At 48.0% G+C, this 288,358-nt stretch overlaps 1 protein-coding gene and 1 long non-coding RNA gene across 2 annotated transcripts; both read left to right on the plus strand.

Moving 5' to 3' along the window:
* The first annotated feature begins 8,484 nt into the window (after positions 1-8,484).
* Positions 8,485-10,344, plus strand: LOC134949900 (jerky protein homolog). Its single transcript, XM_063938593.1, has one exon. It carries the CDS (start codon positions 8,485-8,487, stop codon positions 10,342-10,344), a length of 1,860 nt encoding a protein of 619 aa, XP_063794663.1.
* A 6,332-nt stretch (positions 10,345-16,676) lies between these two features.
* LOC134947887 (uncharacterized) lies at positions 16,677-178,951 on the plus strand. Its single transcript, XR_010182834.1, has 3 exons — positions 16,677-16,881; positions 175,168-175,266; positions 178,085-178,951. It is a non-coding gene; the product is annotated as an uncharacterized LOC134947887 (long non-coding RNA).
* Positions 178,952-288,358: the final 109,407 nt, after the last annotated feature.

The following is a 288,358-nucleotide window of genomic DNA, read 5'->3' on the forward strand; positions in this document are numbered from 1 at the left end:
GAGAGCACTACGAGTTGTGGAAGGGGAAAGAGCAGTGAGATATGGTTGGTGGGAACTGGCAAAAAGAGAGATATGAAAGGGGTAATGAGAAGGCTATGGAGGGGCAATCAGGGAGATATGGAGGCAGGTAACAGTAAGAGATATTTTTGCATTGGGGGCGGCCAATAGTGTTGTGCCCAGGGGCAGCCTAAAGGCCCCCATCCACTAGTGAGACTTGTCTGAACTAAAAATCGGATCCGATTTTCCACCGACCTTCCCGGCAGCTTCCCAGGAGTCTTGCGATTATGATTTACATCTAGTGGGTTTTTTTTGTAACATCTGATGTATCGCATCTGATTTGTTAAGCGTGAATCCATCTGATGTGATATATCTGGAAGGATATTTTTAACATACGATTTACACATCAGATTTATCTGGTGGGATGAGCTAAATAAGTATATGTAAACAGCAGCCATTTTTAACTCTGGGCACACTATACAGTACTTTGTGATTAGTGAGGCTGGTTTACACCTACCGAGCGTTCCACATTGCAACCGTGCACTGCTTTGCTTGGCTTGTCTCAACAAAGTGCTATATCCTATTCTGTGATGGATCCCTATCGCTATAAACTCCTGCTAGCCTATGGCTTTCTGAAGGGGAGACGTGCCAGGGCTCAGAAAAGGAGGAGGGTAATGTCCTGCTGGACAAAAGACTGGCTGAAGAAGAGGGACACTCTCTCTCACATGTCCCTCCTGACTGAAATTAAGGAGAACAACCCAGAGGACTATCGGAACTATTTGCGTATGGATGATAATACATTTATTGTACTGCAAAAAGTGCAGTACAAATGCCAACACGGCATGTATTTTCAGTGTAGGCAACATGGCTTAAGTAGTAACATTTTTTGCTAAAGTAGCATACAATTTTAAGGTAAAAAGTGCAGTTTTTTTTGCCAACATGGCATATATTTTCAGTGAAGCCAACATGGCTTTCAACAAGCATAAATGCACCCTTATAAACAGTATACAATACGAAAACTTTAATATTAGAGGGATTGGTTAAAAGCCAGAACCGTCTGGAGCCCCCTATGCCACACCAGACTAGTGATGAGCGGGTTCGGTTCCTCGGAATCCGAACCCGCCCGAACTTCAGGTTTTTTTACACGGGGCCGAGCGACTCGGATCTTCCCGCCTTGCTCGGTTAACCCGAGCGCGCCCGAACGTCATCATCCCGCTGTCGGATTCTCGCGAGGCTCGTATTCTATCGCGAGACTCGGATTCTATATAAGGAGCCGCGCGTCGCCGCCATTTTCACACGTGCATTGAGATTGATAGGGAGAGGACGTGGCTGGCGTCCTCTCCGTTTAGACTAGAGTACTAGAGAGAGACACAAATTTTGGGGAGCATATTATTAGGAGGAGTACTACTTGCTGCTGATAGTGTGACCAGTGACCACCAGTTTAATTAATCCGTTCTCTGCCTGAAAAAAAACGATACACAGTGTGACACAGTCACATACCATATCTGTGCTCAGCCCAGTGTGCTGCATCATATGTAATACTGTATATCATTATCTGACTGTGCTGAGTGCTCACTGCTCACACAGCTTAATTGTGGGGGAGACTGGGGAGCAGTTATAGCAGGAGTACATATTTTAAGTACAGTGCACACTTTTGCTGCCAGAGTGCCACTGCCAGTGTGACTGACCAGTGACCACTGACCACCAGTATTGTGATTGTCTGCTGACCACCAGTATATTGTGATTGTCTGCCTGAAAAAGTTAAACACTCGTCGTGTGGTGTTTTTATAAACGCATTCTGCAGACAGTGTCCAGCAGGTCCGTCATTACATAATATATACCTGTCCGGCTACAGTACTAGTGTGATATATATATATATTTTAATTTTATCTCATTATCATCCAGTCTATATTAGCAGCAGACACAGTACGGTAGTCCACGGCTGTAGCTACCTCTGTGTCGGCAGTCGCTCGTCATCCATAAGTATACTAGTATCCATCCATCTCCATTGTTTACCTGAGGTGCCTTTTAGTTGTGCCTATTAAAATATGGAGAACAAAAATGTTGAGGTTCCAAAAATAGGGAAAGATCAAGATCCACTTCCACCTCGTGCTGAAGCTGCTGCCACTAGTCATGGCCGAGACGATGAAATGCCAGCAACGTCGTCTGCCAAGGCCGATGCCCAATGTCATAGTACAGAGCATGTAAAATCCAAAACACCAAATATCAGTAAAAAAAGGACTCCAAAATCTAAAATCAAATTGTCGGAGGAGAAGCGTAAACTTGCCAATATGCCATTTACCACACGGAGTGGCAAGGAACGGCTGAGGCCCTGGCCTATGTTCATGGCTAGTGGTTCAGCTTAACATGAGGATGGAAGCACTCAGCCTCTCGCTAGAAAAATGAAAAGACTCAAGCTGGCAAAAGCACAGCAAAGAACTGTGCGTTCTTCGAAATCCCAAATCCACAAGGAGAGTCCAATTGTGTCGGTTGCGATGCCTGACCTTCCCAACACTGGACGTGAAGAGCATGCGCCTTCCACCATTTGCACGCCCCCTGCAAGTGCTGGAAGGAGCACCCGCAGTCCAGTTCCTGATAGTCAGATTGAAGATGTCAGTGTTGAAGTACACCAGGATGAGGAGGATATGGGTGTTGCTGGCGCTGGGGAGGAAATTGACAAGGAGGATTCTGATGGTGAGGTGGTTTGTTTAAGTCAGGCACCCGGGGAGACACCTGTTGTCCGTGGGAGGAATATGGCCATTGACATGCCTGGTGAAAATACAAAAAAAATCAGCTCTTCGGTGTGGAAGTATTTCAACAGAAATGCGGACAACAGGTGTCAAGCCGTGTGTTGCCTTTGTCAAGCTGTAATAAGTAGGGGTAAGGACGTTAACCACCTCGGAACATCCTCCCTTATACGTCACCTGCAGCGCATTCATAATAAGTCAATGACAAGTTCAAAAACTTTGGGCGACAGCGGAAGCAGTCCACTGACCAGTAAATCCCTTCCTCTTGTAACCAAGCTCACGCAAACCACCCCACCAACTCCCTCAGTGTCAATTTCCTCCTTCCCCAGGAATGCCAATAGTCCTGCAGGCCATGTCACTGGCAATTCTGACGAGTCCTCTCCTGCCTGGGATTCCTCCGATGCATCCTTGCGTGTAACGCCTACTGCTGCTGGCGCTGCTGTTGTTGCTGCTGGGAGTCGATGGTCATCCCAGAGGGGAAGTCGTAAGCCCACTTGTACTACTTCCAGTAAGCAATTGACTGTCCAACAGTCCTTTGCGAGGAAGATGAAATATCACAGCAGTCATCCTGTTGCAAAGCGGATAACTGAGGCCTTGACAACTATGTTGGTGTTAGACGTGCGTCCGGTATCCGCCGTTAGTTCACAGGGAACTAGACAATTTCTTGAGGTAGTGTGCCTCCGTTACCAAATACCATCTAGGTTCCACTTCTCTAGGCAGGCGATACCGAGAATGTACACGGACGTCAGAAAAAGACTCACCAGTGTCCTAAAAAATGCAGTTGTACCCAATGTCCACTTAACCACGGACATGTGGACAAGTGGAGCAGGGCAGGGTCAGGACTATATGACTGTGACAGCCCACTGGGTAGATGTATGGACTCCCGCCGCAAGAACAGCAGCGGCGGCACCAGTAGCAGCATCTCGCAAACGCCAACTCTTTCCTAGGCAGGCTATGCTTTGTATCACCGGTTTCCAGAATACGCACACAGCTGAAAACCTCTTACGGCAACTGAGGAAGATCATCGCGGAATGGCTTACCCCAATTGGACTCTCCTGTGGATTTGTGGCATCGGACAACGCCAGCAATATTGTGTGTGCATTAAATATGGGCAAATTCCAGCACGTCCCATGTTTTGCACATACCTTGAATTTGGTGGTGCAGAATTATTTAAAAAACGAAAGGGGCGTGCAAGAGATGCTGTCGGTGGCCAGAAGAATTGCGGGACACTTTCGGCGTACAGGCACCACGTACAGAAGACTGGAGCAACACCAAAAACGCCTGAACCTGCCCTGCCATCATCTGAAGCAAGAAGTGGTAACGAGGTGGAATTCAACCCTATATATGCTTCAGAGGTTGGAGGAGCAGCAAAAGGCCATTCAAGCCTATACAATTGAGCACGATATAGGAGGTGGAATGCACCTGTCTCAAGCGCAGTGGAGAATGATTTCAACGTTGTGCAAGGTTCTGCTGCCCTTTGAACTTGCCACACGTGAAGTCAGTTCAGACACTGCCAGCCTGAGTCAGGTCATTCCCCTCATCAGGCTTTTGCAGAAGAAGCTGGAGACATTGAAGGAGGAGCTAACACAGAGCGATTCCGCTAGGCATGTGGGACTTGTGGATGGAGCCCTTAATTCACTTAACAAGGATTCACGGGTGGTCAATCTGTTGAAATCAGAGCACTACATTTTGGCCACCGTGCTCGATCCTAGATTTAAAACCTACCTTGGATCTCTCTTTCCGGCACACACAAGTCTGCTGGGGTTCAAAGACCTGCTGGTGAGAAAATTGTCAAGTCAAGCGGAACGCGACCTGTCAACGTCTCCTCCTTCACATTCTCCCGCAACTGGGGGTGCGAGGAAAAGGCTCAGAATTCCGAGCCCACCCGCTGGCGGTGATGCAGGGCAGTCTGGAGCGACTGCTGATGCTGACATCTGGTCCGGACTGAAGGACCTGACAACGATTACGGAGTCGGACATGTCGTCTACTGGCACTGCATATGATTCTCTCCCCATTGAAAGAATGGTGGAGGATTATATGAGTGACCGCATCCAAGTAGGCACGTCAGACAGTCCGTACTTATACTGGCAGGAAAAAGAGGCAATTTGGAGGCCCTTGCAGAAACTGGCTTTATTCTACCTAAGTTGCCCTCCCACAAGTGTGTACTCCGAAAGAGTGTTTAGTGCCGCCGCTCACCTTGTCAGCAATCGGCGTACGAGGTTACTTCCAGAAAATGTGGAGAAGATGATGTTCATTAAAATGAATTATAATCAATTCCTCCGTGGAGACATTGACCAGCAGCAATTGCCTCCACAAAGTACACAGGGAGCTGAGATGGTGGATTCCAGTGGGGACGAATTGATAATCTGTGAGGAGGGGGATGTACACGGTGATATATCGGAGGATGATGATGAGGTGGACATCTTGCCTCTGTAGAGCCAGTTTGTGCAAGGAGAGATTAATTGCTTCTTTTTTGGTGGGGGTCCAAACCAACCCGTCATTTCAGTCACAGTCGTGTGGCAGACCCTGTCACTGAAATGATGGGTTGGTTAAAGTGTGCATGTCCTGTTTATACAACATAAGGGTGGGTGGGAGGGCCCAAGGACAATTCCATCTTGCACCTCTTTTTTCTTTCATTTTTCTTTGCGTCATGTGCTGTTTGGGGACTATTTTTTTGAAGGGCCATCCTGCGTGACACTGCAGTGCCACTCCTAGATGGGCCAGGTGTTTGTGTCGGCCACTAGGGTCGCTTAGCTTAGTCATCCAGCGACCACGGTGCAAATTTTAGGACTAAAAATAATATTGTGAGGTGTGAGGTGTTCAGAATAGACTGAAAATGAGTGGAAATTATGGTTTTTGAGGTTAATAATACTTTGGGATCAAAATGACCCCCAAATTCTATGATTTAAGCTGTTTTTTAGTGTTTTTTGAAAAAAACACCCGAATCCAAAACACACCCGAATCCGACAAAAAAAATTCGGTGAGGTTTTGCCAAAACGCGGTCGAACCCAAAACACGGCCGCGGAACCGAACCCAAAACCAAAACACAAAACCCGAAAAATTTCAAGTGCACATCTCTACACCAGACTAGATCCCTGCACCAATCCCAGCAATTTTGGAGATAGTATTGCACATCCCCATACGTCCCGGTTTGTGGGGTCTCCAGCCCAGTGGGGTGTGTATGTCAGCGGCCATTGCAGAACACTGGGAGAGAGAGATTACAGCATCTGTATGGTCTAGGTTGTTCCGGGTTTTATAAAAAACATTCCTGGATCATGCAGAACAGCTGTAATCTCTCCCACCATTCTCCCCGATGACTGCTGTCACATAAACCCCCCAGGCAGACACCCCCCAGATGGGAACCTGCAGAACTTTTTCCAAAAAGTGGCCAAGATTAGTGTGGGGGTTCAATACGGTCTGTCGTTCGGGGATCTGGCCTTGTCTGGTTTTTACCCAATCCCATTAATTCACAATAAATATGGTGCGGTATATATATTACGAGGGATATATGGTGTTTTGGCTGCAGATTTGGAGAATATACACATGCTGTAAGACAAGTGCAGAATCATGGACCTCCACCCAAGTGGGGATTCGGTCGACGGTCGGTATTCCGGCATCGGAATCCTAACAGCCGGGATCCCAACTTCCGGCAAATGAAATGCCTCCCAGCAAAAAAAAAAAAGAACAGCACTCAGCTAGAAAGCAAAAGTATTTTACTCAGTGAAAATTGCACAGTGCAAGTGCAACCTAATGTGATATAGTCATCAGGAGGGGCACCCACTGTATACTGAATGCCAAATAGTTGGCTTGCTTGATCTCAGTATGATCTCACGGATCAAATAGTAAGAAGGACCTGGAGCCCTGGGCATTCTACTAGCTTGGAAAATCCTCTGTTTTATCAGCTGCATTTATTTTAACTACAGTGCCTTGTTTTATGTATGTCCCTAATTACATACATGCTGTGCTGCAAGAACATTCTTGTTTTCCCCTGGACTGTCATGACTTACAAATCAGCAACAGTAGTAGTAATAATAATTCTAATAATAATAGTAACAAAGGGAACCAGAAAGATATACAAAGACACACAAATATTAAGCAGTACACATAGAAGAGCAGCTCCGATGCCATACAATAATGAACCGCTCCGATGCCATACAATGATGTCCTTAAATGGCCAAACTCGCACCTTCTGCTGTCGCTTGCTGTCCCCACAAGCCTGCCACAGGAAGAGAAATCTCACAGAAATAGTAAGTAGGCGTCATTTGTATTGATTCTACACGCACTGGCCTTAACTTCCCATTTAGAAGAATGGATGAAACAGATTGTTTGTAATTTAAGAGGTCATTTACAATAACAACATGGAAGTCAAGGGGTTTGAATAATTGATGCCTGAAAAAAAAAATACCAAATTGATTTTTGTTCTTTCCCCCTCCCTCTTTCACCCACCTCCTTCCTGCTTCCCTTTATTCAGTGAAACGCGTGGCATTTAGAGTATTTTCATGGCCGTCGATGAATATTGTATTCTCCTTGAACTTGTAAATATTCATTAATAGATGGCAACCATGAACGTAGATTTGTATTCTGAATATGATTCTGAGCTTCAGGAGGCATTTTCTGTCTATGAATTGTGTGCTTAATACAATTTACAACAATAGAAATGTTGCTGATTGCATTGGGTGTCATCAACAGAGAGAGTCCTTCACCCTACTACAAGCTTTAAAAATCGGAGCCTGGAACTTAAGTGATGTTAAGTGAGTTGAGTATCCTCTCAGCTCCATCGGCCACTCAGCTCCCCGCTTCTGTGCGGCCATCACCAGCTTCCAGGGGCGGATTGGGAATTTAAAGTGGCCCTGGGAAAACTTCTGAAAGGCATGGCTGAAAGCAGACATTGGTGAGGTTAGTAGACCATTATTCCTAGTAACGACAGCATCTAGTGGATGCCATAGAGTATACCTCCCAACTTATAGTAGTGGAGACTGGCACGCCCCCCCAAAAAGTCTGCATGACCTTGTGTGAAATGCCATACTAGCAAGAGACTCCCCCCATTGTCACCACACTGGCAGTCAGTACTCCCGGAGCTCCTTTGGCATGTCCCCAGTTCCTCTCTCCAGTAAACAGATGTCACATGCATGTGCATTGCATCTATTCACAGCTTGCTCTGCTAAGTAGAGCAGCGGGTGAGAGGGGGCCTCCCGCCACCCCTCTTCCCGGTGAGCCATTTGGCCAATCTGCTTCTGGTTATGTAACTGGGCAGCATCAAAATATTATTTACAGTATATATATATATATACAGGTACACCACCGATTTTCCGGCAACCGATGATCCGGAACCTCTTTTAATCCGGACAATTTTGATTTGTCCGGATTAAAGGGGGTTAGAGACATCCTTTAATCCGGAACATTTTCTGCGCATGGGCGTAACACGCAATACGCGCAAGTGTCAGTGGGTACAGCTTCCACGGACACTGCAGGTGACACAGCAAGCATCAGTGGGGCTGTTATGGCGTCCAATGTCACAGCAAGTACCGCACATGGGCGGAAGACACAGCGCACACAAGTGTCAGTGAGTACAGCTTCCACGGACACTGCAGGTGACACAGCAAGCATCAGTGGGGCTGTTATGGCGTCCAAGGTCACAGCAAGTACCGCACATGGGCGGAGCACACAGCGCGCACAAGTGTCAGTGGGTACAGCTTCCACGGACACTGCAGGTGACACAGCAAGCATCAGTGGGGCTGTTATGGCGTCCGCAGACAGTTCAAGTGACAGTAGTGCTGCTATGCCTTCCAAGAACAGTGATGGTACAGGTATAAAGCGTAAACACAAGTCTATATCGGTGCAGGCAAAAGTTGAGATATTACAAAAACTCGACCGCGGTGTTTCAGTGAAGAAGCTGTGTGATACATACGGTCTCGGTTCCTCAACAGTGTATGACATAAAAAAACACAGGGAGAAAATATTACAGTTCTTTGCAGAAAGTCAATCTAAGAAGCAAATGAGCATTAGGAAAACTATGAAATCTGGTAAAAGCACTGAGCTTGATCGAGTGTTGTTGGAATGGTTTCGACAACGTCGGAGTGATGGTGTAGACTTGTCAGGCATCATGGTACAGGAACAAGCTAAGTTGTATCATACAGCACTAAAACTTGACTATGAGTGTGATTACAGTGAAGGATGGCTGCATAGGTTTAAGACACGTCATGGAATTTCGATGCGCAAAGTGTGTGGTGAAAAACGGTCTGCAAACCATGAAGCAGCTGATGACTATGTGGATGAGTTTGCAAAGCTTGTGGCTGATGAAAACCTCACCCCCCAGCAAGTTTATAATGCCGATGAAACTGCACTGTATTGGCGATGTACCCCTAGGAAAACTTTATCAATGGAGGATGAAGAAGCCCCCACAGGGGTTAAACAATCTAAGGACAGAGTTACTGTCCTAGGTTGCTCCAATGCTGCCGGAACTCACCGATGCAAACCACTAGTGATCGGAAAAAGTAAATGCCCTAGGGCTTTTAAAGGTGTTAAAGTGTATCCTGTAATTTATCGTGCAAATAAAAATGGATGGATTACCACCGAGTTAATGCTAGAGTGGTTTGCAAAGTATTTTGTGGCAGAAGCCAGAGCACACTGCACATCTGTAGGCTTACCAGAGGACTGCAAAATCCTTCTTATTCTGGACAACTGTTCAGCTCACCCTAGAGCTGAACTGCTGCGCAAGTATAACGTGTTTACAGCATACTTACCACCAAACTGTACATCTCTTATCCAACCACAAGATCAAGGAATATTGCGCTCTATGAAGGCCAAGTATCGTACACTTTTCATGAAACGCATACTAGATGTGGTGAATTCAGGCAAGCCTATTGAGTCGTTTATCAAAGACTTTAACATGAAAGATGTACTTTGGTTTGTTGCTAGTGCCTGGGAGAATGTAAATTCGTTAACACTAAAGAATGGTTGGCATAAGTTGTGGCCTGCCATGGTGTTTGAAAATGCACCTGATGAAGATCCCAGTATTGCCTTCACAGGATTTCGTGTAGCAAATGATGATGAATGTGTTCTTGAGTTACTTGAATATGCAAAAACTTGTACTGCAACTGCTGCCAACAACCTATCAAGTAGGCTGAACGAAGAAAATCTGGCAGAGTGGATGGAGGTTGACGTTGAAACACCTGTTGTGCGTCACTGTACTGACTCTGAAATTATAGATATGGTTTTGAATCCTGCAAAAATCACTGAAAGTGACGATGGTGACAGTGAAGACGAAAATGTTATTGAAATCCCCACTGGTATTGACAAGCTGATTGAGATGACAAGTGAGCTAATCAAAGGACTAGAACAACGTAACTTTGTGACAGAACAAGAGCTAATGCATTTTCACTTGATGAAAGAAAAACTGTACAGGGAAAGGTCAAAACTTATGAAACAACCTCGCCTTGATGTCATGTTTAAGAAGCTATGCAAGAATGTGCCTAAGAGCAGTACCTGTTCTCTAGCATCTCCAATTCCTCCAAGTTCTAGATCAGGTCCCTGTTCCCCAGACATCCTAGATGCAACTGTCCCACCTGAAATACTTCTTCAAGACCAAGCTGATGATTAGGTTGTAGTGGGAGTTGGACTGTGGGAGGTTTAGAGTTGGGCTGTGGAAGTTATAGGGTAGGTTGTAATAGGAGTTGGGCTGTGGAAGATTTAGAGTTGGGCTGTGGAAGGTTTAGAGTTGGGCTGTGGAAGGTTTAGAGTTGGGCTGTGGAAGGTATAGGGTAGGTTGTTGGGCTGTGGAAGGTATAGGATAGGTTGTTGGGCTGTGGAAGTTATAGGGTAGGTTGTAATAGGAGTTGGGCTGTGGAAGGTTTAGAGTTGGGCTGTGGAAGGTTTAGAGTTGGGCTGTGGAAGGTTTAGAGTTGGGCTGTGGAAGGTATAGGGTAGGTTGTTGGGCTGTGGAAGTTATAGGGTAGGTTGTAATAGGAGTTGGGCTGTGGAAGGTTTAGAGTTGGGCTGTGGAAGGTTTAGAATTGGGCTGTGGAAGGTATAGGGTAGGTTGTTGGGCTGTGGAAGGTTTAGAGTTGGGCTGTGGAAGGTATAGGGTAGGTTGTAGTGGGAGTTGGGCTGTGGGAGGGTAAGAGTTAGTGTCATTTTGCATGAGGTTTAGTACTTTCCTTGTAGTTACTGTTTCACTTACTGTTAATGGTTGTTCAAAACGAACCTGATACCTGTTTTGCTTATAAACAGTTTTGCATACACTACTGTGTTTATTCATTCATTAATATTATACTGTAGCATATATTTGACTATTTATTGCTTTAGAAATGTTCTGAAGGTGCAAAATTAGTTTCCACCGTTAATCCGGCAAAATCGATAATCCGGCACGGCACTGGAACCGAGGATGCCGGAAAATCGGTGGTGTACCTGTATATATATATATATATATCTGCACTCTGAGAATTCCTGGTGAGTGTATGTCCTATTCCCTCAGTGCCCAGGGTGCTGGCTCCACTGCAGATGCCCCCTCTGCATTGAATTCCCAGGATACTGCCCCCAATGTAGGTACCCCAACAGTAGCCAGTGCACAGGGAGCTGGCCCCAATTTAGGTACCACACAGTGAGGAGTGTACAGGAAGCTAGTCCCAGTGTAGGTATCCCGCTAGCAGTGAGTGCCCAAGGGGGCGATCCACAATGTAGGTAGCCCCTGTCACAACTGAGGGCTGGTGTCGGCTGTGGGAAGCCTCAGTTGTAGGGGCTGAGATGTATGTGAACTTGGGTGGTGAGATAGGACTCCTAGACATACATATGGACCTGCAGCACCAAAGCCCGAAGGCGTGACCACGACAACAAAGGAAAGTTCAAAGGTTTTATTGAAACTCAGCTCACAAGCATATGTCGGCAGTTAGCAATAATAAGAACAGCGTATAAGTCACAGTTCCCAGGAGTGCATATAGGCAGTCTCTAGGTGTGGTATAATTAAACACAGTCTTGAAGGACTTGGAGATGAAATGCCCTTACCAACACGATGCACTGGGTAGCTGATGGAAAACAGAAGCTGATGACTGAACTGCCGCGTTGTGCCAGATGGGACTGGTCCAATGGTAGAGCTGAGTTGGTAGTGCAGGAATGCACTAATGTAACTTGAGTGCGAGGAATATACGGGTGATGCTTGAGAGCATATACAGGAGATGCTTAGGAGCATATACATGAGATGCTTAGGAGCATATTCAGGAGATGCTTGAGAGCGCAGATTACTGGAATATTGAGACAGGGCACCGCTGGAAGCTGGAATGCTGGAAGCCGGTGTTGTAGTAATCTGTCAGACACAGGATGCAATAATGGGTTACTGCGTAGGCAGGCTGCACCATGAGGATAGGAATTGGTGCTAGTCTCTAGTGGCGCTTGCAGACGGCGATCACCACAATCAGGAGAGACTGCTATCACTAGGATGACAATTGAAGCACTGACAACTTTCCAGCCCAGGAACAGGATATTTATACCAGCTGGGAAGCAGGGATTGGCTGACTGATTAAGCAGAGTCTAGAGTGCAGCTGCTGGATAATTAGGCAGAAACTAGAGTGCAGCAGATAGGCTGAAAAGTAACATGTGATGAAAACAAACATGGCTGCGCCCATGTTTGAACTTGGAGGGAAAGACTGTTTGTAACTTGCATGTGAGTTTTAACCATGAAGCTGCCAGAATCACAGTAAAGAGATTTGAGACAATAAGATGCAGCGTGCCGCACACAGACAGTGCAGATGGAATCCAGGCTTGGAACGCTGGGACAGTCCCAGGAGGCATTTGGAAGGTAAATACTGATAAAGAATTACCTGGATCGTGACAGCACCCCCCTCCCCCCCCCTTTTAGGAGTGGCCCCAGGACACTTCTTATAAGTTCTTTACCTGAACAAACGGAAGGATCTAGATTGAATCCTGATGAACTTGAACTGGCTGGAACCAGAGGAGACTGTACCGGACTTATGGACGAGACCAGATTGAGTTCAGACAAACTTGAACTGGCTGAGACTGGCGGAGACTTTGGACCGACGGATAGGACCGGATTAGATTCGAAGGTGCAGGAATCAGCTGGAACCGAAGGAGGCTAATCCGGACAGACAGATGGGACCGGATTGGGTCCGGAAAAGCTTGAACCGGCTGGGACCGGAGGAGTCTTCGGATTGACGGTTAAATCAGCTGGAACTGAAGGAGTCTTTGGACCTACGGATGGAACCGGATTGGGTCCAGAGATATTGGAATCGTCTGGAACCGAAGGAATCTTCAGACAGACGGATGGAACCGGATTGAGTCTGGAGACCGTTGAATCAGCTGGAACTGAAGGAGTCAGAATCCGGTTAGAACCAGAATGAGTATCCTAGTGTTCAGTTAGACCATCCTGGACCTGGTCCATGCTGGATGCCAACAGGGTGGTGCTCTCTGAAGACGGCAAACAGGAGTTCATAACTGCATCTGTAGCACAAAAATTTCCATTTTGGAACTTGGCTCTGGATACTTCCCTTGGGGCTGAAACTTTGGTGACCCCTCCTGGGGTTGACGAATCAGACACCTCTCTCAGGGTTGTTATCTCCAGCACCCCTTTTGGGGTTGACAGATCATAAACTCCTTTTTGAGAAGACTCATGTGCCCCTACTAGAACTTGAACATTGGATACCCCTCCTGGGGTTGCAGAAATGAACGCCCCTCCTTGGGCTGAGTAAAGAGCGTCATCATTCCAGGAAAGTTCGGACGCTAGGATCTGGTACTGTACCAGATATTGACCGACTGTTCATGTCCCCTGACGTAGCCGGGGGATATCAGAGGAGGCTGAGGTCACACGACCTGGTTCGTCAAAGATGCGCCTGAAGGTTGTCACGAAGTCTGCATATGAAGAGAGTAGGGCATCTGACTGCTCCCATAGAGGTGATGTCCAATCGAGGGCGGAGCCACTGAGGAGGGAGATGATGTAAGCAACCTTGGTGCGGTCAGTTGGGAAACTGCCATGCTGTAACTCGAAATGTATCTCACACTGATTTAGGAAACCCCAACAGGCTTTTGGGGAACCATCAAACTTGGCAGGTGTCGGTAAATGGAGACAAGGAGCAGAAACGGGAATGGTGGGTGGGGATACCACCAAAGATACTGCAGTCGGCACACTGGACGCCCCTGGACCACGGAGGGTTGTTTGTATCCCATCCAGCCGAGAGGAGAGGTCCTGGAGACAGCGAATCACATGGCCCTGTCTAGCCTCCTGATGTTCAAGGCGGGCTGCAAGTTCTTGCATCGGCCTGGTCGCTTGGGCCTGGTCTCCGGCCGGATCCATTAGGTCAGTACTTACTGTCACAACTGAGGGCTGGTGTTGGCTGTGGGAAGCCTCAGTTGTAGGGGCTGAGGTGTATGTGAACTTGGGTGGTGAGATAGGACTCCTAGACATACATATGGACCTGCAGCACCAAAGCCCGAAGGCGTGACCATGACAACAAAGGAAAGTTCAAAGGTTTTATCGAAACTCAGCTCACAAGCATATGTCGGCAGATAGCAATAATAAGAACAGCGTATAAGTCACAGTTCCCAGGAGTGCATATAGGCAGTCTCTAGGTGTGGTATAATTAAACACAGTCTTGAAGGACTTGGAGATGAAATGTCCTTACCAACACGATGCACTGGGTAGCTGATGGAAAACAGAAGCTGATGACTGAACTGCCGCGTTGTGCCAGATGGGACTGGTCCAATAGTAGAGCTGAGTTGGTAGTGCAGGAATGCACTAATGTAGCTTGAATGCGAGGAATATACGGGTGATGCTTGAGAGCATATACATGAGATGCTTAGGAGCATATACAGGAGATGCTTAGGAGCATATACAGGAGATGCTTAGGAGCATATATAGGAGATGCTTAGGAGCACATACAGGAGATGCTTGAGAGCGCAGATTACTGGAATATTGAGACAGGGCACCGCTGGAAGCTGGAATGCTGGAAGCCGGTGTTGTAGTAATCTGTCAGACACAGGATGCAATAATGGGATACTGCGGAGTCAGGCTGCACCATGAGGATAGGAATTGGTGCCAGGCTCTAGTGGAGCTTGCAGACGGCGATCACCACAATCAGGAGAGACTGCAATCACTAGGATGACAATTGAAGCACTGACAACTTTCCAGCCCAGGAACAGGATATTTATACCAGCTGGGAAGCAGGGATTGGCTGACTGATTAAGCAGAGTCAGGAGGCATTTGGAAGGTAAATACTGATAAAGAATTACCTGGATCGTGACAGCCCCTCAGCAGTGAGTGGCCGGGGAGACGGGGTGTGTTGTCGGGTTCAGTATGATATCCCAGCTCGCAAACCACAATACTGACATTGATTTCCCTTGCGGGCTTGCTGCACTCGCCACGTTTCTGGCATGGTGGCTAGCTTCACTCGCCATGGGTTCTATTCTCCCTCGGGTAGTGGCGCGGACCCACCACTCGAGTGGGAATAACGGGAAGCAGTTGGTATTCTGACCACCAACATTTTACTGGCTGTCGGGATTCCAGCGTCGGGATCATGAATTCCCGGGATCCAGACAGCAGGTATATTAACTACATCCCCTGTTGTCAGTGTAGGTACCACCTCAGCATTGAGTGACCAGGAAGATGCTCCCAGTGTAGGTACCCAGAAGTAGGGAGTGCACAGTGTAGGTATCCCCCTAGCAGTGAGTGCCCAGGGGGCGACCCACAGTGTAGGTACCCTTCAGCAGTGAGTGACTGAGAGACTTGTACCAGTGTATATACCCTCTCAGTAGTACTGCCTGGCATCCGGGTTTTGGGTGCAGAGGGTAATGCCAACTTTTGCTGACGTTATCCTATAAAAAGCCTATGGGCTTCCTTCCGCAACCATTCTGAGTGATCCAATCAGATCCCCAACCCCCCCCCCCCCACCCTCTTCTGTGTACCTCTGGGCGGAGGAGGCCTCTGTCTGTAGCTCCGTCCACAGGGAGGCGTTCAGCTCCGGGCACAGTTGGTGGGATGTCCTGCGCCAGCCGCTGTCCTCCTTTGGCCCCACCGGACAGCCAATCTTCATGCAGAATCAGCGTCGTGTACAGGCCACTCCTCCTCTGGCCCCAGGCTGCACTGGATGGTGGAGCCTGTGGTGAAAGCAGAGGGTGGAGCCGGCGTCTCTGTCCCTCCTTTCCCCGGAGTCACAGTGCGGGTAAGCGGCCTCCTTCCTTCAGCAGCAGCTGGCATCGCAAAGGACAGCTCTTATCGGCCTGTAGTACAATGTCATGGCAGATGTTGCAGCTCCCACAGGCAGCTAGGGGGGTATACACCCTGCAGCACCCCAGATAACAACTATGTAATTTTAAGTAACAACTGAGTTTCCCGCTCCAGTGCAGGTCGCAATGCTGGGGGTAATTCTAACCTTCTCTGCTCTAGATATACTGTATGGATAGCAATTCCTTCTCTAGGTTAGGAAGTCAGTGGTGCCGAAGGGTGGGGGACACTAAACACACTCTCTAAATAAAGAGGGTGCCCAAGGCACTCAGGGACTGATCAGAGGTGGATGCTACAGTATAATGATGTTTGCGCAATTGAGTGGTTCTTTTTGTACTGTGCATGCATCAGAGTCACTGTCAGAACTGTCCTGGTGTTACTGTTTAGTGGTAGTTTGCGTGTCTTACCTATCCGGGCGCCTGACCATGCCGCACACAAGACTGTTTTCTTGTTTGCTCATTTGATTATGTACTGTGTAATGGGCGCTGCGCAGGCTTACCTACCCTCCCGCATTCAGCGGGAGGCTCCCGATTTTTAGTTGAGCCTCCCGCTGCCCCGCATACCTTGACAGCCCTCCCGGTTTTTACAGGTCCGAGGCTGAAAATATGGACTGCGCATGCGCAAGTCCGGAGAGGTCGGGGGGCGGGGCCAGCACGGGAGACTGCCTGGCTGGCCACAGCATGGTTGTGTGTACTGTGTAGCAGAGGCACACTGCAGCAGGGCTCTGCTTCTGCTTTCCTGTGGCTGGCCCCTCCCACCACACTCGGGGCTGCAGCATGGATCAGCACAGCAGCAGCTTCCTCCTCCTGGCTCCTGCTCCTCGCCTCTCACTGGAGTGTCTGCACTAGGCTGTCTCCCCTCACTGTCCCAGGATCAGCTCCCAGCCTTTACTGGAAGGGGCAACATACCCAGGTGGGTGCTGGAGGTAACGTGGGGGAATGGAGGCTGTGTGTTATATAATGTGTGTATAATATGATGTAATCTAGTACTGAGTGCAATATGGGGGTGGGAGGGGTGTGTATAATTCAGTATAATGTGGTGCTGGGTCTATATGGGGGGGGGGGGGCTGTGTAGTGTACTGTATGCTGGGTATAATGTAATATGGGTGAGGGGATCTGTGTAATATGGGGAAGGGGGCTATGTACTGTATGCTGTGTTTACTGTAATGTGGTACTGGGTGTAATAATGGGGAGCTGTGTATAATGTAATGTGTACTGAGCAGGGTGGTTCTATAGATACGAGTGCTGCAAGTATGGCGGTATGGTGTACCGGTAAGAAATTCCTAACCGGTACACTCTGGGGCAACGTGTATCTGGCACTGCTGGGGCAACGTGTATCTGACACTGCTGGGGCAACGTGTATCTGGCACTGCTGGGGCAACGTGTATCTGACACTGCTGGGGCAACGTGTATCTGGCACTGCTGGGGCAACGTGTATCTGACACTGCTGGGGCAACGTGTATCTGACACTGCTGGGGCAACGTGTATCTGACACTGCTGGGGCAACGTGTATCTGGCACTGCTGGGGCAACGTGTATCTGACACTGCTGGGGCAACGTGTATCTGGCACTGCTGGGGCAACGTGTATCTGACACTGCTGGGGGCAACGTGTATCTGACACTGGCAACGTGTATTATCTGACACTGCTGGGGGCAACGTGTATTATCTGACACTGCTGGGGGCAACGTGTATTATCTGACACTGCTGGGGGCAACGTGTATCTGACACTGCTGGGGACAACGTGTATTATCTGACACTGCTGGGGGCAACGTGTATCTGACACTGACACTGCAGGGGCAACGTGTATCTGACACTGCTGGGGCAACGTGTATCTGACACTGCTGGGGCAACGTGTATCTGGCACTGCTGGGGGCAACGTGTATTATCTGACACTGCTGGGGGCAACGTGTATTATCTGACACTGCTGGGGGCAACGTGTATTATCTGACACTGCTGGGGGCAACGTGTATTATCTGACACTGCTGGGGGCAACGTGTATTATCTGACACTGCTGGGGGCAACGTGTATTATCTGACACTGCTGGGGGCAAGGTGTATCTGACACTGCTGGGGGCAAGGTGTATCTGACACTGCTGGGGGCAACGTGTATCTGGCACTGCTGGGGCAACGTGTATTATCTGACACTGCTGGGGGCAACGTGCATCTGGCACTGCTGGGGGCAACGTGCATCTGGCACTGCTGGGGGCAACGTGCATCTGAAACTGCTGGGGGCAACGTGCATCTGACACTGCTGGGGGCAACGTGTATCTGACACTGGCAACGTGTATTATCTGACACTGCTGGGGGCAACGTGTATTATCTGACACTGCTGGGGGCAACGTGTATTATCTGACACTGCTGGGGGCAACGTGTATCTGACACTGCTGGGGACAACGTGTATTATCTGACACTGCTGGGGGCAACGTGTATCTGACACTGACACTGCAGGGGCAACGTGTATCTGACACTGCTGGGGCAACCTGTATCTGACACTGCTGGGGCAACGTGTATCTGGCACTGCTGGGGCAACGTGTATCTGGCACTGCTGGGGGCAACGTGTATTATCTGACACTGCTGGGGGCAACGTGTATTATCTGACACTGCTGGGGGCAACGTGTATTATCTGACACTGCTGGGGGCAACGTGTATTATCTGACACTGCTGGGGGCAACGTGTATTATCTGACACTGCTGGGGGCAACGTGTATTATCTGACACTGCTGGGGGCAACGTGTATTATCTGACACTGCTGGGGGCAACGTGTATCTGACACTGCTGGGGGCAACGTGTATCTGACACTGCTGGGGGCAACGTGTATCTGGCACTGCTGGGGCAACGTGTATTATCTGACACTGCTGGGGGCAACGTGCATCTGGCACTGCTGGGGGCAACGTGCATCTGGCACTGCTGGGGGCAACGTGCATCTGAAACTGCTGGGGGCAACGTGCATCTGACACTGCTGGGGGCAACGTGCATCTGACACTGCTGGGGGCAACGTGTATCTGGCACTGCTGGGGGCAACGTGTATCTGACACTGGCAACGTGTATTATCTGACACTGCTAGGGGCAACGTGTATTATCTGACACTGCTGGGGGCAACGTGTATTATCTGACACTGCTGGGGGCAACGTGTATCTGACACTGCTGGGGACAACGTGTATTATCTGACACTGCTGGGGGCAACGTGTATCTGGCACTGCTGGGGCAACGTGTATCTGACACTGCTGGGGCAACGTGTATCTGACACTGCTGGGGCAACGTGTATCTGGCACTGCTGGGGCAACGTGTATCTGACACTGCTGGGGGCAACGTGTATCTGGCAGTGCTGGGGGCAACGTGTATTATCTGACACTGCTGGGGGCAACGTGTATTATCTGACACTGCTGGGGGCAACGTGTATTACCTGACACTGCTGGGGGCAACGTGTATTATCTGACACTGCTGGGGGCAACGTGTATTATCTGACACTGCTGGGGGCAACGTGTATCTGACACTGCTGGGGGCAACGTGTATCTGACACTGCTGGGGGCAACGTGTATCTGGCACTGCTGGGGCAACGTGTATTATCTGACACTGCTGGGGGCAACGTGTATTATCTGACACTGCTGGGGGCAACGTGCATCTGACACTGCTGGGGGCAACGTGCATCTGACACTGCTGGGGGCAACGTGCATCTGACACTGCTGGGGGCAACGTGCATCTGACACTGGCAATGTGTATTATCTGACACTGCTGGGGGCAACGTGTATTATCTGACACTGCTGGGGGCAACGTGTATTATCTGACACTGCTGGGGGCAACGTGTATTATCTGACACTGCTGGGGGCAACGTGTATCTGACACTGCTGGGGACAACGTGTATTATCTGACACTGCTGGGGGCAACGTGTATCTGACACTGACACTGCAGGGGCAACGTGTATCTGACACTGCTGGGGCAACGTGTATCTGACACTGCTGGGGCAACGTGTATCTGGCACTGCTGGGGGCAACGTGTATTATCTGACACTGCTGAGGGCAACGTGTATTATCTGACACTGCTGGGGGCAACGTGTATTATCTGACACTGCTGGGGGCAACGTGTATTATCTGACACTGCTGGGGGCAACGTGTATTATCTGACACTGCTGGGGGCAACGTGTATCTGACACTGCTGGGGGCAACGTGTATCTGACACTGCTGGGGGCAACGTGTATCTGTCACTGCTGGGGCAACGTGTATTATCTGACACTGCTGGGGGCAACGTGCATCTGGCACTGCTGGGGGCAACGTGCATCTGGCACTGCTGGGGGCAACGTGCATCTGAAACTGCTGGGGGCAACGTGCATCTGACACTGCTGGGGGCAACGTGCATCTGACACTGCTGGGGGCAACGTGTATCTGGCACTGCTGGGGGCAACGTGTATCTGACACTGGCAACGTGTATTATCTGACACTGCTAGGGGCAACGTGTATTATCTGACACTGCTGGGGGCAACGTGTATTATCTGACACTGCTGGGGGCAACGTGTATTACCTGACACTGCTGGGGGCAACGTGTATTATCTGACACTGCTGGGGGCAACGTGTATTATCTGACACTGCTGGGGGCAACGTGTATCTGACACTGCTGGGGGCAACGTGTATCTGACACTGCTGGGGGCAACGTGTATCTGGCACTGCTGGGGCAACGTGTATTATCTGACACTGCTGGGGGCAACGTGTATTATCTGACACTGCTGGGGGCAACGTGCATCTGACACTGCTGGGGGCAACGTGCATCTGTGGCAGGCCTAACAAGGATGTACTGCCTGCCGCTGTGCAGGTGTCGTCACTTCACCCACCTGTGCAACGCCGTCACGGACGATATCCAGATGCGTAGGGACTCCGCTCTCCGGACCAGGCACCAACGCGAACACCACCTCACCGCGGACGACGGGGGTCTGGAAAGAGAGGGATATGCCGGTTGAGACGTACGCCCGACCTCCGCCTAGAGTACGGGACACGTCAAGGGTAGCCGCGACCTTCACCGGCTGGGCGGAAGGTCATCACTGGCCAATAGGCCTCAGCTACCCAATTCTCACACACTCGCACTCTCGCACGTTGTGTGGTGAGAGGGGGGTCCTCGCGTCCGCGAGCAAACCCTCCCGACCGGTATACAGGGAGGGGAATGACAGACAGACAGCACAGGGTGATACTCACTTCCAACTTGCGGGTCACCTTGATTGTCGCACCTCTCCGCTCCTGTTGGGGCAAGAAGAACAGCCTCCCTACCTGCAGGCTACTCTACGGCTAACAACGATACAGCCAACTACGCCTGCCTAAACAAACTAACTTAAACAACTGGAGGCTACTGGTTCTATCCCAATCAAACAGAGACCGGACTAATTAATCACGTTCACTACCCGGCAAGTCAGTGGAACAATTTCTCGGCCCAACAGTATACCCCGATTTACCAGTCCTACCTTCCAGATGTTGGACACCGGCCGGTGCCTTTGGCTCACAATGAAGGACGGGGGTCTGAAGCAGACGGTGGCCCACTCCCGACGGCCGGGGGATGGCGACGTGTGGGACGGGAACGTTACTCCACACTTCCAATCCCCTGGGCCATACACCGCGTGGGGCCGGTCGGCTTCTAACAACAGCCACTGATCCCAGAAGAGCTGCTGCACAACCCACTTCCAGCCGGAGGGGCGCGGGCAGGAGCCTGAATGAGGGGCGCAGGCAGGAGCCTGAGTGAGGGGCGCAGGCAGGGGGCCTGAGTGAGGGGCGCAGGCAGGGGCCTGAGTGAGGGGCGCAGGCAGGGGCCTGGTGTGGACGCAGGCCGGAGGCCTGGTGTGGACGCAGGCCGGAGGCCTGGTGTGGGCGCAGGCCGGAGGCCTGGTGTGGGCGCAGGCCGGAGGCCTGGTGTGGGCACAGGGCGGAGGCCTGGTGTGGGCTCAGGCCGGAGGCCTGGTGTGGGCACAGGCCGGAGGCCTGGATTGGGCACAGGCCGGAGGCCTGGATTGGGCACAGGCCGGAGGCCTGGTGTGGGCACAGGCCGGAGGCCTGGAGTGGGCACAGGCCGGAGGCCTGGAGTGGGCACAGGCCGGGGCCTGCCTACTGGGTGCACAGGCCGACAGGGCATGACTCTCCCCGCAGGCCTAGTGCCTGTCCCTGGTGCTCTAGGGAGGGTTATAAATAAGTGGAGGTGGCCCAAGGCCGCCTACCTGTCGCGGAGGGAGAGGCTGCAGCGGGGAGCTTCGTTAGCTCTTTTGCTCTCCACACGCTGCAGCACTCTCCGCCGGACATCCGCCGCTGGTCGCCGTCTTCTGCCTTCTTGCTTGGCTCCGCCGACGTCTTCTCCCGCACTGCCGATGTCTTCTCCTGCTCCGCCGACGTCTTCTTCTGCTGCTCCGCCGACGTCTTCTCCCGCTGCTCGGCCGTCGTCTTCTTCCGCTGGAGCTCTTCTTTCGCTGCCGTCCGCCGCCCGACTGACTGCTCCCGCTCCGCAGCGCCTCTTATATGGCGCCGGGAGCGGGCGGAGCTATGACGCGGCGAGCCCCGATTGGCTCGCCGCGGCAAGCTCTGATTGGCGGCCAAGGTGCGAGCCCTGATTGGCTCGCGCTTGGCGCGCCGTTTGAAATGCGCCGCGGTGATGGGAGGGGCTTGAATCCTTTCGGATGCAAGCCCCTCCAGACTGGGACCTGCCCGCCGCGCCGCCGCCCGTCGCTCCGTTGCCCGACGCGACGTGGGGGAGAAGGGGGCACCACCCTTCTCATTTCCCCCCCCCTTTGTCCTTTGTGGTCCCCACAAAGCAAGAATCCGACCACACAAAGTTCGGATCCGCGTAGCGAGGGCCTGGGACTCCCCTATTCAAACGCAGAGAGCGTCTTGGTAGGGGGGAGGCAACTACATCGGCTGGGGGTTGAGTCTCCGATGCCCCCTCCGGCTGATTCTCCTCGACCGGCGACCACCATTCCTCGTCTGGCAGAGGGGTCGGAGCTTCCCAGGCAGGGGCCCCCACCCCGTCCTCCGCTTCAGGGGGCTCAGCCTCGCTCACCGGATCCAGGAACGGACAAGGTCGCAGCTTACTCCGATGTAACGTGCGCAGGCGTCCCGTCCCATCGGTAGACTCCACTTGATACACTGGCCCACCTGGGGCCAAGCGACGGCGAACAAGGTATGGGGTAACTTCCCACCGTTCAGACAATTTCCCCCCCGGGCGAACCTCTCGCACCAACACTCGCTGTCCCACGGCCAGCGGTCCAGGCTCGTGGGACCTCACGGGTGGATGCTGGTGGTCTGCGATCAGCCTCCCAGCCAACTCGTGTGCCGCCTTCAGCCGCAGGCGGTGGTCCTCGACCCATTCGGCAGGGGCGAGGGGCGTTCCCTCCTCAGTCCCGGACAGTTGCAAGTCGTGTGCCTCCCGTCCTGGTCGACCGAACAGCAAAAAAAAGGGGGAAAATCCCGTGGTGTGATGGACTCTGTTGTTATAAGTCCAGACCAGTTCCTGAACATGTTCGGGCCATCGCTGCTTCTCAGCTCGCTCCAACACGCGGAGCATCTGCAGCAGAGTCCGGTTAAACCTCTCGCAGGCGCCATTCCCCTGCGGGTGGTAAGGTGTTGTGCGGGACTTTTGAACGCCATAAAGCTGGCAGAGGCGTTCCATCAGCTGCCCCTGGAAACAGGCCCCTTGATCCGAATGGATCCGCTCGGGGCAACCGTACTGCCGAATGAAATGTTCGACGATCGCTCGTGTTGCTGACTCTGCAGTCTTGTTTCGGGTGGGGACCACTACCGTGAATTTAGTGAAGTGGTCAGTCATTACCAGGGCATACTGGTGTCCACTTACTGACTCCCCGATCAACACATAGTCGATCATCAGCATCTCCAGCAGCCGACTGGTCCGGATCGTCTGGATGGGCACATGCTGTTCCTGCGGCTTAACTACCGCACACCTCCTGCACTCGCGACATACCTGGTCCACGACCGCTTGCAGCCGGGGGCGAAATATTGGCGTCTCAACCAATGGTATGTTTTATAGGGTCCCAAATGGGCCCCCTGCTCGTGCGCCTCCTCCACCACTGACCGCACCCGGCCTTCTGGCACGACCACCTGCTCAACAGTACGCATTTCCTGTTCCAAGTAGCATCGTCTCCGTAGGGTACCAGCGCAGACCCGCAATTGGTCCCAACGACGCACCACCTTCCTACAGAACCCGGTCAGCCCATCCTGCTCCCGGCGAGATGGCATCTGACCCCTCTGTACCCACTGTCGAATGAGGTCCAAACCTTCGTCGGCCTGCTGTTCCTGTGCCCAGTCAGTCTCCGTGTACCTAAGTAAGGCAGCCTGGGCGTTCTGTCGACACAACTCTCCGCCCACGGGCTGCCGCACACGAGTGAGATCCGGCATTTCTTCTCCGCAGTCATCTTCTTCTCCACCAGGTTCGGGGGTTTCCACTGGAAAGCGAGACAGGGCATCCGCGTTGGTATTACTTTTCCCCGACCGATAGCGAATCTTGTAGGAGAACTTGGCCAACCTGGCCACCCACCGTTGCTCCAAGGCGCCTAACTTGGTGGTCTCCAGGTACGCCAGGGGGTTGTTGTCTGTAAAAATATCCACGTGAGCGGCGGTCAAGTACTCCGCAAATTTCTCGGTCACGGCCCACACCACCGCCAGCAATTCCAACTTGAAGGAACTGTAGTTGTCTGGGTTCCTTTCGGTCTCTCGCAGGCTACGACTGCCGTAAGCAATCACCCGCTCCTGCCCATCCTGAACCTGAGCCAAGACCGCGCCCAACCCCTGCAGACTTCCGTCCGTGTATAGAACGAAGGGCTTCTCAAAATCTGCGTACCCCAACACCGGAGCCTCCGTGAGACTTGCCTTCAGTCGGTCAAAGGCCAGGTTCTGCGCTTCTCCCCAAGTCTCCAGGGCAGCTTTCTTCGTGGTCGCAATCCCTCGAAACAAGGCATGTAGGGGTTCCGCAATCCGGGCGAAATCCTTGATGAAGCGTCGGTAGTACCCCACCAAACCCAGGAATGCCCGCAATTCCGTGACAGTGGTGGGCACCTTCCATTTCTGGACGGCCACCACCTTGCTGGGGGTTGGGTACACCCCATCGCGTGACACCACGTGCCCGAGGTACTCCAAACTGGATTTCAACAGGTGGCACTTCCGGGGCTTGAGCTTCAGGCCGTACTCCTCCAACCGTTGAAGAACCATGTCGAGTCGAGCAAAGTGTTCCTCCAAGGTCGCGGCGAACACGATGATGTCGTCCAGGTAAATCAGCAAGGCCTCAAAATTCAAGTCTCCCAAGCACCTCTCCATCATCCGCTGGAATGTGGCGGGCGCATTGTTCAACCCGAACGGCATGCGGCAAAATTCGAACAACCCCATGGGAGTAACGAATGCGGTCTTCTCCCTATCCTGGGGAGCTACCGGCACTTGCCAGTACCCACTGGCCAGGTCCAGGGTCGAAAAGAATTTAGCATTGCCCAGTGCAGCTAGGGACTCCTCAATCCTAGGGAGAGGGTAAGAGTCCCGGACGGTGCAACTATTCAACTTCCGGTAATCCACACAGAACCGGATAGTCCCGTCCTTCTTCCGGACTAGGACAATGGGTGCAGCCCATGGACTCTTGCTCTCCTGGATCACGTGGTTGTCCAGCATCTGACGCAACATGCTCTTTACTTCTTGGTACAACCGGGGCGGTATCGGCCGATACCGCTCCCGAACCGGGGGGCGTCTCCGGTACGGATCTCATGCTGTAGGTCCTCCGTATACCCGAAATCCTCTTCATGCCGGGAGAACACCTTCTGACGATTCCAGAGCATCTGGTCCAGCTTGGCTACATCCCCGGCCGCGCACTCATCTAGCGACACGTCCATCTGCGTGCGGATTATTGTACCGTTCCACTCAGGGCAGGCCCCCTCCTGCTCCTCCACTTGAACAGACAATGCCCATGCCTCGGAAGCTTCCGGCTGTAGGGAGAGTTTTCGCATACCCTGAATGCTATCCTCGTGAATCGCCACCACCTGAGCAATGACTGTCCCAGCCGGGACTCGGCAAAGCTGATCGGTGAGATTACAAAGGCGGACGGAGACCTTCCCCCCGGTCACCACCGACACGGTACGTGCCACCATCACTCCAGACCCTACCCTCAGCACATCAGTGGGCTCTATCATCACCTCCATGCCATTTAGGCTCTGATGAGTCCGTACTTCCAGAGGGATCAGGACCTCTTGGCGAGGTGGCAACTCCAGGCGCTGGTGGTGACCGACCTTCAAAAGACCCAGGTGCTCATCGATTGCCCCTAGGGCCCTGGTCCCCCGTCGCCCCACTTGTTGGAGAGCCTGCTGGACGGGGCGCCGGACTCCCAGATTCTTCCAATAGTGTGGCCCATTTTCCTGGAACAAGAGCTGGTCGAGATGTCGGAGTACATTCATCCCGAGGATCACTGGGCCATGGCTCAGCCCCGGGCTGCTGACTACCAGCAGCCCCTTCCTACCCAACTCTCGGCCACAAACCACCATTTCCATCCACACCACCCCCACCATGGGGATGGGTAGGTTATTAGCTGCCGTGAGGGTAATGAAGCTCTCTGACACCTCACTTTTGAGGTGGGCGTAGTGTTCAAGGAAACAGGCCTCGGAAATGGTGGATACTTGAGAGCCGGTATCCAACAGGCAGGACTGGTCTTTCCCACCGAGGCGGCTGACTACCACGGGACACTCTCCTACCAATTCAGCCTGTTCGTTAATGGCTGATCTCCCCTCATCGCTCTCCCCCACGGGTGGTCCCGTTACCGCGAGGGAGGTCAGTTTAACGGCGCCTCTGGGATTGCTTCGGTACAGGTCCGTGCAATATGCCCGTACCGATGGCAGCGGTAGCAACGAGGGCCTCGGCCCTCTCCCGGACGGCCGTCGGGTCCCGTGCTTCGTCCACGGGGCCGCCTGGTGTCCCGCTCACGGGACTCCGTGCCTCGCTGGTCACGCCGGTACACCTCCTCCCTCAGCTGGGAGACCTCTTCCCTCATCTCTTTGGTCACCCGGAGAAAGGCCTCTTTCAGGTCTTGCACACAGGTCTCTAATGGGTTGGTCTCCCTGCTAGCCACGGGCGCGGAGATCGGCTGCACCCACTGGGGAAAGACAGCGTGTGGCCCGTAATTGGCATTGCGGTCCCTGGCTATGGCGTCGATTTCCACCTGATGGAAGGTCAGGGTGTCATCCTGGGATATCTTATCCAGCATCACCTGCCTCAGGGGCACGTTCCTGAGTCCCATGGCGAACTGATCTCGCAATATCTGACTGGTGTTGGTGAGTGCCCCAAGCCCATCGGGGTCTTTCCGACGTACTTCTCCCATCATCTCCTGGAGGGCGTTGGCATACTGGGGAATGGACTCGTCCTCCCTCTGGAACCGGCCAAACAGACGCTGCCGGAGGGTCCCCGACGAGGAGGTGTCCCCATAGATATCCCCCAGGATACTATAGATCTCCTCCAGTTCCTCGCGTTCATCGTCGGGTCGTAAAAGAATCGTCCGACGAGCCTCGCCTTCCAGAGAATTTAGGGCGAGGGGCACCTGCAGGTCGTCGGGCACCCGATAGATGAGAAACGTCGCCTCTAGTCGGGCCCTCCAGTCCTCTAAGGTCATATTGCGACCGTCGTAACGGGGTAGGTGGGCGAGGGCTGGTCCGACGTTGAGTCGACGCGATGACCTTCGTCGCTCATCGTCCGTTCCCCTCGGTACCACATCAGTGGAGCTGGCAGTCGAGCCTCTCCGAGTGGGTAGTTTCGGCACATCTGTCCATGGCTTCTCGGCTGTGGGTAGTGACTGGTCTCCGTCCATCCTGCCGACTACGCCAAATGTGGCAGGCCTAACAAGGATGTACTGCCTGCCGCTGTGCAGGTGTCGTCACTTCACCCACCTGTGCAACGCCGTCACGGACGATATCCAGATGCGTAGGGACTCCGCTCTCCGGACCAGGCACCAACGCGAACACCACCTCACCGCGGACGACGGGGGTCTGGAAAGAGAGGGATATGCCGGTTGAGACGTACGCCCGACCTCCGCCTAGAGTACGGGACACGTCAAGGGTAGCCGCGACCTTCACCGGCTGGGCGGAAGGTCATCACTGGCCAATAGGCCTCAGCTACCCAATTCTCACACACTCGCACTCTCGCACGTTGTGTGGTGAGAGGGGGGTCCTCGCGTCCGCGAGCAAACCCTCCCGACCGGTATACAGGGAGGGGAATGACAGACAGACAGGCACAGGGTGATACTCACTTCCAACTTGCAGGTCACCTTGATTGTCGCACCTCTCCGCTCCTGTTGGGGCAAGAAGAACAGCCTCCCTACCTGCAGGCTACTCTACGGCTAACAACGATACAGCCAACTACGCCTGCCTAAACAAACTAACTTAAACAACTGGAGGCTACTGGTTCTATCCCAATCAAACAGAGACCGGACTAATTAATCACGTTCACTACCCGGCAAGTCAGTGGAACAATTTCTCGGCCCAACAGTATACCCCGATTTACCAGTCCTACCTTCCAGATGTTGGACACCGGCCGGTGCCTTTGGCTCACAATGAAGGACGGGGGTCTGAAGCAGACGGTGGCCCACTCCCGACGGCCGGGGGATGGCGACGTGTGGGACGGGAACGTTACTCCACACTTCCAATCCCCTGGGCCATACACCGCGTGGGGCCGGTCGGCTTCTAACAACAGCCACTGATCCCACAAGAGCTGCTGCACAACCCACTTCCAGCCGGAGGGGCGCGGGCAGGAGCCTGAATGAGGGGCGCAGGCAGGAGCCTGAGTGAGGGGCGCAGGCAGGGGCCTGAGTGAGGGGCGCAGGCAGGGGCCTGAGTGAGGGGCGCAGGCAGGGGCCTGGTGTGGACGCAGGCCGGAGGCCTGGTGTGGGCGCAGGCCGGAGGCCTGGTGTGGGCGCAGGCCGGAGGCCTGGTGTGGGCGCAGGCCGGAGGCCTGGTGTGGGCACAGGCCGGAGGCCTGGAGTGGGCACAGGCCGGAGGCCTGGAGTGGGCACAGGCCGGAGGCCTGGTGTGGGCACAGGCCGGAGGCCTGGTGTGGGCACAGGCCGGAGGCCTGGTGTGGGCACAGGCCGGAGGCCTGGAGTGGGCACAGGCCGGAGGCCTGGTGTGGGCACAGGCCGGAGGCCTGGAGTGGGCACAGGCCGGAGGCCTGGAGTGGGCACAGGCCGGAGGCCTGGTGTGGGCACAGGCCGGGGCCTGCCTACTGGGCGCACAGGCCGACAGGGCCTGACTCTCCCCGCAGGCCTAGTGCCTGTCCCTGGTGCTCTAGGGAGGGTTATAAATAAGTGGAGGTGGCCCAAGGCCGCCTACCTGTCGCGGAGGGAGAGGCTGCAGCGGGGAGCTTCGTTAGCTCTTTTGCTCTCCACACGCTGCAGCACTCTCCGCCGGACATCCGCCGCTGGTCGCCGTCTTCTGCCTTCTTGCTTGGCTCCGCCGACGTCTTCTCCCGCACTGCCGATGTCTTCTCCTGCTCCGCCGACGTCTTCTTCTGCTGCTCCGCCGACGTCTTCTCCCGCTGCTCGGCCGTCGTCTTCTTCCGCTGGAGCTCTTCTTTCGCTGCCGTCCGCCGCCCGACTGACTGCTCCCGCTCCGCAGCGCCTCTTATATGGCGCCGGGAGCGGGCGGAGCTATGACGCGGCGAGCCCCGATTGGCTCGCCGCGGCGAGCTCTGATTGGCGGCCAAGGCGCGAGCCCTGATTGGCTCGCGCTTGGCGCGCCGTTTGAAATGCGCCGCGGTGATTGGAGGGGCTTGAATCCTTTCGGATGCAAGCCCCTCCAGACTGGGACCTGCCCGCCGCGCCGCCGCCCGTCGCTCCGTTGCCCGACGCGACGTGGGGGAGAAGGGGGCACCACCCTTCACACATCTGACACTGCTGGGGGCAACGTGCATCTGACACTGCTGGGGGCAACGTGCATCTGACACTGCTGGGGGCAACGTGCATCTGACACTGGCAACGTGTATTATCTGACACTGCTGGGGGCAACGTGTATCTGACACTGCTGGGGGCAACGTGTATCTGGCACTGCTGGGGGCAACGTGTATCTGACACTGGCAACGTGTATTATCTGACACTGCTGGGGGCAACGTGTATTATCTGACACTGCTGGGGGCAACGTGTATTATCTGACACTGCTGGGGACAACGTGTATTATCTGACACTGCTGGGGACAACGTGTATTATCTGACACTGCTGGGGGCAACGTGTATCTGACACTGGCAACGTGTATTATCTGACACTGCTGGGGGCAACGTGTATTATCTGACACTGCTGGGGGCAACGTGTATTATCTGACACTGCTGGGGGCAACGTGTATTATCTGACACTGCTGGGGACAACGTGTATTAACTGACACTGCTGGGGACAACGTGTACTATCTGACACTGCTGGGGACAACGTGTATTATCTGACACTGCTGGGGACAACGTGTATTATCTGACACTGCTGGGTGCAACGTGTATTATCTGACACTGCTGAGGACAACGTGTATCTGGCACTGCTGGGGCAACGTGTATCTGAAACTGCTGGGGGCATATATGGCACTGCTGGGGGCATTTGTGTATCTGGCACCGTGGGGCATTTGTGTATCTGGCACCGTGGGGGCATATCAGGCACTGTAGGAGCATATGTGTATCTGGCACTATTGGGGTCATATGTGTATCTGGCCCCCCCTATATGTATATCACGCCCCCATTTTCATTGGCCACGCCCCATGTGGCATTTGGCCACACCCATTTTTTTGGGGGGCATGCACGCCTTCGGCGCACACACACAGTACCACTGACACTTTTTTCTACTTGCAGCACTGATAGCTACTCTGGGTACCCACCAGAGTAGGACACCCTGACCCGGTCCCAGTTAGCCACATGCAGAAATAAGCTCTGGTGGGGGAAGTGGCAGTCTGTGTCTCAGCTGCCTGCACTGCGCCATTGTGTTTGTGGGTGAGCCGCGGCTCCTTTGCTTAGCCGGCTGCTGTTCCACACTGGCATTGGACTGCGACAGGTGGTTTGTGAGGAGTCCCTGACCTGAGGACTCTGCTGAGCCTGCATGCATATGTTAGCAGTGGCAGCAGTGGGCAGCACCCCTCGAGTAAGCGGGCCAGGCTCCCAGTACCATCAAGTGTCCTCACTCCTAAAAGTCATGTATACTAATGTGTAAGGGGCACTATTACTGTGGGCATAATGTGTACGGAGCACTACTAATGTGGGCGTAATGTGTACAGAGCACTACTGATGTGGGCGTAATGTGTAAGGAGCACTACTGATGTGGGCGTAATGTGTATGGAGCACTACAACTGGGTTTTTTTGTGAGATCACACCCCCTTTATTTTTTCAGGCAAGCACCTTTGGCATGCACAAGAGTACTCCAGGGGTGCCAAAGTATTTATTATTGTATATGTGGGTGTAATATATATCAATCCCGCACCAGTGTATATAGATTTTCTATTTCTCCATCTCTTCTCACGAATGTACACAGTATATAGTGTACCTATATTACTCTTTTTTTTTTTTTTTTTTTGCTGCTTATAGTGCTATAGTTTTCACCTGCCATTGTAGGACACACCCCTGAGTGGCAATAACTACGCCCATAGGCAGAGCTAGACACACCCCTCAACGGCACATTCTGCTGCCACCTGGAATCTCCCTGAAACTAGTTTTCAAAAGTAGGCAAGTATGGCGCTGCGGATCCCTTGTGGCGCCATATAAATAAAGGATAATAATAATAATAATAATCGTACCCACAATGCGTATGCATGTGGCTTGGGGAAAATGTGCACGCTATACAATGTCACATCTCTGTATATTGTGGGGGCAATTAATACGTAAATCACTTCACATGTGTCCGTTAATCTCTGTTTCCTACTGACGTTGGATAATGTTATTTTCCAAGTCTAGAAAGCCAATGAATAATGGTGGTCATTCCGAGTTGTTCGCTCGCAAGCTGCTTTTAGCAGCATTGCACACGCTAAGCCGCCGCCTACTGGGACTGAATCTTAGCTTAGCAGAATTGCGAACGAAAGATTCTCAAAATTGCGACTAGAAATTTCTTTGCAGTTTCTGAGTAGCTCGAGACTTACTGTGCCACTGCGATCAGTTCAGTCAGTTTCGTTCCTGGTTTGACGTCCGATAAAGCTAATTATTTTTCATATAACACAAGCTATTTCCTATAACAGAAAAATAGGGTGCAAGGAAGATCTTAGTGCGCAGAGAGAGAGCCGCTGGATAGCACCCCTTTCCTACTAGGAAGGTTCCCAAACCCTTCAATACATGTGACAAAGAAAAAATATGAGTAAAGGGGACTTATCCTGCGCTCCACTGTCTGTTGTTGTCTCAAGAAGTTCCCAGATATGTATTGAAAATTCATATAGATGACATACGGGAAATAAGAAGAAATTTTGCATACATGGTGAAATAACGTTTGGTATTGAGGTAAAACATGAGCATTTATTTAATATAAATGATAAAAAACCATATACATTGCAATATATGGATGCAAAAGAAGATACACACTGAATGAATGGACAGTGGTGATACAATGATTAGAGCAGCAAAAATAGAGCTGGGGTGGAGAGAAATGAGGGAAATTACCAGATGTTGCGAACTGAATAAACAGTTCTGAACCAGCTTGCGGGTTATTTTGGTGCAGGGAAACCCGGGAATCCCCTGAACCTTGCCGTACTGGAACCGGTAATCTCTCTCCTGCTTTCCTCCTCAGCGTCCTATCAACACCTGACGCGTTTCTACCTCTGACTGAGGTCTTTTTCAAGGTGTAATGGTTTGGGGCTGCTAACATGCATATTTAAATTGTCCCTGGCCAATCGTACCGTAGACGCAGCAGCTGTGTCCTATACAGAGTAATTACCTAACCATGTCCCGTGATCTGCTGCTACGTCCTATGGTTTCCAGATTGACCCCTGTTGCCATGGTAATGTTTGACAGCTCCCGGTGAGCACTTCCGGAAAGTCCACTTGTCTCCATGGTAATCGATGCGTCCTTCCCGGTGTTAATTCCTTCCATTATCTTGTTGAAGTTGCTCACTTCCTTCTATCCGCTCCGGACCCGTTCCTCTCGTATGTGATCATCTGCAGTCGAGAGGACGTCCCCGTCAAGTTATCTAGTGAGGTTGTCCGTGGTCGGGTTTACGGAGTTGCGTCACGTCACTTCCTGTGACGTTCGCCTTTGCTTGTTCTCTCTTTTATAACATGTAGCGGTACCTCCCCTGGCAAACCTAAACAAAGGGGATGATCTCACATTTCTCCGTGTCCTCAGTGATCGGGGGAATTGGAGGAAAATATGCATAATTTTAGGAATATTCAAATATAGAACATATTCATTAGATAAAAATTCATATACAACTTTTAATGTGAAAGTTTTTCCATATAATAAAAGCTTGTTCCTATGTAAAGAATCTAATCATAAAAACCCTTCATTAAAACACTAAGTGTTGAATAGCCAAAAAAGGGGAAGGACGGTAGATCTAGAATTACCATATCTTTCCATAATTTAATCCCTCTTTTTGTTTAAAATGTAACACTGTATGAGCCTAAAAAGAATTTTTCTACTTTTTCATAAAAACCATTTAATCTCAAAGTCGCAATTAATGCCCCCAGGTTTTAATGTCCCTAACTGGTATATTGCCTTCATTTCTGCTCTAGCCAACTGTGTGGCGACGTCCTTGCGTCTCCAATCGCCCTTAATATGTCGTATGCCGCAAAACTGCTTAATTTCACTGCATTTGCTATGATGTACCGTACGAAAATGTTCTGATAGGGCATGGGTAGTGAGTGATTTCCTTATATTTCTCAGATGTTCTCCTATCCTTATTTTGAGTGGGCGGGAGGTCCTGCCTATGTACCATAACCCACAACTGCACTCGATGGCATAGATGACATTATTTGTATTACATGTAACAAAATCCAAGATTTTGAAATTAGTTTTATTGATAGAAACTTCTGTAATTTTGCTTCCGGACCCAGTAATCCCTCTGCAGCCTAAACAGCTTCCACAGCGAAAAAAACCTTTCGATTTTATAGTATTCATTCTCTTGATGGTAGTCTGAGCACTTTTTACCACACTGGTTCTAATGTTCGGGGCTTTTTTAAAAATGCATTTTGGCTTCGCTGGTAATAGGCTACCTATTACTGGGTCCTTACGGAGAATGCCCCAGTGTCTCTTTAACGTGTTCTCCAAAGACCTGTACTGACTGCTAAATGTAGTAATAAAAGACCAGTCATAATTCTTACTGTTTTGAATTTTTTCTTTGCTGGTTAATAGATCTTTCCTGTTTAAATCTAATGCTCCAACTCTTGAGGCACATACTTTTCCAGGATCATACCCTGATGCTAGGAATTTGTCCTGCAGTTCTTCAGCTTGTTTTTCAAAAGTTTCCGGTTTGGTACAGTTACGTCGTAAACGCCTAAACTGGCTGTCTGGAATTGAATCCAGCCAGTTAGGATGATGGCAGCTGGTGGTGCCTATATATGCTCCAGAGTCCGTGGGTTTAATGTAATTGCTGGTATTCAATCCATCTTTATCGACTGATACCGTGATGTCCAAGAAATTTGTGGTAGACTGACTGCTATCAAATGTGAATTTAATATTTTTGGCGTTCGAATTCAAATACGTGCAGAACTCTTTAAGAGATTCCTCGTCGCCTTCCCAGATAAAGAAAACGTCATCGATGTATCTCTTCCAGGTCACCAGATTCGCCCCAAAGGGGCAGTGGTTCCATATGGTGTCTTCCTCCCACTGCCCCATGAAGATGTTAGCATAACTAGGGGCGAACCTGGTGCCCATTGCGGTTCCGATCTTTTGTACATAGAACGTATTGTTAAAAGAGAAGTAATTGTTCTCTAATATAAACTTCACTCCCTCCTTTATAAATGCTTTCAAATTTGTGTCCATAGAAGTTCCATCTAAAGCTTCTCTGAGTGCAGATAGACCGTCCTCATGGTCAATGATGGTGTAAAGCGATTTTACATCAGCTGACACCATTGTAAATCCGTCTTTCCATTCCAGATCCCCTAAGACTCTTAGGAAATCGGTGGTGTCCTTCAAGTGAGATGGATACTTGCTGACCAGAGGCTGTAGATGGTAGTCTATGTATTCAGACAGATTTGATGTTATCGAGCCGATGCCTGACACAATCGGTCTTCCTGGTGGTTTAATCGGATCCTTATGTATCTTTGGTAATACATATAGTAAGGGTATCACAGGATCTTTATTGTATAGGAAATTAAATTCCTTATCAGATAGTGTCCCTTTTTCTTTATATTTGGTTAGGAGGGTGTGCAATTTATCGAGAATATTCATGGTGGGGTCTGTCCTCATTTTTCCATAAGTTAGACCGTCGTTCAGCTGATTCATCACTTCTTGATTATATTCGTCTTTGGACATAATGACCACACCTCCCCCTTTGTCGGCGGGCTTGATGACTAACTCCTCATTATCTTTTAACCTTTTGAGTGCTTGACGTTCCTTTATAGTTAAATTATGATTATGTAGTTTTGGTTCCATATCTCTTATGTCGTCCGATACTAGTTTCAAAAAGGTCTCAATGAAATTACCTCTCATATGGACCGGATTGAAAATCGATCTTGGCTTGAAGGGGGTGTTTGGGACTTCCGTGGATTCTTCTGTTGGATTGTTAATGAAAAATTTCTTGAGGCTTAGTTTTCGTATGAATTTGTTCAAATCCACAAAGGTATTGAACTTATTCAAAGGTAAAGAAGGTGCAAACTTTAGACCTTTTTCGAGGACAGAAATCTCCTCTTTTTCTAACACATGTTTGCTAAGGTTAAAGATTTTGATTTTCCCTTCTGTCAATGATTTGGGTTTTGCCCCTTTTGAATCTGTTTGTCTCTTCTTTGTTTTTTTGTTTTTACGTGGTTTTGATTTTTTATTAAGTCTACCTCCTCTGGAGCCTCGTTTTACTACTTTATATATCTTCTTCGGTGGTCCCTCTCTAAAAAAGGCGATCTAGAACGGTTGTTGTTATCCTCTCGAATATTGTATCTCTCAGTTGTGCGGTTCTTTCTATAGTCACTCTTCTCTTGAACTGGATAGGTCTCCCTCTCCCAATCTGGGCGGCGTGTCTCCCTATCCTGGTATGGATGGTAGTATGATTTTGTTCTCCATCTTGGAGACTCTGTTCTTCTCCAGTCTCGGTCAGATCTTCCGGAAAATCTTACTCTAGATTTTCCCCTCCATTTTAATGGTCTTAATTGGGGGTCCGTGTACCCCTCATCACTGTTAGATTGTGAATCTCTTCTTTGGGCGGGACATCTTAATTCCTCACTTTTGGAGGGATTCTCTCTCTCTGTGTGAACTTGATTGCTTCGTACAGGTGTCATGCATTCATAGTCACTTCCTTCATCTTCGTCTTCCTCCACGGAATCTGTGTCACTCAATTTCCTAACCTTGTCTCTGTTAAATTTCCGTACCTTCCTTTCAATGATCGCCTTTTCACTTTTTTTGAGGTTAGCCTCAATCCTTTTTTCTATCTCTTTGAATTCAGGCAGATCCTTAAAAGGGTGTATCAAGGTTTTAAAGTTGCTAATCTCTACTTCCAATTTTTCTAATTCTTGTTTCCTATTGGGGCGAATCTGGTGACCTGGAAGAGATACATCGATGACGTTTTCTTTATCTGGGAAGGCGACGAGGAATCTCTTAAAGAGTTCTGCACGTATTTGAATTCGAACGCCAAAAATATTAAATTCACATTTGATAGCAGTCAGTCTACCACAAATTTCTTGGACATCACGGTATCAGTCGATAAAGATGGATTGAATACCAGCAATTACATTAAACCCACGGACTCTGGAGCATATATAGGCACCACCAGCTGCCATCATCCTAACTGGCTGGATTCAATTCCAGACAGCCAGTTTAGGCGTTTACGACGTAACTGTACCAAACCGGAAACTTTTGAAAAACAAGCTGAAGAACTGCAGGACAAATTCCTAGCATCAGGGTATGATCCTGGAAAAGTATGTGCCTCAAGAGTTGGAGCATTAGATTTAAACAGGAAAGATCTATTAACCAGCAAAGAAAAAATTCAAAACAGTAAGAATTATGACTGGTCTTTTATTACTACATTTAGCAGTCAGTACAGGTCTTTGGAGAACACGTTAAAGAGACACTGGGGCATTCTCCGTAAGGACCCAGTAATAGGTAGCCTATTACCAGCGAAGCCAAAATGCATTTTTAAAAAAGCCCCGAACATTAGAACCAGTGTGGTAAAAAGTGCTCAGACTACCATCAAGAGAATGAATACTATAAAATCGAAAGGTTTTTTTCGCTGTGGAAGCTGTTTAGGCTGCAGAGGGATTACTGGGTCCGGAAGCAAAATTACAGAAGTTTCTATCAATAAAACTAATTTCAAAATCTTGGATTTTGTTACATGTAATACAAATAATGTCATCTATGCCATCGAGTGCAGTTGTGGGTTATGGTACATAGGCAGGACCTCCCGCCCACTCAAAATAAGGATAGGAGAACATCTGAGAAATATAAGGAAATCACTCACTACCCATGCCCTATCAGAACATTTTCGTACGGTACATCATAGCAAATGCAGTGAAATTAAGCAGTTTTGCGGCATACGACATATTAAGGGCGATTGGAGACGCAAGGACGTCGCCACACAGTTGGCTAGAGCAGAAATGAAGGCAATATACCAGTTAGGGACATTAAAACCTGGGGGCATTAATTGCGACTTTGAGATTAAATGGTTTTTATGAAAAAGTAGAAAAATTCTTTTTAGGCTCATACAGTGTTACATTTTAAACAAAAAGAGGGATTAAATTATGGAAAGATATGGTAATTCTAGATCTACCGTCCTTCCCCTTTTTTGGCTATTCAACACTTAGTGTTTTAATGAAGGGTTTTTATGATTAGATTCTTTACATAGGAACAAGCTTTTATTATATGGAAAAACTTTCACATTAAAAGTTGTATATGAATTTTTATCTAATGAATATGTTCTATATTTGAATATTCCTAAAATTATGCATATTTTCCTCCAATTCCCCCGATCACTGAGGACACGGAGAAATGTGAGATCATCCCCTTTGTTTAGGTTTGCCAGGGGAGGTACCGCTACATGTTATAAAAGAGAGAACAAGCAAAGGCGAACGTCACAGGAAGTGACGTGACGCAACTCCGTAAACCCGACCACGGACAACCTCACTAGATAACTTGACGGGGACGTCCTCTCGACTGCAGATGATCACATACGAGAGGAACGGGTCCGGAGCGGATAGAAGGAAGTGAGCAACTTCAACAAGATAATGGAAGGAATTAACACCGGGAAGGACGCATCGATTACCATGGAGACAAGTGGACTTTCCGGAAGTGCTCACCGGGAGTTGTCAAACATTACCATGGCAACAGGGGTCAATCTGGAAACCATAGGACGTAGCAGCAGATCACGGGACATGGTTAGGTAATTACTCTGTATAGGACACAGCTGCTGCGTCTACGGTACGATTGGCCAGGGACAATTTAAATATGCATGTTAGCAGCCCCAAACCATTACACCTTGAAAAAGACCTCAGTCAGAGGTAGAAACGCGTCAGGTGTTGATAGGACGCTGAGGAGGAAAGCAGGAGAGAGATTACCGGTTCCAGTACGGCAAGGTTCAGGGGATTCCCGGGTTTCCCTGCACCAAAATAACCCGCAAGCTGGTTCAGAACTGTTTATTCAGTTCGCAACATCTGGTAATTTCCCTCATTTCTCTCCACCCCAGCTCTATTTTTGCTGCTCTAATCATTGTATCACCACTGTCCATTCATTCAGTGTGTATCTTCTTTTGCATCCATATATTGCAATGTATATGGTTTTTTATCATTTATATTAAATAAATGCTCATGTTTTACCTCAATACCAAACGTTATTTCACCATGTATGCAAAATTTCTTCTTATTTCCCGTATGTCATCTATATGAATTTTCAATACATATCTGGGAACTTCTTGAGACAACAACAGACAGTGGAGCGCAGGATAAGTCCCCTTTACTCATATTTTTTCTTTGTCACAAGCTATTTCCTAACTAGAGACAACATACGCAATAGGCGCACGAGGTGCCGTAACGGTACGCACTTAGCGTAGCAGACGCTAGGCCGTGGTCGAGACGCACGAGTGGCACGTTCGCTCACGGCTTACGCTTGGTATCGAGCACGCTATAGGCGGCCGACTACCGTAATGCTACGCTACTAGCGTAGCGGACTCTGTGCCCACGAGAGGAACACGAGCGGCGCAGACGCTCACAGGATGACACACAGTAAACCTTGTATGCAACACACTGAAAGGCTAAGCTTATACTGTAAACCTTACTACTGAAATACTGTAATGATATAACGCTTCTTAACCTTGTTAATATAAAAGCTGCTTGAGCGACTGAGACGCTCAGTATACCCTTAGTAATGTAATTATAAACACATGATACCTTGTAAGGTTCCAAAACCTTTACTGACGATAATTAGAATGTAAAAAGGGGAAAAACAGTTACAGCTTATACACTACAAAACTAACATTAATACCTAAACAGAATAACTATATATAAATATACAATAGCGGCACAATCGCATACAATAACATACAAAGAGAAAGAGTAAATGGCTAACACAGGCGGAGAACAAAGATGGTCACAGAGAAACTTACACACGTGGGAATGATCGCTAGCGCAGTCCTGGAAACCAGCTCTCAGTTAGTCAATGATGAAAACCTTTGTAGAGAGAAGTGAGTGAGCTGGCCCAGGCTGGCTGCCTTATATTTACAGCCTACATTCACAATACAATGGTCCCTACAATCTCATTGTTCATTGGACACAGGAATGTCTCTTTGCACTATAACAAAAGGTCATAGGTGGGTTCGTACGGGGGGGATGTGTCTCTCTCCAACTGCTCAGGTGGGAGGCATCCTCTGGATTCCCCCTGCATGTGTAATGAACTGCAAATACAGTAAATGTCCATTAACTTCTTTTAAACATAACTATACGCAGGAGCGACTAATCTCTACCTAACCAGCACCGGATTGTTTCTAATAAAATACTCTTCAGTTAGGTACCAAACACCACTTGTTCAGCCTTTGTCAGACCCTCCATATCATGCAAAGAGGAATTCCCAAGTCCCTGAACCATTTACACTAAACATACTTACAGATATTATTAAAGGGAATATTACCTACAAAACACGCTATGTGGGTTAAATATACTATAAACGAGTCGCCCGCTACAAGCTCATAAACTCTACCGTAAATACGCATATACCGCACGTACTCGCCGGAGCGAGCGTACGCAATTTGCGGACATGTGCACATACGGCAGACTACATGCACGAGCAGCGGGCATGTGCATGGGGTTAATATATGGCAATGTGAAGCATGATATTTTCGACTTTGACAGTCCACCCTTTGGCAGTCATCAATAACTGCCACTTCCTAAACAATTCAAACAGAAAAATATATGTCATCATGTAAATACCTTTTTATGATTGGGTAAAGGGAGGAGAGGAGAAGGTGGGAAAGATATGACCTAGTGAGATAGTAAAGCATGTGTGTATGAATCCATGTCTGAGGGGTCATGTATCATCGTGCCGTACGTGTTCTAAATCAAGCTTCGAGGTATTGCAAAGTATACATTTGAATCCTTCTTATCCCGTATTAAGGGTCTGTGGATGGGCTGTCAAACTCTACCGAGCTCTTTTCGGCTTTTGGTTGCAACAAATGGGGTGCACATTAGTTGATGATACATGAAGGGGGAGAGTATGTGGATGCTAGTATGTGAATATCACCTGTCGACTATGTGGGATACTACCTGGAGGTTGTAGAGATGAAGATAAGAAACAAGCGTTATAAATGCAGTCATGTAACTATGTGAGATTTAGTGTACAGTCGCCGATTGAGGTCTTGTCTGATGTCTTGTCTGATGTACATGTTGTCTGATGTCTCGCGGTGCTATTGCTGTAAGTGGTGAACAAAAGCTTTTCCAGTGTCCATAAAATTTCAGTCTCTAAAGTATTGGGTTTCCAGTAGATAGTTAAAGTCACTAAAAGTATTGGGTGTCTGTGACACAATTCATCAATGGTCTGTATAAAAGAGGTTGTCAAATTCTTCTTCCAAGCGGATGTCTTTGTACCTTGGAGGAAAACAAAGGAGAAACGGGTGAAAGAAACGGACCGTGGAACCACATTTTCATCACAACATTGTCTCTATCGTTGGGTCATAAATCAAATTAGTTGTTGTTATTACAGTGTCCTCGCTCCTCAGACTCATCACTCTGGTACTACGTTTACACTTCGTTAAAGTCCGAACGCATCTAAATATCAGACCAACCAATATGATGACTCCCAGAATACACGAGAGAAGTTTCCCTACATCCATTATAATGCCTTGGGCCCACTCTCCTAAACCAGAGAACCAATTTCGTGGGTTCAACCATGACACCCAACCGGTCAGCTCATTTCCCACAGCAGCGAGAGTGAGATTATGCCTCCTTCGAAACTCCCACTTCAATTGCAAAATGTCATCCATCTTTTGGTCTATGACCTCGGCCGGGTCCTCAGTGCAGTTTGTAATATACGTGCAGCACTTTACACCATTTTGAGTTGCTAGGGTAACACAATACCCGCCTGTCACTGCTGTGAGGTAATTGAGAATCATCCTATTCTGAACCAGCTCTGTTTTGTAGGCTTGTAACTCTTTCCCAGTATACCTGAACGTGTCGTCATACATTTCGGTGATATTGTCTAACAAGTTTGCTAGCGCAGATATATATCTCTATAATTTATCACTCCTCAGGCGGTACGAGTGATATCTAACGCGAGTAGGAATTGAATCCCGGTGGATTCATGGATCAAATCAGAGGCCGGATGCTCTGTCCTTTCTATCAGGTGCCGTTTAACGACGTGCTCGTAGTGAGTGTGAGTATAAGGAGCTTGGGCACCGCGGTGAATGTCTTTCATTTTGATATGGGATACAGTCATTACTTCAGGCAGTACTTTTCCAATGTAACACAATCCCTCTGAGTTTGGGGCAAGCCACTTATACGCCTTCCTCCCGCATATGAAATATGCATCATCGGGGAGAACATATGGGACGGGGTATGACATTACCATGTTACAAACTTTCCATGTGAAATCTCCTAATCCTAATTCTCCCATCTGTCTAGTACACGTATCTGGTTGTACGATATGTGCACTGTATCCTGGTGATACTTCTCCAACTCGCATGGTCCTACTTCCTAGAGTATATCTATACCGGAAAAATTTTCCACTGTCGGCTATCTGGCGTATAAGCTTTGACTCTATGGGCATTCTATCGGCTCTATGTGAAAATGTCATGGTTTGATTACTCCATGACACTTCCCAATTTCCCGGCTTTCGGGGATTGGAAATGTTAAAGCATAATAAGGACCTATCCACATGATATTGGTGGAGCTTCAAGCTAGGAGGACTAGAGATATTAAACCTCTTGTCCACCGGCCTCCCACCACTTAACTCAAGTACCTCTCCTGACGTTAAAGGGAATGGTACTAGTCCTGATTTGCTATGACCTTGAGGTACTTGAGAGCATACCCAACAGTCTGTCTGGTTTAACACTTTACCCACTAAGGAGTGATAGTCACTCAATTGATGCCGGTCCATGTGGATATTAAAACTGGACTGACATTTCTTGATGCACCCATCCTCAACTATATTGTCACAATGCCTACAGATGCAGTTCTCTTCAGCTAACAATCCTTCACAATTCCTTCTATTGTCAATGCTACCAGATCGTTTTCTGATACTCGCCTTTACTCGGTGATTGTGTTGCTCTTGGAAATCTACGCCTCCATCCTGGTCATCAGAACCCATTCCAGACCCTTTCTCGACCTCCATGGTACTCTCACCGAAACAGACTGCTCTGGTCAACAACAGGGTCAACAGGAAAATCCCGATCACAGTCTCTTGGGGTAAGTCCATCTTATAGGAGGAAAAAGAGAAATTTGTAATGGGGGTACAGAAAATAATTGAGGGGAAAGAAAAATGTTACGATGTCTTCTAGTCTTGTTGTTCTTCTTGCTCTGTCGTCATCTAAAAGGTGCTGTCTCTCAGTTTTCCAAACGAACATTCCGGTGATGCATTATTCTTTCCGACTCAGCGATCTTACTGTAAGGAGCAAAAAATCTTGCATTACCATTTGTCTAACTGATGTGTAACATACCATCTGTAAAGCATGAGAACATGAGAAAAAAAAACTAAAGAGAGAGAGAACAATATATATATGTTACATAAGACACAACCCAAAAAAAAACAAAAAAAAAACATTGCCAGATCTTCCGTTCACCATCAGGCTGTCATTTCAACACGTCCATTGGTATCTTTGCACAGTCTCCCCCACCAGTATTTCCACACTCCACCCTTTTGTGCCTGGCCAGGACACAACGATGCTGGTAGGACATACTGGGGTTGGGTATATCTCTGAAAAGACCAAGTAGTCATGTGACGTTGGAGCTGTCGTGGTGAACGTCAGAGATGGGAAAAATAAACATTTACAGATAAATTACAAAGCTTACCCGGCCGTCCCTGTGTTTACAAGGAATGACCTCCCAATAACATTGACTGTAACCTCAGGCTTACTATCAAGGTTAATGACCAACTTTCCTGATCATAAATTATAGGTGTAGCTCAAAATTTTACATATGTGGTACCTGATTACAATTTCATTTTTCATGTCGTTGCCTAGGGGGTTTATATGACTTTTGTATATCTCTCAATCTACAATCTCTTGCAAAATGTCCCTTTTTGTGACAGTTATAACAAGTTAACACATTTGAATTACTCACAGGGGTTTGGGGCTTAAGCTGGTGTGGCTTCGTTGTCAGGGCTTGTCTACTGATTGTCATTTGCTTACTGCTCTGTGACTCCAGGTGTCTTTTGATGTTCCATTCATGGTCAATAGCAGACTCTCTCAAAACAGCCACCGAGATACCTCTCCAGTTAGGTAGAGAGGTTTGTACCCTTGTTCTCAACACTTCCTTTAAACCATCCATTAATACCTTAACCGCTATATCTCTATGCTGTGCATTTTTCTCAATGTCCGTGATCCCAGTGTCTCCAGCCATTACTTGCAGTGCTCGATTGAAATAATTAGAAGTACTTTCCCCTTCTCTTTGTCTTATGGAGAAGATTTTGTTCCACTCGACAACGGCTGGGAAATATACTCCTAACTGTAGGTTGATCTGCTTAATATTTTCCTGATTGTATTCCTCCGTACGAGGTACTTCTGTGTCTAATTTACAATCAGTAATAAATTTCGCAGGGTCAACACTGGAGGGCAAACATGCCCTCAGCACTGTCCGCCAACCTTTGTTGGTGGGTTCGGCGGAGTTTCCTAGTTCTTTAATAAACCTCTGACATGCGGCTAGATCTCTCCTAGGATCAGGAAATTCAGACATAATTGTCCTTAATTCTGTCCGGGACCAGGGGCAGGGCATTGCACTGTTCCTGGCGGGAATGATTCCATGAGCGTCAGTCTTCCCATTGGGGACTGTGATCACCCTGACAGGATTAAATTCAACCACATCATCTTGTGTTGGTTCTACAATATGAGGTACATTTGTTTGTGCGTGATATATAACACCGTACTTACCTGTGGACACGACCTCACCTGACCCTCCGTTAGGGGGTTTGACTACTGCCTTTACCGATTGGGTCGTGTCCACCTGTATGTCTTGTATGATGGCTGCTGGAAAAGGTGCCGACATCGTGCTGGGCTCACTTTCTTGCTTGTAATCCTGAGGGAAGTTTAACATGGAGTGCAACTTGCACGGGTTAGAATTTTTACATTTATCAGTTTTCCTTCTATCATTATTATATTTGTTACAATTATTCTTATCAGTAATAATACAGTTGCTAAGTGCACAATTATCATATACCAGTGTGTCATTCCCTGCAGCCATTTGTTCTCCTGTTGCCATAACTGTCTTACCAAAGTGAGAGTCAGCTGTGTAAGCTAATCCTCCTTGTATCTCACCTTCTCATTGCCATAACTGTAAACAATCATAATGCCTAATCCTCTGTTTTGCAGATGTTATTAGACATATCCTTTTCTTTAAATTTTGTAACACCTCAGGACTAAAACTGCCTACTCTTAGGGACTTTTCCCGGTTATGCACAGTCACTCTTTCCCATTCATTAAAAACCTCTGTGTGTGATCCATTTCGGACCTCCTGGTCTGTATCACACGTTATATACCTTGCCGACCTTATGGGCCGGTTTACTAAATCAACCTGAACCAGGGTTGATCGCCCCCTACCTGAACAACTGGCCCCCATCTTTGCAGGTGTTGCTTTCACTACCTCTGACCTTCAAATCAGGGTTTTCAGCGAACCCTTACAAAAACCAAGTTGTCCGGGGTAGGCCGACGGTGAAAGTTTACCGAGTACCTTCACACACTCGACCAATATGCCCACACGCTGCCTTAGCGCTGGCGTACTCAACCTAGGGCCCCTGCAACCTGAACCTCTATTTACTGGAACGTGTGGGTGTGATCCGCAGAGCACTTACCCTTCCCAGTAAATATCAGTTGCTGGAGAATTCCTGTGTGATCAGCAAACCTCCCTTAAAATAAAAAAAATTACACAAATCATGTTAGAATGTACAAATAGCGTTTATGACCCCACTAGCGTACGCAAATGGTACTGGGTCAAGTTACAAACTAATGCACACAATTACATGCGGTACAGTCGCACTGTGTATAAATAACTATTATTTATACGCCTTACGACCAGCGGAATCGATAATTGCGGCTGCGGATTCCTTTCAGCTTGAGCTTGATGGCCTATATGGGTATTGCACCAACCCTCCCGGAGTTGTGCCTCTTGACTCTATCTCTAGCGGACTTCCTAGTCTGCTGTACCTGGACCTCCTGGTCTGTGACCTCCTGGTCTATGTCTACAGTAGACCTCCTAATCTGCTATACTCTAATGCTCTTATTACAAGACTAACAAGGGATGCCTCCCAAGCCACCACGTGCTATCATTTGCACGGATGTACCTCTACGAGAACTCGATTTCCTAGGTTCCAACCAAAATGAGAAACTTATATATATGCACACACTCTTTCACCTCATATACTCTTTACTTTCTTTTCTGTACATGCAGTAACACAGGCTAGTCCCAGAGGAGTTGCAACTAGAGAAGGATTAAAATTTTGAACACTGAGATTAATTTGCGCTATTATCGCGTTGCCTCCGTATTGCCTACTAAAACAATACTATCGTGTGATTTGTATTAAGTGGGCGTACCCATACGCTCCGTTGCGTAATATACGCTACGTGTATCGACCTTTGCGTCGCGTACGCTTGTCCCGCCCTTTGTTAGGGACACGTGTACACAGGCCAGACACGTCCACAGTAACACAAGTAACACGTTTCTATCAATGCAAATGATATTTAACTGTAATCATTTACCGAGCACCACACAGATCTCCCTTGTATCTTAGGCAAAGCCGTGTGCGTGTTTTACAAATTACTCCCTTACGTATTAATATTACTTTTAACTACCAATAGCAACAAATCTTTCTCAGCACGTTATCAATGATAAATGGCAAACAGGAAAGTGAGATGTGAAAATACACAGATGAAAATGCAATTCTAAATTAATCTAATAACATACATTGATGTCACACACATATAATATTACATCTATGAGACCTTATTCAGTGCTTCTAATTTGCATATGAATGTGCTTTTAACTATCTGTGAAGGCGATTTCCTTCACTGCTGGGAGAAAAAAAAAACCCAGTTACACAGGTTCATTTGCATTTCAATGGCCCATCTCACAAGTAGCAGAGTTAAACAGACTCTTGAAGGGAGAAAAAAAACCAACAACTTTGTTTTATTTCTGTGTGTCGTTCTTACATCAAATATTAATTTTACTATTAACTTACATTAAACTCCATCTGAACTATTTATAATTGATTATGCATGGGTTAAATAAATGCATTGGTAACTCAAATGGTGATTTCTTTTAGACAAGGGACGGCTGATTATTCCAGAGTCAACTGAAAATCAGCCATTCAGAAAAAAAATAATTTTTTTTGACCTTCCCAAAATGGCCGCTGCTCCTCCCCCTTCCACATGCATGAGGGTTACACAAAATGGAGGAAAGACCATGCGGCTTCTATTGTCACAAAAAAAATCACCATCCAAGCCCCTGAAGTTATTTTAGGCCTGGGTTAAAAATAAACTATCAAGCTATGCAGAGCGATTAAAATACTTACAAACCTACTTAACAGAAATTAAAAACCGTTTAAAAAGACAATAGCGTAACGTTCTTACCTTCCTCGGATTCCACCAGCATCCCTACAACCCAAGAGAATCAGACGCAGACGCTCATCTGATCAGCACTACAAGATACCACTTTTCCGCCCTTTGCTGATCGATAAAGTCTGCGCGTTTCCGCCTGACTGCGGATATGAGGTGGACCGGACTTGCCCCCAATTGATAAAGCTAATTATTTTTCATATAACACAAGCTATTTCCTAACTAGAGACAACATACGCAATAGGCGCACGAGGTGCCGTAACGGTACATACTTAGCGTAGCAGACGCTAGGCCGTGGTCGAGATGCACGAGCGGCACGTTCGCTCACGGCTTACGCTTGGTATCGAGCACGCTATAGGTGGCTGACTACCGTAATGCTATGCTACTAGCGTAGCGGACTCTGTGCCCACGAGAGGAACACGAGCGGCGCAGACGCTCACAGGATGACACACAGTAAACCTTGTATGCAACACACTGAAAGGCTAAGCTTATACTGTAAACCTTACTACTGAAATACTGTAATGATATAACGCTTCTTTACCTTGTTAATATAAAAGCTGCTTGAGCGACTGAGACGCTCAGTATACCCCTAGTAATGTAATTATAAACACATGATACCTTGTAAGGTTCCAAAACCTTTACTGACGATAATTAGAATGTAAAAAGGGGAAAAACAGTTACAGCTTATACACTACAAAACTAACATTAATACCTAAACAGAATAACTATATATAAATATACAATAGCGGCACAATCGCATACAATAACATACAAAGAGAAAGAGTAAATGGCTAACACAGGCGGAGAACAAAGATGGTCACAGAGAAACTTACACACGTGGGAATGATCGCTAGCGCAGTCCTGGAAACCAGCTCTCAGTTAGTCAATGATGAAAACCTTTGTAGAGAGAAGTGAGTGAGCTGGCCCAGGCTGGCTGCCTTATATTTACAGCCTACATTCACAATACAATGGTCCCTACAATCTCATTGTTCATTGGACACAGGAATGTCTCTTTGCACTATAACAAAAGGTCATAGGTGGGTTCGTACGGGGGGGATGTGTCTCTCTCCAACTGCTCAGGTGGGAGGCATCCTCTGGATTCCCCCTGCATGTGTAATGAACTGCAAATACAGTAAATGTCCATTAACTTCTTTTAAACATAACTATACGCAGGAGCGACTAATCTCTACCTAACCAGCACCGGATTGTTTCTAATAAAATACTCTTCAGTTAGGTACCAAACACCACTTGTTCAGCCTTTGTCAGACCCTCCATATCATGCAAAGAGGAATTCCCAAGTCCCTGAACCATTTACACTAAACATACTTACAGATATTATTAAAGGGAATATTACCTACAAAACACGCTATGTGGGTTAAATATACTATAAACGAGTCGCCCGCTACAAGCTCATAAACTCTACCGTAAATACGCATATACCGCGCGTACTCGCTGGAGCGAGCGTACGCAATTTGTGGACATGTGCATGTACGGCAGACTACATGCACGAGCAGCGGGCATGTGCATGGGGTTAATATATGGCAATGTGAAGCATGATATTTTTCGACTTTGACACGTCACAAACACACCCAGTGTTCGGCCAGACACTCCTCCGTTTCTTCAGCCACTCCCGCGTTTTTCCCAGAAACGGCAGCGTTTTTTCACACACTCCCATAAAACGGCCAGTTTCCGCCCAGAAACACCCACTTCCTGTCAATCACATTACGATCACCAGAACGAAGAAAAAACCTTGTAATGCCGTGAGTAAAATACCAAACTTCTTAGCAAATTTACTTGGCGCAGTCGCAGTGCGAACATTGCGCATGCGCAATTAGCGGAAAATCGCTGCGATGCGAAGAAAATTACCGAGCGAACAACTCGGAATGACCACCAATGTGGGTCATTCCGAGTTGATCGTAGCTGTGCTATATTTAGCACAGCTTTGATCAGGCACTCAGACATGCGGGGGGACGCCCAGCACAGGGCTAGTCCGCCCCGCATGTCAGTGCCAACCCCCCCCTCCCCCAGCAGAAATGCAAAAGCTTCGCACAGCGGCGATGCTTTTGCATTTGAGGAGTAACTCCTGGCCAGCGCAGCTCCTGCGGCTGGCCTGGAGAACCTCTTCACTGCCCGGGTTGCAGCCCTTACAGAGCCAGAAGAGCGAAGAGGTCCGGAAAAATCGGCGGCAGAAGACGTTCCTGTCTTCAATAAGGTAGCGCACAGCACTGCAGCTGTGCGCCATTGCTCTCAGCACACTTCATACTCCGGTCACTGAGGGTGCAGGGCGCTGGGGGGGGCGCCCTGAGACGCAATAAAAACATGATAAAAATACCTTACATGGCAAAAAATACATCACATATAGCTCCTGGGCTATATGGATGCATTTAACCCCTGCCAGAATATACAGAAAAACGGGAGATAAGGCCGCCGAAAAGGGGAATAGCGGCTCCGCAGGAGACAGGGCACAAAAGTAAAAGCTTTAGGATCAGGTGGTGTGCACTGGCTCCTCCCCCTATGACCCTCCTCCAAGCCTCAGTTAGGATACTGTGCCCGGACGAGCGTACACAATAAGGAAGGATTTTGAATCCCGGGTAAGACTCATACCAGCCACACCAATCACACTGTACAACCTGTGATCTGAACCCAGTTATCAGCATGATAACAGCGGAGCCTCTGAAAAGATGGCTCACAACAATAATAACCCGATTTTTGTAACAATAACTATGTACAAGTATTGCAGACAATCCGCACTTGGGATGGGCGCCCAGCATCCACTACGGACTACGAGAAATAGAATTATCGGTAAGTAAATTCTTATTTTCTCTGACGTCCTAAGTGGATGCTGGGGACTCCGTCAGGACCATGGGGATTATACCAAAGCTCCCAAACGGGCGGGAGAGTGCGGATGACTCTGCAGCACCGAGTGAGAGAACTCCAGGTCCTCCTCAGCCAGAGTGTGCCCCTGACCAAGTAGCAGCTCGGCAAAGTTGTAAAGCCGAGACCCCTCGGGCAGCCGCCCAAGATGAGCCCACTTTCCTTGTGGAATGGGCATTTACATATTTTGGCTGTGGCAGGCCTGCCACAGAATGTGCAAGCTGAATTGTACTACACATCCAACTAGCAATCGTCTGCTTAGAAGCAAGAGCACCCAGTTTGTTGGGTGCATACAGGATAACAGCAAGTCAGTTTTCCTGACTCCAGCCGTCCTGGAAACCTATATTTTCAGGGCCCTGACAACATCTAGCAACTTGGAGTCCTCCAAGTCCCTAGTAGCCGCAGGTACCACAATAAGCTGGTTCAGGTGAAACGCTGACACCACCTTAGGGAGAAACTGGGGACGAGTCCGCAGCTCTGCCCTGTCCGAATGGACAATCAGATATGGGCTTTTGTGAGACAAAACCGCCAATTCTGACACTCGCCTGGCCGAGGCCAGGGCCAACATCATGGTCATCTTTCCATGTGAGATATTTCAAATCCACAGATTTGAGCGGTTTAAACCAATGTGATTTGAGGAATCCTAGAACTACGTTGAGATCCCACAGTGCCACTGGAGGCACAAAAGGGGGTTGTATATGCAGTACTCCCTTGACAAACTTCTGGACTTCAGGAACTGAAGCCAATTCTTTCTGGAAGAAAATCGACAGGGCCGAAATTTGAACCTTAATGGACCCCCAATTTGAGGCCCATAGACACTCCTGTTTACAGGAAATGCAGGAATTGACCGAGTTGAAATTTCTTCGTGGGGCCTTCCTGGCCTCACACCACGCAACATATTTTCGCCACATGTGGTGATAATGTTGTGCGGTCACCTCCTTCCTGGCTTTGACCAGGGTAGGAATGACCTCTTCCGGAATGCCTTTTTCCCTTAGGATCCGGCGTTCAACCGCCATGCCGTCAAACGCAGCCGCGGTAAGTCTTGGAACAGACATGGTACTTGCTGAAGCAAGTCCCTTCTTAGCGGCAGAGGCCATGAGTCCTCTGTGAGCATCTCTTGAAGTTCCGGGTACCAAGTCCTTCTTGGCCAATCCGGAGCCACGAGTATAGTTCTTACTCCTCTACGTCTTATAATTCTCAGTACCTTAGGTATGAGAAGCAGAGGAGGGAACACATACACCGACTGGTACACCCACGGTGTTACCAGAACGTCCACAGCTATTGCCTGAGGGTCTCTTGACCTGGCGCAATACCTGTCCAGTTTTTTTGTTCAGGCGGGACGCCATCATGTCCACCTTTGGTCTTTCCCAACGGTTCACAATCATGTGGAAGACTTCCCGATGAAGTCCCCACTCTCCCGGGTGGAGGTCGTGCTGAGGAAGTCTGCTTCCCAGTTGTCCACTCCCGGAATGAACACTGCTGACAGTGCTATCACATGATTTTCCGCCCAGCGAAGAATCCTTGCAGTTTCTGCCATTGCCCTCCTGCTTCTTGTGCCGCCCTGTCTGTTTACGTGGGCGACTGCCGTGATGTTGTCCCACTGGATCAATACCGGCTGACCTTGAAGCAGAGGTCTTGCTAAGCTTAGAGCATTGTAAATTGCTCTTAGCTCCAGTATATTTATGTGGAGAGAAGTCTCCAGACTTGATCACACTCCCTGGAAATTTTTTTTCCTTGTGTGACTGCTCCCCAGCCTTTCAGGCTGGCATCCGTGGTCACCAGGACCCAGTCCTGAATGCCGAATCTGTGGCCCTTTAGTAGATGAGCACTCTGCAGCCACCACAGAAGAGACACCCTTGTCCTTGGAGACAGGGTTATCCGCTGATGCATCTGAAGATGCGATCCGGACCATTTTTCCAGCAGATCCCACTGAAAAGTTCTTGCGTGAAATCTGCCGAATGGAATCGCTTCGTAAGAAGCCACCATTTTTCCCAGGACCCTTGTGCAATGATGCACTGACACTTTTCCTGGTTTTAGGAGGTTCCTGACTAGCTCGGATAACTCCCTGGCTTTCTCCTCCGGGAGAAACACCTTTTTCTGGACTGTGTCCAGAATCATCCCTAGGAACAGCAGACGTGTCGTCGGAGACAGCTGCGATTTTGGAATATTTAGAATCCACCCGTGCTGTCGTAGAACTACTTGAGATAGTGCTACTCCGACCTCCAACTGTTCTCTGGACCTTGCCCTTATCAGGAGATCGTCCAAGTAAGGGATAATTAAGACGCCTTTTCTTTGAAGAAGAATCCTCATTTCGGCCATTACCTTGGTAAAGACCCGGGGTGCCGTGGACAATCCAAACGGCAGCGTCTGAAACTGATAGTGACAGTTTTGTACCACGAACCTGAGGTACCCTTGGTGAGAAGGGCAAATTGGGACATGGAGGTAAGCATCCTTGATGTCCAGGGACACCATATAGTCCCCTTCTTCCTGGTTCGCTATCACTGCTCTGAGTGACTCCATCTTGATTTGAACCTTTGTATGTAAGTGTTCAAATATTTCAGATTTAGAATAGGTCTCACCGAGCCGTCTGGCTTCAGTACCACAATATAGTGTGGAATAATACCCCTTTCCTTGTTGTAGGAGGGGTACTTTGATTATCACCTGCTGGGAATACAGCTTGTGAATTGTTTCCAATACTGCCTCCCTGTCGGAGGGAGACGTTGGTAAAGCAGACTTCAGGAACCTGCGAGGGGGAGACGTCTCGAATTTCCAATCTGTACCCCTGGGATACTACTTGTAGGATCCAGGGGTCCACTTGCGAGTGAGCCCACTGCGCGCTGAAACTCTTGAGACGACCCCCCACCGCAGCTGAGTCCGCTTGTACGGCCCCAGCGTCATGCTGAGGACTTGGCAAAAGCGGTGCAGGGCTTCTGTTCCTGGGAATGGGCTGCCTGCTGCAGTCTTCTTCCCTTTCCTCTATCCCTGGGCAGATATGACTGGCCTTTTGCCTGCTTGCCCTTATGGGGACGAAAGGACTGAGGCTGAAAAGACGGTGTCTTTTTCTGCTGAGATGTGACTTGGGGTAAAAAGGTGGATTTTCCAGCTGTTGCCGTGGCCACCAGGTCCGATGGACCGACCCCAAATAACTCCTCCCCTTTATACGGCAATACTTCCATGTGCCGTTTGGAATCTGCATCACCTGACCACTGTCGTGTCCATAAACATCTTCTGGCAGATATAGACATCGCACTTACTCTTGATGCCAGAGTGCAAATATCCCTCTGTGCATCTCGCATATATAGAAATGCATCCTTTAAATGCTCTATAGTCAATAAAATACTGTCCCTGTCAAGGGTATCAATATTTTCAGTCAGGGAATCCGACCAAGCCACCCCAGCGCTGCACATCCAGGCTGAGGCGATCGCTGGTCGCAGTATAACACCAGTATGTGTGTATATACTTCTTAGGATATTTTCCAGCCTCCTATCAGCTGGCTCCTTAAGGGCGGCCGTATCTGGAGACGGTAACGCCACTTGTTTTGATAAGCGTGTGAGCGCCTTATCCACCCTAAGGGGTGTTTCCCAACGCGCCCTAACTTCTGGCGGGAAAGGGTATAACGCCAATAATTTTCTATCGGGGGAAACCCACGCATCATCACACACTTCATTTAATTTATCTGATTCAGGAAAAACTACAGGTAGTTCTTTCACACCCCACATAATACCCTCTTTTGTGGTACTTGTAGTATCAGAAATATGTAACACCTCCTTCATTGCCCTTAACATGTAACGTGTGGCCCAAATGGAAAATACGTTTGTTTCTTCACCGTCGACACTGGAGTCAGTGTCCGTGTCTGTGTCTGTGTCGACCGACTGAGGTAAATGGGCGTTTTAAAGCCCCTGACGGTGTTTGAGACGCCTGGACAGGTACTAATTGGTTTGCCGGCCGTCTCATGTCGTCAACCGACCTTGCAGCGTGTTGACATTATCACGTAATTCCCTAAATAAGCCATCCATTCCGGTGTCGACTCCCTAGAGAGTGACATCACCATTACAGGCAATTGCTCCGCCTCCTCACCAACATCGTCTTCATACATGTCGACACACACGTACCGACACACAGCACACACACAGGGAATGCTCTGATAGAGGACAGGACCCCACTAGCCCTTTGGGGAGACAGAGGGAGAGTTTGCCAGCACACACCAAAACGCTATATTATACAGGGACAACCTTATATAAGTGTTTTCCCTTATAGCATCTTAATATATAATAATATCGCCAAATAAGTGCCCCCCCTCTCTGTTTTAACCCTGTTTCTGACTTTCTGTAGTGCAGTGCAGGGGAGAGCCTGGGAGCCTTCCTAGCAGCGGAGCTGTGTAGGAAAATGGCGCTGTGTGCTGAGGAGAATAGGCCCCGCCCCCTTTTCGGCGGGCTTCTTCTCCCGTTTTCCTGACAACCTGGCAGGGGTTAAATACATCCATATAGCCCCAGGGGCTATATGTGATGTATTTTTAGCCAGCATAGGTACTTTCATTGCTGCCCAGGGCGCCCCCCCAAGCGCCCTGCACCCTCAGTGACCGTTGGTGTGAAGTGTGCTGAGAGCAATGGCGCACAGCTGCAGTGCTGTGCGCTACCTCATGAAGACTGAGAAGTCTTCAGCCGCCGATTTCTGGACCTCTTCTCTCTTCAGCATCTGCAAGGGGGTCGGCGGCGCGGCTCCGGTGACCCATCCAGGCTGTACCTGTGATCGTCCCTCTGGAGCTAGTGTCCAGTAGCCTAAGAAGCCAATCCATCCTGCACGCAGGTGAGTTCACTTCTTCTCCCCTAAGTCCCTCGTTGCAGTGAGCCTGTTGCCAGCAGGACTCACTGAAAATAAAAAACCTAACAAAACTTTTACTCTAAGCAGCTCTTTAGGAGAGCCACCTAGATTGCACCCTTCTCGGCCGGGCACAAAAACCTAACTGAGGCTTGGAGGAGGGTCATAGGGGGAGGAGCCAGTGCACACCACCTGATCCTAAAGCTTTTACTTTTGTGCCCTGTCTCCTGCGGAGCCGCTATTCCCCTCCTGCCCTGCGACCACCTCTGCCTGTCAATCAGGCAGAGGCGATCGCTACGGAACAGCGGCCTTCGCCCATCCAACATGCGCCAGCGCACTGCGGCGTCGGCGCATGCGCAGATCCGAACCGATTGCTGCGCTACGATAAACTGCAGCGAGCTATCGGGTCAGGATGACCCCTAATATCAGTAGAATATGTGGCTGACCCTTGTTACCAAGGGCATAGTTACTATAGGTGCAGAGAGTCCAGCTGCTGTGGGGCCCAGAGCTGAGAGGGGCCCGCCTTCCCTATCACAGTCACGTGATATAGATAAGCTGAAGGCTGCATAAGCCTGAGGCCATATAAGAGCCCAATTTTTTGTGATTGGTTGTTTGTGACTAAGCAGTTGCTAGGCAGATCAGTGTGTTCTTGGGTATTTTTCCTATAGGATTATAGGGCTGTCCATCAAGGGTTTAGGGGTTGGTCTTGGAATAATATATAAGCCATGGTCATGTGCCTCAGACTTCCTCTTGCCATTTTGGAATGAGTGAGTAGCAGGAATAATTTATTACTCCTCTGTACCTGCTGTTGTTGTTTTGATTTGGTTCTGTTTGTTACCTCCCTTTCCCATTGGTTTGCACCAGCGCACCTGGCTGCTGCATTTTTGTGCTTCCTTCCCCCCTTTACAGCACTCTGCGTAGGGGTCCCCCCCCCACCTCCAGCTTTCCACTTTGCTTTGCCTCCTGTCCTGCAGCTCCGAGTATGCCCCGTCCGCGTGGGTCCGCCCCTCCTCCCCGTCGCCTGGCTGCGGCCTTGCGCCCGCTCCCGGTGGCCGGGTAATGCCTGCCTCAGGTGCGGGTGGTTTCCCCCCCTTCTGCGCTGCCCGCCGGAGCACAGGTTGTGCTCTCCGCGGGCGGCCGGACCTCCCCAGCAGCAGCCGCGTCTGGCAGTCGACGCTGCGTTTAGTGCAGCGCACGCCGGGGTCTGGGCCCCGTCCTCTAGTGCTCCCTCCTCTGCTGGCCTGGTATTGAGGGACCCGGGTAGCGGGTCCGACGACGGCGTGATGGTCAGCGGGCAAAGGGGTATGTCACCAGCCATCTCCCCTGCGGGTGCCTGGCTGCTGGAGAGACATACCCGTCATTTCCACCCTCTCCAGCGTAGCGTGGGGGGACCAGGGGCCGTTTTTCCCTTTGCCAATTATGGTGAGGCCATTACCCTGCTGCCTCCTGCTGTGCCTCCTTGTGCTACGCCGCAGGCCACGAGGCAGGCATCTGTGAGTGGTGTTGACAGCCAGCCGTTTCAGCGTGCACCCGGCTCCTGCTACAGTGGTGCTGTCCGGGTGCTCCCCCATGTGGTGGGGGCTAGTTTGTTATTTATTTTAATTTTATTTATTGTTTCTGTTGGGGGGGTCCCCCACTGGGTGTGGGGTGGTCTGATGGCCGGGGCGCCCTGGGGTTTGTGGGCGGGTTTCCGCTGGTGACCGCGGGTGCGGAGGGCAGCTCCCTTTCCGGGCCCCGTCCGCTGGGCTCGTCGGGGTTTTTCACCTGCGTGTTGCCCCCCCCCCCCCCCCCCCCGTTTTTCAGGTCGGGCTGTTCTGTCCTCCGCCCTCCCCGTTTCCCTGCTTGTAGGGGCCCCCGTATGCACAGGTTTCGTACGGTGAGGGTGGTGGCGGCGCAGCTCCTACGGCGGCATCGTTCCACCTGCCTGGCCCCCTCCCACTGTGCCTCCTAGGTTTTTCCTTTTCGGGTTATTCCCCCCCCCCCCCCCATGGCTTTCGTCCTATACCATTGGGGATGCCCCGCGGGTCATGTCTGCCCTTCTGCCGCGATTTCCTCCCTGCCATGCGGGGGGCCCCGACCCGCTGTCCCGCCTCCCTCCGGTTTGCGGCGTGTGACTTGCCCCCCCCCCTCCCGCCTGTGCCTCCTGTTGCGTGGTCGAAGCGCGGGCGCTTCCTGCGCTTGTTGTCCCCTCTGTTTTGTCTGCGCAGGTGTCGACGGGTCCGTGGGTGTCAGGGTTTCGGCGCGGAGGAACCGGAGGCTGAGGAGGGACGCGGCTGCAGCGGCAACGGAAGACGCACCGCCGCGGTCGGTGGCGGTGGAGGCGGCTGATGGTGTTCCAGGTCCTTCAGACATCGGTGAGCATGCTGTTGTTTTTCCTTATGTGTTACAGTATTCCTTTTAACCTCTGTAGTGTTCCCCTGGCTCTCCTTGGCGCCAAGGGTGGGCTAGGCTCATTGCGCGGCGTGAGGCGTTAGGCGTCTCGGAATGGGACGGCGGCGATGGCTTTGGTCCCCTCCGCCCCCCCTGCGGTTCGCGGAAAAGGGCAGGCGGGGGGGGCATTGGGTTTTGCGGATAGTTGCACCGGGTAGCGACCTGCCTAACATCCTCGCATGGTGCAGTATTTGTGTTAGCGCACGCGATTTAAATCCGAGGTTTACGCTTGGGGTGATTACGACGTGAAGTCCATCGGGTTCGGGGGGTAACGTCAATTTCTTGGGGTTGTGTTTGGCGGTCGCCCGGCAGGCCGAACCGCACAGTGGGGTCACAGACCGCGGGACCCTCGCAGTTGGCGTTTCTGTTTCGCGCTCCCTGGTAGGGAGGGGGTTTCGCTTATGGCAAGGGCTAGTACACCATAGGTCCACTCCCGTGTTCGTCACTCCTGCAAATTTGCTAGGCCTGTCTCCCGTCCAGTGACGGTGCCCCAGCCGCGAGCGGTTGTTGTAAGTCCGCGCACGTTTCCCCGCATCAGGTCCGGCGGAGGGTGGTCGCCGAACCGGCTTGGGGCTCGTGTGGGCCCTATGCCGTTTTTTCCTCTCTTCCCGGCTTGTGCTTCTTCCCTGTGGGTTGGTGCCAGGGACCCCGGGCTAGTGCCGCCTTAGCCTACATTTGTCGTATCTTCAGGGTTTTTTTCTTTTCATGCTCCATTTCCGAGACCGCGCGCGGGGTGAGATTAGTCTGTTAGGGACTCTGCGTTTTGGTTCCGTGAATATGGGCCGGGTACCTCCTTTTTGGTTAACTTATACGTTGGGTCGTGTTTGCGCCGCTTCCCCTGCGTCCCTATCACCTCCAATTTTTCGGGCCCCTGAGTTTTTTCTGTCTCATGTGCCTTTTTTGAGAAATTCTGCACTTTCTTGCGTTGGCGCGTACGGTCCGGATCCGGCCCCTTCGGTGTTTCTCGCTACAGGGACTATTTTTTCTTCATGGGTCTGGGAGGCATTTTGGTTTGCAGCCATCCTTCTGTAGGTGGCCAGGTCTTTGTCAGGGTCCTGGGGGATCACGTTGCCCCGGTACGCAGCTAGGGCCCTACCGGTTGCCTGAGGTTTCAGGGGTTGGCGTTGGGCACAATTGCGGGTTGCTGTCGCCTCCCCACTGACAAGGTTCCTACACTTTTGGGGTTTTATTAACGCTGCTGGGGGTAACGCGAAGTTCGGTTTAAGCGGGTACAGTTGTTAGCTCCTCCCCTTTGGCGAGCAGGTTTATCCCCATGGGTGGCATAGTTTGCAAGAATCCTAAGGGCCCCTGCGGGGTCGACCAGGTAGCGTACCTCAGTTTCCCTTCCCGCGGGATCAGAGATGTTTGGGTGGATTTGGTCTTCATTCCTATAGGTTTTACGGGAAGGTTGTTGTGGCCTCCTCCTCCTTGTTCCCTACGGTCCCCCCAGGCTTTGCGGCTGTTGCGACATCTGCGTGGCTGCTGCGGTGCAGTTTTACCATCCCGCTCCGGAGTCGGAATGGGTTGGCGGATGCTTTGTCTTTTTGCAGTTTGATGAGTGCCGCGAGTGGGTTCCAGGGGTGGCGTCATAAGGTTTCCTCATGCCCGTCTTCTGGCGGGTGGATTGTCCAGGCGGGTTGGCTACTCGGACTGGGCATGCGTTGGCTCCTTCCTCGTTTGGGGCGTCTGCTGCGTCCTGGTGTTTTTTCAGTAGTTTGATGGTTTTCCTGTGCGAGCTTTATTTGGGAGGGAGGTCCTGGGCGGCCATGTCTCCTGCCTTTGTGGGCATTTCCTTCCGTTCTAGGCTGCGCGGGCTGGTGGACCCCGCCTGGTCTTTCGTTAGCACTTTAGGGTTGGGGATAGGCGCCCCGCGCCTGCGGATACACGTAGGCCTGCTACGTGGCAAATTTTGGCGGAGTTGCTGGGTGTGCTGCCTCCTGTCGCCGAGTTGGTGTGGGAGGTGGCCCCTGTTTAGATTAGCCTTTGCTTTGGCGTTCTTCTGGGTTTTGCGGGTAAGCGAGGGGTGGCGAGCAGCAGGCATTTCGGGATTCCGGGGCCTTTCTCTGTAACGCGGGTTGCAGGGTGGTCGGTTGCTCTGCAGGATGGTGTGATCCAAATCGGATCAAGCAGCTGGGGGTCGCTGGGTGTCCTTGGAGGCCCAGGAGGTGGTGGGTGTCTGCCCGCTGCGCCTGGCGCATGAGTATAGATGGGCCTCCGGGGGGGCGACCAGTTGATGATACGGGCGCTCGCTGGTCCTCTCACTAAGGTACAGTGTTGCTGCTGTGTTTGGGTTCGGTACCCATTCCTTGCGGAATGGGGCGGCTGACCATGCGGCAGCCACAGGGTCCGCCACGGCAGCTGTTCAGGAGCGGGCCCGTTGGCGGTATACTTCTTGGATCCTATTCCTTGCGGATGGGGGAGGCTGCCATGCGGCAGCCACAGGGGCCTCCACAGCAACTATTCAGGAGCTGGGCCGTTGGGGGTATACTTCTTAGGTCCTATTCCTTGCGGATTGGGGTGACTACCATGCGGCAGCCACAGGGTCCTCCTCAGCTGCTGTTCAGGAGCTGGCCCGTTGGCGGTATACTTCTTAGGGCCTATTCCTTGCGGATTGGGGTGGCTACCTTGCGGCAGCCACGGGGTCCTCCTCGGCAGCTGTTCAGGAGCAGGGCTGTTGGGGGTATGCTTATTATAGGTCCTATTCCTGGCGGACTGGGGCGGCTGACCATGCGGCAGCCACAGGGTCCTCCACGGCAGCGGTTCAGGGGCAGGGTCGTTGGGGGTATGCTTCTTGCAGGTCCTGTTCCTAGCGGATTGGGGAGGCTACCGTGCGGCAGCCACAGGGTCCCCATCGGCAGCTGTTCCGGTGCTGGGCCGTTGGAGGTATACTTCTTAGGTCCTGTTCCTTGCGGATTGGGGAGTCTGCCATGCGGCAGCCACAGGGTCCTCCACGGCGGCTGTTCAGGAGCTGGGGCGTTGGGGGTTTTACTCCTTATAGGTCCTATTCCTTGCGGATTGGGGTGGCTGCTGTGCGGCAGTCACAGGGTCCCCCACGGCAGCGGTCCAGGATCTGGGGCGTTGGGGGTATACTTCTTAGGTCCTATTCCTTGCGGATGGGGGTGGCTACCATGCGGCAGCCACAGGGTCCTCCGCGGCAGCTATTCAGGAGGTGGTCCGTTGGAGGTATAATTTTTAGGTCCTATTCCTTGCGGATGCGGGTGGCTGCCGTACGGCAGCCATAGGGTCCCCCTCGGCAGCTATTCAAGGGGTGGTCCGTTGGAGGTGTACTTCTTAGGTCCTATTCCATACGGATGGGGGTGGCTACCATGCGGAAGCCACAGGTTCCTCCACGGCGGCTTTTTTCTTACCTGGGGTTTTGGTCCTTTCAGTTAGCTTTCTTGTTTTCTTGGTGGTGAGTCCTGCACAATGCGGGTTATGCAGGGAGGAGGCGGGGTTTGGGTACTCCCCTCCTTGGTGGTTGGATTTCATCCAAGGGACTGGAGCTGGTGTCTGGTAGCGACTGGTCCTTTGCCATCCTCCAATATAAAATCAATTCAATTACAATTATAGTTTAAAGAACAGGTCAGCGATCAATAAATATCGTCTGACCTTTAACTACAGCTAACCGTGTCCGTGTCGTTATTTTAGTGTGTCGTTATTTTAGTGATAAGCTAGCTTAAAGAAGTGTTTATGTCAATCACAATAAAATTATGGGCGCCTTATACATTTTTCACCATTGGGTGATAGATAGGGGCCCTTACAAACTATTTCCTTGGGGCCTACAACATATCTAGTTATACCCCTAGACCGGCTCATTGTAATGTGGTATAAAATGAACATGAGGCCAATATAAATTTAAAATGTTACATAATATGAACTGGAGTACTGTACTGTAGCACAATATGAAGTGGATGCACTGCAGTGTTGCATAATATATATAGTTACATAGTTACATAGTTAGTGAGGTTGAAAAGAGGCAAAATGCCCATCGGGTTCAACCTGTATTCTGTGTTAAGCTGTGCATATTATAATGCACATGCTGAAGTAATGGTTTAGTACCAATTGACAACTATGGTTCTTACCACTCCCAGATAAATAATGTCACTATGTTAAATGCTATAACCCTGGATACTTTTTCCAGTTAGAAATTTGTCCAATTCGTTTTTACATTTATTTACAGAGTCCCTTACCGTGAAGAACCCTTTCCTACATTGTGTACGGAATTTTCTCTCCTCTAGCCTCAGCGAGTGCCCACGTGTCCTATTCAGAGTTCTGTTAATAAACAAATCCTCTGCTAACTCATTATAATGACCCTTTACATATTTGAAGATATTAATAATGTCTCCTCTTAGACGCCTCTTTTCTAGTGTATACAGATTTAACCTAGTAAGCCTTTCCTCGTACTCCAGTATCTCTAACCCTTTAATCAAGTAGTAGCTTGCCTCTGAACTCTTTCTAGTTCCCCGATATCTTTTTTATAATATTGTGCCCAAAATTTAACACAATATTCCAGGTGGGGACGCACTAAAGATTTGTACAGCGGCAGGATTACATCCTCGTCCCTTGTCTTAGTACCCCGTTTTATGCACGCAAGCACTTTACTTGTCTTCTTTGCTGCATTTTGACATTGTGCACTGTTGTTAAGCCTATTATCTATGAGCACCCCCAAATCTTTTTCCACCACAGTTACCCCTATATTTTCCCCATTAAGAGGATGCAAATGTGTTTTTTAATCCAAAATGCATAACTTTGCATTTCTCTATATTGAACTTTATTCTCCAGGTTTCAAGTTTAAATAAGTCATTTTGTAGAGAATCCACATCACTTTCTGAATTAATTACCTTACACAGTTTAGTATCATCTGCAAAGATTGACACTGTGCTTTCTAGGCCTATTCCTAGCCTAGATCATTGATAAATATATTGAACAGCAGCGGGCCAAGTACGGACGCTTGCTGTATTCCGCTGACTACTGGTGCCCAGCTAGAGAACATCCCATTGACCACTACACATTGTACTCTGTAATCCAGCCAATTACTCATCCATGTACAAATAATATATCCTAGGCAAGTTCCCTTAATTTGATGATCAGTCTCCTATGAGGTGCTGTATAGAAGGCTTTTGTAAAATCTAAATAGACTACATCCACTGCTTTTCCCAGGTCAAGCTTCTCGCTCACTTCCGCGTAGAAGCTAATTAAGTTAGTTTGACATGAACTGCCCCTTACAAACCCATGCTGTCTTTTGCTAATAATTTTAGTAGTATGCAGATAATTCTCTATGCTATCCCTCAAAATTCCTTCCAATATTTTACCCACTATGATGGTTAAACTAACTGGTCTATAGTTACCCGGATTATCTTTAGTTCCCTTTTGAAATAAGGGCACTACCTCAGCTATGTGCCAATCCTTTGGTATTATGCCTGATCTAACAGAACTAAAGAAAATCAAGTATAGAGGTTTTACTAGATGTGACCTAAGCTCCATAATAACCCTCGGATGAATGCCATCTGGGCCTGGTGATTTATTAATCTTTATTTTGCTTAGTCTCTCCAGGACTACTTCCTCACTTAAAAGAGTATCAAGCCAAGAGTCATTATCTTCACTATTGTTATGCACTACTCTCACCGTCTGATCCTCCCTGGTGAATACTGAGGGGAATAAATTGTTCAGTATTTCCGCTTTTATTTTGTCATTGTTTATCAAATGGACAGTCATAAATAATCTATGTAGATAGACTGAACTGTGGGCACTGTGTCCTAATGAGAATTGGAGGTACTGTGTTGCATAATGTGTACTGGCAGCCTTATAATGTTCATAAAATAAACTAGGGCACTATTACAGTAGGTCCCCAAACATTTTTGAATCACAGCACCCTAGAGTATCAGCATTGTTTTCACAGCACCCCTTGGCCAAATGTTTATTATTGAGAAATTAAGTAAATTGTGTTTATATGTCATCCTTATGGTGTGTACACAGTACACAGGGAGATATTTTCTTACGATTTTGACTATATAGTCAAAATCGTAAGAAAAGTTTATGTAGATGGCAAGGTGAAAGTCACCTCGCGATCCCGATTCGATGCCGATGCAAGCATAGATAGACTGTGCAGGCAAGTACATTTTGACTATCTCTATAGAAGAGATAGTCAAAATTGACACTTAGCCAAAATCGCACATAGGGGGTCATTCTGACCCGATCGCACGCTGCAGTTTTTCACAGTGTAGTGATCGGGTCAGAACTGCGCATGCGGCCGCCCGTCGTTGCGCTACGATCGCCTCTGCCTGATTGACAGGCAGAGGTGGTCGATGGGTGGGAGGGGGCGAAATGGCAGTGTTTGGCCGCCGTTTTGTGGTCGCGGTCCGGCCAACGCAGGCGTGGGCGGACCGTGCGGGGAGTGGCCCGCAGCGGCTGCGTGATGTCATACACAGAGCCACTGCGGGCCGGGCAGCGACGAGTAGCTCCCGGCCAGCACGCTAAAGCTGCGCTGGCCGGGAGCTACTCATGAAGTGCAAAGGCATCGCCGCTGTGCGATGCCTTTGCACTTCTGCGGGAAGGGGGGGAGGGCAGCACTGACATTGGGGGCGGACTAGCCCTGTGCTGGGCGTCCCCCCGCATGTCTGAGTTCATGATCATAGTTGTGCTAAATTTAGCACAGCTACGATCAACTCGGAATGACCCCCATAGTCAGTATCGCAAGCACACTCATTATGTTCTTGAGATGCCGACCGAGCCCCTTTCGCATAGTGAGAATCTCACCGTGTGTATGGGCCTTTAGGTTCATTTATGTGGCAAAGAACAGTTTTCGATTTTGTTTGTCCACATCAGAGGCGGAACTACCGGCAGTGCAGGCAGTGCACTGCACTGGGGCCCGCCTCTGTCCAGGGGCCCAAGCATGTAATGAGTCAAACTGACTCATTACATGCCGCTGTGCGCTGCGGGCAACCGCTGCCCGCAGCGCACAGCCGCCCGGCGAGGAGAGGAGAGGAGCAGCGGTACTACAGACGGGGGAAGGAGGAGGAGGGAGGCTGAGAAGGGAGCCGCAGCAGCGCTTTGTTACTGGTGGAGGCGCTGCTGCTGCTGCCCCTCTGCTTCCCTATAGGCTGTCTTCCGAGAACAGCCTATAGGGAAGCAGAGGGGCAGCAGCAGCAGCGCCTCCACCAGTAACAGCGCTGCTGCGGCTCCCTTCTCAGCCTCCCTCCTCCTCCTTCTCTCCAGCCCGGGAATCGTCTCTGACGCTGCACCGAGGAGCCTGAGCCAGCGGAGAGGGTAAGTATAATTCTTCTTTCTTTCTTTCTTTCCTTCTTTCCTTCTTTCCTTCTTTCCTTCTTTCTTGTGCCTGCCTGCCGCACTGTGTAAAAATGGGGGACTACCTGCTGCACTGTGTAAAAAGGGGGGACTACCTGCCGCAATGTGTAAAAAGGGGGGCATACCTGCCGCAATGTGTAAAAAGGGGGGACTGCCTGCAGCAATGTGTAAAAAGGAGGGACTGCCTGCAGCAATGTGTAAAAAGGGGGGATTGCCTGCCGCAATGTGTAAAAAGGGGGGACTGCCTGCCGCAATGTGTAAAAAGGGGGGACTGCCTGCCGCAATGTGTAAAAATGGGGGACTGCCTGCCGCTATGTGTAAAAAGGGGTAATCTGCCCGACGCAATGTGTAAAAAGGGGAATCTGCCTGCCGTAATGTGTAAAAAAGGGGGACTGCCTGACGCTATGTGTAAAACGGGGACTGCCTGACGCTATGTGTAAAAATGGGGAATCTGCCTGCTGCTATGTGTAAAAATGGGGAATCTGCCTGCCGTAATGTGTAAAAATGAGGACGCTGTCTGCCGTAATGTGTAACAAGGGCACGCGGTCTGCCGTAATGTGTAACAAGGGCACGCGGTCTGCCGTAATGTGTAACAAGGGCACGCTGTCTGCCGTAATGTGTAAAAAGGGCACGCTGTCTGCCGCTATGTGTAACAAGGGCACGCTGTCTGCTGTAATGTGTAAAAAGGGCACGCTGTCTACCGTAATGTGTAACAAGGGCACGCGGTCTGCCGTTATGTGTAAAAAGGGCACGCTGTCTGCTGTAATGTGTAAAAAGAGGAATCTGTTCGCTGTAAGGTGTAAAAGGGTCTCTACCTGGTGTAGTGGTGCTACTGTGCGGCGTAATTTGAATAATGGAGACTACTGTGTTGGTATTATTTTGTGGCCACACCCCTTCCCCACGAAGCCACGCCACTATGTATTTTTGCGCGCGCCTACGGCGCGCACTGCCCCTGGGGTGGACTTGGATGGGGGGGGGGGGGCCCAAAGCATTTTGTCGCACCTGGGCCCACCGCTTGCTTGTTCCGCCACTGGTCCACATATGTTATGATTGGAAGCCACCAGCAGTGGTTTTTCCTATCACTTTGACCATAAATAATTTGAATTGGTCCTGGATCACCAACCCAGGGCACCCATGCAAGTTCCATGAGGCACCCTAGGGTGCTGCACCACCCAGTGTGAGAACCCCTGAACTAGGTCACTATTATGGGGCAATAAATCAGCAACTGCTGCGGAGAGGTGTCTCTCTATAGAAACATTGGGACAGGGGCCCCTTCAAAATGTTGCTATGGGGCCCACAAAGCTCTGGCCACCCCCCTGGGGCTGACGCATACTTCAGAACCTAATAGACAAATATGATCTGTGCCACAGACATTTCTATTTACAGCCAGTGTTGGACTGGGACATGAAGGGCCAAGAGGGGAATGCAAGCACAGAGGCCCACAAAGGGGTGTGGCCAGTTACTGGAAGGGTTGTGGCCAGCCATTATAATAGCCATCATTAATACAGTATATAAATTTAAAAAATGTACCTTTCAAATAAGGTCAGTCACATTTATCATTGATTCCCATAATACTAGCAGGACATTTTTATCACAGTATCTCCATGTTGGCCCTTATAAAGAGTAGAGGGCCGCCCAGTGTGGCCCCCCAAGTGTATCAGGTTGCTATCACTGCTCTAGGGGATGGTCCTACAGTAAACCAGTCAAATACTGTGTGCTGTACTAGTGTTTTCTCCTGGCTTCAACCTGACACGTACTGTATACTACTGTTTTCTATCCATACACCTGGTGCATAAGCCGATACAGAGGCGGACACAGTTCAAGATACTGTACACCAAGCTCTGGAAACTGCGGACAAAGGGCCTAGTTCAGGCTGGATCGCAAACCGCGATCAAACCTGAATTTTTGCGTTTGTTCTGCGGACGCATGCGCAGTTCCCGTCCTACGCATGCACACGCATTTACTGCAGGTGACCCAAAGATGGCGGCGGACCTCCCGTCACCACAGCCAGTCTTCCCTACTTTCTGCGACCGCACACTAATTGCGGCGAAATTGCACTTAGTGCATGGCCGCCGGGGAGGAGGGAGGGGGGGGGGGCAGCTGTTAGCATGCGGGTTGGCTTTGCCCTGCGATGGGCGGCCCCCAGCATGCGAGACTAAGAATTGCAGAATTTGCGATCCTTACTGAATAGGGTCCACAATACACATTTTCTTCTAGAGCATTTTATGCCTGAGTATTTGGTGCAAAATGTGTCCAACATTGGCCCCTCTGTATTTCAGAGCAGCACACAATCTGCACGAAATGCAACTGCACATTTCTAAAAACTTGTATGGCACATGCGTTATACAGGGTTAATGCAGAGAGGTGCTTCTGCAATTGAGATGGACGGTATGTATCAGCCATGTTGTGGAAAAGTGAGGGTGGTCCCTGGTCGGTAATTCAAAACACGGGGGCAGATGTATTAAGCCTGGAGAAGTGATAAAGCAGTGATCAGTGCAAGGTGATAAAGCACCAGCCAATCAGCTGCAATATGTAAATTGACAGTTAAGAGCTGAGTAGCTGGCGCGTTATCACCTTGCTCTTCATAGGCAAACGCAGGGGGAGTTTCTGGTTGCCCGGAAACCCCCCTCCCTTTCGCCAGCGGATCAAATTATGAGTACAATAGCAATAGTATGTAATATGATTATTAGAGCTGCCACCACAACATGCCCAGTGGCAGCAGTTTCTTCTACCAAGTTTGCTGTGTGTCTGGCTCTAAACCATCAATCAGTGCACTGGACCAGAGAGTAGCTCCCAGCAAGTAGAGATAGGAGTATTACCATGAGGTGGAAGACTGTGTGATTAGAAAGTGCATTTCTGTCTCCTACTGGTTCTATAGTTTGTATATTTATTTATTTATTATGCTGTGTTTAATCTTTTACTGACCACTTATTGCATTTATATTAGTTAAATATGTTTAATACAGCCTAAACTATAGACCATCTATAGAGTTAAATATTAATACTGTATTCCATACAGTATTCAGAGTATAAAAGACCAATGTGTACATTATGTCTGGGTCGGAACTAGGATCTTCTACCGCTCCCCCAGACTCCCACGCTTGCTCCAATTTTCCACAGGGATTTTGTGGTTTGCATTTGGAAACCCCCCTCTGAAAATCCTGCGTTTGCCCCTGCTCTTATCACTGCTTTATCACTTCTCCAGCCTTAATACATCTGCCCCATGGTCTATTCAGTGCATGTATTATGGGACTCTTGCGGGAGTGTCAATGCAAGTGGCTGCATTCCCAGACACACAGCCACAGGCATAAGAGACCATAGTCAGATGACTGCACCTGCCATAAGGCTGGTATAAGTTTCTGTGGTTCGTCGATGGTGGGCACAGATGCTGAAAGTGGGTGTATCAATCCTGGCACATTTGGCCACACAGATGTACAGCAGGGCAGAGTAATTAGCGGCATTTGTTACTGCATGCGGTTCTGAGTCCACCTGATTCTCAAAGAGATGTCATTTTTTTTGCCCCATGGAAAGCAAATTAGAAAGTTTTGTTTACACAATCAATTTTTACAACAACCTTTTTCAATTTGCAGCACACCGAGCAAGATTTTAAATTGCCAAGCCACACCATCAGACCCCCATGGGAAAAAAACCCACACATTGGCTCCCACAGGGAAAAAAAACACACACATGCACACTGTCTCCCATGGGGAAAAATAACACATATGCATTGGTCCACATGGGAAAAACAAACACACACACACACACACACACACACACACACACACACACACACACACACACACACACACACACACACACACACACACACACACACACACACACACAGTGGTCCCCATGGGGAAAACCACACACACATTGCATACCTTCCAACCTGACCCATTCCAAGAGGGACAAAATGCTTTGTTCCTGGACTTCCCTCTTAATCTATGATTGTCATCACCTGTGCTGAAACACCTTTGCTATCAATGAACCTGGTAAAATGGGCATAATAAATTAAAAGAGAGGTCCAAGAGCAGCGCAGTTTGGCCCTCCTGGAATGGGTCATGTTGGGAGGTATGCATTGATCACCAATGGGGAAAAAAAATAAAACACACTAGCCCATGAAGGACTTACCATAATATGCAATCATCAATGCAGGAACTTGTACTAATTAAAAGCACATTGTAGCTGTGCGATAAAGAAAGAGTTACAAGATGGGGCTCTTATATAGAAGATGTGAGCTCCCAACTCCAGGTAAAATTTTGCATATTTCTGAATCCAGAAAAAAAATATTCTACCACCGTTTAATGGAATCTTCTAACTAGATGTTGCGCTTTCCATGGAGTTGTTGAATTCTGCTACAGTATGTATGTTACAGTATATGGGACATTTGTCATGTTGTTTCCCCTACAACTAGAGGACCGAATCCGCTCATCTCTACCTACAACACTTCCCCCCCCCCCCCCCCCTTATGTTGCTAGTTGTCTTTTGTCTAGGGGTCTAATTCAGACCTGATCGCTGCTGTGCGTTTTCGCATAGCAGCAGTCAGGTCTGAGTTGCGCATGCACCAGCGCCGCAGTTTTGCCGGCGGATGTCTCAGTCCTGTGATCGCCTCTGCCTGATTGACAGGCAGAGGCGGTCGCTGGGCAGGAAGGGGCGGGCCGACGGCATTTGGCCGCCGTTTTAGGGGCGCGGTCCGGGCAACGCAGGCGTACCTGGACCGTGCTGGGGGCGGGCCGCGGTGGCTTCGTGACATCACACGCAGCCGCTGCGACGCTCACAGCGACGGGTAGCTCCCTGCCAGCGCGCAGGTGCTGCGCTGGTGGGGAGCTACTCTTGAAGTACAAAAGCATAGCCGCTGTGCGATGCTTTTGTACTTGTATGACGGGGCAGGGCCTGACATGCGGGGCGGACTAGCCCTGTGCTGGGCGTCCCCCCGCGTGTCAGGGAAGCTGATCGTAGATGTGCTGGTCTGAATTAGGCCCTATGTCTTGTGTTATATCCTTTATGTTATACTATGTTTAATGTTCTCTGTTTACTGCTGGGGTGTGTGCACAGGTTGCTCCACTCACTGAAATTGAGTTCCATACACTGTATTATTATTATGAGACCTGATCTATATTTGTATCCCCTTTCTTCCTGTTATTTGTTGGTAACGTGCTGCCCTGCATTTCTGTATACTTCATGTTTTTTCTCTGCCTTCGTTGAAAATTCAATAAATACATTTCAAAACATTGTAACCTGCGGAGAATGAGTACTACTTAGTAATTTTACCTTGATACATGAATTAGTTTTTACCTTGATACATGAATGCATTTACAACTTGGGTTCACTATAATAATAACTACAATGGCTGAATCCCACCAGCAGAGGAATGCGATGCTGCTTGTAAACAACAATCACCGACCAGTGACTCCATAAACTTCACACGTCAGATGCATCCGCACGCCACTCAAGCACACTTATCCTAATAAATAAAGACACAACAACCGTAATTGGCGTGAAAGGGGTCAGCTTTTTATTTTGACTGAGAGGAAGGCCTATTAATACTAAAACTAAAAATGCAGACTTCCCTCTCTAACTAAGGTGGCGGGGAGAAGAACGGTTAAGCATGATAAACAACTTAATAAGGGTGATCCAAAATTATATGACAAAATAGAGCAATAACATGTGTGTGAGGGGGCCTTCTGCCCCAGATGTTCCGGGATCGGCCTGCTGCCTACATCCCGAGCAATAAAAACATATGTGTGAGGGGGCCTTCTGCCCCAGATGTTCCGGGATCGGCCTCCTGCCTCCATCCCAGACATTGGAATTCCAAAATCCAAGGCTAGGGGTCGACCTTCTGCCACTACCGCTGCCCACCAACAGTTGTAGGGACGGAGGTACGCTCCGCCCCTATGGGGTAAAAAATTGGGCCTCCGGCCCCGATATCCACACATGTTTATGGTCTATCATATGGGCCACCAGGTACGGTGGTGCCCATAAATTAATACTAAGACTATAATAATACCTAAAAGTTCACCCAAAGTTACTAACAATAAAGTCCTCAAGTTAAACTAAAATAACCGTTCAGAAACCGGCCAACTGCCAGGTAACCAACCTGCCACCGCCACCTGAACCGAAAAAACCCACTCACTAATCAAAGCAGAACACGAAGAAAACTAAACTCAACCCAAACTAAATAAAACAGAACACGAAGCTACGGCCGACAAGCCATATAAAGCGTGGGTCTAGCCGCCTTCCTGCAAAAGAAGGGTGTGACTGAGGGTAATAAATGAAAATGGTATAGAGAAAATAGGTAACCTAACCTAAACTCAACCCAAAGTAAATAAAACAGAACACAAAGCTACGGCCGACAAGCCATATAAAGCGTGGGTCTAGCCGCCTTCCTGCAAAAGAAGGGTGAGGGTAGTACATGAAATATGTTATGGAGAAAATGGGTAACCTAACCTGCGTCCCTAACAGAGGGGGGAAGGGGGGGGGGTCGCCCAATTTGACTTGAGGCAAAAACGCAAAACTTCGTCAGCCGACAAAAGCCGTAATTAAAACCAACGATAAAACAAAAATTCCTCAAGGCCCCCGCAATCGCAAAGTGCAACTGCGACGAGCGGCTAGTCCTCAAAGGGGCGCACTGGGAGGAAAAGGCCTGATATAGCGTCTGACTGCACCAGACCTCCACCTACCCAGTGCCCGAACGTCGACTTCGGACCAACCCGCCGCAGCGGCTGCTAACGCAGCGCCGATGCGGAAAGAGTGAGTCCCATAGTCGGCCGGAGATAGACCCAGGTATCAAAGACAACGTCCCAAAACTGACTGGAATTGATATCTGGTCAACGGGGAACCGTCACAATGGACGAGACACCCGGTGGGCGTTGGAGGCCGTACGGAACGAATAAGCAAGGGCTGCGGCGACCGGACAAAATGCCCCGCGCACGAGCCTGACCCATTCAAACCCACAGCCCCCCAGCTGGCTACGTCAGTCTTGGAGCGCTGAATCCGACACCACGAACCGTCGGGGCATGCGACGATGTGGGCCGCCAGCATGGGCGAGGCAAAAGTCCGAGAGACGGACACCAGCTCATCCATCCTGAACGCACCGTGGAAGGCCCTCGTAAAGGCCGCCACGAAGAGGCGAACCATGTATCCCCGTATGGTATCCCTGTATCCTCGTATCGTGAGCGCTGAATCTTACACCCCAAACCGTCGGGGCGTACGTCGACGACTTTTATGAACTGAAAGGAAGGTCAATTAAATCTAAACTGGGATGAAAAAAGCCCCTCTCTAACGAAGGGACGATTGACCTATTAAGCACACATAGCAGAAAGCGGAGAGCACATGAAAATAAAATATCTCAAAAGTGTAATTTAAATAATAACCTAAATGTTGGAGGGCCTTCTGCCCCCGATATTCCGGGATAGGCCTTCTGCCACCATCCCTGAGGGCCTGCTGCCCGGATGTTCAGGGATCGGCCTTCTGCCACCATCCCAGACATCCCGAATCCAATGCAACTATGGGCCATCTGCCTTGTGAGGGGTCTTACCGCTATGGCCCCTCTTGAGAAGGTAACGACTCCACCGCTCCCAAGCGGGCAGATAATCCGCGCAAGTTGCAGGAGCCAAAAACCTGTGGGCTAAATCCTCCAATCCGCACACAGAAGCAGGACAGAAGTCCCCTTGGATTAGAGCTACAGGAGCCAACTGCCTAAACCTAGTTGCTAGTTTCCGCGAGAAAGGGTATCATCAATTTCGTCGCGCTCGGCCGGGACATGCGTGGCTCGCAACGTAATGTCGTTCAACCCCGCATAGCAAGACTATCTGTGCGAAGACCCGCAGTCCGGCAAGGGTGTGGACTCCTGCCTAAGGATGGCAAAACCCACGGCCAAATTGTCGCACCAGCAGACCACCCGCTTATTATGCAGGGCATAGCGCCAGAGCTCCACTGCGCCCCATATGGGAAAAAATATCCAGCAACAGCCAGAAACGGCAGCACCAGAGGCGGACGCGAAAAGCTTCCAGGGAGGTGGTGAAACGAACTATAAATTCGTCCCAAATCGTAAATCCTTTGAGTGCTAAACCAAGAAAATGATGCGGGCGTCTAATCCCAACTGTCGCCCGTTCCAAATTCCTACCGAAAGTACTTACCCCTGGGGGTAACATTGCAAGCAAAAGGAAACAGGCCCGGGAAGTAGTGAGCCTGGTGTAGAGTAAGCTTGCCCACGGCGAGCCCATAGATGATATCATCGTGAAGACGCAGCACCTTGTCCCCAAGGAGCCTACAGAGACCTTTGACCATATCAACTGAATCCCGAGGTAAACAAGGAGGCTCAGGGGACCCTGCCAATGCCCTCTGCAGCAAGACAACGCAGCGAACAGAGCCAGGTGGGCCGAACTGCACCTTTCGAAGTATGCGCCAGAGAGAGAAAACCCCACAGGGAGGCCGCGATAAATGCAGTAGCCATTATCCAGTTGAAAAACCCCTAAATCGAAAAGCAAAAGGGGTGCAGCGGGAGGAGCGAAACGCTAACTCGATGTCCAATTCACACGTCACCGGCCCCGGACCAAACGACCGAATGGCGTCTATGGCCGAATCAAACTTTCAGATAGGTAAACGACCCTACCTGCTAATAGGGATAGCCTAATTAATCAATGATCCGAGAGGACAGGAAAGACGGGTGAGTCAAGATTCGCCCACGGATTTCCTGGGCACTATGCCTACGGGGGACAATGACCAATCTGGTAAGGGGGGGGGGGGGGGGGTTCCCGGAAAAGGCCATCATCCAACCCGACGACACTGCAGCCGCAACCTTCTGCCGGCGCACGGTCGGAAACTCCCGAGCCGAACGCAAGTTCGTACTAGCCCCGGGACCCGCCAGTCCATGCATCGGCAAGGGGAAACCAGATGCAAGACCAGAGTGTAAGAATAGGGCGTCCACCGGTCGAGGGTACCGTCGCAGCCAGGGTATGAGCGCCCGTAGTCTAATTGGGGTGGGGGCTGTGGCCAGCGCCTGGGGCCGCGGGTATGCGGCCCAGAATTACCCCCGGGCCCTGGAGTGGGGCAGTCCTTGATCCCGTGGCCTCCACCACAGCTGATGTAGGAGTGACAAAACGCTGCCGCCACCCCAAGCCGTATTGGGCAGTATTGAAAGCGAAGCATTAACTATGCCCCGCGCTCGATGGACACCCTCGAAAGCCGGCAGAACGAGGGCAGGTCGTTGAGCCCAAACGTCCCGATGTACCACAGTCCAGCGCCGGCCGAACCCTGTGGCCGCTCCGAGAACAATTCCACCGCCTTTTTACCGAAGTTATAGATCTGCCGCCCGTGCAGATTTTGCGCCGGAAGACCTCACAGTAACGTTGCCAAGCCGACCCTTCGTACTTATGGTGGAGCACGTGTATAAGGAACTTATGGCGCACAATGTTAAAGTGTTCATCCGGGCGCGTCTGTAAGTAACGCGCCGCAAAGATCAACATGTACCTAACTCAAGTCGGGTAGGAGCGCAAAGCGTCCTCACTGTCCCGGCCCTTTTGCTTAGCCGAAAGCAAGGCTATACGAGCATAGCTAGAAAGGGGGACTAGAAAGCCTGGTCACTGCTAGAAAGGGGGACAGCGCAAAGGTCGACGGAGGGTTGGGGCTGGGGTGAGTGACCGGCAGCCGGGGCCCCTGTCCGTGACCGGCAGGGTCCGAATGGCCACGGCTGGCTATAGAACTATGCGCCGCGTGAACGACCCACGGGCGGGCGTGGCGCGACCCCTGCCGACAGGCCCTGCCAGGTCCGACGGCGGCGACAGGCCATGCGCAGCAGAAGGGAGGGCGCGTCGTGCCGTCCGGGTACGGGCGGGCGCTGGCCTGCATTTGAATAATCTTTACCATCGGGGGCAGGCCTAATATGGGCCCCCCTGGTGACAAAAGGGGTGACAGCACGCGCGAGCCACACGGACCCATCGTGTCCGGCAGCCGCGCAACCCCCCGCTGGGGAGTTTTAGCATGGGCTGACTTTTTTTTTTGCTATTTCTTCTTTGTAAGGGATAAAACCCCTGTAAAATATAACAACCATGTGCCTAACCATTAGGCCCCCAAACAGCACATATATATATATATATCTGGGGGGGGGGGGTTTTCCCCCCTTGGCGTTAGGCAGCTGCTGAGCGGTAGGGCTGAGCGCTGACCCGGCCCACGTGACTCGTGCTGCCGTCAGCTACCTAAAGCGATGGGTCAGGGACGGAACGACTCCGTCCCTGGCGGGTCACCTCAGCCGTCTCCGGACCCCCAGCGCTCCGTCCCCGGCCGCAGCTAGCGGCGGGGACGGAGACGGAAAGAGAAGGTGAAAGAGCGTGCAGGGGCGGGCGGGCGGCCTATTCCGGCCGCGCACGCGCCAGGTCTCCTGAACGCGGCGCGCCCGGCCTACCCCGGCTACCTCAAGCGGTGAAGAGGATGTACGCGTGCACGGCGGGCAGGCGAGCCCGGCCGCGCACGCACTAGGGCTCCAGCACTGCAGCGCAGCAGGCCTACCCCGGCCTGACCAGGCACACGCTGGAGACCATGAAGCCGGGCGGGAGGGCTGAGCTGCGCCGGGGTTGATATGCCGACGGGCCCCCGCATAGCAAGTGCAATATGTGAATCCGCAGAAGATACAAAGCTATTACTATAAAAATTAGAAAAGGACACCAAGAGAAGAGACACAGGGGGAGATAGAAGGAAGATTAGGGACAGACAAGAGAGAAAAGAGCTAGGGAGATGATATGAGGAGGAAATGAAATAAGTAATAGGAATGAGTATACTTATCAGTCTATCAGTCTCATGGAAAAAACTGGAAGAGGCAGAATGTCCTAAGTCTGAAGACTATATGTATGCCAGACCAGCCCCTATACAGAATCCAGCCAATCACAATCCAGGCAGTTTTCCTTAAGTTCCTCCCACAAAAAACTGTAACCCCTTCCGTGCCAGCGTGTTGCATGAAGAGGCGTGCCGCAAGCCCAGACGGCGAGTTTATGCTGCTTTCGGCCACATTCATGACCTACGCAGTCTTTCTGGCAGATCTCCAACCAGCGTCTGAGTGGTGGGCTGTGCAGACGGGTGCCCCTCGGTGCTTCGCTATGGAAAATCCAGATTTTGGCTTTTAGATATAAATTGGGACACAATTACTCAAAATGATATGTTGTAATTTTTGACTGATAGCGATTAGAGTTTTGCTGCAGAAATGACCATCTCACACAGGTTTGAGTTTCCAGCAAAGCAATCTCCCTGCTTCACCGTTCCGCACTGAATATGTAAATTTACATTTCATAGAATCAATGGATCTGTAGCAATGGCAGACAATTAATTCTGTTGTGCACAAACCCCCCAAACGTCTCGATTTCATCAGCACAGTCCCAATCTGAGGGTTCTGTATCACCATCCTACAATCAGCCATTGTCGTCTCTATAATGGGGGCAATATGTGCGGTGCACATGGGTCCCTGAGTGCAGGAGTGGGGCCCACACCGCACCCATTTAAATACTTACCTTACCGGAGTCCAGCGGCGGGCGCAGCAATCAAAATCACCGCCAAAATGGCCGCTGCGCATGCGCGGTACACAAATTGGTCTCCGGATCATGGCGGGCGCCATGTTTCCGAAGACCTGCGCATGCGCAGTGGACTCCGGCACAATGCCCGAGTCTACAGCGCCGTTTAGTGGAGAGGACCCACCTGGAGGTGCACACGGGCCCCCTCCTCTGTAGAAACGCCCCTGCAATTAGCTCGTATGTCCCGATTAGCAGTGGCCTTGGGAATTATTCATCATCCGCTGCATGTAGGTGCCCAAATTGTTTGCGTCAATAAAATTCTGGTTTTCAGCTTTGGGGGGCATGGTCCCTCCTACTGGGGGGTATGACTATGCCCCGTGACGCAGCTATTGCCCCAATCCCAGATCTGCAATAGTTGGAAGGTATGTGTGGGGTGTCCTTGAGCTAGGACATGTGGAACACCGGATCTGATTCAGAAATATACGCAAATGTGATATGCCTGCTTTTGAGTCTGCACTCCCGTTACCTCCATCAATCAGTGCCTGGCAGTCAATCTCTTTGTGAACGAATCCTCACTGTGTCCGTCGTTGCAAGACCATCATGGTACATATGCAGTGCAACCTATACTCATGCTCCATGGCTAAAAATTGCTCCACTGCTTACAACATTGACATTGCATTCATGCACCCAGGAATGGCCTCTCCAGTCATACTGTTGCAAATTGGGTGCCAGGAGGAAAAAACAGAGTGGAGGGAGAGTCCTAAAGTCGTCTCTGCAGGCTGCAGGGTGCTGTTCCAGCCACATACAAGTGCCACTGGGGCAGCAACGCCTTGTGCCCTGGGTAGTGGCACTGCTCATACATGTCTAGTTACAGCCAGGGGCATATAAATAGAGATGGGGGCCTGTGTGCAGTCTCTATCTGGCCCCCCCCCCTTTCTAGCAATCAGCAAAGAAAAATCAGAGGTGCAAGATGGAATTGTCTTGGGCCCTCCCACCCATCCTTATGTTGTTTAAACAGGACATGCACAGGTTAATAAACCCATCATTTCAGAGACAGGTGGAACCCCTGAAATAAGCTCACCAAGTTCTCCGAATCATAGCCAGCTACAAACATACCACCTCCTTCTTTGATGACTTTTCACATTACGAGAAGAGGCAAGAGGAAGAGGACAGTGTCAAGAAGGTGAAATTAGAGAGGCACACACAATCAGGAACAACACACAGGCTTTCACCTCCACTCCTATATTGGTGTGGTACAGAAAGGACTACAACCAAGCAAATATATAATTATTAATTACCAAATTACTGGACAAACTGGAAAACTAGGGGCCAAAGCCTCCAAATGTGTAACCCCTTCTCCGTGTTCAGGGATTAAGATAATCTCGGATTTAATGATGGGATGCAAATAAACTGGTGTGTACCACAAGATTGGATATTTTCCCCTCCACGGAGTCTAGAGACTTTTTTTGTGAAAATCTTGTGGGTTTCTTTTTTTCTATTTTTTTTATTGCATTTTTATTTACTTATTTTATTTTTATTTTTCACAGCTCCCAATTACACGCATGTGAGCATACCTCTGTGTCCCAGTTACACGCATGTGAGCATACCTGTGTCCCAGTTACACGCATGTGAGCATACCTGTGGGTCTTGTTTATTTTATTCATATTTTATGTTTAAATAAAGCAGCCCCTTAGATGTTTTAGCAGCCCCTCCTGAGCCCCCACAGCAGCCCCGGATGGGGCAAGTTGAGTTCGGGTGGGTTTAGTGGAGCTTACCTCTCTACACTCGAAACTCATTTTATACTCTAAGTAGGACTGTGGAAGGAAGCAATACTAACCTCTGTGCCCCTACGCAGTCCTTAGGAAAAGAAGATCCCTGTACAACAAATGTGCATCTTCTAAATAAATAATACCAAAATGTGGAACATTAATAATAAATCAAAATTAAGGTTGACTAATTAGAGACATTCATTTCAGTGAGTCCCTAACATGAAATCATTGAGAAGAACTTCTCTCTAATGCTCCGGCAGAAAACATCACTTTTACCTCTCCAGCAGTTGCGCTGGATTATGATTCAAGTGTCTATTTACTAAGCCTTGGATGGAGATAAAGTTGCAGGATATAAAGTACCAGCCAATCGGCTCCTGTCATTTTTCAAACCCAGCCTATGACATGGCAGTTAGGAGACGATTGGCTGGTACTTTATCTAAATAGACCCCTCAGTCTCTTCTGAGTCACACTGACTTTGGCCACAAATGTGGTCTCTCCATCCACACCTTATTTAAAAACACTTCATCAAAATAGCAATTTCCATTTCCACCTTTGCGATAGCAAAATCTGCGACCAATTCTGAATAACCCCCTTAGTGCAGAACCAGCATGGTTTAACAATTATTTCTGTTGCAGCTTTTTTCAGTCAAAGCTTTGAGAAACAGCTGGATAGTGCATATACCCTAAAGACTCTATTATTGGAAGTTTGTAAAAGCAGGGTAGCTGACAGTGCCATAACTGGGTGTGTGTGGAGTGTGCCACCACACATAGCGCTGCAGGGTAGGGGGCGCTGTTGGCGGCACTTGTCAATTATCTGTTATATTTACTTTCACTTGCAGTTCCTGATCGCCGTTGTCTCCTACCTCCACCCGTTCCATCGCTAATACCTATACAACATTCATTAACTTAATAGCTCTTTGGGGGTCATTCCATCCTGTTCGCACGCTGACGTTTTTCGCAGCGCAGCAATCAGGTCACTATTGCGCATGCGTATGTACCGCAATGCGCATGCATGTCGTACAGGTACAAAGCGGATCGTTGTTGAGCGATGGATTTAACGAAGAATCAATTCGCACAGCCAATCGCAAGGAGATTGACAGGAAGAAGGCGTTTATGGGTGTCAACTGACCGTTTTCTGGGAGTGTTAGGGAAAATGCAGGCGTGTCCAAGCGTTTGCAGGGCGGGTGTCTGACGTCAATTCCGGGACCAGTCAGGTTGAAGTGATTGCAAGGGCTGAGTAAGTTCAGACCTACTCAGAAACTGCACAAACTGTTTTTGCAGAGCTTGGCTGCACATGCGTTCGCACACTTGCAAAGCGAAAATACACTCCCCTATAGGCGGCAACTATCTGATCGCAGTACTGCAAAAAGTAGCTAGCGAGCGATCAACTCGGAATGACCCCCCTTGTTACACAGTCACACTGTCCTTTATTACTTTTCAAGATGTTGACATACAGTACTTGGGATTCAAACCCATTGCTTGTGGCATTGCAGTCAGACAATCTATTCATTGTGCTATCTTCCCTTGCATAGAAAGGTAGAGAATTCTAAGCTAGAGAATTCTAACGATTTGAAGCTTACCTTGTACTTTGTGAAAAAATGGGTGTTTGACTGGAATGAAACAGGTTATAGGTTTGAATCCTGGGTATGGCAGTGTATTTAATAAAGTATATTGGGGGTGATTCAGACCTGATCGTAGATGTGCTAAATTTAGCACATCTACGATCAGCTTCCCTGACATGTGGGGAGACGCCCAGCACAGGGCAAGTCCGCCCCGTGTGTCAGTCCCTGCCCCGTCACACAAGTACAAAAGCATCGCACAGCGGCTTTTGACCTGATAATGTAGACACATGACATGCCCCTCAGCAGTGCCAGCTACACACAATATGCCCCCCAGTAGTGCCAGCTACACATGATAGTGTTCACTTTTTAGGACAGGGTGCTGATCACAGGGAGGGCACATTTTGAAGTTAGGAGGGCAAAATGATGTACATACTGTAATGCTTGGTGCTCACCTACCCGCATGCCAAAGCATGGACAGTGCGCGCCGAAGGCGCGCAGCAAAAATGTAGGGGCATTGCTTCGTGGGGAAGGTACGTGGCCACATAATAGTGGCAATTTGCATTACACCACACAGTAGTGCAGCTAATACACATTGCACCAGGTAGAACCTCCTACACACTTTGAGCCAGGCAGAGCACATTAGACACATTGCCTAGACAGACGCCTAGCAGGAACACTACATGATATGCTCCCCAGCCGTGCCAGCTACACATGACATGCCCCCCAGCAGTGCCAGCAACACGTGACATGCCCCTCAGCAGTGCCAGCAACACGTGACATGCCCCCCCAGCAGTTCCAGATACACATGATATGCCCCCCAGCAATGCCAGATACATAAATGCTCCCACAGTGCCAGATAAATAAATGCCCCCACAGTGCAGATATGCCCCCACAGTGCCAGATACAAAAATGCCTCCAGTGCCAGATACATAAATGCCCTCACAGTGCAGATACATAAATGCCCCCACAGTTCCAGATACATAAATGCCCCCACAGTGCAGATATGCCCCCACAGTGCCAGATACATAAATGCCCCCACAGTTCCAGATACATAAATGCCCCCACAGTGCAGATATGCCCCCACAGTGCCAGATACATAAATGCCCCCACAGTGCAGATATGCCCCCACAGTGCCAGATACATAAATGCCCCCACAGTGCCAGATATGCCCCCACAGTGCCAGATACATAAATGCCCCCAGTGCCAGATACATAAATGCCCCCACAGTGCCAGATACATAATTGCCCCCACAGTGCAGATATGCCCCCACAGTGCCAGATACATAAATGCCCCCCAGTGCCAGATATGCCCCCACAGTGCCAGATACATAAATGCCCCCACAGTGCCAGATAAAAATGTCCCCAGTGCCAGATACATAAATGCCCCCACAGTGCCAGATACATAAATGCCCCCACAGTGCAGATATGCCCCCACAGTGCCAGATACATAAATGCCCCCACAGTGCAGATGACCTGACAGTGCCAGATATGCCCCCACAGTGCAGATATGACCCCACAGTGACAGATATGCCCCCACACAGTTCCAGTGCCCCCACAGTGCCAGATATGCCCCCACAGTACAAATATGAACCCACAGTGCCAGATATGCCCCCACAGTGCCAGATACATAAATGCCCCCACAGTGCAGATATGCCCCCACAGTGCCAGATACATAAATGACCCCACAGTGCCAGATATGACCCCACATTGACAGATATGCCCCCACACAGTGCCAGTGCCCCCACAGTGCCAGATATGCCCCCACAGTGCAGATATGACCCCACAGTGACAGATATGCCCCCACACAGTTCCAGTGCCCCCACAGTGCAGATGACCCCACAGTGCCAGATATGCCCCCACAGTACAAATATGAACCCACAGTGCCAGATATGCCCCCACAGTGCCAGATACATAAATGCCCCCACAGTGCAGATATGCCCCCACAGTGCCAGATACATAAATGACCCCACAGTGCCAGATATGACCCCACATTGACAGATATGCCCCCACACAGTGCCAGTGCCCCCACAGTGCCAGATATGCCCCCACAGTGCAGATATGACCCCACAGTGACAGATATGCCCCCACACAGTGCCCGATCCATAAATGCCCCCCACAATACCTGCGGCGCTGGGAGGGGGAGTGCTGCTGTCTGAGGGCACGGGACTGGAGGACTCTTCCAAAACGGTTGAGTGCTCTATGCGCGCTGCGTGGCGCCGGCATCTGACGTCAGACGTCGGCAGCGTGTATAGCGCGCACACACAGTTTAAGGCCGGGTAGAGCTGCAGTGCACAGGGCCGGCTCCAGGAACGAATATGGCTGCGCATTACGAGTGGCGCCACGTGCGGCCACTCTAGTCGAACATGCCTGGAGCCGGTCCTGATTACACATAGCATTCATTACACATACTGTAGCATACTTACATACACATTACAGATTGCAGCTTGTCCTTTGATGAGTGCAGTTGCGGACCTCCTCCTGTTCTCCCGCTACCGGACTGCCTGATTGGTACAGATCCTCCTCCCATTCTTGCTCCCTCTCTGTGCTTTTCCTGTGCTGATTGAGCACTACCCGGCAAACGGGCAGTTCTGCAGCCAACGGTACCTTTGCTGAAAGCCGCAGTGCTGACAGCACAACAGGCAGGAAGTGTCAGGCAGCTCTGAGTGCGGGGTGCCGCGGCTGGTGCAGACGGAGACAGCATTGTCTCCGTTTTTGCACCAGCTGTGGCACCCCAGCGATCAGAGCTGCCGAACACTTCCTGCCGGATGTCTCCGTCTGCACCACCCGCAGCACTCTGCGATCAGAGCTGTCTGACACTTCCTACCAGCAGCTCTAAAAAAGTTTTGTGTTCCCTCAGGAGGGTTTCTGGGTACCCAGAAACCCCCCATGTGTGCACCACTGCTCCCTTCCCCACTGCCTAAACCTAACCCTCCCTGATTGGTGCTTAACCCTAACCTCCCCTGCTCAGTGCCTAACCCTAACCCTCCCTTCCCTGTACATAACACTAACATTCCCATTTCTGAACCCCAACCCCCCTTCTAATGGCTAAACCTACCCACCCACTGTCTCGCGCGAGTGCATACTGCTGAAAGAAAGATCGGGATTCTGGGCGTTGGTATTTAGACTCCGGGATCCCAAGTCCTGTCGGGCTTTAGAGGCAGTGTTCCTGCGGCGGATGGGATTCCGGTGTCGGTATTTCGAGCACCGGGATCCCGTCCGTTGGGAAGCTGACTGCTTCCCATTGCCATACTTGTGAGTCTAATAACTAAAAACAAAGACATATTACAACCAGGAATGCAATTCATTCCCTATGAAGCTTAGCACGATGAGTTTGAGGTGAGTGTTTTAGTACTTAGATCATACTGTATACTCAGGGCCGGTTCTTGCCCTTGTGGCGCCCCGGGCAAAAGTTAGGGGCGTGGCTTTATGTGGGGGCGTGGTCAGTCACGCCCCCATTTGTAGCGCCGCTGAAAGGAAATAAAACAAAAACAAACAAAGTATACTTACTATACCCCGCTCCTGATTCCAGACCTGCAGAGCTCCCCCCGGCGCCGCTCTTCTCCTCGGATCTATGGGAGAGACGTCAGTCATGACGTCTCCCCCATAGCACAGCATAGGCACTAGAGGTCAATTATGACCCCTAGCGTCTGTGCTACAATGCTGTGCGGTGCGCGATGACGTCATCGCGCACCGCACAGCAAAGGTCCTCTCCATGAAGGGAAACTAGACGCTTAGCGTCTGATTCCCTTCACAGTGGGGGGGACCAGCCCCACGAAGGGAAACTAGACGCGTAGCGTCTGGTTCCCTTCTCACAGCGGGGGGAGGCACAGCGCGGGGGCACTGCTGGGGGGCACTCTGCACAGTGGCGGATCTTGCCATGGTGCTGCGCCCTCCGGAAGGCGGCGCCCAGGGCAAAAGTCCTGCTTGCCCGTGGCAAGATCCGCCACTGTGTATACTGTATAAGTGAAGTGCAGAAATACAGTATATGTGTCCAATAACAATGTGAGCTTCTTTATCTTGATAAAGAAATACAAAAGGACAGTGTATGTAGGCAGGAAAGGTGGATGAGACGGAGGCCCAGATTTATCAAGCCTTCGAAAGTGATAAATTCCATGGTGATACACAAATAAAATAAAAATGTTTTAAAAAAAAAGATAAAGAAAAAATACAGATGTGACTGTGTGCTGAGATCTGGTCACTGGTGAATCGTTGGCAGCAAATAATAGTGAGCAAACGTGATCTCTCTTGGAAGGCTCTTTCTCATACATCAGCAACAGCTTCAAAATCAAGAAATGTCAGTGATATTGCTGTGCCCCGAGGATTTATACCATGGAGAATTCAAATATGGCATGTGGGCGGCAGTTGGTGATGGCAGTTGGTTATGGCCTGCTCTACAACAGCAGCATCTTCCCACGATATTACACTGTGGGCCTAGGGGGTCATTCCAAATTGATCACTCGCTAGCAGTTTTTAGCAGACGTGCAAACGCTATGCCGCCGCCCACTGGGGACTGTATTTTAGCTTAGCAGAAGTGCAAACGCCTGTGCAGCCGAGCTCTACAAAAACAGTTTGTACAGTGTCTGAGTAGCTCTGAACCTACTCAGCGCTTGCGATCACTTCAGCCTATTCATGTCCGGATTTGATGTCATACACCCGCCCAGCCACGCCTGCATTTTTTCAGACACGCCTGCATTTTTGCAAACACTCCTTGAAAACGGTCAGTTGACACCTAGAAACTAGAGATGAGCGGGTTCGGTTCCTCGGAATCCGAACCCGCCCGAACTTCAGCTTTTTTTACACGGATCCGAGCGACTCGGATCTTCCCGCCTTGCTCGGTTAACCCGAGCGCGCCCGAACGTCATCATGACGCTGTCGGATTCTCGCGAGGCTCGGATTCTATCGCGAGACTCGGATTCTAATATAAGGAGCCGCGCGTCGCCGCCATTTTACACGTGCATTGAGATTGATAGTGAGAGGACGTGGCTGGCGTCCTCTCCGTTTAGAGAAGAAATAGATAGGAGAGTGAGAGTGAGACAGTGACACTTCATTTACTGGAGCTTAGGAGGAGTACTCAGACAGAGAGTGCAGAATTTTGCTGATAGTATTAGTTAGTTATACTAGTGACAGAGTGAGACAGTGACACTTCATTTACTGGAGCTTAGGAGGAGTACTCAGACAGAGAGTGCAGAATTTTGCTGATAGTATTAGTTAGTTATACTAGTGACTGACCAGTGACCACCAGTGCAGTTTTATATTATTTAATATAATCCGTTCTCTGCCTGAAAAAACGATACACAGTGACTCAGTCACATACCATATCTGTGCTCAGCCCAGTGTGCTGCTGCATCATCTATGTATAATATCTGACTGTGCTCACACAGCTTAATTGTGGGGGAGACTGGGGAGCAGTTAGGTTATAGCAGGAGCCAGGAGTACATATTAAAATTAAACAGTGCACACTTTTTTTCTGCAGGAGTGCCACTGCCAGTGTGACTGACCAGTGACCTGACCACCAGTATATAGTATACTATATTGTATTGTGAATGTCTGCCTGTAAAAGTTAAACACACGTCGTGTGACTTGTGTGGTGTTTTTTTATTCTATAAAATAAAAAACTCATTCTGCTGACAGACAGTGTCCAGCAGGTCCGTCATTATATAATATATACCTGTCCGGCTGCAGTAGTGATATATATATATTTTTTATATCATTATTTATCATCCAGTCGCAGCAGACACAGTACGGTAGTTCACGGCTGTAGCTACCTCTGTGTCGGCACTCGGCAGTCCATCCATAATTGTATACCACCTACCCGTGGTTTTTTTTTCTTTCTTCTTTATACATACTACATCTCATTATCATCCAGTCTATATTAGCAGCAGACACAGTACAGTACGGTAGTCCACGGCTGTAGCTACCTCTGTGTCGGCACTCGGCAGTCCGTCCATAATTGTATACCACCTACCCGTGTTTTTTTTTTCTTTCATCTTTATACATACTACATCTCATTATCAACCAGTCTATATTAGCAGCAGACACAGTACGGTAGTCCACGGCTGTAGCTACCTCTGTGTCGGCACTCGGCAGTCCATCCATAATTGTATACCACCTACCCGTGGTTTTTTTTTTTTCTTCTTTATACATACTACATCTCATTATCATCCAGTCTATATTAGCAGCAGACACAGTACAGTACGGTAGTCCACGGCTGTAGCTACCTCTGTGTCGGCACTCGGCAGTCCATCCATAATTGTATACCACCTACCCGTGGTTTTTTTTTCTTTCTTCTTTATACATACATACTACATCTCTTTATCAACCAGTCTATATTAGCAGCAGACACAGTACGGTAGTCCACGGCTGTAGATACCTCTGTGTCGGCACTCGGCAGTCCATCCATAATTGTATACCACCTACCCGTGGTTTTTTTTTCTTTCTTCTTTATACATACATACTACATCTCTTTATCAACCAGTCTATATTAGCAGCAGACACAGTACGGTAGTCCACGGCTGTAGCTACCTCTGTGTCGGCACTCGGCAGTCCGTCCATAATTGTATACCACCTACCCGTGGTTTTTTTTTCTTTCTTCTTTATACATACATACTACATCTCTTTATCAACCAGTCTATATTAGCAGCAGACACAGTACGGTAGTCCACGGCTGTAGCTACCTCTGTGTCGGCACTCGGCAGTCCATCCATAATTGTATACCACCTACCCGTGGTTTTTTTTTTCTTTCTTCTTTATACATACTACATCTCATTATCATCCAGTCTATATTAGCAGCAGACACAGTACAGTACGGTAGTCCACGGCTGTAGCTACCTCTGTGTCGGCACTCGGCAGTCCATCCATAATTGTATACTAGTATCCATCCATTTCCATTGTTTACCTGAGGTGCCTTTTAGTTGTGCCTATTAAAATATGGAGAACAAAAATGTTGAGGTTCCAAAATTAGGGAAAGATCAAGATCCACTTCCACCTCGTGCTGAAGCTGCTGCCACTAGTCATGGCCGAGACGATGAAATGCCAGCAACGTCGTCTGCCAAGGCCGATGCCCAATGGCATAGTACAGAGCATGTCAAATCCAAAACACCAAATATCAGTAAAAAAAGGACTCCAAAACCTAAAATAAAATTGTCGGAGGAGAAGCGTAAACTTGCCAATATGCCATTTACCACACGGAGTGGCAAGGAACGGCTGAGGCCCTGGCCTATGTTCATGGCTAGTGGTTCAGCTTCACATGAGGATGGAGGCACTCAGCCTCTCGCTAGAAAAATGAAAAGACTCAAGCTGGCAAAAGCAGTAGCACCGCAAAGAACTGTGCGTTCTTCGAAATCCCAAATCCACAAGGAGAGTCCAATTGTGTCGGTTGCGATGCCTGACCTTCCCAACACTGGACGTGAAGAGCATGCGCCTTCCACCATTTGCACGCCCCCTGCAAGTGCTGGACGGAGCACCCGCAGTCCAGTTCCTGATAGTCAGATTGAAGATGTCAGTGTTGAAGTACACCAGGATGAGGAGGATATGGGTGTTGCTGGCGCTGGGGAGGAAATTGACCAGGAGGATTCTGATGGTGAGGTGGTTTGTTTAAGTCAGGCACCCGGGGAGACACCTGTTGTCCGTGGGAGGAATATGGCCGTTGACATGCCTGGTGAAAATACCAAAAAAATCAGCTCTTCGGTGTGGAAGTATTTCACCAGAAATGCGGACATTTGTCAAGCCGTGTGTTCCCTTTGTCAAGCTGTAATAAGTAGGGGTAAGGACGTTAACCACCTCGGAACATCCTCCCTTATACGTCACCTGCAGCGCATTCATAATAAGTCAGTGACAAGTTCAAAAACTTTGGGCGACAGCGGAAGCAGTCCACTGACCAGTAAATCCCTTCCTCTTGTAACCAAGCTCACGCAAACCACCCCACCAACTCCCTCAGTGTCAATTTCCTCCTTCCCCAGGAATGCCAATAGTCCTGCAGGCCATGTCACTGGCAATTCTGACGAGTCCTCTCCTGCCTGGGATTCCTCCGATGCATCCTTGCGTGTAACGCCTACTGCTGCTGGCGCTGCTGTTGTTGCTGCTGGGAGTCGATGGTCATCCCAGAGGGGAAGTCGTAAGCCCACTTGTACTACTTCCAGTAAGCAATTGACTGTCCAACAGTCCTTTGCGAGGAAGATGAAATATCACAGCAGTCATCCTGCTGCAAAGCGGATAACTGAGGCCTTGACAACTATGTTGGTGTTAGACGTGCGTCCGGTATCCGCCGTTAGTTCACAGGGAACTAGACAATTTATTGAGGCAGTGTGCCCCCGTTACCAAATACCATCTAGGTTCCACTTCTCTAGGCAGGCGATACCGAGAATGTACACGGACGTCAGAAAAAGACTCACCAGTGTCCTAAAAAATGCAGTTGTACCCAATGTCCACTTAACCACGGACATGTGGACAAGTGGAGCAGGGCAGGGTCAGGACTATATGACTGTGACAGCCCACTGGGTAGATGTATGGACTCCCGCCGCAAGAACAGCAGCGGCGGCACCAGTAGCAGCATCTCGCAAACGCCAACTCTTTCCTAGGCAGGCTACGCTTTGTATCACCGCTTTCCAGAATACGCACACAGCTGAAAACCTCTTACGGCAACTGAGGAAGATCATCGCAGAATGGCTTACCCCAATTGGACTCTCCTGTGGATTTGTGGCATCGGACAACGCCAGCAATATTGTGTGTGCATTAAATATGGGCAAATTCCAGCACGTCCCATGTTTTGCACATACCTTGAATTTGGTGGTGCAGAATTTTTTAAAAAACGACAGGGGCGTGCAAGAGATGCTGTCGGTGGCCAGAAGAATTGCGGGACACTTTCGGCGTACAGGCACCACGTACAGAAGACTGGAGCACCACCAAAAACTACTGAACCTGCCCTGCCATCATCTGAAGCAAGAAGTGGTAACGAGGTGGAATTCAACCCTCTATATGCTTCAGAGGTTGGAGGAGCAGCAAAAGGCCATTCAAGCCTATACAATTGAGCACGATATAGGAGGTGGAATGCACCTGTCTCAAGTGCAGTGGAGAATGATTTCAACGTTGTGCAAGGTTCTGATGCCCTTTGAACTTGCCACACGTGAAGTCAGTTCAGACACTGCCAGCCTGAGTCAGGTCATTCCCCTCATCAGGCTTTTGCAGAAGAAGCTGGAGACATTGAAGGAGGAGCTAACACAGAGCGATTCCGCTAGGCATGTGGGACTTGTGGATGGAGCCCTTAATTCGCTTAACAAGGATTCACGGGTGGTCAATCTGTTGAAATCAGAGCACTACATTTTGGCCACCGTGCTCGATCCTAGATTTAAAACCTACCTTGGATCTCTCTTTCCGGCAGACACAAGTCTGCTGGGGTTGAAAGACCTGCTGGTGAGAAAATTGTCAAGTCAAGCGGAACGCGACCTGTCAACATCTCCTCCTTCACATTCTCCCGCAACTGGGGGTGCGAGGAAAAGGCTCAGAATTCCGAGCCCACCCGCTGGCGGTGATGCAGGGCAGTCTGGAGCGACTGCTGATGCTGACATCTGGTCCGGACTGAAGGACCTGACAACGATTACGGACATGTCGTCTACTGTCACTGCATATGATTCTCTCAACATTGAAAGAATGGTGGAGGATTATATGAGTGACCGCATCCAAGTAGGCACGTCACACAGTCCGTACTTATACTGGCAGGAAAAAGAGGCAATTTGGAGGCCCTTGCACAAACTGGCTTTTTTCTACCTAAGTTGCCCTCCCACAAGTGTGTACTCCGAAAGAGTGTTTAGTGCCGCCGCTCACCTTGTCAGCAATCGGCGTACGAGGTTACATCCAGAAAATGTGGAGAAGATGATGTTCATTAAAATGAATTATAATCAATTCCTCCGCGGAGACATTGACCAGCAGCAATTGCCTCCACAAAGTACACAGGGAGCTGAGATGGTGGATTCCAGTGGGGACGAATTGATAATCTGTGAGGAGGGGGATGTACACGGTGATATATCGGAGGATGATGATGAGGTGGACATCTTGCCTCTGTAGAGCCAGTTTGTGCAAGGAGAGATTAATTGCTTCTTTTTTGGGGGGGGTCCAAACCAACCCGTCATATCAGTCACAGTCGTGTGGCAGACCCTGTCACTGAAATGATGGGTTGGTTAAAGTGTGCATGTCCTGTTTATACAACATAAGGGTGGGTGGGAGGGCCCAAGGACAATTCCATCTTGCACCTCTTTTTTCTTTTATTTTTCTTTGCGTCATGTGCTGTTTGGGGAGGGTTTTTTGGAAGGGCCATCCTGCGTGACACTGCAGTGCCACTCCTAGATGGGCCCGGTGTTTGTGTCGGCCACTAGGGTCGCTTATCTTACTCACACAGTCAGCTACCTCATTGCGCCTCTTTTTTTCTTTGCATCATGTGCTGTTTGGGAAGGGTTTTTTGGAAGGGACATCCTGCGTGACACTGCAGTGCCACTCCTAGATGGGCCCGGTGTTTGTGTCGGCCACTAGGGTCGCTTATCTTACTCACACAGTCAGCTACCTCATTGCGCCTCTTTTTTTCTTTGCGTCATGTGCTGTTTGGGGAGGGATTTTTGGAAGGGTCATCCTGCGTGACACTGCAGTGCCACTCCTAGATGGGCCCGGTGTTTGTGTCGGCCACTAGGGTCGCTTATCTTACTCACACAGTCAGCTACCTCATTGCGCCTCTTTTTTTCTTTGCGTCATGTGCTGTTTGGGGAGGGTTTTTTGGAAGGGACATCCTGCGTGACACTGCAGTGCCACTCCTAGATGGGCCCGGTGTTTGTGTCGGCCACTAGGGTCGCTTATCTTACTCACACAGTCAGCTACCTCATTGCGCCTCTTTTTTTCTTTGCGTCATGTGCTGTTTGGGGAGGGTTTTTTGGAAGGGACATCCTGCGTGACACTGCAGTGCCACTCCTAGATGGGCCCGGTGTTTGTGTCGGCCACTAGGGTCGCTTATCTTACTCACACAGTCAGCTACCTCATTGCGCCTCTTTTTTTCTTTGCGTCATGTGCTGTTTGGGGAGGGTTTTTTGGAAGGGCCATCCTGCGTGACACTGCAGTGCCACTCCTAGATGGGCCCGGTGTTTGTGTCGGCCACTAGGGTCGCTTATCTTACTCACACTGTCAGCTACCTCATTGCGCCTCTTTTTTTCTTTGCGTCATGTGCTGTTTGGGGAGGGTTTTTTGGAAGGGACATCCTGCGTGACACTGCAGTGCCACTCCTAGATGGGCCCGGTGTTTGTGTCGGCCACTAGGGTCGCTTATCTTACTCACACAGCGACCTCGGTGCAAATTTTAGGACTAAAAATAATATTGTGAGGTGTGAGGTATTCAGAATAGACTGAAAATGAGTGTAAATTATGGTTTTTGAGGTTAATAATACTTTGGGATCAAAATGACCCCCAAATTCTATGATTTAAGCTGTTTTTTAGGGTTTTTTGAAAAAAACCACGAATCCAAAACACACCCGAATCCGACAAAAAAAATTCGGTGAGGTTTTGCCAAAACGCGGTCGAACCCAAAACACGGCCGCGGAACCGAACCCGAAACTAAAACACAAAACCCGAAAAATTTCCGGCGCTCATCTCTAACGCCCCCATTCTGTCAATCTTCTTGCGGCTGACAGTGCGAAGGAAAACTTCGCTAGAACCTGTGCACACCCACAAAGAGCTTTGTACTAGAGATGTGCACTTGAAATTTTTCGGGTTTTGTGTTTTGGTTTTGGGTTCGGTTCCGCGGCCGTGTTTTGGGTTCGACCGCGTTTTGGCAAAACCTCACCGAATTTTTTTTGTTGGATTCGGGTGTGTTTTGGATTCGGGTGTTTTTTTCAAAAAACCCTAAAAAACTGCTTAAATCATAGAATTTGGGGGTCATTTTGATGGATGGTCTTCTGTTTGCCGGCGGTCGGGCTCCCGGCGCTCAGTATACCGGCGCCGGGAGCCCGACCGCCGGCATACCGACACTTATTTTCCCTCGTGGGGGTCCACGACCCCCATAGAGGGAGAATAAAATAGTGTGGCGCGCGTAGCGCGCCACCGTGCCCGTAGCGTGGCGAGCGCAGCGAGCCCGCAAGGGGCTCATTTGCGCTCGCCAAGCTGTCGGTAAGCCGGCGGTCGGGCTCCCGGCGCCGGTATGCTGGTCGCCGGGAGCCCGACCGCCGGCCAGCCGTAGTGAACCCATTTTGATCCCAAAGTATTATTAACCTCAAAAACCATAATTTCCACACATTTTCAGTCTATTCTGAACACCTCACACCTCACAATATTATTTTTAGTCCTAAAATTTGCACCGAGGTCGCTGGATGACTAAGCTAAGCGACCCTAGTGGCCGACACAAACACCTGGCCCATCTAGGAGTGGCACTGCAGTGTCACGCAGGATGGCCCTTCCAAAAAACACTCCCCAAACAGCACATGACGCAAAGAAAAAAAGAGGCGCAATGAGGTAGCTGTGTGAGTAAGCTAAGCGACCCTAGTGGCCGACACAAACACCTGGCCCATCTAGGAGTGGCACTGCAGTGTCACGCAGGATGGCCCTTCCAAAAAACACTCCCCAAACAGCACATGACGCAAAGAAAAAAAGAGGCGCAATGAGGTAGCTGTGTGAGTAAGCTAAGCGACCCTAGTGGCCGACACAAACACCTGGCCCATCTAGGAGTGGCACTGCAGTGTCACGCAGGATGGCCCTTCCAAAAAACACTCCCCAAACAGCACATGACGCAAAGAAAAAAAAGAGGCGCAATGAGGTAGCTGTGTAAGTAAGCTAAGCGACCCTAGTGGCCGACACAAACACCTGGCCCATCTAGGAGTGGCACTGCAGTGTCACGCAGGATGGCCCTTCCAAAAAACACTCCCCAAACAGCACATGACGCAAAGAAAAAAAGAGGCGCAATGAGGTAGCTGTGTGAGTAAGCTAAGCGACCCTAGTGGCCGACACAAACACCTGGCCCATCTAGGAGTGGCACTGCAGTGTCACGCAGGATGGCCCTTCCAAAAAACACTCCCCAAACAGCACATGACGCAAAGAAAAAAAGAGGCGCAATGAGGTAGCTGTGTGAGTAAGCTAAGCGACCCTAGTGGCCGACACAAACACCTGGCCCATCTAGGAGTGGCACTGCAGTGTCACGCAGGATGGCCCTTCCAAAAAACACTCCCCAAACAGCACATGACGCAAAGAAAAAAAGAGGCGCAATGAGGTAGCTGTGTGAGTAAGCTAAGCGACCCTAGTGGCCGACACAAACACCTGGCCCATCTAGGAGTGGCACTGCAGTGTCACGCAGGATGGCCCTTCCAAAAAACACTCCCCAAACAGCACATGATGCAAAGAAAAATAGAGGCGCAATGAGGTAGCTGTGTGAGTAAGCTAAGCGACCCTAGTGGCCGACACAAACACCTGGCCCATCTAGGAGTGGCACTGCAGTGTCACGCAGGATGGCCCTTCCAAAAAACACTCCCCAAACAGCACATGACGCAAAGAAAAATGAAAGAAAAAAGAGGTGCAAGATGGAATTGTCCTTGGGCCCTCCCACCCACCCTTATGTTGTATAAACAGGACATGCACACTTTAACCAACCCATCATTTCAGTGACAGGGTCTGCCACACGACTGTGACTGAAATGACGGGTTGGTTTGGACCCCCACCGAAAAAGAAGCAATTAATCTCTCCTTGCACAAACTGGCTCTACAGAGGCAAGATGTCCACCTCATCATCATCCTCCGATATATCACCGTGTACATCCCGCTCCTCACAGATTATCAATTCGTCCCCACTGGAATCCACCATCTCAGCTCCCTGTGTACTTTGTGGAGGCAATTGCTGCTGGTCAATGTCTCCACGGAGGAATTGATTATAATTCATTTTAATGAACATCATCTTCTCCACATTTTCTGGAAGTAACCTCGTACGCCGATTGCTGACAAGGTGAGCGGCGGCACTAAACACTCTTTCGGAGTACACACTTGTGGGAGGGCAACTTAGGTAGAATAAAGCCAGTTTGTGCAAGGGCCTCCAAATTGCCTCTTTTTCCTGCCAGTATAAGTACGGACTGTCTGACGTGCCTACTTGGATGCGGTCACTCATATAATCCTCCACCATTCTTTCAATGTTGAGAGAATCATATGCAGTGACAGTAGACGACATGGCCGTAATCGTTGGCAGGTCCTTCAGTCCGGACCAGATGTCAGCATCAGCAGTCGCTCCAGACTGCCCTGCATCACCGCCAGTAGGTGGGCTCGGAATTCTGAGCCTTTTCCTCGCACCCCCAGTTGCGTGAGAATGTGAAGGAGGAGATGTTGACAGGTCGCGTTCCGCTTGACTTGACAATTTTCTCACCAGCAGGTCTTTGAACCCCAGCAGACTTGTGTGTGCCGGAAAGAGAGATCCAAGGTAGGTTTTAAATCTAGGATCGAGCACGGTGGCCAAAATGTAGTGCTCTGATTTCAACAGATTGACCACCCGTGAATCCTTGTTAAGCGAATTAAGGGCTCCATCCACAAGTCCCACATGCCTAGCGGAATCGCTCTGTGTTAGCTCCTCCTTCAATGTCTCCAGCTTCTTCTGCAAAAGCCTGATGAGGGGAATGACCTGACTCAGGCTGGCAGTGTCTGAACTGACTTCACGTGTGGCAAGTTCAAAGGGCAGCAGAACCTTGCACAACGTTGAAATCATTCTCCACTGCGCTTGAGACAGGTGCATTCCACCTCCTATATCGTGCTCAATTGTATAGGCTTGAATGGCCTTTTGCTGCTCCTCCAACCTCTGAAGCATATATAGGGTTGAATTCCACCTCGTTACCACTTCTTGCTTCAGATGATGGCAGGGCAGGTTCAGGCGTTTTTGGTGGTGCTCCAGTCTTCTGTACGTGGTGCCTGTACGCCGAAAGTGTCCCGCAATTCTTCTGGCCACCGACAGCATCTCTTGCACGCCCCTCTCGTTTTTTAAATAATTCTGCACCACCAAATTCAAGGTATGTGCAAAACATGGGACGTGCTGGAATTTGCCCATATTTAATGCACACACAATATTGCTGGCGTTGTCCGATGCCACAAATCCACAGGAGAGTCCAATTGGGGTAAGCCATTCCGCGATGATCTTCCTCAGTTGCCGTAAGAGGTTTTCAGCTGTGTGCGTATTCTGGAAACCGGTGATACAAAGCGTAGCCTGCCTAGGAAAGAGTTGGCGTTTGCGAGATGCTGCTACTGGTGCCGCCGCTGCTGTTCTTGCGGCGGGAGTCCATACATCTACCCAGTGGGCTGTCACAGTCATATAATCCTGACCCTGCCCTGCTCCACTTGTCCACATGTCCGTGGTTAAGTGGACATTGGGTACAGCTGCATTTTTTAGGACACTGGTGAGTCTTTTTCTGAGGTCTGTGTACATTTTCGGTATCGCCTGCCTAGAGAAATGGAACCTAGATGGTATTTGGTACCGGGGACACAGTACCTCCAACAAGTCTCTAGTTGGCTCTGCAGTAATGATGGATACAGAAACCACGTTTATCACCACCCAGGATGCCAAGGCCTCAGTTATCCGCTTTGCAGCAGGATGACTGCTGTGATATTTCATCTTCCTCGCAAAGGACTGTTGGACAGTCAATTGCTTGGTGGAAGTAGTAAAAGTGGTCTTACGACTTCCCCTCTGGGATGACCATCGACTCCCAGCAGCAACAACAGCAGCGCCAGCAGCAGTAGGCGTTACACGCAAGGATGCATCGGATGAATCCCAGGCAGGAGAGGACTCGTCAGAATTGCCAGTGACATGGCCTGCAGGACTATTGGCATTCCTGGGGAAGGAGGAAATTGACACTGAGGGAGTTGGTGGGGTGGTTTGCGTGAGCTTGGTTACAAGAGGAAGGGATTTACTGGTCAGTGGACTGCTTCCGCTGTCGCCCAAAGTTTTTGAACTTGTCACTGACTTATTATGAATGCGCTGCAGGTGACGTATAAGGGAGGATGTTCCGAGGTGGTTAACGTCCTTACCCCTACTTATTACAGCTTGACAAAGGCAACACACGGCTTGACAAATGTTGTCCGCATTTCTGTTGAAATACTTCCACACCGAAGAGCTGATTTTTTTGGTATTTTCACCAGGCATGTCAATGGCCATATTCCTCCCACGGACAACAGGTGTCTCCCCGGGTGCCTGACTTAAACAAACCACCTCACCATCAGAATCCTCCTTGTCAATTTCCTCCCCAGCGCCAGCAACACCCATATCCTCCTCATCCTGGTGTACTTCAACACTGACATCTTCAATCTGACTATCAGGAACTGGACTGCGGGTGCTCCTTCCAGCACTTGCAGGGGGCGTGCAAATGGTGGAAGGCGCATGCTCTTCACGTCCAGTGTTGGGAAGGTCAGGCATCGCAACCGACACAATTGGACTCTCCTTGTGGATTTGGGATTTCGAAGAACGCACAGTTCTTTGCTGTGCTTTTGCCAGCTTGAGTCTTTTCATTTTTCTAGCGAGAGGCTGAGTGCTTCCATCCTCATGTGAAGCTGAACCACTAGCCATGAACATAGGCCAGGGCCTCAGCCGTTCCTTGCCACTCCGTGTGGTAAATGGCATATTGGCAAGTTTACGCTTCTCCTCCGACAATTTTATTTTAGATTTTGGAGTCCTTTTTTTACTGATATTTGGTGTTTTGGATTTTACATGCTCTGTACTATGACATTGGGCATCGGCCTTGGCAGACGACGTTGATGGCATTTCATCGTCTCGGCCATGACTAGTGGCAGCAGCTTCAGCACGAGGTGGAAGTCGATCTTGATCTTTCCCTATTTTTGGAACCTCAACATTTTTGTTCTCCATATTTTAATAGGCACAACTAAAAGGCACCTCAGGTAAACAATGGAGATGGATGGATACTAGTATACTTATGGATGACGAGCGACTGCCGACACAGAGGTAGCTACAGCCGTGGACTACCGTACTGTGTCTGCTGCTAATATAGACTGGATGATAATGAGATAAAATTAAAATATATATATATATCACACTAGTACTGCAGCCGGACAGGTATATATTATGTAATGACGGACCTGCTGGACACTGTCTGTCAGACTCAGCACTGCAGACTCCTAAAGTAAGCTACTAGTATCAAGAAGATAGAAAAGAAAAAAAAACCACGGGTAGGTGGTATACAATTATGGATGGACGAGCGACTGCCGACACAGAGGTAGCTACAGCCGTGGACTACCGTACTGTGTCTGCTGCTAATATAGACTGGATGATAATGAGATAAAATTAAAATATATATATATATATCACACTAGTACTGCAGCCGGACAGGTATATATTATGTAATGACGGACCTGCTGGACACTGTCTGCAGAATGCGTTTATAAAAACACCACACGACGAGTGTTTAACTTTTTCAGGCAGACAATCACAATATACTGGTGGTCAGCAGACAATCACAATACTGGTGGTCAGTGGTCACTGGTCAGTCACACTGGCAGTGGCACTCTGGCAGCAAAAGTGTGCACTGTACTTAAAATATGTACTCCTGCTATAACTGCTCCCCAGTCTCCCCCACAATTAAGCTGTGTGAGCAGTGAGCACTCAGCACAGTCAGATAATGATATACAGTATTACATATGATGCAGCACACTGGGCTGAGCACAGATATGATATGTGACTGTGTCACACTGTGTATCGTTTTTTTTCAGGCAGAGAACGGATTAATTAAACTGGTGGTCACTGGTCACACTATCAGCAGCAAGTAGTACTCCTCCTAATAATATGCTCCCCAAAATTAGTGTCTCTCTCTAGTTGTCACAACTGAGGGCCTGAGCTGACGGAAGGCAGCCTCAGTTGTAGGGGCTGATGTACCGGAACCTGGGAGGTTGTATCAGACCCCTGGACATGTAAGTAACATGAAGAGAAAACCGCCCGAAGGCGTGACCACGACAACTTGAGTAAAAGTCAATGATATTTATTTATGACAAACTCCATGCATCACAGTAGCAGTAAAAAGTAACATAAAAATCAGCAGAGAAATAATAATACAGTTCCTGGGTACTACAGGGTGGCAGGGGCCACAGAGCTCTGGTGGTATGAGACAGTTCTTATTATCTGCAAGTTGGAAAGTCCTTACCAGGCTCAACTGTAGCAATGAGGAAAGCCCAGGGTCGTACCAGCTGGTGTTCCAGGGAAAGCTGGACTGCTGTAGATAAAATGCTGCTGTGGGTACTGGTTAGAACCAGACAGGTGTTGGCACGGAGTGGATACTGGCTGGAACCAGTTAAATAATAAATAAAGCTTGAGAGCGATGCAATGTAGATGAAATGTAGAATTTGAGAGCGGAGAAATAATAATACCGGTGGAGAGTGGTAAACTGCAGTAAGGACACCGGCCCTTTAAGAGAAGCTGTACACTGCTGGAAGCTGAGCTGGAAGCAGGTGATGTTGTAGCTGGAAACAGGTGAGTCCAGAATGGATCGGAGAGTCAGGCTACACCGCAGATGGAATGCTGGTGCGGGTCTCTATAGCAGAAGTCTGGAGACAGGAGCTGGAACCTGGAAGACATTCACAGAAGAGAGACAAACTGGAACTAGGTTTGACAACCAAAGCACTGACGCCTTCCTTGCTCAGGCACAACCTATTTATACCTGCAGCAAGGAAGGCATTGGCTAGGCAATTATGCAAATTAATAATACTGACAACGGATTGGTAGGAATGATCAGCTGACAGAATCCAAGATGGCTGCGCCCATGCAGACACTTGGAGGGAAGTTTGGATTGTAATCCATGTGGTCTGGAAAACAGTAATGGCGGCGCCGGCCACCGGAGACGGGAGACGCCAGGCTGACAGATGCACATCCGACCGCGCGGACACAGCGGAGGCCGCGGCTGACGTAATCGCCACTCTGAATGCAGAAGCTCAGGGACGGCGGCGGAGGCCGCGGGAGACGCCATGCCAGATGTATAAGGCGTTACTGTGACTGCGTCCAGAGAGACAGGAGAGGATGCGGGAATGTGCACATCAGGATAACAGATGGGATCCGGTCCTGGAGCGCTGAGCCAGCCTTAGGAGGCATCTGATAGGTAAGAAATGGCGTCCAGATACCCGGATCGTGACAGCACCCCCCCCTTTAGGAGTGGCCCCAGGACACTTCTTTGGCTTTTGAGGAAACTTGGAATGGAATCTCCGGACCAAGGCAGGAGCATGGACATCAGAAGCATTGGTCCATGAACGTTCCTCAGGGCCATAACCCTTCCAGTCAATAAGATACTGAAGTTGACCGTAACGGTGACGTGAGTCCAGGATCTTGGCTACTTCATACTCAACGCCTCGTTGAGTTTGGACTTTCGGAGTTGGAGGAAGTGAGGAATGAAACCGATTCAAGATTAGCGGTTTCAACAGGGAAACATGGAATGTCCTGGGTATCTTTAAGAAGGGAGGCAACTGGAGTCTGTAAGCAACAGGATTGATGACTTGATCAATTTTAAAAGGACCGATGTAGCGAGGTGCAAACTTCATACTGGGAACTCTTAACCTCAAATTCTTCGTGGATAACCATACCCGATCACCCACCTTGAGAGCAGGAACTGCTCGACGCTTCTTATCCGCAAACTTCTTGTACCTGAACGATGCCTTGAGCAGAGCTGATCGTACGCTCTTCCAGATATTGGCAAACTGATGCAAGGTGATATCCACTGCGGGAACAGAAGTTGCTGGAAGCGGTTGGAACTCAGGGACTTTAGGGTGGAATCCAAAGTTGGTGAAGAATGGTGTTGAAGAAGATGAAGAATGATACTGGTTGTTATGACAGAACTCGGCCCAGGGAAGTAATTGAACCCAGTCATCTTGAGAGGAGGACACATAGATGCGGAGGAAGGACTCCAAGTCCTGATTCACCCTCTCAGTTTGACCATTGGTCTGAGGATGGTAAGCCGTGGAAAACTTTAGCTTGACTTGGAGGGCTTGACATAAACTTCGCCAGAATTTGGCTGTGAATTGAACTCCTCGATCTGAGAATTTCTTCTGGAAGACCGTGGAGTCGAAAGATCTCTTGTATGAATACTTGAGCCAACTTGGAAGCTGACGGAAGACCGGTGAGAGGAATGAAGTGTGCCATCTTGGTGAACCGGTCAACTACCACCCAGATGGTATTAAACTTGTTGCACATGGGCAAATCTGTAATAAAATCCATCGACAAATGGGTCCATGGTCGACGGGGAACAGATAGTGGAACCAGTTGCCCCGCTGGCGACTGGCGGGATACTTTATGTTGAGCACACTTTGGGCAAGATGCAATAAACTCCAAAACGTCCTTTTTCAGAGTTGGCCACCAATAGGACCTAGAGATAAACTCCAGGGTTTTTTGGATACCTGTATGTCCGGCAAAGCGGGAAGCATGGGCCCAATGCATGAGCTTCTTCCTTAGTGTCGGCCTCACAAAACTTTTCCCTGATGGGGGCGTAGAGTCCATCCCTACCTTGGAGAATGCCAACGGACTTATAATAGGATGCTTGTCTGAAGACTCTGACTCATTTTCTTGCTCCCATGAGCGGGAAAGGGCATCGGCCTTGCGATTCTGAGAGCCCGGACAGAGCTGGAGTTTAAAGTCGAACCTGGAAAAGAAAAGTGCCCATCTGGCCTGACGAGGGTTGAGACATTGTGCGCCTTTCAGATATAGAAGGTTCTTGTGGTCTGTAAGGATGGTGATTGAATGAGAAGCTCCCTCCAACAGATATCTCCACTCCTCTAGAGCGAGCTTGATGGCTAGCAACTCCTGGTCGCCAATGGCATAGTTGCGCTCCGCTGGGGAGAACTTCCGTGAGAAGAAACTGCAAGGATGTAAATGGCCATCTTTAGCCCTCTGAGATAACACCGCTCCTACTCCAACGGAGGAGGCATCCACCTCTAGGATGAAAGGAGAGTCGATGTCAGGCTGTTTCAGGACAGGCGCAGAGATGAACCTCTGTTTTAAAAGATGAAAAGCTTGCATGGCTTCTTCAGACCACTTGGACGGGTTAGCACCCTTCTTGGTGAAAGCAGTAATAGGCGCCACAATGGTGGAAAAGTCTCGTATAAACTTTCGGTAATAATTGGCGAACCCTAAGAACCTCTGGACCCCTTTGAGGGTTAAGGGTACCGGCCAATTCTGGATTGCTTGTAGTTTCTCAGGATCCATCTCTAGTCCGGAACCGGACACAATGTACCCTAGAAACGGAATGGACTTGACTTCAAAGACGCATTTCTCTAATTTGCAATAGAGATGATTGACACGGAGACGGGACAGAACCTCCTTTACCCAAAAACGATGTTCCTCTAAATTGTTGGCAAAAATGAGGATATCATCTAGATAGACCACGACATGACGGTATAGAATGTCTCTGAAGATCTCATTGACGAAATGCTGGAAGACAGCTGGAGCATTGCTCAATCCGAAGGGCATGACGAGGTACTCATAATGTCCGTCACGGGTGTTAAATGCGGTCTTCCACTCGTCACCCTCACGGATCCGGATGAGATTGTATGCACCTCTCAAGTCCAGCTTTGTAAAGATGGTAGCTCCGCTAACTCTGTCAAAGAGCTCAGTAATCAGGGGTAAAGGATAGCGGTTCTTGATGGTAATGTCGTTCAAACCTCTGTAGTCGATGCACGGCCGCAGACCACCATCTTTCTTTTTTACAAAAAAGAAGCCTGCGCCGGCTGGAGAAGAAGAAGGTCGAATGAACCCCTTTGCTAGGTTCTCTTTAATGTATTCCTCCATAGAATGCGTCTCGGGCAGAGACAACGGATAAGTTCGGCCTCGAGGTGGAACCTTCCCTGGAACGAGATCAATCGGGCAGTCCCATTCTCTATGAGGAGGAAGGATATCAGCAGAAGCTTTACTGAACACATCCGTGAAATCTTGATATGGAGGAGGTGGAACATCAGACGACCTGGGGGAGGAAGAACAGACAGGCAACACTTTAAACAAACATGTCTCAGCACAGGAGGGACCCCATGCCAGGATTTGCGTAGTCGTCCAATCAATTGTAGGATTGTGAAGACGGAGCCATGGAAGGCCCAGGACCACAGGATGTGTGGCTCTTGGAATCACTAAAAGTGAAATAAGTTCGGAATGAAGAACTCCCACTCTCAGACGAACTGGTAGAGTCCTTAGAGCAATAACTGTATAAAATTTTTTACTGCCATCCACGGCAGTTAAGGAAAAGGAGGAAGGAAGTCTCTCGGTGGGTAGGGACCACCGTTTAACATAGGCTTCGGTAATAAAGTTCCCAGCTGCTCCGGAATCCAGGAGGGCAATGACGTTCTGATAACGTTGAGCAACTTGAAGCGAGACTGGGAGATTACAATCTTGAGGAGATGGAGAGGAGGAGATCATTACTCCTAGCCGGCCCTCTCCTTGGCGAGCTAGGATTTGAAGTTTCCCGGACGTTTGGGACAGGCATGAATAGTGTGAGACGGGGCTGCACAATACAGACAGAGAGACTCAGAGAGACGTCTTCGGCGCTCAGCAGGAGTTAAACGGGAACGGCCAATTTGCATGGGTTCATCTTTAGTTGGTGACAGTTGGCGAGGAGGAGGAGCAGAAGATTTTGGAGCAGATGATCTTCCACACTCAGTTGCTCTCTCTCTGAAACGTAAGTCAACTTTTGTACAAAGTGAGATTAGCTCATCTAACTTGGAGGGTAAGTCTCTGGTAGCTAACTCATCTTTAATACGCTCGGATAAACCATGCCAGAATGCAGCATACAGGGCCTCGTCGTTCCATGCCAGTTCAGATGCCAGGATCTGGAACTGTATAAGATATTGTCCTACAGTATGTGATCCCTGGCGTAAACGGAGAATCTCAGACGAAGCTGAAGTTACCCGGCCTGGCTCGTCGAAGATGCGCCTGAATGTTGACACGAATGCAGTGTAAGAAGATAGCAGGGTGTCGGACCTCTCCCATAACGGTGATGCCCAGTCAAGGGCTGAGCCACTGAGAAGTGAGATGATGTAGGCAATTTTTGTACGGTCACTGGGAAAATTGCCAGGTTGTAGCTCAAACTGAATCTCACACTGGTTGAGAAATCCCCTGCAGAATCTTGGAGATCCGTCAAATTTTGCTGGCGTTGGAAGATGAAGACGTGGAGCAGAAACGGGTAAGGTGGGTGGGGTTATAGTTGGAGTCACTGTGGTTGACGCCCCAGATGCGCCTGATCCACGGAGAGTTGTCTGAATCCCATCCAGCCGAGTAGAGAAATCCTGGAGACAGCGGATGATGTGGCCCTGTGCAGCCTCCTGATGTTCAAGTCGGGCTGCCAGTTCTTGCATCGGCCTGGCCGCTTGATCCTGGTCACCGGCTGGATTCATTTGGTCAGTGCTTACTGTCACAACTGAGGGCCTGAGCTGACGGAAGGCAGCCTCAGTTGTAGGGGCTGAGATGTACCGGAACCTGGGAGGTTGTATCAGACCCCTGGACATGTAAGTAACATGAAGAGAAAACCGCCCGAAGGCGTGACCACGACAACTTGAGTAAAAGTCAATGATATTTATTTATGACAAACTCCATGCATCACAGTAGCAGTAAAAAGTAACATAAAAATCAGCAGAGAAATAATAATACAGTTCCTGGGTACTACAGGGTGGCAGGGGCCACAGAGCTCTGGTGGTATGAGACAGTTCTTATTATCTGCAAGTTGGAAAGTCCTTACCAGGCTCAACTGTAGCAATGAGGAAAGCCCAGGGTCGTACCAGCTGGTGTTCCAGGGAAAGCTGGACTGCTGTAGATAAAATGCTGCTGTGGGTACTGGTTAGAACCAGACAGGTGTTGGCACGGAGTGGATACTGGCTGGAACCAGTTAAATAATAAATAAAACTTGAGAGCGATGCAATGTAGATGAAATGTAGAATTTGAGAGCGGAGAAATAATAATACCGGTGGAGAGTGGTAAACTGCAGAAAGGACACCGGCCCTTTAAGAGAAGCTGTACACTGCTGGAAGCAGGTGATGTTGTAGCTGGAAACAGGTGAGTCCAGAATGGATCGGAGAGTCAGGCTACACCGCAGATGGAATGCTGGTGCGGGTCTCTATAGCAGAAGTCTGGAGACAGGAGCTGGAACCTGGATGACATTCACAGAAGAGAGACAAACTGGAACTAGGTTTGACAACCAAAGCACTGACGCCTTCCTTGCTCAGGCACAACCTATTTATACCTGCAGCAAGGAAGGCATTGGCTAGGCAATTATGCAAATTAATAATACTGACAACGGATTGGTAGGAATGATCAGCTGACAGAATCCAAGATGGCTGCGCCCATGCAGACACTTGGAGGGAAGTTTGGATTGTAATCCATGTGGTCTGGAAAACAGTAATGGCGGCGCCGGCCACCGGAGACAGGAGACGCCAGGCTGACAGATGCACATCCGACCGCGCGGACACAGCGGAGGCCGCGGCTGACGTAATCGCCACTCTGAATGCAGAAGCTCAGGGACGGCGGCGGAGGCCGCGGGAGACGCCATGCCCGATGTATAAGGCGTTACTGTGACTGCGTCCAGAGAGACAGGAGAGGATGCGGGAATGTGCACATCAGGATAACAGATGGGATCCGGTCCTGGAGCGCTGAGCCAGCCTTAGGAGGCATCTGATAGGTAAGAAATGGCGTCCAGATACCCGGATCGTGACACTAGTACTCTAGTATAAACGGAGAGGACGCCAGCCACGTCCTCTCCCTATCAATCTCAATGCACGTGTAAAAATGGCGGCGACGCGCGGCTCCTTATATAGAATCCGAGTCTCGCGATAGAATCCGAGCCTCGCGAGAATCCGACAGCGGGATGATGACGTTCGGGCGCGCTCGGGTTAACCGAGCAAGGCGGGAAGATCCGAGTCGCTCGGCCCCGTGTAAAAAAACCTGAAGTTTGGGCGGGTTCGGATTCCGAGGAACCGAACCCGCTCATCACTACTTTGTACCCGTACGTCGTGCGTGCGCATTGCGTGCCATACGCATGCGCATAAATGCAATTTTTTCACCTGATCGCTGTGCTGTGAAAATCGGCAGCGAGCGATCAACTCGGAATGACCCCCCATGTGCACTACAGGTGGGGCAGATGTAATGTGCAGAGAAAGTTAGATTTGGGTGGGGTGTGTTCAAACTGAAATCTAAATTGCAGTGTAAAAATAAAGCAGCCAGTATTTACCCTGCACAGAAACAATATAACCCACCCAAATCTAACTCTCTTTGCAAATGTTATATCTGCCACACCTGCAGTGCACATGGGGGTAATGCAGACCTGATTGCCGCTGTGCATTTTCGTACAGCGGTCGATCAGGTCTGAACTGCGCTTGCGTATGCACTGCAATGCGCAGGCGCGACTGTCCGCGGCGACGGGGAGCGCCGGTCAGCAACGGGATGGTGCGAGAAATCTGATTGCAGCGGCGAACGCAAGAAGATTGACAGGAAGAGGGCATTTGTGGGTGGCAATTGACCGTTTTTAGGAAGTATCTGGAAAAAAGCAGGAGGGACCCAGCGTTTTGTGGGAGGATTCATGATGTCAGCTCCGGCCCCGATCATCACAGCGGCTTAGTAACTCCTGGGCTGTGCAGATATTGCACAAACTGCTGTTTGTGCAGTTCTCCAGCACATGCGATCGCACACCTGTTCGCAGGACAGCAAAAATCGCTGCCCAGCGATCAGGTCTGAATTACATCCATGGTTTTGCCTATTAGCTAACAAATTTGCTGCTGCAATCAGATCTGAATTACCCCCCGTGATACATGTGGTAAATGACATGTTAGTTCTTACACCAAGAACAGGTGGGTTTGGGGCATCTACTAAAGCCATCTCAGTTCTGCTGCTGGACCCAGTGACTTCAACTGTCTTTGTTGGTGCCATCCCTACTCCACCATTGGCTGTCTCTGTGGCCTCTGCCGTGACAGCTGCCAACATTATAACCTTTACGGGATATATATGTGTGTGTGTTCCCCATATTATATATTAGCACCGAAAAGTTATATTACCATGTGCAGATTGGACACATCGTATGCATGTTAGTAGAATAAACTTTTACGCAGCATCCCTCTATAAGGTGTTTATTGATTTATTGTGATTACCTTTGCATAACCATTAAGCTAGCTTATCTTACTAAAATAAAATGACACAGACACAATAAGATGCGGACAACCACTGCGTAAATTTTAAAAGGTCATTAATGTATTTATTAAGTGGAATGACCCTTCTGGTAAGGGATGGCGAGGAAAGCGCTTGATGACCAGCTCTAGCCAATTGATGTTATATAACAATGGCGGCGACTTAAACGCCCCAACTTTTATGATATGAGGCGACTTAAACACCTCATTTGGCCAAAAGCATAACCTGTCCTGATAAGGCAAACACTACCCTTTACTATGGCATAGCGTGACCATTTCCTACAAAAATGGCCATCGTCCCCCCCCCCGTCCGGGCAGAACTCACTAGCCCTCCTTGGAAAGGGTAGTTGCCCCTCAAAGACCATTTATGCCCCATGTGGCCGCTGGTCAAAAGCGCCTTCCCGCCGAAAGCTAAATTGAATTGAAAGCCAAATAGTAGCCAAATCTAAGAGCATCAACAAAACAAAAAAGTGGAGGGTGGGCGGGATTTCCAGGTACCCAAGAGGAAGTGCCCCCTAATGTTACCTCTCCTACACACTCTGATAGGCTAATGCAGAACACAAACCAAACCCCCCAACGGGGAGGCTAATCTAACTAGCAAAGCTCTCTCATTAACCCATCACAAACCAAAGACCCCTTATATAATTTCATGCCTATGCAGCCTTCATTTACTCTTCTCCATTCCTCTATGTAACAACAGTATCTGCATAAGAATATAAAAAAAGAGGACGCACAGTAGGGACAGGATGCGGTTAAGTTACCAGCGCTCGGGATCCCGGCGGTCAGCATGACAACGCCGGGATCCCGAATGCTAAAAATGGCGGCAGTCAGAATGCACCACAGCCGGTATTATGCTGCCAGGATCCCGGTGTTGGTATGCTGACCGTTGGGATCCCGGCAGTCGGTATATCATACGCAACCCGCAGTGACATACGATTGCATTAAATTTAATGAACAACAGAAATGAACATACTTTGAATTAACAACTCACATATCATTGATTGCCTGGCCGGAGGCCTCTGCATTTTGAATACCCCACTCGCTGCTTATAAACTGTTTACACCTGGTCATCTGTCCATTAACTGTACCTTTCAAGAGTATCCGTACTCTAGGTCGACACGGTCTAGGCCGACTCACATTAGGTTGACACCTATTGGTTGACATTGAGTAGGTCAACACAGGAAATAGGTCGACCCGACTATTAGGTTGACATGAACAAGGTCGACGTGGAAAAAGGTCGACATGAGTTTTTCAAAAATGTTTATTCATTTTTTAACTTTTTCATACTTTACGATCCACGTGGACTACAATTGGGAACGGTAACCTGTGCCGAGCGCAGCGGTAGCGGAATGAGGCACCTTGCCCGAAGCATGGCGAGCGAAGCAAGCCATGCAAGGGGACATGGTGCACTAATTGGGGTTCCCCATCACTTTACAAAGAAAACGACACCAAAAAATCATAAAAAAACTCATGTCGACCTTTTTTCATGTTGACCTAATGGCCGTGTCGACCCATTTCCTGAGTTGACCTATTCACTGTTGACCAATAGGTGTCGACCTAATGTGTGTCGACCTAGACACTGTCGACCCTGAGTCCCATACCCCTTTCAAGGCAGCTTGTTCCATGCCTTCAGACCTTGTAACATCATTGTGGCGTCATTAATTGCACTTTCCTCAGGAAGTCCTAAAAGTAGATAAAGAGAAACAAATCAAACAAATGAGACAAACAACTTAGACATGATCATTTTTTTATTGAGGAAAATGATCCAATATCATATCTGTGAGTGGCAAAAGTATGTGACCCTTTGCTTTCAGTATCTGGTATGACCCCCTTGTGCAGCAATAACTGCATGTAAACGTTCCCGGTATTTTTGATTAGTCCTGAACATCGGCTTGGAGGAATTTTGCCCCATTCCTCTGTATAAAACAGCTTCAACTCTGTTATGTTGTTGGGTTTCCTCCCATGAACTGCTCAATTCAGGTCCTTCCACAACATTTCGATGAATTTATATCAGGACTTTGGGGGTCATTCCGAGTTGTTCGCTCGTTGCCGATTTTCGCAACAGAGTGATTAAGGCAAAAATACGCATGCGCATGGTACGCAGTGCGCATGCGCTAAGTATTTTAGAACAAAACTTAGTAGATTTACTCACGTCTGAACGATGAATTTTCATCGTTGAAGTGATCGGAGTGTGATTGACAGGTAGTGGGTGTTTCTGTGCGGAAACTGACTGTTTTCTGGGAGTGTGCGGAAAAACGCAGGCGTGCCAGAATAAAACGCGGGAGTGTCTGGAGAAACGGGGGAGTGGCTGGCCGAACGCTGGGCGAGCGTGTGACGTCAAACCAGGAACGAAACTGACTGAAGTGATCGCTATCTGTGAGTAGGTCTGGAGCTACTCAGAAACTGCTAAGAATTTTCTATTCGCAATTCTGCTAATCTTTCGTTCGCAATTCTGCTAAGCTAGGATACACTCCCAGAGGGCGGCGGCTTAGCGTGTGCAATGCTGCTAAAATCTGCTAGCGAGCGAACAACTTGGAATGACCCCCTTTGACTTGGCCATTCCAAAACATTGCATTTATTCCAATTTAACCATTTTTTGGTCGAATGACTTGTGTGCTTTGGGTCATTGTCTTGCTGCATGACCCACGTTCTCTTGAGATGCAGCTCAACGACAGATGTCTTGACATTTTCCTTTAGAATATTCTGGTATAATTCAGAATTCATTGTCCCATCAATGATGGCAAGTCGTCCTGGGCCAGAAGCAGAAAAACAGGCCCAAAACATAATACCAAAACCAATAATACCAAAACCACCGCGGAGTTTCACAGATGGTATTTATGATGGAATGCAGTGTTCTCCTTTCTCCAAACACCGCTGGGTAGCTGCAGCACCCGGCTACTTCTCACATGGGAGGTCATTCCAAGTTGTTCGCTCATTGCCGATTTTCTCTATATTGCGATTAGTCGCTTACTGCGCATGCGCAAGGTTCGCAGAGCGCATGCGCTTAGTTATTTTACACAAAAGTAAGGTATTTTACTCACGGAAAAACGAGGATTTTTCATCGTTCTGCTGATCGTAGTGTGATTGACAGGAAGTGGGTGTTTCTGGGCGGAAACTGGCCGTTTTCTGTGAGTGTGCGAAAAAACGCTGGCGTTTCTGGGAAAAACGCGGGAGTGTCTGCAGAAACGGGGGAGTGTCTGGGCGAACGCTGGGTGTGTTTGTGACGTCAAACCAGGAACGAAACGGGCTGAGCTGATCGCAATGGCAGAGTTAGTCTGGAGCTACTCAGAAACTGCTAAGAATTTTCTATTCGCAATTCTGCTAAGCTAAGATACACTCCCAGAGGGTGGCGGCTTAGCGTGTGCAATGCTGCTAAAAGCAGCTAGCGAGTGAACAACTCGGAATGAGGGCCATAGTGTAGGTAGCCGGGCAGCACTGCAGCTTCCCATTACGCTGTACGCTCTGCCCCTCCCGGCTTCCCCTTCTGTGTTCGCAGTATCTGAAGAGCTGCAGTGTTTTGGCAGGAGGAGGCTGGCGGAAGCCTCTACTCTGAAGAAAAGTAAGTATAACCTAGCACACACACTGATACCGTACCACCACCACCACCACCGTATTGTGTAACAGGGGCTCTGCCTGGCGTAATGTGTAAAAGGGGGCACTGTCTGATGTAATGAGTAAAAGGGGATCTGCCTGGGGTAATGTGTAACAGGGGCTCTGCCTGGAGTAATGTGTTAAAGGGGGCTTTGCCTGGCGTAATGTGTAAAAGGGGCTCTATCTAGAGTAATATGTAAAAGGGGCTCTGTCTGGCGTAATGTATATAAGGAGCTATACCTGGTATCATGTATATAAGTGGCACTACTGTGTGGCGTAATTTGAATAATGGAGACTACTGTACGGTGTAATATGAATTGGTATTATTTTGTGACCATGCCTCTTACCCATGAAGCCACGCCCCTATACTTTTGCCGCGTGTCTTTGCCACGCACTGTACCTATTTTAGTTATGGGTGGGGGCACCAATTCTCTTTCTGGCACAGGGCACCAAAATGTCTAATTATGGCTTTGATAGCTGATAATATAAAAAATGTTACCTTAAGGGGGAGCGTTTTGTAAAAGCTGCTTTGACCCTTTTGAACAAGCCTAGTTTAGCATTTATTCCTGTTGCCGTTTTAAAACTATCAAATGCGCTGTTAATTGACAGCTTTGACAAACTGCTCCTTAGTCAATCTTCACCTCAGTTCCTTCAAATTGAATCTTTGCCATTTACTTGTTGGCTCGTTCACTCACAGAACTTTTCAACCTGCACAGAGGCGACAGCTTTACCTAACATTATGTAAGGAGGGAACAATCTCATTGTACAGTACATCTCACACTCCATCACCTTGCTCCTACGCACCTCTGAACACAAATGTTTTGTGACAGCCGATGCCCGGAGCCAGAGGTCATCTGCTGTATTAGATCTTTCCTGTACATACAGTATGCAGGGCACTCAAGGCTGATTCTGGGTTGGGAGCAAAGTGGAAAAAGGTGCTACTGTTCTTTGCAAAACATGTTTCAATGCAAGGGCTGCAAATACATACATTATTATTTTCGCATGCAGGGTAAATACTGGCTGTTGCACAGAGCCCACAAATAACAGGCAGCTTTATTTTTTACACTGCAATTCATATTTCATACCTGTCAGCAGCAGTGCAGGCTGTAAATTACAGATGAGCCAGAACCTCTTCCCCATGCAGCAGCCAGTGGAACTTACCCAGCCATTCCAGTCAACCACCAGCAGCAGGCAGGCAGCCCTCCCCCCACGGCAGCCGGCAGAGCCAGTCCTGCACAGCCAGCACAACCCTCCAAACCCCTACTTTACGCATGCTGCGGGTAAATACAAAGGTTAATCCCCATCCCCCTGCTTCGCCCCCCCCCCCCCCTCATCCTTCTCCTCCAGCATTCCCATAGGCACCGCAGGGAACTGCCGCTGCCACAATCCCACCTCCCTGTTGGTATCCCCCAAGGCCTGCCAGCCACAGACAGTTCCCTGCTCCAGTAGCAAGTCCCCCGTAGCACCCTCCAGCAACCAGATTATTTCCCGGATAGCCCGGACAGGCGGCCAACCTCTCCTGCCGCCTTCTTAGCAAGGAGGAGCAAGGAAACTGTCAATTAGATTAAGGACATTGGGCTCTGGGAGGCTAGTCTCGGAACGGGTAATTTAGGGAGCTAGATTTGCCCCTCAGCGGCCATCCCCCAGCATCTTCATTCAGTACACTAAGTACTGCGACCGCCATTAGACCCCCCTTTGGTTTTGCCGCATGCAGCCAGCAGCAGGCCGCCCCCCCTTCAGAACCAACCCGTGCTTTTTCTTGCACACCAGCTACTGTTTCCCAGCCTGCATGGCCCATATTGACAGCCAAACCCATCACTCAAAAGCCCACGTCCTTTCATACCCTCTATATCTCTCTTTCCTACCCCCCTCACCTTCCTCCCCTTACTTTTATGAAGTGCAAAAATGTACTGGTCCTTAAATTCTATGGGGGAGATTCAAATGTTTGAAAAGTCAGTTGGGAGTCTGTTTCTTCCTATCTAATAGACAGGAAAAAACAGACACCCAACCGACTTTTCAAACATTTGAATCTACCCCAATGTTTCTATGTTTAATCAGTCGCTGCCCGAGAGGAGGAGGGCAGAAGATGCTGAATGCGGGATATCACACAGCCGCTGCATGGGACTCACTGCACTTCTCCTCCCCTGGCAGCAGGAAACCCTCCCTCACCAACTGCCTGAAATCTCCCAGAGGCCCCCAGAAAGGGTCATTCATTACATATGTATCCCTGGCTCCTAGTCCTAATGCCTGGTTGTGGCTGTAGCATCACATGATCTGATAACCACCATTGTCACAATAGAACAGGTGGTTGTCTTTGTGTCTCCAAAGCAGTATTCCATATATATAAAGTAGTGATGAGCGGGTTCGGTTCCTCGGAATCCGAACCCCCCGAACTTCACCCATTTTACACGGTTCCGAGGCAGACTCGGATCCTCCCGCCTTGCTCGGTTAACCCGAGCGCGCACGAAAGTCATCATCCCGCTGTCGGATTCTCGCGAGATTCGTATTCTATATAAGAAGCCGCGCGTCGCCGCCATTTTCACTCGTGCATTGGAGATGATAGGGCGAGGACGTGCAGCGTTCTCTCAGTTTCTGTGTTCAGTGTGCTGCAAATATATGTGCTCAGTGTGCTGCAAATATCTGTGCTCAGTGTGCTTGCAAATATCTGTGCTCAGTGTGCTGAAAATATCTACGTTTTCTGCCTGAAAAACGCTCCATATCTGTGCTGCACTGTAGTATATAGTAGGAGGACAGTGCAGAATTTTGCTGACCAGTGACCACCAGTATTATATAGCAGTACGGTACAGTAGTCCACTGCTCTACCTACCTCTGTGTCGTCAAGTATACTATCCATCCATACCTGTGGTGCATTTTAGTTGTGCGCAGTATATATAGTAGGAGGACAGTGCAGAATTTTGCTGACCACCAGTATATAATATATAGCAGTACAGTACAGTAGTCCACTGCTCTACCTACCTCTGTGTCGTCAAGTATACTATCCATCCATACCTGTGGTGCATTTTAGTTGTGCGCAGTATATATAGTAGGAGGACAGTGCAGAATTTTGCTGACCACCAGTATATAATATATAGCAGTACGGTACAGTAGGCCACTGCTCTACCTACCTCTGTGTCATCAAGTATACTATCCATCCATACCTGTGGTGCATTTTAGTTGTGCGCAGTATATATAGTAGGAGGACAGTGCAGAATTTTGCTGACCACCAGTATATAATATATAGCAGTACGGTACAGTAGGCCACTGCTCTACCTACCTCTGTGTCGTCAAGTATACTATCCATCCATACCTGTGGTGCATTTTAGTTGTGCGCAGTATATATAGTAGGAGGACAGTGCAGAATTTTCCTGACCACCATATATAATATATAGCCGTACGGTACAGTAGGCCACTGCTCTACCTACCTCTGTGTCATCAAGTATACTATCCATCCACACCTGTGGTGCATTTCAGTTGTGCGCAGTATATATAGTAGGAGGACAGTGCAGAATTTTGCTGAATACCAGTATATAATATATAGCAGTACGGTACAGTAGGCCACTGCTCTACCTACCTCTGTGTCGTCAAGTATACTATCCATCCATACCTGTGGTGCATTTTAGTTGTGCGCAGTATATATAGTAGGAGGACAGTGCAGAATTTTGCTGACCACCAGTATATAATATATAGCAGTACGGTACAGTAGGCCATTGCTATTGATATATTACTGGCATATAATTCCACACATTTAAAAATGGAGAACAAAAATGTGGAGGGTATAATAGGGAAAGACAGAGCCGGCCATAGGCATAGGCAAACTAGGCAATTGCCTAGGGCATTTGATATGCCCAGGGGCATCATCAGCTTCTGCTGATTAAAATGATATGCGACATGCCTATATTCTGTATGTAGCATTTCATATGCAGATACAGCCACAGTCTCACACAGTATATTGGCATGCTGCATATCAGTTTAATCAGCAGAAGCTGCTTGTGCATCCTAGTCACATAGCAATGCAAATAAGATGCATTTTCATAAAAAAGGTGCCCGACGTTAGTATCGATGCAAGATTTGTGAGGACACATCTGTATCCAAGCAGAGGCAGAGGTCACAGTGTTAGTGGAAGTGTGAGTGCTGTGTGCATGTGAGTGGGGTGGTTGTGCAGTAGCATACCTCCCAACATGACCCTCTCCAGAAGGGACAGAATGCTCTGCTCCTGGACTTCCCTCTTAATTTGTGATTGCCATCACCTGTGCTGAAACACCTTTCTGATCTATTTACCTGTTCAGCACAGCTGTTGGCAATCATAAATTAAGAGAAAAGTCCAGAAACAGAGCATTTTGTCCCTCCTGGAGAGGGTCATGTTGGGAGGTATGCAGTAGTGTTCAGAATATGTGTAAGGAGCATTATGTGTGTCATGTAAAAATGCATTAATAATGTGCAACATATGTGTAAAGGGCCACTATGTGTGTCATGTGTATAAGGGCATTAATAATGTGCGGCATATGTGTAACAGAGTACTACTGTTTGTGTGTCATTATGTGTATAGGGGCACTAATAATGGCCCTCATTCCGAGTTGATCGGTCGCAAGGCGAATTTAGCAGAGTTACACACGCTAAGCCGCCGCCTACTGGGAGTGAATCTTAGCTTCTTAAAATTGCGACCGATGTATTCGCAATATTGCGATTACTAACTACTTAGCAGTTTCAGAGTAGCTCCAGACTTACTCTGCCTGTGCGATCAGTTCAGTGCTTGTCGTTCCTGGTTGACGTCACAAACACACCCAGCGTTCGCCCAGGCACTCCCACCGTTTCCCCGGCCACTCCTGCGTTTTTTCCGGAAACGGTAGCGTTTTCAGCCACACGCCCCTGAAACGCCGTGTTTCCGCCCAGTAACACCCATTTCCTGTCAATCACATTACGATCGCCGGAGCGAAGAAAAAGCCGTGAGTAAAAATACTATCTTCATAGTAAAGTTACTTGGCGCAGTCGCAGTGCGAACATTGCGCATGCGTACTAAGCGGATTTTCACTGCGATGCGATGAAAAATACCGAGCGAACAACTCGGAATGAGGGCCAATGTGCAGCAAATGTGTAGGGGGCACTATGTGTGTCATTATGTGTATAAGGGCATTGATAATGTACGGCATATGTGTAAGGGACATTATGTGTAAAAGGGCATTAATAAAGGTTGTCATAATGTGTAAGGTGCATTATGTTTATAAGGACATTAATGTGTCTCATATGTGTAAGGGGCATTACTGTGTGGAATTGTGTATAAATGCATTACTAATGTGTGGCATTATGTGTATAAGGTGCTCTACTATGTGGCGTTGCAAATAGAAAGGGCACTACTGTGTCGTCTAATGTGAATAAAGAGCAATAAGGTGTGGTGTAATGTGAATAAGGAGCAATTCAGTGTGATGTAATGTGAATAAGGGGCTCTACTGTGAGGAGTAACGTTTATAAGGTAAAGTGATACTACTGTGGGATGTAATACGAATTATGTACACTATCGCAAGATAAAATGTGAATAAAGTTGCAGTACTGTGTGGCGTAATTGGAATTGGGGTTACTATTGTGTGGCCATATCCCCTCCCAGCAAGAAGATGCCCCTTTTTGGGCTGTGCGTCAAATGTGCTAACTGTTCCTATTTAAAATATAGGAGGTACAAGGACTATGGGTGAGGAGTGATGGTGCTGGGAAAGAGGTGCAAGGTCAGAGGCAGAACCAGCGGTGGTGCTAGGGGGCACCAGCCAAAATCTTGCCTAGGGCATCATATTGGTTAGGGCCGGCTCTGGGGAAAGATCAAGATCCACTTCCACCTCGTGCTGAAACTGCTGCCACTAGTCATGGCCGAGACGATGAAATGCCATCAACGTCGTCTGCCAAGGCCGATGACCAATGTCATAGTAGAGAGCATGTAAAATCCAAAAAACAAAAGTTCAGTAAAATGACCCAAAAATCAAAATTTAAGCATCTGATGAGAAGCGTAAACTTGCCAATATGCCATTTTCGACACGGAGTTACAAGGAACGGCTGAGGCCCTGTCCTATGTTCATGGCTAGTGGTTCAGCTTCACATGAGGATGGAAGCACTCATCCTCTCGCTAGAAAAATGAAAAGACTTAAGCTGGCAAAAGCACAGCAAAGAACTGTGCGTTCTTCTAACTCACAAATCCCCATGGAGAGTCCAATTGTGTCGGTTGCGATGCCTGACCTTCCCAACACTGGACGGGAAGAGGTGGCACCTTCCACCATTTGCACGCCCCCTGCAAGTGCTGGAAGGAGCACCCGCAGTCCAGTTCCTGATAGTCAAATTGAAGATGTCACTGTTGAAGTATGAGGATATGGGTGTTGCTAGCGCTGAGGAGGAAATTGACAAGGAGGATTCTGATGGTGAGGTGGTTTGTTTAAGTCAGGCACCCGGGGAGACACCTGTTGTCCGTGGGACGAATATGGCCATTGACATGCCTGGTCAAATTACAAAAAAAATCACCTCGTCGGTGTGGAATTATTTTAACAGAAATGCGGACAACATTTGTCAAGCCGTGTGTTGCCTATGTCAAGCTGTAATAAGTAGGGGTAAGGACGTTAACCACCTAGGGACATCCTCCCTTATACATCACCTGGAGCGCATTCATCAGAAGTCATTGACAAGTTCAAAAACTTTGGGTGACAGCGGAAGCAGTCCACTGACAACTAAATCCCTTCCTCTTGTAACCAAGCTCCTGCAAACCACACCACCAACTCCCTCAGTGTCAATTTCCTCCTTAGACAGGAAAGCCAATAGTCCTGCAGGCCATGTCACTGTCAAGTCTGAGGAGTCCTCTCCTGCCTGGGATTCCTCCGATGCATCCTTCAGTGTAACGCCTACTGCTGCTGGCGCTGCTGTTGCTGCTGGGAGTCGATAGTCATCCCAGAGGGGAAGTCAGAAGACCACTTGTACTACTTCCAGTAAGCAATTGACTGTCCAACAGTCCTTTGCGAGGAAGATGAAATATCACAGCAGTCATCCTGCTGCAAAGCGGATAACTCAGGCCTTGGCAGCCTGGGTGGTGTTAAACGTGTTTCCGTTATCCACCGTTAATTCACAGGGAACTAGAGAATTGATTGAGGTACTGTGTCCCCGATACCAAATACCATCTAGGTTCCATTTCTCTAGGCAGACGATGCCGAGAATGTACACAGACATCAGAAAAAGAGTCACCAGTGTCCTAAAAAATGCAGTTGTACCCAATGTCCACTTAACCACGGACTTGTGGACAAGTGGAGCAGGGCAGACTCAGGACTATATGACTGTGACAGCCCACTGGGTAGATGTATTGCCTCCCGCAGCAAGAACAGCAGCGGCGGCACCAGTAGCAGCATATCGCAAACGCCAACTCGTTCCTAGGCAGGCTACGCTTTGTATCACCGCTTTCCATAAGAGACACACAGCTGACAACCTCTTACGGAAACTGAGGAACATCATCGCAGAATGGCTTACCCCAATTGGACTCTCCTGGGAATTTGTGACATCGGACAACGCCACCAATATTGTGCATGCATTACATGTGGGCAAATTCCAGCACGTCCCATGTTTTGCACATACATTGAATTTGGTGGTGCAGAATTATTTAAAAAATGACAGGGGCGTGCAAGAGATGCTGTCGGTGGCCCGAAGAATTGCGGGCCACTTTCGGCATTCAGCCACCGCGTGCCGAAGACTGGAGCAGCAGCAAACACTCCTGAACCTGCCCCGCCATCATCTGAAGCAAGAGATGGTAACGAGGTGGAATTCAACCCTCTATACGCTTCAGAGGATGGAGGAGCAGCAAAAGGCCATTCAAGCCTATACAGCTACCTACGATATAGGCAAAGGAGGGGGAATGCACCTGACTCAAGTGCAGTGGAGAATGATTTCAACGTTGTGCAAGGTTCTGCAACCCTTTGAACTTGCCACACGTGAAGTCAGTTCAGACACTGCCAGCCTGAGTCAGGTCATTCCCCTCATCAGGCTTTTGCAGAAGAAGCTGGAGAGATTGAAGGAGGAGCTAAAACAGAGCAATTCCGCTAGGCATGTGGGACTTGTGGATGGAGCCCTTAATTCGCTTAACCAGGATTCACGGGTGGTCAATCTGTTGAAATCAGAGCACTACATTTTGGCCACCGTGCTCGATCCTAGGTTTAAAGCCTACGTTGTATCTCTCTTTCCAGCAGACACAAGTCTGCAGAGGTGCACAGACCGAGCTGGTGAGACACTTGTCAAGTCAAGCGGAACGTGACCCGTCAACAGCTCCTCCTTCACATTCTCCCGCAACTGGGGCTGCGAGGAAAAGGCTAAGAATTCCGAGCCCACCCGCTGGCGGTGATGCAGGGCAGTCTGGAGCGAGTGCTGACATCTGGTCCGGACTGAAGGACCTGCCAACGATTACTGACATGTTGTCTACTGTCACTGCATATGATTCTGTCACCATTGAAAGAATGGTGGAGGATTATATGAGTGACCGCATCCAAGTAGGCACGTCAGACAGTCCGTACGTATACTGGCAGGAAAAAGAGGAAATTTGGAGGCCCTTGCAAAAACTGGCTTTATTTTACCTAAGTTGCCCCCCCCCCTCCAGTGTGTACTCCAAAAGAGTGTTTAGTGCAGCCGCTCACCTTGTCAGCAATCGGCGTACGAGGTTACTTCCAGAAAATGTGGAGAAGATGATGTTCATCAAAATGAATTATAATCAATTCCTCCGTGGAGACATTCACCAGCAATTGCCTCCAGAAAGTACACAGGAACCTGAGATGGTGGATTCCAGTGGGGACGAATTCATAATCTGTAAGGAGGGGGATGTACACAGTGAAAGGGGGGAGGAATCGGAGGATGAGGAGGAGGTGGACATCTTGCCTCTGTAGAGCCAGTTTGTGCAAGGAGAGATTGATTGCTTCTTTTTTGGTGGGGGCCCAAACCAGTCATTTCAGTCACAGTCGTGTGGCAGACCCTGTCGCTTAAATGATGGGTTTGTTAAAGTGTGCATGTCCTGTTTATACAACATAAGGGTGGGTGGGAGGGCCCAAGGACAATTCCATCTTGCACCTCTTTTTTCTTTCATTTATCTTTGCATCATGTGCTGTTTGGGGACTATTTTTTGAAGTGCCATCCTGTCTGACACTGCAGTGCCACTCCTAGATGAGCCAGGTGTTTGTGTCGGCCACTTGGGTCGCTTAGCTTAGCCATCCAGCGACCTTGGTGCACCTCTTTTTTTCTTTGCATCATGTGCTGTTTGGGGAGTGTTTTTTGAAGTGTCATCCTGTCTGACACTGCAGTGCCACTCCTAGATGGGCCAGGTGTTTGTGTCGGCACTTGTGTCGCTTAGCTTAGTCACACAGCTACCTCATTGCACCTCTTTTTTTCTTTGCATCATGTGCTGTTTGGGGACTATTTTTTAAATCTGCCATCATGTCTGACACTGCAGTGCCACTCCTAGATGGGCCAGGTGTTTGTGTCGGCCACTTGGGTCGCTTAGCTTAGTCACACAGCTACCTCATTGTACCTCTTTTTTTCTTTGCATCATGTGCTGTTTGGGGACTATTTTTTAAATCTGCCATCCTGTCTGACACTGCAGTGTTACTCCTAGATGGGCCAGGTGTTTGTGTCGGCCACTTGGGTCGCTTAGCTTAGTCACACAGCTACCTCATTGCACCTCTTTTTTTCTTTGCATCATGTGCTGTTTGGGGACTATTTTTTAAATCTGCCATCATGTCTGACACTGCAGTGCCACTCCTAGATGGGCCAGGTGTTTGTGTCGGCCACTTGGGTCGCTTAGCTTAGTCACACAGCTACCTCATTGCACCTCTTTTTTTCTTTGCATCATGTGCTGTTTGGGGATCCTGTCTGACACTGCAGTGCCACTCCTAGATGGGCCAGGTGTTGTGTCAGCCACTTGGGTCGCTTAGCTTAGCCATCCAGCGACCTTGGTGCACCTCTTTTTTTCTTTGCATCATGTGCTGTTTGGGGACTATTTTTTGAAGTGCCATCCTGTCTGACACTGCAGTGCCACTCCTAGATGGGCCAGGTGTTTGTGTCGGCCACTTGGGTCGCTTAGCTTAGCCATCCAGCGACCTTGGTGCACCTCTTTTTTTCTTTGCATCATGTGCTGTTTGGGGACTATTTTTTGAAGTGTCATCCTGTCTGACACTGCAGTGCCACTCCTAGATGGGCCAGGTGTTTGTGTCGGCCACTTGGGTCGCTTAGCTTAGTCACACAGCTACCTCATTGCACCTATTTTTTTCTTTGCATCATGTGCTGTTTGGGGACTATTTTTTAAATCTGCCATCCTGTCTGACACTGCAGTGCCCTCCTAGATGGGCCAGGTGTTTGTGTCAGCCACTTGGGTCGCTTAGCTTAGTCATCCAGTGACCTCGGTGCAAATTTTAGGACTAAAAATTATATTGTGAGGTGTGAGGTGTTCAGAATAGACTGGAAATGAGTGGAAATTATGGTTATTGAGGTTAATAATACCATGGGATCAAAATGACCCCCAAAATTCTATGATTTAAGCTGTTTTTGAGGGTTTTTTGTAAAAAAAAAACACCCGAATCCAAAACACACCCGAATCCGGCAAAATATTTTCAGGGAGGTTTTGCCAAAACGCGTCAGAATCCAAAACACAGCCGCGGAACCGAATCCAAAACCAAAACACAAAACCCGAAAAATTTCCGGTGCACATCACTAATATATAGACACCCCCCGTTCCTCGCACAACACCCCAAACTAAAAAGAAATTCATCGGACACCAGCGTTCTTATCATCACTGGAAGAGAGAATAAAATGTCAAGGCAATAGAAACCAATGGCCTGATTCATAGTTGGACACAAAGCCAATGGCTTGTGTACAACTACGATGGTGGAAGACTGCACATGCATAGGATCTGTATTTTTCATATGCATAACGGGTCCTGTGGCGTGGCATGCAGTGCCCCCTAAGCTAGAGCCTGAGTGACAGCGTGCAGCAGTTTGGGAGCAGGGAGGGGCAGAATCTGGAAAGCTGTGGCACGTTTGCCCCTACTACTAGGAGTGCTGAGGCCAGTGTCTGTATCTTCCAACACAGATTTGCTGCCCCAGAAGTCTGAGCAGCCCGGCCATTACTAAGAACCTTAGGGTTACTCAAATGGCCGATGTTCATGCAAGTGATCTGATGCTACTGTACGTCTTTGGATGCAGAAGCGGATAACACAAGCATGCAGTGGGTGTCTATTTCCTCAAGACTCCTCTGCAGCATTAGCACAGGTTGTGTGCTACTACGTCCATCGCTGAACCAGGCCAAATACATTCAGAACACGTGCATGTATTTATATGCTTAACATGCTGTAATAAACTTAAGGGGGTCATTCCGAGTTGTTCGCTCGGTATTTTTTTCTCGCAACGGAGCGATTAGTCGCTAATGCGCATGCGCAATGCCCGCAGTGCGACTGCGCCAAGTAAATTTGCAATGCAGTTAGGTATTTTACTCACGGCATTACGAGGTTTTTTCTTCGTTCTGGTGATCGTAATGTGATTGACAGGAAGTGGGTGTTTCTGGGCGGAAACTGGCCGTTTTATGGGTGTGTGTGAAAAAACGCTACCGTTTCTGGGAAAAACGCGGGAGTGGCTGGAGAAACGGAGGAGTGTCTGGGCGAACGCTGGGTGTGTTTGTGACGTCAAACCAGGAACGACAAGCACTGAACTGATCGCACTGGCAGAGTAAGTCTCGAGCTACTCAGAAACTGCAATATTATTTTCTGAATCTTTCGTTCGCAATTTTACTATGCTAAGATTCACTCCCAGTAGGCGGCGGCTTAGCGTGTGCAAAGCTGCTAAAAGCAGCTTGCGAGCGAACAACTCGGAATGACCCCCAAAATCACTGCAATTCCAAAAAAGTGTATACATTAATTTGCTTCAGACATGCACTAAAGTAATAAAAAAAAACACTGTACCAATACTCTCCCATTACAATCACTGCAAACCCCCTCTGATCTTGCTGAGAAACCTGCCCAAATTAATGACCCCCACCATGATTGTTGCCAGCCTTAATCAAGCTGGCCCCTACCTGTTTTTTTTTTTAATTTTTAATTAACCCATCCTAAGTCTGCTTCGCTATAATGCCAGTAGCACTTGGGCTCATCCTGTAGACTTCTAGCGATGTGTTAGGGGTTATAGTTTAAAAAAAAAGATTCAATACACTTTATTCCTGGTGCACGTGCTCTACAGATCCCAGCATGGACCGTTGCCCAAAATGACAACCAGCGACAGGCAATATGTGGAGAACCAAAGGTGTCAGCATGCCCTGGAACCCTGGCACCTGTACTGTGCAAGAATATCACACACAATTTAATGTAAAAAAAAAAAAAAAAACTTGACTAAAGAAAAATACCCCCTTTTCACCAATTTATTACTGACATATATTTTCGGAAAGGTCCTTTTTGGACCAAAGTGGGAATCCTAGTACTTGGAAGTACTTTTGTCTTATGGAGTCCATTTAATTTGACAGGTCATGATTGGATGCTGTGATAGGAAATAACGTCAGTGTTCTAATATATCAGATCATGGGAGCTGCCATGCTCTGGCCAATCAGAGCATTCCATTAATTGCGTAGAAGATGATCCTTAGTGCTGTTGCCACTAATGCTAGGAGGGGGGCCCAATCAAGGAGCCAACCCTGGTGACAACTTGCCACATGGTCTCCCTTCTATGGTTCATGCAGCCCTTGCTTGTAAAGTCTAGTGCTGGTTAATAGCAAATCTGAGGGACCATCATAGGCTTTAAATCTTGGGTTGGTTATCGTTTTTTTGGGTTGCCCCATGCCATCATTAATGGGTATATCCAAAATCACACAGCTGCTTCATTTCTCCAGGGCAGTTCCCTTAGGAGAACATGGGAGAGGACCTCTATTTTCACTAGGTGAGCAAATAGGTGCATTTCTACAACATTAACAGTGTTGTTGCTAATTTTCATGTTTGCAAATGACCATTAATGTATTAATACTTTCTAAGTAGTCAATATTGGCAATCTTAGGCTCACCTACTGTTGTGGAACTACAAGTCAAAGTTATGTCTAACCAGCCACGGGTTCCCGCTACATCCACTATTGACTAACTCAGTCTTAACTTGGAACATTGACAGGCCCAATATTCTTACTTAATTGTGTACCAGTGGTTTAGTGGCAAGTGTATTGTGGGGTGATGGGGTTTAGAGGGAGCATGGTCTAGGTAACAGTTATATACTTTGAGTTCATTGCACTTTTACTCCCTTTTCCCATTGTGAACTGTCATTGTGTCATCAACGTCAAAACACTTATCCTTATAACCAAGATCTCAGGATCTTGCTGTTTGTCTAACGTCAGCCGTGAAAGGAACAGAGAGTTCTTGTCTCTTGGATGTTTGCACCTGGAGGAGAGAAATGACAGGTTCTCAGAAAAACACCAAAACCTGCTGGGGAGTTCTGCCTGCATACAGCCTAAGCTTTTATTAAGAGTTCGAAGGATGTTCTGAGCTAATATGCTCATTGACATTGAGTGTGTACCTTCAATTAGAGGGAACAAACTGGCTGCTCTCTTGAAGAATTAAACATGCAGCTCCAGCATTACTTATGTAATCAGGAGAATTCAATGCTACACAGGCCAAACCTCGGCCTGAAAACACAGTGAGCCAGAGCTATTGTCAGTACGGCTGCAGAGTAAGGTGTGTACATAGGCCAGCCGCCATATTTGTGCCACGTTCCCTTGAAGTGTAAACAAAACCGTTCACAGTTCATCTGTTTAACTGGTAAATATCAGTCAGGAAACATCTGATGGATTCCTGTGGGTAAAATTACATTAGATATCATTGGGAATTTATCTCTGGAAATGACAAGAACCCAGCTTGTTGCCAATTCCTGGATTTGCTTGCCAAAATACTCAGAAAATAAGATGAACGTGTCCTACAAGGTGTTCTACGAGGGTCCTAAGAAATGATACAGACACAAGCAACCTTGCACACTGCTCTGGGCCAACATGGAAGTCCTTTAGTCATACCTCCCAACTGTCCCGCTTTTCACGGGACTGTCCCGCTGTCCCTCCCGCGGACCGCAGTGTCCCACGGTGGGGGGAAGGGGGGACAGTTGGGAGGCTCCTTCACTTGCTGCTCTGTTTAGCAGAGCAGCGAGTGCTGGAGCCTCCCAATTGCTTGGCAACCGCCAACTGCTTAGCATGCGCACAGCGTCTATTCCGTGGAGACAGGAGTAGAAGGGGTATGCTAGCAGCTCACAGAGTGCTGGGCGTGCCCCCTCAATGATGAAAACAGGGGCGTGGCTCGCAATTGCGGGCCCTCCTGTGAAGCCATGCCCCCTTTCCAACAGGCCTCGCCCCCTTTTGTTCGTGCGCGCGGGTGTTCCTCCTTCCACTGAACAGAGGTTGGGAGGTATGCTTTACTAAAGAGGTAATTGGGGGAGATGTACTAAGCACTGAAAAGAGTAGAGAAGTGAGCCAGTGGAGAACCACTCAGTCAGCATTGACGTAACATTTATAATTTGCATACTATAAAATTATACAGAGCAATGCCATGAGCAATGTCTCCACTTGCTCACTTCTGCACTCTTTTCACTGCTTAATACATCTTCCCATTGGATCGTATCACATGGGCGCTTGTTAACCCTTGCAGGGCTGGATTATAAATTTGTTCATGACGACAGAAGCCCAGAACTCCCATGTGATGTAAAGCTCTCTCATCCTAGGATTAGAAACATCTGCATGCATCAATTCAGACAATTATTTTAATCTGGAAGCATCACATCTCAAAATTCTGAGGAAATAATTCTAGAATTCCATTAGACTGGGACACGCAGTGGATATCATGATATAACTTTGTACATTTTTATCTTGGCTGCTAAATTCTGCATAATGCAATGACCTGTGGCCCAATGCAAACCTATGTCCAGCCTGTGATATAAGGTCAGATGGTCGGCTGTTACCATGTCAACACTCATAATATCGGCACCGCAAGGTCCTTCTGCGCCAAGGAAGGTGTTTTACCTCACATTGCTGGTGATTTGAGTTTTAACCCTCCAAACTGGTGAATAATAATTCTGGCAGTTTAGAGGCCCAAATCACCGCCAAAAATAACCCTGAAGTGATAAATTTCCCCCTAGAGGTCTGTTTTGACAGACAGCATATTGGGGCAGATGTATTATACCTGCACGTAACATGTGGGTATAATGCTTCCTGCCTTGCCTCATTACCAAGTATGAAGCAGGAAGCGACACCGACAAACCAGGAGCGCACTTCCCCCCTGGCAATCCCCGCTTGAGCGCACAACACATCAGCTTAGTGCTAATGTGCTCTGTTTCTACACCCGGCCGGCACACTGGGCATGCTCGAGGTCTCTCTATTCTTATGAGACCTCCTGTGTAGCCCGGAGGCGGCAGCCGCCACAGCCAGTGACAGCGCTGTCCTTGCTGTGGTGAATGGGCAACAACATCTGCAGCTGTCGAAATTGATAGCTGCAGGTGTCGGAACGGTCAGTGCAACTGGCCGTTCTTACATTGCCCAGTGTATTGGTGTGCTAACTTTTAGAAAGCAGCGCCGATATAGACAGGGACATCATGCAGCACATACAGTCTATATATTTTTTTTCAGTATATATTTTATTGAAGCTTTCCACAAGATTTAAACATAGAACAGATCAAATAGAGCAGTGACTCATACAAAGATCAAACATTATACTGTTTAGAGGGCAGTAAAGTCTGGAGTATATGGAAATACTGTACCTCAAAGATTTTTTTACATAAAATTATGTAATTATATTTATAATTATCATAAGTACAAAACATGGACAATGTTCGTTACTTATACAGGTGATGTGTGAACAGATTAGACTAAGAAAATTGGTATCAAATAATCACCTGTATGCAGATATATACATCACTATCAAAAAATATTGAAAAACAAAACAGAAAAAGAAAAAGAAAGAAAGAAAGAAAGAAAGAAAGAAAGAAAGAAAGAAAGAGAAAGAAAAATAAAGAGAAAGAAAAATAAAGAGAAACAAAGAAAGAAAGAAAAAGAAAGAAAGAGAAAGAAAAAGAAAGAGAAAGGAAAAGAAAAAGAAAGAGAAAGAAAGAAAAAGAAAGAGAAAGAAAGAATAAAATAAACTCAACCATATGATAAACAATAAAGGAATAGGAGAGAAACAAATACAGAAACAACACACCGCCGCTTTATTACACAGGGGGAGGGAGGGAGCAGCATCAGTGCACATAACGTGCTTAATACATATACCCCACCTATCTTTGAGGAACTGCAACTAGCTATTGTGGACTACAAGTCCCAGCGTGCGATGGCAAGCTGCTCACTGGAAGGGTGTATTGGTATTTTGGCATTGATTTAAAACAAAATAAAAAAATTGACCCATGCAATCCAAAACCCAAGTTTGAATTTTAAATCCGAGTTCCAAACTGACAACAGACCAGAGCCAAGACTCGGTTCCACTCGGAACCCCAAACTGATTCCAAACTGAGACTCGATTCGACTCGGAACCCCTAAGTTCGGGTGTGTTCATATTTCAGGAAAACCGAACAGCACATATCTAATTTTATTAATGCAAATAAAACACATATTTTGAGCAAGAAAGGTGTTTGGGGTGGCCAAGTCACCTGGAACCTTTCGCCAAGAGGGGCTGTTTGGAGTGGCCTGAACAACATTGTATGAGGACACATCTGTACAGCGTACAGCACCTAGTCACTGCTGCTGTGAAGAGCAGCGTGTGACAGATCATACATCCCAATATTCCAAGAATCGGGAAGAAGGTACTGACAGTTGGGGTGGTGGGAAAACCCCCACAAATCAGAACTGCTGTCTTAAATTGGTGGCATGCAGTACAACATAATCTTCAGTTTTGTCTGTCAGAGAGCGGATCTATTTCTGTGTACATTGCAGCATAATGCAGTCATGTGTGTCCTGATGCCTGTGGGTGGGCTCACGGAACACCAGAGTCCAGATGGAACACAGCTGGCAGATACATCCGACTGCTCACTCACTCCGACCGATCTCTTCACTCTTTCCATGCTGGTCTATGTTCTCTGTGTGTTGGAAGAGCCTTGCTGTTGAATAATCAAGAGGATTCAGCAGAATTGGATGTACAGGTGAAACTCAGAAAATTACAATATCGTGGCTGGAGTTAGTGCATCAAGAGCCACCACACACAGACGGATCCTGGACATGGGCTTCAAATGTCGTATTCCTCTTGTCAAGCCGCTCCTGAACAACAACAATGTCAGAAGCGTCTTACCTGGGCTAAAGAAAAAAGAGAATTCATGGGGCATTGCCAAGAGAAAGATGAGAGACATGAGACCGAACAATGCAGAATAGCTGAAGTATGTAAATAATAACTAACATATTAGCAGAAATGCCTCGGGACAATTAAAAAAGCAGCTAGACGTATATCACTTTTTTTCTCAGTCCAGTCTCAAGTCTAATTCTTCAGGTAAATTCGCAAAACTCAACTGTCAACAGTTCCCCTGCAGAAACATGGGAGAAAATCCTACGCGTTTCATTGCAGGAACTGCATCAGGAATGTGGCATGCAGTACTACACCATGTTCTTGATGACTGCATAGACCTATGGTTCCCAAACTGGGTGTCGTGCAGTGGCGGTTTTCACCTATGGGCTGCAGGACCGCAGCCCCTTCAGGTATAAATCAGGCACCCAGCTCAGTGTCAGTGAAGTCAGAAGCAGTCCATGAAACTGCACTGGCTTCACTGTGACTGACAGTGACTTCCTATTGGAAGTTGTACCTGCCAGTCACACATAGTACAGGCAATCTCATTAGGAGGTGTTTCCTCCCACTGGGACTGCCAGACCGGGCTGCGATTATCAGAGAACTAGTGCCCATGCGCCAGGTCCCGGCATCTATGAACTGGATAGTACAGGTGCCGAGACCAAGGCGGCAGGAACCTGGCAATGGGAACAAGGCGGAAGCATGGCCAGTAGCAGCCCTCCTGCACTACCCAAGTAAGGAGCCACCGCTGGTGCCGTGTGGGGTGCCACGGATTGGTGGTCCAGGACCAATTCAAACTATTTATGGTCAATGTATTAGGCAAAACCAGTGCTGGTGGCTGACAATCATAAAATACTCATTATTTACTCAAATTCATTTTTTTCTGACTTTCTCAATAAGAAACTTGTGGCCTAAGGGTGCCATGAAAAATAAGTGATACTGTAATTGATAAAAGTTTGGGAACCACTGGCATAGACCAAACCTGAAAATTGGAGTTGAATTAGTTAAGAAAACCTAAAACTTAATTTTTTTTGCAGTTTATAAACCTATGTGCAAATATATGCACACACTTTTATTTTAATGTTGCTATGTGTCATTTTGGTGCAATATATTCATTAGGGTTCTGTGGCCCAGGGATATTGCGGGAAATCATACAGAAAGGTGTATTGCAAACTTTGAACTTCACTTTGTACTTTTCTATACTCCGAAATATGCCGGTCCCTAAATCCAGCCTTCTAGAACTGAATAGCAAACATTGGGTCACAGTTCAATAACAGCTTGAGAGTCACAATTAGTCTTCAGAACGCAGATTGAAATGATGACTGTCACACATTGAATTAATGTTAATTTACAACATAGAAATACTTAATATAACTCTGTGAATATCACACAATCATCATATTTGTCACTTCCACAATGAATCTTCATTTTCTTGGAGGAGATAAGGGTGGGGGGGGGGGGGGGTTTCTTACTCGTTGTCGCCTTGTCAAGATGATGACGAACAGGTGGCGATTACTTTGTCCGTCTCACTTACCTGCCGAATGCATTAATGAGAAGAAGAAGAAGAAAAATCATCGAAAAAACAAACCAGAAACTCTGAACAACAATTTCCTATCTTATGCCCACCTGGATTTATGGGGAATGAGAAAAAAGAGATAGATAAAAATAAAATAAATAAATAAGAGCTGCCATCTCGCTGACATTTAAACGATATGTCCACGCTCTGTGGTGCTATGATTGATGGCCGCATCGTATTTTATGTCAGGTTCTGCTCCCGGCTGCCAAGCAAACATTCCTTCTTTTAAGTCCCAGCTGAGCTAGTTAGTATTCACAGAGAAAAGAGCCATCCAGCCGGACGAGCCTGTGCCTCGCCAATTCCAAGCAGTGGCTTCTGCTCCGAATAGCAAATCAACTAGTACAGCTCCAAGCTCACGCTCAAGGAGGCTTCTCCAACCTGTACCATTTCCAGGAACTAAGGGGGTGACTCAGATCTGATCTCTGCTGTGCTTTTACGCACAGCGAGCGATCATGTTCTAGCTGCGCATGCGCATACACCACAATGTGCACGCGCATCGGACAACAACATCCCGGTCAGCGACAGGATGGTGCAAAAATTCCATTCGCACGGGCGTTCGCAAAGTGATTGAAAGGAAGAGGCCAATTGTGGGTGGCAACTGAGCGTTTACAGGGAGTGTCCAGAAAAATGCAGGCGTTCCTTCCTAATCGTTTTCAGGGAGGGTGTGTGACATCAGCTCCGGCCCCGATCAGCCTGATGTGATCGCACTGTAGGAGTAAGTCCTGGGCTGCGCAGAGACTGCACACAGTGGATTTTTACAGCTTGGCGTACACATGCGATCACACACTTGCACAGCAAATTTACACTCCCCCTGGGGGCGGCGACTATCTGAACGCAGGACAGCAAAGTTTGCAGCCCAGCGATCAGATCTGAATCACCGCCTAAGTGAGAAATAGTACTATATATTTATATCTCTATCTATCTATCTATCTATCTATCTATCTATCTATCTATCTATCTATCTATCTATCTATCTATCTAATTAAAAACAGTGACAAATCTATAATGGGTGCAAGGTGTGGGGTGCACATTGGTCACTGGACAGTGGTGCTGAGAGTCGGGTGGGTGGGTACTAATTACCCAGGCCCACGCGTCCCCCCTCCTTCTTACCTGTAGGCTGCAGCACTGCAGCCACTCTTCCAAGCCCAGCAACGTGCTGCAGTGTGCTGGGCTGCATAGGCAAACGCAGGGGGGGTTTCCGGTTGCCCAGAAACCCCCCTCCTCTTGGCAAGTGGCAAATTATGACAACAATACCAATGGTATATAATACAATTTGCTCTCCTTCTATTTTCTGAATTTCTAGAAAAAATAGCTCATGGAGTCTTTTCACATATAGCATTTTTTAACACACATTTTTCATTCTTTTGTGACACTTCTATACTCCTTTTAAATCAATTTTTCGCTTTTTACGTATATTTTTAAACTTGGAATATTAATAAAGGTTATAATTTAGTTATTATGTAATTTCTTGTGCACCACATTCTGGACATTTTCCTCTTTCTTTTGAATTATATGACTACAGTCTCTGTGTCCGTGGTAGCACCCCCCATTTTTTGTGATAATCTTAGAGTGAAATTAAAATCAATATTTTTCTGGGGGTTTTTGTGCTTAAACAATACGTATCTGTACTTTAGCCTGTGCGCCCTTACCTCTAGCTATATAATACAATTACTAAAGTCGCTGCCGCACCATGCCCAGTGGTAGCAGTTTTTTTCTATTAAGTTTGCTGTGTGTGTAGTTCTGAGCCCTCATTCAGTGCACTAGACCAAAGAGTAGCTACCAGTAAGAAGAGACAGGTGCCTTACCGTGAGGTGGGAGAATGTGTGTTTAGAAAGTGCAGTACTGGTTCTATAATGTTTGTGCATTTATTTATTATAGTATGTTTAACCTTTTCCTGACCACTTATTTTATTTATTTAATTGAAATATATTTGATTCAGCCTATACTCTAGATCATCTATACTGTATTCCATATTCCGCAGAGTGGGATATTTGCAGATTGTATTTGGAAACCCCCCTCTAGAAATCCTGCGTTTGCCACTGGGGCTGCGATGGGTACGGGGAGCATAAACAATACTTTTTTCAAGTTTATTTTAAAAAGGGATGTGCCTGCCCCAGTGGAGCCTACAAACTATGGAGAAGCTGTATCAAAACTTGGAGAGAGAGAAAGTGGAGAGAGATAAAGTACCAACCAATCAGCTTCAGCCATTGAACAGACTGTATTTGAAAAATGACAAGAGTTGATTGGTTGGTACTTTTTTACTAAAATAATGTGAAAAAGGGTGTTTTTTGTTTTCATACCTTTTTCATATTATTTTAGTATCACCTGAATGTATTAAAAGGCTTTTGGAGAACACTGATCCATACCCTTTAATTGCGATTTATTTTTTTAGTAACTCAGACAGGGTCGGACTGGCCCCCAGGGGAACAGGGGAAACCACCGGTAGGCTCCACTTCCTATGGGCCCTCATCCTCCTCTAGGGATCAGGTTCTAGACTCTATCCTAGTGCACCTGAATTATGCATTATACTTATGTTACATTATACTTCACAAGAATATGGTTTATTATATATTCATCAAGGGGAACAGAACATATACTCTGTAATGGTTAGCCAAACCTCTGTGGTGGCTGGCCACACCCTTAAGCATGGGCCCCAACAACAGCATCCCCCCCCCCCCCCCCCCCCCATGGACCCTTCATGCCCCAGTCAGACACTGAACTCATGTCACATTTCCCATACTTATAATGGGAAAAGCGATCTGACCAAATTTACTAAAAAAACTAATTGCCAAAAATACCACAGTGAGACGTGTGATAATTACACCATCTCCAGCTAAAATGGATAAGGGTATCAGTGACCACTGGTGTCATACCTTACTGTATATTCAAGAAAGATAAAAACATTTCTTTTACAAGATGAACATATAGAATTTATTATAACATAATGAGAATAATGGACAAAGCTAGTTTATTTAAAACACATAAAAAAGTGTATATAAAAACAGAAGTTGATACCATAAGATTAGAAAAACAAAAATTCATACATAATAAAAAAATACAAAAAGTAGGAGGTATATCTTATCTTCGTGAGGAGGTCAATTAGGGTTTAAGTTTAAACTAGCATAACAGAAAGTTAGTGATAAATGTCTCTGCAGAATAAAATCTGTAACTATATATATTGCTGGCGTTTTATTTTTCTATCAACCTTCAGCAGAGTTTATGTGTATAATTGACCTAATTTTTCTACATCTTTCCATTTACTAAAGGAAAACTATATTACAGCAACATCTATTTCCATTTACAGTCTCTAAAAATATTGGTTACAACCTAAAGGCATAAGTCACAGAGAACCTATATTTTTTGCATTCATTAACTTTAGGAATGAGGACACTTCTTAGGGCACCATAAAAATAGAAAATATCAAAGAAAAAGTCACTGGAATTTTTTCTGTTGCCTATCCCACAGCATGCCGCGGTCCGCGGTGCTTGTCAGGGGACATTAGGCCCCAGTTCCGCAGTTTCTAGGTGCTCCACCATTTAGCTTGTGCACGCAGCCTCTGCACAGGCAGGTGCTGTGATTGTAGCCCAATAGAAAGCTATTTATGCACACTGCACTCCAATTTTCCCTGCCTACAATCTGTCTCTGCACAGCCCTAGGGCAGATGGGGGGAGTCATGGACCTGAGATAAGTAGGTAGGAACAGAGGGCCTAGGGCCTAATTCAGAGTTGATCGCAGCAGCAAATTTGTTAGCAGTTGGGCAAAACCATGGGGGTCATTCCGAGTTGATGGTAGCTGTGCTAAATTTAGCACAGCTACGATCATTCACACTGACATGCGGGGGGACGCCCAGCACAAGGCTAGTCCGTCCCGCATGTCAGTGCCGGCTTCCCTGGCAGAAGTGCAAAGGCATCACACAGCGGCGATGTCTTTGCACTTCAAGAGTAGCTCCCGACCAGCGCAGTTTTAGCGTGCTGGCCGGGAGCTACTCGTCGCTCCCTGGCCCGCAGCGGCTGTGTGTTACGTCACGCAGCCGCCGCGGGCTGCCCCCCCCCAGCGGTCCAGCCACGCCTGTGTTTGCCAGACCGCGCCCCCTACACGGCGGCTTAACGCCGCCCTCCAATGCCCTCCCACCCAGCGACCGCCTCTGCCTCAGAGGCGATCGCTAGGCAACGACGAATGGCATGTGCCGGCGCACTGCGGTGCCAGCGCGTGCGCAGTTCCGACCTGATCGCTGCGCTGCGAGAAACTGCAGCGAGCGATCGGGTCAGAATGACCCCCCCATGTGCACTGCAGGTGGGGCAGATATAACATGTGCAGAGAGATTAGATTTGGGTGGGGTGTGTTCAAACTGAAATCTAAATTACAGTGTAAAGCAGCCAGTATTTACCCTGCACAGAAACAAAATAACCCACCCAAATGTAACTCTATCTGCACATGTTACATCTGCACCCCCCCATCCTGCAGTGCAACATGGTTTTGAACATTAGCTAACAAATTTGCTGCTGCGATCAGGTCTGAATTACCACCAGAAATTGTGAAGAACTGCCATGCTATGTTAGAGGAAAAGTAGCATCTGGTAGATTTTATTTATATTGTTTCACTTTTTTGCACCTACAGTACACATCTGCAAACATCCTATTGCTTACAGTACTGTATTCCGACTCTAAGGAGCACTGCCACCCAGACATATTACCACCCCGCTGCCACCCAGACATATTACCACCCAGTATCTTAGTGGACTTATATGTAATAAATCATGTTGGTTTTCAAAATACTAACTACATGTGAATTAAAGTGTCTGTGTGAGATCTCCTTTGTCTTTGTTACCTACAGTACAACATGCTAATAGTCATCATAGCAAGCTACAAGAGCAGCCTAATGCATATACACCTGGGCAGGACTAAACCCAATACTACAAACTGTATTCAACAAGTGGCCTTCAGCACCTTCCAAACAAAATGTACTTAGTTCATTTTGGCTGGAAGGTGCTGTCCTCCCAGCCCCCCCCCAAAAGAATCCTATGCAATAAAAGGCTAATGCTGCACCTCTCCTGAATGGGGAGAATGCAAGTGTTGTGCATGACTGCGGCCACTAGATGGCGCCGGACACAGCAATTGAAATGTTGCTCCAATCAGGTGCACACAGCTGACATCACTGTTATGTTGTTCTGTCATTTTGATGGCCTGGTAACTAATCTTATAATGACTAACAACATTGTATCTGCAGCAACATGTGTCCATAAGGGTGGAAAGGGCTCCAGCAGATTTTACATTGGGCTGATACTATCAGCCTGAATGGTGTAAGCTCTCCTGAAATCTGTCATTGATCTGGAAAATAGGTCTTCTAAATACTGGGGAGCATCATTCTGCAGCTTTGGGGAAAGGACTGTAAAGGTGTGTACACACGGTGAGATCCTTGCTATGCCCGACTTTGACTGTGATTTTCCCTTGAACTCCACCAGAACCTAGATAGCACAGATTTTGACTGTTGAGATTTTGTCTAAGTGCCATTTTGACTATACTTTGTACTAGATAGTACACTAGATAGTCAAGATTGACTTGCCTGCAGTCTATCTAGCCTTACGATATAGACCCCACGGGAGCGCTTATCGGGATTGAAACTGTATTGTAAGCTGCCTAACACCATGAGGTATGCACTAACTTTCCTTAATATTTTTACTACATAGTCAAAATCTTACAGATTTATCTCACCGTGTGTACACACCTTAACAGAGATTCAGAACACCAGGATCTTTGGGCTCTTTCAACATATGTTTGAGGTTCTTGACTACTACCAGTTTATGGCACCTGAATTTTTAGGTTTCATAAACATGAAATAGGGAAGGGATCATATTCTGCCTTAAAGGAATGGTCGAGAGAGACCTCTTTATGCCAGAAACCCCCGTTTATCTAGTTTCAATCTGTACTATTGAAATTTGTACTGTTTCACCAGTGTGTGCTACTCCCTTCTATGACTTGATGTCCTGCTGTGGCATTTGGCTGTGCAGGTCCCTGCATCTGTATCTGCAACCTGTGTTCTGCATCAACACTGATGCCACCTGATATACTGCACAACCCATGGACGTGTGGTGAGCTAAATGGCTCAGGAGGCACTGGCTAGCACCAGAGCCAGATTTACATGCAATATATGAGCCAAAGGGTGCATCTGGACATTATACACAGGTGCAGCAGTATAAACTCCTGGAAATCTGGTGAGTTTTGATAAGAGATGTGCGGAAAAGATAGCCAGGTGAGGCACTGTGTAGGTGGGGGGTGGGGAGGCACTGCCTCACCTGCCATAGACTTTTGACTCCAGAGTTTGGGCTATAAAAATTATTAGAATAATGCAAAGAAGATATTTCAAACAAATTATCAGTATTTTTCATATATTTTATTCAGTCAAAACTCTGATTTAATCGTAAGTATGACAGGAAAGGCTCTGCCTCACCCCACCGCACGTCACTGGTACAACCACCAATCCTGGAGAACGGCAGCAGTTATATACGTGATGTAGTTATGTGACCGGCGGTCAGGAGACCACCAGTCACAATCCCATCCCCTCACAATCCCGACAATCGGCATGCTGACCAACAGGGACTATTCCCACTCGTGGCTGTACACAACACCCATCGAGTGGGTGTAGAACCCGTGGCGAACGCCAGCATCGACATTCTACTATTTCACGCTGGCTGCCCCGAACTTCACCATGCCACTAACTGGTCTTATGTTATTTTATTATTATTTTTGGCTATGGCAACCAGCAGGATATCTGTTCCAACCAGTCTGTGATCAAGACCTCTTGAAATTCAGAATCAGTCCACAGCCAGGCCCATAGTGGGGTCAGATACAGGATGCGCCCTTTTGATTGCCAGCAAAAACGTCATTCTCAGTAAAAAAAAAGTCTTGAAATGGACTTTAGGGCTCAAAAGATTTTTGTATTCATGCTTGAAGAACCAACAGAAGATCTTATAGGGGAAAGCAGTAGATGATCTCATTTTAGGTTTGAGATCTGTCACTAAATCTGTGAACTGATGAATCCTCTGAACATCCCCTTGGAATAAAGGGCGTCCCTCCAACTGTTGGTTTTTTTATTAAATTTAAATCAAACCAAATAGAAAATATATGTTGATGTTATAAAGGTATCTTATGACCTGGTTGTGTGTAAGTATGCGTAGGTGCGTGTCTGGCTATGCCTGGCACATGCTGAGCTGTCAGTCAGCATCATGTGATGTCAGTGCTTCAGCAAACAGGAGCAATGATGCTAGTACTGGAGGCACAACTACAGGGGGCACAGTACTGAGGGCACAACTACAGGGGGCACAGTACTGAGGGCACAACTACTGAGGGCACAAAACTGGGGGCACAGTACTGAGGGCACAACTACTGAGGGCACAAAACTGAGGGCACAATACTGGGGGCACAACTACAGGGGGCATAACTGTGACCATGCCCCTTCCCATGAAGCCACGCCCCTATTTTTGTGCACTAACCCTGTTTTCCCTGCCGGGGGCACCATTCGCCAAAGGAAACTTTCGCCCTGGGTACCACAAGGTCTAGAACCGGCCCTGTATCTATACAAAATTCATTAACTCAACTTGAGATTTCATTGTCATTCAGTTGCACTGTCCTTTATTACATTTCAAGATGCTGACGTACTGGGATTCTTTGTCATGCCCCGTTCCCATGAGGCATGCGCCTTATGTCCCTATTGGAAAAATAGGGGGGTGGGCGCCAATCCTCTCTCTGGCACAGGGCACCAAAAAGTCTAGTTACAGATCTGATTGTGTACAGACATGTTCAATTTCAATATTTTAACAATGTCATCATGACTGTCGACACTGTGATGTTGACATTATGAATGTCTCCATTTATACTACATCCCCCTGAATAAATAACAGTGGTTTATGTAAGAGCCGCAATGTTTGTACGTAGCAGCACGATGCAATGTAATACAATGTAACTAACACATAGCAGACTGTTTTTGATAGATCAACGAGCAGATGAAGTGAAAGATAATGTGGTTACTCAGTAATAATGAGACAGGAATGATGATGGAAAACAGCTTGTTAGTAACATGTTTTAGGGAAATATAAAATCTATATAAATAATGATCATGAGAATGACAAATAAGAGTTTCTACCAATCAGACAAGTGGAAGTTCCCCGGAATGTATGTTTCTGTATGTCAAATAAAACCTGGGAATGTACAACTAATACCTATTATAGGAATTAATAAAGTACAGTATATACTGTAGGAGTAATAACAGAAGAGTATACCACATGGTTTGGCATTTCTATAAAGGGTGCAATGGACCCTGGGTCCAGGGGGGGCCCACACCGCACCCATTGCACCCATTTTATCACTTACCTTTCCAGAATCCAGCGCCGAGACCTGCAATCATGGCGGAAATCGCCACCGAAATGCCCGCCGCGCATGCGCGGTAACCAAATTGGTCTCTGTGCATGCGCAGTAGGCTGCGGCACAATGCTGGAGTCTACAGCGCCGTACAGAGGAGGGGGCCCACCCGGAGGTGCACACGGGCCCCCTCCTCTGTAGAAACGCCCCAGTGTGTGGGGAAGGGGGGTGAATTAGGTTTAGGTTGTGGGGGGAGGGTTAGGCTACAGGAAGGGGTGAGTCACAGTTAGGCACACCCAGGGAGGGTAAGGGTTAGGCTGTGGGGAAGAGAGGGTTAGGCTGCAGAGAGGGGGGGTGGGTTAGGTTTAGGCACCCCTGGGGAGGGTTAGGTTGTGGGGAAGGAAGAGTTAGGGTTAGGCTGCAGGGAAGGGGGGGGTAGGGTTAGGCGCCCCTAGGGAGGGTTGGGCTGCGGGGAAGAGACGGTTAGTGTTAGGCTGAAGGATTAGGATTAAGCTTTAGGATTAAGCTGAAGGGGAGGAGGGGTTTAATGTTAGTGGGGAAGGGGGGAAAGTAAACATACTTACCCATGTAGTTGAACTTAAGAGTGCCCCTGAACGGAGTACTTTATGTTTTGCTTTGTGTAAAACCGTTCTGTACTAGAAGGAATACCCCATTATCAATCACATACAACAGATCCCCTTTAAATTATTCGACAATACAGTAACTCCCCCACCTCTCAGTGCACCCACCTCTCCTTTCTGTTTCCATATCTCCCATTCTCTGCTCTTTGAGGGCTACAGGGTTCTCAGATGTTAAAAAGAAATTGTTTTATGTAAAATTAGTGCATGAAATTCAACACTGGGGGACATGACTTTTTCCTCTTTTGTCAGCAAAACAGAGATTGCAGCTATGACACAGGAGCAGAAGTTATACAACAAAGCTCTTTAAATCCTTGAGCCATTCACAACATGTTAGGTGTTTCTTCTTGGGTTCCCTGGCCATAAACTTCATAAACTGGACTGCACTTTCAATTTATTATCACCCTTCTTAGATTGCCATTATTCTGACATTGGTCGCTAGCATAGTTATAGTTGTACTTTGTGTCTTTCCATAATTAACAAATATATATATATATATATATATATATATATACACTAGTGATGTGCACCGGAAATTTTTCGGGTTTTGTGTTTTGGTTTTGGATTCGGTTCCGCGGCCGTGTTTTGGATTCGGACGCGTTTTGGCAAAACCTCCCTTAAAAATTTTTGTCTGATTCGGGGGTGTTTTGGATTCGGGTGTTTTTTTTCAAAAACCCCTCAAAAACAGCTTAAATCAAAGAATTTGGGGGTAATTTTGATCCCATAGTATTATTAACCTCAATAACCATAATTTCCACTAATTTCCAGTCTATTCTGAACACCTCACACCTCACAATATTATTTTTAGTTCTAAAATTTGCGCCGAGGTCGCTGGATGACTAAGCTAAGCGACCCAAGTGGCCGGCACAAACACCTGGCCAATCTAGGGGTGGCACTGCAGTGTCAGACAGGATGGCACTTAAAAAAATTGGCCCCAAACAGCACATGATGCAAACAAAAGAGAAAAAGAGGTGCACTGTGGTCGCTGGATGGCTAAACTAAGCGACACAAACACCTCAATATCACAGGAATTATTTGTTCTAATCAATGATATTATTGGTCCAAATCACTGGAAGAAAAATGACAAAATCACTGGAATTATTTGTTCTAATCAATGGTATTATTGGTCCAAATCACTGGAAGAAAATGACAAAATCACTGGAATTATTTGGCAAGATCACTGTAATTAATAATTATAAATCACTGATATTAATTGGTAAAATCTCGCTATCGCCTGCCTAGTAAAGTGGAATCTAGATGGGATTTTGTACCGGGGACACAATAACTTCATCAGTTGTCTAAATCCCAATGCACTTATGGCGGAAAATGGGCGCACGTCTAACAGCGCACTGATTAGACTGAGAACTGATTATACTGATCACTGATGATACTACGGAGAACTGACACTGAGCAGCGAGAACAGCACTGGACTATTGTACTGTAGTATACTGGTCACCACAATGCAGCACTGACACTGAGCACAGATATTAAGCACTGATCAGGATACTAGAAGTGACATGGCGCAAGATACAGCAATGGTCTACTGTACTGTACTACTATATACTGGTGGTCACCACAATGCAGCACTGTACTACTATATACTGATCACAACAATGCAGCAGATATTGAGCACTGATCAGGATACTAGAACTGAGTCTGACACGGAGCTGCAAGATACAGAAATGGACTACTGTACTGTACTTCTATATACTGGTGGTCACCACAATGTAGCACTGTACTACTATATACTGGTCACAACAATGCAGCAGATATTGAGCACTGATCTGGATACTAGAACTGAGTCTGACACGGAGCTGCAAGATACAGCAATGGACTACTGTACTGTACTACTATATACTGGTGGTCACCACAATGCAGCACTGTACTACTATATACTGGTCACAACAATGCAGCAGATATTGAACACTGATCTGGATACTAGAACTGAGTTTGACACGGAGCTGCAAGATACAGCAATGGACTACTGTACTGTACTACTATATACTGGTGGTCACCACAATGCAGCACTGTACTACTATATACTGGTCACAACAATGCAGCAGATATTGAGCACTGATCAGGATACTAGAACTGAGTCTGACACGGAGCTGCAAGATACAGAAATGGACTACTGTACTGTACTTCTATATACTGGTGGTCACCACAATGTAGCACTGTACTACTATATACTGGTCACAACAATGCAGCAGATATTGAGCACTGATCTGGATACTAGAACTGAGTCTGACACGGAGCCGCAAGATACAGCAATGGACTACTGTACTGTACTACTATATACTGGTGATCACCACAATGCAGCACTGTACTACTATATACTGGTCACAACAATGCAGCAGATATTGAACACTGATCTGGATACTAGAACTGAGTTTGACACGGAGCTGCAAGATACAGCAATGGACTACTGTACTGTACTACTATATACTGGTGGTCACCACAATGCAGCACTGTACTACTATATACTGGTCACAACAATGCAGCAGATATTGAACACTGATCTGGATACTAGAACTGAGTTTGACACGGAGCTGCAAGATACAGCAATGGACTACTGTACTGTACTACTATATACTGGTGGTCACCACAATGCAGCACTGTACTACTATATACTGGTCACAACAATGCAGCAGATATTGAGCACTGATCTGGATACTAGAACTGAGTCTGACACGGAGCTGCAAGATACAGCAATGGCCTACTGTACTGTACTGTAAAACTATATACTGGTGGTCACCACAATGCAGCACACTGAGCACAGATATTCCCCGTAAATCGACAATACACCAGTGAAAATGGCGGCGACGCACGGCTCTTTATATGGAATCCGAATCTCGCGAGAATCCGACAGCGGGATGATGACGTTTTCCCCCATTCGGATTTTGCGTGTTAGGCAGGAAGAACCGAGGCTGCCTCGGACCCGTGTAAACCACGTGAAGTTCGGGGGGGTTTGGATCCCGACGAACCGAATCCTCTCATCTCTAATATACACACACACACACACACACACACACACACACACACAGTAAGCAGCACTGCACGTCATCTTGTTCGCGTCCTTCACAAACTTATTGTGGAGCTCAACAGAGGTCACTGGAAAGCTTTGATCTTTTGACTGACTGCGAGGTGCTTTCTGGAGGGAAGAACCATCCAGAACCAGTGTATTTGAGTGGTTTGTAGGATTTTGGTGTGGGAGATGGTCTCTGGATGACAATGTTAGGGTCTCCTGCTCTGTGCTGCCACGTTGTCATGGCAACCGGGAGACAAGTGCTAGCGGAGTAACCTGAGCGTAGCTGATACTCCGGTTCGGGTCTTTTGATGTGCAATGGTTACAGGCTCTGTGCACGGCAGGGGATCCGGTGCTGGTTTTTGTGCTCACAGTCTGTGAGGTCTGAGTGGGGCGTGGACAGCACCTGCTATATAAACCCTCTTCTCAGGTTAGGCAGATGCTGCTGAATCTTTGTTGGTTAGTCAGTTCCTGAAAGCTAGCTAGTACTGTGTAAACTTTGTATTTGTTTGTTGCTTACTGCAAATAGGCCTTGGGATTTGGTATTACACTCTGCCAATCCAGACCTAGCAGTAAGACTGGAGTCAGTCGTTTAACCTGCTGGGGTTCTTTTGCTACTCTGTGAACCTAGCAAGTTTGCAGCTGTATTCTCAGACTTGCCTGCCAAAATCCTTTCTCACTGTGCAAGGTGTTCAGGTGTCAGTTTAGTGGCAGTAAGCTGAACCAGTGCACTGCAAGTGAGGACTAGGATTGTGGAGACTCTCCTTGTGTCTATTATTCCATCTCTGACCAAAGAGTTTACTGCCACACCCGTTGGTAACCCTTTAGGGTTTTGCTGTTGCCCTTAGCAACAGCATTTTGGGTTCTCTACGTATTAAATCACAACATCTCGCTTCTTTCCATCTGAGCATTCCTAATACTAGGGAGACACCCAGTTTCTTAGCCTTTGGGCTTCTCTGTTCACTTTGTGTTTATTTTGTTACCCTATCACCTTCTGTGTATGTAATGTCATATTCCCCAGTCTCTCTGTGAGTTCATTTGTTTTGCATCCCTCACCGTTCAGACACCAGTACATTCCTGCTGGCACTGGTGTGCATAACATATTCAGCAGCCAAATACTCCTGTTGAAATTTTGTAGGAATATGGAGCATACCCCTCAAAATACTTTGCAACAGGTGGTCGATCAGGTGCAGGTCCTGACACGACAATTTAATGATTTGTCCATTAAAATGCACACCTCGCAGGCCGCTGGCAGAGCTCCCACAGCAGCAGTACCTTCAGGGGTTATGGAGCCGAAAGTAAATCTCCCGGATCGTTTTTCTGGAGATCGCTCGCAGTTCTTTTGTTTTAAGGAGAGCTGCAAGCTATATTTCCAGCTTAGGCCTCAGTCTTCTGGGTCGGAGATTCAGCGGGTGGGCATAGTGATTTCCTTGCTACAAGGAGACCCACAGGTCTGGGCATATGGGTTGCAGCCTGACTGTCCATCGCTTAAAAGTGTTGATGCTTTTTTTACGGCACTGGGCATGTTGTATGATGACCCTGACAAGACGGCCTCAGCCGAGGCTCAGATTTCGATCCTTAAGCAAGGGCGAAGGCCAGTTGAGGTTTATTGTACGGAGTTTCGGAGGTTGGCCCATGATACCCAGTGGAATGACCCAGCCCTGAGACACCAGTACCGAAGAGGTCTTTCTAACCAGTTAAATGACCAACTGGTACAATATCCCTTGCCTGATAGCTTGGATCAGCTCACGCAGTTATCCATTCGGGTGGATAGACGGCTGAGAGAGCGCAGGCTTGAAAGGGAGACCGAGGTTTCCTTCTTTCCCAAGGGAACCTCAGACTCTGAGGAATTTTCCGAGGAGCCTATGCAGATTGGGGCTACCCGCCTCTCCTCGCGTGAGAAGACGTGGAGGAGACAGCAGGGGTTATGTTTGTACTGTGGGAATAAAGGTCATGTGGTAGTATCATGCCCAGAAAAGCCAGAAAACTTCAGGGCCTGAGGGTGATGGGAAATATCCTGTCAGGTCAGAAGTCGGAATTTCCCAAGAAGACTTTTATCATTCCGGTGACCTTGAAGATCCTCGGTCAAACTGTCAAGACTGAGGCCTTTGTGGACAGTGGGGCCGACGGGGTTTTTATGGACCGCCAATTCGCCCTGAGACACTCTGTTCCCTTAGTATCCTTGGCATCGGAAATTGAGATTTGTGGGTTAAACGGGGAACCATTATCCCAGGGTAAAATTACCTCTTGCACTAGCCAGATTTCTTTGTTTATTGGAGCTACACACTCTGAAAAATTGTCCTTTTATGTGACTGTCTGTACTTTTGCCCCATTGGTGTTGGGGTTACCCTGGTTAAGGGCCCACAATGCTCAATTTGACTGGGTCTCTGGGGAGATTCTTAGTTGGGGTACTGATTGTTTCAGGAGTTGCTTGAGCCTTCCAGTCAGGCTTTCGCAGCTAAGTTTGCCAGGATTGCCAGGATGTTATGCAGATTTTGCGGACGTGTTCTCCAAAAGAGTTGCAGAGGTACTACCTCCCCATCACCCCTATGACTGTGCCATTGATTTGTTGCCGAATGCTAAGCTTCCCAAGAGCAGGTTGTACTCCCTGTCACGTCCTGAGACTCAGGCTATGGCAGAGTACATTCAGGAGAACTTGGCTAAGGGATTTATCAGACCTTCACAGTCTCCAGTTGGGTCGGGGTTCTTCTTCGTGGGTAAAAAGGATGGTTCGTTGCGACCCTGCATCGACTTCAGGGAATTGAACCGTATCACGATTAAAAACTCATACCCACTGCCTCTCATTTCGGTCTTGTTTGACCAGCTTCGTACTGCCACCATTTTTTCTAAGATTGACCTACGCGGTGCGTACAATCTAATCCGAATAAGAGAGGGGGATGAATGGAAGACTGCCTTTAATACCCACTCAGGGCATTATGAATATTTGGTGATGCCTTTTGGGCTCTGTAATGCCCCGGGAGTCTTCCAGGACTTCATGAACGATGTGCTCAGGGAATATTTGGATAGATTCTTAGTTGTATACTTAGATGACATCCTAATCTTCTCCCATTCCCTGGAGGAACATCGGAAGCATGTACGCTTAGTCCTCCAGAAACTCAGAGACCACCGGCTTGGGGCGAAGCTGGAGAAGTGCGAATTTGAAGTTCAGCAAATCGCATTTCTAGGATATATTATCTCCCCAGAAGGTTTCCAAATGGAGGGTTCCAAGGTACAGGCAGTCCTGGATTGGGTGCAGCCCACTAGTTTGAAGGCGCTTCAGCGTTTTCTGGGCTTTGCGAATTTTTATAGACGATTTATCGCTGGATTTTCCTCTATAGTGGAGCCCTTGGTGGCACTCACTAAGAAAGGGGCGGATGTTGCTCACTGGTCTTGTGAGGCCAAAGCGGCTTTTGCCCGTCTCAAAAGGGCATTTGTCTCGGCCAAGGTGCTGCGACACCCAGATCCAGAGCATCCTTTTGTGGTGGAGGTGGATGCCTCTGAGATGGGTATTGGGGCAGTGCTCTCTCAGATGGGGGTGTCTGATAATTACCTTCATCCCTGTGCTTACTTTTCCCGTAAATTTTCGCCTGCCGAGATGAATTATGACGTGGGTAACCGGGAATTGTTGGCTATTAAGGATGCACTCGAGGAGTGGAGACACTGGCTTGAGGGGGCTAAGTTTGTGGTCTCAATTCTCACCGACCATAAGAATTTGGCATATTTAGAGTCAGCGAAGCGCCTCAATGCCAAGCAGGCACGATGGGCTTTGTTTTTTGCTCGCTTTAATTTTTTGATAACATATCGCCCTGGGTCAAAAAACATCAAGGCTGATGCGCTCTCGCAGAGTTATGCTCCAATCCAGGAGACCCCCGAGGAGCCATTGCCCATTGTGTCCCCATCATGTATTAAAGTGGGCATTACCCAGGACCTCTTGTCATTAGTCCTTAGAGCACAGGAGCAGGCTCCTTCAGACCTTCCGGTAGGTCTTTTGTTTGTGCCTCCTAGGTTAAGACAGCGAGTGTTCCTGGAATTCCATGCCAAGAAGTCGGCAGGTCACCCGGGTATTGCCAGAACTCGGGTGTTGCTATCTAGGGCGGTGTGGTGGCCCTCGGTGGCTAGGGATGTGGATCAGTGGGTTCGGGCATGTGACATCTGTGCCCGAAATAAGACTCCTAGAGGGGTTCCTGTTGGCCCATTACATCCACTCTCTATTCCATCTAAGCCATGGACCCACATTTCAATGGATTTTGTGGTGGACTTGCCCAAATCCTCGGGGATGACAGCCATCTGGGTTGTCGTTGACAGGTTTTCGAAGATGGCGCACTTCGTTCCATTGGTTGGGCTGCCACCGGCCAGCGCCTGTCTGAATTATTTATGCTGCATGTTGTGCGCCTCCACGGGTTGCCACTTGATGTGGTCTCTGACCCAGTTTGTGGCCAAATTCTGGAGGGCATTTTGTTCCGATCTCCAGATTTCTGTCAGCTTGTCGTCAGGCTACCATCCGCAGTCTAATGGGCAGACTGAAAGGGTGAACCAGTCCTTGGAGCAGTTCCTCAGGTGTTATGTCTCCAAGTGTCAGACTGACTGGGTGGCTCATCTGTCCATGGCGGAGTTTGCCTATAACAACGCGGCTCACTCTGCTACAGGGATCTCTCCCTTCCTTTGTGTGTATGGGCATCATCCTAAGGCCAATTCTTTTGACCCCCTGGACTCCACGCCTGGTGGTTCCTCTGTGGTTTCGGTCCTTAGAGGTATTTGGAGGAAAGTGAAGAAAGCCCTTGTGTCTGTGTCATTAGTGACCAAAAGGGTTTTTGATAAGCGGAAAAGACCCTGCAGCTTCAAATTAGGAGACTTCGTCTGGTTGTCAACCAAGAATTTGAAATTAAAACAGCCATCTCATAAGTTAGGCCCCCGGTTCATCGGTCCTTATAAGATCACTAGGGTTATCAATCCGGTGGCATTTCAGTTAGATCTACCCCGTTCTTTGGGTATCAATAAAACATTTCATTGTTCCCTTTTAAAACGGGCGATTAGTAATCCTTCTTCCAGTGGAAGACCTTCCCCTCTTCTGATACGTGGCCAGAGGGAGTTTGTTGTTGAAAGGATTCTTGACTCTAAGATGGTTCGGGGTCGGCTGTCATTTTTGGTGCACTGGAAGGGGTATGGCCCGGAGGAGCGGTCGTGGGTGCGCAGTTGTGATCTTCATGGCCCCAGACTGTTACGCTCTTTCTTCTCGCAGTTCCCCGATAAACCCGGTGGTAGGGGTTCTTTGACCCCTCGTCAGAGGGGGGGTACTGTTAGGGTCTCCTGCTCTGTGCTGCCACGTCGTCATGGCAACCGGGAGACAAGTGCTAGCGGAGTAACCTGAGCGTAGCTGATACTCCGGTTCGGGTCTTTTGCTGTGCAATGGTTACAGGCTCTGTGCACGGCAGGGGATCCGGTGCTGGTTTTTGTGCTCACAGTCTGTGAGGTCTGAGTGGGGCGTGGACAGCACCTGCTATATAAACCTTCTTCTCAGGTTAGGCAGATGCTGCTGAATCTTTGTTGGTTAGTCAGTTCCTGAAAGCTAGCTAGTACTGTGTAAACTTTGTATTCGTTTGTTGCTTACTGCAAATAGGCCTTGGGATTTGGTATTACACTCTGCCAATCCAGACCTAGCAGTAAGACTGGAGTCAGTCGTTTAACCTGCTGGGGTTCTTTTGCTACTCTGTGAACCTAGCAAGTTTGCGGCTGTATTCTCAGACTTGCCTGCCAAAATCCTTTCTCACTGTGCAAGGTGTTCAGGTGTCAGTTTAGTGGCAGTAAACTGAACCAGTGCACTGCAAGTGAGGACTAGGATTGTGGAGACTCTCCTTGTGTCTATTATTCCATCTCTGACCAAGGAGTTTACTGCCACACCCGTTGGTAACCCTTTAGGGTTTTGCTGTTGCCCTTAGCAACAGCATTTCGGGTTCTCTACGTATTAAATCACTACATCTCGCTTCTTTCCATCTGAGCATTCCTAATACTAGGGAGACACCCAGTTTCTTAGCCTTTGGGCTTCTCTGTTCACTTTGTGTTTATTTTGTTACCCTATCACCTTCTGTGTATGTAATGTCATATTCCCCAGTCTGTCTGTGAGTTCATTTGTTTTGCATCCCTCACCGTTCAGACACCAGTACATTCCTGCTGGCACTGGTGTGCATAACAGACAAGGAGTGCTGTGTATGACCTGTGTCTGCCATCACCGAGAACAACTTTGCTGCCGAAAGAACCGTAGTTGATTTGGACACCAGAGTGACCGTACCTGAATTAGAAAACCAGATAGGCATCTCCTTGGGATCCATCTGCTCAATACTCCACAAAAAGCTTGGCATAAGCAAGTTTTCTGCATGCTGGGTGCTCCAACAGCTGACTTGAGAGCAGAAGGTTGCTCGTGTGATTTGGTGCTGCAACATGCTGGCCAGGTTTGATGGTGGCCACTCAAACTCTGTCTGGTAGATCATCAGTGGCATTGAATGCTGGGTCAACAGTTTTGACCCCGAGACCAAACAACAGTTGACTCAGCAGACCCCAGTTGGAGGTGCCATGCCACAGAAGAACCTGCACTCATGGTGCCCTTCTCTGTCACGACAATGCACCTGACCACAAGTCCAGGAAAGTGGTGGCTTTTCTGGCCTATGAATGCATCCGGGAGCTTGGTCATCCACAGTCAAGACCTGGCCCCGTGCGACTTCTTCATGTTCACAAAAATCCAGCGCAAGATGCACAGGATTCGTTTTGAGTCTCCGGAAGCAGGGTCATCTTTACACACCCATTCACACGAACCAATTTAAAAATTATATTCAAATGGGGTCATCAGTGCCATTTCCCTGCATTGGTTTTAAGACACAGTGGGGCAGATGTATTAACCTGGAGAAGGGATAAAGAAGTGATAAGTGGAAGGTGATAACGCACCAGCCAATCATTACAGATTTGAAAAATGACAGTTAGGAGCTGATTAGCTGGTGCGTTATCACCTTCCACTTATCACTTCTTTATCCCTTCTTTAGGCTTAATACATCTGCCCCAGTGATCCCTATGGCTACATATATTTTGTAGCCATAATGCTCCTCATCGGGTTTCATCTGTACTTTGACTGTCAGTATTCCGCAGCTGGTATTGTGATCATTGGGATGGTGACTGGCCGGATCCTGAATACATCCCCTCACAAGAATCCACTTGTAAACACAGTGGGCCTTATTTATGTTTGTACGTGACTGCTGATATTAGCAAGTGAAGCTGACCCCCAGAATGAAGAGAGACGTCCCCACCGGAGCCATCGCAAACTCGCAATTGCAGTACATGTCTGCGGACGCAGCAGTAGATCACTTGTGTGAACTTCAATACTTGGAGTTTTTAACAATATGGATATGTGTCTAATAAAATTCTACAACATTCTATTACTGCTTATTACTGAATTGGAACTACTTGAGTTCCTACTAAGCCCTAATTTGTGGCATTTACTTTCAATTAGTTATTAATATTACAATTCTGGAGGGTACGTGATTTGTATAATGACACAGCTAATGCCTTCCTGGCAATTTTGTGCATGGCTTTACCATATAGTTGGAATCATGGCTGTTTTCTCTACTCAGTGGATACTGGGCCTAATTCAGACCTGATCGTAGGCGTGCAAAATTTTGCACGGCTACGATCAGCCACCGTGACATGCGGGGGGACGCCCAGCACATGGCTAGTCCACCCCGCATGTCAGGCCCTCCCCCCCGTCGCACAGGTACAAAAGCATCACACGGCGGCGATGCTTTTGTACTGGAAGAGTAGCTCCCTACCAGCGCAGCTCCTACGCACTGGCAGGGAGCTACTTCTCGCTCTCCCGGTCGCATCGGCTGCGTGTGACATCACACAGCCACCGCGGCCCACACCCCGCATTGTCCGGGCACGCCTGTGTTGCCCGGACCGTGCCCCCAAAACGGCGGCCCAATGCCGCCGGCCCGCTCAGTGAACGCCTCTGCCTGTCAATCAGGCAGAGGCGATCGCTGGGCTGAGATGCCAGTCACATCTCTGGCATGCGCCGGCGCATTACAGCACCGGCGCATGCGCAGTTCAGACCTGATCGCCCGATGTGCGAAAATGCACAGCAGCGATCAGGTCTGAATTAGGCCCACTGTACTTGAATTCAGTAGTCGCATGTTTAGAGTCTCCACTACGGGGTGTAGAGTTAGCCCTTATGCGTCTCACGCAGGAAAGGAAATAATTCCCGGTGTATTTAGTATAGACACTAGAGAGATAGAATGAAGCACTAGCTGTTATCATTTCCTTAATCTTAATAATCAGTATACTAACTTAAGGAATAATATCCACAGCTTAGAGCAATATTTAATTTGGAAACGGCTTCCTAAGGGACTGCGTTCTCTGATTTTTTTGTTTTTTCTGATATGAAATGTAAAAAATAAACGGGAGACTAATTAGAATTTTTGTTCTAATAACATGATTAAAATTCTCATGGAACCTGATCAACAGCTCCCTCCTCACCCAGGTGCACACTGTGATTTCACAAATTGGATTCTCAGCGATCTAGATATGATCAGGAAACCTTTGTACTTTATTTTCATGCTAAATAGGAATTGGCTAAGGTGAAGCAGACTATTATTAGGAAAAAAGGAGACGTTGGCACTTGACGCTAATAACTAGACTTATAGGAGGGTTTACCGATGGTCTTGTGTTGGCAATCATAGCCATCATTATTCCAGTGTCAGGAACAAGTCCCCTGAGATGAGACAACAAGGTACTACAGATGGAGATACCTGTAACTCAGAGTCCTTTAGTTTCTGAAGGAAAAGAACCTGATAGATGGTCAGGCCCTAAGGGCCTTATCCGGAGTTCAATGCAGCCGCTGCATTGGTCCTGAAGGCCGGGGTTTTGCCATCTATGCAAGCACAGAGGCCGCAGTGTGCATGCGCAGACTGTCATGATGCGATCACGTCCTGGAAGAATGTGATCGTGACATGACTGATAGGCGACAGGCACCCAGAGGCAGTGACTAGGCATTGGGGAGGGGGGAGAAGGGCAAGAATGCAGGCGTGTCATGGCCATTTTCAGGGACGGCCGATAATGCCGCCTGCGTTTCCTGTAGTAGCCATGCTGCATAGGCAGGGGTCAACCTCTATTTGATGCAACTGAATTGCGCTTGTATTGCGGGGCGGTCCCACGTATGCTCAGTGGCCTTGCCCTGTGCTAGGCTGCCCTCAGCATGTGAGTAGTATGGTCGCAGATTTTGCTGCAATATGGTCTGAATAACCCTGTAAAACCAATAGGTTGTTGATGAAACTGAGGGTTATCAACAAGCTCTGCCAGAATTAATGCCAACGGTTTGGGAAGCAAGAGGGATATCAATAAGCACAGTTGGAGGACTGGCACACTTGGAAGCCGGGCAGCTATCAGGAAGCACAGTTAGGGTTAATGCTGGAGGTTCAGTATATGCATGGTACAGTAAGTAGATAGTACTGTAGGTAACACTAGACAATGGCACATGAACACCACAATCTGGCAATGCAATCTCATAGCCAAATTGCTGGGTTAAAATAGTGGCTGAGGCATGCAAGGTGCCAGTGGTGATATCATTTATGAATCCCTATAGTTTCCCCCATCAGAGCACTTGCAAGACTCATTATAACAGCATGATTCTCTCTATGCACTCCTGCCAACCCCTGCTGGCATCTGAGGCCCTGTACACCATCCCTCTTGCCAAGAACAGGAAAGTTTGAGACAAAAATTGGTAAATCAAATGAGGGCTGTTTCTGGACAATTTGGCTCCCGATGCGAACATTAAAAAAATGCCTCCCCCCCTCCCCCATAGACATTCAAAACATAAATAGACATAAAAAACCTACTAGCATGCGCCGAAGGAGGGGGTGTGTCCTCATTAAAATGAGAATGACATCACTAACATGTGCATGGTCTCACAGGAAAAGGCTACCCCAGTTTTGACCATGCAACAACAGACGTGGGGGGGGGGGGGGGGGGGGACATTCCACCATATTAAGACCCACACAGTAATGCCCCTTGCACCACAAAGTGCTGCAGCGGGCGTCCCGTGCGATCACATGACTCGCCCGCCCAATGGCATTGCATTAAATAATATAGCTGCCACACTGATGAAATAAGGGTCTGATTCATGTTTGTTACCAAAGCAAAAAAAAAGCAAGCAACTGGGCAAGACCATGCTGTACTGCAGGTGGGTCAGATGTAACATGTGCAGAGAGATTTAGATTTGAGTGGGGTTTGTTCAAACAGAAATTTAAATTGCAGTATAAATTGCAGTATAAAATGTAAAATCTAACATTTGTGAGCAACATGCCGAAGCAGCCAGTATTTACCCTGCACAGCAAAAAATATAAATGCATTGCTCCCCTTGCATGGCAACATGGATTGTCCCAGACACAAAGGTACTTGCTTTTTTTGTTTCACTTAGACCCTTTCCAGACATGCATCAAAATCCCGGGTTTATGAACGTGAACACGCATCAAACTGCGTATGCACCGCAATGCGCAAGTGCATCGCATGGCTACAAAGCGGATCGCCGCTCAGCGATGGGTTTGTGCAACAGATCCGTTCGCACGGGCGATCGCAAGGAGATTGACAGGAAGAGGGCGTTTTTGGGTGTCAACTGACCGTTTTCAGGGATGTTTGGAAAAACGCAGGCGTGTCCATGCGTTTGCAGGGTGGGTATCTGACGTCAATTCCGGTTCCGGACAGGCTGATGTGATCGCAGCGGCTGAGTAAGTCCTGGGCTACTCAGAGACTGCACAAGATCTGTTTGTACAGCTCGGCTACACATGCGTTCACACACTTGCACAGCTAAAATACACTCCCCCTGTAGGCACCGACTATCCGATCGCAGGGCTGCAAAAATCGTTGCCCAGTGATCAGGTCTAAATTAGCCTCTAAATCAAGGGTCTGTGACCCTGCGATGGTCACGGAGCTAAGACCCGGGAATTTGCTGGTGTGCTAGTCCCGGCAATTTGCCGGGTCTGATGTCTGAAAGGGGCCTTACAAACATGAATCATGCCCAAAGTACTGCCAGTGGATGGAGGCTAGAGGAAATCGGCCAATCAGAAGAGGTCAGCTAATGCTGCTGACCAGTGGCGGCCCAGAGAGAGGGCTGCAGCACAGTCCAAAATTCAAATAGGGGAGCAGCAAGTGAGAGAGGATCTCCCAACTGCCCCCCACACCGCAGATACTCCAGCCCACGGGTGGGACATCGGAACAGTCCATGAAAAACAATATAGATGGGAGGTAAGAAAAGGGCAGCAGGAAATTGCCCCCTGTGGTATTGTGTGTAAGAAAAGGATAAAAACATGGCATGTGAGCCCTGAAGTGTTATATACCTTTATGGCATCAAGAAGTGTACTGCTATGGACATCTATATGCCGTAACCCTAAATCTGTATGCCGAAACCCTATATCTGTATGCCGAAACCCTATATCTGTATGCCGTAAGAGTCTTTTTTAAGACTATCTAAGCAATAAACATCTTGCCTTCAAGACAACTACTTTATCTTGCGACCAACAGGAGTGCGGCAAAGGCAGTTCCGTCCTCCGGGGCTGGTCCAAGGTGAATATGCAGGGCCTGTCCCAAGGTAAGTGGCCAGTGGGGATCAGCCGACTCCAACAACAGTAGAAGGTGTGTCAGCATTGGCCCTCATTCTGAGTTGTTCGCTCGCTGCTAATTTTAGCAGAATTGCTAATAGGCTAAAATCCGGCAGTTCTGCGCATGCGTATGCATCTCAGGGCGCACGCGCTAAGCAAATGTACACAAAACTATGCTATTTTACTCACAGGCGAACAAAGTTTTTCAATCGCTCTGCTGATTGACAGAAAGTAGGAGTTTCTGGGCGGAAACTGGCCGTTTTCAGGGAGTGTGCTAAAAAACGCAGGCGTGCCAGGTAAAAACGCAGGAGTGTCTGGAGAAATGGAGGAGTGGCTGTTCGGACGCTGGGCGTGTTTGTGACGTCAAACCAGGAGCTAAACGGACTGAGGTGATTGCAATCTAAGAGTAGGTCTGGAGCTACTCAGAAACTGCAAGGAAATTGCTTTCGTTAGCAATTCTGCTAATATTAGCAGAATTGCTAATCTTTCGTTAGCAATTGCTAATCTTTCGTTAGCAATTCTACTATGCTAAAATACACTCCCAGAGGGCGGCGGCTTTGTGTTTGCATTTCTGCTAAAAGTAGCTAGCGAGCGAACAACTCGGAATGAGGGCCATTGTGTCTACATATAGACAGCAGTAAGTGGTATCAGGTGCCAATGGTAGGAGCCATAGTGGAAATCATTGGTACCAGGTGATGGGCGCAGGAGCCTAGTGGTGACAGCAAAAGTGGGTGGAGTCAGTAGCAGGTGGTTACTGACTGTAAAAAGGAATCCTATATTGGATTCGATCCCATGAGACCCCATACCAAGTCTGTAATTGCTTATGACAATTATTGCAGCCATTGAGGTGCAATTACACAAACCCAGATATAAAGACGTTAAATATTTTATATTTCAGTTGCTACCTTTGGCTTTCCTCTGCAAAAATATGCTAATGCCACAGATGGTGTCTTGTATAAATAGACGCCTCTTGTCGGATTCTGTGTCTGAAAATGCAGCCTCGGATCACTTTGTGTGACCATCAGTCATCTGAGTAACCCCAAGCTACTCAGGATGGCCGATGTTTTCACGTAGCTGGGGCCAGTAACTTTGCTTCCGAGGACGATCCACAATTTCTGGAACCCTGGCCATTGCCGTCCCTTTCCTAGCCCCAAACGGCCACAGCATGCCAATCATTCAAGAGCTATGGGGTACTGTGACATCATCGAAGCACAGATCCTGTGCACGCAAAGAGAATATCGGAGATGAACGCAAACCATGGAGTTTGCGTTCATCTCTGAATCTGACCCAAAACACTAGACAAAGGCCCTCATTCCGAGTTGTTCGCTCGCTAGCTGCTTTTAGCAGCATTGCACACGCTAGGCCGCCGCCCTCTGGGAGTGTATCTTAGCTTAGCAGAATAGCGAACGAAAGATTAGCAGAACTGCTACTAAATAATTCCTTGCAGTTTCTGAGTAGCTCCAGACCTACTCACAGATTGCGATCACCTCAGTCCGTTTCAGTGGCAAACGCAGGATTTGCATGGGGGGGTTTCCAGAACTGGGCGGAGCCAATCACGGGGGTGGGGACTGAGGTGACCCAGTATATGCTGGGTCCATATAACTAGGGTGTGTGTGTGTATATATATGTGTATATATATATATATATATATATATATATACTGTACATATATTTACACACACACACACACACACACACACACACACACATATATATATATATATATATATACACACACACATGTATATGTATATATATATATATACACACACACATACACACACACACATACATATACACATATACATAGCATATTAAACATGCATACATGTCATATATATATATATATATATATATACATACATATGTACAGTACACATATATATACACATATATATCTATCATGTGTGTGTGTTTATAAGTATGTATGTATATACATGTGTATATATGTATGCACATGGATATACATGTACTATAATTAAAATAAAGTAAACTTTTATTGCACTTACAAGTGCCACCAGGAAGACAGCAGGCTGCAGAGGACAGCCATTAATAATACTCATGCAGCTATAAAAAAAATAAAACATTTTTTATTTTTTTTATAGTGGAGGGGGGTTTCCGGGTGCTCGGAAACCCCCCCTGGGTGCGCCACTGCGTTTAGTTCCTGGTTTGACGTCACAATCACGCCCTGCGTTCGGCCAGCCACTCCCCTGTATCTCCAGCCACTCCTGCGTTTTTACCTGGCACGCCTGCATTTTTTTAGCACACTCCCTGAAAACGCTCAGTTACCACCCAGAAACACCCACTTCCTGTCACTCACACTACGATCCCTCGAGCGATGAAAAAACGTTGCTTGAGCTTGTGTAAATATATTAAGTTTTGTGTTAAATACCTTAGCGCATGCGCTCTGCGTACCATGCGCATGCGCATTTTCCACCTAATCGCTGCGTTGCGAAAAACGGCAACAAGCGTACAACTCAGAATGACCATCAATATCGTCACATGAATGAACTGGATTCACTTGAGCAAACCTTCGCATCTCTTTTGCAAGTGCTGGTAAAGATCTGTCATTTATCTACCATATTTATTTATGGGAAGTGATCATTGCAACACTGTTACCTTATGTCTGTTTCGCTGCAAGAAGAAAACTGTCATCGGCTGTCGACAGATGGAGAGCGTAGTCCCCAGTCACCACATGTTGCTGTGCCTGAGTCTCCGCAAATAGCGCCAGCCAGTCTGTGTTTTCCTAGCAGCGGCTCCCTCTCTGACACATTCTTCGCCTGATAACATGATAACAGAGGACAACACTGTTTATTTACACAATTAATCGCCGACGACACTAACTCCATGTACGAGCAATTAACACAATTACATCTGAGCTTGTCCTTCCTTGCCCTTTGACAAAATGGCAGAGCTGTGCGTCATTGTGCCTGGGATTATATCAGCTGCTAGTGATGGATCCAAGAGTTCTTATTTAAAGGGCTCCTGCTTGGAAATACATTGCAAAATCATTTATATGCTAAGAATAACAAGTTCACGTTTTGCTGTGCTACCGTTTTGCTTCAGTGTGTCCCCGTAAGAGCCTTGCACAGCAGTCAGTCTCATGTAGGCAACCTGAACCCAGAGACACAAGGGACTTTGGCCCTCATTCCGAGTTGATCGGTCGCAAGGCGAATTTAGCAGAGTTACACACGCTAAGCCTACGCCTACTGGGAGTGTATCTTAGCATCTTAAAATTGCGACCGATGTATTCGCAATATTGCGATCACAAACTTAGCAGTTTTAGAGTAGCTCCAGACTTACTCTGCCTGTGCGATCAGTTCAGTGCTTGTCGTTCCTGGTTTGACGTCACAAACACACCCAGCGTTCGCCCAACCACTCCCCCGTTTCTCCGGCCACTCCTGCGTTTTTTCCGGAAACGGTAGCGTTTTCAGCCACACGCCCATAAAACGCCGTGTTTCCGCCCAGTAACACCCATTTCCTGTCAATCACATTACGATCGCCGGAGCGAGGAAAAAGCCGTGAGTAAAAATACTATCTTCATAGCAAAGATACTTGGCGCAGTCGCAGTGCGAATATTGCGCATGCGCACTATGCGGAATTTCACTGCGATGCGATGAAAAATACCGAGCGAACGACTCGGAATGAGGGCCTTTATTTGTAAAAAAAATAAAATAATTACTGTATTGATTTGATGTTTCTGCCCAGGCACACAGTCTTATCAGGATCAATGCTAATGTAGCAAAAGGTGCAAACATATATATTCCACAGAGTCCAATCACCAAACCCAGATGACAGCTGACACTTAGCAGAAGGACTGTCTACAACGATGTACTGTAGGCATGATATATATTGTTTGCTGGGTATGCGGATGTAGTCAGATCTCTCAGATCGCACGATGCCTCATCAGATATGATCAAAATCTAACCAGACCAAGAGACCTATTAAGAACATTCTTGGTGACTGTTGTCCCTGAATATTAGGATGATTTCCCTGACTCCCTGAAGTGTCTAGCAGTCTCCCCGAGGCCAGGATAGGTATGCAAAACACAGTGATGACGTCATCACTCTCTGTCCAATATGAAGCAAGTACTTGCTCACGGCACATCCCCATCTATCTGTATGCCAGCCGCTAGAGGATGGGTGGACGGGATGAACATAGAGCTGGGAGGCTGCGCTGATCGGACATTGGCCAGAAGTGCTAGATGGTCAGTCCAGTCCTGGACATTGCTCTCCAGCACAATTATAGCTGCACAAGTGGTGCTTTGTGACCAAGTAAGTGTGCTGATTTACTGGAGATGTGTGATCCATAATTACAGGGTGTGTGCGCTGCACTACAGGGGGTGTGTGCTACATTGTAGGGCCAGGGCTGTTTCTAGTCAATTTGGCTCCCAGTGCGAGATTTGAAAATGCGCCCCCCCGTGACATAAAAAAAATGTGCCCCCCCCCACACACCTAGATAAAAAATAAAAAACTTGCGCGCGCACCCGACAAGGGGGCATGGCCTCATCTAAATGGGTGTGGCCTCATTTAAATGGGCATGGCCTCGTCTGAAAAGACTACCTCACAATCCAGTTTTTGACCCTGCTCCAACAGATCACGAACACCACAGGAAAAAAAATTCTACCATATTAAGCCCCACACAGTAATGCCCCCTGCACCATATTATGCCACACACCGCAATGCCCTTAATACATTAAATCCCCACACTACGGCAGGCAAGAGTCCCCATTTCACACATTACGGCAGGTGTCCCCATTTTACACATTGAGAGAGAGAGAGAGAATACTTACAGAGGCGATTACCGCTCTTCGGCCTGCCTCACCAGTCGCTCCTCGCGCCGGCCTTTCCCTCTTCCTAACTTGGATCCCCCTCTGTACTCCGCTTGGGGGGGGAGGGGGAGTTTCGCGGAATGACGGGGTTGCGTCGTGACGTAACGACGCAACCGCGTCATTCCGTGAAACTCCGCCCCCCGAGCGGGTTACTCGGGGAGAAATAGGAGGGGGAAACAGGGAGCCACAGTTAGTGCCACGGCGGGCGCCCAGTGCGGTTGCACTGCTCGCCTGCCCCAAGAAACGGCCCTGTGTAGGGCTTGTGTGCTGCATTACAGGACGTATGTGCTGCATTACAGGGTGTGTGTGCTGCAGTACAGGGTGTGTGTGCTGCAGTACAGGACGTATGTGCTGCATTACAGGGTGTGTGTGCTGCATTAAAGGGCGTGTGACTCCATTACAAGGGACGTGTACATCATTACAGGGGGCATGTGCTGCATTACAGGGGTGGATGTGTGCTGTATTACAGGGGGTATGGCTCCTTCACAGGGGGTAAGTGCTGCATGACAAGGTGTATGTGCTGCATTACAGGGGGTGAGGCTCCATTACAGGGTGAGTGTGATGCATTACAAGTAGTGATGTGCACTGGAAATTTTTCGGGATTTGTGTTTTGGTTTTGGGTTCGGTTCCGCGGCCGTGTTTTGGATTCGGACGCGTTTTGGCAAACCTTACTGAAAATTTTTTGTCGGATTCGGGTGTGTTTTGGATTCGGGTGTTTATTTCAAAAAACCCTCAAAAACAGCTTAAATCATAGAATTTGGGGGTAATTTTGATCGCATAGTATTATTAACCTCAATAACCATAATTTCCACTCATTTTCAGTCTATTCTGAACACCTCACAATATTATTTTTAGTCCTAAAATTTGCCCCGAGGTCGCTGGATGGCTAAGCTAAGCGACCCAAGTGGCCGACACAAACACCTGGCCCATCTAGGAGTGGCACTGCAGTGTCAATCAAGACAGGATGGCCCTTCCAAAAAATACTCCCCAAACAGCACATGATGCAAAGAAAAAAAAGAGGCGCACCAAGGTCGCTGTGTGACTAAGCTAAGCGACCCAAGTGGCCGACACAAACACCTGGCCCATCTAGGAGTGGCACTGCAGTGTCAGACAGGATGGCACTTAAAAAAAATAGTCCCCAAACAGCACATGATGCAAAGAAAAAAAGAGGCGCAATGAGGTAGCTGTGTGACTAAGCTAAGCGACCCAAGTGACCGACACAAACACCTGGCCCATCTAGGAGTGGCACTGCAGTGTCAGGCAGGATGGCCCTTCAAAAAAATACTCCCCAAACAGCACATGATGCAAAGAAAAAAAGAGGCGCACCAAGGTGGCTGTGTGACTAAGCAAAGCGACACAAGTGGCCGACACAAACACCTGGCCCATCTAGGAGTGGCACTGCAGTGTCAATCAAGACAGGATGGCCCTTCCAAAAAATTGTCCCCAAACAGCACATGATGCCAAGAAAAATGAAAGAAAAAAAGAGGTGCAAGATGGAATTGTCCTTGGGCCCTCCCACCCACCCTTATGTTGTATAAACAGGACATGCACACTTTAACGAACCCATCATTTCAGCGACAGGGTCTGCCACACGACTGTGACTGAAAGGACTGGTTGGTTTGGGCCCCCACCAAAAAAGAAGCAATCAATCTCTCCTTGCACAAACTGGCTCTACAGAGGCAAGATGTCCACCTCATCATCATCCTCCGATTCCTCACCCCTTTCACTGTGTACATTCCCCCCCTCACAGATTATTAATTCGTCCCCACTGGAATCCATCATCTCAGGTCCCCGTGTACTTTCTGGAGGCAATTGCTGCTGGTGAATGTCTCCACGGAGGAATTGATTATAATTCATTTTAATGAACATCATCTTCTCCACATTTTCTGGAAGTAACCTCGTACGCCGATTGCTGACAAGGTGAGCGGCTGCACTAAACACTCTTTCGGAGTACACACTGGAGGGAGGGCAACTTAGGTAGAATAAAGCCAGTTTCTGCAAGGGCCTCCAAATTGCCTCTTTTTCCTGCCAGTATACGTACGGACTGTCTGACGTGCCTACTTGGATGCGGTCACTCATATAATCCTCCACCATTCTTTCAATGGTGAGAGAATCATATGCAGTGACAGTAGACGACATGTCAGTAATCGTTGGCAGATCCTTCAGTCCGGACCAGATGTCAGCACTCGCTCCAGACTGCCCTGCATCACCGCCAGTGGGTGGGCTCGGAATTCTTAGCCTTTTCCTCGCACCCCCAGTTGCGGGAGAATGTGAAGGAGGAGATGGTGACGGGTCACGTTCCGCTTGACTTGACAATTTTCTCACCAGCAGGTCTTTGAACCTCTGCAGACTTGTGTCTGCCGGAAAGAGATACAACGTAGGTTTTAAATCTAGGATCGAGCACGGTGGCCAAAATGTAGTGCTCTGATTTCAACAGATTGACCACCCGTGAATCCTGGTTAAGCGAATTAAGGGCTCCATCCACAAGTCCCACATGCCTAGCGGAATCGCTCTGTTTTAGCTCCTCCTTCAATGTCTCCAGCTTCTTCTGCAAAAGCCTGATGAGGGGAATGACCTGACTCAGGCTGGCAGTGTCTGAACTGACTTCACGTGTGGCAAGTTCAAAGGGTTGCAGAACCTTGCACAACGTTGAAATCATTCTCCACTGCGCTTGAGTCAGGTGCATTCCACCTCCTTTGCCTATATCGTGGCCAGATGTATAGGCTTGAATGGCCTTTTGCTGCTCCTCCATCCTCTGAAGCATATAGAGGGTTGAATTCCACCTTGTTATCACCTCTTGCTTCAGATGATGGCAGGGCAGGTTCAGGAATGTTTGGTGGTGCTCCAGCCTTTAGTACGCGGTGCCTGAACGCCGAAAGTGGCCCGCAATTCTTCGGGCCACCGACAGCATCTCTTGCACGCCCCTGTCGTTTTTTAAATAATTCTGCACCACCAAATTCAAGATATGTGCAAAACATGGGACGTGATGGAATTTGCCCAGATGTAATGCACGCACAATATTGCTGGCATTGTCCGATGTCACAAATCCCCAGGAGAGTCCAATTGGGGTAAGCCATTCTGCGATGATCTTCCTCAGTTGCCGTAAGAGGTTTTCAGCTGTGTGGCTATTCTGGAAAGCGGTGATACAAAGCGTAGCCTGCCTAGGAACGAGTTGGCGTTTGCGAGATGCTGCTACTGGTGCCGCCGCTGCTGTTCTTGCTGCGGGAGGCAATACATCTACCCAGTGGGCTGTCACAGTCATATAGTCCTGAGTCTGCCCTGCTCCACTTGTCCACATGTCCGTGGTTAAGTGGACATTGGGTACAACTGCATTTTTTAGGACACTGGTGAGTCTTTTTCTGAGGTCTGTGTACATTTTCGGTATCGCCTGCCTAGAGAAATGAAACCTAGATGGTATTTGGAACCGGGGACACAGTACCTCAATCAAGTCTCTAGTTCCCTGTGAATTAACAGTGGATACCGGAAACACGTTTCTCACCACCCAGGCTGCCAAGGCCTGAGTTATCCGCTTTGCAGCAGGATGACTGCTGTGATATTTCATCTTCCTCGCAAAGGACTGTTGGACAGTCAATTGCTTACTGGAAGTAGTACAAGTGGTCTTCCGACTTCCCCTCTGGGATGACGATCGACTCCCAGCAGCAACAACAGCAGCACCAGCAGCAGTAGGCGTTACACTCAAGGATGCATCGGAGGAATCCCAGGCAGGAGAGGACTCATCAGACTTGCCAGTGACATGGCCTGCAGGACTATTGGCTTTCCTGTGTAAGGAGGAAATTGACACTGAGGGAGTTGGTGGTGTGGTTTGCAGGAGCTTGGTTACAAGAGGAAGGGATTTAGTGGTCAGTGGACTGCTTCCGCTGTCACCCAAAGTTTTTGAACTTGTCATTGACTTATGATGAATGCGGTCCAGGTGACGTATAAGGGAGGATGTTCCGAGGTGGTTAACGTCCTTACCCCTACTTATTACAGCTTGACAAAGGCAACACACGGCTTGACACCAGTTGTCCGCATTTCTGTTGAAATAATTCCACACCGAAGAGGTGATTTTTTTTTTGTATTTTGACCAGGCATGTCAATGGCCATATTCGTCCCACGGACAACAGGTGTCTCTCCGGGTGCCTCGCTTAAACAAACCACCTCACCATCAGAATCCTCCTTGTCAATTTCCTCCCCAGCGCCAGCAACACCCATATCCTCATCCTGGTGTACTTCAACAGTGACATCTTCAATTTGACTATCAGGAACTGGACTGCGGGTGCTCCTTCCAGCACTTGCAGGGGGCGTGCAAATGGTGGAAGGTGCAACCTCTTCCCGTCCAGTGTTGGGAAGGTCAGGCATCGCAACTGACACAATTGGACTCTCCTTGGGGATTTGTGATTTAGAAGAACGCACAGTCCTTTGCTGTGCTTTTGCCATCTTAACTCTTTTAAGTTTTCTAGCAGGAGGATGAGTGCTTCCATCCTCAGGTGAAGCTGAACCACTAGCCTTGAACATAGGCCAGGGCCTAAGCCGTTCCTTGCCACTCCGTGTCGTAAATGGTACATTGGCAAGTTTACGCTTCTCCTCAGACGATTTTGATTTAGATTATTGGGTCATTTTACTGAGCTTTATTTTTTTGGATTTTACATGCTCTCTACTATGACATTGGGCATCGGCCTTGGCAGACGACGTTGATGGCATTTCATCGTCTCGGCCCTGACTAGTGGCAGCAGCTTCAGCACGCGTTTTTTAATGTGTGGAATTATATGCCAGTAATATATCAATAGCAATGGCCTACTACTATATATAATGCGCACAACTGAAATGCACCACAGGTATGGATGGATAGTATACTTGACGACACAGAGGTAGGTAGAGCAGTGGCCTACTGTACCGTACTGCTATATATTATATACTGGTGGTCAGCAAACTGCAAAACTGAAATGCACCACAGGTATGGATGGATAGTATACTTGACGACACAGAGGTAGGTAGAGCAGTGGCCTTCTGTACCGTACTGTTATATAGTATATACTGGTGGTCAGCAAACTGTGCAAAACTGAAATGCACCACAGGTATGGATGGATAGTATACTTGACGACACAGAGGTAGGTAGAGCAGTGGACTACTGTACCGTACTGCTATATATATAGTTATACTGGTGGTCAGCAAAATTCTGCACTGTCCTCCTACTATATACTACAATGCAGCACAGATATGGAGCGTTTTTCAGGCAGAGAACGTATAATACTGGTGGTCACTGGTCAGCAAAACTCTGCACTGTCCTCCTACTATATAATACTACTGGTCCCCAGTCCCCACAATAAAGCAATTAGCACACTGAGCACAGATATTTGCAGCACACTGAGCACAGTCAGATATGGAGCGTTTTTCAGGCAGAGAACGTAGATATTTGCACTTGCAGCACACTGAGCACAGATATTTGCAGCACACTGAGCACAGATATTTGCAGCACAATTTGCAGCCCACTGAACATAGAAACTGAGAGGACGCCAGCCACGTCCTCTCACGATCATCTCCAATGCACGAGTGAAAAATGGCGGCGACGCGCGGCTCCTTATATAGAATCCGAATCTCGCGAGAATCCGACCGCGGGATGATGACGTTCGGGCGCACTCGGGTTAACCGAGCAAGGCGGGAGGATCCGAGTCTGCTCGGACCCGTGCAAAAAAGGGTGAAGTTCGGGGGGGTTCGGATCCCGAGGATCCGAACACGCTCATCACTAACAGATATACGTATATAACAGAGATCTGGCAATCTAGCAGTGACCATATAGTACCGTATTTGGCTATGTTAGGCAGGCAGAAAGTCTGACCTGGTCGGGCACAAATACAGCTGAAGCCATGGACCTGTCACCACTACAGCAATGCCATAGCTAGCAGTCACATAAAAGTCAGATTGCATTGTGTGCACCCACTGTGTAAACAAAGGCTGCTATTTGAATGAAAACGGAACATTCTGGAAATGACATCCATAAATCACATTACCGCACAGTATCTAAGGAATTAAATACTGCATGTCAGATTCAATACAGTGAGCAGTGGGAAGTTAACAGCAGCCAAGGTTAATAATGAGCAGTAGGAAGTTCACAGTGAGAAGTAAGAAGCGAGAAGGCAGCAGGGAGTGATCCATGTTACCTTTGTCACTAGCTTACTGGTGACACCGACACCTCCACACAGGAACCGGGGAACGTGTGTGATCAGGGAGGAGCAGAGCTGTGGGGTTGTGGACCCTTTCTCAGCTGTGGAGTGTGCAGCGAGCACATCCCTCACAGAACTAAGGGGGTCATTCCAACCTGATCGCTCGCTAGCTATTTTTTGCTGCGCTGCGATCAGGTCAAAACTCGGCAAAACTGCACATGCATATACACTTCATTGCGCAGGTGCGTCGTACGGGTACAAAGCGGATCGGTGCTGGGCGATGGATTTTACGAAGAATCCAATCGCACAGCCGATCGCAAGGAGATTGACAGGAAGAGGGCGTTTATGGGTGTCAACTGACCGTTTTCTGGGAGTGGTTGGAAAAACGCAGCATGTCCAAGCATTTGCAGGGTGGGTGTCTGACGTCAATTCCGGGACCGGACAGGCTGAAGTGATCACAGCGGCTGAGTAAGTTCTGAGCTACTCTGAAACTGCACAAACGTTTTTGCACCGCTCGGCTGCACAAGCGATCGCACACTTGCAAAGCAAAAATACACTCCCCTATAGGCGGCGACTATCTGATCGCAGCACTGCAAAAAATAGCTAGCGAGCGATCAACTCGGAATGACCTATAACATGTGCAGAGAGAGTTAGATTTGGGTGGGGTGTGTTCAAACTGAAATCTAAATTGCAGTGTAAAAATAAAGCAGCCAGTATTTACCCTGCACAGAAACAAAACAACCCACCCAAATCTAACTCTCTCTGTACATGTTATACCCCCCCTGCAGTGCACATGGGCCCTTATTCCGAGTTGATCGCTCGCTAGCTGCTTTTAGCAGCAGTGCAAACACTAGGCCGCCGCCCTCTAGGAGTGTATCTTAGCTTAGCAGAAGTGCGAACGAAAGGATCGCAGCACTGCTACAAAAAAAGATTGTGCAGTTTCTGAGTAGCTCGAGACTTACTCCTAGCTAGCGATCACTTCAGACTGTTTAGTTCCTGTTTTGACGTCACGACCACACCCTGCGTTCGGCCAGCCACGCCTACGTTTCCCCAGGCACGCCTGCGTTTTTATCCGACACGCCTGCGTTTTTACACACACTCCCTGAAAACGGTCAGTTACCGCCCAGAAACACCCACTTCCTGTCAATTACTCTGCGGCCAGCAGTGCGACTGAAAAGTGTCGCTAGGCCTTGTGTGAAACTAGTGATGTGCACTGGAAATTTTTCGGGATTTGTGTTTTGGTTTTGGATTCGGTTCCGCGGCCGTGTTTTGGATTCGGACGCGTTTTGGCAAAACCTCCCTGAATTTTTTTTTGTCGGATTCGGGTGTGTTTTGGATTCGGGTGTTTTTTTTACAAAAAACCCTCAAAAACAGCTTAAATCATAGAATTTGGGGGTCATTTTGATCCCATAGTATTATTAACCTCAATAACCATAATTTCCACTAATTTTCAGTCTATTCTGAACACCTCACACCTCACAATATTATTTTTAGTCCTACAATTTGCACCTAGGTCGCTGGATAACTAAGCTAAGCGACCCAAGTGGCCGACACAAACACCTGGCCCATCTAGGAGTGGCATTGCAGTGTCAGACAGGATGGCAGATTTAAAAAATAGTCCCCAAACAGCACATGATGCAAAGAAAAAAAAGAGGTGCACCAAGGTCGCTGGATGGCTAAGCTAAGCGACCCAAGTGGCCGACACAAACACCTGGCCCATCTAGGAGTGGCACTGCAGTGTCAGGCAGGATGGCACTTCAAAAAAATAGTCCCCAAACAGCACATGATACAAAGAAAAAAAGAGGCGCAATGAGGTAGCTGTGTGATTAAGCTAAGCGACCCAAGTGGCCAACACAAACATCTGGCCCATCTAGGAGTGGCACTGCAGTGTCAGACAGGATGGCAGATTTCAAAAATAGTCCCCAAACAGCACATGATGCAAAGAAAAAAAGAGGTGCACCAAGGTCGCTGGATGGCTAAGCTAAGCGACCCAAGTGGCCGACACAAACACCTGGCCCATCTAGGAGTGGCACTGCAGTGTCAGACAGGATGGCAGATTTAAAAAATAGTCCCCAAACAGCACATGATGCAAAGAAAAAAAAGAGGTGCACCAAGGTCGCTGGATGGCTAAGCTAAGCGACCCAAGTGGCCGACACAAACACCTGGCCCATCTAGGAGTGGCACTGCAGTGTCAGGCAGGATGGCACTGCAAAAAAATAGTCCCCAAACAGCACATGATGCAAAGAAAAAAAGAGGCGCAATGAGGTAGCTGTGTGACTAAGCTAAGCGACCCAAGTGGCCGACACAAACACCTGGCCCATCTAGGAGTGGCACTGCAGTGTCAGGCAGGATGGCCCTTCAAAAAAAATACTCCCCAAACAGCACATGATGCAAAGAAAAAAAGAGGCGCACCAAGGTGGCTGTGTGACTAAGCAAAGCGACACAAGTGGCCGACACAAACACCTGGCCCATCTAGGCAGTATGGCACTTCAAAAAAATAGTCCCCAAACAGCAGATGATGCAAAGAAAAATGAAAGAAAAAAGAGGTGCAAGATGGAATTGTCTTTGGGCCCTCCCATCCACTGGGCCCTCCCACCCACCCTTATGTTGTATAAACAGGACATGCACACTTTAACAAACCCATCATTTCAGCGACAGGGTCTGCCACACGACTGTGACTGAAATGACTGGTTGGTTTGGGCCCCCACCAAAAAAGAAGCAATCAATCTCTCCTTGCACAAACTGGCTCTACAGAGGCAAGATGTCCACCTCCTCCTCATCGTCCGATTCCTCACCCCTTTCACTGTGTACATCCCCCTCACAGATTATTAATTCGTCCCCACTGGAATCCACCATTTCAGGTCCTGGTGTACTTTCTGGAGGCAATTGCTGGTGAATGTCTCCACGGAGGAATTGATTATAATTCATTTTGATGAACATCATCTTCTCCACATTTTCTGGAAGTAACCTCGTACGCCGATTGCTGACAAGGTGAGCGGCTGCACTAAACACTCTTTCGGAGTACACACTGGAGGGGGGCAACTTCGGTAAAATAAAGCCAGTTTGTGCAAGGGCCTCAAAATTGCCTCTTTTTCCTGCCAGTATACGTACGGACTGTCTGACGTGCCTACTTGGATGCGGTCACTCATATAATCCTCCACCATTCTTTCAATGGTGACAGAATCATATGCAGTGACAGTAGACGACATGTCAGTAATCGTTGGCAGGTCCTTCAGTCCGGACTAGATGTCAGCACTCGCTCCAGACTGCCCTGCATCACCGCCAGCGGGTGGGCTCGGAATTCTTAGCCTTTTCCTCGCAGCCCCAGTTGCGGGAGAATGTGAAGGAGGAGCTGTTGACGGATCACGTTCCGCTTGACTTGACAATTTTCTCACCAGCAGGTCTTTGAACCTCTGCAGACTTGTGTCTCCCGGAAAGAGAGATACAACGTAGGTTTTAAATCTAGGATCGAGCACGGTGGCCAAAATGTAGTGCTCTGATTTCAACAGATTGACCACCCGTGAATCCTGGTTAAGCGAATTAAGGGCTCCATCCACAAGTCCCACATGCCTAGCGGAATCGCTCTGTTTTAGCTCCTCCTTCAATGTCTCCAGCTTCTTCTGCAAAAGCCTGATTAGGGGAATGACCTGACTCAGGCTGGCAGTGTCTGAACTGACTTCACGTGTGGCAAGTTCAAAGGGTTGCAGAACCTTGCACAACGTTGAAATCATTCTCCACTGCGCTTGAGTCAGGTGCATTCCCCCTCCTTTGCCTATATCGTAGGCAGATGTATAGGCTTGAATGGCCTTTTGCTGCTCCTCCATCCTCTGAAGCATATAGAGGGTTGAATTCCACCTCGTTACCACCTCTTGCTTCCGATGATGGCAGGGCAGGTTCAGGACTGTTTGCTGGTGCTCCAGTCTTCGGCACGCGGTGGCTGAATGCCGAAAGTGGCCCGCAATTCTTCGGGCCACCGACAGCAACTCTTGCACGCCCCTGTCGTTTTTTAAATAATTCTGCACCACCAAATTCAATGTATGTGTAAAACATGGGACGTGCTGGAATTTGCCCAGATGTAATGCACGCACAATATTGGTGGCGTTGTCCGATGTCACAAATCTCCAGGAGAGTCCAATTGGGGTAAGCCATTCTGCGATGATGTTCCTCAGTTTCCGTAAGAGGTTGTCAGCTGTGTGCCTCTTATGGAAAGGGGTGATACAAAGCGTAGCCTGCCTAGGAACGAGTTGGCGTTTGCGAGATGCTGCTACTGGTGCCGCTGCTGCTGTTCTTGCTGCGGGAGGCAATACATCTACCCAGTGGGCTGTCACAGTCATATAGTCCTGAGTCTGTCCTGCTCCACTTGTCCACATGTCCGTGGTTAAGTGGACATTGGGTACAACTGCATTTTTTAGGACACTGGTGACTCTTTTTCAGACGTCTGTGTACATTTTCGGTATCGCCTGCCTAGAGAAATGGAACCTAAATGGTATTTGGTACCGGGGACACAGTACCTCAATCAAGCCTCTAGTTCCCTGTGAATTAACGGTGGATACCGGAAACACGTTTCTCACCACCCAGGCTGCCAAGGCCTGAGTTATCCGCTTTGCAGCAGGATGACTGCTGTGATATTTCATCTTCCTCGCAAAGGACTGTTGGACAGTCAATTGCTTACTGGAAGTAGTACAAGTGGTCTTCCGAATTCCCCTCTGGGATGACGATCGACTCCCAGCAGCAACAACAGCAGCAGTAGGCGTTATATTCAAGGATGCATCGGAGGAATCCAAGGCAGGAGAGGACTCGTCAGACTTGACAGTGACATGGCCTGCAGGACTATTGGCTTTCCTGTGTAAGGAGGAAATTGACACTGAGGGAGTTGGTGGTGTGGTTTGCAGGAGCTTGGTTACAAGAGGAAGGGATTTAGTGGTCAGTGGACTGCTTCCGCTGTCACCCAAAGTTTTTGAACTTGTCACTGACTTCTGATGAATGCGGTCCAGGTGACGTATAAGGGAGGATGTTCCTAGGTGGTTAACGTCCTTACCCCTACTTATTACAGCTTGACAAAGGCAACACACGGCTTGACACCAGTTGTCCGCATTTCTGTTGAAATAATTCCACACTGAAGAGGTGATTTTTTTTGTATTTTGACCAGGCATGTCAATGGCCATATTCGTCCCACGGACAACAGGTGTCTTCCCGGGTGCCTGACTTAAACAAACCACCTCACCATCAGAATCCTCCTTGTCAATTTCCTCCCCAGCGCCAGCAACACCCATATCCTCATCCTGGTGTACTTCAACAGTGACATCTTCAATTTGACTATCAGGAACTGGACTGCGGGTGCTCCTTCCAGCACTTGCAGGGGGCGTGCAAATGGTGGAAGGTGCAACCTCTTCCCGTCCAGTGTTGGGAAGGTCAGGCATCGCAACCGACACAATTGGACTCTCTTTGGGGATTTGTGATTTAGAAGAACGCACAGTTCTTTGCTGTGCTTTTGCCATCTTAACTCTTTTAAGTTTTCTAGCAGGAGGATGAGTGCTTCCATCCTCAGGTGAAGCTGAACCACTAGCCTTGAACATAGGCCAGGGCCTCAGCCGTTCCTTGCCACTCCGTGTCGTAAATCGCACATTGGCAAGTTTACGCTTCTCCTCAGACGATTTTGATTTAGATTTTTGGGTCATTTTACTGAGCTTTATTTTTTTGGATTTTACATGCTCTCTACTATGACATTGGGCATCGGCCTTGGCAGACGACGTTGATGGCATTTCATCGTCTCGGCCATCAACGTCGTCTGCCAAGGCCGATGCCCAATATATTATATGCCAGTAATATATCAATAATATATTATCAATATTATCAATAATATATTATCAATATATAATATATCAATAATCCAGTTCCTGATAGTCAAATTGAAGATGTCACTGTTGAAGTACACCAGGATGAGGATATGGGTGTTGCTGGCGCTGGGGAGGAAATTGACAAGGAGGATTCTGATGGTGAGGTGGTTTGTTTAAGTCAGGCACCCGGGAAGACACCTGTTGTCCGTGGGACGAATATGGCCATTGACATGCCTGGTCAAAATACAAAAAAAATCACCTCTTCAGTGTGGAATTATTTCAACAGAAATGCGGACAACTGGTGTCAAGCCGTGTGTTGCCTTTGTCAAGCTGTAATAAGTAGGGGTAAGGACGTTAACCACCTAGGAACATCCTCCCTTATACGTCACCTGGACCGCATTCATCAGAAGTCAGTGACAAGTTCAAAAACTTTGGGTGACAGCGGAAGCAGTCCACTGACCACTAAATCCCTTCCTCTTGTAACCAAGCTCCTGCAAACCACACCACCAACTCCCTCAGTGTCAATTTCCTCCTTACACAGGAAAGCCAATAGTCCTGCAGGCCATGTCACTGTCAAGTCTGACGAGTCCTCTCCTGCCTTGGATTCCTCCGATGCATCAGTGGCAGCAGCTTCAGCACGAGGTGGAAGTGGATCTTGATCTTTCCCTATTTTACCCTCCACATTTTTGTTCTCCATTTTTTAATGTGTGGAATTATATGCCAGTAATATATCAATAGCAATGGCCTACTACTATATATACTGCGCAAAACTGAAATGCACCACAGGTATGGATGGATAGTATACTTGACGACACAGAGGTAGGTAGAGCAGTGGCCTACTGTACCGTACTGCTATATAGTATATACTGGTGGTCAGCAAACTGTGCAAAACTGAAATGCACCACAGGTATGGATGGATAGTATACTTGACGACACAGAGGTAGGTAGAGCAGTGGCCTACTGTACCGTACTGCTATATATTATATACTGGTGGACAGCAAACTGTGCAAAACTGAAATGCACCACAGGTATGGATGGATAGTATACTTGACGACACAGAGGTGGTTAGAGCAGTGGCCTACTGTACCGTACTACTATATATTATATACTGGTGGACAGCAAACTGTGCAAAACTGAAATGCACCACAGGTATGGATGGATAGTATACTTGATGACACAGAGGTAGGTAGAGCAGTGGCCTACTGTACCGTACTGCTATATATTATATACTGGTGGTCAGCAAACTGTGCAAAACTGAAATGCACCACAGGTATGGATGGATAGTATACTTGACGACACAGAGGTAGGTAGAGCAGTGGCCTACTGTACCGTACTGCTATATATTATATACTGGTGGACAGCAAACTGTGCAAAACTGAAATGCAACACAGGTATGGATGGATAGTATACTTGACGACACAGAGGTAGGTAGAGCAGTGGCCTACTGTACCGTACTGCTATATATTATATACTGGTGGACAGCAAACTGTGCAAAACTGAAATGCACCACAGGTATGGATGGATAGTATACTTGACGACACAGAGGTAGGTAGAGCAGTGGCCTACTGTACCGTACTGCTATATAGTATATACTGGTGGTCAGCAAACTGTGCAAAACTGAAATGCACCACAGGTATGGATGGATAGTATACTTGACGACACAGAGGTAGGTAGAGCAGTGGCCTACTGTACCGTACTGCTATTTAGTATGTACTGGTGGTCAGCAAACTTTGCAAAACTGAAATGCACCACAGGTATGGATGGATAGTATACTTGACGACACAGAGGTAGGTAGAGCAGTGGCCTACTGTACCGTACTGCTATATAGTATATACTGGTGGTCAGCAAACTCTGCAAAACTGAAATGCACCACAGGTATGGATGGATAGTATACTTGACGACACAGAGGTAGGTAGAGCAGTGGACTACTGTACCGTACTGCTATATATATATAGTTATACTGGTGGTCAGCAAAATTCTGCACTGTCGTCCTACTATATACTACAATGCAACACAGATATGGAGCGTTTTTCAGGCAGAGAACGTATAATACTGGTGGTCACTGGTCAGCAAAACTCTGCACTGTCCTCCTACTATATAATACTGCTGGTCCCCAGTCCCCACAATAAAGCAATTAGCACACTGAGCACAGATATTTGCAGCACACTGAGCACAGTCAGATATGGAGCGTTTTTCAGGCAGAGAACGTAGATATTTGCACTTGCAGCACACTGAGCACAGATAATTGCAGCACACTGAGCACAGATATTTGCAGCACAATTTGCAGCCCACTGAACATAGAAACTGAGAGGACGCCAGCCACGTTCTCTCACGATCATCTCCAATGCACGAGTGAAAAATGGCGGCGACGCGCTGCTCCTTATATAGAATACGAATCTCGCGAGAATCCGACCGCGGGATGATGACGTTCGGGCGCGCTCGGGTTAACCGAGCAAGGCGGGAGGATCCGAGTTGCTCGGACCCGTGAAAAAAAAGGTGAAGTTCGGGCGGGTTCGGATCGTGAGGGTCCGAACCCGCTCATCACTAGAAACTACATCGGCTTTTGTGAAAGTACGTCGCACATGCGCACTGCGCCTCATACGTATACGCAGAAGTACCAATTTTTGGCCTGTTCGCTGTGCTATGAACAACGGCAGCTAGCGATCAACTCGGAATGAGGGCCATGATTTTACCCATTAGCTAACAAATTTGCTGCTGCCATCAACTCTGAATTACCCCCTAAATCCCAAAAGAACTTATAATAAATTCCAGTCTAAGGGTCCTATTGGTGAAATCAGCCTGGAAAAACAGGCTTTCTATTGCTGCTCTGCTCTTCATGACAATGAAATATCTTTTACAGGTCAATTTAAAAGGAAAAATGCTTTCTATGGGGAAGCATTGCAGAATCCCGTCTTAAACTATTGCTTGTGATAGCTGACAATAGTCTTCCTCGGAAGTCGGTGCTTTGATAAATAGGCAACAGCACTAAGGGGCCCATTTATCAAAAAGTGATAAAACTCATTGTGAATAAATGGTGCTCCAGCCAATCAGCCCCCAACTGTCATTTTTCAAACACATGACAGGAGCTGATTGGCAGGAGCACTATTTATCAATCACAACAAGTTTTATCACTCGTTGACAAATGAGCTCCTAAATCCTGTGAAAACATGCTTTTACATACATTATATACATTATATACTGTATGTTACATATATTCAGACGCAACTTTATTAAGTACAGCTGTACACCTGCTGCACGTTAATTGCCAATATATAACACTGTAGATTGGAACACAATTTTTGGTGATGGGGGGGTATTTTGAGGTTGCAGATAAAACATTAGTTTTTGTCCGTCAGGTCTGCTTAACAACACATGACATATATCCATACAAATTTATACCTTTATACATATGGGGCCGGATGCAATGGCTTGCGAGACGGCCGGAGCTTAGAGACTTCAGACGAATGTGAAAATTATTTTAAAGCAGCAAACATTTACAAGGCAAAACCTGGTTAGTTTGGCCATGTAAATGTTTGCTGCTTTAATTAAAACGTACAAGTTCGGCCATAGTCTCGGAGCTCCGGCCGTAAGCCATTAACACACGGCCCAAACTATTATACATACAGTATAATGAATGGCAATCAAATGAAGGTACGAAGATCAATCCCAAGAAGCCTAGAACACGAACAACAAAACAAAAGCTTCTTCATTGAGACATGTCACTGAAACCACGTTTCTGTGATTTCCTGCGATGAGATGTTCCTGGACATTCACGGTGGATGCTGCAACAGTAGTCTGCCATCATATGCATGTCCCATCATCCACGGTTCCGTTCTTCCATGGTCCTTTCCTGGTGAAATCGCTCACTCTGTGCGCCGCTTACATCACCAAGACAATGTGTGAATCCATGCAAATGACTGTGGAGGTAATTCCCTTTGATGTTCATGTTACAAGTTACAACCAAGTGTACGGAGAGAAGTGCGCATATTCTCCACGAGATCAGTGTAGTTAGCGGCCTTATAGTTCCCAAGAAAAGTCTGAACACGTAAAGTACACTCGCAAACATCAACAGAACATCAGCAAAATCATACGTTTGCGGTATATAAAGCATCATAAGAACAATAGGTAATGACGTCAGCAATATCTCAAAAACTACAGTTCCTAGAATGAAATGGATGGTATTTTCGGAATCAGCAGGACACAAATACCCAGAATCAGGTCTAAAATTCCTGACACCACATACAAAAAATGTTTTTGTTCCCTATTATTATCAGCCAACCGTGTAGCAGTAACTTGCATACCCATGCAATACTGTACAACAGTTGTCTATAGAAGGCATCTCAGCATGCCATACCTATATGAGGATGGGCTACAGCAGGAGACCTCTATGGGATGCACTTATGCCAGCATAGAGCTAGAAACTGAGGTTACAGAGGCCACAGGCTTGCTGACAGTGGACAGATGAAGATTGGATAGACATCCTTGGACTGGAGAATCTGCACATGCGTAGCATCAGATGCAGATCATGCAAACACTGACTCCGAGTGGGTCTATGGTCACTCAGAATAGTCAATCAAATGGTCCCTGGCTGTCAATCACTCATCACTGCGAGCAACATCGCTCAGGTACCTTGGTGCTCGCACAGTGCGACCGCGGAGCATGCGCAGTCGGCCAAAAAGTGCTCAACTGCGGAAGTATTGGCATAACATACAACTATGAGTCAAGCCCCATGTGTGCATGTATATGCTGCTGTGAGAGGACGCCAGGCTGGGGGAACGGGGGAGGTTTCTCACCTCCGTCTCCCCCAGACAGACAGCGGCGGGACACAAGGTGAGGCGGCGTCGCGGTGAGGTTCCGGCACGGAGGGGCTTGCATCTGCTAGGATTCAAGCCCCTCCAATCACGGCGCGGCGAGGTGAGTATGGCGCCGGGCGGGAGCCAATCAGGGCTCGCGCCCGGTCAGCCAATGGGAACAGGCCGCGACGAGCCAATCAGGGCTCGTCACGTCATAGCGCCGCCCCCTCCCAGCGTCTTATAACAGACGCTGCGGAGCGGGAGCGGGCAGTCGGCGCCGGACCCGGAGCGGTGAAGAGCTCCAGAAGAAAAGAAGAAGCGGCCGAGGAGAAGAGGCGGCGGCGGCAGGCAAAGAGAAAAAGAGGCGGCGGCGGAAGAAGAAGGAAGAGACGGCAGTGGGGAAGAAGAGGCGGCGCCCGAGGAGAAGAAGACGCCGAGACGGCCGGCGAGGAAGAGGAGCCCGGGAAGTCCACGCGGAGGTCCGGTGGAGAGTGCTGCAGTGTGTGGGAGGCAAAAGAGCTAACGAAGCTTCCCACTGCAGCCTCTCCTTACGGTCCGGTAAGCGGCCTTGTGCCGAGAGTCTACACTTCCTCCCTAGACCACCAGTGTGTCGGGCACTAGGCCCGTGGGCACGTACGAGCAATAGGCCCGAGCACAGTTAGGAGTGTGGGGGTCATTCTCTGGCACGGTGGTTTGGGCGTTAAGCCCAAGCCACCTCTCCCGGCGCAGTAGGCGGGCACTAGGCCCTGGCGGCATATCAGGCACTAGGCCTGGGGGTACTATAGAGGGCATCAGGCCCTAGGGAGTCCACTGGAAAGGGAACATAAGGTGACCCCGGGCTTTAGGCCCCGGTTACCCAACAAGTGACGAGTTAGGCAGGCACTAGGCCTGAGGCTGCAGTCAGGCCCTAGGTCTGTGCCATAACCAGGGTAAAGGGGGACACCGCTTGTCTGTCCCGTGTTAGGCCAAGGAAGGGGGAACATTGGCAATAGGCAAGGGAGAGCTAGGACCCTAATCCTAACCTCGGCTGTGGGGAGCTGTGTCTCAGGGCAGTCGCCCGAGGGGAGGTGTTCCTGGTACAGGCTGAGCCCCGCTCTTTGGATACCCCGGCGAGTGGGCTGTGTGGCAACTCGCGTTGGGCCCATTGTAGGTCAGGTACGGAGGGTCGGCTGACCCTCGTATCTTGGACGCGCCTTTGGTGCTCAGAGGGGGCTGTGGAGAGACCGCCCGGTTTCGCACGGCCTGTATCCGGGTACTGGAGTGGACGGCGATCCCCGTAGGGAGTTAGGGTGTATCAGGGATTATCCTCTTGGTGCGAGGTAGCGGAACCTGCATCGGACCGGACTGGAAAGGTAACCCTCATTTGTATTGTATTCATACTGTGGTCCTGTATTTGCTTGTACTGTTTACTGGAGCTAGGTGAAGTAGCCAACCAAGTTACACAGTTTGAAGTTCATAGTGAATAGGCTCAGTTCCGTTGTTAGCCATTGTTTAGTTTGTAGGGAGGCTGCTGTCATTTTCTCTCCAGGAGCAGAGGTTCGCAACAAGCAAGCTGACAAGAGTACCAGTGTGAGTATACTCTGTGGGTGTGTGTCCTTGTCCGCGTTGAGTGCCGGTCGCGAGACCCCGCTAGGTCTAGCGGGCTCGCTCTCACCTCGGTGCGCAAGTGCCGAGTAGGTGACATTTTGGGTGGCTGAGGCCCACGGGCGATGATGACATTCACCTAACCGGTGAACATCGCGGACACCCCGGTGTGCCACTTTTCCCCCGGCGTGGAAGGAGTGAGCACACAGTGATAGTGTCTCTTGTTTCCTTTAGCCGTCGGTTCCCAGATTGAGCCCCGTGCAGAGGCCCTGAAGAAGAATTTTGCTCGGACAAGCCGAAATAGAGTGGTCCGAACACGAGAAGCATTTTGAGGTAAGAAGCGGTACACTTGCACGGTCGCAGACATTACACCATACCAGCACCCTTACACTGCTGCAGATGTGAGTCCCACTGCATGTATGTGTGAGCAGCGGTATGTGTGACTCTGCATCTGTGACCTACTTCATGTGGGACTCTGCTTATCTGACCCTCTGTATGTATGACTCTGTCTGCACGTGTGACTCTGCATCTGTCTCTCGCTTCATGTGTGACTCTGCTTATCTGATCCTCTGCATGTCTGACTCTGTATGTGTCACTCTCTGCATCTGTGACCCACTGCTTGCGTGACTCGCTGCGTGTATGACTCTGCTTGTGTGACTCACTGCATGTATGACTCTGCATGCGTGACTGGCTGCATGTATGACTCTGCATGCGTGACTTCCTGCGTGTATGATTCTGCATGCGTGACTCGCTGCGTGTATGATTCTGCATGTGTGACTCGCTGCATGTATGACTGCATGCGTGACTCGCTGCATGCATGACTTTCTGCATGTGTGACTTGCTGCATGTACTGTATGACTCTGCACATGTGACCATGTGTTTTTAAATACACATTAAATACATTTTTATTTTGTTATAGAATTTGTCTGAATGTATGTTTAATATTCACCATCTACTAGTAACTGTCTCTCACTATCTCTGTTTTGTGAATTATGATTGTGCTCTTAATTTTAGACCATAGGGTCCGCCAAACCTTTAATCCAGCCCTTATTAGGATCATAGTTTAGATTCATACTGTCTTGTGGCAATGAAGGTGTTTGCGATGTACTGTAATGATGTGTGGGGAATGTTTTCTCACCACACATCATGCACCAGCAGTAACACATTAGATATTAGCAGAAATCCATTAGACATCAGCAGTAAGACATTAGACATTAGCCGTAGGGCATTAGACATCAGCGGTACGGCATTAGACATCAGCAGTACAGCTAGGAATACACTGTACAATTATCTGTCAGATAATCTGCCAGATCTGGCTGGTTGGAATGAAAATCTGGTAATGGATGAGAGCAAATAACAATTGACCATTTGCTCCCAAACACTGGAAGATATACAAAAAGTGTCATTCATACAAATTGGTTAAATCACCGATTTAACAAATTTGGCTGAACGACAGGTTTTGTCCACTTTCCAGTGTTTGGGAGCAAATGGTCAATTGTCATTTGCTCTCATCCATTACCAGATTTTTATTCCAACCAGCCAGATCTGGCAGATTATCTGACAGATAATTGTATAGTGTATGCCCATCTTAAGACATTATATATCAGCAGAAAGGCATTAGACATCAGCAGTAATACATTACATCAGCAAAAAGGTATTAGACATCAGCAATAAGGCATTATAGAGCAGCAATAAGTTATTAGACATCAGCGGTAAGGCATTAGACATCAGCTGTAAGATATTAGACATTAGCAGTTATGCTGGGTATACACTATACAATTATCTGGCAGAAAATCTGCCAGATCTGGCTGGTTGGAAAGAAAATCTGGTAATGGATGAGAGCAAATGACAAGTGACCACTTGCTTCCAAACACTGGAAAATGGACAAAACCGGTTGTTCAGACGAATTGGTTAAATCACAGATTTAACCAATTTGTATAGTGTATGTCCAGCATAAGGCATTAGACGTCAGCAGTAAGCTACTAGACATCAGCAATAAGGCATTTGACACCAGCAATAAGGCATTAGACATCCGCAGTAAGGAATTAGACATCCGTGGTAAGGCATTAGACATCAACGGTAAGGCATTAGACATCAGCAGTAAAGCATTAGACATCAGCAGTAAAGCAGTAGACATCAGTGGTAGGTTATTATTATATATCAGCAGTAAGTCATTAGACATCAGCAGTAAGGCATTAGACATCCGTGGTAAGGCATTAGACATCAGCGGTAAAGCATTAGACATCAGCGGCAAGTCATTAGACACATCAGCAGCTAGGCATTACATATCAGCAGTAAAGCATTAGACACCAGTGGTAGGGTATTATATATCAGCGGTAAGGCATTAGACATCAGCAGTAGAGTATTATATATCAGCAGTAAGGCAGTAGACATCAGTGGTAAGTCATTAGACATCAGCAGTAGAGTATTACATATCAGCAGTAAGGCATTAGACATCAGTGGTAAGTCATTAGACATCAGCAGTAGAGTATTATATATCAGCAGTTAGGCATTAGACATCTGCGATAAGGCATTAGACATCAGCGGTAGGGTATTATATATCAGCAGTAAGGCAGTTAGACATCAGCGGTAAGTCATTAGACATCAGCTGTAAGGCATTAGACATCAGCAGTAAGGCTTTAGACATCAGCGGTAAGTCATTAGACATCAGCGGTAAGGCATGATATAGCAGCAGTAAGTCATTAGAAATCAGCGGTAAGTCATTAGACATCAGCGGTAAGTCATTAGAAATCAGCAGTAAGCCATTGGACATCAGCAGTAAGGTGCATTAGACATCAGCGGTAAGGCATTAGACATCAGTAGTACTGTAAGTCATTAGACATAAGCGTTAGAGTATTATATATCAGCAGTAAGCCGTTAAACATCCGCAATAAGGCATTAGGTACACTGGTCACTAGGAGCAAACTGATAGGACTATGATGGCTATTAATATTGTTATCTTAGTCTAGAAAGTACAGACATTTCTACAATTGGGGATCAGGTATAAGCAGATATAGAACATACATGCACAGACACCACATGTAGATCACTCTCTGCTTGTGAGTGCTTGAGGTCTACAGAACCTACACTGATACTCTCCAGTGTTCTCAGAAGTGTGTCATAAGCGATTCCCTCTTAATTCTCCTATTAGATTCTGACAGAAGAGTGCGGGTGAGTCAGTTATCAATGTGTCACTCTTTTGCCTGTCCTGCTGCAAGTGAATGAAGATATTGGGCTCCTTTGATGTGACTCAGTCAATAAGCCATTACCTTCTCTCGTAATCAAAGGCTGCCAGCTGTCTCCACCGTTGGCTGATAAAGGTACAGACCGCAGCACTGACTGCCCAAACCCAGCAAGGGAGGCCTGAGCTCAGCGGCAAGAGGAAGAGCAACAGGTGAAATACAGATTTAACAGTACGCTCCTCTTCCTATCTGCTCAGCACAGAGCACACCAACATAACTGTCATATTGCCCTTTCTGGCTGCCAGCACACTGGGCGACAATCCTGGAAACGTGTTGCATGGAAAATGCAGGATTCGTAAAAAAATTGGAATTCTTTCGTTTTGTAAATTGGAACATGTATGCAAATTGCAAATGCAGGTTGAGTCTCCCTTATCCAAAACGCTTGGGACCAGAGGTATTTTGGATATGGGATTTTCCCGTATTTTGGAATAATTGCATACCATAATGAGATATCATGGTGATGGGACCTAAATCTAAGCACAGAATGCATTTATGTTACATATACACCTTATACACTCAGCCTGAAGGTCATTTAATACAATATTTTTAATAACTTTGTGTATTAAACAAAGTTTGTGTACATTGAGCCATCAAAAAACAAAGGTTTCACTATCTCACTCTCACTCAAAAAAGTCTGTATTTCGGAATATTCCGTATTTCGGAATATATGGATATGGGATACTCAACCTGTATTACAATGTAGCCCAGAATTCCCCTGTTGGGAGGTGTGTTTTTTTTCATGACACCTCCCTCTGGAATACATCTAACTTGATGCAGTGTGCCTCGCTGTGTGCCTCATGATTTGATGCTGTGTGCCTCGTGATTTGATGCTGTGTGCCTCGTGATTTGATGCTGTGTGCCTCGCTGTGTGCCTCGTGATTTGATGCTGTGTGCCTCGTGATTTGATGCTGTGTGCCTTGCTGTACAGAAGGGGTTTACCATAGCTCATACAGTCAAGCGATCAGGCTTTCTTGACATGAATTGACAGAATCAAAGAGTAAAGGACTCAACACTCAGCCAGACTTGACTACACTCCCAGAATGGCTGGGAGGCGCCCCAAAATCCTGTGGCGCTCCCGGACGTTCAGAAGGGTGGGAAAGTCTCCTGGAGCCGGCCTGAACCCACCACCCACTTACCACAGTCCTGTGGCTGATGACGAGTTTCACGCTGAGTCACATCATCATAGCTATGCTCCCCCCCAGCCCTCCCCCTTCCCTCGGCACAATGCCAGTAATCTCAGCTTTGTATAGTGGGGCTTGGAAAAGTCGCATTATCACGACCACTATGCCCCTATGCTGCTCCACACCCCTTTGCCTTGCCACGCCCCCACACAGCCCCAGCTGGGCCGACCTGGCTGCCACCTCCCAGAAGGAGGTAGGCACAATGGTGCCCCCTATAGAGCACTTTGTGGCACCACAAATACTATTTTTTATTGAATTATTTTGTGAGCATGTGTGGTCACACCCCCTTACATTAGGTCACGCCCCCAGTACCTGGGCCACTCTGTCCATGTTCCCGGCGGAGATTCTGGCCTGGTCACTCCCCCACAATGCCGGTAACACACCTCTGTTTTGGGAAACACAGGCTGTCCCCGCCCCCTCCCCACCCACAAATGATAGCAGACTGTCAGTGACTGACAATCTGTTGTCAATTTGCATCCAACATGCGTAGCACGGGTCTGGTGCATGCACAATGGGGGTAATTCCAAGTTGATCGCAGCAGGATATTTTTTAGCAGTTGGGCAAAACCATGTGCACTGCAGGGGGGGGCAGATATAACATGTGCAGGGAGAGTTAGATTTGGGTGTGGTGTGTTCAATCTGCAATCTAAATTGCAGTGTAAAAATAAAGCAGCCAGTATTTACCCTGCACAGAAACAAAATAACCCACCCAAATCTAACTCTCTCTGCACATGTTATATCTGCCCCCCCTGCAGTGCACATGGATTTGCCCAACTGCTAAAAAATTTCCTGCTGCGATCAACTTGGAATTACCCCCAATGTACAGAACATATCAGTTGGTTGAATGGTGCATACACACGGGTGGTTGTGCATGCACTTGTGATATGTTCTCCTGTGGTGCATTCATTGGAAAAGGATTATAGGATCAGTGCTTATTGGAACTATAAACTATTGACCACTTTTGGTCCTGAAGATACAGGTGTCAGCTTTGAGCATAGTACTAAGGTTTTAAACTCTATTACAATTGATTCCAAAAACAACATCCTCATATACAATGTTACTTTCATTCGGGAGCATTGCAGTTTTCCAAACACTGCATGCTTTTGTGACCTCTAATGACCGTCCAGAAGCAAAAAATACAACACTATGGGGGACATGTACTAAGCAGTGATAAAAGGGGAGAAGTGAGCTAGTGGAGAAGTTGCCCATGGCAACCAATCAGCTGCTCTGTATACTTTTATAGTATGCAAATTATAAATGTTACGTCAATGCTGATTGGTTGCCATGGGCAACTTCTCCACTGGCTCACTTCTCCACTCTTATCACTACTTCATACATTTACCCCAACATCAAACTATACTCACCTACTGTCCCGGCACCTTTGGGAGGCTCAGGAATTTGCGGGGAGTTCCCTGGGATCCTGGAAGAGTGGGTTGATCTCCAGCAACCCGACCTCTTCCTAGTGATAGGGAGAAAAATTCTGGGAATCATGGCTCGGGGGGAGGGGGCGGGTACAATAAAAAGTAAATCTGTGATAATCACATCATTTTGGTCCTGCCCCCTCTCATTTTGGAGGGATGGGGCCTAGTTATGCAAATAGTCTGGCCCCGCCCCAATCAGCAGCCACCTGCATCTCCTCTCCGGTATTCTCCCAGGGAGGAGCTGATTAAATTTACCCCTGTGACCTCTGCTACAGCTATCCATGTAGTGTAAGCAGCTAGAGCATGCAGGGGGCCGATCCAGAGCTGCACAAACATCGGTTGCAATTACATTTGCATTGTGTGTATTGGGACTAAATGTGGATATTCGCCTCTATGCCATATATGCATCTATACAAGCACAGCACACCTTATCCATCCGCTTGGTTTCATATCTGTCATTATCAGGGTGCACTTGCACCAGCCCTGTCCTTGGTGCAGGAGATGTGTCTGTCATCAGATCCTACCCTCAGCACAACTCACCCTCGCCTGCAGTTACATCTACACACCCTGGACATGCAGCCACTAAACTTAGATCATGTGTGAACACCCTGATGCACCCCCCTTACCTGACCGCACCACTGCTTCATAATAGGTTTACCACCTGTCCGGGATTCCTCCAGACACTCCAGAAATCACACAAGTCCAGAGGCTGACTAATCCCAGATGGGCCGTGCCCAGACATCACGAGCCTCTGTGCCACTCTGTCTCCTCCTGCCTCCATCCGCCCTGTGGCCGCTTCTATTCGCTTACTTTCTGCTTCCTCTAATTCATCTGTCTTGTCAGTGAGTGGCAGACAGGCAATGCTGAGACTGGATCAGTGGCAGTGCACAGTGGAACATGAATAAGTGTGTCAGTACACACAGGTTTGTCGTTTGTTGACAGTGATACACACAAACAGAAGGTAAGCTGTGACATATACAGATTAAAGGAGCATGGCATAAGGGTATCCGGTCTCTAGGTCGACCACACTTAGGTCGACACTGTCTAGGTCGACCACTGTTGGTCGACAGGGACTCCAGGTTGACATGTTCTAGGTCGACATGACAAAAGGTCAACATGAGTTTTTTTGGGTTTTTCTTAATTTTTTGGACTTTTTCATACTTTACGATCGGCGTGGACTACAATTGGGAACGGTAACCTGTGCCGAGCGCAGCGGTAGCGGAGCGAGACACCTTGCCCGAAGCATGGCGAGCGAACACGGTGCACTAACTGGGGATCCCAGTCACTGTACGGAGAAAACTGCACCAAAAAAAGTGCAAAAACTCATGTCGACCTTCTGTCATGGCAACCTAGTACATGTCGACCTAGAGTCCCTGTCGACCTAGAAACCATGTCGACCTACTTACTGTCGACCAATAGTGGTCGACTTAGACAGTGTCGACCTAAGTGTGGGTGACCTTGCATACCACACCCGGCATAAGGGTGATCTCTCTGGCATTGGTAACATATAAAGGGGCATTGTCACGTCCTGGGTCCCTGTGTACTCAGCTGGTGATTCCTGAGATGAGGTTACTGGATCAGAAAGCCACTATAAATGAGGAGGACGAATATAGGACTTCCTCGTATACCGCTAGAACAGAGTGTTGGCGAGACCTGCCCAGAGGCGCAGAGTCTAACCCACCGGAAGGTTTCACTAATGACCCCCTCCTATGGGGATTTGGGTTTCGCTGCTTCCGATAAGCAGGTTGCGGCCCACTGGACAGGTACTCGGAAATAGCCGAGGAAACCTACAAAGAAATAACTAGTGGCAGACTGATAATGAGAGAGTCTCTGATTAAATTAAACTCTGGGAAAAACCTCTGAGAAGATCTTGGAGGTAATAAAATAAAAGTACTATAGTACTCAATACTTGGGAACTGGTGAACTTGAAAAACACTTGAAGAAACAATGTGTAACCGATGGCACTCGGTGCTTGAGAACTGGTGAACTTGGAAACACTTGAAGAAATAAATGATGTTTAACCGATGGCACTCGATGCTTGAGAACTGGTGAACTTGAAAACCCTTGAAGAAATAAATGATGTTTAACCGATGGCACTCGGTACTTGAAAAACAATTGATAGTAACTGGAGAACACGTAGTGATATCCGATGAAAATCGGCACTAGAGAACACGTAGAGATATCGATATCTGATGATAATCAGCACTGGAGAACACGTAGAGAAATATCTGATAATAATCGGCACTGGAGAACACAGAGATATCTAATGATAATCTGTACTGGAGAACACGTAGAGATATCTGATGATAATCGGTACTGGAGAATACGTAGAGATATCTGATGATAATCTGCACTGGAGAACATGTAGAGATATCTGATGATAATCGGCACTGGAGACCATGTAGAGATATCTGGTGATAATCGGCACTGGAGAACACATAGAGGTATCTAATGATAATCGGCACTGGAGAATACGTAGAGATATCTGATGATAATCGGCACTGGAGAACACGTAGAGATATCTGATGATAATCGGTACTGGAGAATACGTAGAGATATCTGATGATAATCGGCACTGGAGAACACGTAGAGATATCTGATGATAATCTGCACTGGAGAACACGTAGAGATATCTGATGATAATCGGTACTGGAGAATACGTAGAGATATCTGATGATAATCGGCACTGGAGAACACGTAGAGATATCTGATGATAATCGGCACTGGAGAACACGTAGAGATATCTGATGATAATCGGCACTGGAGAACACGTAGAGATATCTGATGATAATCTGCACTGGAGAACACATAGAGGTATCTAATGATAATCGGCACTGGAGACCATGTAGAGATATCTGATGATAATCTGCACTGGAGAATACGTAGAGATATCTGATGATAATCTGCTCTGGAGAATACGTAGAGATATCTGATGATAATCGGCACTGGAGACCATGTAGAGATATCTGATGATAATCGGCACTGGAGACCATGTAGAGATATCTGATGATAATCTGCACTGGTGAATACGTAGAGATATCTGATGATAATCTGCACTGGAGAACACATAGAGGTATCTAATGATAATCGGCACTGGAGACCATGTAGAGATATCTGGTGATAATCGGCACTGGAGAACACATAGAGGTATCTAATAATAATCGGCACTGGAGAACACATAGAGGTATCTAATGATAATCGGCACTGGAGACCATGTAGAGATATCTGGTGATAATCGGCACTGGAGAGCACGTAGAGAAATATCTGATAATAATCGGCACTGGAGAACACATAGAGGTATCTAATGATAATCTGCACTGGAGACCATGTAGAGATATCTGATGATAATTGGCACTGGAGAACACATAGAGGTATCTAATGATAATCTGCACTGGAGAACACATAGAGGTATCTAATGATAATCTGCACTGGAGAGCACGTAGAGATATCTGATGATAATCTGCACTGGAGAACACGTAGAGCTATCTGATGATAACCGGCACTGGAGAATACGTAGAGATATCTGATGATAATCTGCACTGGAGAGCACGTAGAGCTATCTGATGATAATCTGCACTGGAGAGCACGTAGAGCTATCTGATGATAATCGGTACTGGAGAACACATAGAGATATCTGTTGATAACCGGCACTGGAGAGTACGTAGAGATACACACGTAGGAATGCTCTGGGAAGTACGTGGAAACAGAGTGGAGACTGGAACTTGAGCAGCAACACAGAGCAGCATGCACTGGAGAAAGAAAGAAGTTGTACAGGCCCCTTCATGCTCTTGTAGACCAGCTTTATACCTTTAGATAGGCTGCCATTGGAAAAATGAGTCAGCTGAGGATACTAGCACTCCTTTAGGTAAACAGTCCGATCAGCTGACCAGGTAACATGGCTGCTGGAAACAATGCACAGAGAAACCTAAATGTTGTACATAGGATCTTGCCAGCTACTCACACAAAGGAATCCCCACACAGGTGGTTTAATCAGAAGTGAGCATTAGAACACATGCTGCAGCTGAAAGCTGGGAACTGCATGGCACTTTGCAGATCAGAAGGTAAGCTTCAGAGAACACTAGTACAAGCACTTAATAGTCCAGGATTCTGACAGGCATGAGGGGGCTCTGCTGCATATAAAGGGGCATGAGGGGGATCTTTCGCATGCATAAGGTATAAGGGGGTATAAAGGGCATATGAAGGTTTATGAAGGGGTTCTGAGCTGGCATATAAGGGCACAAGAAGTCTGTAAGGCATACAAAGTGGCATAAGGGGGCTCTGGGATGACACATAAGAGCTTCAGGGGCTCTGAGGCATATAAAGGTACATGAGGGGGTTCTAGGCAAGCATATAAGGGCTTTAGAGGGCCTTGGGCTGACATATATGGGCATGAGGGGGCTCTGACCTGGCATATATGTTCATCAGGGGATTCCGTGTTGGCATATAAGGACATGAGGTAAGGGGGTTCTGGGCTGGCATATAAGAGCTTCAGGGGCTCTGAGGTATATAATGGTGCATGAGGGGGTTCTGGGCTGGCATACAAGGGCTTTAGAGGGCCTTGGGCTGACATATATGGGCATGGGGGGGCTCTGACCTGGCATATGTGTGCATCAGGGGATTCTGTGCTGACATATAAGGACATGAGGTAAGGGGGTTCTGGGCTGGCATATAAGAGCTTCAGGGGCTCTGAGGTATATAACAGTGCATGAGGGGGTTCTGGACTGGCATATAAGGGCTTTAGAGACCCTGGGCTGGCATATACATGCATGAGGGGATTATGTGCTGGTATATAAAGGTGTATGAAGAGGCTCTGGGCTGGCATATAAAAGGGCATGAGTAATCTCTGGGCTGGCATATAAAGGGGTATGGGGGCTCTGTGGCATGTAAGGAGGTATGAGGGGCTCTTTATTAGAGTGGTAAGAAAATGGCCTGTAAGCTGGTTGTAACCCTACTGCAGTCTTGGTCATGCCCCCTGGCCACAGCCCCTGCCCATTAATCTGAAAATGAGAAGATGGTAATTCCACTTCAGTAAATTGCTTCCTTGGATTTAAATACAGTACATAACTTTCCACGCAACTATTTAAAGAAATGACAGAAAAATAGGTAGCCCTTCAATGATTCACAGCTATTTTTAGAACGATAGACTCCTTCCTCAGAGATCAGTGAAATAAGTAATTAGCTGCAGCGAACTCGGTTGAAGGGTTCACACTAATTTACAGAGTAGCGTCTGTGAATCCCCTCGCTTGATAAGTTATCCATGCTTGCACAAAAAAACACAGTGATCAGTGTTGATGAAAAAAAAAGAGAGAGAGAGAGAGAGAGAGAGAGCATCGAGTTTATTACACAAACCTCCGGAGAGGCGACATTTCAGTGAATTAAATAAATCCTTGCAGCTCATGTTTGACAATATATCCTTTATTTCTTTTTTGCTCAATTATAAATCTTGCATACATAATATTGTTGGGATGCTCTGTGCAATTATTTTTTCATCTTCAAACGTTCCCGACAAGAAACAGCAAGATTGCACCGGAAAACCCGATAATGGTGCTTTATCGGAGATATATCTGCATTATGGCATCTTGGGTCATTTGGAGAGTGGCTCATATGAAATTGATAAATGCTTGGAGGAAGAGCGTAGCATAAGAATGTCTTTATCTAGAGGGGTCTACTGCAGTGAAACCAGTTTCCCAGCATAGATGTGGATGACCCAGTTTATTTTTTTTTGTGTTACCATTTATTCCCGTGTTCCTAGACAGATGACAAGGCGTACACAAAAGGTTTATCTTGTAGGCATGTGTAACACTTAGAAAACTAGGCCACATATGGATGTGAGATGCTATTCTAGAACTACACAGCTGTTACCCAGATCTCTTTACCAGTTGCCGACGTTAGAAAGCCGCTGGTTGACAAATACGCTGAATTAAACCTTCCATCCGTAAGTCAGATGGACGCTCTGTGATAAAAGTACTACACAACTTTCATCTTCTCTCCAGAGAGAATCTCCTCTCCCGGCTGTGCTTTTCTACATGGTTAATCTTTATTACACGATTAAATATACAAACTCTTCGATGCCATAGAATGCCAGGGGAACAACTCGGTGAATATATACAGTACTACTTATAAACATGGGTTTAGAGATGTTTAAAAAACAACAACAACAACAACAACAACTGATATAACAACTGATCTAACAACTGATATAAGGAGCATCGAAATCAAACAAGGTGCAAATAACTTGTTCATGGATATGAGGCTAGTAGCAAAATATATTGTATCCTAAACACTGAGTGATATTTATTATGTAAGTTTAATGACCCTGAACTGATCAGCTTAAGCTCTCAAATCTATTATGATGCTTATGTAGTTACTTATACCCCTTTTCCACTAGAGTAGCACGGGTCGCAGCCGTGTCGCCTGACACGGCTGCGACCCGTGCTACAGCCCCCTGCAGACAGCGCTCTCCAACCCGGCAATTGCCGGGTTGGTGACGCGCTAGTGACGCGGCAGGGGCGGCACTGGGAGATCACATGATCTCCCAGCGCCGCCCTCCCTATGCACTGTGAATGGGAGCCGTGTCGCCTTGACACGGCTCCCGTTCACACTAGACAGCTAGCCGGGTTGAACACGTGTTCAACCCGGCTAGCTACCAGGGTAGGATTCCCGGATCACTTGATCCGGGAATTTGCCGGGGGACCCGTTTCCACTAGGGAAAAAATAAGATTTTACTCACCGGTAAATCTATTTCTCGTAGTCCATAGTGGATGCTGGGACTCCGTAAGGACCATGGGGAATAGCGGCTCCGCAGGAGACTGGGCACAACTAAGAAAGCTTTAGGACTAACTGGTGTGCACTGGCTCCTCCCACTATGACCCTCCTCCAGACCTCAGTTAGGATACTGTGCCCGGAAGAGCTGACACAATAAGGAAGGATTTTGAATCCCGGGTAAGACTCATACCAGCCACACCAATCACACCGTATAACTCGTGATATTATACCCAGTTAACAGTATGACCATAACAGAGCCTCTCAACAGATGGCTCAACAATAACCCTTTAGTTAACAATAACTATATACAAGCATTGCAGACAGTCCGCACTTGGGACGGGCGCCCAGCATCCACTACGGACTACGAGAAATAGATTTACCGGTGAGTAAAATCTTATTTTCTCTAACGTCCTAAGTGGATGCTGGGACTCTGTAAGGACCATGGGGATTATACCAAAGCTCCCAAACGGGCGGGAGAGTGCGGATGACTCTGCAGCACCGAATGAGAGAACTCCAGGTCCTCCTCAGCCAGGGTATCAAATTTGTAGAATTTTGCAAACGTGTTTGCCCCTGACCAAGTAGCTGCTCGGCAAAGTTGTAAAGCCGAGACCCCTCGGGCAGCCGCCCAAGAAGAGCCCACCTTCCTTGTGGAATGGGCTTTTACAGATTTAGGCTGCGGCAGTCCAGCCGCAGAATGCGCAAGCTGAATTGAGCTACAAATCCAGCGAGCAATAGTCTGCTTCGAAGCAGGAGCACCCAGTTTGTTGGGTGCATACAGGATAAATAGCGAGTCAGTCTTCCTGACTCCAGCCGTCCTGGAAACATAAATTTTCAAGGCCCTGACTACGTCCAGTAACTTGGAGTCCTCCAAGTCCCTAGTAGCCGCAGGCACAACAATAGGTTGGTTCAAGTGAAAAGCTGATACCACCTTAGGGAGAAACTGGGGACGAGTCCTCAATTCTGCCCTATCCATATGGAAAATCAGATAAGGGCTTTTACATGACAAAGCCGCCAATTCTGATACACGCCTGGCCGAAGCCAAGGCCAACAACATGACCACTTTCCACGTGAGATATTTCAAATCCACGGTCTTAAGTGGCTCAAACCAATGTGACTTTAGGAAATTCAACACCACGTTGAGATCCCAAGGTGCCACTGGAGGCACAATAGGGGGCTGGATATGCAGCACTCCCTTAACAAACGTTTGAACTTCAGGTAGGGAAGCCAGTTCTCTCTGGAAGAAAATCGACAGAGCCGAAATCTGGACCTTAATGGAACCCAATTTTAGGCCCATAGTCACCCCTGACTGTAGAAAGTGCAGGAAACGACCCAGCTGAAATTCTTCCGTTGGGGCCTTCCTGGCCTCACACCACGCAACATATTTCCGCCATATGCAGTGATAATGGTTTGCGGTTACTTCTTTCCTAGCTTTAATCAGCGTAGGAATGACTTCCTCCGGAATGCCCTTTTCCTTCAGGATCCGGTGTTCAACCGCCATGCCGTCAAGCGCAGCCGCGGTAAGTCTTGGAACAGACAGGGCCCCTGCTGTAGCAGGTCCTGTCTGAGCGGCAGAGGCCATGGGTCCTCTGAGATCATTTCTTGAAGTTCCGGGTACCAAGCCCTTCTTGGCCAATCCGGAACAATGAGTATGGTTCTTACTCCTCTTCTCCTTATTATCCTCAGTACCTTTTGGTATGAGAGGAAGAGGAGGGAACACATAAACCGACCGGTACACCCACGGTGTCACTAGAGCGTCCACAGCTATCGCCTGCGGGTCTCTTGACCTGGCGCAATACTTTTCTAGCTTTTGGTTTAGGCGGGACGCCATCATGTCCACCTGTGGCCTTTCCCAACGGTTTACAATCATTTGGAAGACTTCTGGATGAAGTCCCCACTCTCCCGGGTGGAGGTCGTGCCTGCTGAGGAAGTCTGCTTCCCAGTTGTCCACTCCCGGAATGAACACTGCTGACAGTGCTAACACGTGATTTTCCGCCCATCGGAGAATCCTTGTGGCTTCTGCCATCGCCGTCCTGCTTCTCGTGCCGCCCTGTGGTTTACATGGGCGACCGCCGTGATGTTGTCTGACTGGATCAGTACCGGCTGGTTTTGAAGCAGGGGTTTTGCCTGACTTAGGGCATTGTAAATGGTCCTTAGTTCCAGAACATTTATGTGTAGGGAAGTCTCCTGACTTGACCATAGTCTTCTTCCCTGTGTGACTGCCCCCCAGCCTCGAAGGCTGGCATCCGTGGTCACCAGGACCCAGTCCTGTATGCCGAATCTGTGGCCCTCTCTGAGATGAGCACTCTGCAGCCACCACAGCAGAGACACCCTGGTCCTTGGAGACAGGGTTATCAGCCGATGCATTTGAAGATGCGATCCGGACCATTGGTCCAACAGGTCCCACTGAAAGGTTCTGGCATGGAACCTGCCGAATGGAATTGCTTCGTAGGAAGCTACCATCTTTCCCAGGACTCGCGTGCAGTGACGCACCGACACCTGTTTTGGTTTCAGGAGGCCTCTGACTAGAGATGACAGCTCCTTGGCTTTTTCCTCTGGGAGAAACACTTTTTTCTGGACTGTGTCCAGAATCATTCCCAGGAACAGTAGACGTGTCGCAGGAACCAGCTGTGACTTTGGAATGTTTAGAATCCAGCCGCGCTGTTGTAGCAGTTCCCGAGATAGTGCTACCCCGACCAACAACTGCTCTCTGGACCTCGCCTTTATCAGGAGATCGTCCAAGTATGGGATAATTAAAACTCTCTTTTTTCGAAGAAGTATCATCATTTCGGCCATTACCTTGGTAAATACCCTCGGTGCCGTGGACAGGCCGAACGGCAGCGTCTGGAATTGGTAATGACAATCCTGTACCACAAATCTGAGGTACTCCTGGTGAGGATGGTAAATGGGGACATGCAGGTAAGCATCCTTGATGTCCAGTGATACCATGTAATCCCCCTCTTCCAGGCTTGCAATAACCGCCCTGAGCGATTCCATCTTGAACTTGAATTTTTTTATATATGTGTTCAAGGATTTCAAATTTAAAATGGGTCTCACCGAACCGTCCGGTTTCGGTACCACAAACATTGTGGAATAGTAACCCCGTCCTTGTTGAAGTAGGGGCACCATGACTATCACCTGCTGGGAATACAGCTTGTGAATTGCCTCTATCACAGCCTCCCTGCCTGAGGGAGATGTTGGCAAGGCAGATTTGAGGAAACGGCGGGGGGGAAATGTCTCGAATTCCAGCCTGTACCCCTGAGATACCACTTGAAGGATCCAGGGATCTACTTGTGAGCGAGCCCACTGATTGCTGAAGTTTTTGAGACGGGCCCCCACCGTACCTGGCTCTGCCTGTTGAGCCCCAGCGTCATGCGGCGGACTTAGAAGAAGAAGCGGGGGAGGACTTTTGTTCCTGGGAACTGGCTGTATGCTGCAGCTTTTTTCCCCTACCTCTCCCTCTGGGCAGAAAGGACGCGCCTCTACCCCGCCTGCTCTTTTGGGGACGAAAGGACTGTACCTGATAATACGGTACTTTCTTTGGTTGTGAGGGGATATGTGGTAAAAATGCTGACTTCCCAGCCGTTGCTGTGGACACTAGGTCTGAAAGACCATCCCCGAACAACTCCTCACCCTTATAAGGCAAAACTTCCATGTGCCTTTTAGAATCTGCATCACCTGTCCACTGCCGAGTCCATAACCCTCTCCTGGCAGAAATGGACAGTGCACTTATTTTAGATGCCAGCCGGCAAATATCCCTCTGTGCATCTTTCATGTATAAGACAGCGTCTTTAATATGCTCTACGTTCAGCAATATAGTGTCCCTGTCTAGGGTGTCAATGTTTTCTGACAGGGAATCTGACGATGCAGAAGCAGCACTGCACATCCATGCTGAAGCAATAGCTGGTCTCAGTATAATACCAGTGTGTGTATATATAGCCTTCAGGAGAGCCTCCTGCTTTCTATCAGCAGGCTCCTTCAGGGCGGCCGTATCCGGAGACGGTAGTGCCACCTTTTTTGATAAGCGTGTAAGCGCTTTATCCACCTTAGGGGGTGTTTCCCAACGTGACCTATCCTCTGGCGGGAAAGGGTACGCCATTAGTAACTTTTTAGAAATTACCAATTTTTTATCTGGGCAAGCCCACGCTACTTCACACACTTCATTTAATTCTTCAGAAGGGGGAAAAACTACTGGGAGTTTTTTCTCTCCAAACATAATACCCTTTTTTGTGGTACCTGGGGTCATATCAGAAATGTGTAAAACATTTTTCATTGCCTCAATCATGTAACGAGTGGCCCTACTGGACATAACATTAGTCTCTTCGTCGTCGACACTGGTATCAGTATCCGTGTCGACATCTGTGTCTGCCATCTGAGGTAGCGGGCGTTTTAGAGCCCCTGATGGCCTTTGAGACGTCTGGGCAGGCACGAGCTGAGAAGCCGGCTGTCCCACATTTGGCATGTCATCAAATTTTTTATGTAAGGAGTCGACACTTTCACGTAATTCCTTCCACAAGTCCATCCACTCAGGTGTCTGCCCCGCAGGGGGTGACAACACATTTTCAGGCATTTGCTCCGCCTCCACATAAGTCTCCTCATCAAACATGTCGACACAGCCGTACCGACACACCACACACACACAGGGAATGCTCTGACAGGAGACAGGACCCCACAAAGCCCTTTGGGGAGACAGAGAGAGAGTATGCCAGCACACACCAGAGCGCTATATAATACAGGGATTAACTAAATGATATCCCCTTATAGCTGCTATATGTATATTGCGCCTAAATTTAGTGCCCCCCCTCTCTTTTTTACCCTTTCTGTAGTGTAGACTGCAGGGGAGAGCCAGGGAGCTTCCTTCCAGCGGAGCTGTGAGGGAGAAATGGCGCCAGTGTGCTGAGGGAGATAGCTCCGCCCCTTTTTCGACGGACTTTTCTCACGCTTTTTAATGAATTCTGGCAGGGGTATTTAGCACATATATAGCCTCTGGGGATATATATTGTGATATATTTGCCAGCCAAGGTGTTTTTATTGCTGCTCAGGGCGCCCCCCCCCAGCGCCCTGCACCCTCAGTGACCGGAGTGTGAAGTGTGTATGAGGAGCAATGGCGCACAGCTGCAGTGCTGTGCGCTACCTTGGTGAAGACTGATGTCTTCTGCCGCCGATTTTCCGGACTCTTCTTGCTTCTTGCTCTGTAAGGGGGCCGGCGGCGCGGCTCCGGGACCGAACATCAATGGCCGGTTCCATGCGGTCGATCCCTCTGGAGCTAATGGTGTCCAGTAGCCTAAGAAGCCCAAGCTACCACCAGTTAGGTAGGTTCGCTTCTTCTCCCCTTAGTCCCTCGCTGCAGTGAGTCTGTTGCCAGCAGATCTCACTGTAAAATAAAAAACCTAAAATATACTTTCTCTCTAGGAGCTCAGGAGAGGCCCTAGTGTGCATCCAGCTCGGCCGGGCACAGAAATCTAACTGAGGTCTGGAGGAGGGTCATAGTGGGAGGAGCCAGTGCACACCAGTTAGTCCTAAAGCTTTCTTAGTTGTGCCCAGTCTCCTGCGGAGCCGCTATTCCCCATGGTCCTTACGGAGTCCCAGCATCCACTTAGGACGTTAGAGAAACACGGGTAAATGCGCGCCACCGCGCATTTACCCGTGTTTTAAGGAGCTAGTGGAAAAGGGGTATAAATGATAGTGCCTCTCCAATGTTAGAGAGCAGTGCGCTCCTGCACTAACTCCCCACTGTGCATACATGCCAGGCACTATGACACAGGGAGGTCTGTCCTCCAATCTGATGTGCTGCTGCACCATGTGACTGCAGCTATCTTAGTACAGTGAGACTGTGACTGACACAAGTCTCCCACTTAGCTAGAGGGACGCCAGTGATTCCCTGCATCCTACACCATTATCTGCAAGCATTATACACTCACCGGCTGGTGGGCTGTATAGAACCCCAACTATACCTGTATATAGAACCCCACAATCCTAAAGCTTTGATCCATGAGAACCAGTGTGTATACAGCAGTAAGTACGGCTGTGCCTGTTATACAGTAGCGGATCTTGCCACGGGCAAGCAGGACTTTTGCCCGGGGCGCCGCCTTCCGGAGGGCGCTGACGCCATCCGGAGGGCGCTGCACCGTAGCAAGATCCGCCACTGCTACCCGCTGTGTCCCCCGTCCGCCTCCGCTGCGTCCCCGCCCGCCTCCTGTGAAAGGAACTAGACGCTATGCGTCTAGTTTCCCTTCGTGGAGAGTAACTTTGCTGAGCGGTGCGCGATGACATCATCGCGCACCGCACAGCAAAGGTCCTCTCCACGAAGGGAACTAGACGCATAGCGTCTAGTTTCCCTTCGTGGAGAGGACCTTTTGCTGTGCGGTGCATTCAAGCGGCGCTAGCAATGTACAGGGGGCGTAACTGACCACGCCCCCTGTATTAGGTCACGCCCCTTTTCCTGCCGAACCGGCCCTGCTGTTATACTTCAATAAACCAACATCACTGGTTAAGTAACTGGGCTGTTCATAGTTCGAGTCATCCACTGGGGTGTTCTGGAATACTGTATATATGTATTCCCGGCGGATGAGATGCCGGCTTCCAGTTTCCCGACAGTGGCATCCCAGCTGCCAGAATGGTGGCAGTTGGGCGACTGTTATGAGTGGGTGCAGAGCCGGATTAACAATGGGGCGGATGGAGCTGCAGCTCCAGGCCACCCCATCAAAATAGGCCCACAGCATCCCCTGCTGCTGGAAACAGGAAAAAAAGTTGTTCCTGTTCCAGCATGTCAGTAGCACCAGAAAGCCTCCCTGCGCTGAAACAGTTCTCTTCTCCTCCCCTTGCTTGCCGGGATGCAGGGTGATTTAGCAACTTGTCTGGTCCCGTGACCCCTGTACAGTGCGGCTAGTGATCCTTGCTCAATGTTAAAGGTAAGGAAGGTTTCCCTCAAAGGGGGCGTGGCCACGGGTCCGTGATTAGGCCACGCCCCCGGTCTTTCTAGTGCTCATGCTGTGTCCGGATTCCGGAAGGCTCAGTATCTGGGGGAAATGGGGGAGAGTGGGAGGGCTGTGGGAACAGGGATTTTGTGTTGGAAAGGACAGGCTGGGGTTGTGTGTAGGGACTGGGGTGAACAGGGTGAGAGTGTGTCTATGGTGACTGGAGGGGACAGGCTGTGGGGGGGGAGGGGGGGGTGCTGGGTGGAACAGGCTTTGTGTGTATGTACAGTATGTATGTATGTACTGTATGTGTGTGTGGTGTGTGTAGAGACAGGGGAAACAGGCTGTGTGTGTGTGTAGGGAGGCGAGGGGGGAAGACTTTGTGTGTCTGTGGTGACATGGGTATGTTGCTGGGATTAGTTGCGCGCACAGACTGGGTTGCTCACACTGGAAGCTATGCTCGGTCCTTGAGGTCCTTGTGCATTTGGCTGCACTATGTGCACTGGGAGGGGCTTTGTTGTCGACGGAGTGTTGGCTGCAGGGGGGGGATACGTGGAGGGTCGCTGGTCATCCAGCTCAGGGGATCCCGCCAGTGGCGGTTTTAGGTGCGGGTTAGCAGGGCGTTCGCCCAGGGCGCTTTGGCCTGAGGCTGCAGTTACCCCACCAGCGCCATCAGCACCCGTCTGCTGCCTGCACCGCAATACCCCCCACCACTTCCTGCTGCCGGCCAGCCGGCCCGTCCTGGCCACTTCACACTGCCCGCACCTCACCGCTGCCTCCTGCCGACTACCCCCCTCTCCTGGACGCTTCCTGCCGGCCACCTCCTGCCACTATTTACTCCCCTTCAGCTTCACGCTGGGCGGATGTATGAGGAGAGCATAGAGCCACGGGACCACAGGCGCCAAATGGTGAGTGACGGCTAGCTGGTGCAATTTGTATAATGGGCTACCTGGCGCAATGTGTATAAGGGGTTACCTGGTGCAATGTGTATAAGGGACTACCTGGCACAGTGTATAAGAGGCTACCTGGCACAGTGTATAAGAGGCTACCTGGCACAGTGTATAAGAGGCTACCTGGCACAGTGTATAAGAGGCTACCTGGCACAGTGTATAAGAGGCTACCTGGCACAGTGTATAAGAGGCTACCTGGCACAGTGTATAAGGGACTACCTGGCACAGTGTATAAGAGGCTACCTGGCACAGTGTATAAGAGGCTACCTGGCACAGTGTATAAGGGGCTACCTGGCGCAGTTTGTATAACAGACTCTACCTGCTACAGTGTGTAAAAGAGGCTACCCGGCGCAGTTTGTATAACAGACTCTACCTGGTACAGTGTATAAAAGGGGCTACCCGGCGCAGTGTGTATATCTGGCTCTACCTGGCGCAACATGTATAAAAGGGACTCTACCTGGTGAAACGTGTATAAAAGGGTCTCTACCTGGCATAACGTGAATAAAAGGGGCTCCATGAAGATGACCCGGGAAGATCGTGACAGCTATCTGGCTGCTGCTTAATGCTAAGGGAAGCTGGGATAAATAGCTGCTGCACAGACAGAGGCATGCACCTCCAACCAACCGTAAGTTATACCACCTGTCAGCCGGCATATAACATCAGCAAGGCACCACAACACCGCAAGCCCACACTCAGACGTCTAGCTATTATCTCAAGGACAGTGCTATACAAGTGTTCCCCTAGTGAGCTTCTACTTAGCGCTGGTGCTCCCCACACCCATATCTGTCTTCATACACTTCCCTCACACGTCCACCCTGAATACTGGCAAATATTTCATGTTGTATGTGTTGTACACATTACATTCTACACACTTCTATTAGACACTGGCCAGCACCTATATCACCATCCTTAATATGTTTTTAGATTGTTTTGATACTCACTTCTGGGCCAATACATTGATTGAACTGGATCGATTTATTACTAATAAAATATACCAGCGTATATATATATATATATAGAGAGAGAGAGAGAGAGAGAGAGAAAGAGATAGAGCTATAGATATATATAGATATATATGGGATGTAGTTATGTGACCACCAGTCACAATACCTTCCCCTGCATCCCGAAGCCTGACAATCCCGACAGTTGGCATGTCGACTAAAAGGGACTATTCCCACTCGTGGGTATCCACGACACCCATAGAGTGGAAATAGAACCTGTGGTGAGCGTAGCCGGGATCCTGTCCGCCGGTAACACATACCCAACCCTATTATGTAGAGATAGATAGATAGATAGATAGATAGATATAGAAGAAAGAATGGAAATATAATACCACCAGAAACAGTATAACCTGCATCACATGCTGTAGTAACGGTGGTCAATGCTTCGGTCCCCTTCCGGACCAATTTCAAGACCACCAACAATTACAGCAGCTGCTCTCAAGCCAAAAAGAACCTGCAGTTAGTTACTTGTTGGCTTGAGACTGGCTGCTGTAATTATTGGCAGACTCAAGGGACAATGGGGGTCATTCCGAGTTGATCGCTTGCTGCAGATTTTTGCAGCGCAGCGATCAGGTAAAAAAAACGGCAAAACTGCGCATGCGCACGCGCGTCGTACGGGTACAAAGAGCATCGTTACTGTGCAATGGATCTAGTGAAGAATTCATTCGCACAGCCAATCGCAAGGAGATTGACAGGAAGAGGGCGTTTATGGGTGGCAACTGACCGTTTTCTGGGAGTGGTAGGGAAAACGCAGGCGTGTCTCCGTGTTTTTGCAGGGCGGATGTTTGATGTCAATTTCGGCACCAAAAAGACTGAAGTGATCGCAAGTGCTGAGTAAGTCCAGAGCTACTCAGAAACTGCTCAAAATGTTTTTGCAGAGCTCGGCTGCACAGGCGTTCGCACACTTGCAAAGCGAAAATACACTCCCCCATGGGCGGCAACTATGCGTTTGCACGGCTGCTAAAAGTAACTAGCGAGCGATCAATGTGTGGCGGACCCTGCGTGACACAACCCCTAGTCACAATCCTGCTGTTGCTGGTCACTCCCACTGTGACGGTATACAATAGGCCCTTTATAAATTTCAGCTCCAGGCCCATTTGGTCCTTAATCTGGCACTGAGTGGGTGTTGTGGACACCCACGAGTGGGAATAGCCCTTAGGAGCTGGTATTCCAGCTGGCAGCATTGACGACTGTCGGGATTTCGGCGTCGGTATCCTGACCGCCGGGATACCGACAGCCCGCAAACTGATTGCCTCCCGGTGTGCCTATATAACTCTGCAATATCAGCACCAGCACATACATCATTCACACCATCTAAAGGGTGTACAGTATATATTTCTGCAATGTACTGTATAAGGGGGTTAACCAATTGCTTGGATATAAGGGAGTAAATATATGAAGCAGTGATAAGTGTGGAGAAGTGAGCCAGTGGAGAAGTTGCCCATGACAGCCAATCAGCATTGAAGTAACATTTATAATTTGCATACTATACAATTGTACAGAGCAGCTGATTGGTTGCCATGGGCAACTTCTCCACAGGCTCACTTCACTCTTATCACTGCTTCATACATTTACCCCAAGGTGTGAACGCCTTTTTCTCCTAAAATGAGATGCTGATTGCTACATAATGTTTGAAAGTGGGACATTCCACTCTGTAATAAGTGGTATACAGTGTGAGGAGATCACATCACTTTCTAAGACTTTCATTCTATTTCCAATTCTTCCATCTTATTGCTTTATAGTACCGTAGTTATGCGCATCCGCGTTGAGCGCCAGGCAGTAGAGGGCGACTACAGCAGCAATGGCCAGCAAGCGTCTCGATCCGCTCCCGGCCACCGCTGCCCGGCGCGCACAGACGTCTCCGGCGGCAGTGACTATCTTAAATTCAGCGCCAGCCCGTGAGCCAATCAGAGCTCGCGGACCGGTAGCTAAGGCTCCTGATTGGCTGCTGGACCGCGAGCTCTGATTGGCTCACGGGCTGGCGGTGAATTGAAGATTGAAGATAGACACCGCCACTGGAGACTGAGGGGTAGGAGAGGCACATGCTGCGCTCTCCTCCCCTCACAGCAGCAGGTGAGCAGCACTATTTTGGGGGGAGCGGGGGGGGGGGGGAAGGAGGCACTGTGGGGACATGTGTATTTGCACTGGGGGCATATCTGGCACTGTGGGGACATGTGTATCTGCACTGGGGGCATATCTGGCGCTGTGGGGAAATGTGTATCTGCACTGGGGGCATATCTGGCGCTGTGGGGAAATGTGTATCTGCACTGGGGGTATATCTGGCGCTGTGGTGACATGTGTATCTGGCACTGGGATCATCAGTCACCCACTATCTCAATATCACCCTGTCTCAGTCACCCACCATCTCCCTGTCACCCCTGCCTCAGTCACCCACCATCTCCCTGTCACCCCCTGCCTCACCAGTAACCTATTATCTATCTGTCACCCACTATCACCCTGTACCATGGGGAGCACAATTGTGTAGCCACACCCCTTTCATCCCATCAAGGGGCACCAAAATAGATTTTTGCTTACTAAAAAAAAATAAGCTTGGGCCGGCCCTGTGCGCATGTAACAAAGCAAATGGGTGACATTTTTACTGGATCTATATAACCTTTCATTCCTAAAGCTTGCAAATTAATATCCCAACACATGGACCAAACCAATTTGATAAGATCTATAACAGGAGTCTCAAACATTTCTTGCTGACACATTGGGCCTGACTCAGAGACGGACGGAGACGTGGCCGCATCTTTGTTTATGGTGTGTCTGTCCGTCTCTATACAAATGCTGCTGCAAAGTCCTTCCCTGTGGGATGCAGTTATCATCTAAATGGTCCCAACCCGGACCGTCAGAAAACCGGCGGCGGAATCCAGACGTGAAAATACTCACAACTTAAAACAGTAAGTATGAGGGTTAGAGTAGGGCTGCGGGAGGGGAGGTATGGGTTAGGCTGCGGCAGGGGAGGTTAGGGTTAGGCTGCGGGAGGTGAGGTTAGGGTTAGGCTGCGGCAGGGGAGGTTAGGGTTAGGCTGCGGGAGGGGAGGGTTAGTGTTAGGCTGCGGGAGGGGAGGATTAGTGTTAGGCTGTGGGAGGGGAGGGTTAGTGTTAGGCTGCGGGAGGGTTAGGCTGTGGGAGGGGAGGTATGGGTTAGGCTGTGGGAGGGGAGGTATGGGTTAGGCTGTGGGAGGGGAGGTATGGGTTAGGCTGCGGGAGGGGAGGTATGGGTTAGTCTGCTGGAGGGAAGGTATGGGTTAGGCTGCGGGAGGGGAGGGTTAGGCTGTGCAGGGGGAGGTTAGTGTTAGGCTGCGGGAGGGGAGGGTTAGGGTTAGGCTGCGGGAGGGGAGGGATAGGGTTAGGATGGGGAGGGATATGGTTAGGCTAGGTGAGGGGAGGGTTAGGCTGCGGGAGGGGAAGTTAGGGTTAGGCTGCGGGAGGGGAGGGTTAGGGTTAAGCTACAGGGGGGTTATGGTTAGGCTATGGGGGGGTTAGGGTTAGCCTGCGGGAGGGGTGGGTTAGGGTTGGGGCTAGGGTTAGCCATAGAATACTTACCAGAGATTGCCAGCATTTTCACCATCGGGATCCTGCTGCCAGAATTCTGACCATTGAGATTCTGACTGTCGAGATTGTGTACCTAACCCCTTTCCCTGGTGTACATCCGTGAGTGTGAATTTGCAAGAGATGCTATAATGCTGCCTGGTGTGTCTTAAGATGCCACCATCCATTGCACCATAAAAACTTGCACCAGCTCTATGGTGGGTACAGATTTTCCATCTGGGTATGGCCTCAAAAGATAGACTATCTGTGTATGCACACACTTCAGCAACACACCAGCAACACTCCCATAATTCGCCCATAATGCAGACCACCTCTGTGCGTCGGCAGCATCTCTTGCACAGTAGAGTCAGCCAGTCCAGAGTCTCCAGGGGCGACCTGTGCAGGACGGATCTAATTGAGACAGGAAGGATCACGCCACTCCCAAGACCATCAGCGGCAGCATTCTCCTATCTGCGATATAAGACCAGCTTCCACATTCCGCAGCCGTATTATTAACTGTGGTAAGATGGAGTGTACAGATATGGGGGACTCCACTCTCTGTTACACACCTATTGGCTGCACACAACACTGGTATTGTGGCATTTACCACACCATAGGCCTGATTCATGTGTGTACTGTAAATAAAGCAAAAAAAAAACACAACGGGCACCACCATGCTTCACTACAGGTGGGGCAGATATAACATGTGCAGAGAGAGTTAGATATGGGTGGGTTATATGTTTTTCTGTGCAGGGTAAATACTGGCTGCTTTTGCATGTAATCCAAACATGTCAGACAGCTTTATTTTTGCACTGCAATTTAGATGTCAGTTTGGACACACCCAACTCAAATCTAACTCTGCACATGTTACATCTGCCTCACCTGCGGTCCAACATGGGTTTGCCCAGTTGCTTGCTTTTTTGCTTTACTTACAAACATGAATCAGGCATGATATAACCTGTTTCTGGTTACCCATAAGGACTGTTGTGGCTATCACTGCCCAACTACCCCGGCACGCCTATCCATTTACCAAGATATTTCTGACACCGCGCCTCACCATTGCAACAGCGCCTTCTGTGTACACTCTGTGTAATGCGTGCGTCAGGGGTTTTCGCACAGACGTGGTAGCAGACAATCACTCAGTTCCATGTACATCGGCATCGCGTGCAACTCTGAATCAGGACAGTTATGGCTAGCTAATTATGCGCAGTATTGTAATATTGCAGGGGGCATTGTCATTCTCATCTCTTTAAACTGGTTAGAAGAGCACCCGCCCTCCACTCCTCCCAGTGACTATGGGGGTAATTCAGATCTGATCGCTGGGCTGCATTTTTTTCTGTCCTGCGTTCAGATAGTCGCCGCCCCCAGGGGGAGTGTAACTTCGCCATGCAAGTTTGCGACGGTATGTGTACGATGAGCTGCTAAAATTCTGTGTGTGCAGTCTCTGCGCAGCCCAGGACTTACTCCTCCAGTGTGATAGAAACAGGCTGATCGGGGCCGGAGCTGACGTCACACACCCTCCCGGAAAACGCTTGGGCACACCTGCGTTTTTCCGGACACTCCCAATAAATGGTTAGTTACCACCCACAAACGGCCTCCTCCTGTCAATCACCTTGCGAACCCCAGTGCGAACGGATTTCTTGTGTGAGGGTGCGGCGTAGTGCCTGCTGCCGCGCAGGTGTAGACTCACTACTTACCAGGCGTCGCACCCTCTCACCTTCAGGTCGTGGAAACTCTGACAGACCTGGAACTCCAAATGGACCCGGACATGGCGATCCCCCTTCCAGATGTAGATGACGGCCGAACTAAAAAGGAAAGAGAACCAATTAAGGAGTATCAACTCTTCTTCCAGTGGAAAAGTGGATACCCCAGGGGTGGCGGTGACCTTCACCGGTTGGGTAAAAGGTCATCACAGGCACAAAGCCTCAGCCACCCAATTTTCACCTAACAGCGCACGGCCGTGCAAGGTCCACCGAACCGGCGCTCAGGGGACAGACGGACAGACAGACACAGATGATGCTCACTGTTGCCAATCTTGTCCTGCGATCTTCCTCTTCACTTATAGGTCCCTGGAAGGAGGCAAAACAAGCAACAGCCGTGCAGGGCGAAAGCTACCCTAGCTTCATTAACAGAGCCCTCAAAATAGCTCAGGTGCATAGGCGTAGGTATCATAGGTGCAGGGAGTGCGGTTGCCATGGGGCCCTGGCCACGTCCAGGGCCCTTCCCTCCCCCTGCACCTGGATATGCTACCTACTAGTGCTGGCCACGCTCTAACGTTAACACACAGTGCCCCGTGGCTTCTCCTCTATCAGCAGTGTGCTGATGCTGCTGCAGGCACATCTGCTGTCAGTGTTACGGTTACGGATTTTTCAGACTCCTCGTTCTCTCACTGATGCTGGGAGGAGCCATGGCATTGCTTAGTCTGGCTCCTCCCAGCATCAGTGAGCATGGACAGATACGGAGCCAGCTGGCCGGCCGGGACATTGACAACTGATGTGTGCCTGCCGTAGCACACTGCTGATAGAGAAGCCGCGGGGCACATAAGTTGAGTGCCCGCCCGCACAGTGTCAGGTGGTGGGGTGGGTTGCGGGAGGCTGACGAATTGGGTAGAAAAATAGGGGCGTGGCTTCATGCAGGGGCGTGGTCAGTTACGCCCCCTGTAGCGTTGTGCCCCCCCCATTTGTGCCCCCTGTACAGTAGCGCCGCTTACAAAAAAAACCACAAAAAAAATGAATACTTACTATCCCCGCTCCTGATTCCCGACCACTGCTGACTTCCGCCGCTACTCTCCTTGGATCTATGGGAGAGACGTCATTACGTCTCTCCCATAGCACAGCATAGATAGACACTAGAGGTCAATTATGACCCCTAGCGTCTGTGCCTGTCCCACAATGCTGTGCGGTGCGCGATGACGTCATCGTGCACCGCACAGCAAAGGTCCTCTCCACGAAGGGAAACTAGACGGGTAGCGTTTAATTCCCTTCACAGCAGGGGACACAGCGGGACACAGCGGGGGGTACTGCCAAACAGTAGCGGATCTTGCCATGGTGCGTCGCCCTCCGGTTGGCGCTGACGCCCTCCGGAAGGCGGCGCCCCGGGCAAAAGTCCTGCTTGCCCGTGGCAAGATCCGCTACTAGTCTTGAGATATTGCTCATAGCCCCCTGTCAGCCACAGCATCATTAACATTACTGCGGTATTTCAGGAAGGAGGGGGGTCGGCACCCGGCAGTGTACTTCAAAATTAAGGTGTGACGGATCCAGAGTCTGCGTTGTTGGATGTAAATTACATGGCCCTGGTGTTTACCAACAGCCAGCCTTAGTATGCTTCATCTTGCACAGGATGACCGGTTCCTAAAACTGTCGTGATGGTCACAATGGTGATCAAAGGCTGCTTCCTCAGGTGCCTCACCATAGAGATTAATTTTTAATACATGGAATTGCACAGTCACTTCTTTGCGGCTGTGCAATTCCATACAATCATGAATTAGGCCAATTATGCCACAACTTCCATAGGGGTGTAGTACGGCTGACCGGCGGTCTCCTGACCGCCGGTCAGCTTACCGACGCCGGGATCCCGGCAGCATACCGACGCCGGGATCCCGGCGGGGATGGGCGAGTGCAGCAAGCCCCTTGCGGGCTCGCTGCGCTCGCCACGCTGCGGGCTCGGTGGCGACCTGCGGTCGCCACGGGTTCTATTCCCACTCTATGGGTGTCGTGGACACCCACGAGTGGAAATAGTCCCTGTTGGTCGGCATGCCGACCATCGGGACAGTGACCCGTCGGGCTGGTGGAGGTCATGTGACTGTCGGTCAGCTGACCGGCGGTCACATGAATACCACCCTTCCATAGATCTAGTGCTAGTTTCCAGTAGAGATGAGCGGGTTCGGTTCCCTGAGAACCGAACCCCGCCGAACTTCACTACCCGAGCCTGGATTCGAGCCTGCCTGACTCAAAAACCAGAACAAGGCAAAACGTCATCATCCCGCTGTCGGATTCTCGCGAGGTTTGGATTCTATATAAGTCGCCGCGCGTTGCTGCCATTTTCACTCCGGCATTGGAGAGTGTAGCGAGAGGACGTGTCTCCGTCCTCAGTGTCCTGCATCAGTACAGCAGTAGTGTCTTGTGCTGCATCAATCCAGTCACAGTGGTGGTGTCCTCTGCTGCCATATGTCCAGTGCTGCTGTATAAGTCCAGTTCATTGCATTGGTGATGTGTTATCCTGCATCAGTCCAGTGGTGGTGTCCCTGTGCTGCTGTATATGTCCAGTGATACAACCGTATATGTCCAGTGATACTGCTGTATATGTCCAGCGGTACAGCCGTGTAAATCCAGTGATACTGCCGTATATGCCCAGTGGTCCTGCCATATAATTCCAGTGATACTGCCGTATATGTCCAGTTGTACTGCAGTATAAATCCAGTGGTACTGCCATATAAATCCAGTGGTACTGGCATATAAATCTAGTCCAGTGATACTGCTGTATATGTCCAGTGGTACTGCCATATATGTCCAGTGATACAACCGTATATGTCCAGTGATACTGTCGTATATGTCCAGCGGTACAGCCGTGTAAATCCAGTGATACTGCTGTATATGTCCAGTGGTACTGCCATATAATTCCAGTGATACTGCCGTATATGTCCAGTGGTATTGCCATATAAATCCAGTGGTGCTGGCGTATAAATCCAGTCCAGTGATACTGCCATATATGTCCAGTGGTACTGCCGTATAAATCCAGTGATACTGCCGTATATGTCCAGTGGTACTGGCCTATAAATCCAGTGGTACTGGCTTATAAATCCAGTCCAGTGATACTGCCATACATGTCCAGTGATACTGCCATATATGTTCAGTGGTACTGCCGTATATGTCCAGTGGTACTGCCGTATAATTCCAGTGATACTGCCGTATGATTCCAGTGATACTAGCGTATAAGTCCAGTGATACAGGTTGAGTATCTCTTATCCAAAATGCTTGGGACCAGAGGTATTTTGGATATCGGATTTTTCTGTATTTTGGAATAATTGCATACCGTAATGAGATATCATGGTGATGGGACCTAAATCTAAGCACAGAATGCATTTATGTTACATATACACCTTATACACACAGCCTGAAGATAATTTTAGCCAATATTTTTTATAACTTTGTGCATTAAACAAAGTGTGTGTACATACACAAAATTCATTTATGTTTCATATACACATTATACACACAGCCTGAGGGTCATTTAATACAATATTTTTAATAACTTTGTGTATTAAACAAAGTTTGAGTACATTGAGCCATCAAAAAACAAAGGTTTCACTATCTCACACTCACTCAAAAAAGTCTGTATTTCGGAATATTTGAATATGGGATACTCAACCTGTACTGCCATATAAATCCAGTCCAGTGGTACTGCCGTATAAGTCCAGTGGTACTACCATATAATTCCAGTGATACTGCTTTATAATTCCAGTGATACTGCTGTATAATTCCAGTGGTTCTGGTGTATAAGTCCAGTGATACTGCCGTATAAATCTAGTCCAGTGGTACTGCTGTATAAGTCCAATGGTACTGCCATATAATTCCAGTCATACTGCCGTATAATTCCAGTGGTACTGGCGTACATGTCCAGTGATACTGCATGTATATATCTAGTGATACTGTCGTATATGTCCAGTGGTACTGTCGTATAAATCCAATGATACTGCCGTATATGTCCAGTGATACAGCAGTTTATGTCCAGTGATACTGCCGTATAATTCCAGTGGTGCTGCCGTATAATTCCAGTGATACTGCTGTATAATTCCAGGGGTAGTGCCATATAAATCCAGGGGTACTGCCGTATAAGTCCAGTCCAGTGGCGCTGTCTTGTGCTGCATCAGTCCAGTGGTGGTGTCTTGTGCTGCCATAAGTCCAGTGGTGGTGTCCTGTGCTGTATATTATGTACTCCAAATAAAAGGGTTATATACATTACTTATATTATTATCCAAATAATTTTTACAGGGTTTGCCTGGTGTGGTATAGGGGTAAGCTCGCCTGTGCTGCATATTATTATAATAGCTTTAAATAAAGGGTTATTATCCAAAGTAATTTTACAGGCTATGCCGTGTGTGTGTGTGTGTGTGTGTGTGTGTGTGTGTGTGTGTGTGTGTGTGTGTGTGTGTGTGTGTGGTTTAGGGGTACGCTCTCCTGTGCCACCAATATTGTGCGTGTATTACATCTGGGTAAATCCCAGCACGTCCTATGTTGTTTTTGCCGCACACTTGTGTCGCTTAGCTTAGTCATACAGCTACCTCATTGCACCTCTTTTTCTTCTTTGCATGATGTGCTGTTTGGTGCCTAGTTTTTTTACGTGCCATCCTGTCTGCAACTGCAGTGCCACTCCTAGATGGGCCAGGTGTTTGTGTCGCACACTTGTGTCGCTTACCTTAGTCATACAGCCACCTCGGTGCAACCTTTTGGCCTAAAAAGAATATTGTGAGGTGTTCAGAATAGACTGGAAATGAGAGGAAATTAATGTTATTGAGGTTAATAATACCGTAGGATCAAAATTACCCCAAAATTCTGTGATTTTAGCTGTTTTTATGTTTTTATGTTTTTTTCAAAAATCATCCACATCCAAAACCAAAACCAAAACACGAAAGGGTGGTTTTGGCAAAACCAATCCAGATCCAAAACACGAGGCTGGAACCAGAACCAAAACATGAAAAGTGCCCACCGTACATCTCTAGTTTCCAGATAAGATTTATCTGTATACAAACCCTCTATTGAGGCATAATAATTTAGTATTGTAATATCCTATTGGCATACCTCCCAACTGTCCCGATTTTCATGGGACAGTCCCATTTTTTTGGGACTGTCCCGTGTCCCATCCGTGGGCCACAGTGTCCCGGGGTGGGGGGGGGGGGGGGGGGGCAACTGGGAGTCTCCTGCACTCGCTGCTCTGCTTACCAGAGCAGCGGTGAATAGACACTGTGTGCATGCGCACAGCGTCTATTAACTAGAGGGAGAGGGGGCATGCCAGCGGCCCACAGAGCGCTAGACATGCCCCAAAGTGATGAAAACCGGGGGCGTGGCTCACGATCACAGGCACTCCTGTGAAGCCACACCTCCTTTCCAGAGACCACACCCCCTTTTCCGGCAGGCGCGGCTACACCGCGCCAATGTCCCTCCATGACGGCCACAAAAGTTGGGAGGTATGTATTGGACCTAAGAACAAATGCAGTGATTTGTATTGAAATGAGGGAGGAGGGGGTATACACAGGGCCTGGGGTCTATTTACTAAGCCTTGGATGGAGATAAAGTGTACGGAGATAAAGTATCAGCCAATTAGTAACTACCTGCCATGTCACAGGCTGTGTTTGAAAAATGACAGTTAGGAGCTGATTGGCTGGTACTTCATCTCCATGCACTTTATCTCCATCCAAGCCTTAGTAAATAGACCCCTAATCCTTGGGAGGGCCTTCTGCGCTTAAGACAAGGGGGCCGGCCCCCACTGTCAGCATTGCTCCCACTCGTCATCCTGTCCACCCACACTATGGGACTTTACAGTGCAAATGAAATTGCAGCAGTGTTCTCCTAAAAGGAGGGGGGGGGGGGAGGCTATTAGATTACGCATATTAAATTTAAACCACTGGTGTATATTAGATGTAAACAGATGGTTATACAATGCCTGGGTAATGTGTATAGCTCAGAATTAAGAGACAACTATTTTATAAAGTTTTCTTGCAGTAGAACAAAGCCAACTTATCCACTTGCCTGGCATGGTCGCATTCAGAACGCCGACTCAGAGGCACCTGACATCCCTCCTGCAACCACAGCGGCTCTGCCCCCTGTGTATCCTGCTCACTGCTACCTACAGTGATCGGGCAGCCCTGCGGCCCCCCCACCCAGCGGAAAGCCTCCCTCCTTCCCTCCCTTTGTCCCGATCAATGTGTGCAGTGATCGGGCATCAGTGGCAGCACAGCTCTGCCCTCCCTCCCGCCTCCTCCCTCTGTCCCGATCACTGTAGCCAGCAGAGATTGGGCAGGCAGCCCAGCGTCAACCCTCCTGATGGCATACAAAAAAAAAAAAAATCACACGGCTCTGTACCCCCCCTTGTCCTGATCACTGTGGTCAGCAGTGACAGGGCAGGCCAGCGTCACCCCCCCTCTGCCCCAGACATCTCTCCTCTACTTACTGTCATCAGGAGCGATAGTCACGATGATCCGATGGTGATGGATGTTCCAATGTTTGAAAAAACTTTATTTTATATATATATATAAAAAAAAATTCTAATAAAAACTTTGTGGACAAGTTTCAAAACATGTTCTTCACCTAATTCTGTCGTAAGAAAAACTACATTTTCGGGGCAGTTTCGTGAAAAAATTTGCCAGCTAAGTGGTTAAACAACCTTAAAATACACATCTAATAATAAAATCTATCATCGTTCTTGTCACATGCAAGAATAGCAACAGTTTCTGTACTTGGACTCTCCCTTCCCGAATGCTCTCATCTGATAATGAGTTACACATTGATCTAGCTTGCTGTGTTATGGGGGCAGTGGGGTGAAGCTGGAATCTCTGACACGCCTGTTTTCCTGCACTGCACACTGGGGGTTATTTCGACCCATTCGCACGCAGCGGTTCTTTGTTGCGGTGCGAACGGGTTGTAAATGCGCATGCACGGCAGATGCATTGCGCACGCACGTCATTGCCCAGCAGTGATTGTCGCCGGGCCGCAATGCCGCCAGCAAGAAAGGTGATCACAGCGGCGATCGCAAAAAGACGGACAGGTGGGAGGCGTTCCGGGGTGGATACTCACCGTTTTACAGGCGTGGTGAGTCCAACGCAGGCGTGTCCAGGCGTTTGGAGGGCAGATGTCTGAAGTCACAGCCGGGACCTTCATTGCTGGATCCGTCGCACTGGGTAAGTAGCTGCAGGGCTGGTCTTGTTTTACTTTTTTAGCATAGCAGGGCTGCACAAGCGATCGCAGCCCTGCTATGCTAAAATACACTCCCCTAAAGGCGGCGTCAGGTTGATCGCACAAGCAGCAAAAAGTTTCTACGTGCGATCAACTTGGAATGACCCCCACTGTCTTGGTCTTCATTGCACCCTCTCCTTCTCACATTCTGGCTGCCAGGTTCTTCCTTCTACTGCTCACAAGAAGGGGAGCCGGTGACCCCAGTATTTTCTTGCTGGGAAAGCCCTTGAAAAAGGGGAGGGGGCCCGGGGTGCAGTGTAGCCTGCGCCCATTCCTTAATCCAGCTCTGGTTATACATCGCTTCTAAGCAAATGTTCTCCTAGTTTATCTCATGTACTGTATTACAAATCCTGGAATCCTGTTCCTACTACAGGTGCAAAATATAGTCTAATCAAGGGTGTAGCTACCATAGATGCAGGGAGTGCAGCTGCTATGGGGCCTAGAGCTGAGAGGGGCCCACCTTCCCAGTCACAGTTACATGTGTTATATACAGGAGTGTAGCTACCATAGGTGCAGGGAGTGCAGCTGCTATGGGGCCCAGAGCTGAGAGGGACCACCTTCCTTGTCACAGTTACATGTGTTATATACAGGAGTGTAGCTACCATAGGTGCAGGGAGTGCAGCTGCTATGGGGCCCAGAGCTGAGAGGGGCCACCTTCCCTGTCACAGTTACATGTGTTATATACAGGAGTGTAGCTACCATAGGTGCAGGGAGTGCAGCTGCTATGTGCCAGAGCTGAGGGGGCCACCTTCCCTGTCACAGTTACATGTGTTATATACATTTTTCACCATTGGGTGGTACGTAGGGGTCCTTGCAAACTTTTTTATTGGGGCCTGCAATATATCTAGGTATGCCCCTGGACCTGCTCATTGTAGTGTGGTATAAAATGAACTGGAGGGCATTATAATGTTATTTAATATGAACCGGGCCACTGTAATGAGGCACAATATGAATGGGGAGCACTATGTATCATAATGTGAATTGGAGGTACTGTGCGGCATAATGTGTTCTGGCAGCTCTGAAATGTGACATAGGGTGAACTTAAGCACTACTGCATTCATAAAAGAAAATAGGGCACTACTATGAGGCATAACATTAAATAAGGCTCTACTATGGTTCAGAAAATTAACTTGATGGACAAATTGTCTTTTGTCAACCATAGATACTACTGTATGTTACTGTGTTACCTAGAACACTATTATAGGGCATAAAATGAACAACTGCTGCAGAGAAGTGTCTCCCTAGAAGCATAGAGATGTGGGACCCCTTCAAAATGTTGCTATGGGGCCCACAAACTTCTGGCTACACCCCTGAGTCTAATCTTTCCCTTTCTTCGTATTTTACACAGCCCTTGCAATACAATGTCAGGCCTGAAGTGAGAGCCACGCACCTCTGTTCTTACCTCTCTATCTGCACAACTTATGTTTCTAACTTTCATCAAAGCAGAAGACTATTATTGGCAAGCACCGTTTCAGTGATGTGATGCCCGGGTGACAGATGCAATTTAATTTGTGTCTGCGGAGCGTTTAAGAGAAAAAAAATCACTTCTAGTTGAAAAAATGAGGTGAACGTTACAGTCAGGTGGGATTTGTCAGTAAGTAAAAATTGACGTCTTTCTTCTACTTTCTCCATAACTTTTTTTTAAATCTCTTTTATCTCTAAAATGTGACGTTAGGTATAACCAGACATCGCTGAGGAGACAAATCTAGTATTTGCTGTCATTAACTAGGGCATATTTTCGGTACTGACTGAATGGTGGATATTTTAGATTGGCAGCATTTTATGAGGGGATATCAGCTTTGGCATTTTTTGTGCTGTACATATGTGAGAGCAGCATCTTGTGAGCTGAGCCCCCTTCATGACAATACAGCCAATTAATGAGGCACTAGTGCCACTTTGCACCACCCACCTCAGCGATAGCAATTTTACCTAGACAATTGGCGGGGTAAATATTGTCTCAGCCCAGACTTTGGTTGTACAGATGAAGCCACGCTCATCTTGGCTTCTCTGCTGCACCTATGCACACCAAGGTGTATTAGCATAAACCCTTCATCTATTGTTCTCAGCTGCAATACAATACAGAGAGAACAATAGATCAGGGGATTGAGTTATTACAGCAGGGGATTAAGTCTGACTGCCCTGGCTAACTTAATCCTATTAAAGGCCAAGATGAAGAAGGCTCCATCTGTATGTAGCAAACCCACTTCTTTTCATAAATATGACTAGGACAAGAAAAACTCTCAGATCCTGACTCTTACAGGGATTCCATGTTTCTCTGGTATCACACTACAATCTTGATACTACTTCTCCTTGTTCAGCCACTGTTAGGTCTGCAGTTCCTGCTGTACTCTCCAGTATTTTTGCTGTCACATCTGAAACACTGAGCAATCAATTGTAGGATTTGATGTCGCTGTCCATCAGCGTAGTGCTGAAACCAGAGATCTGAAGCCTCTGTCACCTTTATACGACTACACTAGCTGAGTAACTCCAATCAGACTTACACCTTATTAGATTTCAGCTTGCTTACATGCTTGTAACCAGTTCAGAGATCAACCTCTATTCTGTTTTACAGACCGTGACCTTGAATTTCTGCTCATCTTTGTACCACATTTAGCTTAATCATTAGTGTCTTCTATCTTCCCTTTACTGTGTAATGCAGCTCTGTACAGTACTGTAGGTCTACTGGCTGAGACACAGGCGCCTCACATGTTGTGCACAGAGTATTCTGCAGTCAGTATTTGTATCTCTGACCTTCTGCCTATGCTCTGTCATTCCTCTGTGTCTGGCATCAGTACAACTTGTCAGCTATCCCATGTGAGCTGCCACATTCAGCAATGTTATGGAACTACAGTATAAAATGGGATTCTTATTTAAAACATTGGCCCTCATTCCGAGTTGATCGCACCAAGCAACTTTTTGCTGCTGGTGCGATCAACTAATCTCGGCCTATGGGGGAGTGTATTTTAGCTTAGCAGGGCTGCGATCGCTTGTGCAGCACTGTTATGCTAAAAAAGTTTCACTCAAAACAAGACCAGCCCTGGACATACTTACCCTGTGCGACGGATCCAGCGATGATGGGGCCGGCTTTGACATCACACCTCCGCCCTCCGTTCATCTGGACACGCCTGCATTTTACTTACCACTCCCCGAAAACGGCAGCAAACGGTAAGTTGACATCCCGGAACGCCCTCTTGCTGTCCATCTTCTTGCGGTCGCCGCTGCAACCGCTTTCTTCTCTATCAGCATCGTTGCGGTCGCCGGGCAATGACGCACTTGTGCAATGCCCACACCACGCATGTGCATTCCAGACCCGTTCGCACAGCAGCGAATAACAGCTGCATGCGAACGGGGCGGAATGACCCCCATTGTCCCTAGGGTGCTTAAAATTGAATTACCTAATGCAAAAGAGGGGGCACCTCTGTTTATTACAATGGTAGCCTTCTGTGCTCCTAAGAGCCAGATTGGTTGCGATTGAAATTATTTTACAATTTTTACTGTGTATCCACTATTGTTATTTATTGGGTCCTTTAGGGACTATGGGCCACCCCAATCCAGTCACCTCAATTTTGAGAAGCTGCACACTAACATAAATTATAGCATAAACCTTTGAATTGTAATGACATCAGCGCCAGGACTGGTAGGTCCTGGATGTTGCTAGGCAACCAGGACATCGCATCACACTGGCCGCAATGGCCAATGGTCCAGACGGTTCCTCAGGACTCTGAGGCTGCACTGTCTGTTGGTCCCAGTTGTTTCTAAGCAACCGGGACACTTTCTTTGTACCTGCAGCTACTCAGCTGCGGTATCCGGACTCTAGGTTGACACACATTAAGTTGACACCTATTGGTCGACATTGAGAAAATCGACACAGGAAATAGGTCGACGCTGCCATTAGGTCGACGTGAACAAGGTCGACATGAAAAAAGTCGACATGAGTTTTCACATTTCTCCCCCCCCCCCCCATTTTTTTAACTTTTTCATACTTTATGATCCACGTGGACAACAATTAGGAAAGGTAACCCATGCCAAGTGTAGCAGTAATGGAGCGAGGCACCTTGCCCATAGCATGGCGAGCGAAGCGAGTCATGTGAGTGGACACGGTGCACTAATTGGGGTTCCCGATCACTTTATGAAGAAAACAACACCAAAAAAACATTAAAAACTCATGTCGATCTTTCTCCATGTCGACCTTGTCTAAAAACTCATGTCAATCTTTGGCCATGTCAACCCATTTCCTGTGTCGACCTAGTCACTGTTGACCTATCTGTGTCGACCTTGACACTGTCGACCCTGAGTCCCATAGCCCTCAGCTGCAGTGTAATCAATTGCAAGGGATCTGTCTCTGTTCTGGGGTTCTGACTGGCCCTAGGTTATGGTAAAAGGCCATCTATTATTGTCTCACTATCAATGTCTGATTTATTTTCTTTGTTCCTACTCTACTTTCATGTGCTGCAGTCACCTAGTAACTACATAGACTCTCTTATACTGTACTTAAGGCCTGGTGACATCCCAGTATTGTGAGAACTTACTTGTTTCGGGAACAGCAGCTGTTATATTTTAAGCCCTCCATAGTCACACATTGGGTGTGGTTACCTAGGTGCGCTATAACAGGCAGATGAACAGGAAAAGCTTCCAGTTTCAGAACTGGTCATCGCTCTGCATAATTTGCAGAGAAATATTCACTTGCAGTCGGACCCTAGATGTCAGCACTGTCAATAACTTCTTCTCCCCCCATCTATGGTGCTGGCCTGACATTTATTAACAGAACCATGCAGATATATCTTGTGCCCTGAATGGATAGTAGCACCTATGCTTTGTTCTTCAATGAGCACCAGTTGGCTTTCAAAGCTTGCAGAGAAAGCAGCCATTCAATCAACGCAAACCAGCCATGTCTCTGGGATGTCACCAGTCCCTACTAAATTCACAGGTAGCATAGTCAAGTTAGCCACCAACTTTAAGGATCATTTATGCTTGGTCTCTTTTGCAGCATGTATTTCTGTGGCCAAAATCTACATTTAGCTGGTAGACAAATGCAAATCAAACTGTGTAGCCAATCAATTCCTCTATCACCTGCGTCAAGTAAAAGATTTTTTGGGACAAAAGCCCTTTTTGCCAATGTTTTCCCTGGAAAAAGTTGGATTCTCATTTACCTACAGGTCTACAGAGAAATCAGACGTTACTTTCATCCTCATAGACCTATATGGGGATGGAGGCTTATCTCAATTTAGCAAGCCTTTCTTTCTTTTACTAGGTAATACCATAGTAAGATGGCATTACCCTATGCCCAAGTATGGGGGACTTGTGAAGCCAGAGAGGTTTCACAGAATCCCTTCCGGGCGTGTGCCCTTTGCAGGAACTTCTCACTGGAATCTTAATGCAGCTAGGTTTTTATTTATTTTTATTTATTATCAGTTATTTATATAGCACACCCATATTCCGCAGCGCTTTACAGACAGACTATTTGCCCATTCACATCAGTCCCTGCCCCAGTGGAGCTTACAATCTATATTCCCTATCACATGTACACAGACACATTCACACTAGAGGTTAAAATTGTTGGGAGCCAATTAACCTACCAGTATATTTTTGGATTGTGGGAGTAAACCGGAGTACCCGGAGGAAACCCATGCAAGTACGGAGAGAATATACAAACTCCACACAGTTAGGGTCATGGTGGGAATTGAACCCATGACCTCAGTGCTGCGAGGGAGTAATGCTAACCATTACACCATCCGTACTGCCCAAGGTTTGGTGATGTAGCAAAAAAATCTGAAACGGTGATATAGATTTTTAGTGTGCATTATCTTTTAATAAATTGATCCCTTAATAACAGGGAATATACCTTTTTCCGATATTTGTATTTTTAGTTCATAATGTCTGATACCAGCATCGCATCTCCAATCTTCCATTTTTGACAATGTGCCTGTCTCTGAAAATTGTAGTTTACAGAGAAAAGTAGAAACAGAATATCGGAAACGAGGACGCAGATCTTCCTGAGTGCATATTTAGGATTAAAGGGGGAAGGGAGCTGAATATTTATCCTTTATTGCAAATCCAATAGACCATACTAAGTGGCACTTGACCTTTCCATATTCCTTTAGCTTTCATGCTCTATCAAAATTCATAAATCACATTTCCAGAGCCGGTCTCTCTGTAAGTAAATGAGATGACACGTTGATATCCACACCATGGGCTCATTGGCGGGCTATTGACGGAGGGGGTAAATTGCTTGCGCCAGTCCAATTGACTGCTGAGCATAGTAATTACACTAATATAACACAGATGAAAACAATCTTATCTCCAGAGATTTCTAGGTAGAATGTAATATGGAAAAAAGCACTGGTTGACTGCGGCGGGGTTTATCAACTTGCAATTAGTGACACTTTAGTAGACGAAGCATATTCTCTGTAATTAAAGGGGATACCATCTAAAATTACAGTTGAAAGCTGATTCTTTATTTAACTTTTCCACTTTAGTTTTATCTTTCTCCAATGCTTGACACATCTCCCTCTTAGCCATATTGCAACATTGTCAGATAGGAAGATTTCAACATCTTTTTGTTAAACATAACAAGCTCACCCGTGCTTTTTCCGATCATTATTTCCCTTTCTTCAATTGTTTCTCTCTCTCTTAACCTAATCAGGGTGTGGAAATGGGGCTTTGTACTCTATAGAGCTGATGTGTCTCAAGGCAGTGTGAGTACATACACTATTGCAGTGCCATTTATAAGGGTTGCGAGCAGTGCAATCGCGCGGGGCACTCCACCCCAGGGCATTAAGGGCAGAAATAACCGCAGTGCAGTAGTGCACCAGGACCCGCAGCTGCTCCTGTCTGTAAGCTGTGCCAGCCAGCCCAGAGGAGTCCTCCCTGAATGTTTACAAGTGGTGGCCCTAGCTGGGATTCCTCCAGCAGCACTGTCCAGGATTCCTACTGTGGAGCATGGAGCTGGTGACGTCATTGCATCCTGGGCAAGCTCTCTTCAAACCCACCTGAGGTGGCACCGGTTGCTCCAGGAGTCTGACTTGCACTTTCTTTTGACTCAGGTGCCAGAAATGGAGAAAGGTGGGCAGGGAGCGTGGCCTGCACAAAAGAACAGTTGCTGGTTACAAAGCTTGGACAAAATGTGGGGGCCATATCTCCAGCACCCCATTCTCTGACACCCCAGCCATCTCTCAGCACCCCATTCTCTGACACCCCCAGCCATCTCTCAGCACCCCATTCTGACATCCTAGCCATCTCTCCAGCACCCCATTCTGACATCCTAGCCATCTCTCTAGCACCCCATTCTCTCAAACCCCCAGCCATCTCTCCAGCACCCCATTCTCTGACACCCCCAGTCATCTCTCCGGCATTCCATTCTCTGACACCTCAGCCATCTCTCAGCACCCCATTCTCTGACACCCCCAGCCATCTCTCAGCACCCCATTCTGACATCCTAGCCATCTCTCCAGCACCCCATTCTCTCAAACCCCCAGCCATCTCTCCAGCACCCCATTTTCTCTGACCCTCCATTCTCTGACACCCCCAGCCATCTCTCCAGCACCCCATTCTCTGACACCCCCAGCCATCTCTCCGGCAATCCATTCTCTCACACCTTCAGCCATCCCTCCAGCACCCATTTCTCTGATATCCTCAGCCTTCTCTACAGCACCACATTCTCTGACACGCCAGCCATCTCTCCAGCACCCCATTGTGACACCCCAGCCATCTCTTCAGCACCTCATTCTCTGACACCCCCAGTCATCTCTCCAGCACCCCATTGTGACACCCTAGCCATCTCGCCAACACCCTATTCTGACACCCCAGCCATCCCTCCAGCACCCATTTCTCTGATAACCTCAGCCTTCTCTCCAGCACCGCATTCTCTGACCCTCAAGACATCTCTCCAGCACCCCATTTTTTGACACTCCTAGCCATCTCTTCAGCATGCATCACAATGCTCCAGTTTCCTCTCACAATCCTAAAATATACTGGTAAATGAATAGGCTCCTGACAAAATATTACCCCTTGTGTATATGTGTTTCCATGTGATAGGAAATATAGAGTACAATTCCACAGGGGCAGAGACTGATGTGAATGACTGAAATATTCTCTATAAAGTGATGCATAGTACGCATATGTACACAAGCTGCTCCATGAATTTTGTTTTCTTTTTGTAGGCGGGATAGCCTTGGGGGGTTGGCATCATACAGTATGTTTGCACCTGGGCCAATCAATCACTAGTTTCACCACTAGCTGTAAGGGGACTCACAGATCACAATATTATTCACCAATATAGGCCAAAGGCTGGTTGGCGAAACTAAAAAACAGAGCAGCGGCACAAACACACGGCAGTTTAAAGAAATATAGCACATCTAAGAAACATTGCCACACATCAGTGGCAGACAGGATGGCAGTTTAAAGAACAACAACCCCAAAGAAACCCAAATGGTTTTCATTGATCAGGAACTAGATCAGAGACTTGTGGGCAGTACAGGGAAATGGAGGTGGAGTATGTATGCAGAGGAAGGCAGGTAAAGGATTGATTGATTGATTGATTTCTATGATTGAGTGCAGAGCCGCAACTAGACATTTTTGTGCCCTGCACCAGAAAGAGTATTGGTGCCCCTCCCCCCCCACGCTCTCCAATATTGTAAATAGAGATTGTGCACGCCAAAGGGGAGCACCACAAATAGGGTGTGGCTTCATGAGAAAAGTGAGTGACCACATAATAGTACCCCCAATTCAAATGATGCCACACAATAGTTCCCCTTATTCACTTTACACCACACAGTAGTGACCCTTATACACATTACACCACATAGTAGTGGTGCCCCTTACATGTCTAAACACACAGTAGTAGTGCCCCTTACACATTACATCACAGAGTAGAAGTACCCCTAACATATTATGCCACACAGTAGAAGTATCCCTTACATGTTACGCCACACAGTAGAAGTGCCCCTAACATATTATGCCACACAGTAGAAGTGCCCCTTACACATTTAGCCACACATTAGCAGTGCCACACAGTAGTAATGCCATTGTTATAAATCAGTGTGTGCACCTCCTACCTCTACTGTATTTTCATTTCTGCTGTCTCCACTGTGTAGTGGTCCATGCTTCTCCCACAGTTTACCCTCTGCACTGCCCGTCTGTCAGCTTCCTCTGCTGGCTCAGTGATCAGTGCTCACCTGGCTGTAGCATGCTGTAGGATTGCAGGTGCTCTCCGCAGACTGGTGTTCATGCTAGTTCCGGGTCCCTGTGAGGGGAGTATGGGAGGTGACTCTGACTCTGTCAGTGTCTTCCCACCTCCTCTCCTGCTTAGTGTGCTGCGCTGTCTGCCTGCTTAGTGTGCTGCGCTGTCTGCCTGCTTAGTGTGCTGCGCTGCCTGCCTGCTTAGTGTGCTGCGCTGCCTGCCCCAATTCTGCTGCCATTCTCATGACTTCTCGGCGCAGGTCACTTTGGGAAAGGACTGTGATTGATGTCATGATGTCTTTCCCAGTCCGAAGAGACACTTTAAGAGATGGGGAAGGGGCGGATCAAAAGGGGCAGGCAGCTGCAGTCCTGCCTGCTGCAATGTGTAATGGTAGCGGTGTGCCCGCAGAGAAGGAGCCGGGCGCACTGATACTGTTGTACATTGCAGCATGCAGTGCACAGCAGGTAGTGCAATCATGGGTGGGTGAGGCCGGTTCCGCCCACAGGGCATATGCACTCTGTGCCAGCGCACTGACCGCACCACCATGATTAACTGATTAATTTAAATGATTGATTAAGGATATTTTAGATAATTCTGAATAATTCATTTTTATGATTTTGATTCTGAAAATTTAAGCTAGGCTGAATAATTTGGTTTTTGCAACTGTGCTGAAACCATAGGCGCCGATTCCGTGGGTGCTGCCGAGCACCCACAGATAATAAGGAGCACCCACGAAACCATCCGCTGCCGCTGCCCCAGTACAGTTACTCTAGCCGCCGCAGCCCCCGCAGTAAGCGAATTGAGAAGCACTGGGGACTGCGGCAGCGCTTCCGTATGTTGAAATGTAAAATTCCTCACCAAAAATGTCCGCCACCGAGGCAGAGACAGACACTAGAAGTCACACTGTAATGTACGGGGGCTAGAATTATACATACTGTAGCCCACACACACCTTCCCATACTTTACTGGAACGGCGGCCAGGAGACCCCTGGCAACTCGCAGGGGACCTCCCTGGCAACACGCTTGAAACAATAAGGAGCACCCACGGAACCATCCGCTGCCGCTGCCCCAGTACAGTTACTCTAGCCGCCGCAGCCCCCGCAGTAAGCGAATTGAGAAGCGCTGGGGACTGCGGCAGCGCTTCCGTACGTTGAAATGTAAAATTCCTCACCAAAAATGGCCGCCGCCGAGGCAGAGACAGACACTAGAAGTCACACTGTAATGTACGGCGGCTAGAATTATACATACTGTAGCCCACACACACCTTCCCATACTTTACTGGAACGGCGGCCAGGAGACCCCTGGCAACTCGCAGGGGACCTCCCTGGCAACACGCTTGAAACCCCTGGCAATGTGGAGGAGAACCCTGGCAATGCGCAGGAAACCCCTGACAACGCGCATGAAGCCCATAGCAATGTGCTGGAGACCCCTGGCAATGCGCATGAAACCCCTGGCAAGGCGCAGGAGACCCTGGGCAAACATGGAACCCAAAGCATGAAACCCTTTATAACGAGCATGAGACCCCTGACAACAGGCAGGTAATTTGAAAGTAATTAGGAGCCTTACTGTGTGGCATCATTTGTAAGGGGCATTATTGTGTGTGGGGCATAAAATGGTGTCAGCATAATATGTAATTGACGTTACAGTGTGTGGCATAATGCGTGTTACAATGTGTGGCATATTGTGTAATAGACATTACGGTGTGTGGCATATTGCGTAATAGATATTACGGTGTGTTGTATAATGGGCATTATGGTGTGTTGCATAATGTATAATGGCCATTATGGTGTGTTGCATAATGTATAATGGGCATTATGGTGTGTTGCATAATGTGTAATGGGCATTACGGTGTGTTGCATAATGTGTAATGGGCATTATGGTCTATTGTGTAATGGGCATTAGTCACTGCCATGGCCGCCCGTTAATTCCTGCTGCCACCTTCCGCCGAGCACCCACCAGCAAAAACATAAATCGGCACCTATGGCTGAAACTATTCATTTTCTTGGCTTCTCTTTCATTTTAACCCTTGTCTGGAATCCTTGGCTATTGCATTACTATTGTATTTTTTACTGGTTAAAAATATGTTGCAAATTAGTAATGTTTTATGTATTAGAGCAGGGGTGGGGAACATTTTTTCTACCAAGGGCCATTTGGATATTTATAAAATCCTTCGGGGGCCATACAAAAATTATCAACTTAAAAATTAGCCTACCCCCCAGTAGTTCTGCCCCAGCAGTTATGACCCAGTAGATAGGCCCCCAGTAGATATTCCCCTTAGTGGTACTGTCGAAGGTGCGTGCACCAAAAAATGGGTGTGGCCACATGCAACACATGGTGTGGCCAATTAAAATGGGACGTGATACACGTATGCCCCCCATAGTGCAGTGCCAGATACACATATGCCATCAGTGCCAGAAACACAAATGCCCCACAGTGCCAGATACACATTGCCCCACAGTGCCAGATACACATTACCCCACAGTGCCAGATACACATTGCCCCACAGTGCCAGATACACATTACCCCACAGTGCCAGATACACATTGCCCCAAAGTGCCAGATACACATTGCCTCACAGTGCCAGATACACATTGCCCCACAGTGCCAGATACACATTACCCCACACATGCCCTCCACCCCACTGTGCTACTCACCGCTGCTGCTGTGTGTGTGTGTGTGTGTGTGTGTGTGTGTGTGTGTGTGTGTGTCAGGGGAGCAGAGTGCAGCATGTGCCTCTCCTGCCCCTTTGTGCTCAGTCCGGTGGCAGCGTGTCTCAGCTGTCAGGGAAGGGAGGAGAGCGGAGCTATATCAGGCGGCGGAGGCGTGTAGGACCTCAAACCAGCTGCCAGTTCGTGAGCCAATCAGAGCTCGCGGACCAGCAGTGGCGGCTTCTGATTGGCTGCTGGTCCGTGAGCTCTGATTGGCTCATGAACCAGCGTCTGGTTTAAGATCCTACACACCACTGCCACCGGCTGCGCTCTCCTCCATTCCCTGACAGCTGAGACATGCCGCCGCCGGACTGAGCACAAAGGGGCAGGAGAAGCGCACGCTGCGCTCTCCTCCCCTGACACACAGCAGTGGGCAGGAACAAGTGGCTTTGCGGGCCTTACACGGCCCGCAGGCAGAAGGTTCCCCACCCCTGTATTAGAGCAATAACCTATAAAAATGTTAGTCTATGCAAAAAAGACCATCCCCAATGCACCCCAAAAATACAACCCATTATGAAAAGAAAAGTGGTACAAGATGGAATTGTCCTTGGGACCTCCTACCAACTCTTATGTTGTATATTAAAAAATACATGCATAGTCTTACAAACTAAGCACTTCAGTGACAGGGACTTCCACTTTTGTGCCTGAAGTGCTTGGTTTGATTGAGCCTCCACAAAACAATTTTTTGGAAGGACTACCTCTGATCATTAATAAGGAGGTTGATGAGGGTGTTGGCAGTGGAGATTGCATGTGCTGGTCCAAACTGCTTGTTATTATTGTACAGGATTTTTTCAGATTTTGATAAATAACTTTCATGAATGGATTTGCTGCAAATTAACTAACAGGGAGGAGGCGCCTAAATTGATAATGTCCTACCTCTACTAAGTTTGGCCTCACAAATGGTACAGGTTACTTCACAAATTACTGCTGATAGCATGATATAAGTACTGCTGGTAGCATATTGCCAGGGATCAGTACTGCGAATAGCATTTTACTGGGCATTACTATTGCTAATAGCAGATACTGGACATTACTACTGCTGGTAGCATATTACTGGCCATTACTTGAGTCATTTAATGCTATATTCAGTGATATACTTTATCGATTAACTGTGCCCCACATCTCACCTAGCAACAGTAGTTAAACAAACAAAATGAAGGATAAGTAAATAAAATCTGTACATGATGTTGCCTGAACTGTGCTGCCGCAGCCATGTATAGTTTATTCATTGTAACAACGCTGCTGCTTTTTTTTCTAGAGGTATAACTCAGCCACCCGAGCAATCTATTCAGCTTTCACAAAAGCCAAAACAAATAAAAGAACTTTCGCTGTCACATAAACATTGGTGCTATATTGGTAATGAAAGGGAACTGGGAAACTTGCTTATAGTCCATCTCCCCCGTCTATAACTGCCCCACGCCAATTATATTACTCTGTGAGCTGAAGGTATTTCCTCACTTCCATATTTTTATGTTCTGAATACTTGATGAAATTATCAGTGTTTCAAATAAAATTATTATGTAGTATGATCCTGATTGTTCTCTCTGTATTGTATTGCAGATGAGAGCAATAGATGAAAGGCTTATGCTAACAAAACTTGGTGCACCATGGAGCAGCAGAGAAGCCTAGATGAGCGTGGCTCCCATCTGTACATACATACTGTATGATGTGCAGAATCTAATAACATGCACCTGGAAACAGTATACGTATTTAGGTGCACCTGTCTATTATTTTGGGGTACAATAGTGACATCTCAGGGGGTTGGTATTGGGAGACCGACAGGTTCTATTCCTACTCTATGAGTGTCGTGGACACCCACAAGTGGGAATAGTCCCTGTTAGTCGGCATGTCGACTGTCGGGAGGTCCAGCGCTCAGAATTCCGGCGTTGATATAGTGACCGGCAGTCTCCCAACTGCCGGTCACATGACTACATCTCATCTGTGTGTTGTGGGTTCTAGAGTACATTGTGAATTCGGATATTGTATCTCCATACAGGGGCATAACCAAAACTTTGTTGAGCCCATAGCAACATATTGAAGGGGCCCCTGTCCTAGTGCTTCTTGAAAGACACTTCTACGCAGCATTTATGAATTTTATGCCCCATAGTAGAGCCCTAGTTAATTTTCTGAACCATAGTAGTACCCTAGTTAATAGTATGCCTCATAGTAGTGCCCTAGTTAAGAGTATGCCTCATAGTAGTGCCCTAGTTAATATTATGCCTCGTAGTAGTGCCCTAGTTAATATTATGCCTCATAGTAGGGCCCTAGTTAATATTATGCCTCGTAGTAGTGCCCTAGTGCCCTAGTTAATATTATGCCTCATAGTAGTGCCCTAGTTAATATTATGCTCATAGTAGTGCCCTAGTTAATATTATGCCTCATAGTAGTGCCCTAGTTAATAGTATGCATCATAGTAGTGCCCTAGTTAATAGTATGCCTCATAGTAGTGCCCTAGTTAATAGTATGCCTCATAGTAGTGCCCTAGTTAATAGTATGCCTCATAGTAGTGCCCTAGTTAATAGTATGCCTCATAGTAGTGCCCTAGTTAATAGTATGCCTCATAGTAATGCCCTAGTTAATATTATGCCTCATAGTAGTGCCCTAGTTAATAGTATGCATCATAGTAGTGCCCTAGTTAATAGTATGCCTCATAGTAGTGCCCTAGTTAATAGTATGCCTCATAGTAATGCCCTAGTTAATATTATGCCTCATAGTAGAGCCCTAGTTAATAGTATGCATCATAGTAGAGCCCTAGTTAATATTATGCCTCATAGTAGTGCCCTAGTTAATATTATGCGCATAGTAGTGCCCTAGTTAATATTATGCGCATAGTAGTGCCCTAGTTAATAGTATGCATCATAGTAGTGCCCTAGTTTAAATTATGAACCATCGTAGTTCCCTAGTTTACAGTACGTCACATTGTAGGGCTGATAATACTTATTATGCCACACCGTACCCCCAATTCACATTATAACAAATGGAGTCTCCAGTTCATATTATGCTACATTACAGTGCCCCCTGTTCATACTGTGCCACATTACAGAGGCCTTCAGTTCAAATTATGCCACATTATATTGCCCCCTTACCATCCACTGCACACATCTTTCACCGAAAAAATTTAATTTCTCACAATTCAGGCTGGGCAATGGATCAGACCCAATTTGTTAGCAGGCAAATCTTGGAAATTATTATGCAACTTGCTAACCAGGGGTCCAGGCCCCCTACACCCCTGGGCCCCATAGCAATGGCACACCTTGCACCCACTATAGGTATGCCCAGAGTTCCATTTTGACAGATACAGGCTGATGTGTCAGCCATAGAGAGATATTCTATGAAATCTGCTCCTGCTGAATGTGTTAAATAAACAGGATTCCGATTTTTGAATACAAATTACAATTACAACTATTGATTCTATTAATATTCCTTGCAAAATACATATGTAGTATGCAGTGTGTTTCTCTGGCACAATAAGGTTTGCAAGAAAGTGTCTGGGTAGGGGGTGACCCTCTCGCTGTGAAGCAATCTTTCACTGAATCCCACCCCACATGCAGGAAACTGGCAGCTCAGCACAGCCTCAATCTGTGAGCCAGGCTTTGCTTATACATTGCCAAACAATCGGAATAATGAGTCATTATTTTAATAAATAACATCATTTGTCAGGCTTTATGAATCAGCTCGACATGCTGCACTAATCCCAAATGGAATCTCTCGAAAAATGTTGATTAATTGGCCGCAGTAAACCTGTCTGTTGTTCAGAGCGCCCTCGCTCCCCTGGCTGTCTCTCACTCTATCTTTTGAGATTTGATGACACAGGGCCTAATTCAGAGATAGACCCAAATCCGATGTTTTCACAGTTGAGCGATTATCAGCAGTCTGCGAGTGTATCTAAGCCGCGTTGCGCATGAGCCGCGGTGGTTTTGCCATGCCAGTCACATAGAGGATTTAAGCCATTGACAGTCATGGGCCCATTTGGGGGCAATTATGGGGAATGCCGATAAAAATGCAGATGTGTCGCAACAGTTTTCCGGACGTTTGATTCTGCGACTGCGATCCCCCACGCAGGTGTAATGTCTTTTGTGTCGTACTTCTTGCAGCCACGCTGCACAGCTGTACAGCTACTTGGAACTTCGTTAATTGACTGATCTGTGATGAATACTGATTCTTTGTAAGCAGCTGCTGGGATTTGCAAAGCTGTCGGTGGGCGTCTCAACACAGATCCAAGCGGCTGTGACATTTGCATATTTTTGCACAGCTGCTGTGTACTTAATAACAGCTGCATCAGCATTTGTGTCCGTCTCTTAATCAGGCCCATAGAGAGAGGGAGAGTGTAAGAGAACAAGTGATACTTGTATTAGTGATGGGGATACGGTCATTACGGTCAAATCACTATTGGTCGACATTGTTCACCATGTCGACATGTACTTGGTCGATGTGGAAAAAGGTCGACATGCATTTTTCACCTTTTTTTTTTTCATTTTTTAAACTTTTTCATATTTTACGATCCACACGGACTACGATTGGGAATAGTAACCAGTGCTGAGCGAAGCGGTAGCGGAGCGAGGCACCTTGCCCGAAGCATGGCTAGCAAAGCGTGCCATGCGAGGGGAAACTGTGCACTAATTGGGGTTCCCCGTCACTTTACGATGAAAACGACACCAAAAAAAGTTAAAAAACTCATGTCGACCTTGTTCATGTCGACCTAATGACTGTGTTGACCTATTTCAGGTGTCGACCTATTTCAGATTTTGACCTAGTCACTGTCGACCAATAGTGGTCGACCTAATGCATGTCACTAGAATGACAATCAATGGACCTCATTTACTAAACTGAGGAATGGTGCTAAATGCTGTTTGGTGAGTTTATGGGGGGAATTAAACTGTTATCGCCCCCAATCTCCCGTCTAAAGTGACGGGAGACTGCTAAATTAATGGCCGCGATCAGGAAGAGTGCAGTTTGGGCGCCCAAACGGACCACTTTTCACACATTTCAGCTCGCCACCCCTGGCGGGTGCGTGTTGTAATGTAGACGCCAGCAGCCGATCGCGCTCGAACGGAGCTACATTAGAATAGTTCAGTTTCAACTAGAGATGAGCAGGTTCGGTTCCTCGGAATCCGAACCCCCCCGAACTTCACGCTTTTTACACGGGTCCGAGGCAGACTCGGATCTTCCCGCCTTGCTCGGCTAACCCGAGCGCGCCCGAACGTCATCATCCCGCTGTCGGATTCTCGCGAGGCTCGTATTCTATCGCGAGACTCGGATTCTATATAAGGAGCCGCGCGTCGCCGCCATTTTCACACGTGCATTGAGATTGATAGGGAGAGGACGTGGCTGGCGTCCTCTCCGTTTAGATAGATAGTGAGACACTTGATTTACTGGAGCATTAGGAGTACTCAGAGAGTGCAGAGTTTTGCTGATAGTTATACTAGTGGTGACCACCAGTTTTATTTATTATTTAATATAATCCGTTCTCTGCCTTAAAAAAAACGATACACAGTCACATACCATATCTGTGCTCAGCCTCAGTGTGCTGCATGATAATATCATCTGTGTATATCTGACTGTGCTGAGTAGTGCTCACTGCTCACACAGCTTAATTGTGGGGGAGACTGGGGAGCAGTTATAGCAGGAGTACATATTTAACAGTGCACACTTTTGCTGCCAGAGTGCCAGTGTGACTGACCAGCAGTGACCACCAGTATATTGTCTGCCTGAAAAAGTTAAACACTCGTGTGGTGTTTTTTTTTTTTATTCTATAAACGCATTCTGCTGACAGTGTCCAGCAGGTCCGTCATTCATTATATTTCTATCTTCTTCATACTAGTAGTTTAGGAGTCTGCAGTGCTGACAGTGTCCAGCAGGTCCGTCATTATACAATATATACCTGTCCTGCAGTAGTGATATATATATATTTTTTATATCATTATCATCCAGTCTATACTAGCAGACGCAGTACGGTAGTCCACGGCTGTAGCTACCTCTGTGTCGGCAGTCGCTCGTCCATAATTGTATACCTACCTGTGGTGGGTTTTTTTTTTCTATCTTCTTCATACTAGTAGTTTAGGAGTCTGCAGTGCTGACAGTGTCCAGCAGGTCCGTCATTATACAATATATACCTGTCCTGCAGTAGTGATATATATATATTTTTTATATCATTATCATCCAGTCTATACTAGCAGATGCAGTACGGTAGTCCACGGCTGTAGCTACCTCTGTGTCGGCAGTCGCTCGTCCATAATTGTATACCTACCTGTGGTGGTTTTTCTTTTCTATCTTCTTCATACTAGTAGTTAAGGAGTCTGCAGTGCTGACAGTGTCCAGCAGGTCCGTCATTATACAATATATACCTGTCCTGCAGTAGTGATATATATATATTTTTTATATCATTATCATCCAGTCTATACTAGCAGACGCAGTACGGTAGTCCACGGCTGTAGCTGCCTCTGTGTCGGCAGTCGCTCGTCCATAATTGTATACCTACCTGTGGTGGTTTTTTTTTTTTTCTATCTTCTTCATACTAGTAGTTTAGGAGTCTGCAGTGCTGACAGTGTCCAGCAGGTCCGTCATTATACAATATATACCTGTCCTGCAGTAGTGATATATATATATTTTTTATATCATTATCATCCAGTCTATACTAGCAGACGCAGTACGGTAGTCCACGGCTGTAGCTACCTCTGTGTCGGCACTAGCAATCGCTCGTCCATAATTGTATACCTACCTGTGGTGTTTTTTTTTTTCTATCTTCTTCATACTAGTAGTTTAGGAGTCTGCAGTGCTGACAGTGTCCAGCAGGTCCGTCATTATACAATATATACCTGTCCTGCAGTAGTGATATATATATATTTTTTATATCATTATCATCCAGTCTATACTAGCAGACGCAGTACGGTAGTCCACGGCTGTAGCTACCTCTGTGTCGGCAGTCGCTCGTCCATAATTGTATACCTACCTGTGGTGGGTTTTTTTTTTCTATCTTCTTCATACTAGTAGTTTAGGAGTCTGCAGTGCTGACAGTGTCCAGCAGGTCCGTCATTATACAATATATACCTGTCCTGCAGTAGTGATATATATATATTTTTTATATCATTATCATCCAGTCTATACTAGCAGACGCAGTACGGTAGTCCACGGCTGTAGCTACCTCTGTGTCGGCAGTCGCTCGTCCATAATTGTATACCTACCTGTGGTGGGGTTTTTTTTTCTATCTTCTTCATACTAGTAGTTTAGGAGTCTGCAGTGCTGACAGTGTCCAGCAGGTCCGTCATTATACAATATATACCTGTCCTGCAGTAGTGATATATATATATTTTTTATATCATTATCATCCAGTCTATACTAGCAGACGCAGTACGGTAGTCCACGGCTGTAGCTACCTCTGTGTCGGCAGTCGCTCGTCCATAATTGTATACCTACCTGTGGTGGGGTTTTTTTTTCTATCTTCTTCATACTAGTAGTTTAGGAGTCTGCAGTGCTGACAGTGTCCAGCAGGTCCGTCATTATACAATATATACCTGTCCTGCAGTAGTGATATATATATATTTTTTATATCATTATCATCCAGTCTATACTAGCAGACGCAGTACGGTAGTCCACGGCTGTAGCTACCTCTGTGTCGGCAGTCGCTCGTCATCCATAAGTATACTAGTATCCATCCATCTCCATTGTTTACCTGAGGTGCCTTTTAGTTGTGCCTATTAAAATATGGAGAACAAAAATGTTGAGGTTCCAAAAATAGGGAAAGATCAAGATCCACTTCCACCTCGTGCTGAAGCTGCTGCCACTAGTCATGGCCGAGACGATGAAATGCCATCAACGTCGTCTGCCAAGGCCGATGCCCAATGTCATAGTACAGAGCATGTAAAATCCAAAACACCAAATATCAGTAAAAAAAGGACTCAAAAATCTAAAATAAAATCGTCGTCGGAGAAGCGTAAACTTGCCAATATGCCATTTACCACACGGAGTGGCAAGAAACGGCTGAGGCCCTGGCCTATGTTCATGGCTAGTGGTTCAGCTTCACATGAGGATGGAAGCACTCAGCCTCTCGCTAGAAAAATGAAAAGACTTAAGCTGGCAAAAGCACAGCAAAGAACTGTGCGTTCTTCGAAATCACAAATCCACAAGGAGAGTCCAATTGTGTCGGTTGCGATGCCTGACCTTCCCAACACTGGACGTGAAGAGCATGCGCCTTCCACCATTTGCACGCCCCCTGCAAGTGCTGGAAGGAGCACCCGCAGTCCAGTTCCTGATAGTCAGATTGAAGATGTCAGTGTTGAAGTACACCAGGATGAGGAGGATATGGGTGTTGCTGGCGCTGGGGAGGAAATTGACCAGGAGGATTCTGATGGTGAGGTAGTTTGTTTAAGTCAGGCACCCGGGGAGACACCTGTTGTCCGTGGGAGGAATATGGCCATTGACATGCCTGGTGAAAATACCAAAAAAATCAGCTCTTCGGTGTGGAAGTATTTCAACAGAAATGCGGACAACATTTGTCAAGCCGTGTGTTGCCTTTGTCAAGCTGTAATAAGTAGGGGTAAGGACGTTAACCACCTCGGAACATCCTCCCTTATACGTCACCTGCAGCGCATTCATCATAAGTCAGTGACAAGTTCAAAAACTTTGGGCGACAGCGGAAGCAGTCCACTGACCAGTAAATCCCTTCCTCTTGTAACCAAGCTCACGCAAACCACCCCACCAACTCCCTCAGTGTCAATTTCCTCCTTCCCCAGGAATGCCAATAGTCCTGCAGGCCATGTCACTGGCAATTCTGACGAGTCCTCTCCTGCCTGGGATTCCTCCGATGCATCCTTGCGTGTAACGCCTACTGCTGCTGGCGCTGCTGTTGTTGCTGCTGGGAGTCGATGGTCATCCCAGAGGGGAAGTCGTAAGACCACTTTTACTACTTCCACCAAGCAATTGACTGTCCAACAGTCCTTTGCGAGGAAGATGAAATATCACAGCAGTCATCCTGCTGCAAAGCGGATAACTGAGGCCTTGGCATCCTGGGCGGTGAGAACCGTGGTTCCGGTATCCATCATTACTGCAGAGCCAACTATAGACTTGTTTGAGGTACTGTGTCCCCGGTAGCAAATACCATCTAGGTTCCATTTCTCTAGGCAGGCGATACCGAAAATGTACACAGACCTCAGAAAAAGACTCACCAGTGTCCTAAAAAATGCAGTTGTACCCAATGTCCACTTAACCACGGACATGTGGACAAGTGGAGCAGGGCAGACTGAGGACTATATGACTGTGACAGCCCACTGGGTAGATGTATGGACTCCCGCCGCAAGAACAGCAGCGGCAGCACCAGTAGCAGCATCTCGCAAACGCCAACTCTTTCCTAGACAGGCTACGCTTTGTATCACCGCTTTCCAGAATATGCACACAGCTAAAAACCTCTTACGGCAACTGAGGAAGATCATCGCAGAATGGCTTACCCCAATTGGACTCTCCTGTGGATTTGTGGCATCGGACAACGCCAGCAATATTGTGTGTGCATTAAATCTGGGTAAATTCCAGCACGTCCCATGTTTTGCACATACCTTGAATTTGGTGGTGCAGAATTATTTAAAAAACGAGAGGGGCGTGCAAGAGATGCTGTCGGTGGCCAGAAGAATTGCGGGACACTTTCGGCGTACAGGCACCACGTACAGAAGACTGGAGCAACACCAAAAACGCCTGAACCTGCCCTGCCATCATCTGAAGCAAGAAGTGGTAACGAGGTGGAATTCAACCCTCTATATGCTTCAGAGGTTGGAGGAGCAGCAAAAGGCCATTCAAGCCTATACAACTGAGCACGATATAGGAGGTGGAATGCACCTGTCTCAAGCGCAGTGGAGAATGATTTCAACGTTGTGCAAGGTTCTGCAACCTTTTGAACTTGCCACACGTGAAGTCAGTTCAGACACTGCCAGCCTGAGTCAGGTCATTCCCCTCATCAGGCTTTTGCAGAAGAAGCTGGAGACATTGAAGGAGGAGCTAACACAGAGCGATTCCGCTAGGCATGTGGGACTTGTGGATAGAGCCCTTAATTCGCTTAACAAGGATTCACGGGTGGTCAATCTGTTGAAATCAGGGCACTACATTTTGGCCACCGTGCTCGATCCTAGATTTAAAACCTACGTTGTATCTCTCTTTCCGGCAGACACAAGTCTGCAGGGGTTCAAAGAACTGCTGGTGAGAAAATTGTCAAGTCAAGCGGAACGCAACCTGTCAACATCTCCTCCTTCACATTCTCCCGCAACTGGGGGTGCGAGGAAAAGGCTCAGAATTCCGAGCCCACCCGCTGGCGGTGATGCAGGGCAGTCTGGAGCGACTGCTGATGCTGACATCTGGTCCGGACTGAAGGACCTGCCAACGATTACGGACATGTCGTCTACTGTCACTGCATATGATTCTCTCCCCATTGAAAGAATGGTGGAGGATTATATGAGTGACCGCATCCAAGTAGGCACGTCAGACAGTCCGTACGTATACTGGCAGGAAAAAGAGGCAATTTGGAGGCCCTTGCACAAACTGGCTTTATTCTACCTAAGTTGCCCTCCCACAAGTGTGTACTCCGAAAGAGTGTTTAGTGCCGCCGCTCACCTTGTCAGCAATCGGCGTACGAGGTTACTTCCAGAAAATGTGGAGAAGATGATGTTCATTAAAATGAATTATAATCAATTCCTCCATGGAGACATTCACCAGCAGCAATTGCCTCCACAAAGTACACAGGGAGCTGTGATGGTGGATTCCAGTGGGGACGAATTGATAATCTGTGAGGAGGGGGATGTACACGGTGATGAATCAGAGGATGATGATGAGGTGGACATCTTGCCTCTGTAGAGCCAGTTTGTGCAAGGAGAGATTAATTGCTTCTTTTTTGGTGGGGGTCCAAACCAACCCGTCATTTCAGTCACAGTCGTGTGGCAGACCCTGTCACTGAAATGATGGGTTGGTTAAAGTGTGCATGTCCTGTTTATACAACATAAGGGTGGGTGGGAGGGCCCAAGGACAATTCCATCTTGCACCTCTTTTTTCTTTCATTTTTCTTTGCGTCATGTGCTGTTTGAGGAGTGTTTTTTGGAAGGGCCAGCCTGCCTGACACTGCAGTGCCACTCCTAGATGGGCCAGGTGTTTGTGTCGGCCACTAGGATCGCTGAGCTTAGTCACACAGCTACCTCATTGCGCCTCTTTTTTTCTTTGCGTCATGTGCTGTTTGGGGAGTGTTTTTTGGAAGGGCCATCCTGCGTGACACTGCAGTGACACTCCTAGATGGGCCAGGTGTTTGTGTCGGCCACTTGGGTCGCTGAGCTTAGTCACACAGCTACCTCATTGCGCCTCTTTTTTTCTTTGCGTCATGTGCTGTTTGGGGAGTGTTTTTTGGAAGGGCCATCCTGCGTGACACTGCAGTGCCACTCCTAGATGGGCCAGGTGTTTGTGTCGGCCACTTGGGTCGCTGAGCTTAGTCACACAGCTACCTCATTGCGCCTCTTTTTTTCTTTGCGTCATGTGCTGTTTGGGGAGTATTTTTTGGAAGGGCCATCCTGCCTGACACTGCAGTGCCACTCCTAGATGGGTCAGGTGTTTGTGTCGGCCACTAGGGTCGCTGAGCTTACTCACACAGCTACCTCATTGCGCCTCTTTTTTTCTTTGCGTCATGTGCTGTTTGGGGAGTGTTTTTTGGAAGGCCCATCCTGCGTGACACTGCAGTGCCACTCCTAGATGGGCCAGGTGTTTGTGTCGGCCACTTGGGTCGCTGAGCTTAGCCACACAGCTACCTCATTGCGCCTCTTTTTTTCTTTGCGTCATGTGCTGTTTGGGGAGTGTTTTTTGGAAGGGCCATCCTGCGTGACACTGCAGTGCCACTCCTAGATGGGCCAGGTGTTTGTGTCGGCCACTTGGGTCGCTGAGCTTAGTCATCCAGCGACCTCGGTGCAAATTTTAGGACTAAAAATAATATTGTGAGGTGTGAGGTGTTCAGAATAGACTGAAAATGAGTGGAAATTATGGTTATTGAGGTTAATAATACTTTGGGATCAAAATGACCCCCAAATTCTATGATTTAAGCTGTTTTTTAGGGTTTTTTGAAAAAAACACCCGAATCCGACAAAAAAAATTCGGTGAGGTTTTGCCAAGACGCGTTCGAACCCAAAACACGGCCGCGGAACCGAACCCAAAACCAAAACACAAAACCCGAAAAATTTCCGGTGCACATCTCTAGTTTCAACGCCATCTAGTAACTGCCAGCGGGAAAAACCATTTGACTCTTGCCCTATGTGTATCTACTTGTACAGGTGCCCCAAGATTTTGACCGAATATGTAGGTATGTGGAGAAAAGCAGAATTTTGAGAAGAGGAGTTGAGTGGGGGGCAAGGCTGTTCCTTAGGTATGGCCAGGGCCGTAGAGAGATTTCCTGGGCCCCAGTAATAGAGAGGGAGTGGTATAATCACTGTGTTTTGGTCACGCCCCCTTTAAAACCCCATAAGTATAGAATTTATGTGCAGCAGTGTGTAGCAGACCTGCGCATGGGGGTGCCGTGCTGTGCTCATCTGGGCTGGAAAAAGGCTGCCGCCAGTGAAAGGTAAGAAAGACACAGGCCCCTTTAATAACCTGGTCTGGATAATTAGTACCGACATGCCCTCCTCTCAGCACCACTGTGTATGGCATCCATACACCAGTGTGCTTCATTGTGCAAAACCCTAAATTTCATTTTGCAGAGCAGAATTACTGAAATAAGAGCAGAAAGGTATGTTTCAGGGATGTCCATTGCTGGGTGAAAGAGTGTAAAGCATACTTACTTACCTACTTTCAGTTTCTCTGAGTCTTCTCCCAGAGAGGAGACAATGCAGGAGACTTCGGGGGTGGGGCCGGGCTGCGACATCATCAAGCCCCGTCCCCAGATCGGAAAAATGCAGCGATTCGGGTAATTTGAACCCCTTCCCCTCCCCACGGACCCACGAATACGGGAGAGTATGTCTCCATCCTGCCCGCATCACTAGGGTGCGAGCAGGATGCGGGAGACCTGCCTACTCTTCCGGCTACCCAAAAAAATCGGAAACTCCCGCAGCTTCCGGGAGGGTAGGCAAGTATAGAAAGCAATTTCAAGGACCTGATATTTGCACCATCCCTGAGATGATGGAGACTGGGCCTCATCCTATAGAATACATTTTATCATTTTCTGTTCTGCTTTAGCAAAGAAATATCTTTTTCTAGACCAACTTTGCGCAATGTGAACTAAATCTTCAAACACTTAGGCCCCCATTTATCAAGCCTTGGAGAGTGATAAATGGCACGGTAATAAAGTACCAGCCAACCAGCTCCTAGCTGCCATGTTACAGGCTGTATTTGATAAATGACAGTTAGGAGCAGGTTGGTTGGTACTTTATCACCCTGCAACTTATCACTCTCCAAGGCTTGATAAATCTGGTCCCTAATGTGCCAGGATCTATCCATCTACACAGTCACTCTTCAAATCCTGTCATTGGCGTTTCTATAATGGGTGCAATGGGTGCGGTGCACACAGGCCCCTGGGTCCAGGGGGGGGCCCACACCGCACCCATTTTAATACTTACCTTTCCGGAGTCCAGCGCCGGGAGCTGTTATCGCGCCAGTAATCGCAGCTAAAATGGGCGCTGCGCATGCGCGGTAGCCAAATTGGTCTCCGGGTCATGGCGGGCGCCATGTTTCCGGAGACCTGCGCATGCGCAGTAGACTCCGGCACAGTGCTGGAGTCTACAGCACCGTGCAGAGGAGGGGGCCCACCCGGAGGTGAACACGGGCCCCCTCCTCTGTAGAAACGCCCCTTAATCCTGTCCTATGTGCAGTGGGAGCGTGTCTGACTCTCACCAGCTCCCCTTCTCCCCCACTAACGGCTCCTTCTGGGGGAGGGAGAGAACTGACCAAAGGGAAAGTGCAGCTGCTGTAAGTGGGGGGGGGGGGGGAGGAAGGAAGGGCCACTCGAGCCACCCGCCATGATACTAATATGTAATAATGACTGCCCTTGTCTCCCCTCTCGTATTAATTGAATACATCAATTAAGATGAGTCTAGCAGTGCTTTATGATATTATTTAATGACTAGGTGATTCATCGCGCCCTACGGGCGCTCTTCACACCGTCGTAAGGGGCTACGCCCCCTTAACCCTTGCATGCCCTTGTGGCGTGCAATATTTTTATTATATGGAGTATTACCTCCAAGCATAATTGTATGAGTGGTTAAATATTGACCGGACAAAGGGCATGCAATGGTTAAGGGTTCGTAGCCCCTTGCAATGGCGTGAACAGCGCACGCAATGCCTGATGAATCACCTAGTAGGTACTATGGTTGGGGGAGTGGCGGTTGCGGAGAAGATGCGGATGGGGAGGGCTCTGGGGGTGCCGCGGGTGGGAGAGGGGCGCATGCGTGGGAGGCTGTGGGTGGGGGTCCAGAGACACCGTGGGTGGGAGAGGAGCGGTTGCTGGGGTGCCGCGGGTGGGGGAGGTGCGGGTGCAGGGGTACTGCGGGTGGGGGAGGGGGTCCGGACCCACCGCGGGTGGAGGAAGCGGTGTGTGGGGATGCCACGGATAGGGCCCGGAGGTACTGCGAGTGGGGGAGGGGAGGGTAATGCTTCTCCTGCTTCTCATCCTGGAAGCAGCTAGGCTGCTGTCCTCCCTTTGGCAGTGGCTCTCCCGGAGATTCGCACAGCAGCCAAGCAGCCAGTTACTGTTGTTAGCGCCGGTGTCCCAACGCGCCGCATTACAGGGAAGAAGATGCACTCAATAAACTACAGCTCCCAGCAGGCCTTAGCGTCGGAATGCTTTGGTGCTAAGGGCTGCTGGGAGGTATAGTTTATTTAGTGCGTCTACTTCCCTGTAATGCAGCGCATTGGGACACCGGCGCTAACAATAGTGACTGGCTGGCAGAACTGACTGAATCAATGTAAAAGGTGAGAGTGCTGTGCAGTATCAGTGACACTGCACACCCACTGCACTGCACAGCACTGTCATCTTTTACATTGATTCAGCGTCCAGACATTACCCTCCGCGATATCACCCACTCTATCCATTACATTAACCATCTCAGGGCTTCCAGGCCGGCAGCCCAGGTGCTGTGTTGCTGAGTCAGGGCCTCTGGGGATCTGGATGTGGCTGTAGCGGGGAGGCACTTCTGTGACATCACGCGCAGAGGAGGCTCCGGGGCTCAAAGAGTATGCGGCGCAGGGAGGGCTATGAAAGCCTTCTGCTGCGCCGCTTTCATACACATCTATGCCGGTGGCCGCAGCAGCTTTTGTTCCACCTGCACCGCGGCTAGGGAGTGGGGATTGGTGATGCCGGAGGGGGCAGGCAGACTGGCAGCAGGACATAGGACAATATTTGCCTACTTTTGAAAAAGCATTTCAGGGAGATTGTGAAAGTAACACCTATAAGCGCGGACGTGTACTGCTACATCTAAGAGGTGTGTCATGAAAATGACTTGCATAAAAACGTAAATGAGCCCCAAAGTTAGTATACTGTAAGTGGCCATGAGAAACCTTATTTAAAATGCATGTAGCCATAGGGATCATTGTGCCTTATAACCAATACAAGGAAATGGCGCTGATGATCCTATTTGAGTGTATATACTGTATCTCTAATTTATTTTTTCCCCAAGAATGTAACAGCTATATAATGGGGGTAAGGTAAAATCAGGGAGATTGCTGCTATTTCAGGGAGTCTCCTGCAGAATGAGGGAGGGCAGGCAACTCTGCATAGGACGCTGCAGTAAAAGGATTCCCCCCCCCCCCTATCTACAGCGCAGAGACTTGCTGCAGATGCAGTGGCATACCCTCCAGCTGTACCTTTTTGTCAGGTACAGTACCTTTTTTTATGGTCTGTACCAATTTTTGGCTCTCCAAACTTCCATTGAAAGTATAAGAAAAGGTGCATGGCCACGCCTCTGTACCCATGGCCACACCCCCTTTTCAAATGTGTAGCGATTTTTAGGTGTAAATTGTTGGAGGGTATGTTGCTGCAGATGCAGTGGGCCTTGTTTTGTTCATATGTTTGTTAATCCAGTCATCAGGACACAGAGACATGTGAGTTCACTGCTGTGCTTTTTATTCCATCACCAACTCCAGGCACACTGCACACTCGACCACCCACTTCCCAGCATCCCCCTGGTCCCAGGGACCATCACTGAACATTCAGGCTTACACATATTAGTAAGGGAGTGTCTACAAATATTAAGCATTCTAACACACTAACATCACATCCTCTTTTCTTTAAAGATAAGCCCTGTACGCTTCAATGCAACAATTTACACGTTTCAATGAGTCTCTCAGGTCTGCGTATTTCCCTTTTTGGTCTTTCATACACAGTCTGTGTTTCATCGACCATGTTGGACCTTTCTAGAATCGTGGTTTGTTCACCATTATCAGGATCATCATACATGTCAGATGAAGGGTATTCTTCAGTCATGTTGTCTTCATTATGGTTAGGCTGAGATCTTAAATCCACCCGATTTCTTCTTACTTCCGTTCCACGCTCTGTACGTATAGTATAAGATCTTGGTGCTACTTGTGCTTGCACAATACCTTTCTGCACCCAAATACCTTTCTCGTGATCTCTGAGACGGACTTGGGCACCCGATTTTAGATCAGATAAGCTTTTTGCTCGCCTGTCATGGAACAGTTTCTGTTTCGCCTGTTGACGTTCCTTACTCAGTCTGACCAACGCTGAGTTATGTGTATTAAGCAGTTCATCATGTATCGGGAGATTTGCTCTAATCCTCCTTCCCATCAGCATTTGTGCAGGAGAAAGTACATTCTGTAAAGGTGTACTGCGGTAGATTAAAAGACTTTTGTAGAAATCTTCTTTACCTTCTTGAGCTTTTTTCATGAGACTCTTTACAGTTTTTACTGAACTTTCCACCAACCCATTTGAGCGTGGATAGTGGGGACTTGACGTAGTATGGACAAATTCCCACTCATCAGCAAATTGTCTAAATTCAGCACTGGAAAACTGAGGACCATTGTCAGTGAACACTTCCATAGGAACACCATGCCTAGCAAAGATTGACTTCATGCAATTGATTATGGCTTTACTAGTAGTTGTATGTAGTGTCTTCACCTCAGGGTAGTTAGAGTAATAATCAGTCACGACAATGTACGTTTTCCCATTACAATCAAACAAATCTGCGCCAACTTTCTGGTACGGTCTCTCTGGCACTGCGTGAGGACTCAGTGGCTCGACTTGTTGTTTCGGTCTATACGTAAGACATAATTCACATGTAGCTGTAGTCTGTGCTATGTCTTGGTTCATTCTTGGCCAATACATAACTTCACGCGCTCTCCGCTTACATTTTTCTTCTCCTAAGTGGCCTTCATGTATCTTGCACAGCATAGTTTTTCTTAGTTGTGCAGGTATGACAAACCTATGGCCTTTGTAAATAATACCATCGACAACTGTAAGGTCACTGCGGTACATCCAATAATCATGGATTCACAGCGGGCACGCATGTTTTTCTGCTGGCCAGCCTTTCAGAATGATATCTTTCATTGTGTCATCTGTCTCAGTTTCTTTCCTAATCTGTTCTTGTCTTGCAAGAGACACTGGTAGAGAAGCTATGATCAAATTAACATAGGCTTCTATCTCTTCATCCATCAGACTTTTGGAACCTTCGATTTTGTCCACAGCACGAGAAAGTGTATCAGCAATGTACATGTATTTTCCGGGACAGTACAGCAAGTGTACATCCTATTTCTGTAGTCTGATAAGCATTCGTTGAATTCTCATGGGATAGTCATGTAATGATTTAGTCATGATAGCTATCAATGGCTTGTGGTCAGTTTCCACTGTAAATGTTTGACCATACACAAACTGATGAAATCGCTCACATGCATATGTGATCGCTAGAAGTTCTTTTTCTATCTGAGCATACCTTGTTTCAGCACTTGTCAGTGCTCTTGATGCATAGATTACTGTTTGCCTTGTATCCTCATGTTCTTGTAACAGCACTGAGCCTAGGCCAAATTGCGAAGCATCTGCTGAAATTCTTATTCTTTTCGCAGGATCAAAGAATCTTAGCACTGGTTGCTCTGTAATGATCTGTTTCAAGTTTTGCCAACTTTCTTCTTGTTCATGTGACCACATCGACTCGTTATCTTTGTCCAACAACCATCTAAGAGAGGCTGTTCATTCAGAGAGTTGAGAAATTAATTTTCCTAAGTAAGTAATCATTCCTAGGAATCTTCTGACGTCGTCTTAGTTGTTAGGACGTTCCATGTTCACTATGGCTAATATTTTCCTTGGGTCTGGTTTTACACCTTGATCCGAGACCACGTCGCCCATATAGGTAAGTGTATTCACGCCAAATTCACATTTGTCCTTGTTTAGCTTTAGATTCACTTTCTTGACAAGTTCCATTACTTGTCTCAATCTAGAATCATGTTCTTCCTTTGTAGATCCCCAGACAATAATGTCATCCATCATTGTTTCAACACCTGGAATATGTTCAAAAATCATGTGTATCTTTTTGTGATATACTTCTGGAGCAGACAATATTCCATATGGTAGTCGAAGAAATCTGTATCGACCTTCGGGTGTATTAAATGTACAAAGCTTTGAGCTGGCCTCATCTTGCTTCATTTGCCAGAATCCTGAAGATGCGTCCAATTTACTGAACCATTTTGCTCCCGCAAATTGCGACATGATTTCATCTCTGGTTGGTAGTTTGAAATGTTCTCGTTTAATAGCTTTGTCTAACTCTCTGGGGTCTAGACATATTCTGAGTTGTCCATTTTTCTTTTCAACAATTACTAAGGAGCTTACCCATTCAGTAGGCTCATCAACTTTCTGTATCACACCCAAGGCTTCCATGCGATTTAACTCTTGTTTCAGTTTTTCTCTCAGCGTAAACAGCACTTTTCTACAGGGGTGTATCACTGAAGAAACTTGCGTGTCTATATTTATTTTATGCTCTCCAGGCAAACAACTTAGACCTTCAAACAAGTCTCTGTATTCTGTAAACATCGATTTGCAGTCATCTTCTACTTGTGATGTCACCATAAAAACTTTTTTTTAGCAAGCTTAGTTTCTCACAGGAACTTAATCCTAGAATCGGTTGCACATTTTTATCCACAATCAGTAGAGATGTTTTAAGCTGTTGTCCCTTATATTTCAGTGTCACTAAGCATGTACCTTTCACAGGAATTTCCTCCCCAGTGTACCCTGTAACTTTCACTTTGGCTGGATGAATTTTAGGTTTTACTCTACAAGTCTTATAGTCTTGAAACAAAATTAAATTCACCTGTGCGCCAGTATCAAGCTTAAAGGGAATGACAATTTCGTTCACAGTTAAAGGGACAATCCATTCTTTCCTATCTGCACTGCAAAGTTCAATGCAATCCACAAAGAATTCCTCTGTTTGTTTAACAGCATGCACATTGGTTGTTTCACTTTTGATTTTACAGCATTTTTCAAAGTGATTAAGTCTACCACATTCCATGCAGGTTTTACCATAAGCCGGGCACATTTTAGGATTGTGAGCATTTCCACATCTACTACACATTTCCTTATTAGACTGTGGCTTAGACTGCTTCATTCTTGAGGATGGAGGTTTGCTTGGCTCTGTTTTCTGCACTATATGTACATCAGCTTCCTTGTGTAACGTTTTGGCTTGAAATCTAGTTATTTCTGCAGATCTACACATAGTCACTGCCTTGTCTAGTGTTAGGTCTTGCTCTCTCAGCAGTCTCTCTCTGAATCCATTATCAGGTATTCCACAGACAATACAATCTCTAATCAGTGAATCCTTTAAATCACCAAACTCACAGGTTTTACTGAGTGATTGCAGCTCTGTAACATACTGATTAAATCCATCTACAGACTTCTGATCACATGTGAAAAACGTATATCTTTCATATGTCACATTTTTCCTTGGCACAAAGTAATCTTCAAACTTTTGCATTATAAAAGATAGCACCATATTCTGCCCCTGAGCAAACTGAAAACTATTATAAATGTCCAGCACATCCTCTCCTATCACATGGAGGAAAATGGATGCCTTAGTTTTGTCAGCCTCTGTATCAGCTTCACATGCAGCAAGATATATATTAAACCTTTGCTTAAATCTTTTCCAGTTTTCAGACAAGTTACCAGACATCCGCATGCCGGTTGGAGGAGCCAGTTTATCCATGGTTACTCACTGTTTGAAGAGAGGAGCACACGACAGGCTTTGCAAACACTGAGTATCACAGCCTTACAGACTTCTGCAGGATTCTTTCACACTCTGAGAGCACTAGCAGTCCAAGTTAAACTTCTTCTGACACCATGTTTTGTTCATATGTTTGTAAATCCAGTCATCAGGACACAGAGACATGTGAGTTCACTGCTGTGCTTTTTATTCCATCACCAACTCCAGACACACTGCACACCCGACCACCCACTTCCCAGCATCCCCCTGGTCCCAGGGACCATCACTGAAGATTCAGGCTTACACAGATTAGTAAGGGAGTGTCTACAAATATTAAGCATTCTAATACACTAACATCACAGGCTGCAGCTCCATCAGCCCCCATGTTAATCCTGCTCTGGGAACACACAGCAGCCAAAGGGCAGAGCCTCCCATTGGATGTAACCTCTGTGGGAGGGCAAGAGGCGTCACCAGGTGTGGGAACACCCGGTGCGCACTCTGCATTACTACCCCCCCTTCCCATACTCACCCTGCCAGAGCCGCGGCCGGTCGAAAAGGGGTGTGGCCTACTTTAAAGGGGCTTGGTCTCGCGGGTCTCTTCTTCACTCCGGGAGGTGTATCCAGCTTCCTCGGAAATGTTGGCTGCACCCGGAGACTAGGCAGCGTGCAGTGCCGGCTCCTTTTCTGTGACAGGAGCCGAGTGCTGCAGAGGATTATCACACTGCAGCACTCGGCTCCTGTCACTGCAGAAGAGACAGAACTTTCAAATATATCAAGGGTTTTAACAAAGTCCAGGAGGGAAACATTCTCCAATGAAGAGAAGCAATAGGACACGAGGACATGCACTGAGACTTGAGGGGGGGAGGTTCAGGAGAAATTTGCGGGAAAATTATTTCACAGAAAGGGTAGTGGACAAGTGGAATAGCCTCCCATCAGAGGTGGTAGAGGCTAAGACAGTAGAGCAATTTAAACATGCATGGGATAGACATAAGGATATCCTTACAAAGAAATAAGGATCAAATAAGGTTAGAGATAAAAATAATATTAAAAAAAAAAAAGGGGCAGACTAGATGGGCCAAGTGGTTCTTATCTGCCGACAAATTCTATGTTTCTATGTTTCCGTGGGTGACTCCTGGGTGCGGGCCACACCCCCTGCACCCGCCTTCTGACGCCACTGGGGAGGGCGTTTCTCACCCAATCAGCTGTGGACTGGGTGTGAGAGACCTGCTGCTAACCCAATGAGAGCTCCTAGCCACGCCCAGCATTATCCACACAGTCACAGAGTGACAGATCTGGGAAATGATATAGGAGATATGTGTGCTTCTAAAGTTTTAGGACATTGGCGACTTATTTACAATTTGACATCCACCTGAGCAATTTAAAGACTGTATGTGTGCGAATAATACACACAGGAATCCTCCTTAAATGAGCCCCCATATTTCCACCTCTTTCCTCACCCAGGCAGGCATTTCTGCTTATGAAGGCGTCTCCAGGGAGCGGAGAGCAGACACGCAGTTAGTTGTGTGCTGGACAAACCATCTACATGCCCTGGGGCAAAACCAGACGCATTCTGCTGCTGATCCAGCGCTTGTCATAACTGAGGGTCAGAACAATAACACAGCTTTCATTCATCCTTTAGCAAATGTACAGTCACGACTCTGATACATAATGTATGAGTATCAAGCACAGAGTTTATGCAATAGCACTAGGGAGAGTCTACCTTGCTGTTGCTATCCCATATGTCATGTATTTGTAGCATTCCTATAGGGAAGTCACTAGTAGAGATGAGCGCCTGAAATTTTTCGGGTTTTGTGTTTTGGTTTTGGGTTCGGTTCCGCGGCCGTGTTTTGGGTTCGAACGCGTTTTGGCAAAACCTCACCGAATTTTTTTTGTCGGATTCGGGTGTGTTTTGGATTCGGGTGTTTTTTTCCAAAAACACTAAAAAACAGCTTAAATCATAGAATTTGGGGGTCATTTTGATCCCAAAGTATTATTAACCTCAAAAACCATAATTTACACTCATTTTCAGTCTATTCTGAATACCTCACACCTCACAATATTATTTTTAGTCCTAAAATTTGCACCGAGGTCGCTGTGTGAGTAAGATAAGCGACCCTAGTGGCCGACACAAACACCGGGCCCATCTAGGAGTGGCACTGCAGTGTCACGCAGGATGTCCCTTCCAAAAAACCCTCCCCAAACAGCACATGACGCAAAGAAAAAAAGAGGCGCAATGAGGTAGCTGTGTGAGTAAGATTAGCGACCCTAGTGGCCGACACAAACACCGGGCCCATCTAGGAGTGGCACTGCAGTGTCACGCAGGATGGCCCTTCCAAAAAACCCTCCCCAAACAGCACATGACGCAAAGAAAAAAAGAGGCGCAATGAGGTAGCTGTGTGAGTAAGATTAGCGACCCTAGTGGCCGACACAAACACCGGGCCCATCTAGGAGTGGCACTGCAGTGTCACGCAGGATGGCCCTTCCAAAAAACCCTCCCCAAACAGCACATGACGCAAAGAAAAAAAGAGGCGCAATGAGGTAGCTGACTGTGTGAGTAAGATTAGCGACCCTAGTGGCCGACACAAACACCGGGCCCATCTAGGAGTGGCACTGCAGTGTCACGCAGGATGTCCCTTCCAAAAAACCCTCCCCAAACAGCACATGACGCAAAGAAAAAAAGAGGCGCAATGAGGTAGCTGACTGTGTGAGTAAGATTAGCGACCCTAGTGGCCGACACAAACACCGGGCCCATCTAGGAGTGTCACTGCAGTGTCACGCAGGATGTCCCTTCCAAAAAACCCTCCCCAAACAGCACATGACGCAAAGAAAAAAAGAGGCGCAATGAGGTAGCTGACTGTGTGAGTAAGATTAGCGACCCTAGTGGCCGACACAAACACCGGGCCCATCTAGGAGTGGCACTGCAGTGTCACGCAGGATGTCCCTTCCAAAAAACCCTCCCCAAACAGCACATGACGCAAAGAAAAAAAGAGGCGCAATGAGGTAGCTGACTGTGTGAGTAAGATTAGCGACCCTAGTGGCCGACACAAACACCGGGCCCATCTAGGAGTGGCACTGCAGTGTCACGCAGGATGTCCCTTCCAAAAAACCCTCCCCAATCAGCACATGATGCAAAGAAAAAGAAAAGAAAAAAGAGGTGCAAGATGGAATTGTCCTTGGGCCCTCCCACCCACCCTTATGTTGTATAAACAAAACAGGACATGCACACTTTAACCAACCCATCATTTCAGTGACAGGGTCTGCCACACGACTGTGACTGATATGACGGGTTGGTTTGGACCCCCCCCAAAAAAGAAGCAATTAATCTCTCCTTGCACAAACTGGCTCTACAGAGGCAAGATGTCCACCTCATCTTCACCCTCCGATATATCACCGTGTACATCCCCCTCCTCACAGATTATCAATTCGTCCCCACTGGAATCCACCATCTCAGCTCCCTGTGTACTTTGTGGAGGCAATTGCTGCTGGTCAATGTCTCCGCGGAGGAATTGATTATAATTCATTTTAATGAACATCATCTTCTCCACATTTTCTGGATGTAACCTCGTACGCCGATTGCTGACAAGGTGAGCGGCGGCACTAAACACTCTTTCGGAGTACACACTTGTGGGAGGGCAACTTAGGTAGAATAAAGCCAGTTTGTGCAAGGGCCTCCAAATTGCCTCTTTTTCCTGCCAGTATAAGTACGGACTGTGTGACGTGCCTACTTGGATGCGGTCACTCATATAATCCTCCACCATTCTATCAATGTTGAGAGAATCATATGCAGTGACAGTAGACGACATGTCCGTAATCGTTGTCAGGTCCTTCAGTCCGGACCAGATGTCAGCATCAGCAGTCGCTCCAGACTGCCCTGCATCACCGCCAGCGGGTGGGCTCGGAATTCTGAGCCTTTTCCTCGCACCCCCAGTTGCGGGAGAATGTGAAGGAGGAGATGTTGACAGGTCGCGTTCCGCTTGACTTGACAATTTTGTCACCAGCAGGTCTTTCAACCCCAGCAGACCTGTGTCTGCCGGAAAGAGAGATCCAAGGTAGGCTTTAAATCTAGGATCGAGCACGGTGGCCAAAATGTAGTGCTCTGATTTCAACAGATTGACCACCCGTGAATCCTTGTTAAGCGAATTAAGGGCTGCATCCACAAGTCCCACATGCCTAGCGGAATCGCTCCCTTTTAGCTCCTTCTTCAATGCCTCCAGCTTCTTCTGCAAAAGCCTGATGAGGGGAATGACCTGACTCAGGCTGGCAGTGTCTGAACTGACTTCACGTGTGGCAAGTTCAAAGGGCATCAGAACCTTGCACAACGTTGAAATCATTCTCCACTGCACTTGAGACAGGTGCATTCCACCTACTATATCGTGCTCAATTGTATAGGCTTGAATGGCCTTTTGCTGCTCCTCCAACCTCTGAAGCATATAGAGGGTTGAATTCCACCTCGTTACCACTTCTTGCTTCAGATGATGGCAGGGCAGGTTCAGTAGTTTTTGGTGGTGCTCCAGTCTTCTGTACGTGGTGCCTGTACGCCGAAAGTGTCCCGCAATTTTTCTGGCCACCGACAGCATCTCTTGCACGCCCCTGTCGTTTTTTAAAAAATTCTGCACCACCAAATTCAAGGTATGTGCAAAACATGGGACGTGCTGGAATTTGCCCATATTTAATGCACACACAATATTGCTGGCGTTGTCCGATGCCACAAATCCACAGGAGAGTCCAATTGGGGTAAGCCATTCCGCGATGATCTTCCTCAGTTGCCGTAAGAGGTTTTCAGCTGTGTGCGTATTCTGGAAAGCGGTGATACAAAGCGTAGCCTGCCTAGGAAAGAGTTGGCGTTTGCGAGATGCTGCTACTGGTGCCGCCGCTGCTGTTCTTGCGGCGGGAGTCCATACATCTACCCAGTGGGCTGTCACAGTCATATAGTCCTGACCCTGCCCTGCTCCACTTGTCCACATGTCCGTGGTTAAGTGGACATTGGGTACAACTGCATTTTTTAGGACACTGGTGAGTCTTTTTCTGACGTCCGTGTACATTCTCGGTATCGCCTGCCTAGAGAAGTGGAACCTAGATGGTATTTGGTAACGGGGGCACACTGCCTCAATAAATTGTCTAGTTCCCTGTGAACTAACGGCGGATACCGGACGCACGTCTAACACCAACATAGTTGTCAAGGACTCAGTTATCCGCTTTGCAGTAGGATGACTGCTGTGATATTTCATCTTCCTCGCAAAGGACTGTTGAACAGTCAATTGCTTACTGGAAGTAGTACAAGTGGGCTTACGACTTCCCCTCTGGGATGACCATCGACTCCCAGCGGCAACAACAGCAGCGCCAGCAGCAGTAGGCGTTACACGCAAGGATGCATCGGAGGAATCCCAGGCAGGAGAGGACTCGTCAGAATTGCCAGTGACATGGCCTGCAGGACTATTGGCATTCCTGGGGAAGGAGGAAATTGACACTGAGGGAGTTGGTGGGGTGGTTTGCGTGAGCTTGGTTACAAGAGGAAGGGATTTACTGGTCAGTGGACTGCTTCCGCTGTCACCCAAAGTTTTTGAACTTGTCACTGACTTATTATGAATGCGCTGCAGGTGACGTATAAGGGAGGATGTTCCGAGGTGGTTAACGTCCTTACCCCTACTTATTACAGCTTGACAAAGGGAACACACGGCTTGACACCTGTTGTCCGCATTTCTGGTGAAATACCTCCACACCGAAGAGCTGATTTTTTTGGTATTTTCACCTGGCATGTCAACGGCCATATTCCTCCCACGGACAACAGGTGTCTCCCCGGGTGCCTGACTTAAACAAACCACCTCACCATCAGAATCCTCCTGGTCAATTTCCTCCCCAGCGCCAGCAACACCCATATCCTCCTCATCCTGGTGTACTTCAACACTGACATCTTCAATCTGACTATCAGGAACTGGACTGCGGGTGCTCCTTCCAGCACTTGCAGGGGGCGTGCAAATGGTGGAAGGCGCATGCTCTTCACGTCCAGTGTTGGGAAGGTCAGGCATCGCAACCGACACAATTGGACTCTCCTTGTGGATTTGGGATTTCAAAGAACGCACAGTTCTTTGCGGTGCTTTTGCCAGCTTGAGTCTTTTCAGTTTTCTAGCGAGAGGCTGAGTGCTTCCATCCTCATGTGAAGCTGAACCACTAGCCATGAACATAGGCCAGGGCCTCAGCCGTTCCTTGCCACTCCGTGTGGTAAATGGCATATTGGCAAGTTTACGCTTCTCCTCCGACAATTTTATTTTAGGTTTTGGAGTCCTTTTTTTACTGATATTTGGTGTTTTGGTTTTGACATGCTCTGTACTATGCCATTGGGCATCGGCCTTGGCAGACGACGTTGCTGGCATTTCATCGTCTCGGCCATGACTAGTGGCAGCAGCTTCAGCACGAGGTGGAAGTGGATCTTGATCTTTCCCTAATTTTGGAACCTCAACATTTTTGTTCTCCATATTTTAATAGGCACAACTAAAAGGCACCTCAGGTAAACAATGGAGATGGATGGATTGGATACTAGTATGCAATTATGGACGGGCTGCCGAGTGCCGACACAGAGGTAGCCACAGCCGTGAACTACCGCACTGTACTGTGTCTGCTGCTAATATATAGACTGGTTGATAAAGAGATAGTATACTCGTAACTAGTATGTATGTATAAAGAAAGAAAAAAAAACCACGGTTAGGTGGTATATACAATTATGGACGGGCTGCCGAGTGCCGACACAGAGGTAGCCACAGCCGTGAACTACCGCACTGTACTGTGTCTGCTGCTAATATATAGACTGGTTGATAAAGAGATAGTATACTCGTAACTAGTATGTATGTATAAAGAAAGAAAAAAAAACCACGGTTAGGTGGTATATACAATTATGGACGGGCTGCCGAGTGCCGACACAGAGGTAGCCACAGCCGTGAACTACCGCACTGTACTGTGTCTGCTGCTAATATATAGACTGGTTGATAAAGAGATAGTATACTCGTAACTAGTATGTATGTATAAAGAAAGAAAAAAAAACCACGGTTAGGTGGTATATACAATTATGGACGGGCTGCCGAGTGCCGACACAGAGGTAGCCACAGCCGTGAACTACCGCACTGTACTGTGTCTGCTGCTAATATATAGACTGGTTGATAAAGAGATAGTATACTCGTAACTAGTATGTATGTATAAAGAAAGAAAAAAAAACCACGGTTAGGTGGTATATACAATTATGGACGGGCTGCCGAGTGCCGACACAGAGGTAGCCACAGCCGTGAACTACCGCACTGTACTGTGTCTGCTGCTAATATATAGACTGGTTGATAAAGAGATAGTATACTCGTAACTAGTATGTATGTATAAAGAAAGAAAAAAAAAACACGGTTAGGTGGTATATACAATTATGGACGGGCTGCCGAGTGCCGACACAGAGGTAGCCACAGCCGTGAACTACCGCACTGTACTGTGTCTGCTGCTAATATATAGACTGGTTGATAAAGAGATAGTATACTCGTAACTAGTATGTATGTATAAAGAAAGAAAAAAAAACCACGGTTAGGTGGTATATACAATTATGGACGGGCTGCCGAGTGCCGACACAGAGGTAGCCACAGCCGTGAACTACCGCACTGTACTGTGTCTGCTGCTAATATATAGACTGGTTGATAAAGAGATAGTATACTCGTAACTAGTATGTATGTATAAAGAAAGAAAAAAAAACCACGGTTAGGTCACTGGTATATACAATTATGGACGGGCTGCCGAGTGCCGACACAGAGGTAGCCACAGCCGTGAACTACCGCACTGTACTGTGTCTGCTGCTAATATAGACTGGTTGATAAAGAGATAGTATACTACTAATATTATATACTGGTGGTCAGGTCACTGGTCACTAGTCACACTGGCAGTGGCACTCCTGCAGCAAAAGTGTGCACTGTTTAATTTTAATATAATATTATGTACTCCTGGCTCCTGCTATAACCTATAACTGGCACTGCAGTAGTGCTCCCCAGTCTCCCCCACAATTATAAGCTGTGTGAGCTGAGCAGTCAGACAGATATATAATATATATAGATGATGCAGCACACTGGCCTGAGCCTGAGCAGTGCACACAGATATGGTATGTGACTGAGTCACTGTGTGCTGTGTATCGCTTTTTTCAGGCAGAGAACGGATTATAAATAAAAGTGGTGGTCACTGGTCACTATCAGCAAAACTCTGCACTGTACACTACTGAGTACTCCTAATGCTCCCCAAAATTAGTAAATCAAGTGTCTCTCTAATCTATTCTAATTCTAAACGGAGAGGACGCCAGCCACGTCCTCTCCCTATCAATCTCAATGCACGTGTGAAAATGGCGGCGACGCGCGGCTCCTTATATAGAATCCGAGTCTCGCGATAGAATCCGAGCCTCGCGAGAATCCGACAGCGTCATGATGACGTTCGGGCGCGCTCGGGTTAACCGAGCAAGGCGGGAAGATCCGAGTCGCTCGGACCCGTGAAAAAAAACATGAAGTTCTGGCGGGTTCGGATTCAGAGAAACCGAACCCGCTCATCTCTAGTCACTAGTACTGTATGCTGAAGACAATTTGCTAGTGCAGTTTCCAGAACCACAATATTATCATCGTATTAATAGATCATAGTGTCATGGCTATACTTGGTGTCCGTGGTTTCACTTTCAAGTACATGGTGACGCTTGTATTAACAATGAGAGTTTTTATAAAGAGATTTATGAATCAATGGAATTTCTGTTCATCCATATTGCAGCTTCGTAAGGTCTCCACTGCAGTATTACAGTAACCATTCTGTAGGCGGACTAGCAGCCTCTTTCCCTTAAATTCCATTTGCACCGTCAGTTTTGGTGCCATAGGGTGACACACGCCGCATATGTGCTGCAAGCAGTCAGTCTGTTTAATATTCTGTGTGGTAAATATAAACACTTAAGGTCCATACACATTAGAAGATGACGCTCTGTGAGCTACGTCGTCTAATGTTTCCCCTCCCGGGCCGGCAGACGCCTGTACACACTGAGCGATATGACCGCTCATATCGCACAGTGACGTCACGCCTCCTCCGGCCCTGCATGCAGCTCCTGGACAACAGTCCAGATCGAGCATGCATGCACTGCCGACAGCAACAATCGTTGCAGACCCGCGGGGCAGCGCATCGGCCGTCACTGGCAAAATACACACTTGCTGATAAAATGAGCAACGTCGCTCATTTTATAGACAAGTGTGTATGGGCCTTTACTGTCAAAGTCCGCAGAGCCCTGAATAAACTCAGCGTTCTCATAAATAATGTATTTTATTTTTTCATACAGTCTTTAATATCATTAAATTAGTTTCCCAAATAGCACGGAGGCGTGGCGTAGGCGGGACGGGGGCGTGTCAGAGACGGGACGGGGGCGTGGCTACGGGATCATCCCGTGTAAGCCCCTCCCCCCGCTGTGTAATGCCGCTATTGCAAGCATTATACAGCAGGGGGCGTGGCTATGATGACGCGATTCAACAAGAATCGCGTCATCGCCTGCCCGGACCGCCCACTTTACTCGCTAAGTGGGCGGTCGGGCAGGGGGGGACCCCTGTAACCGGGAGACTTGCCTGCTCTTCCGGGGGGCCGGGAGGGTCACCCGATTTTCGGGAGCCTCCTGGCCATTCCGGGAGAGTAGGCAAGTCTGACGGTACCACTCCTACTGGGTTGGACTAGCCAACAGGTACTTCTCCTAAAGAGAACTCTGGTCTTAGAATTTACTACTGTGATTTCATGTGTTAACCCTCTTGTGGTCTCCTCTCTACTCCTCCAGAATTTCACCTGTTATTTTACTTCTTTACACCACTTTAGTTTACATCTTATCATCATTCTGATACTTTTCACAGCCTCTTATCCCATATGATTTCAGTCGTCTCTTTACCCCATGTGGTTGTTACAGAGGTACTCTGTCTAGCTGCATGCAGCTGAATGCATTGTGATGTCATATAGGTACTGTCTAGCTGCCTGCAGCTGAATGCATTGTGATGCCACAAAGGTAATGTTTAGCTGAATGCAGCTGAATGCATTGGAATGTCACAGATGTACTCTCTAGCTGCCAGCAGCTGAATACATTGTGATATAACAGAGTTACTTTCTGGAAGCTGACAGCTGAATGCATTATGATGTCACGGATGTACTGTCTAGCTGCCTGCAGCTGAATGCATTGTGATGTCACAGAGGTACTGTCTAGGTGCCTGCAGCTAAATGCATTGTGGTGTCACAGAGGTACTGTATAGGTGCCAGCAGCTGAATGCATTGTGATCTCACAGAGGTACTGTCTATCAGAATGCATTGTGATGTCACAGAGCTACTGTCTAGCTGCATGCAACTTAATGTATTGTGATGTCACAGAGGTACTGTCTAGCTGCCTGCAGCTGAAAGCATTGTGATGTCACAGAGCTACTGTCTAGCTACATGCAGCGGAATGCATTGTGATGTCAAATAGGTACTGTCTAGCTGCCTGCAGCTGAATGCATTGTGATGTCACAAAGGTAATGTCTAGCTGACTGCAGCTGAATGCATTGTGATGTCACAAAGGTAATACCTAGCTGACTTTAGCTTAATGAATTGTGATGTCACAGAGGTACTGTCTAGCTGCCTGCAGCTGAAAGCATTGAGATGTCACAGAGGTACTGTCTATCTGCATACAGCTGAATGCATTGTGATGTCATATAGGTACTGTCTAGCTGCCTGCAGCTGAATGCATTGTGATGTCACAAAGGTAATGTCTAGCTGACTGCATCTGAATGCATTGTGATGTCACATAGGTAATGTCTAGCTGACTGCAGCTGAATACATTGTGATATCACATACTGTAGGTATTGTCTAGCTGAATGTAGCTGAATGCATTGTGATGTCACAGAGTTACTTTCTGGCAGCTGACAGCTGAATGCATTATGATGTCACAGATGTACTGTCTAGCTGCCTGCAGCTGAATGCATTGTGATGTCACAGAGGTACTGTCTAGCTGCCTGCAGTTGAATGCTTTGTGATGTTACAGAGGTACTGTCTAGGTGCCAGCAGCTGAATGCATTGTGATGTCACAGAGGTACTGTCTATCAGAATGCATTGTGATGTCACAGAGCTACTGTCTAGCTGCATGCAACTTAATGTATTGTGATGTCACAGAGGTACTGTCTAGCTGCCTGCAGCTGAAAGCATTGCAATGTCACAGAGGTACTGTCTATCTGCATGCAGCTGAATGCATTGTGATGTCAAATAGGTACTGTCTAGCTGCCTGCAGCTGAATGCATTGTGTGATGTCACAAAGGTAATGTCTAGCTGACTGCAGCTGAATGCATTGTGATGTCACAAAGGTAATATCTAGCTGACTTCAGCTTAATGAATTGTAATGTCACAGAGGTACTGTCTAGCTGCCTGCAGCTGACAGCATTGAGATGTCACAGAGGTACTGTCTATCTGCATACAGCTGAATGCATTGTGATGTCATATAGGTACTGTCTAGCTGCCTGCAGCTGAATGCATTGTAATGTCACAAAGGTAATGTCTAGCTGACTGCACCTGAATGCATTGTGATGTCACATAGGTAATGTCTAGCTGACTGCAGCTGAATACATTGTGATGTCACATACTTAGGTATTGTCTAGCTGAATGCAGCTGAATGCATTGTGATGTCACAGAGGTTATGTCCAGCTGAATGCATTGTGATGTCACAGATGTACTCTCTAGCTGCCAGCAGCGGAATACATTGTGATATAACTGAGGTACTTTCTGGCAGCTTGCAGCTGAATGCATTGTGATTAGAGATGAGCGCCTGAAATTTTTCGGGTTTTGTGTTTTGGTTTTGGGTTCGGTTCCGCGGCCGTGTTTTGGGTTCGAACGCGTTTTGGCAAAACCTCACCGAATTTTTTTTGTCGGATTCGGGTGTATTTTGGATTCGGGTGTTTTTTTCAAAAAACACTAAAAAACAGCTTAAATCATAGAATTTGGGGGTCATTTTGATCCCAAAGTATTATTAACCTCAAAAACCATAATTTACACTCATTTTCAGTCTATTCTGAATACCTCACACCTCACAATATTATTTTTAGTCCTAAAATTTGCACCGAGGTCGCTGTGTGAGTAAGATAAGCGACCCTAGTGGCCGACACAAACACCGGGCCCATCTAGGAGTGGCACTGCAGTGTCACGCAGGATGTCCCTTCCAAAAAACCCTCCCCAAACAGCACATGACGCAAAGAAAAAAAGAGGCGCAATGAGGTAGCTGTGTGAGTAAGATTAGCGACCCTAGTGGCCGACACAAACACCGGGCCCATCTAGGAGTGGCACTGCAGTGTCACGCAGGATGGCCCTTCCAAAAAACCCTCCCCAAACAGCACATGACGCAAAGAAAAAAAGAGGCGCAATGAGGTAGCTGTGTGAGTAAGATTAGCGACCCTAGTGGCCGACACAAACACCGGGCCCATCTAGGAGTGGCACTGCAGTGTCACGCAGGATGGCCCTTCCAAAAAACCCTCCCCAAACAGCACATGACGCAAAGAAAAAAAGAGGCGCAATGAGGTAGCTGTGTGAGTAAGATTAGCGACCCTAGTGGCCGACACAAACACCGGGCCCATCTAGGAGTGGCACTGCAGTGTCACGCAGGATGTCCCTTCCAAAAAACCCTCCCCAAACAGCACATGACGCAAAGAAAAAAAGAGGCGCAATGAGGTAGCTGACTGTGTGAGTAAGATTAGCGACCCTAGTGGCCGACACAAACACCGGGCCCATCTAGGAGTGGCACTGCAGTGTCACGCAGGATGTCCCTTCCAAAAAACCCTCCCCAAACAGCACATGACGCAAAGAAAAAAAGAGGCGCAATGAGGTAGCTGTGTGAGTAAGATTAGCGACCCTAGTGGCCGACACAAACACCGGGCCCATCTAGGAGTGGCACTGCAGTGTCACGCAGGATGTCCCTTCCAAAAAACCCTCCCCAAACAGCACATGACGCAAAGAAAAAAAGAGGCGCAATGAGGTAGCTGACTGTGTGAGTAAGATTAGCGACCCTAGTGGCCGACACAAACACCGGGCCCATCTAGGAGTGGCACTGCAGTGTCACGCAGGATGTCCCTTCCAAAAAAAACCTCCCCAATCAGCACATGATGCAAAGAAAAAGAAAAGAAAAAAGAGGTGCAAGATGGAATTGTCCTTGGGCCCTCCCACCCACCCTTATGTTGTATAAACAAAACAGGACATGCACACTTTAACCAACCCATCATTTCAGTGACAGGGTCTGCCACACGACTGTGACTGATATGACGGGTTGGTTTGGACCCCCCCCAAAAAAGAAGCAATTAATCTCTCCTTGCACAAACTGGCTCTACAGAGGCAAGATGTCCACCTCATCTTCACCCTCCGATATATCACCGTGTACATCCCCCTCCTCACAGATTATCAATTCGTCCCCACTGGAATCCACCATCTCAGCTCCCTGTGTACTTTGTGGAGGCAATTGCTGCTGGTCAATGTCTCCGCGGAGGAATTGATTATAATTCATTTTAATGAACATCATCTTCTCCACATTTTCTGGATGTAACCTCGTACGCCGATTGCTGACAAGGTGAGCGGCGGCACTAAACACTCTTTCGGAGTACACACTTGTGGGAGGGCAACTTAGGTAGAATAAAGCCAGTTTGTGCAAGGGCCTCCAAATTGCCTCTTTTTCCTGCCAGTATAAGTACGGACTGTGTGACGTGCCTACTTGGATGCGGTCACTCATATAATCCTCCACCATTCTATCAATGTTGAGAGAATCATATGCAGTGACAGTAGACGACATGTCCGTAATCGTTGTCAGGTCCTTCAGTCCGGACCAGATGTCAGCATCAGCAGTCGCTCCAGACTGCCCTGCATCACCGCCAGCGGGTGGGCTCGGAATTCTGAGCCTTTTCCTCGCACCCCCAGTTGCGGGAGAATGTGAAGGAGGAGATGTTGACAGGTCGCGTTCCGCTTGACTTGACAATTTTGTCACCAGCAGGTCTTTCAACCCCAGCAGACCTGTGTCTGCCGGAAAGAGAGATCCAAGGTAGGCTTTAAATCTAGGATCGAGCACGGTGGCCAAAATGTAGTGCTCTGATTTCAACAGATTGACCACCCGTGAATCCTTGTTAAGCGAATTAAGGGCTGCATCCACAAGTCCCACATGCCTAGCGGAATCGCTCCCTTTTAGCTCCTTCTTCAATGCCTCCAGCTTCTTCTGCAAAAGCCTGATGAGGGGAATGACCTGACTCAGGCTGGCAGTGTCTGAACTGACTTCACGTGTGGCAAGTTCAAAGGGCATCAGAACCTTGCACAACGTTGAAATCATTCTCCACTGCACTTGAGACAGGTGCATTCCACCTACTATATCGTGCTCAATTGTATAGGCTTGAATGGCCTTTTGCTGCTCCTCCAACCTCTGAAGCATATAGAGGGTTGAATTCCACCTCGTTACCACTTCTTGCTTCAGATGATGGCAGGGCAGGTTCAGTAGTTTTTGGTGGTGCTCCAGTTTTCTGTACGTGGTGCCTGTACGCCGAAAGTGTCCCGCAATTCTTCTGGCCACCGACAGCATCTCTTGCACGCCCCTGTCGTTTTTTAAAAAATTCTGCACCACCAAATTCAAGGTATGTGCAAAACATGGGACGTGCTGGAATTGGCCCAGATTTAATGCACACACAATATTGCTGGCGTTGTCCGATGCCACAAATCCACAGGAGAGTCCAATTGGGGTAAGCCATTCCGCGATGATCTTCCTCAGTTGCCGTAAGAGGTTTTCAGCTGTGTGCGTATTCTGGAAAGCGGTGATACAAAGCGTAGCCTGCCTAGGAAAGAGTTGGCGTTTGCGAGATGCTGCTACTGGTGCCGCCGCTGCTGTTCTTGCGGCGGGAGTCCATACATCTACCCAGTGGGCTGTCACAGTCATATAGTCCTGACCCTGCCCTGCTCCACTTGTCCACATGTCCGTGGTTAAGTGGACATTGGGTACAGCTGCATTTTTTAGGACACTGGTGACTCTTTTTCTGAGGTCTGTGTACATTTTCGGTATCGCCTGCCTAGAGAAATGGAACCTAGATGGTATTTGGTACCGGGGACACAGTACCTCCAACAAGTCTCTAGTTGGCTCTGCAGTAATGATGGATACCGGAACCACGTTTCTCACCACCCAGGATGCCAAGGCCTCAGTTATCCGCTTTGCAGTAGGATGACTGCTGTGATATTTCATCTTCCTCGCAAAGGACTGTTGAACAGTCAATTGCTTACTGGAAGTAGTACAAGTGGGCTTACGACTTCCCCTCTGGGATGACCATCGACTCCCAGCGGCAACAACAGCAGCGCCAGCAGCAGTAGGCGTTACACGCAAGGATGCATCGGAGGAATCCCAGGCAGGAGAGGACTCGTCAGAATTGCCAGTGACATGGCCTGCAGGACTATTGGCATTCCTGGGGAAGGAGGAAATTGACACTGAGGGAGTTGGTGGGGTGGTTTGCGTGAGCTTGGTTACAAGAGGAAGGGATTTACTGGTCAGTGGACTGCTTCCGCTGTCACCCAAAGTTTTTGAACTTGTCACTGACTTATTATGAATGCGCTGCAGGTGACGTATAAGGGAGGATGTTCCGAGGTGGTTAACGTCCTTACCCCTACTTATTACAGCTTGACAAAGGGAACACACGGCTTGACACCTGTTGTCCGCATTTCTGGTGAAATACCTCCACACCGAAGAGCTGATTTTTTTGGTATTTTCACCTGGCATGTCAACGGCCATATTCCTCCCACGGACAACAGGTGTCTCCCCGGGTGCCTGACTTAAACAAACCACCTCACCATCAGAATCCTCCTGGTCAATTTCCTCCCCAGCGCCAGCAACACCCATATCCTCCTCATCCTGGTGTACTTCAACACTGACATCTTCAATCTGACTATCAGGAACTGGACTGCGGGTGCTCCTTCCAGCACTTGCAGGGGGCGTGCAAATGGTGGAAGGCGCATGCTCTTCACGTCCAGTGTTGGGAAGGTCAGGCATCGCAACCGACACAATTGGACTCTCCTTGTGGATTTGGGATTTCAAAGAACGCACAGTTCTTTGCGGTGCTTTGCCTTTTGCCAGCTTGAGTCTTTTCAGTTTTCTAGCGAGAGGCTGAGTGCTTCCATCCTCATGTGAAGCTGAACCACTAGCCATGAACATAGGCCAGGGCCTCAGCCGTTCCTTGCCACTCCGTGTGGTAAATGGCATATTGGCAAGTTTACGCTTCTCCTCCGACAATTTTATTTTAGGTTTTGGAGTCCTTTTTTTACTGATATTTGGTGTTTTGGTTTTGACATGCTCTGTACTATGCCATTGGGCATCGGCCTTGGCAGACGACGTTGCTGGCATTTCATCGTCTCGGCCATGACTAGTGGCAGCAGCTTCAGCACGAGGTGGAAGTGGATCTTGATCTTTCCCTAATTTTGGAACCTCAACATTTTTGTTCTCCATATTTTAATAGGCACAACTAAAAGGCACCTCAGGTAAACAATGGAGATGGATGGATTGGATACTAGTATACAATTATGGACGGGCTGCCGAGTGCCGACACAGAGGTAGCCACAGCCGTGAACTACCGCACTGTACTGTGTCTGCTGCTAATATATAGACTGGTTGATAAAGAGATAGTATACTCGTAACTAGTATGTATGTATAAAGAAAGAAAAAAAAACCACGGTTAGGTGGTATATACAATTATGGACGGGCTGCCGAGTGCCGACACAGAGGTAGCCACAGCCGTGAACTACCGCACTGTACTGTGTCTGCTGCTAATATATAGACTGGTTGATAAAGAGATAGTATACTCGTAACTAGTATGTATGTATAAAGAAAGAAAAAAAAACCACGGTTAGGTGGTATATACAATTATGGACGGGCTGCCGAGTGCCGACACAGAGGTAGCCACAGCCGTGAACTACCGCACTGTACTGTGTCTGCTGCTAATATATAGACTGGTTGATAAAGAGATAGTATACTCGTAACTAGTATGTATGTATAAAGAAAGAAAAAAAACCACGGTTAGGTGGTATATACAATTATGGACGGGCTGCCGAGTGCCGACACAGAGGTAGCCACAGCCGTGAACTACCGCACTGTACTGTGTCTGCTGCTAATATATAGACTGGTTGATAAAGAGATAGTATACTCGTAACTAGTATGTATGTATAAAGAAAGAAAAAAAAACCACGGTTAGGTGGTATATACAATTATGGACGGGCTGCCGAGTGCCGACACAGAGGTAGCCACAGCCGTGAACTACCGCACTGTACTGTGTCTGCTGCTAATATATAGACTGGTTGATAAAGAGATAGTATACTCGTAACTAGTATGTATGTATAAAGAAAGAAAAAAAAAACACGGTTAGGTGGTATATACAATTATGGACGGGCTGCCGAGTGCCGACACAGAGGTAGCCACAGCCGTGAACTACCGCACTGTACTGTGTCTGCTGCTAATATATAGACTGGTTGATAAAGAGATAGTATACTCGTAACTAGTATGTATGTATAAAGAAAGAAAAAAAAACCACGGTTAGGTGGTATATACAATTATGGACGGGCTGCCGAGTGCCGACACAGAGGTAGCCACAGCCGTGAACTACCGCACTGTACTGTGTCTGCTGCTAATATAGACTGGTTGATAAAGAGATAGTATACTACTAATATTATATACTGGTGGTCAGGTCACTGGTCACTAGTCACACTGGCAGTGGCACTCCTGCAGCAAAAGTGTGCACTGTTTAATTTTAATATAATATTATGTACTCCTGGCTCCTGCTATAACCTATAACTGGCACTGCAGTAGTGCTCCCCAGTCTCCCCCACAATTATAAGCTGTGTGAGCTGAGCAGTCAGACAGATATATAATATATATAGATGATGCAGCACACTGGCCTGAGCCTGAGCAGTGCACACAGATATGGTATGTGACTGACTGAGTCACTGTGTGTATCGCTTTTTTCAGGCAGAGAACGGATATATTAAATAAACTGCACTGTGTGTCTGGTGGTCACTCACTATATAATATATTATGTACTCCTGGCTCCTGCTATAACCTATAACTGGCACTGCAGTAGTGCTCCCCAGTCTCCCCCACAATTATAAGCTGTGTGAGCTGAGCAGTCAGACAGATATATAATATTATATATAGATAATAGATGATGCAGCACACTGGCCTGAGCCTGAGCAGTGCACACAGATATGGTATGTGACTGAGTCACTGTGTGCTGTGTATCGCTTTTTTCAGGCAGAGAACGGATTATAAATAAAAGTGGTGGTCACTGGTCACTATCAGCAAAACTCTGCACTGTACACTACTGAGTACTCCTAATGCTCCCCAAAATTAGTAAATCAAGTGTCTAAACGGAGAGGACGCCAGCCACGTCCTCTCCCTATCAATCTCAATGCACGTGTGAAAATGGCGGCGACGCGCGGCTCCTTATATAGAATCCGAGTCTCGCGATAGAATCCGAGCCTCGCGAGAATCCGACAGCGTCATGATGACGTTCGGGCGCGCTCGGGTTAACCGAGCAAGGCGGGAAGATCCGAGTCGCTCGGACCCGTGAAAAAAAACATGAAGTTCTGGCGGGTTCGGATTCAGAGAAACCGAACCCGCTCATCTCTAATTGTGATGTCACAGAGGTACTGTCTAGCTGCCTGCAGCTGAATGCTTTGTTATGTCACAGAGGTACTGTCTAGGTGCCTGCAGCTGAATGCATTTTGATGTCACAGAGGTTCTGTATAGCTGCCTGCAGCTGAATGCTTTGTGATGTCACAGAGGTACTGTCTAGATGCCTGAAGCTGAATACATTGTGATGTCACAGAGGGACTGTCTAGCTACCTGCAGCTGAATGAATTATGATGTTACAGAGGTACTGTCTAGCTGCCTGTAGCTGAATGCATTGTGATGTTACAGATATATTGTCTAGCTGCCTGCAGCTGAATGCTTTGTGATGTCACAGAGGTACTGTCTAGGTGCCTGCAGCTGAATGCATTGTGATGTCTCAGAGGTACTGTATAGCTGCCTGCAGCTGAATACTTTGTGATGTCACAGAGGTACTGTCTAGGTGCCTGTAGCTGAATGCATTGTGATGGCACACCCCCTCTAGAGACTGGCCACACCCCTAAACATGGGCCCTTACCACTGTGTTCCCCTGGTGGGCCCTACATGCCCCAGTCTGACACTGTGTCACAGATATATTGTCTAGCTGACTGCAGCTGAATGCATTGTGATGTCACAGAGCTACTGTCTAGCTGAATGCATTGTGATGTCACAGAGGTACTGTCTAGCTGCCTGTAGCTGAATGCATTGTGATGTCACAGAGGTACTGTCTAGCTGCCTTCTGCTGAATGAATTGTGGTGTTAAAGAGGTCCTGTCTAGCTGCATGCAGCTGAATGCATTGTGATGTCAAAGGTACTGTCTAGCTGACTGCAGCTGAATGCTTTGTGATGTCACAGAGGTACTGTCTAGGTGCCTGCAGCTGTATGAAATGTGATGTCACAGAGGTACTGTATAGCTGCCTGCAGCTGAATACTTTGTGATGTCACAGAGGTACTGTCTAGGTGCCTGCAGCTGAATGCATTGTGATGTCACAAAGGTAATGTCTAGCTGACTGCAGCTGAATGCATTGTGATGTCACATAGGTAATGTCTAGCTGACTGCAGCTGAATACATTGTGATGTCACATACTGTAGGTATTGCCTAGCTGAATGCAGCTGAATCATACTTACCGACAATCTGGCTGCCCCCTCCGGGAGGAGGCAGCCAGGTCGGAGCAGCGAGGGTGTGGAGATGCGTCTTGATGACGCTTAGGGGCGGGGTTGGGGGCGTGGCTGCACAAACACATCACCGTGGCCCCGCCCCCTGTCTAGCAATGCCGTTAATATTGACATTGCAAGGCAGGGGGCGGGGCCAGGATGACGCGAATCGTGTCATCTGACTCCCGGACCGCGCACTTTGAACTGCGACGCCGGGGGTTATGTAGGTGATGCGGGTGGGTTGCGGGTGGTGGGCACTCGGCCGGGAAACTTGCCTTTTCTTCCGGGGGGGCGTTAGCGCCACCCGATTTTCGGGAGCCTCCCGGCCATTCCGGGAGAGTAGGCAAGTATGAGCTGAATGCATTGTGATGTCACCGAGGTTCTGTCTAGCTGAATGCATTGTGATGTCACAGATGTACTCTCTAGCTGCCAGCAGCTGAATACATTGTGATATAACTGAGGTACTTTCTGGCAGCTTGCAGCTGAATGCATTGTGATGTCACAGAGGTACTGTTTAGCTGTCTGCAGCTGAATGCTTTGTGATGTCACAGAGGTACTGTCTAGGTGCCTGCAGATGAATGCATTTTGATGTCACAGAGGTTCTGTATAGCTGCCTGCAGCTGAATGCTTTGTGATGTCACAGAGGTACTGTCTAGGTGCCTGTAGCTGAATGCATTGTGATGGCACACCCCCTCTAGAGACTGGCCACACCACTAAATATGGGCCCCTACCACTGTGTTCCCCATGTGGGCCCTACATGCCCCAGTCTGACACTGTGTCACAGATATATTGTCTAGCTGACTGCAGCTGAATGCATTGTGATGTCACAGAGGTACTGTCTAGCTGCCTGCTGCTGAATGCATTGTGATATAGAGAGGTACTGTCTAGCTGAATGCCTTGTGATGTCACAGAGGTACTGTCTAGCTGAATGCATTGTGATGTCACAGAGGTACTGTCTAGCTGCCTGTAGCTGAATGCATTGTGATGTCACAAAGGTACTGTCTAGCTGACTGCAGCTGAATGCTTTGTGATGTCACAGAGGTACTGTCTAGGTGCCTGCAGCTGTATGAAATGTGATGTCACAGAGGTACTGTATAGCTGCCTGCAGCTGAATACTTTGTGATGTCACAGAGGTACTGTCTAGGTGCCTGCAGCTGAATGCATTGTGATGTCACAAAGGTAATGTCTAGCTGACTGCAGCTGAATGCATTGTGATGTCACATAGGTAATGTCTAGCTGACTGCAGCTGAATACATTGTGATGTCACATACTGTAGGTATTGCCTAGCTGAATGCAGCTGAATCATACTTACCGACAATCTGGCTGCCCCCTCCGGGAGGAGGCAGCCAGGTCGGAGCAGCGGGGGTGTGGAGATGCGTCTTGATGACGCTTAGGGGCGGGGTTGGGGGTGTGGCTGCACAAACACATCATTGTGGCCCCGCCCCCTGTCTAGCAATGCCGTTAATATTGACATTGCAAGGCAAGGCAAGGGGCGGGGCCAGGATGACGCGAATCGTGTCATCTGACTCCCGGACCGCGCACTTTGAACTGCGACGCCGGGGGTTATGTAAGTGATGCGGGTGGGTTGCGGGTGGTGGGCACTCGGCCGGGAGACTTGCCTTTTCTTCCGGGGGGGCGGGAGCACCACCCGATTTTCGGGAGCCTCCCGGCCATTCCGGGAGAGTAGGCAAGTATGAGCTGAATGAATTGTGATGTCACCGAGGTTCTGTCTAGCTGAATGCATTGTGATGTCACAGATGTACTCTCTAGCTGCCAGCAGCTGAATACATTGTGATATAACTGAGGTACTTTCTGGCAGCTTGCAGCTGAATGCATTGTGATGTCACAGAGGTACTGTTTAGCTGTCTGCAGCTGAATGCTTTGTGATGTCACAGAGGTACTGTCTAGGTGCCTGCAGATGAATGCATTTTGATGTCACAGAGGTTCTGTATAGCTGCCTGCAGCTGAATGCTTTGTGATGTCACAGAGGTACTGTCTAGGTGCCTGTAGCTGAATGCATTGTGATGGCACACCCCCTCTAGAGACTGGCCACACCACTAAACATGGGCCCCTACCACTGTGTTACCCTGGTGGGCCCTACATGCCCCAGTCTGACACTGTGTCACAGATATATTGTCTAGCTGACTGCAGCTGAATGCATTGTGATGTCACAGAGGTACTGTCTAGCTGCCTGCTGCTGAATGCATTGTGATATAGAGAGGTACTGTCTAGCTGAATGCCTTGTGATGTCACAGAGGTACTGTCTAGCTGAATGCATTGTGATGTCACAGAGGTACTGTCTAGCTGTCTGTAGCTGAATGCATTGTGATGTCACAAAGGTACTGTCTAGCTGCCTGCAGCTGAATGCTTTGTGATGTCACAGAGGTACTGTCTAGCTGCCTGCAGCTGTATGAAATGTGATGTCACAGAGGTACTGTATAGCTGCCTGCAGCTGAATACTTTGTGATGTCACAGAGGTACTGTCTAGGTGCCTGTAGCTGAATGCGTTGTGATGTCACAGAGGTACTGTCTAGCTGCCAGCAGCTAAATGCATTGTGATGTCACAGAGGTACTGTCTATCAGAATGCATTGTGATGTCACAGAGCTACTGTCTAGCTGCATGCAACCTAATGCATTGTTATATCACAGAGTTACTGTCTAGCTACCTGCAGCTGAAAGCATTTAGATGTCACAGAGGTACTGTCTAGTTGCCTGCAGCTGAATACATTATGATGTCACAGAGGTACTGTCTAGCTGCCTGTAGCTGAATGCATTGTGATGTCAGAAAGGTACTGTCTAGCTGCCTGTAGCTGAATGCATTGTGATGTCACAAAGGTACTGTCTAGCTGCCTGTAGCTGAATGCATTGTGATGTCACAGAGGTACTGTCTAGCTGCCTGCAGCTGAATACACTATGATGTCACAGAGGTACTGTCTAGCTGCATGCAGCTGAATGCATTGTGATGTCACAAAGGTACTGTCTAGCTGCCTGCAGCTGAATGTTTTGTGATGTCACAGAGGTACTGTCTAGGTGCCTGCAGCTGTATGAATTGTGATGTCACAGAGGTACTGTATAGCTGCCTGCAGCTGAATACTTTGTGATGTCACAGAGGTACTGTCTAGGTGCCTGTAGCTGAATGCATTGTGAAGTCACAGAGGTACTGTCTAGGTGCCAGCAGCTGAATGCATTGTGATGTCACAGAGGTACTGTCTATCAGAATGCATTGTGATGTCACAGAGCTACTGTCTAGCTGCATGCAACTTAATGCGTTGTTATATCACAGAGTTATTGTCTAGCTACCTGCAGCTGATATGTCACAGAGGTACTGTCTAGCTGCCTGCCGCTGAATGCATTGTGATGTTACAAAGGTAATGTCTAGCTGACTGCAGCTGAATGCATTGTGATGTCACAGAGGTACTGTCTAGCTGCATGCAACTGAATGCGTTGTGATGTCACAGATGTACTGTCTGGATACCTGCAGCTGAATGCATTGTGATGTCACAGAGGTACTATATATCTGCCTGCAGCTTAATACATTGTGATGTGTTCTTTAGCAAACCTGCAACTGAAGCTGAAGAGAGTCCATAGGGCCTTATTCAGTAGCCAATGCTACAGAGATGCAATCGTATCTACCGTTTCCCACCGCTGTGCACACACGCAGGGCCCACTCTGCGCATGTTCCGGCAGGGAGATGCAATCGCATTTCAGTAATGTTCCTTTTTCTGATTGACAGACAGAGGCATTCGTGGGGAGGTTGGGGGCTTTGACATGGGGTTGCATAGGCAGGGTTTGGGCCGTTATTGTGGTAGCCATGTGACAGCACGCACGGCCACTGCAATACAAAACATGTCCGCCCAGCGCCTTCCTTCGCAGGCAGGGGGCATCCCATATTCTGAAGTGCCAGCGATGGGATCGCAATTGAATTGCGTTCGCATTGCTGCCAGCCATTAGCATGTTAGGCTGCCTTGCACTGTGCTGGGCGGCGCTCTGGCATGTGAGTGATAGCAGTTTTGCTGAAAAAAGCAAAACTGCAACTGATGGTGAGTGAGGGGCGGGCTATAGTCAGCCTACAAAGAACAGCGCCCCTTCATAAGGTAGGGGAGAGTGATATGTCAGGACTGCCCACTTTGATTGACAAGAGGGCTTTTCTTCGTGTAGTTCCCATAGAAACGAACCAAGCTTCCAAGTTTATCCGGGATCCTGCTCCAACAAAGTTCCTAACCCTCTAGTGATGTGTCAGTGTACAATATGGCTGCACAGTCTAGAATATGATGCCTAGAGAAGGGGGTGGTCCCTCAGTCGGTGGGGCCCACCCAGGGCCGGATTAAGCCTTGGGGGTGCCCCGGGGCACTTAAAACAGGGGGGCCCAGTGGAATGGGAGGGGGTATATATTAGATAGTGTAAACCTCTCAACCTGACCCACTCTGGGAGGGACAAAATGCTCTCTATCTGGACTTCCCTCTTAATACATGATTGACGTCACCTGTGTTGTGCTGTTTAATTGATAAGAAAGATGTTTCAACAGAGGTGATTGCAATCATAACTTAAGAAGGAAGTCCAGGTAGAGAACATGTTGACCCTCCTGGAATGGTTCATGGTGGGAGGTTTGTGTATATTAAAATTAAACTAATTTTGTATATTATATTAGATGTAAACTAATAGTTTAATAATGCCTGGATACTGTTTATAACTATTTTAAAACGTTTCCTTGCAGTGGAACAAAGAAAACTTAACCTTGAAATACAAATAGAAAAATAAAATCTATAATTTATCTTGTCACATGCAAGAATAGCAGCAGCCTCTGTACTGCTTACACACTGGGACAGGACTCATGAGGTCTCTCTCTCTCTCTCTCTCTCTCTCTCTCTCTCTAGACCCCCATTAGATAACAGGGTACACAGGACCCAGACACCCAGGTAGGAAGGAGGAAAAGCTGGGATCCCTGGGTCACTTACAGCTCTCTCCACCCTCCTATCTCTCCTTTCATCAGAAAGCTCTGTTGGTAGCTTATGAAACCTGATACTAATGCATCTCTGCCTACACTGCATACTGTTCTGCTCACATTCTGGCTGCTGGTTCTGCTGCTGCATAAGAGGGAAAGCTAGTGATGTCAGTGTGTTTCTGGAAGGGGGCCCCCTGACAAAGGGGGGCCCGGGGTACAGTATGCCCTGCGACACCCCCTTAATCTGGCTATGGGCCCACCGGTCGTTTCCCTGTACACCTGCGGGCCAGTCCGACCCTGTCTTCTCTTATGTCTCATGCTTGGCCTCTTGTAATGTATCTCCAAGGACTTTCCTTGTGTTTTTCTCTCTCTCTTCATATTTCCTATTTTTAAAGCAGACCCCCCCCCCCCCCCCCCCACCCTCCCTCCTTATGACCCCAACAGAGGAGACAGAGGGGACCTTAGTTCTTTGTCAGTGCTGAATCCACAGCAATAAATCCTGAGCTTGTCAGGCAGGCGCAGCCCAGTCTATATCTATTACAGATTATTTGTAAGAATCCTTATCAGGGCTTTGAATGGAATAAGTGTCTAACACTGGGGATTGAGAGAATCTGAGGGAGAGCAATAGTTTATCTCTCCCCTCAATGCGCTACCATGAATACTATCACACAGAGATGTACTGTTTATCTAACTTACATTTAAGTGGCCAGAGAACACAGTAAATGGATTGAAAGCATGGAGGCTTTTGTAGTTTTGTGCGCAATGTGTGGATAGTGTTAGGAACGTTATAGTGGAATATGACACGGTGACCCTGCCCAGTGCGTCACATTGTTCTGCATTGCTTTGTGCATACACAATAAAATGCTTGTGTCTAGTGTACAGTATAATGTCATCTTTATTCTCGCTGTGTTACATTTTAGAGCGGTGGAACGCCACTTCAGTGTTTGGGGGGGGGGGGGGGGAAGGGTCCAAATTTCGTAATTGCAACTCCCATTATATCGACTATCGTGGTTATTAAGATTAGATTATGTTTTCAATTGCAGTGACGCCACTGAATATCTAATCATGCTCAGTGGTGCAAGTATGCAGGTACGCTCGGGTAAGGCGTACCCTTAAGAATTTGGCAGCAGGAACGCAGTACTACCCAAGGCACACTTTGCACCTGTCACTGCTATTACCACAAATATAATGCGCTGCCGAGCAACAAGACCATAGTGTTCGGCAGCAAGACGGCGCCTCCCACTTTGTTAGGCCTACTGGGTGCACGACGGTGATGTCATGTTCCTTTCCAGGTGGCCGTGGCTGGCGCGAACAGTGGAGCCTGGGAACTGGGCTGGGTGCCTTTTCCCGCAGTGTCCAGCTGTTTCCCTTCACTCGGCTCGAGTGACGCATCGGCACTGAGCGGCTTTTATTCTTCACAGGCTGGGCTGCTGGGCATGTCTCTGGCTTCACTGTGGGGGTAATTAATTTATTATTCTAATGTTGACACTACTATATATTTCAATTATTATGGGAGTATTACTATATATTTATATTATAATGTGGACACTACTATATATGTCTATTATTATGGGGCATTACTATATATTTCTATTGTAATGTGGACACTATTATATATTTCTATTATATCAAGGGCACTACTACAGTATATATTCCCGTTATAATGGAGATATTACTATATATTGTTATTAAATTGGGGGCATGTATATATTTATTATACTGGGGGCATTTCTATATATTTCCATTATAATGTGGGACACTACTATATGGGGGAGATTCAAATGTTAGAAAAGTCGGTTGGGAGTCTGTCTTTTCCTATCTAATAGATAGGAAAAAACAGACACCCAACCGATTTTTCAAACATTTGAATTCCACCCTATATGTCTATTATTATGGGGCATCACTATATATTTCTATTGTAATGTGGGAGACTACTTTATATTTCCATTATTATGGGGTCATTACTATATATTTACATTGTAATGTGGGACACTACTATGAGGGGAACTTAAATCTTATCACACCCCCTATCTCTTATCTAAAGTGTTGGGAGAAAGAGGGGAAATATTCATATGGCCCCCGTTATTGCGCTGATCACGCCCATTACAGTCGGGTTTAGGGGCGCAAAGCACCTAAACCCGACTAAAGTAATCAGAGCAATAGTGAAAAGACACGTTTGGGCACTCAAACGGGTCTCTTTACGCGCATTTCAGCTCGCTACTGGGGATAGCGAGCTGAAATTAACTTGTCGCGCTCATCGGCATTAACATTAGAATACTGCCGGTGGGCGCGATTGTGGCCGGGAGGAGGGGCAGAACATTTGAATCGGGCTCAATATATTTCTATCGTACAGGTTTTGGATACCTGCGCTCACCCTCTATTTGGTCTTTGTATGTGAGAAATGATGTATCTCTATGATCTGTAAATACCTTTATAAGTCACAATGCTTAGTATAACAGATGGTACTAAGCATTGTGACTTATAAAGGTATTTACAGATTATAGAGATACATAATTTCTCACATACAAACACCAAATAGAGGGTGAGCGCAGGTATCCAAAACCTGTACGATAACACTAGCCCTAGAGTCTGGACAACTCTCCAGATACCAGCAGCCCCCTTGAACAAGATACACATACTGTGCGCTCCACGCAAACCCCTTGATTCCATAATCAATATATTTCTATTATACCGGGGGCACTACTACAGTATATATTCCAGTTACAATGGGGGCATTACTATGTATTTTTATTAAATTGGGGGCATTACAATATATTTCCATTATACTGGGGTTTCTTACTATATATTTCTATTATACTGGAGGCAGTACTATATATTTGTATTATACTGGGGTTTATTACTATATATTTCTGTTATATTGGGGTTATTATTACTATATATTTCTGTTATAGTGGTATTATTACTATATATTTCTGTTATATTGGGGTTATTATTACTATATATTTCTGTTATATTGGTATTATTACTATATATTTCTAGCCTTGCCTCCAGAGTGCAAAGAAAAGGGACTGTGCTGTGTGGCCACACCCCTAGTGTAATGTAGCTACTCCCCCTAATGTCATGTGGTCATGCCCCCTCATGACATGTGACCACGCCCATTTTTAGTACCACTAAGAAAATATTTCTACTTGCACCACTGATATTTCCTGTACTACAGTGCATGTTTTTAGAAGTGGAGATGTTGCACGTAGCAATAAATCAGATTCTAGCTATTATCTTCTAGAACAGGGGTGTCAAACTCAAATTCATCGGGGGCCGCATCAGCAGTTTGGTCCCCATCAAAGGGCCGGTTGTATCTGTAGGTCTATGTGTCCACTCTTTATTATCATAAATTAATGTCACTGCATTCAATTATTACTGTTTTTTGTAATAATGTAAGTAATAACTAGCTCTGAAAGCAGAAACATAGTCAGAATAATGACAAGTAGATATTCAAATGTACAATTATTGTACAATGTATTGAAAAATGTTTTTTGGTAACAAACATTCATTTTTTTTTAAACATACAAATATTGCCAAACACTGTTTATTAAACATATGGAAAACACAAGGCCATGTGCCCCCTTTTATAGTGCCCAGCCATCTGCCCCCTTTTATAGTGCCCAGCCATCTGCCCCCTTTTATAGTGCCCAGCCATCTGCCCCCTTTTATAGTGCCCAGCCATCTGCCCCCTTTTATAGTGCCCAGCCATCTGCCCCCTCCATTTACTTTACTTACCTTTTACTTCTTTCTTTCTTTTACTTCTTTCTTCTTGCTCCTCTCCGCGGCGTCCGCGCGCTCCTCTGATCCCTGGAGATGTCCGACACCCAGGGAGCAGTGCGGGGCAGGAAGAAGTCGGGCCAGGTCCCGGAAGGTAAGGCACGGAGTAAATTCATTGAAAAAAAAAAAGGGGAGGCTGCAAGGCTGGCGGCGGCACCGCGGGCCGTTAGACGAGGTCTGGCGGGCCGGATTTGGCCCGCGGGCCTTGTGTTTGACACCCCTGTTCTAGAAGGTGCTATATAAATGATAAGTTGAATCTGATTGGTTGCTGTGGAGTCCTATGTGATAGGTTCAGCTTTTTTGGATGCAGTCACTTTCAGCGACATAACCGAGTCAGCTTACAGATACTGATATTGCATGTAGAAATCACAGGGGCACAGTGTTGTTGTTGTTTGACCTTCTGCAGAAAATAGGATTTTAATTACCCATCGGTAAATCCTTTTCTCGTAGCCCGTAGAGGATACTGGGGTCCACATTAGTACCATGGGGTATAGACGGGTCCCACTAAGAGCCATGGACACTTTAAGACTTTGATAGTGTGGGCTGGCTCCTCCCTTTATGCCCCTCCTACCAGACTCAGTCTAGGAAACTGTGCCCGAGGAGACGGACATACTTTGAGAGAAGGATAGAAAAGATAGTGGTGAGATTCTGAACCAGCACACACAACTAGAGGAAAGCCAAGCTAACCAAACTTCAAACCAGGAACAGCAACAGCTGAACCAACAATACTTAACCAAGTAACAGTGCAGGAATAAACAAAGCACTGGTCGGGCGCCCAGTATCCTCTACGGACTACGAGAAAAGGATTTACAGGTAGGTAATTAAAATCCCTATTTTCTCTTATGTCCTAGAGGATACCGGGGTCCACATTAGTACCATGGGGATGTACCAAAGCTCCCAAACCGGGTGGGAGAGTGCTGAGGTTCCTGCAGAACAGATTTACCAAACTGATGGTCCACAGAGGCCAAAGTGTTGAACTTGTATAACTTAGCAAACGTGTTCGACCCTGACCAAGTAGCTGCTCGACAGAGCCAAGACACCCCGGGCAACCGCCCAGGAAAAACTCGCCGTCCTAGTAGAGTGGGCCTGTACAGATCTTGGAACCGGCAAGCCTGCTGTAGAATAAGCATGCTGGATAGTAAGCCTGATCCAGCGAGCAATAGACTGCTTTGAAGCAGGACACACAATTTTATTGGGATCATAGAGAACAAACAGCGAGTCAGATTTTCTGTGACAAGCTGTCCTCTTCACATATATCTTCAAAGCCCTTACAACATCCAAGGACTTTGAAGTAGCAGAGGTGTCGGTAACCACCAGAACCACAATAGGTTGGTTGATATGAAACGCAGACACCACCACAGGAAGAAATTGCTGACGAGTTCTGAGTTCAGCTCTATCTACATGAAAAATCAAATAAGGGCTCTTGTGAGACAACGCCCCCAGCTCCGACACACGTCTTGCTGAAGCCAAGGCCAACAGTGTGACGGTCTTCCACATAAGAAACTTTACGTCAACCTCCTGTAAAGGCTCAAACCATTCCAATTGCAGGAATTGCAACACCACGTTGAGATCCCAAGGTGCTGTAGGAGGCACAAAAGGCAGTTGGATGTGCAGAACACCCTTCAAAAATGTTGAACTTCAGGGAGAGAAGCCAATTGTTTTCTGGAAAAAAATGGATAAAGCCGAAATCTGGACTTTTAAGGAGCCCAAACATAGGCCCACATCCACACCCGACTGCAGAAAATGGAGAAAACGTCCCAGTTGAAAATCATCCACAGGAAATTTCCTGTGCTCACACCAAGAGACGTATTTTTTCCAAATACGGTGGTAATGTTTAGACGTTCCCCCCTTTCTGGCTTGAATCAAGGTTGGAATAACCCTATCCGGAATCCCTTTCCGGGCTAGAATTTGAAGCTCAGCCTCCATGTTGTCAAACGTAGCCGTGGTAAGTCTTGATAGATGAACGGCCCCTGTTGTAGAAGATCCTCGCAAAAAGGTAGAGGCCACGGTTCCTCTAGGAGCATCTCCAATAGCTCCTCGTACCAGGCCCGTCTTGGCCAGTCCGGAGGAATGAGAATTGCTTGAACCTTTTCCCTTTTTATTCTTTTGAGAATTTTTGGGATCAATGGAAGTGGTGGAAACACGTACACCATCTGGTAAACCCAAGGAGTCACCAGAGCATCCACCGCCACTGCTTGTGGATCTCTCGACCTAGAACAATACCACTTGAGCTTCTTGTTGAGACGAGATGCCATCATGTTGATTTGTGGCATTCCCCACCGACGTGTCAAGCACCCGAACACCTGCAGGTGACGGCCTCACTCTCCTGGGTGGAGGTCGTGTCTGCTGAGGAAGTCCCAGTTGTGTACTCCCGGAATAAAGATTGCCGACAACGCCACATCGTTTCTTTCCGCCATGGGGAGAATCCTTGACACCTCTGACATTGCTGCTCTGCTCTTCGTTCCTCCCTGTCGGTTTATGTACGTTACCGCCGTCACATTGGCCCTCATTGAGAGTTGATCGCTCGCTAGCTGCTTTTAGCAGCAGTGCAAACGCTAAGCTGCCACCCTCTGGGAGTGTATCTTAGCTTAGCAGAAGTGCAACCGAAAGGATCGCAGCGCTGCCACAAAAAAAGATTGTGCAGTTTCTGAGTAGCTCGAGACTTACTCCTACCTAGCGATCACTTCAGACTGTTTAGTTCCTGTTTTGACATCACAAACACGCCCTGCGTTCGGCCAGTCACGCCTACGTTTCCCCAGCCACTCCTGCATTTTTATCCGACACGCCTGCGTTTTTACACACACACCCCGAAAATGGTCAGTTACCACCCAGAAACACCCACTTCCTGTCAATAACTCTGCAGCCAGCAGTGTGACTGAAAAGCGTCGCTAGACCTTGTGTGAAACTGCATCAGCTTTTGTGAAAGTACGTTGCGCGTGCGCTCTGCGCCCCATACGCATGCACAGAAGTGTTGCTTTTTTACCTAATCGTTGCGCTGCGAACGAAAGCAGCTAGCGATCAACTCGGAATGAGGGCCATTGTCCAACTGAATCTGAATGGCGTGATCTTGAAGAAGATGTGATGCCCGTAGAAGGGCGTTGTATATGACCCTTAGTTCCAGAATGTTGATTGGAAGGATGGTCTCCTGACTTGACTATTTTCCTTGGAACTGTTCCCTTTGGGTGACTGCTCCCCAACCTCTGAGGCTTGCGTCTATGGTTAGCAGAATCCAATTTTGAAATCCAAACCTTCGGCCCTCGGTCAGGTGAAAAGTCTTAAGCCACCACAGAAGAGAAATCCTGGCTTTTGGCGACAGACGGATTCTATGGTGCATGTGAAGATGCAATCCGGACCACTTGTCCATCAGATCCAGCTGGAAGGGCCTAGCATGAAACCTTCCACATTGTAGAGCCTCGTAAGAGGCTGCCATCTTCCCCAGAAGGCGAATGCATAGATGCACCGATATCCGGGTTGGTTTTAGAACATCCCGTACCATCGACTGGATTACCAATGCCTTGTCTAAAGAAAGGAATACCTTCTGTATCTCCGTATCCAGTATCATTCCCAAGAACGGTAGCCTCTGTGTTGGTTCCAGATGAGATTTTAGTAGGTTCAGAACCCACCCGTGATCCTGGAGCAGTCGGGTTGATAGGGCAATGTTGTCAAACAACCTCTCCCTGGATGGTGCTTTTATCAGCAGATCATCCAGGTACGGTATTATGTTCACTCCTTGTTTGCTGAGGAGAAACATCATTTCTGCCATTACCTTGGTGAAAACCCTCGGTGCCGTGGAGAGGCCAAATGGCAGGGCCTGGAACTGGTAGTGACAGTCCTGTAATGCAAACCTTAGATAAGCCTAATGAGGCAGCCAAATCGGAATATGAAGGTACGCATCCTTGATATCCAGAGACACCAAGAATTCCCCCTCCTCCAGACCTGAGATCACCACTCTCAGAGACTCCATCTTGAACTTGAAAACCCGTAAGTACGGGTTCAACGACTTGAGGTTTAAAAATAGGATTTTGATTACCTACCAGTAAATCCTTTTCTTCTCTATGGACTACGAGAAAAGGATTTACCGGTAGGTAACAAAAATCCTATTTTCTCTTACGTCCTAGAGGATGCTGGGGTCCACATTAGTACCACGGGGATGTACCAAAGCTCCCAGAATGGGAGGGAGAGCGCAGAGGCTCCTGCAGAACTGATTGACTGAACTTCAGATCATCAGAGGCCAAAGTTTCAAACTTGTAGAACTTAGCAAACGTGTTCGACCCAGACCAAGGTTACCGCTCGGCAAAGTTGTAACGCCGAGACACCCCGGGCAGTGGCCCAGGAAGACCCCACCTTACGAATAGAGTGGGCCTTAACAGATTTTGGACATGGCAATCCTGCCGTAAAAAAAGCTTGCTTGAAAGTGAACCTAATCCAGCAAGATATAGTCTGCTTTGTAGCAGGACACCCAATTTTCTTGGGATCATACAGGACAAACAAAGAGTCCGATTTCCTGTGACGAGCAGTGCTCTTCACATAGATTTTCAAAACCCTCACAACATCCAAGGACTTTGATGAAATTGAGGAGTCAGTAGCCACTGGCACCACAATAGGTTGGTTGATATGAAATGCCGACACAACCTTCGGAAGAAACTGCTGACGTGTCCGGAGCTCAGCTCTATCTTCGTGGAATATCAAGTAAGGGCTTTTACAGGACAAAGCCCCCAATTCTGACAAATGTCTAGCAGAAGCTAAGGCCAACAACGTGACAGCCTTCCATGTAAGAAATTTGACCCCAACCTCCTGTAGAGGCTCAAACCAGTCCGACTGGAGAAATTGCAACACCACGTTAAGGTCCCAAGGCGCCGTAGGTGGTACAAAGGGAGGTTAAATGTGCAGAACTCCCTTCAAAAGGGTCTGAACCTCAGGGAGGGCAGCCTAGTGTCTCTGGAAGAAAATGGACAGGGCCGAAATCTGGGCCTTCACAGATCCCAACCTCAGGCCCATATCCACACCTGCTTGCAGGAAGAGGAGAAAACATCCCAGTTGAAACTCCACCGCATGAAACTTCTTGGACTCACACCAAGAGACATTTCTTCCAAAAACGATGGTAATGTTTAGACGTTACCCCTTTCCTAGCCTGTATCAGGGTAGGAATGACCTTCTTCAGAATGCCCTTCCGGGCTAGTATCAGGCATTCAACCTCCATGCCGTCAAACGTAGCCACGGTGAGTCTTGATAGACCTTTGATGGGTAACCCCCAAAGGTCTGTTATTTCCTTGAACACCTCCGGATGGAGACCCCACTCCCCCGGATGGAGATCGTGTCTGCTGAGGAAGTCTGCTTCCCAGTTGTCCACTCCCGGAATGAAGATTGCAGAGAGCGCCAACGCGTGTTTTTCTGCCCAGAGGATGAGTCTTGTCACCTCTGACATCGCAGCTCTGCTCTTCATTCCGCCCTGTCGGTTTATGTAAGCCACCATCGTTACATTGTACGACTGTACTTGAATGGCTCGATTTCTTAGAAGATGGGCCGCCTGAAGACCGTTGTAGACGGCTCTTAGTTCCAGGATGTTGATCGGCAGGCCGGCTTCCAGACTTGACAAGAGGAAAAGATATACTGTATTTATACAGCGCTTTAAAACTGGATATGTAAAACCAGGGCCGGAATTAGGGGGGGGGGGCGAAGGGGGCGACCGCCCCCCCTAACACTGTCATAGCCACACCCACTTTTGAGCTGAAGAGAGCTCTCCAGGGAGTGCCTGAGGCAGAACGCTGTCCTGCAGCCTATACCACAGCAGCACAGAGGAGCCAGGAGAGCAAGGGTTATAGAGCATATGCCCCTCACTTGCAGGTGTGTGGGTACTAGGGCTAATTAATACAATTACCCCACAGCACAGTAACATGTACATAGAACAATCACAAAGCACTATCTCAGTCTCACTCAAAAAGTTCAGTTTTTCAGGAATTGAGAGAGGAGGAGTTAGGATTGCAGATGGGAGGAGTTGGGACTAGAGAGGGGAGGAGTCAAGATTAAACAGTAAACCGCCCCCCCTAAAAGAAAAGTCTAGATCCGTCCCTGTGTAAAACCAATTACATTTTATTACATAAAAGTTGTTGCAACAAATAACAATAAAGAAAGAATTTATAAAGATAAAATAGTGTCAAATAGGGCAGGCACAGCAATTTGTTTGGTATATTACCATAGGAGAAGCCAGACAAGACTCTGCAGAGTTTGATATATACAGTCCAGGGAATTATGCCACGGTCTTGGGTGCAGTTTTTACCTTTGTGGATGTCTGCCAATTGCCCGTTTTGACAAAGCTGTTGATACAGCGCTGTATATATATATATATATATATATATATATATATACTAGGTGATTCATCACGCCCTACGGGCGCTCTTCACACCATCGTAAGGGGCTATGCCCCCGTAATCTTGTGGGCTAATTGCTGTGGTGATAGGTTGACAGAATCCATGGGCTGTATAGAGAGGGAGGTGGGTGTGTAATAGCGGTAGTGTGGTGTTGTGCATGATTGTGGAGAGTGTGGAAGGAAATGTGAGTGTTGGAGTGTTATTTTAGAGGGGTACGTGGTTGTGTGTGTGGGTTAATAAAAAGTGTTGGGTAGTGATGTATGGTGCTTGCGGAATAGCGCGGGGGTGGGTGGCTGCCTCTATATGTATTGGTGACAGGACGTGCAGTGTGTGATGGAGTTGTGGTTGTGTGTGGTAGGGGGATGGAGCCGGAGGTGTGCATGGGTGCAGTGTGTTGATATGTGATGGATGGGTGGAGGGTGGTGGGGTTGTCTTTTTTTGGGGGTAGGGGTGTGTGCATGGAAGATGTGGGCATTATGTGAAGTTAGAGGTATTTTTTTGTGGGGGGGGGGGAGAAGCTCAAACCCCCCCTCCACCAACTCCCACATGCAGCCACTGAGGGGCCAGACACCCCCCACCCCGACGCCTGCATAACTGACCAGCAGACGCTGGGCACCCTAACCCCATAGCACGGAACCCATCCGGCCCACAAGCCCAGCAACACCTCCCACATCCACCCGTGGCAGGGACACGAACCACGTCCGGCCAGCCAGCCGCACCCCACATCACTCCTCCAGTCATCGGCACAAACCCACCACCACCTAGCACACCCACCTTCCCCACCACAGCGGGACAGACTGCCGCAGCCCACACCGCCGCGAACCCCCCCACACCATCTGTTGCCTTGCAGGTGCACCGTGGAGACACAGTCACGGCAACAGCCCGTCCACACCACGGCCGCACAGACCGCTCCCGGCCTCCCACTACCCCAGCACAAACTGTCTCTTACACCCTACCCCAGCCGACACTGTCCCGGCAGCCCCCGGCACCACAACGGCGGGAACCAGTGCAGTTCCACAGCACCGTCACCTGTCTGTGTGCCGGTGACAGCGCTGTTGGCACTCGTGCCCCCAGCGGCACATAAAAAAAAAACATTCCCCTCCCAGCACCATCCACCCGCACCCCCACCCAGCCAACAACTAATCAGGCACACAGTAATAGATGGCCCCCCCAACAATATCAGCCATCCCCCCCCCCCCCAATATCAGACATCCCCCCCACAATATCAGACATCTCCCTCCCCCCTTCCCCCACAATATCAGCCATCCTCCTCTCCCCCCAATATCCCCCCCCCCAACAGCCATCTCCCTATTGAGCATGCCTTCCCTTTTGCACACAACGCCGCTCACAGGCCACTCATCCCAAGGTGGGGAAATGTGTGTGTGTGTGGAGGGGGGGGGGGGGGGGGGCGCTGCTGCTGCCTCTTATCCCACATATATTATTGATGTGCCTGATTAGTTGTTGGCTGGGTGGGGGTGGGGGTGGATGGTGCTGAGGGGAGCGTGTTTTGTTAATGTGCCGCTGGGGGCAGGCGTGGCGAGAGCCCTGTCGCCCGCACACAGACAGGTGCGGGTGACGGTGATGTAGAACTGCACAGGGTCCCGGCGTTATGGAGAGGGGGCTGCCGGTACAGTGTCGGTCGGGGTCGGGTGTAAGAGACACCCGACCCCGGCCGACACGACACTGTACCGGCAGCCCCTTCTCCATAACGCCGGGACCCTGTGCAGTTCCACATCACCGTCACCCGCACCTGTCTGTGTGCGGGCGACAGGGCTCTCGTTTGTGCTGGGGTAGTGGGGAGGCCGGGAGTGGTCTGTGTGGCCGTGGTGTGGACGGGCTGTTGCCGTGACACTGTGTGTCCACAGCGCGCCTGCAAGGCAATAGATGGTGGGGGGGGGTGTTTGCAGCGGTGTGGCCTGCGGCAGTCTGTCCCGCCGTGGTGGGGAAGGTGGGTGCGTTAGTTGGTTTTGTGCAGATGACGGGAGGGGTGGTGTGGGGTGCGGCTGGCTCAGCGACCGTGGTGCGTGTCCCTGCCATGGATGGATGTGGAGGGGGGGGGTGGAATCGGTGCAGTGGGGTTAGGCTGGCCAGTGTGTGCTGGTCCGTTATGCGGACGTCGGGGTGGGGGGTGTCTGGGCCGTCACTGGCTGCATGTGGGAGCTGGTGGAGGGGGATTTTTGGGGTGTGTGGTCTGGGTGTCAGTGGGTTGTAGGTGCCAAGGGAGGGGACCATGCTTACTTGGCACTGTGGGGCGTCCGTGCACTTGTGGCTGGGGATGGTACTGCTAACTGGTGTGCTGGGACAGGGCAGGAGCTGCTAAGGCCGCCCAGGTCTGTGACTCCACCCAGCGTTAGAGGGCCAGGCACACAGGGCTAATATATAGGAGATATATATATATATATATATATATCTTTTCCTCTTGTGATTTCCAGGGGCTAACTACCCCTTTAAACAGCTGCTCAAAGACAAGTATTTCAATTTAACAGCGCCGGGCCTATTACCTTGGTTATTCTTTTTTCACGGCTTCCAGACTTGACCACCTTCCTTGGAAGGTTTCCCCTTGAGTGACTGCGCCCCAGCCCCGGAGGCTCGCATCCGTGGTTAGTAGGACCCAGTCCTGAATCCCGAACCTGCGGCCCTCCAGAAGGTGAGGCAATTGGAGCCACCAGAGGAGTGAAATCCTGGCCTTTGGCGACAGACGAATTATCTGGTGCATGTGTAGATGATATCCTGACCACTTGTCCAGGAGATCCAGTTGGAAGGCCCGAGCATGGAACCTCTCGTACTGGAGAGCCTCGTAAGAGACCACCATCTTCCCCAAAAGGCGAATGCATTGATGAACCGACACCCGGGCTGGCTTCAGGACATCCCGGACCATTGTTTGTATCACCAGCGCCTTTTCCTGCAGAAGAAACACCCTCTGCACTTCCGTGTCGAGGATCATCCCCAGAAAAGACAACCTCCGGGTTGGTTCCAAATGAGATTCTGGAAGGTTCAGAATCCAACCATGGACTCTGAGTAGGCGGGTTGTGACTGCAACAGCTCCTCCTTGGACGATGCCTTTTTCAGTAGATCGTCCAGATACAGAATGATGTTTACCCCCTGTTTTCGGAGTAGAACCATCATCTCCGCCATCACCTTGGTGAACACCCTTGGTGCTATAGAGAGGCCGAATGGCAGGGCCTGGAACTGGAAATGACAGTCCAGTAATGCAAAACGGAGATAAGCCTGATGCGGTAGCCAAATCGGAATGTGGAGGTACGCATCCTTGATATCCAAGGATACTAGGAATTCCCCTTCTTCCAGAACTGATATCACCGCCCTGAGAAACTCCATTTTGAACTTGAACTCCTTCAGAAAAGGGTTCAGTGATTTAGGTTCAGAATGGGCCTGACCGAACCATCCGGTTTCGGTACCACAAAAAGATTTGAATAGTAACCCATGGCTTGCAAATGAGGAGGTACTGGCACAATGACCTGTGCCTCCACCAACTTCTGGACCGCTGCTTGTAGGACGGTCCTGTCCGCCAGCAGAACTGGCAAGCCTGATTTGAAAAATCGGTGAGGAGGGAGATTTTGAAATTCCAACCTGTATCCCTGGGACAGAATATCTATCACCCAGGGATCCAGGCCGGACAATACCCAGACGTGACTGAATTGTCTGAGCCTCGCTCCCACTGGCCCCACCTCCAGGCCGCATAGTCCACCGGACTTCGGCGTAAGGGAAGCAGGCTTAGTTTCCTGGGAACCCTCCGCAGCAGGTTTCTTGGATTTAGCTCGACCTCCCCTAAAGAAGGTATTGGATGGTTTGTCCTTTCTAGGCTTGATAGACCGAAAGGACTGTGATGCTGATGAAGAGAAGGATTTCTTCGGAACAGGTGCAGCTGAGGGAAGGAACGGAGACTTACCCGCTCTAGCTGTGGATATCCACGCATCCAAAGCTTCCCCAAAGACAGCCTGACCTGTGTAGGGTAAAGACCCCACACTTTTCCTGGATTCCGCATCGGCCGACCACTAGCGCAGCCACAGTCCCCGATGATCTGAAACAGACATGGAAAAGATCCCCGCAGCCATGGAACCCAGGTCTTTCAAGGATTCTACCATAAAACCTGCTGAATCGTGAATGTTACGCAAAAACAATTCAACAATGTATCCAAATCCTCAAGTAAGGTGCCTGACCATTTTACTATAGCTTTTGCAATCAATGCACTAGCAATAGTGGGACGTAATATGGCCCCCGAAGCGGTGTACATTGATTTAAGTGTATTATCAATTTTTCGATCAGCCGGCCCCTTTAAGGCGGTAGATCCTGGAACAGGTAAAACCACCTTTTTTTAGAGTCTGGACACAGATGCGTCAACAATTGGCAGGCTTTCCCATTTTTTCCTATCCTCCTCAGGGAAAGGAAACGCCACGTGGACCCTTTTAGGGATCTGGAATTTTTTCTCAGGGTTTTCCCATGCTTTCTCAAATATAGCATTTAATTCCTTTGACGCAGGGAAGGTTAGCGAGGCTTTCTTGTTTTCAGTGAAAAAAAGACTCCTCAACCTGCTCAGGTGTGGTATCATCAATATTCAATACATCCCTGATAGCCTCTATCATCAATTGCACCCCCTTTGCAAGATAGGCAGACCCCCGCAACACAACCCCAGTACCGTCTGTGGTGTCAGAATCGGTATCCGTGTCATCTTGCATGACATGAACAAGTGCACGTTTGTGGGGGTATATAGCGGAGCATCCTGAGGTATCAGAATCGGGCCATACTGCCATAGAGTTATGTAATACCTGGATTGCAGATACATTACTTGCAGAGGTGTAGCTAGGCGCCATGGTGCCCGGAGCAAGGGTATGTTTTGTCGCCCCCTCCACTTTACTGAATTTGGTGAATGTTACATTTGAAAAGAAAAAAAATATTTTAAAATCTTATATTGGTGTAGGGCTGGTTCTAGACTTTGTGGAGCTCAGGGTAAAAGTTTCCTTTGGGCGCCCATATGTTAAATATAGGGGTGGGGCTTCATCAGGAAGGGGTATGGCCACAGAATAGTTACAATTCAGATTACACAGCACAATATTGTCTGTTATTCACATTACACCACACAGTAGTGTCCATTATTCACATTACACCACACAGTAGTGTCCATTATTCACATTACACCACACAGTAGTGTCCATTATTCACATTACACCACACAGTAGTACTCCTCTTATACACTTTATGCCACACAGTAGAGCCTCTTATACAAGTTACACAACACAGTAGAGCCCCTTATATACATTATGCCACACTAGAGACGCTTATACATATTACTAAGCAGCTTCTATTGTAGAGAGAGGTGCTGCAACAGCCGGGGCAGAGATATGTGCTGCAGCAGCTGGGACACAGAGAGAGGTGCAACAGCAGCCGGGGCAGAGATATGTGCTGCAGCAGCTGGGACACAGAGAGAGGTGCTGCAACAGACGGGGCAGAGATATGTGCTGCAGCAGCTGGGACACAGAGAGAGGTGCTGCAACAGACGGGGCAGAGATATGTGCTGTATCAGCTGGGACACAGAGAGAGGTGCTACAGCAGCTGGGGCATAAAGAGGTGCTGCAGCATCGGGGGCAGAGAGTGGTGCTGCAGGACAGAAGTAACCCTGCTGCACAGCTACAAGCAAGCAGTGAGACATATAAAAAGGGTGGCAGAGCTCCAACATGTGCCGCTGTCAGTGTCTCCTTCTGTCGCCTCTGACCTACCCTGTTCTTTATTGAGTCTCCGAGTCAGTGTGCACCACCTCTGCGTCTCCTCCTTCTGCTTTGCGGTTGCCTGTACAGCGGTACACTGTATAGCGGGCGAAGGGAGGGGGGAGTCAGGCGGCAGCGCGGCCTCCTATTTCCCAGCGCCCAGAGCTCGTGCCCCACTGGAGCCACCTTCGCTACACCCCTGATTACTTGCAACCCTATCTGAAATCTGAGAAATCCAAGATTTGATAGAGGAAAACCACTCAGGTTCCCTTGCTGGAATCTGTGCTAAACCATTGCTATCCTGATTACATGGAATGGGATCATCCTGGGAGGACATATCCTCTGCAGCATATGACACAGAGTCCCTGGACATAGCTAAAGGAGACCACAAAACACCCCCCACACACACAGGGGAGGGCAGACAGAGTTTCACCCTCAAGAATGGCAAGAGACACAGAGATTGGAGCCAACCCACACACAGCGCTTTTAACCAAAGGGAGACCCCTTGTCAGCGCTGACTGTGCACCTTAATAGGATACACAGTCGTATTGCAGCCTCCCCCCCTTCTACAACCCCCTGGTACCGTGAGAGATAGCTGGAGTTGCTGTGGAGGGACCTTCTTTCTCCTGATCAGCGCTGTGCCGGCAGGAAAATGGCGCTGAACGCTGCTATGTCCGCTCTGAGGAGAAGCTCCGCCCCAAAATGGCGCGGTCTTCCCGCTCTTCATCTGATTATACTGGCCGGAGGATTGATGCTGGCTGAGATCCTGGGACCCCGACAGGCTTTGTGACCAGTGAAAGGTGTAAGCGCTGGCCCAGGGCGCCCCTCAACGCGCTGCACTATGTACCGCTGAGCCATCCCGGAGAGCAGTTTATACTGCACTCCTACCCTGCTGCCGCCATATTCACACCGCTTCCAAGGGGGGTCGGTGTCTTACTCGCCACAATCTTCAGATCTGTAAGGGGTTGGCGGCATGCTGCTGGGGTGAGCGACCCCCTGTGGCGGGGAGCGATCTATCCCCTCAGGAGCTCAGTGTCCTGTCAGCGGAGATAGTGGCTCAGACCCCGCAGGGCGGACACTACACTTCCCCTTAGTCCCACGCTGCAGGGAGGCTGTTGTTAACAGCAGCCTACCTGTAAAAAAAAAATCTCTACAATAACTTTTTACAAGAAAAGCTCTGTAGAGCCCCCCTAGCTGTGACCGGCACATTTTCGAAACTGAGTCTGGTAGGAGGAGCATAGAGGGAGGAGCCAGCCCACACTCTCAATGGTGGAACCGTCTATACCCCATGGTACTAATGTGGACCCCAGCATCCTCTAGGACGTAAGAGAAATGGGCCTTACCGAACCATCCAGTTTCGGTACCACAAACAGGTTGGAATAATAACCCTGGTTTTGCAGTTGAAGTGGAACTGGAACAATGACCTGAGTCTGCACCAGGTTTTGAATTGCTTTCTGTAAAGTCATACTTGCTTCTTGAGAAGCTACTAGTAAGCCTGATTTGAATAATCTGCAAGGTAGGAGTTCCTGAAACTCCAGTCTCTAGCCCTGGGCGATAAGATCTTTGACCCAGGGATCCTGGCATGATGTTGCCCATATGTGACTGAAATATTATTTTTTTTCCTTTTTTTATTGAAGCAATAAAAATATATTACAACAAATACATTCGTATGAGTGTGATTCCATTAAAAGTAGTAAATTACATCAGAATGTGCAGTATAATACATGAAGAAAAAGAAGATACATAAATAAAGATATACATGGTAAAAAAGAAAATGGGTCAGAGATCATGGCTATTCAATTAACATCGTCAAATGGAGATAGGAGGATCCCGAAGAAAGATTCGGGTTTCATACCATATGGTGTTACGGAAGCATTTAATAATGGCTTCTTTAGTGGGTATGGGGAGAACCTCAATAAAACTCTCCCAAGTAGCAAAAAAAATTTCGGTATGGGATTCTTTTTGGAGAGAAGCCTCCAACCAATCCATGTGAAAAATAAAAAAAAGTTTATCTTTAAACATATCTAAAGTTGGTACCGAGCTTTGTATCCATATATGTAAAATTGATTTACGGGCTGCAGATGATATTGCCAATAATAATTTCTTAACCGCTTTGGGTGCGCGAGTATTTGGTGGTAATAGACCAAATATTGCCCATTCAGGCGTATGGGGAATATAGTTTACCAAGTGTTGAGAGGTAAAACGCCATACCATTACCCAAAATTGTCCAAGGGAGGGACACGCCCAAAAACAGTGGAAAAGGTCAGCAGGTTGTTGTCCGCATTTAGGACAACAAGGATTATCTAAAAGGCCCATTATATAACCCCTATGTGGCGAAACATATGAACGATGAAAAATATTAAGGTACATCTCAGCATATTTAGCCGCTGGAAATGTGGCAATTGAGGTTTGCAACATTTTTAACAGAATCTCCACAGTAAGGGATGGGAAATGTTCCAACCAATTGGCAATACCAGTTTTGAGGGAAGAGTGTTCCATTAAGGTTCTAAGACTATTATAATAAGAGGAAATAGCCCCTTTACATAGGGGTTATTTTAACAACATGTTATCCAGAGGGTTGCCCCAATCACCCGCCGGGATTAGGTTAGAAATCTGACTAGCATAATGTTGAGCTTGGAGAAACGCAAGGTCGTGAGGACCAAGAAATGTAAATTTAGTCACGGCCTCTGAGCATGAGAGCGGTTTGTGTGAGTCAGAATTAATCAATTGACCTATTCTACAAAGTCCTTCTAATTTCCACCGAGAGAATGGGTAGGTGGCCTTACCATTTTGGAAATTTGGATTCTGCAAAAAGGGGAGATGTATGGAAAAGTTTTGGTGAATTTTATATTTATGTTGTAACAGTAACCACACTTTCCTAGTAGTAAGAAGAAGAGGGTTGTTGGTCAGATCTAAAGGCATTTCTGCATCCGTAATGTGTAAAACAGCTGCTAATGATAGTGTAGGAATGAAATGTTGTTCCAAGAATGTATCAGTATATGTTTGCTCGCAATGTAACCAGTCCTTAATGTAGCGGATATGGGCAGCATAACTATATGTTAAAATGTCAGGAAAGTTAATTCCTCCGTTAGACTTGGGTTGACAGAGCTTTATCAATCCAATTCGTGCCCGTTTGTTGTTCCAGATAAATTTTCTGAAAAGGGAAGTTAACTGTAATAAATCTGTTTGGGATAATAATATAGGAAGAACCTGTAATGGGTATAAAAGTTTTGGAAAATAGATCATACGAATTATATTAGCTCTGCCCAAGAAAGATAGTTGTAGATGTCTCAGTCCCTCAATCCCCTCCTTGATCTGCGAGATTGTTTTTTTGATGTTGATATCGTACAACTTAGCAATGTTTTTAGGAAGAAAAATACCCAGGTATGGGAGTCTCGATTTTGCCCACTTCAAAGGTAATTGTCCAGCCCATTTTGGACGGTGAAATCCATGTTTTAAATAAAAAGCCTGTGATTTTTCAAAATTAACAAGAAATCCAGAAGCAAGTCCTATCCTATCAATCAAACCCAAAAGGGGCCGTAGAGAGCGTTTAGGATTTGATATGTGAATTAGGACATCGTCAGCGAAGGCTGTAATTTTTATTTCGGAGGGCCCTACCTGTATGCCCTGTAATACAGGCCAAGAATCTATAATCCGGAGTAGGGGATCTAGAGATAAGTTAAATAATATTGGAGAAAGAGAGCAACCTTGACGGGTACCTCGGGACATTATGATTGGATCAGTTCTTGTACCATTTATCAAAAGAGAGGTGGCAGGAGAATTATAAAAGAAAGTTATTAAATTAATAAAGTGAGGGCCAAATTCCCTAGTTGAGAGTAGTTTGAATAAGAAAGGCCAAGACACCGTATCGAATGCTTTTTGAGCATCAAGGCTCAGGAGCATATTAGGAATAGTAGGATCATTATTAGCTGCTACGATTGAAGCTATGGCTGTACGGATACCTTTAACAGAATGTCTGCTACGTATGAATTCCAGTTGATGTGACGTAAAGAGGGAAGAGGAGAAAGATTGTAATCTGGTTGAGAATATTTTAGAAAGAAGTTTAAAATCTACGTTTAACAAGGTGATGGGGCGATAAGATCCAAGCAATGTTGGATCCCTATCAGGTTTCGGAATTAAAGTGGTGAATACATTATTAAAAGAAGGGTAGACTGTACAAGATTTGTGTATATTGCGATAGAGTTCTAATAAAGTAGGAGTAATGTCTAGTTTTAAAAGTTTAAAGTATTCACCAGAAAAACCATCAGGTCCAGGTGTTTTACATGTGTGTAGGGAAGAGATTGCCAAACTAATTTCCTCTTCAGTTATATCAGAATCCAAGAATTCCCTTCGTTTAGACGTTAATTTAGGTAATTTAGCTTCTCGTATAATAGCCTCAAGGGATTCCGAGACCAGAGGGTCAGCAGTATATAACTTACTATAGTATTCATGAAAAGCCTTTGAAATATCGGAAGTCCGTATCAAGGGGGAGGAGGTGTCTTTTTTATGGAGACTATATGGTTTTTTCGTTTATACGTTTTGGTCAAAGAGGCCAGTAAGCGTCCCGGTTGCGTACCCCATCTATAATATCTATTTTTTGTAAAATCTATGCGCATTTGTGCTTGGGTCATCAAAAAATTGTCCAGTAGAGATTTAGCTTGATTATATGCAGTGAATTTTTCTTCCGAAGGATTGCTAACATAGAGGGAGAAAGTGTTGTGTAAGGTCGTATAGAGAGTGTCATATTGTTTTTTCTGTGGCTTATTACGTTGGGACACATACGAGATAATATGACCTCTCATTACCGATTTAGATGCCTCCCAAAATAAAATAGGGTCATCCCAATGGGCTATATTATTGTCTACATAATCTAGCCAGTGTCTCTTTAAGTAATCACGGAAATGTTCTGAGTGAAAAATATATGCTGGGAATTTCCATGAACGATGTAAGGGCCCCATAACTGGTAATTTAAAGGAGAACTCGATAGGGGCATGATCAGAAATGACTATATCCGCTATGTTGGCAGAACATACCTCCGTTATCAAACTGTTAGCAACCAAAAAATAATCTATTCGAGAGACTGAATGGTGAACGCCAGAATGGAAAGTAAAGGACCTATCAGAAGGGTGGAATAGTCTCCAGACATCAGTTAGTTGTAACTTCAACATGAATGTATTAAGAACTGTCCAAGAAGGGGAGTGTAAAGAAGAGGGTACAGGAGACTTATCTAACACGGGATCTTTAACCGTGTTAAAGTCTCCACCAATTATAAGGGAGAAAGTTTCACGTTGTTGTAATAAAAGAACAAGTTGATTTAAAAAGTCCGATACCTGGGTATTTGGGGCGTATATGTTCAAAATCGTGTATGGGGTATCACCAATCTTAACATCAATCAAGATATATCTCCCTTTAGGATCTAATACTGTGTTTAGAATCGTATAAGAAAGGCGACGTGCAAAAAGAATGGCAACCCCTCTAGTTTTATTGGTATAGGAGGCCGAAAAGCAGTCACCAATCCAATTAGCCCTGATGTGTCTCCTGTAAGAGAATGATGTCCGGGTCAAGTCGTTTTAAGTGTGTGATCACTTTTTTACGTTTGATGGGAGAATTAAGTCCTCCAGTATTCCATGAAACGCAACTAAGTGAGGTACAGAGAGACGAATAGGGTAAAGAGTGTGTACTATGTGACATTATCCAATCCCAGTTTTGTTCCAACTGCTAGCTAGTGATTTCGAAAAGCAATGAGTGGACTTCCCATCCCAGCGAGTGGGAAGCAACCCCCTGGATTTTACCATGATCTTCAGACCCCAAACCACGCACATAGGAACATAGGAAAAAAGGGTATGTAAAATAGTTCAGTAAAATGACCCAAAAAGCAAAATTTAAAGCGTCTGAGGAGAAGCGTAAACTTGCCAATATGCCATTTACGACACGGAGTGGCAAGGAACGGCTGAGGCCCTGGCCTATGTTCATGGCTAGTGGTTCAGCTTCACTTGAGGATGGAAGCACTCATCCTCTCGCTAGAAAACTGCAGTGCCACTCCTAGATGGGCCAGGTGTTTGTGTCGGCCACTTGGGTCGCTTAGCTTAGTCACACAGCTACCTCATTGCGCCTCTTTTTTTCTTTGCATCATGTGCTGTTTGGGGACTATTTTTTTGAAGTGCCATCCTGCCTGACACTGCAGTGCCACTCCTAGATGGGCCAGGTGTTTGTGTCGGCCACTTGTGTCGCTTAGCTTAGCCATCCAGCGACCTTGGTGCACCTCTTTTTTTCTTTGCATCATGTGCTGTTTGGGGACTATTTTTTTGAAGTGCCATCCTGTCTGACACTGCAGTGCCACTCCTAGATGGGCCAGGTGTTTGTGTTGACCACTTGGGTCGCTTAGCTTAGTCATCCAGCGACCTCGGTGCAAATTTTAGGACTAAAAATAATATTGTGAGGTGTGAGGTGTTCAGAATAGACTGAAAATGAGTGGAAATTATGGTTATTGAGGTTAATAATACTATGGGATCAAAATGACCCCCAAATTCTGTGATTTAAGCTGTTTTTGAGGGGTTTTTGTAAAAAAAACACCCGAATCCAAAACACACCCGAATCCGACAAAAAAATTTCAGGGAGGTTTTGCCAAAACGCGTCCGAATCCAAAACACGGCCGCGGAACCGAATCCAAAACCAAAACACAAAACCCGAAAAATTTCCGGTGCACATCACTAGTATCAGTACTTTTATACTGCTTCCCCCCTTGCTATGACCCCTTGTACCGCTGAGGTAATCTGGAGTCCTTGTGGAGGAGCTGCGCTTCTCTAGCAGTCTGTTCAGTGAGAGCTACAGAGGTTTATAATGTGCTT

The sequence above is a fragment of the Pseudophryne corroboree genome, chromosome 8 (genome assembly GCF_028390025.1).
Source record: "Pseudophryne corroboree isolate aPseCor3 chromosome 8, aPseCor3.hap2, whole genome shotgun sequence".
Classification (NCBI taxonomy): Eukaryota; Metazoa; Chordata; class Amphibia; order Anura; family Myobatrachidae; genus Pseudophryne; species Pseudophryne corroboree.

Excerpts from the sequence above, each read along its gene's own strand:
- LOC134949900 (XM_063938593.1), top strand. The coding sequence starts at position 8,485 with ATGGCGTCCGCAGACAGTTCAAGTGACAGTAGTGCTGCTATGCCTTCC.